The 288,358-nt window shown below is 40.6% G+C and overlaps 4 protein-coding genes across 8 annotated transcripts; 1 reads left to right on the forward strand and 3 right to left on the reverse strand.

Annotated features, from left to right (window-relative positions):
• Window positions 1–19,240: 19,240 nt before the first annotated feature.
• B3GAT2 (beta-1,3-glucuronyltransferase 2) lies at window positions 19,241–38,552 on the forward strand (the record flags this gene model as incomplete). Its single annotated transcript, XM_082307246.1, has 4 exons — window positions 19,241–19,786; window positions 31,185–31,329; window positions 38,238–38,386; window positions 38,466–38,552. The coding sequence occupies 4 exons, from the start codon at window positions 19,241–19,243 to the stop codon at window positions 38,550–38,552; spliced, it is 927 nt and encodes a 308-aa protein (XP_082163372.1).
• Window positions 38,553–38,561: 9 nt separating this feature from the next.
• SMAP1 (small ArfGAP 1) lies at window positions 38,562–145,626 on the reverse strand. 3 transcript variants are annotated; one of them, XM_082307249.1, is made up of 11 exons: window positions 145,490–145,626; window positions 116,854–116,987; window positions 116,060–116,145; window positions 111,985–112,060; window positions 94,944–95,021; window positions 91,108–91,188; window positions 64,801–64,885; window positions 54,779–54,906; window positions 43,367–43,535; window positions 42,412–42,740; window positions 38,562–38,670 (listed from the first exon to the last, which is right to left on the reverse strand). In XM_082307249.1, exons 1-11 carry the CDS (start codon window positions 145,605–145,607, stop codon window positions 38,656–38,658), a joined length of 1,299 nt encoding a protein of 432 aa, XP_082163375.1. In that variant the 5' UTR covers window positions 145,608–145,626; the 3' UTR covers window positions 38,562–38,655. The 3 variants fall into 3 exon arrangements, with proteins under 3 accessions (XP_082163375.1, XP_082163373.1, XP_082163374.1); XM_082307247.1 differs by lacking the exon at window positions 38,562–38,670 and adding an exon at window positions 39,204–40,046; XM_082307248.1 differs by lacking the exons at window positions 38,562–38,670; window positions 94,944–95,021 and adding an exon at window positions 39,204–40,046.
• Window positions 145,627–169,889: 24,263 nt separating this feature from the next.
• SDHAF4 (succinate dehydrogenase complex assembly factor 4) lies at window positions 169,890–175,920 on the reverse strand. Its single transcript, XM_082307250.1, has 3 exons — window positions 175,837–175,920; window positions 173,089–173,241; window positions 169,890–170,068 (listed from the first exon to the last, which is right to left on the reverse strand). Exons 1-3 carry the CDS (start codon window positions 175,874–175,876, stop codon window positions 169,959–169,961), a joined length of 303 nt encoding a protein of 100 aa, XP_082163376.1. The 5' UTR covers window positions 175,877–175,920; the 3' UTR covers window positions 169,890–169,958.
• A 3,463-nt stretch (window positions 175,921–179,383) lies between these two features.
• On the reverse strand, window positions 179,384–272,732 carry FAM135A (family with sequence similarity 135 member A). Of its 3 annotated transcripts, XM_082306838.1 has the most exons (22): window positions 272,637–272,732; window positions 259,040–259,125; window positions 255,200–255,317; window positions 233,002–233,081; window positions 229,172–229,311; window positions 228,985–229,055; window positions 228,478–228,651; window positions 225,724–225,850; window positions 225,217–225,370; window positions 222,642–222,719; window positions 220,271–220,320; window positions 218,364–218,519; window positions 211,751–211,824; window positions 211,288–211,442; window positions 208,712–211,028; window positions 206,497–206,657; window positions 204,628–204,719; window positions 202,469–202,566; window positions 196,615–196,766; window positions 194,517–194,627; window positions 181,598–181,711; window positions 179,384–180,846 (listed from the first exon to the last, which is right to left on the reverse strand). In XM_082306838.1, the coding sequence occupies exons 3-22, from the start codon at window positions 255,274–255,276 to the stop codon at window positions 180,641–180,643; spliced, it is 4,587 nt and encodes a 1,528-aa protein (XP_082162964.1). In that variant the 5' UTR covers window positions 255,277–255,317; window positions 259,040–259,125; window positions 272,637–272,732; the 3' UTR covers window positions 179,384–180,640. The 3 variants fall into 3 exon arrangements, with proteins under 3 accessions (XP_082162964.1, XP_082162965.1, XP_082162966.1); XM_082306840.1 differs by lacking the exons at window positions 179,384–180,846; window positions 181,598–181,711; window positions 194,517–194,627; window positions 202,469–202,566 and having other exon boundaries at window positions 196,623–196,766; XM_082306839.1 differs by lacking the exons at window positions 228,985–229,055; window positions 233,002–233,081; window positions 255,200–255,317; window positions 259,040–259,125; window positions 272,637–272,732 and having other exon boundaries at window positions 229,172–229,219.
• Window positions 272,733–288,358: the final 15,626 nt, after the last annotated feature.

The following is a 288,358-nucleotide window of genomic DNA, read 5'->3' on the forward strand; positions in this document are numbered from 1 at the left end:
GGGCAACAGTTTTAAACCGAAAGAGGTTATATTTAGGTTGGATATAAGGAAGAAATTTTATATGATGAGGGTGGTGGGACACTGGAACAGGCTGCCCAGAGAAGCTGTGGGATGCTTCATCATTGGAAGTGTTTAAAGTCAGGTTGGATGGGGCTTTGAGCAACCTGATCTAGTGGAAGATGTCCCTGCCCATGGCAGGGAGGTTGGACTAGATGATCTTTGAAGATCCCTTCCAACCCAAACCATTCTATGAACACCAGATGTGTAATACTGTCTCTCCAGTTACCTCTCATGTCCCAAAGAGGGAAAGACAAGCTGACCATAAGGATGCAGGAAGCCAGTTGAAGCTGTGGCCCCCTCCAGCGCTCATAGCCCCATCCCTGACCAGGCTGCCCAGGGAGCACGGCCCTGCACACCCCGCTGGTGCCCCAGCCCGAACACCGCAGGCCTGGGGGGAGGTTACCAGGGGTAAAAGAAACAGGCAGAACCGAGGGAAAAGTCAGGGAGAAATATTTATGAGAGCAGAACTGGCTAATGTTTCATGGTATCTTGTTTTCCGTATGGGGGATAGTTCTGAAGGAGCAGTGAGAGTGAGCGGCAGCTTCGTTTCCCAGAGCTGCCTTTCGCTCCAGCTGTTTGTTGGACTTGCCACTGGCAGGATTTGGGCTTGCACACTGTTTTCTCTTTTGATTTTTGCTAGCTCGCTGTGCCCTGGGGGAGCCTTGGAGAGCTGCTTCCCTTTCCCCCGCCCTTATTGCTGCTGCTCTCTATATTCCTGCAAATTGTTTTCTCTGCTGCTGCAATGGGTCTTCACACTTTGAGTTACTTTCTAAGGTTTTTCAAGGCTGCGATGGCCCCCAGTACGAGGTCCCTGGAAGCAAATGAGTTTGTATCAACCAAACCTGGACAAAAGGAAGTGTAATTAACACTTAAAGTCATCAACACCCAGCTCATAGCAGCATGGTGGTAAAGCTAGACTTTTAATCCTCAGATCATCATAGGGCTCTGCTGTGGGGCTGCCCTAACTGAGCCCCCTCATAGAGTACACGGATGCCATCAAGGTGTTTGGACCGTGGGGGTCCTGGTGGCAGCAGTGGGCTCTGTGCCCGGTGGTGTTGTCACCCCCGTCCTCCACTGTGCTCCTGGCCAGCCTGGCCCCTCGAAATGCTGGTCAGAGGGGGCATGGTGCAAGAGGATGCATCTTTCTAGACAGGCTGTGGACGTGTGGGACGTCTCCCAAGAGAAGCACTAGAACTATTGGTTCATAAGCTGAGGGAAAAAAATTTAAATGGCTGGAGAAAGCTGACCCTGTATTTTATTTAATATCCTCGCGATTAGTGAATGCCTCACTTTTAGAAAGACAGAAACGCAGGGTCAGCACTTCCGCAGCTGGGGTGCTCCAAGCAATACCTGCTGCCGTCCTAGGTGGGAGCACCAGGTGACATGAAATCTCTTTTTTCTCCCTTTCTGGCCCTGTGACTCCTGCCCTTGCTGCTGTCCATCCGCTGGCGTCATTTCAGTCAGTGTATAGAAATCACAATTTCTTTCTTCCCCTTGTCTCTGGCATGGCTAGCATATATCCTCACGGAGAGGACACGCTTCTTGAAGGTGACAAATGTGGGCTTAAGCCATTCCAGCTGGGTTTGGGCTGAAGGTAATTGCTAAGCTGCTCAGTCAAGGAGAAGCCAGGGCAAAACGAGCCCGGTGAACACTGGAGTCGGCACACAGGGACGCGTCCCCAGCTTAGGTGTCTGCAGGATGGTGCTGCAGCTGAAAAGAAAGGTTTGGGGGTGGCATTGGGTCATAAAGTTGGGCTGAAGAGAATCAGACCTTTCCTAAGCTCTAGTCTTAATAGTGGATGGTAAAAGGGGAAGACTCCCTGGTGTGCTTTTCAACTGACTGTATGGTGGTATAGCCGCTATATTTAATTCTCCTCCAGTTAAGTTTAAGCTTGAGGAGGAACACTTGAAAACATGTAAACAAGAAGTGACAGAATCCAGACCTTAAACACCTTCCCCAATAACCTAAAAGAAAGCTTTTAATAAAGGGGAAAATAATCCTCCAATAGAGAATAAACCTTAGGAAAAAAAAAAAAAAAACATAGGCAAAAGCTGAATATATGCTGAGATTCAGGGGAGGCAGAAGAGGGTTTTCCTTTGAGATTGGAATGGGATCCAGAAAAGATATTTGAAAAAAAAAATAAAAATAACCCTCAAACCTCCTCCCAAAATTGTGCAAGCATTTTGCAGTCCCTGAACGCCTCCAGCTTCCCCCTCCTGCAGTGGATGAGGTTCTCACTATATGGCCTTCTTCGCTATGAAATTTAAATTACTTAACTATAAATTGCTTTCCAAACAGTGGCTGGCACGTTGTGTTTTAGTCAAAGTCACTGGTGTTGTGTCCAGATTTCCTGGAAATGCATTCAGAAAGACTTCTATTGATTTAGACCTTCACGCAGATCTATTATTGCCAGCAAAATTCTCCAGAGGGTGAAGTTTGTTTTTTCAGACCATGCTTGTGCCAAACAATCCTGTAGCACCGATCAGACAGGGCACTTGACAAAAGCGGTTTGGGGAAGATAGAGACATTTCATTTGATGGAGAAAATAATGCAAGAAAATTCCATTATTATGGATGTTTAATTTGATTTTCTTCCTCCTGGTTTCACCTCACCCCTAGACCTTGTTCTGGGATGAGTAACTGAGCCTGACTATGGCACAGAGTAGAGCTGTGAATTATTTTGGCCCCAGCCTTGTAATGAACTTTGTGCAGGTGTAGGAGTCTCTCTGCATTGCCAGATTAATGAATCCATGGAAGGCGAACCCCTGTGCAAGCTGAGGCAGGGATCCTGTCAGTTACCGCTGTGGGTCCTGAGTTGTTGGAGGAAAGAGCGGAGCTATGAGGAGCTGCAGGGGACAGAAGTCCTACAGAGGAGGGAGCTCTGTGCCAGCCTCTGCTGGAGCTGGAGGAGAAGAAATTGGGCTTGCCTAGGACCCATTTTTCTTTTATTTGTAAGACTGGTAGGACTGTTCCTAGTAAGGTGCGGATACATTTTAAATTTGGGGTTAATAAAATTCTGTTGTCCCTTTATGCTCTGCATTAAACAAGAGCACTGAGCACAACTCTGTTTTGAACAGGTTTGATAATGAGACCTCAGGCACACAAGGACAGCAAATTGCAAAGGTCGGTACTTCCCAGAGTCCTCCTTTGCACCCTTTTTAAAAATGGGTGCAACGTTTCCATTTTTCCAGTCCCCAGGGACTTCACCGGACTGCCATGACTTTTCAAACATCAGGCAAGTGGCTTGGCAACAGCATCAGCCAATTCCCTCAGGACTCTGGGATGCATCTGGTCAGGTCCCATAGACTTACGTATGTTCAGGTTCCTCAGGTGGTCACGAACCTGATCTTCTCTTACAGTGGGAGGGACTTTGCTCCCCCAGGTCCCATCTTGCAGTCCATCCACTCGAGAGGTGTGGGAAGAGACATCACCAGTGAAGACTGAGGCCAAAAGTTGTTGAGTACCTCAGCCTTCTCCTCGTCTGTTGTTACCAGTTTGCCAGTCGTGTTCATTAGGGGAGTTATGCTTTCTTTTACTTTCCTTTTCTGGGTGACATCTGTAGAAGCCCTTCTTATTATTCTTTGCATCCCTTGCCAAGTTCAGCTCCAGCTGCGCCTTAGCCTTCCTGACCCCATCCCTATACAAACAGGCAGCATCCCTGTACTCTTCCAGGATACCTGTACCGGCTTCCACTGCTGTGCATTTCCTTCTTGCCCTTTAGTTTGACCAGCAGGTCTTGACTCAGCCATGCCAGCCTCTTCCCTTCCTGTCCTGTTTTCTTACACCTGGGGATCGAGAGCTCTTGTGCTCTATGGAAAGCGTCCTTAAAGATCTGCCAGCTCTGTTCTGCTCCCTTGCCCCTGAGGGCAGTTTCCCAGGGAGTCCTACTGACTAACTCCTTGAACAGCTGTAAGTTTGCTTTCCTAAAATTCACGGTCCTGACTTTACTCTTCGCCTCTACCCATATCCCTCAGGATGGCGAACTCCACCAGTGCATGATCACTTCAGCCCAGGTTGCCTCCAATCTTGACGTCATCAGTTAGCTCGCTTGCATTGGCGACCATCAGGTCCAGTATCTCATCCCCTCTGGGAGGGCTGTCTATTACCTGGCTTAAGAAGTTATCCTCAATGCATTCCAGGAGTCTCCTGGATTGCCTACAGCTCGCCGTGCTACTTTCCCAGCAGATGTTGGGGTGGTTGAAGTCCCCCAGCAAGACAAGAGCCTGTGAGTGCAATGCCTCCTGTAGCTGGAGTAAGAAGGCTTCATCAATAGGCTCCCCTTGATCGGGCAGCCTGTAGTAGACACCCACCACAAGGCTCCCTTTGTTGCCTCCATCTCTGATTCTTACCCATAAGCTTTCAACCTGCTCATGGCTATTCTTCAGAGACAGCTCTTCACACTCTGTCCATTTCTTGACGTAGAAGGCACCACCTCTGCCCCTCCTTTCTCACCTGTCCCTTATGAACAGCCTGTAGCCATCGATAGCTGCCCTCCAGTCATGGGATTCATCCCACCAAGTTTCAGTAACGGCAACCAGGTCAGAGCTTTCTAGCAGCACAATGGCTTCCAACTCCTCCTGTTTGTTGCCCCTGCTGCGTGCATTGGTGCAGAGGCACTTCAGCTGGGCTGTCGGTCGTGTCACCTTCTTAGAGGAACACTACTTAATTCCTTTCAAGTATTTCACTGGTGTTTCCCTGTTGGCTCCTATTACCTCAGGAGCCCATGGCTCATCTCTGTAAGACTCCAGGTGTGCTGCAGTGCAGCCAGCACATCTCAGAGCAACAGGCTGAGGGCCCTCACTAGCACCCCGTCCCTCTGACCTTGGCCTGTCATCCCACAGCTTGTCACAGGCAAGCCTGATGTTATCCCCCTCCCCCTTCAAGTCTAGTTTAAAGCTCTGTCAATGAGTCCCGCTCGCTCGTGAGCAAAGACCCTCTTCCCCCTTTGAGAAAGGTGAATCCCATCTGACACCAGCAAGCCTGATGTCATGTAAATCTAGGAGACTGGACAACCTTTATTTGTTCTTTGTTCTTATTTAATATCTTACATGTTCCTTGTATCACTTTAGTATCTGCTTCTTTTTTGTTGTTGTTTTCTCCCAGTTGTGGTGTTAAGAAATCAGGTGAACAAGTTTTATTTCCAGAAAGCTATAAGCAGTTGAAGAAAAGGTTTTAATAATGAAAATGCCTGTTTTATTGCATTGCTGTCTAGAGCAGCAATATCTAGAAGGTATAAAAAGCATGCAGCTCCCTATTGAGGAGAAAAGGTCTGTTTATCACAAAAAAGCCTATTTAGCATTGAATTAAGTATCTTAGTTTTCTGTAAGAGCTTAAAAACTTCTCATGATTCCTTTAGTTTTCTACCTCTGTGCTATAGTCACTTATTGTCCCTGTTTGAAATTAGATTATGAATTCTTTGTGACTGGAGCTTCTTTATGTGCAACCAGTGCTGCGAGACCTTCATCCTGGTGCACTCTGTGTGATTATCCATTCCCTGAAAAGAAGTAGTGCGCAAATGAGGACGAATACCTTTATTTACCCTGTAGTCGTATGAATTACGCAATAGGAATGTTCTACTGAAAGCTTTGGACAAACAGTGGCTGATGCTCTGACCTGTTAAAGTCAGCGGCAAAGCCACCATCAAGCTACCAAACAGCCAAAATTTCATTTAGAAATTCTAACGACCCTTAACACCTGATCTGACATTGTAAACAGGTGAATCTGCATCGGTACAGAGAGCCTGTGTGTGAGTAAAAGAAGCACACCCAGGATTTCATGTGACGTTTTGCATCTATCACAGAAAAATACTCTGGCATGAGAAGGAGGAGCTGTGTTAAAAAAAAAAAATCTGCATAAAAAAGAGTAGAAGCATAAATTTGACATCAGTCACAGAAAGCTGGAAGAACAAGAGGAACCTGAAAAAATAAGGATGATCATTGCTACGTGATGCATCCAAGTACAGATATTAACTAGCTTTCAGAAGAATTTTTATCTTATATGTTCTGCCTGGGCAAAATTCATTCATGCACGCTATAAATACAGGTAGAGGTGAAGGCAATGAATTATGAGGAGAGAAAGGACTAGCAAACCCAGCTCTTAAAATGATATATAATTTAACACTTAATCCTTTAAAGGATTCTGAGAAAGAGAAATGATTCAGACTTTACAATAAATAGTGATCTATAAAGGACTGATCTTCTCATGGAGTGACCTCGGTGACTGTGACTCCATCTCTACATTTTAATCTAGCCAGGAACTGTTATAATAGTGAAGTTAATGTATTTGTCATATGGAGCTCAGGGTGGAATTTGAAATCACTGTGCTGCGCTTGGTCCATGGGGGTCTATATATTGCATTGTAGGTGAGGGTTTCTGAAGTCTACCCAAACATGCATAGCATTTTAAAAACAATATTCATGACTGACTTTCTATGAAGTTCCTTTTTTTCCTTTATTAATCACCAAAAAAAAGTTATTTTTGAGCAGATATTTCATGCAATTAATTTCAACAAGAGCACAGGACCAGAGGATGGACTATCTCGACAGGCTAGCTGTATTCATGTCAGCTGGCTTTGAGGAAATTTCTCCAAGAGTATTTTAGGACTTATCCTGAGCAACTGCTGAACTGTTAATGATCATTTTTGAAAATTGCAGGTGGATGGGGAGTCCCAGAGGGCTGGAAAAATGTAAAAAAAATTCTATCTTCAGAGCAAGACTAGGAAGAAACCTATGGCACATACAATGATGGATGAGTTTAACTTCAGTACCTAGAAATGCTCTCACTGAACAGTCACTTAATAACCAACAAAACAAATAATATAGTTTTGTTAAGAGCAAATAACATGATACCATTCTAACGAAATACCCTAACGTGGTTAGAAACCTAGCAAAAGTGTGAGGAACCACAGACAGGATTTATATTGACCATACCACAACTTTGGACAATCCTGCAGAACGTTCTCATAAGCAAGCTGAAGGAAAATGGCCCCGAAAAATCTGAGGTGGATGTACAACTGATTGTGAACCACTATTTGAGTTCACCATTCAGTGGGTTACTTAAATGCGATGATACGAGAGATGAGGCCCTGTAGAGGTTTGTCCTGATCTGTTTGGTTTTATTCTGCTGCACAAAAGGATCCGGAAGATGGCAATTGATTTCAATTGAAAGTGCAAAATATAGCGCTGTTGCAAGACATTCAAATGCCCTTCTGGGATGCATTAACAGGTGTAAAATATAGGAAGCAGTTCTTTTACTGGGCTTGGCACTAGTGACCTCAGCTGGAAAACTGTGTCCATTTTTGGGCTGGGTATTTTTAGAAGAATACACCTCTGTGGCTCAGAGGTGAGCAACATGAACAGTAAGAAATGTGACTTCTTGGGAATGGTTGAAAGAATTGAGTGTCTTTTCTAGAAAGAAGACAAGGATAATGTGAGTCTTCACATGCACAAAATATGTACTCTTCCTCCAAAATCAGCAGGAAAACAAGTAATATCTCAGTTGCTGAGAGCAAAGGTAATTTAGATTAGACAATGTCCTTTTAATTGAAAGGGCAATTGAGCACTGGCTACTGCAGGGACTGCCAGCATCCTCTACACTGAAAGATTTTAAGAGCAGCTGAGGATGGGGTAAATCTTTTCGATTTTGTCTCAAGAATGGGGATAGGATAAATCGGAGCTCTTGCTCTGCTGACCATCTGTAGATTGCTTGGACAATTTGCCCAGCCTCCTGCCAGCCAGAAGCCAGTGCGAGCTGGGTGAGCTGTTTTGGGGGTGGCAGCCTCTGCCCAGCGCACACTTTCATAGAAAGCTCTCTCATGGTAGGGGCATGTCAGCTTCCCCGGCCAGAGAAGGACCAGAGCCATTCGGGGAGGACCATGGTTGGGAGCAGGCTGTTGCCAGCGCAATTTGTCTGCTCAGAGCTCATTCTCTGCTCAAGTCTGAGGATTACCTTGAAAATGGGGGAGCCAAGTATAGGTTGTGTGAAATACGAGGGTGGCAGCAGGGTGCACCCACATCTGCAACAGAAAGAGATGACTGAGCAGCTGTTCCTGGACCTGAGATATCCATACTGAGGTCCTGGGACACTGGTGGTCCATGCGCCTGGGGTTCAGTGGTCCACAGCTGGCCGACAGAATCATGATGCAGTTATTCCCTGTTAAAGATGTGCCAATAAAGCTGGATGGTAGCCTGGGAAATATCCTGAACTTTGGCACTGATCCACCGGTTGAAAACGTGTGGAAATCATTAGATGAAATGACCTCTTGAGGTCATTTTCAACCTTACACTGCAAAGATTTCTGTGAAGTAGTGGAATAATTTCACTACTCTTTGGAATAACAGCAGGACTAAAAATGGAAGAACAAATAATAGGTAAAAAATGGTATAGTTCCAGTATCCACCACTGACAGAGCAAGTTCATGAGGCTTTTCTTTTTCTGCTATATGTAATAGAATGTCAATGCAGACTTGGAAGAGCTGGTGTGTTAAACTATGCCATTTGAGAATTATACAATAGCTCATCTTTAGTTAAAACTTCTGGCAAATAGCTAAACTTTGTTAAAGCGGATTATTTGAGAATTACAAATAGTGTAATTTGAGAGGAAGGTTGTGAGAGGGACCTTGTCTTTCCACAAAGGATGAGATGCCTTATTCTTCTCAAATGCCCAAACTGGTCATTTCTGAAAGAACAATATTCCTTGAAACAATATGATAAACCCAAATCCTTAAAGTTCCACCTGCGGGAAAAGAAAAGAAATGAAAGTTTCTGCATATGGTATCTCACTGATATGTACTAAATTTCAAGCTGCAGGGCAAGAAATCTGCTGTGGAAAGACCTAATTTTCATGCTTTGGGACTTCACGTCTGTGAAAGTCATGGTATCATTACACTGGCACATAGGGTTGGATGAGGGCTTATTTTTACTTGGGACCTGCTACTTGTGCTTATCAGAGAAATCCCCCTGGCCTGGCATAGCCCCATTCTCTGAAGGAGGGGACTGATCCGGCTGACATTATGCCCCAGGCACGATCTGAAGTTACAGTCCTATGTGCAAACCTCAGCAAAGCACAGCAGGGGTGGCCCATCCCTAATGCAGGATGGTGCTTCCATCCAGCCCTAATAATATCTAATAATATTAAATTGCAGTGTATGCTACCATGTTTCCGTATCCAGCCCTCACCCTTAAAAAGATAAGAAATCAAAGTGTTTGAGCATGGTGAATAGGAGTGTAAGCTGTTTACATAATCACTGTTTACATTCTGTTAGAGGTGACAAAATCATCAAGAAAAAAATTGTCAGTGTTGATAAAGAGCATATCAGTAAACAGCAGATTAAGCAGGACACAGAGAGCCTTACAGCCCAATTATACATAATTTGCCATGGACATGGTTTGAGAAAGAAATGCACACAATGACTTACAGAAAATTGCTTAGCTTGGCCACATCCTTATTAACAAAACAACAGTGCCTGAGGGCAAATTGTCCTTGAAAAATAATTCCTGGGAATAATAGCGTGTCCTCATTCTTTGCCTTGTGACGAAGAAGAGCCCTTTCCTCCCATTCCCAATCCCTTCTAAGGTATGAGACATGCCCCCTCTCCCTTGGAGAGCCAGGGTCTACACCGCTAATCTGTTACAGGCCTTCAGCAGCTCAGTTTTGGGGATCTATGCAGCGATTTCCTCCTACCTTACAGGCAGGGTACCATGCATTTGGGAGGATGTGATACCTCTTCCATCCCTGGTCTGCTGTTTTATCCAATGCGCATTCCTTCATCCTCCCCAAAGTCTTATTCCCACCTTTTCCTGCTTTCATTCACTGACTGCAAGCACAAAGGCAAATCAAATCACCCGAGAAATGAATGTATGAGCCTACCAGCAGTCTAAGAAAAGTGTCTCTGCTGCTGTATTTTATCCCAGCTGTTCATGAAAAAATGTGCTTTTTGTTCCACCACACCTTCAGCAATGATCCCATGGGGCATTTTCTTGATCATATTTCAGAGTGACAGTCAGCTTACAACAAGTTTTCAAAATCAGAACTTATCCAGGAGGAGAAGGATGGTGACTTATTGTCCATTGTTTTCATGTAATGAAAAGGGGATTTTGGAAAACTTTTATAATTCAATTAAACTAACATGAATACTAAGGACAGACTGTCAAAAATGACAGCCTAAGAAAGACTGAGAAGTGTAATGCCTTTTCTCACGGCTTAATCTTTCCTAAAAGGATGAACTATGATCCATTGCCTGATGGAGTTTGAAATGAATAATGAGAGAACAGGCTAGAATAGGAAAATAATCTTTTAAAGAATATTTGGATGAGCTGGAATTACTCAAATTACCATGCCTTTGACAAAATCTCAGAAATCACTGAGGACTTTGTGAGTTTGTGGGGAATGGGGAAAATCGTGAAGAACAAGAACAAGGACAAGGACAAGAACAAGGACAAGGACAAGGACAAGGACAAGGACAAGGACAAGAACAGCCATATTACCACCTTCAGAAAGGAGGGAGTAGGATTATGTACAGAAAACCTGGCTAGGGAACAGTACCATAGAAAAGGACCTACAATAGATAAAAAAATGAATGAACTGTTCCACGTATCATATGGAAGGCATGGGCGGTAAATACTGCCCTTTGCATGGCAGTGCTAAGATCTTGATCAGAGCAATATTTCTTGGATTGGAGTCCACATTTTAAGAAATATACAGAGGGAACGAGAAGACACTTATTATGAATTCAAAAAAGAATTTCTAGAAAACAATGCTTTTTGTAGAAAAGCAGAGATGAAGGGGAGGTGTTGGTGCTAGCTGTGTCAAACGCTGCTATAAACAGGAAAGTGGTCAGTAATTCTCCATTTGCACCGAGACACTAACCTGTGAACATGTAGTAACAGTAAGGCTTATATTAAATATCAGGAGAACTTTCTTACCGTTGGGACAGTTAGGTACTACATTAGGAGACGGCTGGATTATCACCATGGGAAGTTTAAACAAATGTCTTCTGGCTTGAGATCAGTGGTTGGACTACGCGACCTTTTGTGCCCGGCATTTCTACAATTTGTTTCTTCCTAGCACACACCTTGATTTTTAAAGCAATTCCGTTTGTGCCACATTCAAATTCCAGCTGCAAGCTCTTTGTTTAGTTGGCCATATGCTTTCGAACACAAAGCAATGTGCTGTGCCTGACAAGCTGGAAGGCTCCAGGGACATCCTGCTGGAACAACGCAGAGAAGAAATACTGAGAAGGTGAGTGAAGAGGGAAGGAGGAATATATTAGCTCTGTGGCTCGGCAGCCGTGTTACAAATACGACCAACTTAGAGCCAGTTCCTCAGTATCGTTGAGCCCAGCTAATCACGGGCTGAGTTTGCAAGCTCGGCGCAAGGGTACTGTGTAACATGTATATTTATGGTATCATGACCACTGCTAGGGTTTAATGAGAATTTCAGTGTGGGAGGAGACACCACGAACAGATGGAAAGGCAGCAGTAATCCACAGACATATTGACAAGGCATGCAGGCCAACTGGGTGCTGACCAAGCCCAGCTGTCCCTCTCTCTGGTCTAGTCTAGTCGAGAGAAAAAAAAGAGGCAGAGTTTTGAGTAACACTTCCAGTGCATGAGCTTCTGCTTGGTGTTGATATAGCGTGACCCTTTTTCCACTGCCTGTCTTATCCACGACGAAGATGATGCCGTCTTCACTGCCTTGGAAGTACCACCATTCACAGCCTGCACCAGGATGCAGCAAACTCCTCTTTCTTTTTCTGATGGATCTGTACAGGTAAGCCTGTCTTGAGGAGAAAAATGTGAGCCTAGGGAGGAGATGGTTTGAAAAAGTGCCTGCTCTCCCCTAGCTGTGATAAATCCTCCGTTGTTCTGGGACTGTAAAGTTATTGGGCAGAGACCACATCTTCATACATGCCTTTTCACATTGCCTGCCTAATGTCTCCTAAAATCTTATAAAATTACTGTATACAACACATATAATAGTATATGGTAAGGCAATATCCCCAATTTGGCCAGCTAGCTCCCCAAATTCCCTGGAGGTTTGGGGAGGCAGGTATATGCTCTAGGTCTTTGAAGTGATCTGCCAGTCTCCAACTGCTCAGACACTACAGTGCCATAAACCACGCATCATCTCAGAGATGCCATAAACCACTCATCACCTCAGAGATGCACTCTGAACACCAGTTTTCAAAAGATGTCTTCATAAAAACCAGACTCAGTGTCAGCCAGTTATTTCCATATGGCAAGGGCCAACCCAGAAGTAAATATTGTATCATGAAACGAAGTCCCCAGCTAAGACCAAGACGCTTTCCTATCTGCTGGTTCATAATATGAGGTGTCACCCAGCTGCCTTGCAAGACGGTTTGCAAGCCGTGGCGTACAATACGCACTTACCGTGGTGACTGCCAGCTGTCTCAGTGTCACCGCTGTCAGCCCAGGTGGGGTTTTAGCCAGTGAGACAGAGGATAACAGATTCACGCAGCGCTAATTTAGTCTTCAGGTAGGGCAAAGCGTGCTTGCTGAGAAGTTTGCTTGCGTTTGGCAATGCCGGTTTAAGTCCACGTCTGGTTATACTAAAACAATTTATTCTGTCAATAGGGACTCACGTTGGTCTGAAACATACAGGTGTGGGAGGTTCCTTTATGATTTCAAGAGAAACTGGAGCAGACCCTTTGGCTTCTCAAGGACAAAAAAAAAAATCATCAACTTGAGGGTCTTACAAAAAAATCACAACATGGTGAAAGAAAACATTTTCTTTACAAGGAATACCTCCAGGGAGTAACCCGGAGCTGTTCCTCTTTTGAGGGCATTTCAGTAAGTTGCTGTTTCAGACCTGAAGAAAAGCTTGTATGCCTGAACACTTGCCTGCTTGGGTTTTTTTTCTGTATCATGTAGTCTGCTAGAAGATACATCTCCTTACAGGCTTGCCTGACATATGCTAGGACACTGGGGCTACAACAACATTACCTCATTAATATAACATTACATTACAAACAAAACACGGAATAAAATATTCAACCCTCTTCGTTTGAGGACCAAGGGTCAAGCAGCCTTTTTAAACCATATGGCTTTAAACTTTCTTTTTTTTTTTTCCATACCCAGCATCTGCTCAAAATATAAGCAAACTGACCAGGTACCAGGACTCAGGGAGAGCTCAGGAGCTTCTATATGAGTTACAGGAATACAGGGGAGGGGTAGCGAAACAGCATAAGGATGATCCTCTTCCTACCATCTGAAAAGGTAGGTTTAAAAGAAGATTGAAGGTGCAAAGGCTGAATCATAAGGCAAGTGCTTGAAGAGACCGCTTTAAGCTTCAGCAGGCAATCTTAGTTGTGGTGCTTCCTATCTTTGAATGCCCGAGTTTGCATTTCTGCTAACATTCTTGTAACGTAGGGTTTTTTGTGTGTGCAGTTTTCTAGGCTGAAAAGCAAATAAACACTTTCCCTTCTGTGTCATTATGTTAGCCCGAAGGTTATCGCCAGAGTTTACATCTTTTGCTCTGCCCCACTGACATTTGCTCCTTCAGCAAATGCTGGGGTTGTGAGATGCCACCTGGAACGTGGCTCAGCACCGGCGGGATGCTCACTGGCACAGGTTTCAGGGGGATGTGCTGGCAGCCAGGGTTTGGTGAGAGCGCCGATTTCCATCCCTACGCGCGCCTGCAGGACCTCCCCTGGGCAGGTTCTTCACACGTCCATTTCTCTTCCAGCCTTCATCACCGAAGCCCGTGGCACGGAGGGATAACTGAATCTTTCCAGCAGTGAGGATTCAGCTGTGAGTTTCAAACTTTTTTTTTTATTACGTATAACGCATTTATTTTCAATTAAACCAATGTTTATTTTTGTGATGGCTTCCATCAAGCTATGCATAGCCCTGTTCGCTCTGCACGTCCCCCTCTCACACTATGTCACACCATGTCATGCCTGCCTCACCCCGCTCTGTTGCTGTGTGCCATTTTGGAGCTCTGGGAGGCAGGGATGACACCTTGCTCGTACCAACCGCCTGTGACCACAGAGGTCCAAATGGGCATTTGCAGCTCTTCTTTCCAGGAATCTGTAGCTGGTTGCTATAGTGATAAACAAGTTGGTTTATTAGGAAAAGGAACAAAGCACTAGAGAAAATTATTTCAAAATGGCCTATGTGCATACATAAACACGCAATCTCGTTCTTCGTTGTCAGCTCGGGCAGCTGGTTTCTTGTTTCTGGAACAGCACAGACCCCACGTGCGTTATTTTAGCAAGCCCAGCCTGGTCTCCACTGCCTGTCTTTTCTGACACACAGCGTCCTGCGTGCGAGTGTGGGGTCCTTCACTTCTGAGTTGGATGATTAAATTTCTTGGGGCCTTCCACAACTGGATAGTGTAGGAAAATGTGGTCTCCTAGAGAAAGTGTTAGGTGATCTAACGAGGCTGAAATAAGTCTAAAGGAGCAGAAGAGGACACAAGAAATTATGTTTTTCTGCAGCCTGTGCTGCTGCTTCCTTTTTTTTTTCCTTTCTTCCCCTCCCGCTGATGCCAAGATACCTCTATGCAGACGCTCAGGGTGGCGGTCTGAGCCTGTCAGATGGTAGCACATTACATTCTCTGTGGGACGCCTGGCCTAAGCATCGGTCTTGTGGGCCTTCACTAACGTATAATAAACCTGTTCTCATTTAAATCCCTATGTACACAGTGACTCCACCAAGATCGGGCTTGTGCCCTTGAATGTGCAGCAGGAGGTGGATGTTCTCTGACACTCCCGTGAGATGCAGCCGCAATGCTCTTTTTTTGGCTAATCACACATTTTGATTGACTGAGCGACGCCAAAAGGTGTAAATTCAAACGCTAGAAACTACACTGCATGTATTTAATTTAGACAGGCAGGCCAGTCTTTTGCCTGCTATGATTTGAGTCAACTGGTATCTGGTTTTACCCATCACAGAAACTAGGCTGATGAGCCACCTTTGCATGCCAGAGCCAATTACCCACCTTCAGTTACCACCAGTCACTGCTGTTGAAAGAAAACCATGGAACAGTCCAAAGAAATGAACCACCCTTGGGTTTAATTTATTCAATTACAGCCATGTGAAATAGGAACTATTTCTCTGCAGTGTTTCATCCACTAGTTAAAAATAATTGCACATTTTTATATGTTTATCCAACTGGTTTTGCTTCTGCTTCCTGCAGGCCTGTAATCGTCTATATCAGCCACAGAACCTACAATAAATTTTAATAGCTTTATTTCAAATGCTCTCTGTAACTCTGACCATCTTTCCAGTATCTGAAAAAGAACAGTCTGTAATGTTGTACCTAGCTTGAGCAAATCCTGGTGTTCAGAACCCGAGGGGAAATTCAAACGGAGCAAGCAAAAGGCTTGGCCAGCTTGTCCCCGTGTGGAGCATGCCCAGGGGAGAGGCTGGGTGGGCAGGCTGGGTGGCAGCAGAAGGCTCTGGACCGAGCTGCCTGCTGGGTGGGTGACCCCGAGCGGTGAGGGGGAGAAAAGCAAAAAGAACTGAACTGTTTTAGAAAAAGTGGAACCGTACATCTATGGCACGGCTATAGGAACTCTCATGCCATGCCTACCCTTTTCTACAGATGTTGGAAAGACTGAAACCAGTGAAAAATGAAGAAACTGGGGCACGCCATTGCTGGCTAGCATTACAATCCCTTATGGCTGCATCCAGCCAGAGCAAGGCAAAGAGTCTGCAGCGTGCTCCAATTTGAAAAAAGCCTCCATGAGCCTGTAGAGAATGTTCCCAGGGATGAGATTTCTTTTGCATGTACGTGCGTATGCACACTTGCATATGCACACTGCTTTCTAGCACCGTGTCAAGCATTCTCCCGCCAGAGCCGGGCATCCTTCGCTGGTAAGAAGCGCACAAAATTGAAGTGAAGGTAGTTTTTTTTTAAAACGAATGAAAAATCAGGTGCCAAGTCCTGACACATCTCTGACAAAAATCTTCAGAGAATGGGGGCAGCAATCAGCAGTACCATAATAGATGAGCCAAGCAATATATTACTGCAAACAAACAATTCTGGACCAGATCCTAAAGAGAAATGCCTGCCCACACACCCTGATACAACCCAGAATATGCACTGTACTGCATATTGTGTGTGAAACCCTAGGAACAGCCTGAGTCACACAATGATTGGTACCATCCATCACAAGTTAGAAACTCGTCCTTTGTTTCAGAGTTGCACCTGAGGCCTCAAATCAAATGTGACAATTTTTATAATAACCAGTGCTAAGGTGTTTGGTAGAAAAAACTATCCCTGTAGACAGTTTGTCCCCACAAATGGAGTGGTTATTTGACTGGGTTCCTTCAATTTCCAAAGGAAGAACATTTTGCTTTCCTTATCAAGAACCAACAGTTTAATAAATAACATTCGGCTTGTATGTAGTGCCTTCATTATCTTTTACCTTTCCATCTAAGATAATCTATACCTAAAGCTAACAGAAAATGCTGCTGCATTATTTTTTATCACACCTCACGCTCCTGACTCATGACCTCCGAGTCTGTTCTGTGGCACGTGAAAACATGTTACGACGCTTCTGGGGTAAAAATATAGTTATTGCGATTTGTTATCGAACAGCTGAGTGTCTCATATCATTACATTACAGACCTTGTGTACAGTTAGAAGCAGTAAATACTATGTTAGCAAGCGTACAGAAACATGTAGTTACCAGCTTTCAGGAACACAATTAAAGAGAGGGAAGAACACCAAATAGTTCATCGGGATACCTCCGTGGTGCTGAGTTAGTGTTTGTGCTCCTTCCTCAACTGCTGCAATTACATTTAGCTGTTCTTATTGTTGCTTTTATTAAGGTCTTATAGCCGCAAACTATTAAGTATTCTCTCTAGGCTAAGCTCTGAATACAACACGCAAGTCCACTAAAGATAATATTTTTGGGTGAAAGATAATATAAAGATAAAAGTAGTATTTTTAAATATTATAATATTTTGGCTATAAAGAATGTCGATTAAACACATCCATTTGTAACCCTTAGTTTCTAGGTTCTGCCCCAATAGCTTTTTGGGGTCCTGGCATGGTTATCATATAATATCTAGAAGCAACTAGCTTTGAATTAACTTTTCCAAATGACTACTGGCTTTCAAACAAGAACAAGCAATAGTTTCTTGGTATGTTGCTTTGTTACATATGTTTGCATTATTTGAACGAATTATCTCTGTAAATAGGATTGTACTGTAAATGAGAAAACAACGGTATGTTCAGTCATCGGACAGAGACGGTGTTTAGATGATTGTCCTCTAGATAAACTGCATCAGCACAAAATAGGCAACTGTAATTTCATGTCTGAGATGTTTTTGATTTGGATATATTGAACTATTTATGCTCACTGCATTCCTCCATATTATTTCATTAATCACATAACAACACTCCTCCACTAAACACGCTAACTCTAATTAGCTCTCTGCCACACAGATGTTTCCTCATTTAGATGTTCAGTGCCTGGTCATGTGTCACCCTCACTTTCACATGGATTTCAGCTTATATTACATCACCTACACGTCCCTTCTGTGTGTGAGCCCTCTGGGTTAATACGTTCTTTTGAATAACAAATTGATTGCAGATAGATATGAATGAGAGATATACCTGGCGTCCACATTATCTGCATTCGTTATACACATGCAAATGTGAACGATGCATATGAAACAGAAACTAAAGTTTAAGCCAAGGAGGCTGGTGTGAAGACATGACCGATTTCTCTAACCCGTGCTGTTCCTAACAGTAAGCCAATGTAACCGTGACGAATCACTCTATTTCTGATCTCAAACAGTCCACAAGTCGGTGAGACCATCATTTGATCTATACAAGGGTAAATGTTTTACTCAGAGAATTATGGAGAATTCAGTAATTTGTAAATACTAGCGCTGTGCCTCTGTGTTTTTTATGCAACGTGAAGTTTTAAAAGCATAATTCAAGCTGTAAGTAAGCGTTTAGTTATGACAGCAGGGAGTGTTGAAAAATGCATCAGAAACTTCCCTGGTAGGAAAGGATTCGTAAGAGGTTTTAGATCGTGCATTTCGTATGTGTTGCGGCACCCGATGAATACCTTTTTCTCGAAATAAAGACAGGTGGATTATTGTGAAATTCTCAGACGCGAATGCTCTCAAGTCCTTCTGATATATTGGGAAGCAGCACGGCAGAAAACCGGGAAAAAGGGGGTCCAGGGCAGGGCAGGCACCCAGGGCGGTACGTGCGGGACCCCGGCCCTGCTGCCTCTTTCGGGGGGCGGGGGACAGGCGGACGACACCGACCGACAGACACCGAGGAAAAACGAGGGGAACCGCACGACACGGCCGCCTTATTCCCAACTTCTCGCTTCTGCGGAGCTCAAAACTATTCCTCCGCTAAAACAACAAACAACAAGAATTAAGCGAGCGGCTGCCCGCCGCTACGAGAGGAGAGTGCTGCGGGACGCGCCCCCTCCGCGGCGGGGCACGGCGTCTGCCCCGGCCCGGCCCGGCCCGGCCCGGCCCGTCGGGCGGCCGGCGCTGTCCCGGAGCAGGCGTCCCGGCCGCCGGCCGAAGCTGGAGCCCGCCGCGGAGGGAGCGAGCCCCCCGCCGCCGCCCCCCGAGGGCGCCGAGCTCCGCCGGCCGCCGCCGCCGCCCCCTCCCCGCGGCGCCCGGGGGCGGCAGCCGGGGCGGGGCGGGGCGGGGCGGGAGCGCCCCCGGCCGCCGCCCGCGGGGACCCTCCCTCCCGCCTCCCCGCCCTCCCGCCCCTCCCCGCCCCCGCGCTCCGCCAGAGCCGCCCGGGGAAGCGGAGGAGAAGCAGCCTCTCCCCAGAGCCCCCCGCCAAGCCCCGGCCGCGACGGCGCGGCGCCCCCGGCCCGGCCCGGCGATGCTGAGGGCGAAGGAGGAGGAGGAGGAGGAAGGGCGGCCGCTCGCGGAATAGAGGCGCGGCGGGAGCGGGGCCGGGCACCTGCCCCGCCGGGCTGCCGCAGGGCACCGCGGGGCGCCCCGACCCGCCCCGGCCCGGCCCGGCCCGCCCCGCCGGCGGGCCCCCGCGCCCGCAGGAGGCAGCGCCGCCCTCCCCGGCCGCCGCCTTGCCCGGCCGCCCCGCGGAGGAGCGCGGGCGGGCGAAGGGGGCAGCCCCGCCGCCCCCCGCGGCCATGCGCTGAGCGCCGCCGCGCCCGTCCATGGGGCGGCGCTGAGGGGCGGGGGGCGCGGAGGGCGCCGGGGGCAGGATGAAGTCCCTGCTCTTCAGCCGCTTCCTCCTGCTGCTGCCCTGGGTGCTGATCGTCATCATCGTGCTGGACATCGACAGCAGCCGGGCGCCGCTGCCCGCCCTGGCCCCCCGCGGCGGGGGCGGCAGCGGGGGGGCCCGGCCGGCGGCGGCGCGGGCGCCCCCCCCGCGGCGGCCCGAGGCGGCGCTGCCCACCATCTATGCCATCACGCCCACCTACAGCCGCCCGGTGCAGAAGGCCGAGCTCACCCGCCTGGCCAACACCTTCCGGCAGGTGGCGCGGCTCCACTGGATCCTGGTGGAGGACGCGGCGGCGCGCAGCGAGCTGGTGAGCCGCTTCGTGGCGGGCGCCGGCCTGCCCTGCACGCACCTCCACGTCCCCACGCCGCGCCGCTACAAGCGGCCGGGGCTGCCCCGCGCCACCGAGCAGCGCAACGCCGGCCTGGCCTGGCTGCGGCAGCGGCACCAGCACCTGCCGGCCCCCCAGCCCGGGGTGCTCTTCTTCGCCGACGACGACAACACCTACAGTCTGGAGCTTTTCCAGGAGGTGCGTGCGGGTGGGGGGCGCGGGCGGCCGCGACGCTCCGGCGCCCGCCGTCTCCCGCCTCTCCTCGCCTCCCTTCAGGCACCTGCCGCTTCCCGCCTCTCCTCGCCTCCCCTAGGCACCCCCTGTTCCCGCCTCTCCTCGCCTCCCCTCAGGCACCTGCCGCTTCCCACTTCTCTTCGCCTCCCCTCAGGCGCCCCCCGTTCCCGCCTCCCCTCCCCTCGCCTCCCCTCAGGCGCCCCCCGTTCCCGCCTCTCCTCGCCTCCCCTCAGGCACCTGCCGTTTCCCCCCTCGCCTCCCCTCAGGCGCCGGTCTCGCCCGCCGTTCCCGCTTCTCCTCGCCCCGCTCAGGCTCCCGTCCCGCCTCGCTGCCCCTCGCCCGAAAGCCGGGCGCGGACGAGTCAAGCCGCCTCCCCGGCGCCGACGCCTTGCAGCGCCCCGTCCCTCACCCGGGCTCCCCGGCGCTGCCTGCGTGTGACCACCCCTTCCTCGATTTTAAGTTTCTTGTCCCTCCCTGCCACGCTCCCCCCAACTTTTTACTGCTGTTTTCTCCCTTTCCTGCCGAGCGAAGCAAGTTTAGGGTTTATATAAGGGACCCCGCGTTTTTGTTAAAACTGGGATGAGACGCACTCTTTGGTATTTATTTTTTTTAGGCTGCGTCCCTCTCCCTGCAGGGCAAACTCGCATCCGGAGTCGCCGTTCTGCAGAGTTTTTTCTTGGCGCGAATGAATTAACCCAGAGCAGGCTCCTCGGCGTGGAGCTGCCCAGTCTTTTTGGAGCCTTTCGCTCTTAAAAGCAGCGAATCGTTTGTGTAATGACTAAACTACCCTTTCAGGAGCCTCTTTTGTCAAGGGACCTGTTTTCGTCTTTATTGCAGCCCCTTGGTGAAGGGCTTTGCTCCTTTTCGGTGGGAATTGGCAAGCGCTGGGGGGAGAGGGTATCCAGCTTGCTTTCTGCGTTCCCCCTGGCAGGAAGGAGGGGTGTTTAATAAGTGGGTGTAAAACAGCAGAAGAAAGATCATGTATATCTTCGTGACAGCTAGGAGAGTAACCTTGGCAGGGAAAGGAGGGAGGAAAACTGAAAAGTAGCTTGGCAGCAGGCGGGGAACGTACAGGACTTCAGGCAAACATGTCTGCTGCTGGTGGACAGTGCTGCGTTCAGTGGCGTGCACCCATATTCTGCAGTTTGGAAGTGGTGTGCTTCCTCACGTGCTTTACAGTCAGTAGGTTAAAATGAACACGATACACAGAAATGTGAACCATGTGAAATTCCCTAGAGCCAATTATTTCAGAAATGCTTATGTTCGTTTGTGTATATGTTCGTAATGCATCCCTTTCCATTTCCAGTATGCGGGCAGGTGCAGGGTCCCTGGTCAGCAGCGATGCTCTACTTGCTTTGCCCATTTGGCATTCAGTGTTGAAGCTGCTAATTTGAAGACCTTTGCCTGGAGGCTAAACCCTCGTTGTAATTGATTTTCTTAAAATCTCACGGCTTCGCTTAGCGCATTATAATGCAGAGTGATTCCATGTACCCATCTTTGATGTGATGCGAGTGTCCACCTCTGTTCAGGGATATAAAACTAATCTGATTCAATCTTAGGGAGCCTGTAAATGGATACAGAAAATACACTTCACAACAATGAGTAGTGTGGGACAAAAGAGATTTGGAGATGAATCTCTACTTTTTTTTTTTTTTTTTTGAGTGCCAACATTAGGGACAAGTGAAAGGAACGGTATTGGCAGGCATATGACTTGAGTGACCCACAGCAACTGAAAGGGGGTCCAGTCAGGTTTATTCTTTTATAATTTCCTGTATTATTCTTCTAATTGCTGTGAATGATGAAACAAAAAGATACAAATTACCTCTCTGATCAGCTAGGAAATGCAGCAAAGCAAGGGGATAAATCTGTCTGAGGGGTTAATCTTGAAAATTGCAAGCACAACGGGCAATCTGTGTTTCCTTTTGCTAACAAGAATGGTAGCCCCCAGCACGCAGCTCCACAGTCCTAAGGCTTCTCTTTCAGCAGGATTCAGCTGCTGGGGAAGAGGTGTTTATTCGGAGCCCTGTGTTCGCAGGCAAACACACGTGCATGAATGAGTTTTCCCTGTGAAATGTGGTGGTTGGAAAGCTCTGTTACAGGAGTGGAGGAGCTCTTGCTTCAGTTACCGCTGCAAGTTCCCATGACTGTTTTCTGGGGTCACTAACGAGCTGTATGCAAGGTCCCTGGGACGCTGCTGATTGATAGTAACTTGGGGAATGCCTTGTCGACCTGACTTTGGTTAACTTTGTCCCTTGGCAGGCTTTGCCAACTGGACATGCCTTTACGACGAGTGGGAGGTTGCATTTGGAGAGAGCCAGCAGTCTTTGTTTTCAGTCGAGGCACTGCTTAAGGGTTGGGTTTTGTTGTTTTTTTTTTTCTTGTTAAAAAAACTCTGTCTTTACGGGTTCTGGCTTGACAGCTCTGTAGTAAATCCTGATCTCTCTTTTGGGAATCGATTGATTTATGAGGGTAAACTATGCTCGTCTTCTCCAAGCATGAAGAGAACAGCTTCAGAACGTGTTGTGTGTAGATGAAACCTCGTAGTAATTCCTGTCATGAAAGTGGCGGTAATGATACCTGAGAGGGAGTTTTTTTCAGTTTGTTACCCTGCCAGGAACAATTCTCCAGACCTGCAGTCACGTAATCCCAAAGGAGGTCTGGTAAACTGTAGTCTGCTCACTGGGGAGGGTAGTATGAACGTGGAGGGACGATACAGTTGCTCTGAATTCTGGTCCTACCACCATCCTGTGCTGGCTGGGTGACCTTCAGCATGTCACTGACGCGGGCCCGGGGACGTGTGTGTCCCAAACTGCCAGCAGCAATGTCTGCTAGCATCTGCCCGCAAGCAGTTATGTACATTTGCTGGCTTATGAAATAGTAGGTCTGTCTGCTTTGTAACGGCTTTCATCTGAGTCAAAGTTGGTTTCAGTAACAGCAGCGAGGGCTTGGGGGTGGGGGTGGGAACCAAGGCTAGTTAGGACTGTAAAACCAACACGAGAGAAGCATTGGCATTAGGTATGGGTTTCGCTCAGAGGTTGAACGAGCATTACGACGGAGCAGAAGGCATGCCCGGGAACTGCTCATCGCTGAAGGATTATGTTTAAGGCAGCTCCTTTGCTGTGGGTTTCCCTAGTGCCCTTACAGAAGACAGAGCCTTTTTAACAAAGGAAAATCAGCAAAGGCTTTACTGTGAGTGGAGGTGTACAAACCGTAAAGGCATGATCAAAAAGGAGCATGGTTTGACATGCAATGCCATGGGATACTTCTGAGAGCTTTTGATGAGGAAGTTCTAATCTCTGTCCAGAGTACTTCTGTCTGGTGCTTATAGGAATGAGTACCTTATATTTGATATGGAGTGAGCTGGGACCAGTAGACATGGGTAAAATGTGTTTCATTGAAATCAGGGGGAAAAAAAAAACCCAACATCTTACAGTGGTGTTTTGCTGGAAAATGTCACCATCTGTAGTAAATCTGGAACCCTCTGGTGCTGTTTATAATTGTCTTTTTTCCTAAGACGCACGATGGCATGTGGGTGTTTAGCTTAGTTTGACTGGCAAAACTATGTCCTCAAAGTCAAACTGGGCAGGGCCTGAGCAGGTTTAGTTGTCCTTTCTAGAATAAGGTGGAAAGCCTGGATTGTCTTTCTGCTGCTACAGTGTATTCAGCATTGGTCAGCTGAGCATTTTGTTAGGAGAGGCTCACCTTCCCTGGAAAGGCTTCAGGGAAAGGACCAATTCAGTTCAGTGATTGTGGAAGTCTTTAGAGTACTAAGTGGGGCTGCAGCAATGATGAAATATTTCCAGGAGTGGAGATGTGGCCCTTATGTTATTCCCAGCTCTTTCTGCTTCAGAGTATAATGGTGGTCAGGTGAAAAATTATGCTTTTACTTTAACGCTGGTGATTCTGGCATATTGTAGTTTGTCATTTATTGTTTTGGGATCCAGACCTCAAAAATAATTTATATTTTTTTCTACTCGGGTATGATTTGTTCACCTGGAGGTGTCCATCTGCATCTCTCCATCAAAAACAACAGTCTGCTTTCTGAAAATGTCTTTTATCAGTTGAACATCAGCCTGCCTTCGTAACAAAGCCACTGAGAGGCCTGAAATCCCAGCTACTGTATTTGATATGCTTTACAGATGTTTCTACATGAATCATCATAACTTCTATTTTTTTTAATATAGGCTGTTCTTTTTGGAGTGACTCTTATAGTTTCTGCTGCGTTTGTGCTTCATCTTATTCCTGACTGCAAGTTATTGTAATATTGTGACTGATGCCTAGTGACTGCCAATTTCATATTTTCAGACTTCCAGAAGAAAAAAAAAAAAACTTAGATAAAGCTGGCATTCCACCTTCGTAGAGAGATTTTAAAAACAAGATTAGCCTAAGCACTGGAAGCCAAAGACAGACATAGCTAAGTTCTGCTTCCCTTAACTCTTCACATCGTACATGTGTTTCTACGTCTCAGGCATTTTCTCTGCCCTTTCCGTATTTCAGGTAGTTGGCCAAAGGCCACCACTTCCTTGGTCCCTGTATGGATATGTATGCAAGTTGGAGGAATTAGTGCTGGAGGTCCACTCTGCTGTTGATTGTGCAGACTCCCCTGCAGCCTTTGAGGGTGAGGGGTGAGCTGCTTAAGGAGTACAAAGAACAGGAGTAAAGGTCTTCAACATGTGTGAGAAAGTGAGCTCGCTGCATTCAGAAACGCATTGATTTTGAGAGATTCCTGTCTAGGTTATAGCTGTCACCTTTGCTTGTATTTTGCTCAGGCACCTAAACTGAGACGTATGTGAAATTAAAATGCTCCTAATCTAAAACTATGATCTCCCTCACTGCCACCCCGAGCCCTTTGGTCATTGCTGTCTAAAAATCTCGTAGCAAGATTTGCTAGGTGCCTGGAGCATGCAAGTATGGCATATACTGCTATCTTGTCTGAGTGCAAGCTGAGGGTTTGCAGGACTGGGTCTCCTTAGAGGAACCCAGGCTATAAGGTGTGATCTGAATACAGCCTTGCAGCATGGAGTTCAAAGTAAATCACAGCATTAATTGTCATTTCTAAGGGGAAAAAACACCCCAAACTTGTATTTAATAGCTTAGCAGTTAGCTCTCTTGCCCACTGAAGCTGGAAAGGACATAGGAGGAGAGAGAGCTCAACCCCTTCTCCTGGCATTAAGGTAGTCTTTACAGGTAACTCAAGATTCATGGAGCTCTTGGGTAGAGAAGGCAAGAACATGATCAGTGAAGAGGACAGTCAGCTGGATTGCTTTTTGCAGGAGTAACTTAAATGTCAAATTAAACAAAAATTCCATAATATTTTGAAGGTATGCTATTGATTGTGTAGTGGCCTAAACTGCCTAGGTAGGATCATCCTCAAATCAGCCAGGTGGGAACAAAGATTCGTGAAGAACAGATGGAAAATAGGAAATGTTTTACCTTGGCTAATGGGCGTGACCTTCTCGTTGAAGGTTAGGGCCATCCAACTCTGGTAATTTTCACAGTGGCACTGTAGAGCAGAGGGCAAGTTGTGTCAGTGATTCAGGCTGAAAACATTTTCTTATGCCCCTGCCCTTCACTCTTCCAAAAGGTATGTATGAAGGTGGCAGATATTCTAATGGCTCTTAACAGTCTGTAGCCCGAAAAAATAAATCCTTGTTATTAAAAATAGAACAGAAATACTTGCAGGCATTGCATGTCACACAGGCTTCAGTTTTCCCATTATTGTATTTGTAAAATATTTTGAGAGCAACTCAAAAAAGACATTACAGAAGAGGTGACTGTGTACTATTTCTTCCAGCTTTGACTAGGGAAGGGTTAGTGCTCCTTCAATAACTTTTACATAACTGTCCTAATCTTCATACACTGAATTAAGCTAACTTCTGTGTATTTTTTAATGGATATATTTATGCAAAAGGTGTAAAAGTAGTATAAGTGAATCTGTTTATCTTTGAAAACATAGAGATCTTTTGTTGTATCTCTTAGAGCTGGTTGGAAAAATCAAATTTTTGCTGTAGTCTTAAAAATAACATCAGTAGTCTAGACAGAATTAAATATTAGCTGGCAGTCATTAGTTATTTTCTTCATAATAAAAAAGGATCCAAATAGAGTTAGCAGTGCATTAAATACCTTTCTAGTATATAAATGATTTAAGAATACATGACAGATTTTAAATGCACACTGACATTCCCCTTGCAGGGAGACATGTAATACCTATGCTAAAGAGGCTGGATTAGAAAAGTCTGGTAGAGAAACAATGAAATAGCTTAAAAATGAGAGGAAACAGTGACAAAAAAGCTATTTGAAACAGATTTATCTAAGTGAGGGACTCCAGGTTACAAAGTACCAAGCACTGTCTGTTTCTGCACTTTGGCAGCAGTCTTTTTCTTACCTGTGAAACACATCCTGTTGCTATGAAATTAATTACAAATGGCCAGCAGGTCGTCAGAGGTACAGTGAACACGACTTAGTAGAATAACAGAAAGTACGATGAGAAAAAGAGTTAGTAAGTAGAAGGGCCAAAAGGAAACATGAATAGCAAATGTTTTGGAAGCCTTCCCAATCCGGAGAAATTGGCTCCTAAGTGCTTTAGTTAAATTTAGTACAGTTTTCTCCTGCAGGGAAGCGATATTGACATTTGTGCCCGAGGATGCTGGTATAATTTAGAAGCATTAATCATTGTATCTGATATGTAAAATGTTGCTTGAGAGAAGGGGGAATTAATCTATCCTCCCTCTGCAGTGTAGATTGGGTAGGAATCAGCAGAGGAGGTTTAAGGCAGATGTTTGGAAAAAAGCTTTCTAATAGTGAGGATGGTGAAGCACTAAATCAGATGACCTGTGAGGATTGCAGAGCAGGCTAGATCAATGATTGACTTTTTTTTTGGATTTGTAGACCCTTTCTACAAGTTTTCCCATGGAGACATACCCTTTACAGTCAAATTTACCGACAACAAACTTGCTTTTTGGAGTTACTGTCCCCTCAGCATCACAGTCCCTGAACCACAAAAACCACTGGCACAGATTTTCTGTGCCTTGGTACTGCCTTTGAAGTAATGGTAAGTAGGGGCAGAAACTCCTTTTAGTGCCTAAGTAAACGGGCACAGCATCGCGGCAGCGGAGCTATCCCTCTGACTTGTAGTGCACTCACCTAAGTTTTGTTGAAGCAGAATTTGGCTTTACATGACCTGCGAGTAATGCAGGACGCCTGTGTGAGAACTGATAGGGAACCTGGCTGTGCTCGTGCTTCAACCCGTAACATTTTCCCCTGTGGAAGAGTTGTAGTGAAGGAGCTCTAGATCCCGTCTTTGGTAATAATAAATCAGAATTTTGCATAGAAATCTGCTTGAGTCTCGCTGGGATGGGGCGGGGGGGCGGGCAAGACTGGACAATAACCTGTAGCCTGACCAGTACAGATCACAAATTACACAGGGGTTGAAATGATAGAGAACAGGGGGAGAAAAAAAGCTTATTTTGTGTGGCAACCAGGTTTGCATTTGCTGAGCGCTTTGAATCCCGAAGAGAAACACATCAACATCACGCTACAAAAACGCTAGGATGTTTGTTCCAGTCTGGAAGCCTTTTCGCTGTAGGAAGCATGGCTGTGTTTCCTTCTGTCTGTCATTTGCCTTCATTCCCCTTGGGCTTTTGTATTTTGTTCTGGCTTGGTATCTTCCCTATCCATCAGTCCGACGCATCCCATTAAGCAGCTTTTCTTGATTGACTAATGAGATGCTATTTTTGGCAGTGCTTTTATCACTATCTTTTATTGCTCAGCTACATTTTCTGCATTTTTTCACTTGTTATTCTTTAGTGGTTCCTCTATTGCTACTCACTGTTATCTGCCCATCACCTCACTGGGATTTCTTTGGTCAGTTGTTACTCCTCTCTCCTGTCACTTCCTTGCCCGCTCCTTTCCAGTTGTGTCCCCCCTGCTTCATTGGGGTTTGTTCTGCCATCTTACAGAGCCCTTTTCTCATCTTCCCCCATCCAGTGCATCACTCTTCTGCTATGCCCAAGACCCCCTTTCAAATAATCAAAAAGTAAATAGAGGGCAAAAGCATTTCCAGAGGGAGGTTCATCCTACCTGAATACAGCTGTCTAAGCCAGGCAGGATGAATCATGTCAGTAGGTTCCTATCTCTGTTCATTAACTATAGAAATCTAACTAGGATAGACCTAGATAGGCCTAACTTACAGAGAGTTGAGCATAAGTAAGATGAATACCATTCGTGTAAGCTACTAGGACTTGAAATGCTGAGTATTAAGACAGCATGTGCTACCACACATTAAAATGACAGATAGAAGAGTAATTTAGGAAGCTGTTTCTAAGTTATAGGATTTTGGCCGTTGTTTAACCCACAGCAATAAAGCTATTTAGAATTAACATGGTTTTGAATCACCTTTTTGTGTCCCAATGATTAGCAGCATCAAATTCCAGATGCAAGCTGGCCTTTTAATCCAAATAATAGCTTTCTCCCCATCATACATAAATACAGCCTTAACACATCAGTATGTTAACTGCAGTAATGCTATTCTCAGAAGATTAAAAGAAATATTCCTACTTTCATCTGCCTAGCATATCCTGAGGCTGTAAGGTATTTCAGAATTAGCATAAATACCGGTCTAGATGTGCTCTTTCAGTTTTTACTCAAAAGGGATTGCTATATTCTTGACTCCTGTTTATTTCATTCTCCAAAAATGTAACCTGTGAGAATAAAGAAAGTAACCCAAGGACAAAATAAAAGAGCTCTGTAAAGGGTTACTTCCTTCCTTCTGATGTGTGGTGGCTTTACTGACTTAACTCACAGGCACCGAGATGGACGCAAGACTGTACTAATTAAAACTTCTTGGGTCATTTCATGCTGGTTTCATGAGGTCAGTGAGATACTTCTCATTGACAAGATTTTCCTACACATTGTGTATGATAAAGTATTAATGTAAATCAGTCTGGTTCTGCTAGCATAAATGCTGTGGCCGCTGTTGACCCAATTCGGAAGCCTCGCGTGATCTGGCTCGTTTTGCAGTACAGCCGCCCAAATCCTTACTGCAAGAAAAGGCAGAGTATGGGCTTACCACACATTAGCTACTCTCTTGTAGTTACAGCGTGCCTGCCCCTGTCTTGTGGCATTTTATGTTTACCATGGGTATAGGCACTTGGCACAGGGTAGCTGAGGTGCTGTAAATCTGTACCCTAGTAATTTGTTCAGGTATCTGTACCCTCCAGAAGGTATTAAGGGCAACACAAAAAAGTTTGTGGGCATCTGCGTCCGTCCTGCGGTCAGTACTGGTGTAGCACCGTTGGGTGTTTGTGGCTTGATCGTGCCCTTGGAAACCTACTGCAAACTTGCCTGCGTGGACAAGCCCGACAGGATGATGCCCTGTGTCCATGTCTGATGTGTTTGGGTGTTAATATAAATACACTGTTAGAAAAAGTTGCCAAATGGATGTGTCATTAAAACCAGAGCTAAAAGGTCTTCATGAGGAGGTTTGACCGATTTCCATATCCAGTAGTTAATTGCTAACTCTGCCTTTCCTAAATGGAGGAGTGGGAGAGACTGGAAAAGTAATCCTAAGCAGGAGAACAGCTACAGACAAACACATTTAACAATAACCTGTAGAGAGATTCATGGCAGCCTCTCACTGGCAATTAAATAGTCCATGGTGTGGATAGAATCCTTATCACGAGAAATCCCTATATTGCCAATTGTATACGTACCCTGTTCTTATACAGTATGGACTGCTGCTACTGAGTGAGATGGTCTGACTTGCTGCAACCATTATTAGGGTGGAAGTGAGAAATTTTGCTAAAAAATTTTTTAAATTTGTCTTTAGACACACAAGGAATTGGAGGGAGAGAAGATGCATGTCTCTCTTCTGTGTGTACATACGTATTTGTGGATTTTTAAATATGTATTTTATGCCTGCCCTATGTGAAAGTTCTCCTAAGAATCTGCTAATGTTTCTAGCTTAGAAATGTGAAGCAGAGTGATGTGACGTCTTTGTTTTTTCTGGTGCATCTCCTGGGAGTCTAGAGGATATGCATGATAAATCTTTCACCTTGGCAGAAAGAGAGGCAAGCGTTTAATATTTAACCAAGGTTGCCTTTTACTTCAACATCTATCGATAGCGGTCTGCAGTTACAAATATGTAAAACTGTGTTTGTTTTTGCTAAGAGGAGTGCTTGGAAGGAGAAAGGGATAACCTTTCCCTAAGGAATAGGCCTCAACTACAACAGAAGACAAAAGATTGTTTTAAAAATCGATCAAATTAAGCCCACGTTACACTGAAATAGTTTAATACTTGCTTAAATAGGACCATATTTATACACAGTAACGCACAAACAGTGGCTTTTGAATCAGCGTGGTTGAACTGTGCAAGTTGCTGTGTCCGTGCACTCGTCTTCTCAAGTTCTCACGCCAGACTGTCAGCAATTTTCCTCTGGGGAGCAGCGTGTCAGGGTTCATGTCACGTTATCGCCTCTTTACTGAAGAAAATGTCTACTAACCGGTGAACTGAATTCACTGACTCCCAGTCATGCACGCTTTTTGCTAAAGAAGGAGTAATTTTTTAGTATCTGTAGATTCCTCTAGGTTAGGTGAGGACCACGTTTCCAGAATTGCATTTAGTTACTTTTAGACCATTGGGAAAAACTCCTGTTACTGGTAGCAAACTAGCAGAAGCATCCTGCCCGGCCTGCTCTCTGTCCTTCTCAGAAACTCAGCAGAGCTTTCCAAGAGAAAATGTAGAAGTTAAAAAGGCTTAGCCGAAACTTAATCTTTTTTTGTGAGCCTTTAATAGATCTGAGCTGCATCTGTTGTGCAAACCTGGTACGTTGCAGGTCGGGGAAGAGTTGTGTGTCACAATTTCCTGCACTCAGTGTATTTGTTACCAGTCTCAAACTAATTGTACTTGTCTTAATGAAGTGTGTATTTGTTAATCGTTATTATAATATTCTCTCTCACTGGGCTTGTACAATACCTCAGCAGTCTACGGAAATAAGCCTACTGCAAGAATGCTATAGTCTTGCAGATAAAAAAAGATCTACTACACCTTTGAAAACCCAAACAAACAAGAAAACAAGTACTATTTTTTCATGGCTTTTAATTTTTTTTTCTATAAAAAAAGAATATGAATAGGGTATTTTCAGTAGAATTGAGGTACCTATGGGCTAGAGAGCTGGAGATTTCACAGAAAATGAGTGGGCACATGCAGCTTTCAAATACTTACTCTGTTGGGCTGAAATCTGTAAGCTAGAATTGCTTTTAAGTACCTAGTCTTGATGATTAATGTGTAGGCTTTCCACCAACGCTTACAAAAAAGCCTACTAGGAAACCGTGCATGCAGTCACGCTGTGCCTGCCTCTTGCAGATGCGTACAACCCGCAAAGTTTCGGTATGGCCCGTGGGACTGGTCGGAGGACGACGGTATGAGCGCCCAGTCGTGGAAAACGGCAAAGTCGTCGGCTGGTACACTGGCTGGAGAGCTGACAGGCCCTTTGCTATTGACATGGCAGGTAAGTACCAAGTTTCATGATACGTGAAGGTTCCTCATAATAACTACTTCTACATTTTTTTTATGCGTGGGACAGAAACAGATGTCTCAGTGTAAGCAGCTTTTAAAACTTCTGAAGTGCAGCTGCTGTATGTAGCCCTTCAGCACTAAATATCCTGGAAGTCTTAGCTTGCACATCTCGTCTAATTAAGTTGCTGCTTGGTGATATCTGAACTTACTTTCACTTGGTTGTAATTTTATGCGGCAACTTGGCTTTTATGTTGTATAAATTGTTTGCCTGAAACAAGTTAATTGTAAATTAATTCATCCAATTAATTTTTGCAAGGAGCCCCTGCCTTTCGTTGTGTCATCAATCTACATCAGGCAGTATAAATGCAGACCCTTCTTAGACCTCATGTTGTAAATGCTACTCTATCATGAAATTATTCATTTTTTATCGGTTATTTGGAAAGACAGTGGTAACTGTAGATGGATACAGTTTGAAACACTGGGCCTAGGGGAAAAATCACTGGCAGCTATAGCCTAGCAGATGAAGGCAGAAAAGCTTTAAAATGGATCTAATAAATCTTCTGCTGTGAAGTTAGCACACCACATAGGTCTGTCTTGCTGTCAGTCCGTGCTTAGACAATCTTTTGTATATATTCACAACTCTCACATGACTCACCACTGTGTAGAAGTCCGATTTCTGATGTAGCAGCAGCTGGTTTCCCAGCAAATGATACAATATTTGCACTTAAGCATCTTCTGTATTCAGGAAGGAGAGGGAAGGGGAAAAGTAGGAATACAAGGGTGAGAATGGGGTAGGAATAGCCAGCCATTTTCTTTTTTCTGATACCCTTATGTTTTGGGAGAGGGAAAAGGACAGTGCTTTCTCATCTCAACAGGATATTTTTATATAGATTGAAATGTTTGATGAAAAATATGTACAGTATTTACAGTACAATTGGTTAAAAAGAGTAAAGAACTAGTTGTTAACACCTCAAAGACAGAAACATCAACAGGTGAATTTTTTCTGCACTGTAGAAGCATTCGAAGTTAATCACCTGGCATGAAAATAAATATTTGCGTGTCCAGGTAGAGGCATTCCTCAGGGGAGAAGCAGGTATGTCAATCCCCAAACCCGTGCAGCCTGCTGAGGACCACAGCTGTGCATTTCGACAGTCTCTGCCTGTGGAGTCATAGATCCATATTGATACCATGCTGTAGAAGTTGTTACTTATCGGCATTATAAAGCTGATAGCACGGTTCATAATTCAGAGCAGCAGGCAAAAACCCATTACACAGCATCGGCCAAGGGACTCTAACCCAGACATGAAGAGATACGTGGAAGGTTCTTATGTTGTTGTTTACACCTTGCAGTTGCTGGCTGCAACACTGTCGTGAGGGAGAAGCAGCTGCATTAGGAGCGTTACCTGCTCGTACTTCTACCAAAGTCATGGAAGGGAGGGTTATAGAGACAAAGATAGAAGCGTTGAGAGTATGGGAAGTTATTGCAGATCCACAAACAAGGAGTTACTACTTTGTGAGAGAACTTCTATTAGTCTTCAAAAAATAACTGAAGAAATTAGATTACGTTTTTAATTTCAGCAAGGAGAGAAATGGATGCTGTGTAGGCTGGTAAAAAATTATGTTAAGTTTGCATCTTCATTCCCCTCAGGAAAACGGTGGAAGGGCACAGACAAGCAGAACAGAGCCTGTAAATCCAGAGCTGCATAGGTGTCTGAACAGGTGCAGTCTACAGGATGCGTGTTAACACTCCGTTTTCCACCCGTGCCCCCCCAACTCCCCAGCATACTCCTGGGGACTCGGAGAACTTGCCAACAAACCTAAGTCCATGCTGTAGTACATCACTGGCGTTCCTCCGTCTGCTGGCACCAAATATACAAGCAACTTAGGTTATACCATATACTGCATGTAAGGAAGATCAAAGATCTCTTTTGAAAATATTACCATGAAAAAAAATAGGTGCATATATTAAACTGCTCAGCTGTCTACAGCTGTTTATAATTAATGTTCTGATTCCCAAGGCACTGGTAAGGAGGCTCTCTGGTTTACAGAACTATCTTTTCATAGTGATTTTCACAAGAATTTGATCACGAGGCTGGGTGTGAAAAGAATGACTGCTTAAAAGATTTGGGACCACTGATTTAACTTGTGGCTGTTCAGAGGAGGTGCATTCTTGCTTTTAAGCACATAAACTTCTCGTTCTAGACTGCAAAACGCAGGGCCAAATTCAAATCTACTGCAAGTGGAGACAGGTGCTGCTGATTTCATTGGGATCAGCTCAAAGACCCTAGCTGGCCAGCTTCCCTAGCTGCTGCTTTGAAATACACTCACACGTGGCAATCACATTAGATCAGTGCAGTAAACGTTGGTCATTTCTTTGGAGAAGTTTGTGGTTGACACTGCTCTTCTCCAGTGCTAAATTGCTTTCAGAAAGCAGTGTAGCTGTTTCCTGTGTTGCTTCTTAACACACCATATGAATTAGTTCTGGTGTTTTTTAAGTTCCACCTCAGTTTTAACTGTAGGTGGGTTCTAGGGTTTGACATAGACTTCCTTACCCTCAGGGAAGAAAAACGAGAGAATTGGGTGCTGTAAGGAAAAAAGTGATTTGATTCTGAGGTAGGCACTGTGTTGTTTATTATAGACCTCATTTAAAATCTTCTACATTAAATGATGCTGTTAGTGATTTCCTTTTGGCTTGTTCCCAATACCAGATTTTTTGACCACCCATGAGAAAACAAGTTAGATCGTGATTCTCCTAATGTCAAGATTGTTTAAGGAAAACAGATGCATGCTTTACATTTGCATCTCAGGAGCTACTTCAGTCATATAGATTAATGCATCCCTGCGAATCACTGGGCAAGCGGATTTTGGACTTGTGGTCCAGAGCTCATCCACTGTGACCTAAGTTCCTCCGCTAGGGCCTGAACAGCCACCTTTTTTTTTTTTTTAATTTTGCTATAGTTATGAGATCTTTAGTACATCTCATCTTTCTTACAGTTCCCTGAGAAAAAAAACTCTTCCGTTAATAACATGGCATATTTTGTCTGAATCTGAAAGCACCACTGCTGGAAGTCACAAGTACAAACAAAAAGATTTTGAGTGGCTATGGCAGACACCATACTCAAAAAAAACCAAAACGAAGCAAAAAAAAAAAAAAACCACCAAAGCATCCCTCCATCAAAGGGTAACAACTATTTTAAATGTTGAGTTTAAAAATTGAGAGCCTCTTTCATGGTGAATTAACTGTCAGCAGATGCCTTTATTACGAACTACAAAACGTCCTGGTTGGGCGCCTCTGCCGTATTGCAACCCAGACAGCATGTCACAGGGAGACGGTGATGGACCCCAAGCCGCGGCGTGTTCAACGAGCCAAAGGCAGTAGCTTGAACTGTGTGGAAACCAGTATGTCCGTTTCAACATCAGCACTGAGCATTAGCATTTATACACTCCAGAAATCATAAACACTCTCAGTTCCTAGCTTGCCTTCAGCTACTATCCTATCTTAGAGCACTCAGGAAGCAAAGGCATTAATCATGGCAACAAAATCTTTAAAGACCGTCTCAGTCTAACCGGATGAAGAAAAACGGTTCTGCCTTTTAAGAGAAGTCATTGATCTAGCACAAGTCAAGGTGTGAATTAACAGAAACAGCTTCTGTAGAAAGAAGCAAGATGTAATCTTTGCCATGTCTCCCAGGTATCTTGTTCTCCAGCAAATTAATTCTTATCTAGGTGGCTCTTCAGCCAATTAGATTTAATTTACAGCCTGGCACTAAACACAAAAAAACCCAAACCACCTCTTCACACTCTGGCTATGCAATTGTCCTGTGACATTTCATGTGAACTTAAGCCCAATATGATCTTGTAGGAATAACGATCAAGTAAAAGAATTGTATGCATGTAGCACTGTTCCGTTATGCTGCGCTGGAGACAGTAATCCTAGATTAATCCCTGTTCGGGAATGGAATTCAAAGTAACAGTCTTTTAGTGTCTTTTCCTCTATTACCACAGGGTCATTATCTAGTGAGAGAAATAACTAGTGCTAGTCTGGTCAAAACCTGAGCCATCTCTTCTCTTTTTGATGCCAAAATGATCTGTCTGTGATAAAAAGTCAACTGAAAGTTGTCACTAGACAATGGTTTTCTGTCAAGTTCATCCAAATTCTATCTGCATATATACAAAATGTCATACATGTGAAATTAAAGCAGTTATAAAGCAGAGCTGAAGAACCAGAGAGGCAGGAGATAAGTCTCTGAGTTATTTTCTCTCTTCAAGTTGCTGCTTTATTGGATTCTTCTAAGAAACAAAGACTGCGTGACCACTGATCAAGGAAACAAACCTCAGGCCACAGGCCAGTCAGTGCACAGTAGTCCATGTTCTTGCCACGTACAACACTCAGTTTAATTTGACTTTTATTTGATGCCTGAAAACACGAGGGATTTTTGGTGGCACCCTCAAATGGTGGTTTGCAATAGCACGGTAGCAAGGGCATGTGTTACATGCAGGGGGCATGGCACATCTGAAGATCTGTGTGTAGGAGAAATCCATCCTGAGAACTGAATCCAGTTTTCTCAACAGAGGAGCAAGCTTTGCAACAAGAGAACCTAGAAGAAATGAACGTACGGAGAAGTAGGGACTGTGGGGGCCAGAGAGCCAAGCTGAGACACGCAAAGATATGCAGTAGAAAATATGTCTCTCTGCTTGGAATGGATTCCTTCTCCGCTCTAAAAACTAGGACACTACACTGATTTTGGCGTTTACTTCATTTTCTTCTCCATGGATGACCAGCTTAAATTGTAACAATTAAATTTTAAATCTTTTTAAAAAGAAACGAGAGCTCACACAGCTGATTGGGGCTCCAACAATGCCTTCCCTTGCAAAGCAAACATTTTTTTTTTCCCCAAAATATCAAGCACGCTAAAGCCCAGTTGCAACAAAAATTTATATTGTTTGTTCTAATTTAGGAAAAAAAACCTCACCTAATCAAAAATAGTGAACTGAACCAGGCCAATTTGTTCATCAGTGATAAATCTACGGTCATCTTTCAGGGTGCAGAAAGCTGGCTGCGTGCACTGCAGCTCTCTTGCGGAGGGAGTTTAAACCCTCAGCCTTGGCCCTTCACAAATGCTTACACTTGGCCACACAAACAGTGCTGGGATGGGGCCCACCTTCTGCTCCCTGGTAGCCAGGCGGCAAGTCGCAGGCAGCAAGAAAGGCCTGTAGCCTGCTGGAAGCAAACCCTTCCCTGGGAAGCAAAGTCCGAAGGGCCATCCTTTTGCCTGGTTCCGCCTGCCCAAACCCCGCAGCTGCGGCAGGGAACAGCTGGATCCCAGCGCTGCTGCTAGCAGGTGGCGCAGTCTGCAGAGCGGGAGCTGCAGAGCTTCACCACACCGAGCGAGGACAGGCTGCAGCCAAAGTCTCACACCTCCTGGAAGTCTCTTACTCACTGGAGTGCTCTGCAAGGTGTGGATGAGCCCCTTCCATCTAGGCACCTATTCTTCTTTATCTGAGGCAGGATGTCGTGTATAAAGTTAAACATGTTTTCTTCAGCCGTGTCTGTCAGTGAATTGGGAACCTCAGTTTACACCCAACCCATAGTCTTTATGTGCAGTGTCCAAATCTTTATTAAAAAAAAAAAAAAAATCACTTTTTGGTGTCTTCCTGTGCTTTGCTACGAGCAAGAGCATGATAGTTAAGATAAAACTGGTATCGGTGTGCCGCCTTTACATGTGATGTAGGAATTACTTCCTTATATTTTCCTCTTTTAAAGGCTCCCATAAAAGCCACAGATACTTGCAAGGAAAATACAGTAGCAAGATAATTCTAGTAAAAAAGGGGACAGATTTCTATTCCATTAGAGAAAGTTCTACTCATTTAAAAATGAGAAAAATTTAATACTGGCTTAGGAATTAAATGTTCTTGCAGTTTTCCAGAACAGATGTCAAAACTGTTACTACTTCTGTCATAAAGGGACAGCTGGAACCACTCTGACTGACAAAAACAGATTTCTGTGGTAGGCTTGGCAATTAGACATAAGGAGTTACAAATGCAATTTTTCTTCACAAGTCTATCAGCGGAGTAAAGAAGCAAACATGCGACTGAACCTTGCTGAATGAGAACTGGAGAGGTCTATAAATAATGGCAAATGGGAGATTCATGACAGCTGCTTCAGAGGGGGCAAGTTCGTTCAAACTAGTGATTTCTCAGTTTGTAATCTCCCTTTCAGCGACCCAGTGTATGTTATTAGAGGAGCGCGTTGCAAAGAGAGGCACGTGCACTGATGAGGTTCTTTCAGTCGCGCTGTGCGATGCACAGATCAGCTGCAGGCTGCCTTGCAGACACCGTTGCTGAAAATGATTCACAAGTCCACAATAACTACACGGTGTGCAAGGCAAAACATTAATATGGCTTGTCTTTCAGCAACGATAATGTTAAAACTCTCTAAAGGCTAAAAATCTCTAAAGACCACAGTTGTTAGAAGTAATATATTTTAACCTTTCTTTCTCATCTTTAAGCCTAGAAGTGTTAGTACAGTATAAATTTCGTACATTTTGTTTTACTTAAAATTCAGTTTTATTTCTTAATTAGAAGTAGAAAGGAAGGATAGTCCGAGATCTTAGCAATGCCTGACTTTTCAGGCAAAAAACGTGTATATTCTCTGCATGACAGGAAATTGATTAAACATGTTGAAAATATGGTGCAATTAAAAAAATCTGATTGCACCTTCAGGGCAAAACAAAACAATGCAGGATGTACAAACCTACCCAATATTGTCTATCCATATAATCAAATTTACACGTTTTTTAAAAAGAACATGGGAGATCTCTAGGCTTAAGTGTAACTTGCACAAAAATGTAAAGCTTAAAGGTTTTTCTTAACCTTTTTCCCCGCCCCCCTCTCTTCAAGGATTTGCTGTGAGTCTTCAAGTGATTCTGTCGCATCCGAAAGCCGTATTCAAGCGTCGTGGTTCTCAACCAGGAATGCAAGAATCTGATTTTCTGAAACAGATAACAACAGTGGAGGAACTGGAGCCAAAAGCAAACAACTGCACCAAGGTACTGATTTCCACGCTCACTAAAAAGCTTTCGTCTCATCTCTGCAGACGACTGTACTAACACAAATGTTATTTTATAGGTTCTTGTATGGCACACACGAACAGAAAAAGTCAATCTAGCTAATGAGCCAAAATACCACCTGGACACCGTCAATATTGAGGTATGATGTGGAGACAGAGTCACACAGGAGTACAGTACAACGGACGTGTCAGAAGGTGTTCGAATTCAGCCAGTTAAATAGTCTGCTTCTGCGTCAGACCTTTCAATAGTCATCTGACGGACTTCTGTGGAAACAAAAGGAAGCTGTCAGATCCTCTAATAAGCAAATCAAGTGGGTGTGCTTTGTTCTAACTTGTTTGCATGCGTTTCTGACCTCTCGTCTTAATAAACTGACACTTACCTTTGTTTTAAGGCTGGCTCCACATAGTAAAAGCAATCAAGAGACACATGGCTGCAATGGAGTATTTTCAAAATCATCATTTATGTATATACTTTTTGTATTTATCCAGCTTAATGGTGTAATTATAAACTGATTTTAAATCACGAACTGTAGATCTAAATATTTGCATAAATGGATCCTCCAAATTGAACATGTTTTCCTTCATCAAAAGTAGACTTCTTGAAGAAACAGCAGTCAAGTAGGTCACACAATAATGAAATAAAAACCCACGATCATTTATGGATTTATCCTTTTAATATAGGGAAATAACATTTTATCATTACGAGGCACCATAAAATGTAAACACAATCACTGTCATAAACCTGGATATCTCTGCAAGGAAAAATAGATCTGTTCACATTGAGTTACCTTGTATGCATATTGTGCCGCTAGTTCCCAGCGTTAATACTGTGTACGTGCCTCGTGAGCCGGATTGGATACTTTATCACAGGAAACTCAAATGGATCAAATGCTCATTTTTAAAAGAATAAACTATTGATTTGTAGAACTACAGCAACATCCAGGTTTATCTTTCTTTCAGTAACCACATTCCCTGTTATGCACACCATAATAACATCACAGTGAAATGTATGATGAAACAAAATTTGTTTGATACACTAGAAAACATTGCTCAGTGATACATTTACATTCTATTTATATATGATTAAACATTTGTTCATACAGTACCTTCTACAGGATTACTGGGTAGTTTTGGGGGGTCAGGGTTCATATTTTTGGATATTACTAACATGATAGCTACATCCCTTATATGCAAACATTTGATCTAGAATTTTCAGGGAAAAAAAATCAGTATGTGGTTAAGCAGCTTCTTAAATATACGGTCTATGAAATCATATGCATTGTATGAAAACGCTGCCAATGATGTATAAATGTATTCTTGATCTGCTTGTCACTACATCAAATTTAAATCAATATAGACCACAACACGGTCAGTCAGTTATATTCTTAATCTGAACAGCTGGGGAGAAAGAAAAAGAATATGTACATGGAAGGAACAGCGAAAGTAAATGCATTTGAACAAGGAATGTTAGGTGGCTGTTCGGGGCGAGACTGCCGTTGCAACTTTCATTTCCACAGTTGCGTGCTGAGAGTCTGACCAGAGGAGCTGCCAGTCCATCCTGCCGCTGTGCTGGGGGGCTGGCCAAAGCCCATGGCGGTGCTGGAACTGCTGAGATTCATTCCAGCCATTTGCTGATTCATCTGTGGAGCGTACACACGAGCCCAGTTAGCGCCGCCGCTGACACACGGCACGCTGCTAGCCAAGAAGCAGTCATGCCTCCGACTAGCAGCCCCGTTAAAGTACGTTCCCCTAAAATTAATATTTCTCATTGAATAAAAATACTGACTCATAAGTTTCTAAGCATTCTCCAGCTTTCCTGGAACCATCCAATCACCATTACACATCCGCTGAGCCAATGTCAAGTCTGTATAAACGCTCCACTAGTGAATTTACAGAGCGCGTGACAACGGCGCCCGACGTGTCGCAGTTGATAAGAGCTTGCTTGCAAAGTGGCAGAGGTAACCAACAAAACCGTGGCAACCGCGATAAAGAAACACCAAAGCAAGTCACACAGCCTTGTCTACGTTTGCAACTCCAGATGACCTCAGAATCTTGAATATACAAGTTTTTATAGAAATTGTCCATTTAGGTGGCAATCAACAAAGAATGAGGCCGATTTATAAACCTGAGTATTATCTAAAGCTAACCATTCTTGCTAAAGAATCGACTCAAGATACCATCATTTAGACACCAGTGACATCATTCACCTGAAATTACAGACGACATCTAGTTAAAGGTGGGAGAGAGTTCAAAATTCAGTGTGTTCACTTCAGGAATGGTGCAAAAATATTTCTGCTCTCTACAGATATTATGCAGTCACTGTAATTGTCAGTGCTCAATGTAAAAATGTTCCTCAGGTTACTCTCCCTTGCCTTCTAAAAAAGGAACTCTTACTGACAAGCCAAAAACCTAGCTGTACAGACAGAGTAAGGGCGTCCCCTCTCATGAGTCTGAGAGCAAGAGAGCATTTGGAGCAATTAATAATGGGAGCCGATGAATAGGGATGTCGGATAAGCAACGCTAGCTTCAAGTTAGAGACAGCATTAGGTAAAAATCAGAGTTCATGTAAACATGAGCGCATACCGGTTGCGAAACGCAACTGAAACACTGGTGAAAAAAATGGTTAAGTAAATTGCAAACTAATATTTCAGGGTAAAATTCAGTACTGTGTGCTTTCACGTGCACATCCGCAAAAACAACCCATCGCTGAATGTGGAAATTTAAAAAAAGCTGATGGAAACATGCTTTACCTAGTTGTTAGTCTCTTCTAGAGTAGAATTCTTAAGAAGCAGACTACGTAAAGCGTGCTATTCTGGTAAGTGAAGCGAGCTCTCCCCCTTTCAGCCGGAGCCAGAGATGAGATCAGAGTTCCCTACAAACTGCGGAACGTCAGCGTACTGATAACGTCTGATGTGCAAGGAGTACAGAAACGCGTTCAGAGCTTGCTCTGTGAGCCAGCTTTTAATACGGGTTTGATAAGAAGCATGATTTTAATTTCAAAGCTGATAGGGGTCTTTTTAAAGTCGGGTACTTAGAAAAAGACTGTTAGCAGTAAATCCACAGATTTTTTTGGTTTGACATTTTGAAATTCTCACCTTTTATAAATTACTTTTCAAAGCAGAATGACAGCCTGTATTTTCAAAAAGGGGCTGTTTTATCCATGTAAGAAATGCTGCTCACCTTCATGAACGTTCGCACCACAGCACTGAGCAGAACAGTAAAAATTCGTACAATCCAATCTAAACAAGTCACTAAGGTTCACTGCCTGAATCACCAGAGTGAGCAGCACGGAACTGTTACACTGTTCTTGTAATTCAAACGAGAGTATGAAAAAAAAAAGTTGCTGTCATCCATACTGACCGCCAAGGGAATCATTTAGGTCTGGTCCCCGCCCCCCCCAATAACCTCTCAAATACCTGATTTCAAGATGTTTCATTGGATAACGTACAAATGTAGTACTAAGTGCACACTAACACTTTTAGAGAACCTTTTAAACGTGTTTAAGAAATTTAAAAAAAGAGCACGGCAACGCTACAGATAAACGGATTAGCCTAAGCAAATGATCTGCAGGAGAATGTTAGAGTGCAAAGCACTGCACCTTCCGCTGAAATGTATCCTGAAGTCTGTAAATGAAAGTATTAATTGTTAACGGCTATCCTCAAAGCAATTAAATTCTGCTTTTAGTTATGAGGCTGCGTTTACATTTAAGTATTTTGTAACTATAGCTAAGCTAGCTTTTTACCTAGCTACTTCAGATGCCAGGATCAGAGCAACAGAAGCAGAGAACTGAGTTTGGTCTACCTTGGCACAGTTAATTCTCTGCTTATTTATTAGTTATCTTTAATTGAATTATTCACTGTTTTTTCCACATGCCTCTGAGCAGTTCACAGTCCAGCAGTCTGTCACTCGGCTACACCACAACTTTCCTCCTACAGCCAAACATTTTGTATCGGAAAAGCAGCATCTTTTCTAAAGCCCTCTTGTCTGGGAATAGCAAGCCTTTACCTGAGAGAGGTTCCATTGAGCTTGTTGGTTTTGTTGCAATCCGTACTTATTTTGCGGCGTGACCATCTGTCCCACCATTCCACCTTGAGGTCCGACGACATTTTGAGGCAGTCCCATCACACCAGTTTGTGCAGTACCAGTAAATCCATTGGGCATCCCCATTCCTACCATCACGCCTGTGCTCTGTCCCATGACTGGCACCGATTGTCCCATCATGTTTCCCATCATCCCAGTCGCTGCAGGCACAGGAACTCCCATGGCTGGAAAGCCTTGAAAATGAGTTGATGGTTGTGTGGTAAAGGGCATAGAAGACGACCCCATGAACATACCTGTACCAGAGAAGGGAAGATCTCAGCAAAAGCGTTTTGTGATTTCCTCCCCCATCCCCGTCAGTCAGAAGTGCACCAAAATAATTTTAAAGGATAACTTTGTCCAGTTGTACCTCAGTGCTGTTAATTCAGTTTCTGGTAACAGTAAAAAACTGCTTAAAAACTCTCAAAGGAGGGGGGCTCACCACCAGAGGTTAACTGCCAAAAAGTCTGGCAAATCCCTGCGGTGAACTAGGATCTTTTAGTCGCTGTATCGGAGGCCTTTGTTCTCATACAAACAGAGCTGAAATGCAGGTATGACGGCTCCGTACCCATCCTGGCAGCCCGCTGCTTGCACAGTGGAGACTCCCACCTCAAGCGATGAATTAGACGGCAGAAGCTGCATTCCCAAATCTTTCAGTAAACTGTATACTTCGTAATTTGAACAGCTATAAATGAATTAGAATCGCATACAGCTTCTGTATTACATTTCCGTAATTTTCTCATTTTTATAAATGGTAAAAATAAAAATCTTCATTTGAATATAGGTAGCGGGTACCCAACCTTAGTTTTCTACTCGTAGAAGATAACTATTCTAGGTAAAGCTTAAACTAGGACTGCACAGAAACCTTCACAAAACTCTCTACCTGGAGTGTTTTGCTGCTGCATGGTTCCTGTGCCATACAGTGATAAGATGGAGTCTTTGGAGAGTTGTTTCTTTGCTGACTCTTCGGATTTTGGTGTTTGCTCAGTGAATAGATCAAGGTCCCCGGATGCCGCAGACAAGGTGGCAGCTGCTGGTTTAGTGGAAGTGCTCTGGGAAATAAAGGTCGAGACAGACTACTGAATGAAACCAGCAAAAGCTGCTACGTTAAATATTTACTGCACATCCTCACTCCTGAACCCAAGAAAAACCAGTTCACTGACAGAAATTAACTTGAAGCAAATGAGGATTTTAAAAGATGTGGTATGACCAAAGACAAAAAAGCAGTACATACGATACGGAAAGCCGACCAGACGGAGGTCACAACACACGCAAACCTAAACCCCCAGCCAGCTCCAGAGCGTACAGATACAGATCATTCATTCCTGTTGCTCCTACATTTTTCATCAGTGAGAAGCATAAATCATGAGCTGCAGTTAGATTATGAAAAATAATTAGGAAATCAATAAGGAGATTACAATTCACATCTCATTAATCCTCTCATAGGCAGAATAGATTAGAGAAGAGCTAGAACAAAAGATTAAGTGCTTTGGAATATACTACTACAACTAAGATGAACCATATTTTTGGGGAAAAGGCAACAGTAAAATTTCAGCTGATCTACTTAAAGTAATAACGTTTCTAAAATACATTGTTTATAATTGCCTTAGAGTTCTTCATGCACATTTCGTTGATTGAGAAAGCATAATTACCTAAAACTTACTGTAGCCTACGACTGAAAAACTAAACCACAGGCAGGCTGTCGGGCTTTTTATTGCTCTTGCACCAAAATGTGTTGTAAACAAATGGCATCCAGGTGTCTTTCAGTGCTGCTATTTTGCTGCTCATACACATACAGTTGCATCTGGGGGCTCGCTTAGGTAACTAGCCAACACGCTGCATTCTTGTATTTCTTAAAATACACAACTCATCTTGTTACCAGGGGGAACTTTTAATGCGAATCAACTGTATATGCATTGAAAAAGACCCAGGGTTGCAATGTACACCTAAATTACGGCCTTATTTTAGCCCAGCTAGATGATCCCCAACTGCTCGGCGCACACCCGCCTTCTCCCACAGCACGTGCGGGTTTCGACTCCGACACGGACGGAAAACCCTCCTTGTGCTACCACCGCCAACTGACTGGATCTGCAACTGGGTCCGGCTGTTTACTGTCATCGCACACCCAAGCTTATCAGACAGACGAGATGCCACCACAGCACAGGCAGATACGGTAACACACCTATATTCTTGCTTAAAGCAACAACCTCCAAACTTTTCCCGGTTTTGCTGGCAGGCTGCTGACTAGGCCCTGAAAAGTCCGCTATGGTCACGCTGGATTTGTACAAACACCACAATGCAAACATTCAATATGCAGCTTCAGAAAACGCATCTGACTCCTGAAGTGCTAAAAAACTCTCAAAAAGCTAAAAAGCTCGGTGTTATAAATTGGAGGGAAAAAAAGCCCTGCAAAACAATTCTGGTACCAACTAAATGGGCCAGGAACCACCAGGAGAAAGGAATGCAGATTCGCATGGTTGATGGTGAAAAATCTCCAAAACTGCTGTGGAAAGGGAAGAAAAAATGAACAAGAAATGGAAACTCGGTGGCAACTGAAAACCCTGCATTTATACAACGGCCGATTTGGGCCAAGGTCACTAGACCTTAGTAAGCAACAAAAGGTAGGGTTTGCTAGGTTTTGCTAGGTAGGACCCTAGCAAAAGGTAGGCACTACCAAGGGAAAGCAGAGCGAGCAAGACCAGGAATCATTCAACACCTGTGACACCTTCTCTCTGGCCAATGTACATTTAAACTATCAACTTCCTTACGTACATGTTATAAAAGCTACTGCCTCTTGATTATTACTGACAAAAATTTCTGATTGCAAAGCAAAATCGAAGGTTTTTAATGGGTAGTAGGAAGCCCTCTCCATTTGAGACAACTCTTTGTCAGTGTGGCATAACCGGTCTTTGAAAATACCAGAGTCAGATTTAGTAATGCATTCAGGTAGAAGCCCATCCTAAATAACAGTATTTGTTTTACCGCGCATATACCCAGGAGGCCCCAGTATTGAATTATTCCATATTGACACGGTCCTCCTACCATGGCCTCTGCCTAAGACAGCCTCTGTCCAACAGCCGTGCTCAGCAGATCGGAGAAGTACATGCAAGCAGTGGAAGCAAGTTAACAGAGGGTCCAGTCCTTTAATCATCTTAGTGGCCCTTTGTTGGACTCTCTCCAGTATGTCCATGTCTCTCTTGTACTGGGGAGCCCAGAACTGGACACAGCACCCCAGGGATCAGGGTGAGGCTGACTGGCCTGTAGTTCCCCGGGTCCTCCTTCTGCTTCTTCTTGAAGATAGGAGTGACATTTGCTTTCCTCCAGTCCTCAGGCATCTCTCCCAATCACCACAATCGTTCAAAGATTATCAAGAGTGACCTTGTAAAGACATCAGCCAGCTCTCTCCGCACTCATGGGTGCATCCCATCAGGGCCACGATCTATGTCCGGTTTGCTTAAGTATTCCCTGACCTGGTCCTTGTCCACCAAGGGTACGACTTCCTTGGTCCAGCCTTTCCCCCTAGTCTCCAGGGCCTGGGATTCCTGAATGCTGGTCTTGCTAGTAAAGACTGAGGCGAAGGCAGCATTCAGTACCTCAGCCTTTTGCGTTTACATGTCCTGTGTCACCAGGGCCCCTGCCCCTTTCAGTAGCAGGCCCACATTTTCCCTACTCTTCCTTTTGTCACTCATGTACTTACAGAAGCCAGTCTGTTGCCTTTGACATCCCTTGCCAGATTCCACTCCCGCTGAGCCTTGGCTTTCCTAACCCCTCCCTGCATGCTCAGACAGTGTTTCTACATTCCTGCTGGGTTAGCCTTCCTGGCTTCCACCTTTTGCATGCTTCCTTTTTGTGTTTGAGTTTTGCCAGGAGCTCCTTGTTCATCCATGCAGGCCTCCTGGAATCTTTTGCCTGACTTTCTGCTCACTGGGATGGACCGCTCTTGAGCTTGGAGGTGGTGATCCTTGAATATCAACCAGCTTGCTTGGACTTCTCTTCCCTCCAGGATCTTATCTTATTGCTCTTTCAAGCAGATCCCTGAAGAAGCCGAAGTCTCCTCTCCTGAAGTCCAGGCTTGTGATCTTGCTTTTTGCTCTGCTCCCTCCTCTCAGGATCCTCAATTCCACCATCTCATGGTCACTGCAGCCAAGGCTGCCTTCAACCTTCACATCCCCAGTGAGCCCTTTCTTGTTTGTGAGCATGAGGTCCAGCAGAGCACCCCTTCCTCGTTGGCTCCTCTATCACCTGGGTCAGGAAGTTGTCATTGATGCTCTCCAGGAACCTCCTGGATTGCTTATGTCCTGCTGTGTTGTCCCTCCAGCAAATACTGGGGTGGCTGAAGTCCCCCATGAGGACCAAGGCCTGCGAGTGTGAGGCTGTTCCTAGCTGTCTGTAGAAGGCCTCAGCTGCCTGTTCTTCCTGGTCAGGCAGCCTATAGCAGCCACCCAATACAATGTCACCCGTACCTGTCTGCTCTTAAGTCCTTACCCATAAGCTCTCAGCTGGCTCATCATCCATCCCCAGGCAGAGCTCCATGCAATCCAGCTGTTCTCTCACATCAAGGACAACTCCACCTCCTTGTCTTCCCAGCCTGTCCTTCCTAAAGAGCCTGTGTCCCTCCACTGCAGGACTCCAGTCATGGAAGCCATCCCACCACGTCTCCGTGATCCCTACAAGATCATAACCCTGCAACAACACACAATTCTCCAGTTTCTCATGTAGATTCCCTATGCTGTGTGCATTAGTGTACAGACACTTCAGTGCGCCTGCAGAGACGCCCCAGCATGCTGATTTCCCCAAAGGGGTCTGTCTGATGGCTTTTTCCGTAAGGGTGCCTTATAGGCACTTCCATGCTTACATGCAAATGCTTGAGGTGACACCAGTTAAAAACTCTTTCTTTGATTTTGTGTTCCCTTTCTTTCACATCACCACAGGCCCTTTGCTTGTTGACCCTGTCCATCACTCCCTCACGGGACTGCTGGTAACTTCCTCACTGCCCCTCGTTTAAAGCCCTCCTTACCCGGTCAGCCAGCCAGCCAGCAAAGATACCCTGCTCCCCCTTGGTGAGGTGGATCCCATTTCTCCCAAGCAGATGCTGAGTGTCGAACAGGGTCCCACAGTCAGATAAAATAAAACCCTCTTGGCATCACCAGCTCTGCAATCAGTTGTTGACACGCAGTGTCAGTGCTCTCCTCCTTACACTCTCTCCCTTCACCGGCAAGATTGAGGAGCACGTGACCTGGGCCCCGGCACTGCTCACTACCACCCCCAGAGCTCTGTGGTCAACTCCGCCCTCAAGGTTGCCCCTGGCAGTGCCCACATGGAAGAAGAGCAAGGGGTACTAGAGGGCTGGACAAGCTTCAGCACTCCCTTCACAGCATTCCAGATCCAAGCCCCTGGAAGGCAGCAAACTTCTCTAGACAACAGGTCAAGTCAGCAGATGGGTGCCTCTGTCCCCCGCAGCAGGGAGTTGCCCACTACTATCACTCGCTGCTTCATCCTGGTGGTCTTGCATGGCTCAGCATCAGTTGCCTCAGATGCTTCACTTGAAAGCACCTCTTCAGCTTTGAGGGCAGTGAACCAGTTCCGTAGTTGCAAATCTTCAGGTGGAGCTGGAGCCGCTTTCTTGGTGCCAGAAGTCACCAGCTTCCATTCTTCACCTTCCCCAGAGTTTGCACTTACCGCTCTGCCAGGAGCAGACTCTGCCTGCGTCTCCACTACAGTTGGGGTCCAGGGCTCTTGAAGCTGCTGTGTCTCTGAGAAGATCCTGTCTGTCTCTCATCCTCTCTGATGCTGCACAGCCTGCTCACTTCCTGCCATAGCTCCTCCACCTGGTGACACAGCTCGTGAAGGACAGCACACCTCCTGCAGGGAAGAAGACCATCTCTCGTGGCATCAGGGAGAGGCTCCAGGCACTCCCCACAGCCCGTGACTTGCAGGGCTGCGTCCACCATCTGAAGATCTGTCTGGGTCGAAGCCTCTGCCCTAGCAGGGACAGCTGCTCCAACATCTGCAAATTGAAAGAGAGGTGGCAGCAGTGGAAATGAAAGAGGGAAGTGGACGGTGGGACACGTGCAGTTGAGTGAAGGACTGCAGAAAAGAAAATGGCAGACGTGCACTTTCCCGCTACCTGCGGGTCTCTGGCACTGGCTGGTATCTTGTAGGTAAGCGGGGATGGGCTGTAGAAAAGCCAGGCCTCTACTGTTTCTCATTTATATGGTGATAAGTAATGGCCCCACATAACATTTTCAATTTCTCCCTGCTGACTGGAAAAGTTACCTGCATTCCAGGGAAGCAGGGGAAATACAGCCTAGCAAATCATTATTCTTATGCAAGCAAGGCAGTACACTACTCAGGTCTTAAATTCTGTGTACAATTCTCATCCTTTTTATCTTTGCAGTGTCAACGGACTTGCTGTTATTTCAACTCTTCCTGGTTTTGACCTTGCATATTTTGTTTTTAGGCATCTAGACAGTTCCACTAAAAAACATCAACTGTTATTTCCTGGTAATAACTGATGAGGAAATGAGCACTCAACTATATTCAGTTCACAGAATCAAAGCAAAACACTAAGAAGAAATCTCATCTGTTCTCTTGCTTTAAGGAATTATCAGCAATAGCTGAAAAAGTCAGATGCAGATTTCTATCGCTGTCTCAGATGATACACAAGAACATAATTATCCTTACAATAAGATTAAAATTTCAAATTTATTTCCTGCTGTATGTCCAGTACTCACGGCAAACAAGGTAGCCGTTTCTTTGCAATCAACCTTTTCAAGGCTTGAAGACATTTATTTCCCCCGCAGTCTCATTTCTAACTCTTTCTTCAGATTTCCCTTCTCTAGGACTTAAAATATTTTTCCTTTCCTCTAGACTCTGTCCAGCTGGTCCATTCTGGTTTTGAAGTATGATGCCTGCTCTTCCACTGTGTTCCACCTAAGGCATTTCCAGCACCAAAGAGAAGATAATCATAGAATGGTTTGGGTTGGAAAGGACCTTAAAGATCATCTAGTCCAACGGCCCTGCCATGGGCAAGGACACCTTCCACTAAATCAGGTTGCTCAAAGCCTCATCGAACCTGGCCTTGAACACTTCCAGGGATGGGGCATCCACAGCTTCCCTGGGCAACCTGTTCCAGTGCCTCACCACCCTCACAGTGAAGAACTTCTTCCTTATATCTAATCTAAATCTACCCTCTTTCAGTTTAAAGCCATTACCCCTTGTCCTATCAGTACACTCCCTGATAAAGAGTCATAGAATCATAAAACCGTTAAGGTTGGAAAAGACCCTTAAGATCATCGAGTCCAACCGTTATCGAGTCCCTCCCCATCTTTCTTGTAGGCCCCCTTTAAATATGGGAAAACCACTAAAGAGTCTCCCCAGAGCCTTCCCTTCTCCAGGCTGAAAAACCCCAGCTCTCTCAGCCTTTCCTCATAGCAGAGGTGCTCCAGCCCTCTGATCATCTTTGTGGCCCTCCTCTGGACCCTCTCCAACAGGTCCATGTCTGTCTTGTACTGAGGACCCCAGAGCTGGACGCAGCACTGCAGGTGGGGTCTCACCAGAGCAGAGTAGAGGGGCAGAATCCCCTCCCTCGCCCTGCTGGCCACGCTGCTTTGGATGCAGCCCAGGATACAGTTGCCTTTCTGGGCTGCAAGCACACGTTGCCGGCTCATGTCCAGCTTTTCATCCACCAGTACCCCCAAGTCCTTCTCCGCAGGGCTGCTCTCAATCCACTCATCACCCATGTTTGGGATTGCCCTGACCCAGACGAAGGTATTAAACTTTAGCTTTCAGATACCTCAAAATTTAGAGAGGGGTAAATTAAACATAAACAGAAGCTACAAACAATTCAACTGATCATATTAGAACAGGACTAAATAGCTCTCCAGTAAGACCATGCTTAAATAACGTTCACTGTAAAGCAAACTTCTGGAAGAACTCATTTTTTTCCATAAAACCCGAGGACTTTGACACATTATCATCACCACAATTCATTTGTTAACAAGTTGAAGCTTGTCTGCTGATCTACGGCAACCATGCTAAGTACACATACCTGGCCTCAGGGGAAAATGAGTATTTAAGAATATCTAGTTATCTAAAACATACTACTACTTTACATGAAAGCTTGTCAGACATGAATCATGAAGAACATACACCATCTCTACAAAAATGTATTTTTGTAGCCACTGAATCAATTCTCAGCTCCCATTACAATTCAAATCAGGCACACACACACACAAAAAAAATCCAAAGAAGTTTCAGTTGACTGGATTTTAGTATCCTGCTTGAAGAAAGACTTATGCTACATGTTTCTGTGAATTAATACTTTCAAACTTAACACCTCACAGTTCTCCCCTTCTCCCCCTCCCTACAAGTTTCCATGAAGAATGAAGATCACACTTTTGCTGGAAGACATACCCATACAAAGTCTGAAATTAACATCTGGCTAAAACAACTTAGGAAATTGTTTCAAGTACAGCTAATGACAGACCTTTGTTCAGTTCCTACACAATGTTTGGCAACAAAAAACTTTGTTCTAATAGCTATAATTCAGCTATGCTTACCTCACATGAAAAAGTGTCACTGATCATACAAAATGTCTTTTTTTCCTTTTTTCTGTCCATGAATACTGCATACTGGGTAAATTTATAGCACATGCCTTTTATCTAGCTTTACAGTAGGAGCTGGTTACGTTAACTCTTCTTTAACCCCCTTGAGTTTGCTAATAGGCAAAATTCTAAAAAAACACCTTACTCATCCACATATTGTTTTTTACCAGTCCTTTACAAATTCAACAGTTTTTATTAGCATCCAGCTAGACAGAATAGCAGGAAGAAATACTCTAAGTGTTTCTGAAAACTGTAATAAAGACACATATCTGAAAGCAGAGTAAAAGCGCGTACAATCCTGAATGCTCAAGTCACGTTTGAAAAAGGAAAAACAAATGCTTTTGGTTTTGTTTGAAAATCATGTCTCGGCTATGTCAATGGTCATAAATCCTAAGGTTTGCAGACATTACGTTGTTTCAGTCTCATAATAAAACATTCAAACAGACATTTCTGTGCTCCACAGTGCCATAAAACATATGCATTTAGTACTATATGCTGCCTTTCGGGTTAAGCTGGAAAAGAAAAGCAATCCTGTGAAAAATCAACAGTCATACATTGCTTCTACAAATCAGTTTGAGGAGCACCATTAAATTCCCTTGTCTTCCAATGTTCACAAATCCCACCGGGGCATCTCAGAAGCACCTACTATGCAGAACATCATGGTAAGTATCTCCGAGTGAGAAAGCAAGCCACACTATTCCACATTTGATCCCTTCTTCTACTTAATTTTTTTAATTCAATGCATGCTCTTAATAGATATTCAAACAAGTGCTACTCATCTCAACTTAAGAATTGGCCATGGATTTCTTCTCCAAATTTTCCAAATCCAAATGTAGGCAGTGAATGTCAGGGTTACTCAACTGTTGGACTGAGTTCTAGTTTATGCCCACTTTCCCATTTTCAGTCTCACACAAAATGATTACACCGCTTTTTTACTTTCAAGGAATTAAAGAGACTGAGTCCTTAAAATCTCTCATTATGAAGCACTATTTCCAGTTTCCAATATTCTCCTGACTCTTCTCTGAATCCCATACAACTTTTATCCATATTACAAGGTGAAAGATCTTGCAAAGCACTCATACCACTGCCAAATGAGAGGCACCCTCAACTGCTGCCCAGCATCAGTTCCCAGGCTAGCCATGCAAGGCCTGCAGGGCCTTTTTAATCCCCAAATAAAACATAATATTCCCTTTGTCCCAGTTTAGCAAGCAACCCATGTAATCAGAATCGGAAACCTATCTTCTGCTACCTACCCATCTCTCATCTGGTTATATTACATTTTCTTTGAGAAAGAATTAAGAATGGAAGATGACCAAGAATTAAATCTTGCAAGATGCCATAAGGAGCATGTATTTGATAGAAGTTGTTTGCTGCTCCTGATTATGGCACTCAGAAAAAAGCAAAATGTCACTAAAAAATCTGGACTGGTTTGTTAACAGCAAGTAAATATATTCATGCTTTCTAGTATGCAAACAAGATTATACTTAACAGATATTGAGAAAAATATTATCCTTTCTACTGCTTTTTAATCCATTTAGTAAGTGTCATACTTGGTCTAGAAACTAGCACAATAAGAGATAAACTACACATATTGAAACATTTCTGTCACAGAAGGTCTAGTGACCAATCTTTATCATATAAGGGTACTTTAAATGATCTATTTTCTTTAATTGCTAAGACATATAATTCAATATACTTTAGCAGCCGCTCCATTATTTAACCCATCACCAACTATCACCATTCAAAGAATCACCATTTACTTTGCTTTTTCCCACACTTGAATATTTAGCCTTCTTTTGGATTTCCTGTATTCTGCAGCTAAATCACTGCTAAACCAGCAGGTCACGTCACTTGCTCATGCAATAGAAACAAGAGAAAGCTGAAATTCTGAAAGGTCTCAGAGAAGACCGATTAGTGAACATTAATAACAACCCAAAAATCTTTTCTCCTGAGTACACAGTAACTACGTACAGAAGTTAACACTTGGATCTTCAGAAAGGCAGGAAAGGGGGAAAACTAGAAGCCAACCCTATCTGGTACATGTGTTACTACCACTGCCCCATTTTTTATGGGGCTGAGTGGAAACTTCATGATTCTAGGTTTGAATTTAGTCAAATCTACACCAAAACTGGACACGTTAAAAAGCTCAGTGAAGCTGGAAATGGATTACTGCTTTTCACATCTACCTCTATAGGTAGGTTCCTCTAGATCGGTTTTGACATAACAGAGTAGAATAGCAGACAAGCACTCAGATACTGCTCTTTCTGGTACTTTGAAGAGAGACTTCCACAAGAGCCAAGAAAATCTATACCAACACTTTCCTTTGAAACCTTAGCTAACACATCCAAACCTAAATCCATGTAAATGGCTCATTTCCCTCACCATTTACAGGTGGCTTAAGGCATGGTGGGAAGCTTGCTCTATCTGTAGTTTTATTTTTAAAAAGAAATGTTGTTTCAGTCTCTAAAACCCTACCTAGCATGTTGCACAAAGTCAGCCTTCAGCGACAAGTAGGGAAAGGGAGAGTAATGGATAAAGAATAAAAATTAAAATCAAATCTGCTGAACAACATGGATATGCTTTGAGGTGACCACAATGATCAACAGAACATTTGGAAACAAAATTACGATTTGCCATTTCGATCAGAATTGCTTTCCATCATCATCCGTTCCATTTTACATATTATGAAAACTACTGGATAAGGAGAAATAAGTACACATCACAGGGCCCAAACTATAAGTTCAAGAATACATACAGTTCTTTCCGGTTCAGCTGAGTGAGACAGAAAGCCTTCTGCAAAAATAAGCTTCTAAATTACCTTAAAAGGGCCTCACAGATCAGGTGGTGAGCCAAGTACTCCTCCAAAGCCTCCCCCTCAGAAGCCAGTCTGGGTAAGGAAGCCTGCACATGTGCATTCTGATCTGCACCAGCCATGTTCTGCACCGACACCTCGCTCTCTGAGGCTGAAAGGAGCTTGAAGGAGCTGCAGCTTTAAGCATTTTCTTTGTGCATCCCAAAGCTGCCTTTCCCAGCTACAACAGGCATGGCAATGGGGCGTCTTCCAAACTACCATGGCTGTAAGAGAGGGAGCGGGCCAGGTGCAGGGGTTATGCTACCCTTCCCTGAAGGCAGACAGACATACAAGTTCCAAGATGAGAAAAAGCCGGATCAGCTGAGGAAGCAATATTAGTCCTTCTTGATAGCCATTCTTGGTTTTGAGTATGAAGCTGAGACCTCAAATTTTTAGCAGCTCTTAAGGCAGAAGCATCTGCTGTAGCTTTTCCTAAATATCAACATCACAAAACAATAAGAGGTCCTTAAAAAGTATGACTTAAAGCCCAATAACCTGAGAACATCAAGGAAACATATTCAGCAATACCTATTAAAAAAAGAACAAGACAAAAGAATATAAATCAAAAGAAAACATGACTACCATCACCAGGTAAGACAGGATCCAATTTAGCTGGATAACCAGGGGGGAATCAGAAGGAAAGACCACACTATCTCCTAATTCTATATGCAAGCAGCACAGAAACTTGAAGAAGTGAGAAAAATACAGCCATTACAGCTAAAGAGTCTCCTACCATGAGTGTTGAGAAGTATGCATTCCTTCTGTGTGAATGACCAATTCCTTGAAGGAAAATATGCACGCACATATTTATGCACACATATAACTAAATAGATTTTACCTGAGCAGGAGGTACAGCAGCTGCTGGTAAAGGATTAGAGATCATTGGACCGAAGATATCCAGGTCATCATTCAGCGCTGTGACAGCAGCAGTGCCTCCATTTGTAACAGATGCTTCAGCCGGACCATCTTAAAAAGACAACAGAATCACATTTAAAGTGAAAATTGTTAATATTTTAACAGCATGAGAATAATTAAAGCTGTCCATTCCCTCCTACCCCGCCCCCATCAAAGATGCATTCGATTTCAGAGATAAGACATTTTTTGACGGCGATATTGTTCAGATTTTGTGAGGACTTCTTTCCCTAAAAAGATGGTATACTAGTGTGCTTCAGGAAAAAAAACAACCCCAAACCAAAACACTTAAAGACTTCTGCACGGACAGCCACGCCAATTTATCAGCACACATTATTCATTTTTCAAGTGTCTTTTCCAAGCACACCAACATTTTGAGTGAGAATTGAAACAGATGTCTTACTGAGAAGGCCCCGACTTGGTAGCCATGTATCAGACAAAATACACTGATCTGGGTTCTTGAATTAAAATTTGTATTTTAGAATCCATAAAGTTATTCTTGATATGCTAATTTACTCAAGGGTACATAATTAAACTTTGCATTAGGAAAAAAGTCCATCCTTCCCCCTTTTTCAAAAGTACTTTGCACTGACTTTATCCTATAGCTCCACATGAACACCCCTGCCAGGCAGACTGGGCTAATTATCCGTCAGAACCTGCGGCTCTTGCTCTGTACAGAGTTAACCTTCTACAGCCTTGGTATTTGTAATTGTTTTAACACATGAATACATTCCCTGATCTAGGTGAAAGTAAATATGTGTAGGACAAAAAAAGGGCTGAGAAATTATATTTTTAAGAATTGCAAGAAAATACTTTAAAAGATGTAGGGACAAAAACATCACAAAATGTGCTAAAGGAATAGAGCAATCATTTCTCGTTTGATTTTAAGCTGGCCAAGAACAAGTGGAAAGAATTGGCTAATTAGTTTTATTCCTAAGCATATCACAAATGGGTTGCCATTACACAGAGCTCAACAAATGTGGTAAGTGGTTGAGTCTCCATCCCTGGAGGTATTTAAAGAACAGGTAGATGTGGTGCTCAAGGACATGGTATAGATGGACTTGGCAGTGCTAGGTTAACGGTTGGACTCAATGATCTTAAGGGTCTTTTCCAACCTTGACAATTCTATGATTCTATGAAATACAAAGTTGAGTATAGATTCTGCTGAACACTATGATGACTGCATAGTGTTAACAGCAAACTTATGAAAGCTTCTTTAGGAAAAATAAGAAGTTAAGTCTCAAAGTATCCAATACTCACTGCCGAAGTCAGACTTCTCTGGCAGAACTAGCTGAATTAAGTCAAAAATCTCTCTCCAACTGAAAAATCACCATGACAACTGGCACGGCTGTTTATACATCATAGGAGGATAAGTATTCTAAAATCCCCAGATTACAGTACACTGAAAAAAATACTACTAAAATCATAACACAATTTCTACTTAATGCTTTAGCATGTTTAAAGAACAAATTTCCTTCTAGCTGGATGTGTTGTATCCACTGTTCTCACCATTCAAAGGAAATTCCTGTAAAAAAAAAATTTAACTTACCTAGCATCCTAATTAAAGGATTGGGGGTTGTTTGTTTGTTTGTTTTTAAAGTCACACAATTATACATAGGTAGCTAACTTCAAATATATCCATCAGAAACTCCTGACGTACATTTACAATATATTCCAAATGTAAAACACAACAGAATACAGATCACCACTTTTAAACTTTAAAAAGCATCAAGGACATAAAAAAATAGTTACTATGTATTTCAGAAAAAAGTCACTTCTGCCTTTTACTAAACTGTCAGAAGTTATTTTCCAGTGTCCTACACCCATGACAGTTACCTGCCTGAGTGAAAAGATCCATTTCAAGAGTACAGGTCAATCATCGAATATCAGCATTAACAGTTTAGTGGTAACACATGAAACATATATCTTACTACCACAGAGAAACATGTGAGGCTGAAGGCAGAGGTGAGGTTTAGGCATATTAAAGTTTCTAGAACTCTAATGAGAAGCGGTCTGATTAGTAAAGAGCACGGTCGAGATGCAATATTTAATTAAAATCAAATCATAGGAAGCTTCCAACACTTATGTAAAATAATACAATTCCATCTCTCACATAATTGCAACATTCTTTCCCATCTGCTAAAGAAAATCGCAGAAGAATTGGTATTTTATTTTTCTAAGAAACAAGACATATAATAGAACAAAAGAGTAAAAGTTTATTACTTTGAAAGAAGCTCTCCTTTTGCTTTCCTCTACTTTTTTATTTAAGAACATGAATAACTGGCAGATGATAGCAGGATTTGTTACCCTGCATTCCAAATATTATAATTTTTCCTTACTTTGTCCTGCCATGTGCAAACTCACTGCAGCTAGAGATTGCCCTTCCTGGTAGCCCAGGATGCTGACAAGTTGGAACAGAACACCAGAAACAGTAAGAAGCACCAGTCACTTCACCAGCCTGGAAATCACTTGACTGAGGAAAATTATCACAGAAGATTTTTGGCTGTTAACTCATACGAGAAGGCATTGCATTCCAAAAAAATCCATTTAGAAGATCACCACTCAGAGATGCCTTCTCATTTCTGCCTGCCTTCCAACTCCGATGGAAGGTGGCCTCCCTTTAGCTGCCTTACATGGAAGTATTTATTTATTTTAAAGACTGTCACTGCTGTGTATGTGAAAACTTGACACAGAAGTCATGAATGTCAAAATCCGACAATGTGGAACACATCAGAAGCTACCACCATCTGTGCATATCCAAATTCGATCTTCCTGTAGAGATGCTAACCTTTGCGCCTTAGTACGTATAGGAAACGTGGCACAGCTGTAGCTGCTACAGAAACCACAACTTTGAACTGACTTCAGTGTATGTAAAATCCCCAGCATATTTTTAAGCACTTACTGTACCTTTTTCATACAGGGAATTATGAAACAACCAAGCGGAAGGGTGCTGGCTTGCAATTCTTTGAGAGCTATATGCTTGCTTTTGTGACTATTTCAGATACATAAATGATTTTATACTCTAATTTAATATCAATGGCAAGCAGACCCAGTAACAAGGACCAAAATACCTTGAAGGTAGGGATAGGAGAAGGACAGAAGCGAGTGGCATTCACAAGAAACTGAACCTCAGCAAATGTATTTATTGCCCCAACTTGTGCGAAGTTCGTGAGGATAACTCTGCTGTCTGGAAGGACTGAGAAAGACCCAACTCCACAAAGGCAAAATGGCCATGGGAATGGCTTGGCAATATTAGATCTTCTGTGCTAAGCAAACAGTGAGTGGCTTGAACAACGACAGCAGGAGTGAAGTAGTAATGAAACTGGCTCAGGTGGCTATGTCGTGATTTGACTTTGCTGGGAGGATTTCCATTCCAACAACTCTGAAACGCGAAGTTACACACTCATCTATGATTATGACAAAGCTATGTACATCTTAGCTACAAAGGTCTTCTCCTTCCCTTATTTCTGTTTTGATGAATGGAAGTCAGTGGACAGCAAAATGACCATACGTATAATCTGCTCCACCATTCCCTCCACGCCAGTGCTTTAAGATATGTGCAAATGAATATACTGGCAAGTTAAGTAACAAGTTTCTTTTGGGGTTATTCTGTAGACAGGCGGTTCCAAAAACATCTCTCCAAAGGTTCACTGTTTCAGATAAATTTAGGAATGTGCAGTGCATAATTTTCATGCAAAAGGATTGTCTGGAATTAATAATTTAGTGTTCTCATTTCTCAGCGAGGCACATGTATTATAAAAAAAAAATATCTCTTGTCATATTCCAAAGTGGTTCAGTTTCCCTGAATGTAAAAAAGCTTAACAAATAAGACTGAAAATTTAAATGTAATCATTTACTAAAACAAGCATTTCACATATTGAGAACATTCACGGGAGAACACATTCACAAGAACATAGTATTTTTCAAGTATTTCATATGCTGCTCATAAATTAATACTACAAAACCCCAGGTTTTTGCTAGATTGCTTCTGTAAGTGTTATTTAGTAATGTACATACCTTTCACCTCTTACTGAATTTGACACTAAAAATAAAGATTTCCCTGTCTCTATCAGTGCGGAAACCAGACATTTTGAATTACTGTTTACAACACAGTTTTAAGCCTGTATGACTAGTATTAATAGGTGATCCTGTCTTACTGATTCCTCAAAAATGTAATGTTTAGAATATTTGTATCTATTAAAAAGCGACTCCAAAATCATTTTTCCCCCATGAAACTAAAAGATTCTAGAAAGAGCTAAATTTCAGAATATAGAAGAAAGCTAACTGTTTTCACTCCAGTTTATTACTTGTAGCAATATTAATATCTTCATTTTAGTGTATATATATGCAGGCATACACAAACTCGTACGTGAATATAATGTTTCACACTTCTTTATAGAGATTATGGATATTCTCAACTTCAACGCACCAGACCATGGATTAGGATGTACGTCTTCCTTTCCCTCCCCGTTTTAAAATATTTCTGTAGTATAAGAAAGATGCTCTGGTGGAGTTCTGACTTCTAAATTATTCTAAGTATATTAGTTTTCATTCAACTTTTGCTGCCTACCATTAAAAACTGTTTAGAAGAGGTGGCATGTTATCTGACAGAAGGGAACATGGCTGTAGTCCTTCCAGGAAACAGGTAAAAATCAGACTAAGTTATATAGACCTGTCTGAATATTTTGAGAAATTTATGGTTTTAACCAACAGAATTCTTATGATGGAGACCATCACAGGATTACTTTGAAATAACTAACTTTTAATCAAAAGTACTTCCATCGCTTTTCTGGAGAATGCGTCTGTAGCTAGGAATGGAGTATTACATGTGGCAGAACCCACTGCAACGACAGCGCAGGCGAGGCAGAGCTTCCACGCTCGGTCAGAGAAGGCAACGTGGAAAGTCAGTAGGCGCTGTTTTCCATTGTTGCTCCTAGCTGTGGTTCCAAAACTTCTCTTTTTACATTTAGGATAATATGACAGATAATATCCAACTGCTGTCTGCCATACTGTGCAACAGCAGATGCTGCTTCTGCTCCTGCTTTCGGATTAGGAAGTCTTGTTTAATTTGATAGTAGAAACAAAAGCTATTCACCAGGATATAGTAAGTGAAGGGTTCCAGTGAAGTTTACCTTTATAGTGCTTTTCTGCATATATTTTATCAATGCCTGACACGACAATTTCCAATTCAGTGCTGCCTTCTGTTATGAAAGCTTTTACACACAGCCTTAGTCCTTGGTATATTTATCCATACCAACAGTGAGAATGACCAACAGAAGAGTTTCAAAGGAGCAGCAAGAAAAGGAAACAGCAAGAAAGAAGATCTGCTCTTAAACTTCGCATTATGTTTCTGAAACTCATTTTCTATGGGGCAAAATATTTACAAGAACTTTGTTTCTAAGCTGCAATGTATTTTTATATATCCAATCATTTATGACAGCCATACTAAGACTTGCAATGGAAGGAGAGAAGTTGATTTTGAATATGCATGTGATAATTTAATTCCACCAAATTATTAGAAAGGCAGCGCTGAGAGAAATAGTTCAATACTTTAAACGAAATCTTGTGTGAAGGATACAAACAACATTTTTCTGTCCCAAATTACTGTGGAATTATTTACTGCATTACTAAAATTTTATTTACTGCTAAAACCTTTGCAGAAGTGAAAAAGCATTAATAGGGAGGCTCTTTCTGTATGATACTTAATAAAATAAAATGTGGAAAGCCAGAAAGCTAACAGTGATAATCTTAACATACCAGCAATACTATAAATGTTAACATGTATCTATATATGCAAATATGATATTTAGTACTTATAAATGTATTTTTATTATTTCTTAAATGCAGCTTTCCAACTTATGACCAACCATGCTGCTTTGGTACTTACTAGACTGTACTGACATACATTTCTCAGATATGCAACATTCAGCTACATTGCATACCATGATTAAGCTCTCAAAACTTCACAGAATTCCTTCAGAGACTGTTTCCACCGCACAAGAAGATATACAGCTTTTAGTATATCATACTTGACCTCCAGCCATGCCAGATGACTGCCCCACACATCACATTCAGTTAATAATAACATCATAATAAATCTCTTTTCTCCTAGTCATCCATTATAGCTTACTACAATGGTTATTCCAGAATGTGCAATTGTCTGTTTTATGAAGGACACATCTAAACATGGTAAATGATGCAGAATACATAAAACGCACTTTCCTTCTTTCTGATAATTTTGTAAGGTAACATAGTTTAAAAATATTTCATTTTTTTCTGTATGCTGAAATAATTTCTAAGTGACATACCTTGACAAACAGAATGGTCCAAAATCGCCTGTGTAATATTCCAAGAAAAGATTCCCACTATCATACATAGGTATCATGCAATTTCTTACAAGTATTTTTAAAAACTCTCTTTATTTACATTAATCTAGCATTAAGTGGAGACATTCTACTTGTAAGACAAAACCCCAAAATATCAAGCGGCACAGAGCGCATGGTTAACACCAGTGGGATGAAAATACAGCGCTGCCAATGACTTAAGTGCTGAAGAACTTTGGTTTACACGCTATGACTTTCAAACTGAAAAATGTTTCCTATAATCCCCTTATTAATGTTATAAAATGCCATATTATTGATTTTAGCATCAATTTCAAGTCCCTACATATTCAATAGTGCACACTCTCAGTGTGGACAAAATCCAACTAATTATAGAGATCATTTAAAAAGCCGCTTCAGTTTTAGCCTACAGAAATAGGCTGTGATTTCTCATAGCTCGGGAAGACAGGGAAGGAATTTGGGGTTGCACAGCAAGAACACTAACACTATTGCTTGTGGAGAACATATGAACATTTAGCTCGTACATGTCCATTTCCCCACCCTTCTGTGTGTGGAATATTGAACTGAACCCTACTCTGAATCAAAAGGCCAAAAGCCGCAAATGTTTATGCAGCTGGATCATCAAAAAGTGAATATCCAAACAGTCTCTTAATAATAAACCCCCTGAACAGGAACTCCAGGGAACCACATAAATCTATTTAAAAAGGCTTAGAAGAAACACAAACATGATACTAGAGCCACTGAGGATATTATGCTGCTTCTGCTATGACAAGATTTAAAGGTACAATTTGCCTGGGCATATTATCTTGAGAATTTTGCAATTTGTAAAGAAAAATAAAAAACCAGTTTATTTTTAGAAAATTATCTTATCTAGCTATGATTGCCACTGGGTAAGCCCTATCTCACAGCATGTTTACCTTCTGATGAGGTCACTGTTAAAAACCCAACTGAGACAAAAAGAGCAATGACCCAAAGGTTAACGCCATACCCAAAGCCAGCACTGAGGCTTACTCAACAAAATACTTTGCAAAAGGCTGGGCTGCTTTGAAAGCCAAAATTATTCTAGCACAAATTGTGATCCATTAAAATTACTTAATCTGCTATCACAAGCAATTCTGATCTGCCCTAGTAAAAGCTACTCCTGTTCTTCATCTGCAGAAATGAAGTCCTGAGAGAATGAATCCTCATTAGAAACATGTCCACTCAGTAAGAAGAATGAGCTATGCAATCATATCCATTTTAATATTGTTTGATAGGACTTATCAAACATTTTAATCAGCAGTGTGCTGCTGCAGCAACAAAGGCAAATGGGATTCTGGGCTGCATCCGCAGGGGCATTACTAGCAGAGATAGAGACGTGATCATCCCACTCGACTCAGCCTGTCAGGCCACACCTGCAGTCTGTGCCCCGTTCTGGTCCCCACAGTTCAAGAAAGATGTGGACAGCCTGGTTTGGTTCCAAAGGAGGGCCATGAAGACGGTCAAAGGGCTGGAGAACCTGCGCCATGAGGAAAGACCAAAGGAGTTAGGTCTTTTCTCCCTGGAGAAGGCTCAGGGGGGATCTCATCGCTGTATTCCAGTACTTATAGGACGGCTACAAAGAGGACGGAGGCTCTCTCTTCACAAGGAGCCACATGGAGAAGACAAGGGGCAAGGGGTAGAAGTTGCATGGGGAGAGGTTTCATCTTGACATAAGAAAGAAATTTTTTACAGTGAGATCAATCACTAGAACAACCTCACCACAGATGTGGTAGAGTCCCCATCACCTGAGGTTTTCAAGATGTGATCAGACAGGATGCTAGATAATCTCATCTAGGCTCCCTTTCCCGTATGTTGGACCAGATGATCTTTCAAGGTCCCTTCCAACCTAGGCTGTTCTATGGTTCTATGATATATTGGGTTGAATTGATCTTTATTTTAATACTATCTGAAGTAGTCTACTGCAGGCATTAATTAAAAGACAACTCTCCAAATGAAATATGCAGGTCTGCTCTCATTAATACATAATCTCATTTGCAGCTCAGTGGATTCCAAGTGATACTACTTTATTACACTGCCTTTCAATTTGTTATTTAAAAGATCTTTAAACACTCCCTCCTCTAAATTTATGTTTTGTTAACATACAAATTACCAACTTTGCCCTTTGTATATCTCACTATGCTTCCTTACACTGAAGCACAGCTGTTGAACACCAATTATAATACTCTTTCTATTGCATACTACATCTCAAGTTAGCCTATGCAATCTGAGTTCATTATCATATCATCAGTGTTACCGAGATTCTTTTCAAATCGTGTCTAAAAGGATACAGAAGCCTGATAATCTCAGAAGCACATACTGATTAAATTTTAGTTCTTAATTAGGTTGTTGCTCTGGTAAAGGAAAATAAAGGAGAAGCAGCTTTCCATTAAGTCTGAATTACTTTTGGTTTTAATAGGTTCATTCTACATCCATAATCTAACTTCTACTGTGTTAATTAAGATTTGCTTGCCTATGGTAGCAGATTACTTGGAATGAGATACGGAACACAACACATACATAACTGGTACAAAAATAGTATTTTACAGCCACTCTACATCCAGAGAGAAAATAACATGCATTTTGAATGATAGTGTGAATTCTAAAACAGGGAAGATGTTGATTGTTTTGCTGCAACATTATTCATATCTTAAAACCAAAAATTAAAAAACAACAACAAAACATTTTTCTACAGATTAAGGTTTTTAGAATAACTACATCTAAAAGACTTATCAGCCTCCTCCAATATCCTGTAAAAACTATGTAGAAATTTAATAATAACCATTATATTGATATAAACTGAATATTCTAATATCCACTCACAACTCTGAAAATTTTCCTAACAGTGAACAATAAAAGGGATTAAAAATAGTTATTGCAATATTTCATTATTCCAGTTCCATTTTAAGATTCTATCTAATGGGAAAATACACTTAGAGCAACATTAGATAAATGAAAGATTTTTATGAACATGGCCTTCAACAAGCAGAGAAAAAGCATAAAACCACAACAGTATATCCAGACTGTACAAATTAAATGATTCAGGTCCAAAGCAGTTTATTCACAAGACAAATACACAGCTACCTACCAGTCAGAAAATAAAAGGTATATTAGATAAAAATGAATGATGGCCACAGTCAGTACACAACACTGAAATGCCCAATATGTTGAGTTTTACAACATATTAGTCAGCTGCAGTCAGTTTACTGTTCTTTTTACTAATACTGGAATTTTATGATATAAGGTATTTTACAGATACAAAATTCAGATAACCTCAGCATTTTCATTAAGAAGTACACTTGTACCATAAACATTGAAATACCACAATCTGCAAGCCCTTTGAAGATCACTTTGATAACTTCCCCTTATCACAGCAGCTCATTACTCTCCTTAGCAAAATACAAGTATTGATATACACAGATCCCTATGGTATTTTTCTTTAGAGTTTCAAATTCATGTAGACTGAATCTTACGGTTTTCAAATTCAGCTAACTATGAGTAAGCACAGAGAAAATAGAAGTATATTTATTAAAACATAAAATGACGTATCTGTGTTTGATTGAAAAATGGGTAATTATGTATTTCTTACCAAGTCCTAAAAGGTCAATAGTGGGTTCTGATGACTTTTTTGGACTTGCTTTAGCTTCTGATTGCTGATCTTCTTTCTTTTGCGGCTTGAAAGGAAGAAAAAAAAACACAAGTAACCTTTCTGAAAAACGTACAGTGCTTAAAAAATGCCCATTAAAGATGCTGCTGCAGTATCAGAAATAAAAGCCCTTTTCTATATTTGTTTGTCGTAATGAATTTGATTTGTAATGAAATAAGTTGCAGTTATGGTCATAATGAACAAGGCACATGACTGCAAAAAAATATCCTTATACCTTCACTGGTATGTAATCAATTTTTAAATAAATGTAGGCTCCAGAATAGGTTAAAATAAGCTGAAATCTTAAACTGAACCACTGCATATCATGCACTAGGCAAAAAGCTGTCTATAATTTGATTTACTGACTAATTTTAGCATCCTAACTTTACAGTTCTGCAGCATTAAAGAGAAAAAACTTCAAGTTTTTAAAAGCTCAAATTTAAAAATTAGAAACTGACTAGTGGCACTATTTAGCCTTCCTGAAAAGAGCGTCTGCAGAACATTCAGACTTTATAGATGCTATGCACAGATGGACATAATCTGTGTTCATGGTCGTCTTCTTTGTAAACCTGAAGACAAATAACAGTATTTTTCTTCTTTGAAAAAGGGAACTCCTCGTCTTTGCTTGCCTAGATATTTCAAAATGTAAGATGGTATTGACATGAAATTTGATTATGAAAATGACTTCATAAATCTGTTTATAGTTCTTCCCATACCAATATCAGGCTGATTACCCGAATCCATCAAAACATCAATTTTTAAAATGAATACAAACTGGTTTATAGTAGTGACGTGACAAATGCACTCCCTTGCATGCATTTAATATGCATTTACTCCATACTTATCACAAAAACATGAAGTGGATTGGTCAATCAATGAGTACAGCCTTTAACTAGAACAGGTTACCAAATAACAGCGGTAGAGCACTGCCAGGCTGAGCACTGGGCTGACACCAACAGAACCTGCTTCACTCCCACTTTTATCACCCCCATAACATGGCTTTGGCAGAATCACTGAGTCTCCTGAGGTTGCTGAAGTCATTAGATCTTAGTATTTAGCATTAGGAGAACGTTATAGTTCAACACATGGATACAAAGTTCTCCTTACTTAGGTAATCCTTTACTTTCCTCTCCTGCAAACTGGGAATAAAGAGTAACAAGCTTGGTATTTGTACAGAGGAATGAGGAAAATCAAGGGTATTCAAAGATGGCCCACACGAACAGAAGCTTAACGTACTACTGACACTGCTCTTACACGACCAAGCCCCCACGGAAAACCTCCAGGCAAGAGCTGCAATGAACTGAACTCCACTTCTGCAGCTACAGGGAACAGGTGTCTTCACACTCAAACTGATCCTTGCTAATCTCTCAGAGAAATACTTGCTTGCTCCAGCCAAAAATCCTTATGTTGACTTTACATACCTCGTTCAAGAACAAATTTGTTTGGGAAACCACCTGCTGGAAAAATATTCCATGGATTCCCTGATTCCACATTGGATTACAACTTTCATATTTGAATATATGATCTGAAGAATAGCACCCTGATTCCAAAAAGCTACTCAATATTGCAGAGAAAAAAAACCCTTATATTTGATATGAGAAAGAAGTATGGGTTTTGAAAGCAAATTTTTGCATATCAAGAATTTTTTAAAAGTGACCATTGAAAATAAAGTTTTCTACAACTGAACTTACCTCAATAAATATGCCATAAAACTTAAATTATTATTACCGACATCAATTAGAATTAACAATGAGTATTTCAGAACAGAATTTATCATAAAAACATGCATGTTTGGTTCCTCTCCAACTCTGTAAGGAACACCATAGGTCAGAGAAGCCGTAAAAAGAAGCATTTCTGACATGTTGCTTGATTTCATAAAACTGACCTTTTTTTGCTTAAACAACTTAACAACTCTGAATATAGATGAATTTTAAACTGAAAAGCAAAACCGTTAGAATTCTATTAAATGTGCAAATTTTCATTACCTCAGATTAGGTTTATGATAACTACCTAAAAGCACAAGTTTGAAATAAATTAAAGGTTGACAGGGTTGGTTTAGAGGGCAAACTTCTTACAGAAACCAAAACAGTTTTGCATACATCATTAGCAAGAACTTAACAGATGGAGTTCAAATAGCACTCTCTTTTATTTAGTACTTATTCCTGCAGCAAATTAATCTCATTACCAAAACAAAAAATTTAAAAATATAGTAAGAATATACTTAGGTCCTCTGCTTTGTGAAATGAACATTTTCTATAATTATTAAATGCATATTTCTGTTTCATTACTCTCTAAATAAGAAAGGCTATGAGGATACAAGGTATAGAAATATCAATTTCTAAAAAAAATAAAACCCTTTAAGATACCCTTTTCCAGTATCATTACTATATTTCTTGATCAACAGTTTCTTTCCTGTTTTGCTCCCTTGTCAGAATGTAAACTAATAGGTTTTAAGGTTACTTCATAGTTAGTTACCTTAAGAAAGACTGCAAAAATACTTTCAAGCTTCTTAGTACGGCAAATATTTGTAGACATTAATACTGCATTCATCTCTTTAATGAAGATTTTCTCCTTAAAGCAATATTCAGTTTCTCCTTTACAGCCACACAGTTTTCACCAAAACACTAAACTTCAGTCTGAAAAATGGAGGGAGGAAAAAGCTATTTGTCACCTAACAATTTACCAATACTTCACCTGTACAACAGTGGTCACACAAAGCAATAATCAGCAGCTATCTGGAACAAAAAAAATCCTTCCTTTTACCCTTAATTTTACCTGACCATAACAAATGCCAGTTGCTGGAATTTCCTATCCTCCTGTCTAAGATTTGAACCAATTTTAAATTCAGTGTGCCTTTATTTCTGGTTAAGATGCTGCATGCCACTAATGAGGGCTCTTGTGCAAATTCAGAAGATACTTGTTTGGTGCCTAAGGTCTGCCATGATTCAGACATCTCTGAAGTCACCTACGCTTAGGCATAAATTAAATAAGGTTGGCGCTAATGGGCTGAGTTAGAACAAGAAACCTGCATGCATGCAATTATTCTTAATTTAAGAATATCTAAATAAATCTCGTTTACCATGCTATTTTTTTTAAGACAGCCTTGTTCTCTCTTTGGCCCCATGAATCTTGGGCTGCCTGACTGCACCTCAAGAAGGTACAATGAAAAGCAGTGCCTTACTAAAGTACTTACTCTGCTTCTATAGCAGATATTGCAGCATATTTCTGGGGCTGGAGCAGAGGATCTCCAGAGCTCCCTTCCAACCTAGACAATTCTGGCATAAACAAGGTGTTGAAACTTTCAGAAAAGAACAAAAAAGGGAAGTCACATTGGAGCCACTTAAAAATTTTATTCCAAATCATAAGGAGAAATGTGATGTTTAATTTCTTTTTAGTAGTTTTGCTCCAGTAGGACTCATACATGACTAAGCTTTATGTAGAGAGTGGTCTTTTGAGATGTTAAAGCTAAATATTGCACGCAGTGAGCACGTAAGTGTGCAACAGGCAAAAAACTGCATAACAAGGCAGTGACATCTTCTAAACTTCACGATTAATTTAGTGTTGTGCTTTATCTAAAAATTGCTGCATTTTGTAGAGGTGCAATATAGCATGACAAATGCTTGGGAATCCTGCTGCACTAAGATTCATCTCAGTTTCTATTACTAGTCTGCTTGACTCCCACAGCAATTATTTTTAAGTATTGACACCAGTACTAGATAAACTATTCTTTGTCCAATCCTTTGGAAAAAGGCTGCATAAAAATAGGAGACTAAGCAGCATTAAATAAACTAAAAATAGCACTAAAAATCCGCTATTAAAAAGCCAAGTAGAAGGGAAAAGGTACACGACTTTGTGCATTTATTTTCAAGTGGAGCCTTCAAGGTTACTGGCGCTACTATTTTTTTACAACATTCAAGGTTGGCTTAGCAACATACATGGTTTTATTAAGTGAAGTACACGGTTATAGCAATTCCTAGATATATTTACTTCAGGTCGTGTATTAACAGCTTCTCATTCAAAATCATCTTTACAATACTAGTACATTCTTCTAACACTGTTCTCGCAAGTAGCAGAGCATCAAAACATCTTTGATATACAAGTCTTACATTTCCATTTTTCACAGTTGTCACTAATGGCCACTACACTATTCTTCAAGGTTGTTCTCATGTTGAAGTATCTCTTGAAACCAAGCAATGTCCTCTGCCTTAAATTATTCTGGGATTACTGAAAACAGTTTATTTGCATATATCACTGAAAGAAACTGAGGCCAGAACAAGCTTCTAGGGAATCAATTCTTTTCCATCCTCCACGTGATCAGCTTATTATCTAGTATGACTTGGAATTTTCTGCCTTAAGAAAAGCTGAGCCCCTGTTTTGAGAAGAGCCACAATAACCCATTTAAGTTATCCCTTGTTCAGCAGGTATTAGGTACTTCTGCCAAGTTAATGAGGCAAATAAAGAATTAACCTTGCAACCTCTTCTAAATATTTTCACCTATAAAGCACAGTAGAGGAGCAGGGACTCACTCATTATTCAGACCCAGTATGGGCATCATAAATTTTTGCAATCATGTAGACGACAGGTAACTGGGATACAGTAATCCTTTATTGTTGGTTTTTTTTTTTTTTTCCAATGCCGTCCTTTTAACCTTTTACCTAAGTACATTCATTCTTCTGTCACTCCTATCTTCAAGGGCAAGAAGGAAGACCCAGGGAACTACAGGCTAAACAACCTCACCTCAGTACCTAGGAAGGTAATGGAACAACTAATCCTGGAAACCATTTCCAGGCACATGAAGGACAAGAAGGTGTTTGGGAGGAACCAGCATGGCTTCACCAAGAGGAAGTCATGCTTGACCAACCCGATAACTTTCCACAGTGTCATGGCTGGCTTGGTAGACAAGGGGAGAGTGGTGCATATTGTCTACTTTGACTTTGGTAAGGCTTTTGACACTGTCTCCTGTGAATTCCTCATAGAGAAGGTGATGGCCTAGATTAGCAGACAGTGAGGTGGACTGAAAACTGAATGGCCAGATCCAGAGAGTGGTGATTAGTCTAATCAGAGGCCAGTCATTAGTGGTGTACGTCAGGGGTCAATTCTGGGTCCAGTCCTGTTCAGCATCATTAACGAGCTGGATGATGGGGCAGAGCGTACCCTCAGCAAGTTTGCAGGTGACACAAAACTGGAAGGAGTGGCTGATATGCCAGAAGGTTGTGCTGCCATCCAGAGAGACCTCAACAGGCTGGAGAAATGGGCTGAGCAGTTCCTCATGCAGTTCCCCATCCTGGGGAGGAGCAACCCCAGGCACCAGTACATACTGGGGAACCACCAGCTGGAAAGCAGCTTTACAAAAAGAGATCTGGCGGTCCTGGTGGACACCAAGTTGACCACGAACGAGTAATTTGCCCTTGCGGCCAAGAAGGCTAATGGTATCCCGTGGGCTGCATCAGGAAGGTTATCTATTGCCAGCAGATTGAGAGAGGTGATCCTTTCCCTCTACTCAGCACTAGTGAAGCCACACCTGGAGTGCTGTGTCCAGTTCTGGGCTCTGCAGTAGAAGAGAGACAGGGACATACTGCAGCAAGTCCAGCAACAGCCACGAAGATGATTAAGGGACTGGAGCATCTCTCATATGGGCTGAGAGATCTGGTACTGTTCAGCCTAGAGAAGAGAAAGCTCAGTGGCGTTGCATCAATGTATATAGATATGTGAAGGGAGGGTGTGCAGAAACTGGAGCCGGGCTCTTTTCAGTGGTGCCCAGTGACAGGACCAGAAGCAACGGACAGAAAATGTAACACAGGAGGTCCTTTGCTGAACATCAGGAAACACTTTTTCACTGTGAGGGTGACCGAGCACTGGCACAGGTTACTCAGAGAGGTTGTCGATTCTCCCTCCTTGGAGATATTCAAAGACTGTCTGGATACAGACCTGCGCAACTTGCCCTAAGTGACCCCTGCTTGAGCAGGGAGTTAGACAAGATGACCTCCAGAATTCCCTTCCAATCTCAACCATTTGGAAATTCTGTGATTCTTTCAAGTGACAGAGCACACAGGAATGTTCAGCTATTTTATTCACTCTTGGCAGATGCTTTTGCCAAGGCTGAAGGCCTTTCGTGCTTTCTGGCACCCTAAACAATCTCTTGATTTTCTCAGTAGAAGGGGCTAAAGCAATCTTCTCTGAAATACTGTGATTTCTCAGGGGCTCATCCATCTTGGCTGGTGTGATGCTTAATGCATAAAAACACTGTTTCAGCATTGGTTTTGTAGGAACGAGCCCTTTCCTGTATGAGTAATCATTCCCTCTTACGGGATTTTGTCTCATCTCTATCTACCGTAGCCTCTTCCTGAGGCTCTCTCTCAGAGATCATTCTAGTAGCAGCTCTTTGGATTGCTTCAGCAATTAAGTGCAAGTATCTTCTGCTGGAATATTATGCAATATTCATACTCCATATTTAATAAAAGGGATCTGGGAAAAATAATCAAGTTCTACTGCAGGAGAGGTAACAGTTGCTAAGAGGATCCTCTGAGAGGCATATCATGCTGATAGTATGGGAAGGTAAGTACTTAACAGGAGTCAAGAAAGAATGGACTAAGGTCAAGAGTAGCTTTTTCTTCTATCGTCTGATCAGAATTTCTATTTTTATTCTTCTGAAATGACTGTGTGATACATAGGAGACTAAGACAAATGCTGCTCCTGAATAAAATATCTGAATTTTGACTTAAAATTTAGTAGGTAGACTAATTGTCAAAATATTAGATAATCACATGGATAACATTTTCCTAAGAGCTGTATTGACTGCATTTTATTAAAAGTATGTAAAACAAACATATGTGGCTGTGCACTAAAAACTGGCAAAGTTGCTATCATGGAAACAATTCCCTCTAAGCTTCTGCTCTCACTCAATTCTCTATTCAGTATCCAGTGATGACTGACTCTCATTTTTATACCATGTTCTGGTCTCAGCTGGGATAGAGTTAATTTTCTTCTTAGTAGCTGGTATAGTGCTGTGTTTTGGATTTAGGATGAGAATAATGTTGATAACACAAATGGTGTTTTAGTTGTTGCTAAGTAGTGCTTACACTAGTTAAGGACTTTTCAGCTTCTCATGTTCTGCATCAGGTGCACAAGAAGTTGGTAGGGGACACAGCTGGGACAGCTGACCCGGACTGGCCAAAGGGCTATTCCATACCGTATGGCGTCATGCTCAGCATATAAAGCTGGGGGAAGAAGAAGGAAGGGGGGGACGTTTGGAGTGATGGCGTTTGTCTTCCCAAGTAACCGTTATGTGTGATGGAGCCCTGCTTTCCTGGAGATGGCTGAACACCTGCCTGCTGATGGGAAGTAGTGAGTGAATTCCTTGTTTTGCTTTGCCTGCGTGCACAGCTTTTGCTTTCCCTATTAAACTGTCTACCTCAACCCACGAGTTTTCTCACTTTTACTCTTCCAATTCTCTCCCCCATCTACCCGGGGCAGGGGGAGTGAGTGAGTGGCTGTGTGGGGCTTAGCTGCTGGCTGAGGTTAAACCACAACATACCCAAATCAAGCTACATCTAAATCCTGCCTGCTGTACATCTACAATACAATAAAAACATACTATGACAACATGGCACTAAAACCTTAGCCATAAGTAGACCTTAGGTAACAAGATAAATCATCTTTCAGTATCTACAGAGCAGATATTTAAAAAATAGTTAGGAACTTCCCATAACTTTACATCTAGCAAAATGAACAGTTGAGAAATTATGTGTACAGATAAGAAGAATCACCTCTTTCCTATTTAAATAAAATGGTAATACAGAAATCAATATCTGGATCTTCACTTAATTTCCACACACTTTCACTAGAAGTCAATTGGCTTGAAATTTGTGGATGGAACTACGTATGCTGGTAATCTGCACATATCTCCACATTGCAACTTGGTCAACTTTAATGTTTTGTGCTAAGAAACCATCACAAACAAAATTCAAAAGCAGACAACTGCAGAGAAGATCAGGCCATCTGTAATTTATTACAATTTTAAAGCAAGCAAGTGCATAAGCCTGCTTTAATAATTTTATGTAATGTCATTTTCTTAGATTCACACTGAGCTGATGCCTTCATTAGTGGAAGCTGCACCAGCCAGTCTGCCTGTAATTCATCGAGATACTGGCTTTGATTTAATCAATCTTGCTCATTTTCCTACCATTAGGAAATGGTAGGATTAATCACTTACCAATCTTGTTCATTTTCCAACCATTTAATCTCTAAGATTTTGAAGTATTTTCCAGTTCATCAGGTTTTGGTAGAAGAATTACAAAAATTTGTACCAAAGTTTTGAGTTTTATTTTGCTCAAATTCTGACCACATCCTTACAAGATCAAAAAAATATAATTGCAGAAAACTTCCCAATCTACCTAAAATGAGAAGGTTTTCTATTCCATCGTGAAAGAGTAACTTGTAATTGAACAACCTACATTTAATGTTGCATTGCTTTCTCCCTCATTATTCTTCCTTTACTCATTTTGTACAACAATAAAAGTTATGTGAGGTTTAATTTGAAAAATAGGGTAAGAACGCTAGTTTAGGCCAGCAAAAAAAAAAAAAAAAAAAAAAATTATTTGTCCCTACTAGGTCTCAATTTAAAAAACAAAGCTCAGTTTTACACAAACCAATTTTACCTTTTATTGAACTCTTACAATGCATTGCTCTCAATATACCACTAATAACACCATTCTAGTTCAATCTAATTTATGTGAAACACTTCTCTTGAGTTAACTGAAACCAAATAAGTCAGCAAGTAACACTGTTAATTATTCACACATCAAGTTCTAGGGTTGATTTTACTGATTTGTTTCTCTCTCTTATATGTTACTCTAAAGCAAATTTTCTAGTAAATAAGGACATTCCTTTGACAAGGACAAGAGAACTGAAATCTACTTTATACCATGTATTTTGCAAACTAATTGGCTGCATGGGTCTGGCTGGAATGGATTCAACTTTCTTCATAGCAGCCAGTATGGTGCTATGTTTTCGATTTGTGGCTAAAACAGCGTTGGTAAAACACCAGTGTCTTGGCTGTTGCTGAGAGGTGCTTGCACAGCATCAAGGCTTTTTCTTTTTTCCCTGCAGTGAGTACGCTGGGGGTGAGTAAGAAGCTGGGAGGGGACACAGCCAGGACAGCTGACCTGAACTACCTAAGGGATATTCCATACCATATGACATTGTGCCTTCTGAACTCATTCCATTGACACATGCAATACTGACGTAATACTTTTGATAACCCTATCATTTTAGTTTTGCTAGTTTTATCCAATCATATTTCCATCAGCCTTTGTTTTGCTAGTTAAAACAAGCCAACCTCTAAGCACCTCATTTAATAAATTCAAGGACTATACATAAGACACACACATATACACACACACATACAGACAGCAATACTTCACCAGTTGTTGGTCCATTTTCTTCAAAACCACCTTCTCTTCCCTTTCTCTAGTGTTCTATAGACTTTGCCAAGCAGATACAAGTGAATCAACCTATTTATGGAACTCGCCCTACAAATCATCGTGATTCCCAAGTTCTGTTTTCGCATTGAAGCTTAGTGTACACAAGCCTCAAAGCCCTGAATCTGAGCTTCAGAGCTTTGCAGTAGACTCATCCAAAGGTAAACTCCCACTCCCTGGAACGGGCAGCTATGTTTTCTCCCAGAGACTTAGACAGCAAGCCTGCACGAGATGGGACTGTGAAGAACATTAAACAACACCTGAGGCATAAGTCGCACACTGTAGGAAGTCCAGCGTCTCAGTCGGGCATTTCATCAGATTTTGTTCAGCTGGTTATTTTTGGAGATAACCATTACATGAGTAATTCATTCTGCCTCAGAGAAAAGAAAATTAATGAAAGCATTGCCAAGTCAATCCTCCTCCTTCCTCTGTATGAAGATTACAGTACAGCACATACAATGTTGTCTACAAGGGATATGGTTATTTCATGGGCAAGACAAAAAGGAGGGTCAGTACCACCATGAATGACAGTCACACACCTATTAAATTCACATATATAACAGCATGCTATGAGGTCTATTGCTGGTGTTACCCATGCTCCTTTTCTGCCAAACAACAGCTTGCCCTTTCCTGACTCTCAGCACCGTGCCCATATGCGTGTTTGGCTACTAGGTGTAGAAGATGGGTAAAAGACAAGAGGGAAGTGGAAAGCTTTATGCCAGCTTGCATGGTTGACAGGACAGACAACATACGTGAGGTCTTCTGATACGCGTTAGACTTTGAAGGAGAAAAAAACCAAGAATATTCAGATCTAGCAGCAAGTACATTGCTCTTCAGTTATCCCCATTCTCTTTTTTTAATTATGACTGTAACAAAATGTCCTAGGTCAAATTTATAGCTGTTATTGCTGTTTAGCTATTAATCGGCAGGCTTCTGTGCTTGCCATGGGGCTTGTTTACCTTACTGTATAGGAGAGTCTAGTGCTCATTAGTGGCTGCTTTCGCTGCTTGCTGTACAGCTGTACTGCTCATCGTCTTAACTCTGCTGTGCCTGGGAACATTTTGATAACAGCAATGGCGACGCGCCCGGGCTGGCAGATGGCCAGGGCATCGCTGTTGTTTCTGTGCCGCTGTACTGGACAGGCTGGAGCTCCAGTGTGAACTCGAGTTAAAGGGACTGCGACCTGTGGATGAGTCCACACGAGAACACCCTGAGGCATCTGTGGCCGTGGATAAGCCCGTGCCAGAGCAGGTACATCTCAAAGCGTCTGTGGCCATCGTTATGTCTGTGCCGCAGCAGGTATACCTCTGAAGGGATTGTGGCCCAAGGATAAATTCATGCTGGAGAAGGTATACCTCAAAGCATCTGTGGCTGTGGGTAAGTCCATGCTGCAGCAGGTACACCTTGAAGCATCAGTGGCTGTGCATGAGGTCATGCTGGAGCACCTCAAAGTGTCTAGCCATGGATAAGCCCATGACAGAGCAGGCACGCCCCTGGAGGGACTGCAGCCATCGGTAAGGCCATGTTGGAGCAGGTTTACTTCTGAAGGGACTGTGGCTGTGGGCAAGGCCATGCTGGAGCAGGTATATCTCTGAAGGCATTGTGGCCCATGGAGAAGGCCACACTGGAACAGGTGCACCTCAAAGCGACTGTGGCTGTGGATAAGTATATGCCATAGCAGGTATACCCCTGGAGAGACTGTGGCTCACAGAGAAGGCTCCACTTGGAACAGGTAAACCCCTAACGGACTGCAGTCTGTGGATAGGTCCAAGCTGGAGCAGGGGCAAGGAGAAGAGTCCATTGCAATGTTAAACCCTATGGTCTGGTCCAAAGGGACCAGGGGTGGAGATTGTAATGGAAATACCTTTAAATTGTTGTAACCCAGGATTTGAGTTGTACGTTATAGGAATTACTATAGCAGGAACACCTTGTTGCTAGCTGGGCTAGGAGCAAGGGGCAGAGTTCGTTGCAATGTTAAACCCTATAATCTGGCCCAAAGGGGCCAGGGGTGGAGACTGGAATGGAAATACCTTTAAATTGTTGTAACCCATGATCTGAGTTGCATGTTATAGGAATTACTATAGCAGGAACCAGCTGAACCAATGGAGGAGAAGCCTTACAAGAAGCAGTGCAAGTTTGTGAAATTATTAAGGATGCTGCAATCCTTTCAAAACATTTTTTAATATGACCATACACTCCAGAGCCTATGGTCAGTCTGAAATCTGTATTTTCAGGCTACTCTTCTGCACATCCCTGTTCACCAGATTACTGTCCTCTGATAGAGGCAGCTGAGGACATTTTGCAGTAGAATTGACAATGGTGAAACAAGCTTCTTTGGTAACAGCTGGTTCAAAAGTGTCAGCATGCCGTGAAAATACTGTGGTTATTTTTCATTGTAAATGAGTGACTTCAGAGAAAAAAGAGTAATGTTAGGTAATTCAAGTTTCCATTTTCTGCTTCTGTAACCTTATGCCAATTATCTTCACACGTACAAACTTTAAGGGTTTAACAGCTCCACAAGACATATGACGCCCAATAGAAATGTAACCCCCCCAAAATACTTTAAAAACAAGTGGAACTTTTGCTGAATTCACTACTACAAGATGTTCATGTAAATAATTTAGCAGGTTTCAACACCAGCATTTAGGATTAACATTGACCTTATTCTCATTTACATTACCTGAGAGCATTAGAAGAGGTAGCATACATCGTGCAAGATGCAAGCCACATGACTAATAGCTCTGAAGTAGAAAAACTCTCCAGTCAGAGCAGTCATAAGTTACTACCGTAAATATCTCTCCTACTCTGAAGCAAGGTATCAGTCATTGTCAAAAATATGATCCATGAGCTATCCAGTCCAGTTATCTGCTCCTATTTTCATACTTTAATATTACATGCAAAAAATACTTCTCTGCACATTTTCCTCCATTTTCTACTTCAATGAAAAATTCATATGAATCTAGAATTCAGTCTGTTTCATATGCATCTGGCTACCCATGCATTTCTTATTTCCATACACTACCTTAACTACCAGAAGCTTTATGAAAGCAGGAGATCCATCAAATAATTTACTGAAAAGCACTTCTAACTTACTTAAAAGCAATTTTCAGTTTACTCATTAGAGCTCATAGATGCTTCTATGGTTACTGAACAAAAGTCTTCCTTTGCTCTTATTAGGTAAGAACTGTATGCCTTGTGCATAAAGTAATTGGATTCCTTCCCTCTTCATTACCTGCTTGCAATAAAACTTGCAAGACAGCAAAAACATTTGAGAATTCTCATATGAGAAAATGTTATTAATTTACTACAAGCTTGCAATAGGTTTGTAGATATGATTTTTTCTGACAGCTCATATACTTGTACTATACAAGTTAGTTTAGTCTGTATCTATTTAAAGCATTACTCACGTAGGCATCCTAGAATTTTTAAAGAACGTTTTTACAACTTTTGTATCTGACATGTAAATAAGTAAAAATGAATCCTTTCATAATATTGAATTTAAATCACATTAAAGATGAAACGTGTTGTTCTGTTTACCCTCCTATAAGATATCAGCATTTTTTTCAGACTTGCAACTATATATTAAGAAACTTAGAAATCAGACTAACTCTTCAAAACTTAGGATACTTTTAGCAAGTGATGAACTTCTATTTTGCCTAGCTAGCAAAAAAGCCAGAAAACAAGTATACTATATTGAATCACAAGATATACTACAGTGGTATCATTATGAAGTTGTACAGACTACAGCGACTCTGCAAGGAAAAAACTGCATGTCAACAAAAAAAAAAAGCAGCCACTCTTATTTATAAAACTAGCGTTACCTCAAACAAACAGCTAACCCAAGGGGAAAATGTAAGTTTATTCTTTAAGAGTCTATTGCGATTATTCCAACGAATCACTCTCAGGCACTGAACTACTCACGCTGATGTAGGTAAGCTAATTTAAGGCACTTACACCAAGCAAACCAACAAAACTGAACTGCCTTTTTTGTTGTTGTTGTAAAATAGGATTCTGTACACGTGAAGGTCATTCAGTCGAAACACACACCCGAAGGAAAACATTTTTAAGTTGTCCTTGATCTATATCTCCACTTTAAAACCCTGGGTATATGGATTATATTAGATTTTCACAGTTAGGGCAAGATACTTGTACAAGATTAGGTAAAATGTGTTATATCTTTAGTCATTTGAATTAATAACTTCATGGCAGAACTAACAGACAGCTGCACCGTAATCTTATTCCATTAATATGATTTTATCTGGGTCTAGGCTAATATGCTAATAATATCTATGGAAAGTGGATTAAGACTATTCCTTTGTTATTACTTATTGAACACCCAGTACTACCATTTTATTTTAACTGAATTTAAAATGTTAGCTCAGATCTCATTTACTTTAGTAATGTATTCCAAGAAGGCTTAAAACCTTTCATGTCTCGTACATGTCTTGACTACGGCAAAATATCGAAGATTAAATCTTTCTCTTTAAATTCTTATATTCATGTACTAAATCTATATAATAACAACCACATTTGAAACATTAGTTGTATGCATTCATTTTCAAATATATTATGTTCATAAAGCTCACAAATTCAAAATAGGGTCTGAAGAAAGAGGGCAAGCTCTTTCTCCTAAGTTTGGCCCTTGAAGAAAAGTGTCAAAAGGTTGCAAGATGACTGCCAGGTAACAGTCACAACAAGAAGCAGGAACCTAAAGCCGAGCTAGAGATGGCAAGATTGCAGAGGAGGGTAGGCATATAGTCTACAGTTTCTAGGTATCACAGTTTCTAGGGATTCTGGGGGCATCACAGTTTCTAGGGATTCTGGGGGCATCACAGTTTCTAGGGATTCTGGGGGCAAGGATTTGAGCAGAGTTCGTGCAGCTCTGAATCTTTGAAATGACTGCATTTGAGCCCAGAAGCAAGGACCTGTTTACAAGGACACAAAAGGCAGAGGGAAAAGCTGTTTATCAACCCTTTTCCTATTTTGTATTATCTTGTCATGGAACTTGATTTAGATAAAACCCAAGCATTCTATTTTTAATCCAATAAACCCCATTTTTAAAATCTTTTAGAAGAAATCATTATGAAGTAGAAAATCAAGGCAGATCCATCTTAAAGCTGTAGCTGATCCAGTGTCCCATTACAACATCTATAAATCGGATTAGGGTCAAAGTGTTCTAATGCACCTCAGTTTGCAAGCTGTGAAATGCAATAAACATGGTTCGTATTTTTATAAGCTGTTTTAAATACATCTTCAGTTTTAGGACTGCATATTATGGTTATATGAACTTGGCTTACATATTTCTACTCCATTTCTATTGAGCTAATTAGTCTAGGCAAGATTACAACAATGCAGCTATATTAGTTCCAGTTCCTCATTAAACTGTTTTATTTTGTAACTTTCCTCCTAAAGACCTTTCGAGTCATACATAATATAACATCAGTGTACCCAATCAGAACTAAGGGGTATATATTTGTAATTCCTTCTTCATACATCTCCAGACAAGAATGAGCTGTTTCAGGCATGGCAACTGACTGAGCTCATAGTGAAAAAACAATCCAATACAAGCATTGCTTTCTATCCCTGTTTGTGAAGATATGGTTTGCATTCTTTTCCTTGTGCTTTGCTGAAACAGTGCTTTGCTGAAAAGCAACAGTACTTTGTTGAAAAATGCTTTTTGCATGAAACTTAAGTTCATCCAATATCAAGAGCCTACACCCTTGGCCAGCCCCCAGCTCAGACCTTAGATCTTTCCAGATGCTGATATCTTACTCACTGGCTAGTCCAGCATGCAGTTACACACGTGTGTGAGCACAATATGGGTGTCTCCAGTAGCTGATCTTGGACATGCTGCCTTTGCAACAGTTGGTTTCTAGATGATGGTCTCTCCAGTTGCCGACCCTTAGGTTCCTCAAACCTGCCGTCTCTTTCCAATGGCCGACACCAACCTCTTATCCTTCTTGTCTGGTAGTTCAACTTGAAGTTTGCTAGCGTTCACACACAGACACAGAAGAGACAACGCACTCACACACAATATGGTTGCAAACAGAATTTGGCAAGAATAAAGGATAGCCTGCAGTGACCAAGTGCAGGGCTCAGACTAGCATGCTGCCCAGCAACCTGCATATACATGACTAGCCCTTTTTATCCCCTTCCCCCCTGCTTCCTCTTGCTTGTTCCACCCCAATACACCTTGGTTCCTCCCCTTCCCTGCTTTTGGTCTGTCACCTAAACATCCCATAATGAGCTTCACACAATATTCTCTGCCCTATCCCTGAATTCTTTTCTCTCTGAATCCCATAATAAGTCCTATAGCCTAGTATGCAATCACCCCTTACTCGTCTGGGTTCATGGGAAAGAACATCTTCCCTTGACCCACCTCACCACTCTCCTTCGATGGACCTCGGAGAAGTAGATCACTGTGCTCTCTTTTCACTCATTAGATTATTCTGGTTCTGGTCCCTATCGTTGTTCCTCTGAGTCTTGCAGTCTTTATGTTTTAGTCACACAGTCTTACAGCATCACACTGACTTTTGTTTCATATAAACCACCTCGGAATTAGGACTTTTTTACTAAATAGGGTTCTGCTTCTTAGCATGTTGGATTGATACTCTGTACTTGCATCTTTTCTATCATTATGGAAAGCAGTATGATACACACACTTTATGAAGTCTAAGCATACTATATCTATAGAGATGCATTTAAAAAAAGCCTCTCAGTTAGTTCCATGGAAATTCAATCCTGTCACTGACAGCTAATCAGACTGAAATAACACCATAGGTTAATTTTCCTTACTTCTGTATCAGCTCATTGCTTTCTTTTGCTGCTATAGAAGTTAGGAGCGAATTGGCGAGTACTTTATCATCCTCATATACAAGTACATAATTCTGTTTCACAAATGCAGAATTTAGTAAGAGGGAGACGTTTAATAAATACTTACGCATCATTAGCTACGACCGTTAGTTGTATTAGTTTCTTCTGCCAGTCAGGGTTTTTTTCTTCAATTTTGTTCTCATTTCAAAGTTAACCACTTTGAAACAATTATTTTAGAAGCTAATTAATTTTAACTTATCACAAGCAATACCAAAATGGATTTCCCTTTACTTGAGTAAACTCCATTTTCTTCGTCTTCACCCTCCACATCATTGTAATCTTTAACACCAACTATCAAGACGCATTCTAGCCACAATCCAGTCTAGAGTTCTACATCTCAACTGGAAATGAGTCAAACTTCTTTCTGCTTTTATTCCTGCAGTTTAAATAATGTGAACCGATATGAAATTTCTGGGTATTCTGAAAATGAGTATTTAAATCATCCTTACAAAAACATAAGGATCATTCAAACTTTAGATTCACAGCTTCAAATATTGTGAAGTTTTACAACTGACCCTTCAAAATGATATTACAAGAGCTCTGACTTGCTTGTTCAAGCACCCATTTCAACTTTTATGCTGAGATTCAACCAAACCAATTTCTTTTACACCACTAAAATAGTCTACGTTTAAACAAAGGAAAAAGATATACTGCTGTCTACTTACAGTGTAAACTGAGGATTAAGTATATAAGACAAAAAAAACTGTAGCAGAAGTTACCCGTGTTACTACACAGTATAAAATACACTCTCTGCCTAGCAGACAAGCCTGCAGTACCCTACTCTGACATGAAGTACAATATCCTCAAGTTGGGAGAGACCATACTTGCTGAGCAGAGAGGTGGGACAGAGTTATTTTTCAACAGTATGCTGACATGCAAGGGGACCAACCTCAGAACTGCCCCCGTTTTCTAGCTGCAGGTGACAATTTTATAAAGGAAAAATTTCAAGTAAAACTGAAAGGCAAGCTCATCCAGTTGCAAACCTTTTTTCAACAGAGACAGGAAGCAACTGATTGCAGATGGGTTAACAGTGTTGATTGACATATAAGGAATCTAGCATTAAAGAGATGCTAGTTATTTGAGCAACTAGGTAACTGGTGACTGAATTTTCTACCATACTTATCTCACAGAATTATCTAGAGCGAGAAACTTGTCCGTTTCCTTCAAATTGTGTCAAAGATCCTGCTTCTACCTTATCTTGCTTTTATCCCTACCACAGCTACAGTGCTACCTTCCAAATACCTCTGAGTTACTTGGGTGAAGCAATGTAACAGGGTGAACGTCAGAGCCACGAAGTTCTCTGTGCAACTGTCCTAGTGCCATGAGCAGCTATCAAAACATCATAAATTCAACAGTCCAGATAAATACTCTTATTTCTTTTAGTAAAAAGCCACGCAATCAACACCTATGTCAACTATGAATTTAAACTGGAAGACACTGAAAGTTGCATGACAGTGTTTGGAAGCTTGCTGAAACCTCTTATAGAATTTTTTTTTTTTTTTTAAACAATTTAAAGCTTAAGCTAATGTAGCTTTTAATACTGCCAGTGGCATCCAAAATTATTTTTTACGGAAAACCGAGTTACTATCTTTACTCTTAAGTAAGATTTGCACATCTGACAGTGCCTCCCACTACCCCATTGCCCCACCTTGATGGTCACACGGTGGAGTGAGATCTCTCCCCTGAGGAGTTTAAGCACGTTCTAGCTTAAACACAGTAAAATGAAACAGAGCACACAAAGACACTTGATTGCTTTGCTCATGCTCCAGTACTTGCATTATTTTAGGAAAACAAAGGAAGCCTGTTATTCAAAACAAGATAAGATTATTATTTTGAGTGACATTTAAATTAAATGTCTTTTTCCTGTTATCAACTTCATCTCATCCAATCCTTACCCTTCTTTATATTCAGTTCCATGTATCAGTACCGCTTCTGTAAAAATGTCATGCTTTTTGTTCTTGCACATTTGATTGATTGTACACAATCTCCTAACTAGTGCTATAACTTTTATAAAACTTTTTAGATGAGATCATGTATTTGCACTTTCAACCACGCATGCTCCTGTGGTTTCAAATGTCTCAGAACGAGTAAGTATTGGTCATATAGATGTTTTTATCTAAGGATAGCATCCGTCCATGAATAAGGCTGATTTAGTTCATGTTTATTTAAATGTGCCCACTTTTTTTTCAGTTCAATATATATGTAAGTATATGCAGATGTTGCCTTCCTAATTGTCTCAAAGTCACAAGGAAAAAATGTGAAGCTTATCACAAGCAAGCAGGAGAAACCTGACAATGCCACCTGTTAGTAAGTATTACCAACTGAAAACCCAGGGCAATTTTAGGTTTTGACCCTTCATGGAGCAAAAATATAACAGGATGAATTAAAACTAAGCACATCTAACAATAACTTTTTATTAAAAATAGTTTGGCAAGTTAAACAAAGGCCAATTTAACCAAAGCAGCCCAAACCCAAGCTTGTCCTTATAGTTTTAAGATTCCATTTCTATAGAATTTAAAAAAAAAAAAATTACATTAAAATACTGCTTTGCTGCAGACCAGAGTTGGGAGAATCAAGCTGATATAGAGAACACGCACTGGGCTGAGGAAAAAAAAACACGATACCCTTCCTGTAGGTTGGCTCGTTTTCCAACACTAAAAAGACAAATACCCTTCTTCCCATCTGACAAAAAAAGGGTTTTCTTTCAATTGCTTCTACCTGCAATACCTGTTTCTTAATTCCTTTGTCTACAACTCCCAATGCGTAATAAGAGCCATGACAGATTAATTTCATTAAGTAAGACTATTTTTCAAGGCAATCCTCAAACATAAGGAGTCCTTTGTTACCTGCAAAAGGAATGAATCACAGTTTCGGGAAGAATCTAATTTGATTTGCCTTTCTCCAGATTAGCATTAGAAGCAACCAAAGAACCCAAAATAATCTGATCTCTTCACACAAGACTGAAAAGGTATGATTAGAAATATAAAACCAGGCTGAGACAGGTCCATAAAATGCAAACTGAGGGAACAAGAAGCCTTAAAACCCTTCACCCTCTGTGGGGGTGGGAGGCAGGGAAACAGGTTATCCTGTGTCTTATCACATACTCCTAAATCCTAAGCTTTAACTCATTCATATCTACTTAGTCTGAATTTGTGAAAACAAGGACTAAGAGTATAAATAAAACTATGTATTCAACCAGAGGGCAAAACACGTTTCTATTTTTTCTGTTCCTGTGATAAACATTTAATTGCTTATATATTATAATTTAAATTTCTATTACATTTTATATAAAAACATAAAGAAAAAACATTTAAAAATGAAAGCACTCAGGAAAATAATGTTTAGAAGTCTAGGGAAACATTATTAACAGCTATTCACATGATTTAGCAAATATATCATCAATACAGTATCAAAATAAATAAAACATTTATCATGTAATTCTGTATTTAAACTATCATCCGGGTCAATATTTGTAAGTCAACTTATTCCTACAACTTAAAAGTAAACACCAGGGTGTTTAGGAAGTAACACTTCCACCAAACTGGCATTTAAGTGGACACCACAAATTTTGCGGGCTTTCATTCTTCCAGGCATTCTCACAATGCCACGTAGTTTTAAAGAAATGAAGAACACCAGAGCACTATTTGCTCCAACTCATTTCTCCTCGCACAAAATGATTAGGATGATAATTTGGAATACTTTGGGTAAGTAAAAAACATCCCCAGAGAACTAATGGGGACTAATAGTTCCTCCTCTCACTTGCCCAGACAGGTTGATTTTTGTGGAAGTTTTAGCTATCTTTGGGGGGAAAAACAAACAGACAAAACCACTACCCTAAGAAGCTACAGTAAGTTCTTCCTATTTGGTTAAATGAGTATTTGACATATTGTTTTTCCTATATGAAATGGAAAAGCTGCTAATATGATCTGCCCTCACTTTTATTTAAGGCATTTTCTAACACTTTTTAAATACAAATAAACTTATGTCAGCACCTCTGTAATGCAGGCCATCTGGTGCTGGTTGGTACCAGCTGACTGAGAGGCAGCAGTTCACTTTTATTGCTGAGTTTAAGCTGGCAATTTAGTCTCCAGTTTGGGGAAGAAAAACAGCATTTGATATACTACCATTGAAAGATAACCTCTAACTGACCCATTCCTGTCACTTAAATCAATTCTACACACAAAAAAGAGCCAATTTCAAACTCAAAATGCAATATAATAAAACAAACTAAACTTACAGTGTCAAATAGTACTTCAGTTAATCAAGTTTAACTGCTGCAATCCTTCAGAAATATTCATCATCATGATATGTTCACCAGAATGAGAAAAGTCTTAACTTCGGATGTCAATATTAGTTCACAAAAGCACAAGTAGTTTGTGAAGAAAAAATAGTTTGTTCTTTACATCCTCACCATTTAACTCTACTGTCCCAATACAACACAATCTGTCTTAAAAGGGCTTACTTTCAATAAATTAGATGTGGTTTCACAATAATTACTGCCTTCAATATGCAGTATTTTACAGTGAAACCATCACAGTGCTTTCATGAAAGTCTTCAACTGATGCAAGACCTCTAAAATAAATACCACAGAAAGCTGCACAGTGCTGAATCCAAGCACTGTCAAAGCATTCAGTGACACAGACTTAGCTGAAATTTATAATTTTGGATATCAGAAATACTTGTCAAGTTTTCCAGGGACAGTTTTCCAAAACACTTCTGGCTTAATTCTGGATTGCTAGCACTGAAGCACGTCAAGATTTTCTTTATTTGAAAATTAAAACTATATAAAAAGTTGAACCCTACAAAAATCTGGAAGTTTTAGGCATGTGAATTCTCTCCCCCTTTACTTCTGGAGCACACCAAACCTAGTTATGCCTTTTTTTATCTGAATTTGTCCTGCAGATGGATATAAAATGGTATGTTTTCAAAAAAACTAGAATTGCCCTAGCTGCTCTGAAATTCAAAAGTCTCATTCACACAATTCAATCCAAGGTCTCTGTTGTAAATCAAATATTGTGCAATGGAAGTACTTTACTAAATGCAGTACTTAATGCAACGTACTTTTATTAGCAGTCTTGTCAAATGCATGAAGAGCTTCCTGTCCATTCGGCAGAGAGCATACCATCTGATCGTCTGCAAACACAGCCTTCCTCACTCCATCCTTTGCAGCTCTGATGGCCTCGTTTATCCTTGGGGCACCCAAACTCCACAGCTCACACACCAGCCATTTCCCTCAGAGCCCTGATCCTTCAGCCTGGATGACCGGACTGCATCCCATCGCCTTCCCTTCTATGTTTCCTTTCAGTCGAAAACAGGGACAAGGCGGAATGGAGTACACGCAGACCCTGCTCCAACACGCAGCATGAATCATAGAATCACAGAACGCTTTGGGATGGAAGGGACCTTTAAAGGTCATCTAGTCCATCCCCCCTGCAACGGGCAGGGACATCTACAACTCGATCGGGTTGCTCAGAGCCCCATCCAGCCTGTCCTTGAATGTTTCCAGGGATGGGGCATCTACCACCTCTCTGGGCAACCCATTCCAGTGTTTCACTACCCTCTCATTGTAAAAAACTTCTTCCTTATATCTACTCTCAATCTACTCTCTTTTAGTTTAAAACCATGAAGAAGCAGCGTGGAGCTTACCTAAAGTGTTCCTCTGTGCTGTGAGCAGAAACTCTACTTAAAATGACTGCACAGTTTTAATTTTAATTCAGAAAACTACTATGAGGCTTTGGTAGCTCCCTCACACACCAGCAGAACATGTAGGCTACATATCCTTTATAAAGTCACCAAATGACTGTAAATTGAGCACATTCAATTACCTGAGGATGAACAAAAATCCTACTCAGTAGACATAAAACAAATAAAAACGAGTTCAGTGTTTTACTCTGTTCCCAAATGGAGAACGCGTTCAGTCAGCTTAGGCAGAAAAGAAAGGAGGAAAAAAAAAAAAAAAATCATGGCTGACATGGGAAATTTCACCAATTTCAGCTGTGCAAAGGAGTAATTAATAAGAAGGAAAAGCTCCTCAGCAGCTGATGAAAGGGTGGGCAGGATGATGAAGTTTAAAAAACGGCTATTAAAAGCCTAGCTGGTTTTTCTCATCTACAAATGACAAATTTTCATGTGTTACCACCAACGAAACAAGTAAGACTGGTGGACAAACTACCGACTTTCTTCCCTCCCCACTACTGAAATGGGCTCTTAAAGTATCAGATTTATTTTTTTAGCCAATTTAAAATCTCTTGAACTTAATTGTATGTACAGAACATCTAAAAATTGCTTTCATTGCATGACAGTCTGCCTTGTGATATTATTCTTGCTATTGACCTGTAAGAAGCACTAAGAAGCATGCAATTAGCTCAGTTTGATGATTTATTCTTTCAATTCAACACATTTTATATTGCTAAAATTGGCTGCTAAAATTCTGCTGCTTGCAAACAAGCTGGGCTTTGACTGGACATCTCAGCTCCACATAACCTGGCCCCAGTTTTCATGTAAGGAAGAAGTGTGTAATAATTGTTCCAGCAGTTTTCATGCAATCTGTTTTTTTTTCTCCAAAGTAACTGTAAAGATAAGGTTATTTTAAGCATGAGCACTGAGCAAACCTGAGGTCTGTAATTGTGGAAATAGAGTGGGGAGAGGGGGAAGAAGGACCCTGGGTAAGTTATGCAAGTTTCTCAACTTTCTTCAGTTAGACTGAAAAAAACATTACAGCTGCCATTAGTTTCATAACGTCACTTATTTTATTTTATTAAAGAATACTGCAGATCTGATGTGGAACATCACACTGTTGGCTGCTTCCAATAAAATGCTAATCACCAGACTAGACTCAGTCTGTAGCTGACATAGTAAGATCTTATTATGTTAAAAATTACCCAGTAATTTTGTCACAGAAAGTGGAACAGCCCAGAAAAATAGAGTCAAACAAGTATCCTTGAAACTACTGTTCTGCAGTAGATCTCTATATCTTGAGGAAATTCTACTCTATGCCTGAAATCACTGTCTCCAACTCGAATGTTCATAAAAATGTTTCCCGTGAAACCCACTTTAAAGACATGATGATTCTTACTGAAAAAACAATTTCAGTAAGAAAACCCACTATTGTTAAATCAGTTAAAAGATGATTTTCTGTTCTTTCTACTTATCAAAGCATTCTAATCAACAAAGTATCTTTTATGCCATAATTACCTGACAAATTAATGCAATACTGGAATAATGCAGTTTACTAAATCAATGCTGCAAGCTTTCAGCAATATTTGAAAACGTAACAGAAATCATGTTAGACATTCAGCTTGTTAAAGGCTCAAGATCAGTTAGTCACCAGAGAAAGGCTCTTACGCAGATGTAGGAGATCGGTCAGTTCTATGAAGCAGAGATCAGAACATGAGAACTGAATGTGAACATTTTAATTTTTTAGGATGTATATTCTTGTTGTAAGAGCTAAGAAACTTAAACTCAAGATAAGATATAAAAAAGAAGACACTAGGAACTTAAGACTTGTAGGAATATATGACACTTGTAAAGAGATATGAAGTTTTCTGTAGCTTCATTTTCAACTTTTTACTAGTTGAAAGCCTGTCATTTTTTCCATCTTTACTGATTCCTCTACAGGATGGCTAAAACACTGCTTGAATTACCTTAATCAAGAGAAGTCTCAAAGTTGTGGTAGAACTGCCAATTGCTTGGTCACGTATTTTTAATTCACTAGCTTCCCAAGCCTGGAATGTCTAGACTGGGACATACCATGCCTGCAATAAAGGTGACCACTGACTTCACATATGTCCAAAGAATTCTCATATTCTGTTTCCTTCTCCAGAAAGCTGAGAACTGGGATAAATAGCCATTTACTGCTTGATGTGGTTGCTGAAAACGTGATAGTACGGTCAAGATGCCAGCATTCCCCTATTGATTCAACATGCAATATTTAAAATATCCTATAGACGGTCTCTAACCAGATGTGATGTGTATCATTATTAGTCAGACTAAGAAGAATAATAATGTTTATCAGCTCCTTGAAGCAGAATCACAGCACAAAACCAGCAATGTATTATTCCATATATACAAATAAAACCTTTCCACCCTCTATCTCACTAGTACTTTCCAATGGAAACGCAAGCATTTGATATAGGTCTCTTTCCTTTGGATTCTAGAAAGTGACTGAAATTTTAAAATGTGTAAAGTTTACAGGCTGTGTCTAAAAATAGTTTATTTTGAATGATCCTTAAAAGCCTTGAAAAGCCCAAGCTTAACGAATCTCTTCAATTAAAAAGATGACACACAGATGAGTTCCATTTGAGCAATCAGTGCTGACACATTAATAATGAAATAAAATATGCTGCCGTATTTCAAATGTTTTGCAGCTGTTACAACAGCACTGTTATCTAATGCAGATATATTTACCAAATTCCACATTTTGTAGTACAACCATTTAAAATCAAAATACCTCTTTTTACTTGCTTAATCATTAACTGGTAATCTAATGACATTTCAAATGTAAATCTAATCAGCAGCATTTGAATTCGTTTTTATTTCAAGTATTAGGGTAGTCCCTCAGCTGTAACTATGCACTGTTATCTTTTCTCCTCACCTAACCAAGTATTCCCAGCCAAGGGAATACCTGCCTGACAAGGTTCAGGCATCCTTGCAAAGGGAAACCCTCTCTCCCCCAGACCAAAACTAGACCTTTGGGTTTTAGAAAGTTAAGATTTCCAAACCACAGAAATGTTTTTAGCCTTTATAACTGAAGTCTATTGTTCTAAGGACCAGAATAAAACATTTGACTGGATGGCCTTGTAAAACTTCAACAATCAACAATTTTAATATTTTTATTCTCATCCCTAAATAAGCTTTAACCTCCTATCATATGAATAAGGATATTCTTTTCCACTACCTCAGTGAAGCTGCACAAATTGTCATAACAAAGTTTGCTTCTGCGTTAACTTATTCCAAAACTGCGTTCCAATTTCAGAAAAACGATATTTGTATTGAGGAGGGGCTTTTTTCCCCTTCAAGTGTGCACATATTTTTGTATCTTGTTTTATTATGCAAAGTAAACAACTTCTATTTGAAAACTGAACTAGAAATACATCTGCAATCATAATGTGTGAATACACAACATTTTTCATGATTGTAACACAGCACTATTGGGGAATAAACTGACAGATGGAGACTCCAATGCATTCTGCGGACTACGCTGCAGATCAGAACGTACTAATGGATTCACATCATCTGAGAGAGGACATCTGTCTTAGAAGAAATTATTGCATTTAATACTTAAATTACCCATTCCATTTTTGTTTAATATTAACTCTGTACAGAAGCATACGTGATTTAATTGTACCTACATAGCTAAGGCTGCTCATTATGCTTTAATATAGCTGCGTAAAGAAGCACTTTAGCTAGTCTGTCTGTCATGTTTTGTGACATGATCTAGTTGAATATTTTCAAGTTACCTAGACCAGAGTTATTAATTCAATTCTACAAATTATACACTTACGTTTAAAATGGATCCATTTATGAAAGACAGTATTAAGTGACCATACACCACTCAATAAAATTGAAAATTTTCTGTGCAAGAATAGCAATGGTACATCTTAAAAACCTTAATTATCTGAGCTTAAATCTTAACAAATCTTAACTCACTTCCCTCTTCCCCCAAACACATTCCTTGTCGTATGGTCAAACAACCTCTGTATGCAAGCAACAGCACAAGTAAACCATTCATGTGGGTTATCCGGATCACTATTCATACGTACATACACACACACACATACGTGTATATATATACACACATATACACATACATATTAAAAATTTCATTTTTAAAAATCTTTGTACATGTCTAATACTATGTGTAATTTTTAAATAACGGACAAAAATAAACTATTCTTACCTTTTCAACTGCTAATTGTTTTGATGGTTTTTCTGATTCTCTCTCTCTCTTTTTCTCTTCTTTCTTTTTTTCTTTTTCCTTCTGGGAAAAAAAAAAAAAAAGGTATTTTGCTCATACTCAAACTCAATAACAATGCATTTGCAAATATATTGAATGCCCACAGTCATACAGAATATAAACAGAGATCTTTAGTTACTCCCTTTCAATTCAGAGTTTATGCTTCTATCTGCTCTGCTTCCAGAAGTGACTCATTTTGCTCAAATAGCACTACTAAAAATATTGTAACTCTCACAATTCAAGAAATTCACTACTTCACCTGCTCATCTGCATTTCTTATTATAAGCAGAAGGAAAAAAGAACCAGCTTTGCATCTCCTAAGCTAAGCAGATCTGAAAAGAAAAAAAACATCTACAAGTACTCCATTAACTCTGATAACTTTGGTTGTTAGGACAGATGCCGGTCTTTTTGACCAAAGAACTACAGTAAGGTAATTTGCATGCAGCTTTCTGCAGAGTTCCTGATTTTTAAAAGCTAATCTAGAAATCTTAAAAAAATACTCCTGAGTGTAAAAAGTTGACTTGGGCCATATGACAGACCCGCTAAGTCATAAGACATTAAGTTGTTCCAGAAGGAGAAAACATAAGAGATCCCTTTACACTGAACACATTATAATGACATTACAGAAATTTTTTCATTTTAGTTTTGAATGAATAGATGAGGCAATATTACAGATACAGTCTGACTGAAGAAAAGCATAAAATATTCCTTAAGGCATCATAACATACAGAAGATACGAACTTTTTAGGCCGGCAATTGCTTTGACACAGTGTTAGTAGTGATTTTTAAACCTAGCAATCTGCCTGCATTTACCTTGTATAACTGCAGTTCAGTACTAGTGAGTATACTTGAACATTAAAATGGATGGAACAAGAGTTTACTGTATGTAATAAAGGAGATGAGACAGTAGCTCCTAAATGTTCGTTCAGTCATTAGACTTGGATCCTTTTGTTCAAAGCTTCAAAACAGCTTTGTTCCAAAAGACGCTATTTTTTAGCGAGTTTCCCAATATTAGGAGGAAGTTTGAGAGGTTAGATAACTGTCCGTGCAGCTCCAGTATTAAAAATAAAACCGATTACTAGGCTACAGGTTTCCGTCAACAAGGATTTTTTTTTCTTTTTAATATCCAGTTTTTAAATCTGTGTAACATGACATTTGGTTAAAATAGCTCTAACACTAAGATAAAGGGAGTTTTCTTCCAGTTTTGGGGGTTTTTTTGGGTTTGTTTTTTTTTTTGTTGTTTTTTTTTGGGGGGGGGGGGGTGACGGGGCACAGGGGGACGCAAATAACACATTCTTCACAATTTCAAATAATCAATTCTCAAAACTTTCACCATATTCAACAGATGGATTGGGGTTACTTAACTGAGGTTACTCAAATCCCAACTACTCCCCGTGATTTATTTCATCAGGCATTAACCTGAACACTCGGGTCCTGGAAAGTGAGACTACCACACCGAGCACCTGCTTCAGCGTGGGTGTCACTCGAGCAATAGGAAGCAATGGCCACAGTCACGAACCTGCAGGAAAGGGGGATTTGGAATGTCTGTTTTGAAGAAAAGAAACAGAGACTAGCTTAGATTGTAGTGAACATTAGGAACACAAAAATGAGCATAGTAGTCCAAATCAGAGGCCCAGCCAACACTTATCTCACCTGCAGCAGTGCCAGGTGTTCAAGAAAAAGTCTGTATGACTAGGACAAGCATAGAGCGGTGTTTTATTTTGAGGCCATCACAATAACCTAAGACTTGCAGGCTTACTGAACTAAGATTACAAATGCATAGCCGTGCCTTTCAAACGAAGCTTAGCCTTTCTTTCATTACTGTGTCACTGATCCTAGTACCAACCTGCATTCTAAAGACTCTCAAAATCCTGTGACCGTAATCATGTACTGCACACACATATACTGCCAGAGCAATAACTTTTCCAAAAGTCTTTCATTCCCTGTCCCTACTTCAACCTTCCCAAGTTGAATCATTTAAATAAACCTAATCTCTTCTCCTATGGAAGCTTTTCTACATCTTAGACAACTGCGATTTGTTTCCTCTCCTCCTGGGAAAGGTTGCTGGAACTGTCATAACAGTACACTTACTTTTCAAATACAGTACCTTAAGTTTACTTGAATATGTTTAAGTGAAACTAGAGTTAAAGTTTTTGCATATAATCATCTTGAGGATGTCCTGATTTCCAGTTTGACTTCATTTTTTTTTTTTTTTTAAATATGTTTTGTTAGACAAACCTTGCTTCTAGAGGAAATAATATCTGGGAACTTTTATTCTTCAGGGACTTTGAGAACGAGGAGGGCTTGCAGTAAGTTTCATATAGCAAACATTCCATAAAGGTGACCAAATATAAATAAATGCTTCTCATTGCCCTTAACAAATCCCTGACAGCTTCATAGTGAAAATATGAAGACTTAAAATAAACTGTTCACCCGTGTTTCTGCCTCCACACCTCACAAAGCCTACAGGAACTGTCTTGATTCCCAGAGACTTTATTTTCATTCACTTCATTTTCCCTGTGGACTTGAAAACCCATAACTCCTTCATCTTCACACTTCACAATTTCAATATGCGAGCTTTCTGCTTCAGCTCCATTAGGTAAAAATGAATTCAGACTAAATAAAAACATTTCTCAGATGCTGTATTCATGCCAGAACTTCAACTCAAGTGTTTCATTACTTGCAAAAGCAGTCAAAAGGACTATGAAGATAATAAAATGAAATTGGTTTTATACTGGTCTTAAATTCTAAACAAAAATTATTTGTTTTTTTCCTCCGAGATTCATTTCCAACAACATGGCATACTAGTTACACAAAGGAATTTTCAAATTTGAATGCATCAAGAGAGGCGGGTAAGAAAGGAAAGGCGAGTTTCACTCTAAGTGGCTGCTGCTATTCCTGGTACAATTTAAAACACATGTCAAATTCACCAAGGCTTGTGGTCTAGTCCATGACACTGTCATTTAAATTTTAATTAATGTTTAAATATAGCTGAATTAAAATAATTTATAGCATCTGTCCACATTTTCTGTATTTCAAAGAAAAAACATGATTTATGTTTAGATCATAAGTTATTTCATATACTGTATACAGTCTCAAATTAGAGTGAAGTATCCAAAAGAGCCTAACATTGCGCATTCACATTCTAAAAAAAATGTATTTCATTATCGTTGCAAATTGTGACATTTACTGAAAGTTCATACAAATGATGCCTCATCTACTATTTGTTTGTGTGTTAAGTTTTTCAAAGGCCCTTCTAAACAGTAAATGTACCATCAGCACATACACACATATCCCAGCTAGAAGGGATATTAAAACTAGTATGAGTTAACAGAAGTGTCATTGAATTAATTCTATATTTATCTCCGAGGAGACTGAACTAAATGCCTGGAACAGTACTGATAATTTAGATCCTGAAACAAGCAAGTAATATAAAAAAATACCAAAAATTATTCCCGAGGAGACAGGACAATGTCACTCATGCCCATTAGTTGGGAATGAAATGGTGTTTCCACAGTTTTGGGACACTAAACCAGAACAGAACCAGAATTTTGACATATAAACACTAAGAGGTAACAATCATGCGTGTGCTTTGTCCCGCTGTATCGGTTCTTTTCATTTATCCAGTCCAGGAAGCACGGGGGAGAGAAGTATTTTAAATGCCTGAAGTATTACCGCAATTCAAATTCTTTAGTTCATTCAGTGAAATTACTCTATAGAAATGTAAACATTTGTGCAAAGCAGTAACCTGTCAAGAGTTACACCCAAAACCAATATACCTCTGCTTTGCTCTTCTCAGCAGCAGCTTGCAGAGAAGGAGAGGATGCCAAAGGCTGAGCAGCATCAGAAGAGGATATCTGTACAAAACAGAGGAAAGAAATGAGCAAGAAAATAAGCAAGAACAGCTGGGAAGGGGGGTGGGGAGCAGAGGCAGCTAAGAGACATGATTTTCATTCTTTTTTTTCAATAATGGGGGGGGGGGGGGAATACAACATAGAAAAAAAACAGAAGAGGAGACAAAGTATTTAGTTTGTTTTTGTTTTTTTTCTTTTTATTAGTATGATTTTTAAAGGAAATCTGTCAGGTAGGAATGAGTGACTTATAATGAAATTCACTAGAACAGAATATCAGAAAATGAACCTGGATAAGATCATATCACAGGCCTAAGAAAAATAATTAGGTTTCATCCATTGTTCAATTTTATCCAGTGTGACTACTGAAATATTAATGTCCTGAAGCATGAAGGCACACTGTCCCAGAGGGGGGGGGGGAGAGAAGAGAGTGCCTTTGTTCTTGTTCACTGTAACAGAATATTTTTATTAAGAGGAATGCAAAATAACTCTGAAAGTTATACATTAATTAAAGTTCTAATTAACTCTTCACTAAGAGCACTCCAAATGAGTAAAGAGCTTAGAGTTAATATAAAGCCACATCCTAGCAGTAGGATGCCAGACCTTTCAGACAGGTGATACTTCTTTTCTAGGAATCAGTACGTAAAATTGCTATTAGCACCACTAGACTTCCAGAATTACCCAAAAGGTATAAGTTATATATGCAACAGATGCAGTTTGCTCAAGAAAACAGGATTTCTCAAGATGCGTTTTCATACATCTTCCTATCCAATTTCTTTATGCATAGTTGATCACTTTAATGGAAACATTATCTTGCTATTCCCCTTACTACAAACACGCAACTGAATTACATTTACCAAACATGTAGAAGATCTTCAGAGCTATAAAGCTGACACTTCTACACTCTGTCTTGTATCACCTCTACTATCTACAAGGAAAATTTAAAAATAAATGAAGCTATTACAGAGCAGGTCATTATGTTGGATCAAAATAACCAATTTAGATGACATGTTTTTACTTAGTCAAAAAAAACCCAAAACAAAACAAAACAAACCAGCTTGCACTAAAAGGAAACTGAAAGCTGCAAAAAAAAACCCTACCTCATATCTAAATACCCCATATTTCTTATAGAAAATCCTACCAATATAATTCCAGCTTATATAGCTGGAATATTCATAAAATATATATATTTGATATTTTTACAAACTCAGAAACTATGCTTATCCTGGAAGGTGGTATAGAGCTTCAGGAAATATATTTATAAAGTTTAATTTTTAAACAAAATTTCACCTGCAGAAATATGAAACAGAATCCTCATTTTTAAATTTACTGTTTTAAAATCCTCAGGTTATTAGAAGAGTTATGGATACATCTGCTGCAATGAAGCAGTTTCTCAAACTGTAGCATTCTGTTGCTATAGAAACACAGGGATCCTGTTTATTCTGATTACACCACATTGTAACCAAACAAAGATGTCAGAAAAATGATTAGGTAATTACATATATTAAACTATGAGCTCTAACACCATGTTCCTTACTAAGATTTCAATTAAATGCAAATGTGTGAAATTGTGATAATGGAACATCCTAGGTATACTTTCAAATTTCTGAAGATAAAGGGGGATTTGTTTGGGTTTTTTTTTTCCCCCCCGTTCTTTTGTGTGCCACGGATTTTAAGAGAATCTAAACTTGATAGCTCTCACAGCTGAACAGCAGGTAACAGCTACTCACCACACAGAACCAGGTAAGCAGAATTTCTTTTGGGAGTTGGGGGGAATCAGCACTATAGATGTTTGCGTCACATTTCCATCCTCCCATAATAGTTCTTTTCAGTCTGCATATCATTTTCATAAATTAAGGGATTATCTAACCTAGGATAAGGTAATCCTATGTAGGCCTGAAAGTAATTACTATAGCTTTGCAAATCAAGTAACACAGAAGCGTCACGCAAGCTGTAAGTGGGAGACAGAGCAAAGAGCGGTTGCTGTCTAGCCTGGGATATGGAACGGGATGTACAAGCTGAGAAATGCCCGAGAGTAATGTTTGAAGATAAACAGCAGCACTACGTTCACTTCAGGCTAAAAAACAGCACTTGAAAGCACACTTCACATATGCAAATGCTAAACTAAGCAAGAGTACAAAAGACATATGACTGAAGCTAATCTTTAAGAGAAGACACATTACAATGTATAAAGAACTGATTAAGTTTATATAACGAAAGCAACAGCATGAGTTTGGGCTGCTGAACAGCTTTATCACCACCGCATCGTGTTAAAGTTGTTATCTACCATGCTGCGCCAGATAAGGAAATCTGAATAAAAAAAAATCCAATCAAGTCAAACTGAGTGGCTAGATAAAGCCAAACATAAAATGGGATTAAAAGGGAGGCTGGCACAGTCCATTGTGGTGAGTGGTTAAGCAGTCAGAGTATCAAGAGCTTATCAGGGTACCAGAGAAGCCTGGAAAAATACTTGCCATTGGGACAAACTGATGCTGAAGGGGCAGCTGACCTGTTAACCCTGTTACAGTTCCCAGCTGGCACTGAACCAGCTGCCTCCCGAGCTCAGAGCAATCCAGCACGGCCCAGGCTGAGTGCAGAGGAGCCTTAGCGAGAGGCGGTGCTCTCCAGCTGGAATCAAGTCCCTGCAGTGCCAACTATCCTGCTCCTTGTCTGTGCTCAGGTGTTGCATTGTGTCACATCTATATACCAGAACTAGCACCAAATAAAACTGAAAACTGTAATAACACTGCAATGTAAGGGTATTCTTTTATCATCTTGGGTTTTTTTCAGTTAGAAGACTGAATTTTCACTAATACGCAAGTCATTATTACAGATGCTAATACCCTCTTCGAGCATGAAGAGAAACCAAACACCTCAGTCATCAAGTGCTTGGTTTTCACGAGATTTCAAAATGCTCATCTTTAACCCGAACCAACCCCATATTTTAGCAAACCAGTGAAGTTGCTTAATATTCTGAGATGTCAATAAAACCTTGTTTTCCCTTGTCCCCAACTCTTACTTTGAAAGCTTGTGGTATGTTCATATTTTCAAACTGCAGCACGCTTTACAGATGTAATGTATAGCAAAAACCTCAACAAATAATCCTTCTCCTTAGCATATGTCAACCCTAAACAACTTTGACGCTATTCTGATTACTTTGTTGCCAAAACCCAGGTTAGACCATTCAAAGTTAGTACTAATACCTTCTACGTCCTGTTTGCAGTGACAGACGTACCATTAGGTATGGGGGATATTAGTTATTGAACAGATGCAACACTGATAAGGAAGAGTGGTTGACAACAAGCTGTGTGCTGCTGGCTTGTATTTCCAGCAAATCTTTGTTTTTAAAACTACGGCAGTGGTAAAGCAGCTCATAGAGCTGTTCCCATTCGTAGTCAAAGGAGATTCATCAGCTTGCCAACAAATGGCAAATGAGAAAGCATCTGCTCAGCGACCTATTTCTACATTTGTGGCCAGTGTGGGAGCGCTGAGGTTAGACTAAACCCCAGATCAAACCACTCACCCATGACAGGTAAATGCATCCAACTCTCCCAGAGTTCAGTCACTCCTGGTGAAACTGCCTTTAATTAGTTGAAAGCCACAAATGCACTTTAAATATTTATAGCAGAACCCTCATCACCACTCATGATTGCCAACCAAGGTTTTAATAGTAATTTTAAAACTGATTTTTAGGAGACTGAGATCACTGAAAAGCAGCACTACGTAATCCTACATCAAAGTAACGTACCGGTTTTCTATTTGGTATTTATCAGCCTTTACTAATAATGACTTGTTTCTATAAGCTTGATCAGGAGCATCAGTAAAGGAAGATCTATTCCATGCTTGGGTTCAAGCCTGAGTACCTGAGAATACTGTTGTTTACAAACAAGACATCCCCTCTGTAATGTAGGAAAAAAAAAAAAAAAATCTGGTTTGCAAAAACCCACTATTCCACAGCAATAACTGTCTTCTGCTATCACTATTCTAATTTGTCAGTTTTAATCCAATTGTTATATTCCAGTGGAAACAAAGACAAAAAAACTAAAGAATCAGTTTAGAGAAAAACTGGCCAATACTGACACCAATTATGATGTTTGTAGAGCAGACAGCAGGAAAGGTAGAAAATATCTTTGTTTAATTCAGATCCAGTGGAAAAAGGCATTTGAGCAAGTAGGTACTAAAAGTAATATTTGTCATCATAACCACTAAAGACAAGTGACCAAAACCTCCCTCACTTTTGGCCACATCTGTAAATTCATCTAAATTTCTACATCAAAATCCAAAAAGCAATTTCCAGCCATCTTCCAGAATTCAAGTAAAGCAGCACACACTCATCTACTCTAATAACATATGTTAGCACTACACTCTGGAAAGCTGTCAACTAAGACGTCCTGCAATGAACCATACATGCTGCTAGAAAAAGAATACAGTGGATGTGCTTGTGTGCATTAAGAACGTACTGCAAACTGACAACTAGCATCTGAATTTTTTATTTTAGCTTTTAACTTAAGAGTAGTTGGGAAGTGAATTCAGAATTGCTTAAAAGAGGGAATGACAGCAAGGAGCTGTTTCTTAAGTTTCCACACTTATACTCATATGTCCAAAAATTTCGATCGTGTTTCAGACCAAAAAACTTGTAGTCATTTCATTTTTAGCAATTCTTGAAATTCTTTCCATTCTTTGTGTTTTGGGACTCCTTTTTAGAAAGGTGATAAAGTCAAAATAACCATTTTGCATAATGAAACTCAATACTGTCTTTAAAGCATCATGTACATTCAGTGCTGAGGAAGAAAATACATACGCATGTAACAGTACGGTAAGATTTCATTTTCACCTATGCTCTGAGAGACACTCTTTGGTTCACAAAAAATGTAAGATTGGAAAAGAAAGAATCTGCAGGTTTACAATATTACTCCAGTTCCCTGCCCCTCTTAGATAGCAATGTGTTACCTATCCCTATTTTGTCCATTAAAAACTTTTATAGTGTTTATTATGTTATTATTTAGTAGTGGCACTATCCAAATATATGCTATGTTAATAGTTAACATAAAAGCATGAATACAAACAGTATTTGGCCCCATAGCTCTGATGTAGTCTATGCATCAGACTATGATTTCAAGTGAAAAAAAATAAGCTTAAAGATGCACTAAATGAAGGTATCAAAGAACATACTATACAAAACCTAAGAATGATTTTACTTCAGTTTGCACTAACATATTTCTCATGGTAGATAACGGTCATACAAACACTTATGGTCATTAAGGTCAATGTACTGAATAAAGTTTTCATCAACTTTTATTCGTAGTTTTTCCAAAATCCTGCTCTTGATGTAACGCATGTTGTTATTTAGCCTTTTATTAAAAAGGGTTCAAGTTAAAGCTTCAGAAACCTGTATTAATCTTCCATTTAAATATGCAACTTAGGGTGCTATCACTCAGAAGATTCAAGAGATTAAAAAATGAGCGCGTTATCAAACCATGTCAATATATTCAGGAAATGAGCAGCTGAACCAAATACAAAGGTGCCCTCGAGTGGCCATTTTATATGCACACAATATACAGGGAAATAACCTAAATGAAGAGGAGTACTCTACACTCATTTTACAAGTTTTAAGTTCAGCTGCTAGATATGTTTTTCTCATTTCAGCAGACTTTTGAGTTTATTACTGTACATCTCCAATGAATATTGACAACACTAAAATTAGTATTTTATTTTAAAGCAGTAGCAATTACAGACTGCTATGAGATGCATATAAACATGCAACCAATTGCTTACCATTTTTTAAAGAGGCCTATTCTCAAAATACTGAAAGGAGTACAAGAATACTGATGTACTATTGATAACACTTATCTATGAATTTCTGCGGAAGTTCTTTAGGCTAACTAGCAAGGCTTTTTTTAAACTTACTAAAATGTCTCCCTCATTCAGTGCTCTAACCACTGGACACCACGTAAAAAAGATTGTGTCCCACATTTCACAGAATGCAGCAGTAGCTGGCTTTTCAAAGCAGCTGATACTGCTCTTCCATCAATATTCTGAACATGCTCACCACTCCTCCATCCCTTCAGAGTGTCCATATCTTGTTACAGGAATACAGTGAAGCTGGTGCAAAAGATAGCTGTAGTTCTGGATGTGTGCAGAGCTAAAGACGTTTAGAAAATTTACATCAAGCAGAGATGCAATTACTCAATGTTCTGGGAAATACAGATATATTTAATAGTATTAGACTTGAGTGCAAAATATTTTTTCCAACTCTGACCAAGAGCGCCCACACCTACTGTCACCCACCTTTTTTTGGATCATTTCGCTTCTCCTTTAGATAACCACCTCTTGAGATATTATGGAGAGTCACCATGGCTTAATTAAAGGCTGATATAGGATAAACAAACCAGATGCTTTTAACCTCTTACTGGAGTACTCTCCATTTCCCCTGTCCAACCTAACTGACGTTTTCTGTATTTGTTCCTGGGAAAACTGTCTTTAATGAGAGCTTCCCAACACATCAGAACAATACCTTTTTTCCTCCCAAGTAGCTTGCCCTGCTGCATATTGGACCATTTACATTTTCATGATCCATGTTAAACTGGCAACACAGCCACTGCAGATTTCAGCTTCAGCAGATTTGAGCTTCGGCAGAAGTTTTGTTTACATGGACACAGTAACTTGTAGCTAGGCAGTCCAGCTGTGGGAACTACTGCTCGCATGAAGTGGGGAAAACAAGACCCTGCACATGGGAGTTACTAAGTACGCAGCCAGCATACTGAAAATCCGCACCCTGGCTTCTTTAACTCATTCATTTAACAATTGCTGGGCAAAGTCCAGCTCGGTACACTCAGGAGTTGATACTGGGGCCAGCTATTTAACTTCTTCACTTATGCCCCACACAATGGGACAGAGTACATCATCGGCAAGTTTGCAGATAATACAAAATGAGGAGCAGTGGTTGATACACTAGATCGGCGCTCTGCATGGCAGCATGCCTTCGACAGGATGGGTCAGCTGGAACCCCATGAAGTTCAAAGGGAAGTGCCAAGTCCTGCATCTGGGGAGGAATAACTCCATGCACCAGTACAGGCTGGGTGTCAACTGGCTGGAAAGCAGATTTGCAGAAGAGGACCTGGAGGTCCTGGCAGACAAGTTGGACATGAGCTAGCAACATGGCCAGTTCTGGGCTCACAAGTACAAAAGAGACATGGGCAAACTGGAGCAAGTCCAGCAAAGGGACACTAAGATGATTAAAGGATTGGAGCACCTTTCAGATAAGGAGAGGCTTAGTGAATTGAGATTCTTTAGCCTGCAGGAGAGAAAGCTAATGGGAGGGAAAGGAGGGAAGAAGTCTTATTAACATGTATAAATTCCTGGTGGCAGGGAGCAAAGACTGAGGCAGATTGTTGCCTGTGGTATCCAGAAACAGGACCAAGAGGCACTGAACATAAATTGAAACACAGGAAATTCCATTGAAACTTAAGAATAAAACTTTTTTTTTTTTTTTTTTTTTTTTTTTTACCGTGGGTGTGGTTGAATACTAGAACAGCTTATGCACAGAGGTTGTGGAATCTCCAGCCCTGAAAATATTCAAAACTCAACTGGACACGGCTCTAAGCAACCTGTTCTAGTTGACCCCCCTTTGAGCAGGCGGAATTGGATGATCACCAAGGGTCCCTTCCAGCCTGAGCTATTCTGGATTCTATAATTCAACCCATTCTAACAGCATGATCTTGCAAAAAAATTTATCCCACTTTCACTATCCCTGCCCTCAAGTCATAATTCTTGTACGGTATTTCAGTGCTTCCTATTGATGCCTATCTTCATTAGCATATTTCAAAAATACTTCATATCACTTGATTCACAAATTCTTCATAGACCACTAAAAAACCCACTGCAGTTCTTGCAATACTGGGAGGGGTAACTGGTAACCTCTCTGCAAGCCAATGACTGAATGCTTCTCAATGCTAGCTACCATAAACTTACTGTTCATGTACACTATCATATCCCAATTTATCCCTCTTAAGGTGCCCACATGACATACTTTAGTGCAGTAAATGTATTATGGATTTAATCTCCTTTAAGATAACTTTCTGGAAAATGTGCCATCACAATCTCTAAATTCACATCACATTTTATCCAATTGCCTGTCTAAGTTCATACTTCTCAAATCATACACAATGTCTTAGGAAAGCACAGAAAATGTATACCCATTATTCTTTTTCTTCAGTGAACTTAAGAGTCACATGAAACTTCTGCTCCATACATAATTCACACCCTTTCTTAAATATAGAAACTTTGCTTACTATTCTCTAACCATTGTCAGGACATGATAATCTATTCATACTCCATGTAGTGGAATAGATTGTGCCAGTTCTCAATTGTTGAGATTCAAAGTATCTGGAATCAGCCTAAGATGATTCACTGTCCACCCTGAATATGGCAATTTCCATATGCATTCTAAGAAGTTGTTCTCTTCTCCTATGTACTTATTTTTATTAAAAGCTGCAGAGATTGTCTGTAATAATACCTACATAGCTAATCTTTATCCACACCCAACACAGTGACCTCACTGCTTCTCCTTGCTACTTGTATGGCATATGGGTCATTGTATTAGATATAAAAATAAACAAGTTTAAGAAAGATTGTTTTTTTACAGTTTTTATTTTACATCAAAGAGGAGGTGCTAGGTTTTTAAAAAATTTGGAAAATACGATTGCTTCAAACTTGATTTCCTGAACGACTCTTCAACCTTAGTACACCTTTAACTTAGCAGGCAGTGAAACTGAATTATTCCAACTGGGTACCAAAAACCCCTTCATTAGTGCAGTCCTGCGTCTCAAAGAATCACACCAGCAGCTGTTACTCAATAGCGTATTTTAGACACATTTTATTCTTTCTGGAACCTCAGTTCTAAAAATCACACATTTCCTCTTGGCTTACTGGTAAACTGTGTAATCATCTACTTCAAAGCTTACTTCCTTTAATCAGTAATTTTGGAAGATTCTTAGTAATTCCCAAAAACCTAAAACAAGCAACATTTGCTATTTCTCTTGGCCACTGCATCTAAGATCATAAGCCTCATTAACAGCTGTCCATCCACCTTATCAGTTGCATAGCTTTGATTACAAGTATTTGGGACTCAATACGGAGATCATCAGTCAAGATGAATACTCTGTTCAGAAATTACTTTCATAAAAACAAACATCCCAAAGTATTTGGAGATGCAGAGCACCAGTCCTGGAGCCACTGGTCTTGTCATACTTCTGCCTTATTTCCAGAGTGATCAAATGACTTCTGCTGAAGATAAGCCAAGTCAGCCTTTGAGCACTTCACCCTGTCAGGTATAGTCACAACGTTGAATTATTCTATTTGTAACCAAAAATCAAGCAGCATCTCTCGCCCAAGCACAGAAACCCAGTCAGTGCATTTTTATCAGCTCTGTTCAGACCTGTACTGAGCCAAGGGCTCTGACCTTTCATAATGCCTTCCCTTCAACATAAGCAAATCCTACCCACTACTGTCACCTCAGACATCATTCCAGGTACCGGTGATAAACCTATTAAAGGATGGGCAGAAATTAGACAGGAATATTAAGCAGAGAAGCAGCCTTGGGATCAGCTAAATTCTTTAACAATGACAAGAAAGATGATATATGCATATTTTTTCTCTTAAACAAGAGGATTTCTGTTCTTTAGAAATCATCACTAATTCTGAAGTGAAGAGCTACCGGACTGATAAGCTCTTACACATTCATATTCCTCTAGAACTAGGAACTGCCTTCACATTAGTTGGGCAGATGATGCCTGTTTCTTAAGATGTAAGTATGGAGGGGAAGCAATACAGTGCCACTCTTCAGGTTTTATTATTACAGTCACCAATATGGGTAAGTCTAATCTCTGAACAACTTCTTCCAAACTAGGAAGTGACCTCTCCAGCAATCTTCCATTTTCAGTTCTGCATTCATCTACTTTGTCTTAGGATTGGTTAGATAATCAAGGGAAAGCAACAAGGCCAAAAAGTGAACTTGTCAAATAACTGCTTTGTCAGGACAGTCACGAGTGTGAGTTAACACTTAAAATCTGCTCTCTTTCACTGGAAAAAGCAGTCTGCCTGCGAGCATTTGTAGTGATATTCTGAACAGATTCCTGAGAACACTCCTCATCCTGCATTCAAACCAAGCTGTACATCATCCATTTTCAGTTTCATTCTAGTGTTTCAAAAGAATCAAAAGTTATGATAGTTCAACTAGGAGGACAATTAGCCTTGAACACACCATGATGTCACACCAGTCAGACTGGTCATCCTCAGGGTATTCAGGCCCCTGAGCTGGGAGATGGAAATAGGATGCAGAATGAAGCCCCAGTTGTCGAAGACGTGGCAGTCACCAACCTGCTCCTCCACCTGAATGCCCACAAGTCCATGGGGCCAGATGGGATCCACCCGAGGATACTGAGGGAGCTGGCAGAGGAGCTTGCCAAGCCACTCTCCATCATCTATCAGCAGTCCTGGTCAACCGGGGAGGTCCCAGATGACTGGAAGGTAGCAAATGTGACGCCCCTCTACAAGAAGGGTCAGAAGGAGGATCCGGGGAACTACAGGCCTGTCAGCCTGCCCTCGGTGCTGGGGAAGGTCATGGAGCAAATCATCTTGAGTGCCATTACGCGGCACGTGTGGGACAACTGGGGGATCAGGCTCAGCCAGCATGGGTTTATGAAAGGGAGGTCCTGCTTCACTAACCTGATCTCCTTCTAAGACAAGGTGACCCACTTAGTGGATGAGGGGAAGGCTGTGGATGTTGTCTAGTTGGACATTAATAAGGCCTTTGACACAGTCTCCCACAGCATTCTCCTGGAGAAACTGGCTGCTCACTGCTTGGATAAGTGCACTCTGCGCTGGGTTAAAAACTGTCTGGACAGCCCAGCCCAGAGAGTGGTGGTGAATGGAGCCAAATCCAGTTGGCAGCCTGTCACGAGTGGTGTTCCCCAGGGCTCAGTGTTGGGGCCGGTCCTGTTCAGTATCTTCATTGACGATCTGGAGGAGGGGATTGAGTGCACCCTCAGTAAGTTTGCAGATGACACCAAGTTGGATGGAAGTGTTGATCTGCTGGAGGGTAGGAAGGCCCTGCAGAGGGACCTGGACAGGCTGGATCGTTGGGCCAGGGCCAACTGTATGAGATTCAACAAGGCTAAGTGCCGGATCCTGCACTTCGGTCACAACAACCCCAGGCAACGCTACAGGCCTGGGGAGGAGTGGCTGGAGAGCTGCCTAGAGGAAAAGGACCTGGGGGTGTTGGTGGACAGCCGCCTGAACATGAGCCAGCAGTGTGCTCAGGTGGCCAAGAGGGCCGATAGCATCCTGGCTTTTACAAGGAATAGTGTGGCCAGCAGGACCAGGGAGGTGATAGCGCCCCTGTACTCGGCATTAGTGAGGCTGCACCTCGAGTACTGTGTTCAGTTTTGGGCCCCTCACTACAAGGAGGACATCGAGGTGCTGGAGCATGTCCAAAGAAGGGCAATGAAGTTGGTGAAGGGTCTAGAGCACAAGTCTTATGAGGAGCAGCTGAGGGAGCTGGGGTTGTTTAGTCTGGAGAAGAGGAGGCTGAGGGGAGACCTTATTGCTCTCTACAACTACCTGAAAGGAGGTTGTAGTGAGGTGGGTGCTGGTCTCTTCTCCCAAGTTACAAGAGAGAGGACGAGAGGAAACGGCCTCAAGCTGCGCCAGGGGAAGTTTAGGTTGGCTATTAGGAAAAACTTCTTCACTGAAAGGATAGTCAGGCGTTGGAACAGGCTGCCCAGGGAAGTGGTTGAGTCTCCATCCCTGGAGGTATTTAAAAGAAGGGTAGACTTGGTGCTCAAGGACATGGTTTAGTGGTGGACTTGGCAGTGCTAGGTTAACAGTTGGACTCAATGGTCTTAAGGGTCTTTTCCAACCTTAACGATTCTATGATTCTATGTCATTTTTTCAGCCTGTAACAGAATTTCTATTAATTAACTGCAAACATTCCATTTTCAATTCATTAAACACCTCTTAGATCTGCTGGTGATGTTAGAAAATCTACTGTAAAAATTGTTTCCCCAATACAGGTAACAAATTTCATGAGAACTGGGAAAAGAACGTGGCCCAAAAGCCAAGCATACCTAGATCTGCCATAGATTCCAAGAAAATAGCACCACAGCAAAGTAAGTTAAAAAAAAAAAAAGAAAAAAAAAAGAAAAAAAAAGAAAGAAATCTCCTTCCGTAAACGCACAGGCTGCAGTTAGAAGTCTTACCAACCCAAGTTTCTCTTTTCTGGCTCAGCATCACCATCATCATCCATGGTTTTTCTTGGAAGTAGTAGAAAGTAGTATGAGGCAGTAAGAGAATACCAAGTTATCCAGAAAATTACTGCTATATCCCGGACAAAAAAATAAAGGCAAAAAAAAATACGGAAACAAAAGAGTTACTGCAATTGTGCTAAGGTCTGGTGAGAACACAGGAGAAAAGCCTGAACAGGGAAAAAATGGGGGGCGAGGGAACAAACGAACAAAAAACAACCCCAAGACTAAAAAGGGAGTAAGTTAAGGCAGACAACTGCATAGCCTGTACAGTGTTTTCCCATTTGGGAGTTCCTTTTGTATACCCAGATTTAGAACTATGCAAGTCGTCTCTGCTGTGATAAGGAGTCTCTCTAAAATAGTAAGGCACTTTATTCTCCTAAAAAAATCACAATAGCTTTATATTGCATTCTCTTGGAATATGTCTTGTGTCTCCAACAAGGCTCATATTTGCTCCACTTATGTTTACTGCAACAATTCTGAAAAAGTCCTTCAAGTCATTTATTTAAGCATACAAGTTCAGGTTCTTGGGGAAAGGTGTTTGTGTAATTGTAAGCTATGCTCTTCTAAGAGTGCTCCCGGAGACAGTAAACTAAAGGAGCATAAAGAGTTTAATGAGAGCCCAAAGCAAACAAAAGATTTAATATGCAACAGTCTTCAGGACTAAGATTGCTAGAGGAGAAACTGCTTTGCATGCTTTACCCTTCAGTTCTATGATCGTTGTGTACAAAAAACCCTATGATGAATATAAAAGGATTTGCCTATGCTTGAAAGTGATAATCAGGTGCAAGTCTGAAGTGAAATGATATTCCTGAACAGTTTCATGCCAGCACCCACCTGAAGGAGAGTTTTAACATACAAAATTACCTCACGCTACTTGACCTATGGTCAAGATCTAAAAAAAAAGTATAAATATTCTGAAAAACCTGAAAGGCGCCCATAAAATTCATCCACATTAACATATTCCTTAAAATGTCAGATTGATTTAAACTGTATTACCAGTGTTGGTAAAAAATAATGAATACATCATTTCCTTTGATATTTTTTCCCATGCTTTCCCCCCCAAGCTACATTGCTTATTCTGAATTGGAGCTCCTGCTTTTTGTTTCACCTGAAGTACATGTGAAAGTCCATCTGCGAAAAGAAGGGACAAGCATACTGTCATCACTTTGATAAATTCCCTACCTACACCTCCTAACCTGACCCAGAGCACCACAGTTTGCCTGCCTCGGGCTTCCATTCCTGCTGCATTCCAGATTTTTCTCAAGGCTGAAGTCTAAGGCTGTGGTTAAGACTTAGGCCTAAATGATACCAGAATGTTTCCCAGTACCAAACAAAACAAAACCACATAAAAAACAAAACCACAAACCAAACACACCACTCTTCAAGGGTGTCAGTCTCTCAGGTCTTTCTATAAACAAGTCACAAGCCTGCACTGAGTCTGAGAAAGAAAACAAGAGAGTAACTACTGATAACCCACTTATGACAGCTGAGTAAATTGTACCACCCATTTAGTCCTGAGCACTGATACAGAACCAGCATTTCACATTTTCCCAATAACGATGGATCAGAAAACTCTGAGATCTATGCATTTTAATAGATTTTAATTATTTTTTTTTAAAGTCAGGCTGCTTTCAGTCAGCACTAGATTTTTCTAATGTATACTTGATTTCTACTTAAATGCATTATTGTATTTAAAATGTAACTAGCCAATAAAACTGCAGTTGCTTTTTTTGCTGATAGCTTTATCCTGCATTGCTTTTCAGTAAACCGTAAAAAAAAAAAATTAATTTGTCATATTTGCCAATTTTTAGTCTGCATGTTTGATGGCACTACTGGTCTCTGCACTAGCTAATTTTGTTATTACAGTGTGTGTCTGTAAAAAACAAATTTAGTAATACGACAGTCTTGTTAGAAAACAAAACATCTCATATAATTAACAATTATAAATATAAATTTTGCAACAAAAGTTAAGATGCATGAATCCTGAGCATCACAGAACCAAGAACTGAACTTTGACATATACTCCTGAGCTCCAATAGACAGAATACATTTAACATCAACACAGATGTTGTACTGTTAGACAAACTTGAAAAGCTTATGATCTCGCCAAAATTAAGCTAAAAGAAATATTGTACTGCATGTTTTAAGAGAATCTATTCAAAACAGCTTTTACGCTGCAGGAAGCTTTTACCACAAGCAACTTGTAACAGTCGACCAAATCCAGGAAAGCCCCTTAGATTCTTAAACACCACTTCAGTGAAATTACCTGGTTAAGGAAAGCGACCCTTAGGGCACAGCAAGCCGGTTGCTGCACTTCTGTATTACCTGCTCATACCCAGAAGGGACCCATTTTACCAAATGACAACATACATATGCATCTCCAACTTAAATTGGTCCTAATCCAGGCAGAAGACATTGCTATTTCAAAGGTGATAACAAAAAGTAAGTGTGCTAAAAGGTCACGTCACCCCAACAATGCTGATTTTGATTAAAAATAGGACAGAGGCTGCTCTCTGCAAAAGTAAGTGGGTAAAGAAATTTTTCGGAAGAGAGCTCGCCATGACATAGCACAGACACTCCACCTGAACAGTTCACAAGACTATTACTCATGAAAATATCATGCTAAGAAGTGCTTTGATGCTACCAAAACACTTGGCAGAGGGCTGAAGGCTACAAGCAGGTATCTCCCCCTTCCTCCACAGCTGCCCCTCAGTTCCCAGGGAATCTTAACCACCTCCTGGCAGGGTGGGAAGAGGGAGGGAAGGCGTCTCAGATGTCGCCAGGACTGCAAAAGGAAAGCCTCAGAAACCGTCACCACCTCCTCCATGGGGGCACAGAAACGCATACCCCCGCAGAACTCCCTTCCTCACCCCGTTCTTCTCAAACTTCCCACAGACCTCCACGTGCTGGAAGTGTAGGGTAACTTCCCCTCTTCCCTGCCAACAGTGTCCAGGAGCAGGAAAGCAGCGTATCGGACATGCAGAATGGAGGCTCAGCTTCACCTTTTCTTCCCCTTCCCTGTCAGTCCCAGGCCCACTCGACAGATGATCACTGCACACCAGTCACAGCACTGCAAGCGCAGGCGAGCTGGGCTGGGAGCAGAGCCAAGGAGGGTAATCCAATACAAGCAGCAGACTAGGACTACAGGTGCTACGCTAGTTCAGCTAATGTAGTATCGTGTACTTTTAGGATTTTGCCGTAACTGTGATTTCAGATTACCTACTTCACACCTGATTTTCGTGGCCTTGAATAAATGTAGGGGAATGTGAATGTGCATGAGTCGTCTATTGCTAAAATACTTCATAATCAGATTTTGTTCCTGTCTCGGAGAGATTGTGCCATTTACATTAGTCAATGAAAGAAAAGCCCAAGTAGGAAGAAATAAAATGGTGTTCCCTACTCAGCAGTAACATGCACCTCTTCAGCTTGTCTGGATTCTATCCTTGCTGCTATGACAGGTAAGCAATTCATATTAGTCTGCAATACGATAAAGCAAAATCTGATTACTCCTTCAAACATATTAAGGCAGCAGTGGACTACTATATTAGACACCTAAGTTCTCTGTTCAGAAAGATCTTGGGAGTTTTTTGAACTTTTTAAAGAAGTATAATTTTAAACAATTCTTCCTATTTTCTACTTTGGAATAAAAGAAGGGTAACTGACAGTGTAACTCAAACCACAATTGTATTTTACCTCTTAAGTGAAGCAATTTTCCCCCTACTTCAACAATGCTTAATGAAATACACTTCTCTAGTTTCCAGGTTTGGGTTTTTTTTCCTTCTAAAATGAAACTATCATTCAAAGATCCATTTTCTCAGACAGCAAAGGCAGCATAAACTCCCACTCTTTACACCCACCCGTGCACTCATTTCCCTGTCAAAGTTCACTGCCTAGTAAGATGGAGTAGAAAGTTACATGTTAGGCCATACTTAAATAATGTAGGTACAGAGGAGGGTGTCTTTAAGCATAAATACGCCTATATAAATAAAAATATATAAAATAGATTGTATGCCCCAGAAATAGCCATATCAAAGAAAAACAAACAAGTCTGTGAACTTCAGTAAAGGCTGACATTCTCAAAACTGCTTTGTCAGAAAGGCACTCACCAACTTACTGTAGTGAACACACAGCTACATGATTAAACGGCTGGTTTGCCATACTGCCTGTGTTTGCTATTACAGTGCACCTTGCTGCAAGCAACAGTCTGGAATTCAGCAGAGCAATAAGACCCTCAGAAGAGGGGCCCAAAACACGCTAGGATTTCTCATCAAGGTATTACAGAGAATGAAAGAAGACATAGTCACCAGGAACAGTAATCCTATCTTATCCCCATAATACAGAAAAAGATACACTCAGAAAGGACTTAAAGTATACTGTTGAAGAACTACTTATCACTGAAAGAGAAAAACAGAATATGAAGAGTCAGAAGCAAGCTATTTGTTGGATCATAACACTTTGCTGTTATAAATGGAATAGACAATGTACGTTGAACTTATAGAACCTAGGAATAGCTTTCAAGAGATACAAAAGAAGGCATTTAGCTCTGTATTAAAAAGTTTTCAACTGTGAAAGACATTTTAACATACGCAATGTTTTCTACATTTCTCTTATGGAGCTATCAAAAAAGAAAAGTGACAGAATTCTTGGTGAAACTGTTTACTTACATTGAAGGCATTAACTGCATTTTTATCATAATACTTCTTCTTTTCGTACTTATCCCTGATGAAAAATTCCACAGCTCTGAAAGTAGCTAGTTTAAGGAAAATATGCATTCAGATAAACAGCAACATTAACCTAAAAAGCTCACGTGTTATTCAAATTACAGAATTGCACCAGATTCTTGCTCCATCTCATTTTGTAGTTTTAAAACAACAGAACAAACTGCTGTATGCAGAACAATTGCTATTGCAGTGTTCAAACAGAGCTTCTTTTTACTACAGAGAATTAATCAGTTTTACCTCTTAATGAAACAATGTGAGGAAGATATACTAGAAGTAACCCAGAGTTCCACAGTTAGGACATTTTCATTTGGTTTTTATAAACTACAGGGCTGTAGCACTGCAAATACTTGAACAAAGGTACTCGTACACAGTAAATAATTAAAGTATAGTTTACCATCATAACTTTGGAAAAAATGCTTTCTTGTCAGATAAAAGGTGAAATGTATGTACTCATTCTCTGATTTGCACAAATTGTATTATGCATCAAAAGCTGACCATAAACAGTTCCGTAAGATCAGTAAGTCCTCCATGAGAGTCTCCTATTACAGCAAACATCTCTGTGGAAGGGAAAGAAAACTAAAACACCAGTGATAAAAAGATATTGAAGCAAAGGTGGAAATAGCAGCAAGTATTTTGATGTAGAAGACCAGAGCTGACAACTCACTAGCTCAAACACAAAAAGGACAACTAGTTGTTTTCCTCATTTATTCTCTCAGCTTCATAAGCAGCTCATCCAAAGCAGTATGAATACTTTAACTTTAGTAAAGCTTATTCTCTGGTATCTGTAGAATAAATCTTCACTAATTTGTTCAGCAACGTGATTATCCATTCAAAAATCAAAATTGCAACTGTGGAAGCTCAGGTTCATTGCATCTTAAACTTCCATTGCAATTTTTCGTCAATTGATGGAAAGATACCTTAGCTCCATGTACTATCTCTTAAGATTAACACTGAGCTCAGAGCACTCAGTTCCTTCATTCTGAAGAGCATCAAATTATATCGTCAACTATCACATTTAGTTTCAAATTGTATGCAAGTGCCACGTGAAGACACTGCTTCATAAAAGTTGCAAAACCCAAACCATTCTTTTCTACCTCTTTCCAAATATATCTACATTCTAAAGGGCATCTTGAGCATTTTGAGTGTATAACTATCTTAGTACTAATACTGCATTATTCTTTACACATACCGAAGGACTGTCATTTTGCCAAAAAATCAATGTATATTCTCAAATTACAGATGAAATGGAAGTTGTGTAATATGCAACTCTCACAACTTTTTGAATCTCGCTAAGACTAAACAGGAATCCCTCAGAAAGTTTATTTTCAACTTGCAGTACAAATTACTGCATTATATAATCTCAGCGGGGGGAGTAGATAGGGAAAGGGAATTTAATGTTTTTTCCATGCTTTTGGTCTGTAACTGGATAACTGTGCTAAATTATAACTAATTTAGAAGTAAACAGAAAAGATTCAAAACTTGATTGTTATAAAATACCTTAGAACAACCTATGCTTTCTTCAAATAAAAAGTCTTAATTATTTACCAAAACTAACATTTTCAGATGGAACATTTATTTTGTCAAGTGTCAAGTTTTGGTTGCTCAGATTTTGATGTTAAGATATTTTAGTTCTTTTGCATAAGTATTTCCCTATTTTTAGCAGTTTCCCAGAATGCACACTTGATATTTCAGACAATTAGAAAGCTTTAATTTGAAAATTATTAACACAGAATCATAAGGATTTAAATTTCATAGGGTTTAATTTTTTCAGGATGCTATTACTGGGGTATTAAGTTGTGTATTTTGGAAAATATTCACTTTATGCAAGTTACCCCACTTCAATATGCATGAATTTTTGGACCATGTCTAAGTTTCTTTAGATCAATAACCTACTGTGTTCTTGTTAACGAAAGAATTTAAAGCAGCCTCAACAGATGCCAAAACTGTTTTAAGAAGTGAGTAAAATGAAGAGACAAAAAATGATTAAATCTACACTTGGAAAAAACCCACTTTCAAACAGGAAGCTAGAGATGCCATACAAAAAAACATGAAGATGATCCTCAAAGTTAGCTTCTATGCCAGAGCATCCCTGCCAAGTACAAGGGAAGAACAAAAAAATGCCTAGAAAGGTCAGTCTTGTGATTAGGAAGCAGAAGTGATGGAGGACGTTCAGCAGGAGATTTTGGGCAGATCCCACATACACATTTCTCCTGTGTCTCCATTCTGTTACCTAAAAAATAGAACTAAGTATATTATAGTGCTACAGGAAGTTAAAAACTAATATAGAAGAACATATACAAAAGGGATCTTTACATGCAAAGAGTTTTCATAGTTCATCCAAAAGAATATTCAGAATATTGAGAATATTCATAACCAGAACACTGATGAGACACAATGCTGATTTTGTAGTGATACAAAGAGCAAAGAGGAAATGCAAAAAAGCCCATAACACAACAGCTTGTCATGAATGCCAAGTTGGTAAGTAGCTGCCAAAGTTATGGGGAAATTGAGAAATAAAACAGAAAATGTTGGCATCCTCTCTCCTGGCACTGTATTTTTAATAAAGAAAACACACGCAATGAAATATATTCAGTTGACCAAGTCCACCACTTCAAAACCGACAACTGTTCAAAAGGCTATATAATTATTTCAAGGTATACAGTGTCAACAAAAGAATTATTTTGAAAGTCTAAAAATGAGACTTTCAGTCTGATCTGGCAAGAAAAGCTTAGAGTAAAGCATTATTGCTTCTCCTGCAACACCACCAGTGAATTCAAGTTAGTTGCAGTAAGAATAAAATATACATCTTCAAGATCCACTTTTGAGTAAGTTTTAGTCAAAGTATTTCAGCCTTATGGCTGAAATAAAGTTCTAGAATATTACAGCTGGAATACTACAGTGCTATCTGGTTCCAGTTACTTTTTTCTTATGTGTATGTATGTTTAATTTAAAAGCTACTAGAATATGAAAACACATATCTGTTTTGCTCAAGTGCATTTTATAATGAGGAGCTTATAATGAGGAGCTTAGCCCTTCCAAAAAAAAAATCTTCTGCGCATAGCATATCGAGCATAGTATCTAATAAATAGAGGAACCAAAATCACTTTTGGATACAGAAGGAGAAAATTCAGATCCAGTTATGACTAAGTCCGTTTATCAGCCTCCATAGCCTGTGTCATCATCAGGCTAAAAGAGTTGGGGAAAGATTCAGCTCACTTAACAGCAGGTGTTTAGGATCTCATTATAGTTAAAGAGTTCCAGTAAGATCAGGTGAAGCAAATCCTACCTGTGGAGTAACCTCACTAAATCAGAAGCTAATACAACGGTAAATTAATGCCATTATACATTATCCTAATGATTCAGTACATTCAAAAAAGGTATTTTTTGAGGAAAGCTATTTATTTGCAGTAGACAATTTTTCTTCCAACCCTCCCCTTCCAGGTACATGGCGATAGCCACACACCAACACAAGTGATGGCCATCAAGGAGGTTTTGTTTATTTAGATATTCCCATGCTAGTCATCTGTGCTCGCACACTTCATAGGATGCATATACTTCAACTCCAAAAAAAAAATCACAGAATACTTAGTCTAGAGGAAGAAATCCACACTTCACTTGAGTAAGATCCAATAGCTTGTTTTACTTTACCACTCAGCTCATTATTTCCTGTTCAAATGCTTCTAACTTCAGCTGGCAGTTACTCAAGATAAAGACAGAATATTCAAGAGCTCTCTAGTATCACTCTAACTTCCTACATACAGGGAATTTATGAAGTCACCTCTTCTGAAAGCAAAAATAAATGGGGCTTGCCAAATCTCATTACAAAGTAGATTTGCTATAACTGAAGTAATTTAAACCTTTTCTGAACCGTTCCCAACTTCCACTGTCATTTCTTATACAACAATATCAATGAAATAAATAAGGTGAGTTGCCAAATGTAGCAGTTCCTTGAAACAGTCATAACATCTGAATTGCATTAAAAGTCATTTCAATGTGAAAGCTAAAACAAAAAGGATACTGATCTGTTTGAGGTCTTCGGAAGTTTTCTGGTAGATTAGCTTCATAGAGTAGTCTTGCTTTAGTATTTCCCATTTCCTGCATGCACTAAGGAAAAGTGGTAGAAAACAGTTAGCTCATGTCCATCAACACTTTAAATCCTGAAACAGTCAGAATGCTGTTGGTGTGCTTAAATGACACTGCAAGCTCTTAACTTGAAGACCTCTCTGCAGCCGTATGTCTTGGGAGATGCTCCCATGGCACAGGAGGGCTGCCTGCCAAGACTTGCTGGACAAAAGCTAACAACATAGATGCTGTTTACAGTGTAAACAAACCGATCCAGTGAAAGATAAGCTTTCATCTCTCAGGATGGCTATTCAGACCAGGAGGAACAGGAGTTAAGAAAATTTGTCTGGCAGCAGAAAGAGGCTTCAGACTGGAGCATACCTGGAAAAGTCAGTACTTGGTACGCCAAAAGAATGTAATCAAGAATCAGACAGATGCGTGAACGCTACCTTACTGTCCCCTACTGAAAAGGAAAAGCTTACAACACATTTTCTACAGATACAACAAAGAAGCAGCTTTCAGAGTTCCCGTGGCAAGGTACAATACGTCTAAAATGATACAGAAAACATAGCTAAACCAATTTCTGAAGTGAGTTTTCAGAACTTAAACTCATGACAGTGGAAATATAATACATTAAGAACTACTTTGATTGTAAAACATTTAAGCTGGGGCATCAAAATAAACTCAAATCCTTTTAAAAGGAACCCTGGCATTCCCTCCAAATGGAAAACATATTTTAAGATATTTTACCTGTATTTGCTCTGGGGTCCATTGGTCCAAGTTGACAGACTTGACCCTTGATATATGGACCCCAAGATTTCGATGTATTCCAGCACATCTGATGCAAATAAAAACACCGGTGTTCCAAGAGGCCCATCTTGGACCTAAGGGGAATGGGGAAATAAATTAGTTATTTTCAAAATTCCATATATTGTGAAGATTTTCTTTGGCATAATTCTATACTGACAACAGGAATAAACAAGTCTGAATACAGGCTTACAGCTGTTTCTCTAGGATATCTATTACTTCTAGCAGTCTCCATTGTTAGCAATTTTATTTACAGCTTTCTACTTCTAAGCAATGTCACATTGTGGCAGTGTGCTCCCCCTGCCCCCCCCAAGCTTTTCCCATAACTCTGATCAAGTGATAACCACCAGTGGTGCCCATGATGGGTGCATCTGGCCTTGATGGCTGCATCCAGCTCAAGGCTCAAGGTGGATTTGGGGGAGACAGATAACAACACAACAACCAAGGGCTAATTTATGGTAATGCACCGACCTGACCACAGTGCTGGTCTGTAGGGATTCAAGCCAGATTTGGAAGAAACCGGCATCTGCGGTCGGTATGCAAATATGCCTATAAGTCAATCATCTTACTCCCATAAACAGTGAGCAGCCCAAGAGCCCTGTGAGCTCTCCTGCATGGCAGTGGGCTGCGCGGATCTCCCCTTGAGTAGGGACGCCTCTCAAGGTTACTCCTCAAGGTTGAGAGAATCCTTATCACATCAGATACTCGGTAAGTGAATTGGGAACAAGTGCACTGAAACTTTGCAATCTTAGCTAAGTAATATAAAGGATTGATTGTGCATATATAATCCTTTAGACATAACCTGTTGACTAAGTCTGGGACTAGGACTGGATCCGGCCACACCTAGGCTCCTCTCTGAGAAGGAGTTTAGAAAGCAAGGGGGTCCTCTCTGAACCTCATGACTCAACAGGAGGGCCTCCATGACAGTCTTGTCTCACCCTGTCCCCGATGCAGTAAATAAGCAAGTGTACCTCGCCATCAAATCTTGTTAAACCACTGTCACATTTACTACCAAACTTTGTTATTGATTAACATATTGCTGCTTCTCTCTTATGAGGGCACTCTCACTCCATCCGCAACACACATAACATTTGAGTTAGCCAGATTAAGCTAGGAAGTCCTATGTTGTGTCTACTGCCCTCCTCCCTCCCCCCCAAAAAAAAACCCAAACAAACTTTGGAATGTTGTCTTACTAGTGACAACAAAATTTCGTGTACACCTTGAATAACCCTTACAGCTACACATCAGATGCAAGCATCATCAGAAATCAGTAGAAGTTGCCCCTTTTTCTCCAATTTAAAGCTTCCTAAGACATGCATCTGTACTTAATTTGAAATCAAATGCAGGGCAATCTTATATTAATGCAACAAATCCTTTAATACCTCATAGAGCACAGACTTTACAACAGTAGCATGCAAGCTCTTAGGGAATGATTATACAGAGATTTGCAAAACCAACTGATGAAAATATCTATGACTAAGAATGGTGGAAAAGTGAATATGTTCAGTACCCTCGATTCCTAAACTACAGTATGAGTTGCCATTCACAGCCCAATGAATTTTCTCACAGGTTCGGGTTGATTTATGAACCTTACCATTGTTTCTCAGCTGTGTTGGCATGTTGAGACAGACCTAAAGTATACTGGCCTGAACTCCCACAATGACACTGGGGATGTTTGATTTGAAGTTACTACATGGTCTCAGATTAAACACATTTATATCATTTTATTCCAGCTCTGTACACCACCACTGTTAAAGGCACTGCTTTGAAGTCCATCTAGTTCTGAGCTCTAAGGAGTTCAGAGATTAAATAATTAACCATCAAAAGCAAGAAGGCACACTGAAGAGCTGGAAAACATTTTGAGCAATTATTTTCCGCCTTTGTATGACAGATGCGCATCTAGACCGCTCATGCAACTGCAGCAGTTTGCTTTTCAGTATTAATATATTGTACGAACACTTTCCTGGGGCCTAGAAAAGGATTTTATGCCTCCCTTTCCTGATCTTTAGCTTAGGACTGTGTTGGATTGACCCCAGCCAAACACCCACAGAGCTGCTCGCTCACCCTCCTCTCCTGCAGGACAGGGAGAAAAGAGAAGGAAGGTGAGAAGACTTGCAGACTGACATAACAACAGTTTTAATAAGTGAAGCAAAAACTGCACACAAGCAAAAAAATTAAAAAAAAAAATTAAAAAAGAGTATTTCATCACTACTTCCCATCAGGATGCAGGTGTCCAGCCTCTTCCTAGAAAGCCAGGCCTCAGCACACACACTTGCTTTTTGGAAGACAACACCATAACCAAGAATGTCCTTTCTTCCTCCTCCTTTCCTTGAGCATTTATTGCTGAGCACATCATCATATGGTATGGAATGGTCAATTAGAGTCAGCAGCTGTCCCAGCTGTGTCTCCTCCCAATTTCTTGCTCACCCACCCCTAGCCTACTCATCTATGGGGGGCAGAACAGAAAAAAGAAAAGCCCTGATAGTGTGCAAGCACTGCTCAGCAATAGCCAAAACAAGGAAGCAGGCGAAATCCTTTCAGTTAGACTCCATTCTTTTGAATTGGTATTCAAAAATCCCAAGACACATTCACAGCTCCCTGGATTTGTCGCAAGAAGCCTTCCTCTTCTAGTGGAAATACTGGCTATACTGTGGGTAGCCACCTTGCTTTTAATTTGTCCTGTTCAAGACCTGAAAAAGTCAGACCACCTGATGTCCACTGCTTGACCTTTAAGATCAAAATGATTAAGATGACTGGTAGTTTTCAAAATAAGTGCTACCATCATAAAATTAGATTTCAGGTGTCAAGAGATCTAACAGTTACTCACTGAAACCAACACATCATTTCCCACATGGCACTTCTATGTCAAAACTACTACTTGTCTGGTAAGAATGAACAGTCAAGCTGTTTGCAATGTGTGTCTTGGATAGTTTAACAACTAGCAACCTGTTGACCTGCTTTTTTATTTTCCCCTGTAAAACACTACAGACACGAAACACTCACCCTGTCCTTACAGTCTGTGTAGATGTATAGTACAGGAAGATCCTACTTACAATTTATACTACTTTAAGTTTTAATGCTCCAGGATAGAGTTTTGCAGGCCATTTACTTCAACATATTAATCAAGTTTCAGCTAAAGTAGTACACCAGAAGAAACCTAATCAAAAAACCTCCTTAGCCACTCCTTTGTGGATAAAGTAGCTCAGCTTATACAATTGCTTAATGTAGCCATGATGGTTTAGAAACAAAAATTAAGGCAAGGTCTTGTGTGCCCAACAGCTTCTCCAGTTTTTCCCCCGAACTATAACCCAGGGATGTGCCTTCTAAAGAGGGAGGCCAGTTTTGATCAGGTTACTATAGGGACAGGAGGTGTTTATCTGTAGTACCTATATGCTGTCCATATTTTTATCCTACAGGGTGTTTACACAGCCACTAGAAACATTTCACCACAACAGAGTTTGTACAACTACACATGAGTTTCCTATTCTTCAGGTTCTTCCTCAGCTATGATACCGCAGATAGGCAAGTTCTACATTAATAAGACAAGACTGGAATGAGGGCTTGATATGACTGCAGTCTATCCTAATAAATGGAGAGATCATTAACTTTGTAGTTTAATATTTTAACTTAAAATTTTGTTAATAAAAAAAAGATCATAACACAACTTGTGAATTAGCTGGTTTTCTCCTGGAAAAGAACAGTTTCGCATTTTCCCAGCAGCTCAGATTTCATTAATTTGTACTTATTTCTGAAATAACTTAAGGAAATCAAATATATTTAAGCAATAAAGTAACAAATTCAGCAGTGGAATAACAGACAAACCTGAGGCCAGACAAAAATGTTCACATGTAATCTCTGCGTTTATTTCAGACTAATGACAATATGCAATATTAAACACTTCCAATGAAAAATGTTTTAATTAATACAAATCAATTACAGCCACAGTTAAGCAGTAACCAAAAAAAAGTTACAAAATAGTGTTTTCTGTGTGGGCATCAAACCAGCTGCGCTTGACGTAACCAAACGGTCAACTAAAGCTTAGTCTGTAAACCTTCCTGTGTGAGAAATGTTTAACAGTAATTTGGACTGATTCAATAAACAATTTACAGTTATCTCAATTCTGTATGAAGTCAGGATCCTTATTTCTGTACACAGGAAATATTCTACACTTAATAGAAATATTCACAGGTTTCTTCTCATTGTGTCCTTAAAGATACATTTGTTTTTCTTCAGCAAAATTTACAAAAGTAACCTAGTTTATCTGCTGTATGTATTTTGCTAGCCAAGACAGACAGACAGACATCTGGCTTCAGAAATGAAGACTGGACATTAAGAAGCTTGATAATTGCTATTTTATATTATTTAAAACACCTTTACCTCTCAGTAGTAATGCTATCTTACCTATCAAGAACTGCATTATACAGCACAATTCCAATCAGCCAATATTAACATGTAATACTGTTTCACATAAGTTTTACTACAATTGTAATTTTACACTTTTGAAAGCCATTTGAATACAAGCTTTTTCCTAGAAGAGCTGAGCTGTACTTCAGCAGCTTGCTGTACCACTCTGATATAAAAATACACTTCAAGTAATTTCTTCAGTCATTTAAGATACAGATAACTTAACTGCTTAATATTTTCAGCCACTTTCATCCTTTGCTAAAGTTAATTTAAGGAAAAAAGCCATAGGACTTGTGCTGTCCTGAAAATAACTGATGTTTATACTAGACTATATACTAGGATACTATGAAGTCCCTGAAATGCTGCCTTGGATGAACCAAGGAAAAAACTTCAGCAACCCAAAGACAGATTGCTGCTTCCAAGACGAAAATCTAATTTATTTTTTTTTTCTTCAATCTAAACTTTTCTTTCATTTCTATATTTGTCTATTGATTAGACTTTAAATTCCCTTTTCAGTTCTTAATAGGGAGTTAGGTAAGGTCAGCTGTGAAGGTGTGTGTTATTTTCCAGAGAAATTATCAAGACGATTTTAATGCTTTAGGTCATTCTTGTGAACACCTGACAACCTTCCGTAGGATGGTCTGACATTAACAATTTAAGTAACTCTTAAAATAACTAATCCAGAATAAAAACCCACAAGGTTTATTGTGCATATTTAGCCTTACTGGCAACTGTAATTCAGTTACCTTCATAAAAAGCAGTGATTAAGTTTTGATTTGAAATTTCAACACAGCACAAGTGCAAACTTCTTGTAAGAGCTAAACGGAAAGATGGATTTGAGCTGTCATATGGCTTCACACAAACTAATTTGGAGTCTTGGCTATTACATGTTAAATGGAGAATACCAAGCAACATTTCCTGCTGTACTGGGCCTGGCTGGGATGGAGTTGACTTTCTTCATAGCAGCCTGTATGGAGCTGTGCTTTGGATGTGTGACTAAAACAGTGCTGATAACGCCAATGCTTTGGCTATGGCTGGTCAGTGCTTGCACAGAGTCAAGGCTTTTTTTCCCCACCCCCACCCAGTACGCAGGGGGTGGGCAAGAGGCTGGGAGGGGACACAGCCAGGGACAGCAAGCCCCAGCTGACCAAGGGACATCCCAAACCATATGACATTGACATCGTCCTCAGCAACAAAAGCTGGCTGAAAGGAGGAGGAGGAAAGGGGGACATTTGTGGTTATGGCATTTGCCTTCCCAAACAACCATCGTGCATGCTGAACCCTGCTTTCCAGGGCATAGCTGGACATTTGCCTGCTGATGGGACGTAGGGAATTACTTTCTCTTTTCGCTTCACTTGCGTGCACACCTTTTCCTTTCCTTATTAAACTGTCACGATATCAAGCCACAAGTCTTCAAATCATAGAATCATAGAATCGTCAAGGTTGGAAAAGACCTTTAAGATCATTGAGTCCAACTGTCAACCTATCACTGCCAAGTCCATCTATACCATGTCTTCAAGCACCGTATCTATCCGTTCTTTAAATACCTCCAGGGATGGGGACTCAACTCAAGTCTTTCCACCTTCCTTCTATTTTCTCCCTGTTCCACAGGAGAGGAGAGCACACGAGAGGCAGGGTGGGTGTTCGGCTGCTCTCCGGGGCCAGCCCACCGCACCCGCTACTACATTTGTTTGCATTCAGGAACTGCACACTGACTTTTGAGTGGAAACTAGAATTCAATTAGATGCACAGAAACAGCACTAATTGTGACATGTTTAGAGTATTTAAGGAGTCCTTTATTAAAGACCATCTAGACTCCAAGAATGAAAGAAATATCTGGCCACAAAACACAACATTTCCTGGTATGTCTAAGTTTTTAGAATTGCTTGATAACTTGTGAATTTAAGAAACAACCTGAAGAGAGTTTTTTCCAGTTACAGAAGACTTCCATGCCAGTATAGTTATTGTACATAACAGTCTCCTTACTTGCATAAATATCTACAGCTACTAAAAAAACTGAGAACATTTCAAAAACTGACTTCAGCTGTTTAAAACTTAAGCAATAAAGAGCTTGAAAGTAATTTACATAATTTTAGATACAAGTCTTCACATAAGTTGATTTCAAGCCAATTTTTAAATTGCTGAAAAAGTTATCCATCTTCACATGATATTCTTTTATTCTAAAATGCACTTCAAAGTGTGAATGTTGTGAAAAAAGCATCATTTTTACGTATTCTCTGGTGAGGTGAAAGCTTTTCTCCCAACGTATTTTAAAAATTTTCCCACTTTTCCCCCAGGCTTTCCCCTCTTCAGGATATCATTTTTGATGAGGTATTTCTCCTCCATATTATTTAAACTGGACCAGTACCTTGCACGTGCTTAATGTGCGGGCATATACTTCCATATATCCCTTTCTTGCCCATCCCTATAACTCATTTAGTTAGGACCATATGTTCTACTCCATTATATTAGAAAGCTGATTGAAGAAGCTGAAATAAACATTCACAGCATTGCTGACACACCCCGCTAATGCAATTAGAGCTGATACAACGAGCTTTTTGTGGGTACAGCTGATATAGATCTTCAGGCAAGAACAATGACAGGAATGGTAATGCTGAAGCTGGTATAGTGCATTTCCAAAGGAAACACAAGACAAAGCACGTTAGTTTGTAGAAGTCCAAGGTTTAAGTTTTATTCCAGGCTGCCTGAGTTTTATTTTGCATCAGCAGATGCATAGTACTGTATCAGGTACAAAACAAGGCTTACATGATACTGCTCATTTAAAATGCTGAGGAAAATGTACTTTTATCTGCATTACAAAAAACATGGAAGCCTCATATAACTGTATACAAATCCAAGCAGTCAATACAGCGTGAAACATTGCTTTAGCTCTCCGTTTGATTAGTTTGTAAAAAAACCTTTAACTGCTTTAAACATCCCAATTAATGCTCCATCCTCTACTCAGCTTCTACCTGCAGCAAGAAATTAGTAAGAAAGGTTATACACTACCAGACAAGACTGGGCAGGAATAGGAGCACCTGTCACACAAACAAGTTGGGGCAGGGGGGGAAGAGGCAAAAGGAAACAAAAGTACTGGGATATGACAGAATTGGGAGATGTCCACAAAGGAGCAAGCGTAAGATTATTGCAGATATGACTACAAAGTAGGAGAATGATGATTGTTGCCTCCCTTACCACAATAATTCAGAGCTTCCTTCCCTCCATCAGTCCACTACCATCCGTTCAGCTTACTGTAGCTGCAGGTTAATACTGAAACACTTCTTTTGCTGCAACACAGGTGCTGCCCACTCTTACTAAACTTACACAGAGCAGAAGTCAGAATTGGGGTAAAAAGAGCAAGCACACAGCCTTTCAATTTTTTGTTTGCTGTCAAAAGGAAGGGGTGACTGTTTTACATCTCAGCAAACTACTATGAACCTTTTACACTATGTGCATAAAACCAGTTGGCCAGGGGAGTAATAAGTTTGAGACAAACTTTTAAATAAAGAAAGCTTGTCAAGACTAAATTTAAATAAGGTTTGTATTACCGAGGCACATAAAAACAAAGTTAGTTTTCACTCTACATTCTTGCAGTTACCAATTAGCAATTCTACACAGAAGGAAGCCAAGTATTACATATAAGAGCGCACTAACTGCTTTGCATCTCAATATAGTCTGTAGCAAGCTTATCTTGGGCCAACATCTTCAAAGACTTCTCACAGACTACAATTCTTCCTTTCAGTCAGCTGCACCCTGCCTGTTCTTTGACCATAAAGTACAGTGAAGTTACTTAATTCTCTTCTGTTTCTCCAAATTCTGCTGCTGGTTGACAGACTTTATTCGCCAAATAACTGGCTCCACCTTGTGGAATAGCGAATTAACTGCAAGAAAATCTACACGTCTCTGACTCACCCTGGATGGTTGCTAGCCAATCCCTAAAAACTATCACTTTTTGGCCAAGGACTTACCAAAAAGCCTCAGTGGTTGCATCAGTACAAGCGTTCCCATGCATTGCTCGCTCTTTCTGTATTACTCCCCCATACAATTCATATTGCACAAGTGCTTTGCTACTCAAGATTTCAACCAGGTTATCAATGAATATTTTCCAGAAACAGCTGTAATTTCTCCAAGCTGAGATACAGATAAAGATCACGAACAGAAGACAAGCATTCTTAGATACAGTGAAAAGAAAGAAAACAAGTAAGCAATAGCTGTATTTTGTGTAATTCAACATAAGAACAGCTAAGTAACACAAAACAGTCCTTCCTCCAGTGGGTACCCAGGGAAGAACAAAAGAACAAGGCAGAACTAGTGACTCCTCTGAGTTTCTCACCTCGAAACATAACACGCTAGAGACAGGGATTAAGTCAAGGTGATGCTAAAATGCTCAAAAGCAATACAATTACTATCATTCATTTTCCATCTAATCCTGCTGCTTCAAAGACCACCTCTTACTAACTTCATTGGAGGCTGCTTAGTTCTTTCCCAAAAAGGTAGACTCACATCCACCATCTCCAACCATTTTTGATTCACAGACTCTCAAAGGGAAGAAGAAAATCAAAAAGAACGCACACACACAACACAAAAAGCTTAATTGCAACGTTAATCATGTCCACTGACTCAGTTTAATCTTCAAAACAGTAGTAAGAAGCCAGAAGAAATATGTCAGACTTTGTGAATTAAAGAACAAATCTTCTTAGAAAGAATAAAAGATCTTGCAGAACTTGCATAAAGATCTTGAAGCAAAGGAAACTGTGCAAGAACCACAGTACAAGAATTTTTATTTGCAAATAAAATGTTCTTCAAGGTGAACTTGAACCTTTAGTCTTTTGAGACTACTGATATGGGACTATTCACCTATCACTTGATCCACTGAATTAGTTTCTGATTAAGCAGAACAAATAGCCTGAAGCACTTTCTCATGTCACATCTACTCCCCCACATTAAGCTTAATTTCTTTTCCTCTACAGTAGACGATGCTTCCTTGCTTTACCTCCATACCCAAGGACTAGGAAAATCATGCAAGTGCAGTCTTTACGTGCTTTTCAGATGCCAAAGTCTAAGTATGCATCAAAATACTGTTTTATACAAACAAAGGCAACACAAGGCCATAGCTTAAACATATCTCTAGTCTTTAGAAGTCTCTTATAGCTGGCTTAGTAAGCCTGTGTTTTGATAGTCAAGGCCAGAATTTGAGAACTTAAAATGTGCTACATTAAAAAAAAAAAAACGTTGGGGGGAGTTCAGACAAGAGGGGCTGTTTCAGTAGTTTTAAATAAAATCAAACTCAACAGCATGAAGTTGCACTGAAGGCAGGCAATTCAAGCAACCAAGCACACTGTTCCAGAGCCCAGCTCGATAATGGCTGAGATTTGTGTGGTTCAAGGTTCATTGCAGGAACAGTGGGAAGGTGAGCCTTAGAAGCATCACTTGGCCATTTTTAGCCAGTGTCTGGTAAGTGGTATAGAGTTTCAGGCACAGAATTCCCCCACGTTTGTCTTTTCTATCTGGATAACCGTTTTTCATGAAAGTCATCAAGAAATCCATTCAGCTCAGTCCTATTCAGAACTCCGAAGAGGCTGTGTAGAAGTATTCTGAATTAAACTCTTCCCCTGAACAGCCTGTCGCACCTCTAAAAGTTAGAGAAATACATATCAACCAGTTCTAATCATTCCTTCAGCTCACTTACCCATTTGCTTCAATAGCATTGAAAATTGTTAAAAGCGTTTCAAAGAAATTAAGACAGCATCCTTATTTCAAGGGCTGTATAAAGCCTTAATTAGAATGAAGATACACAGGTAACGTCAGTTTATTCTTGAGATGAACAGCCTTTTTCTTGTGCTAAATGGCTATTAGACAAAAAAAAATCTTGTAAGGTAACAAAGGGAAAGAATTGAAGTTTTTTGGCCTTATTAACAAACAGCCAGTTACTAAAAATCTGACTTTTGACTGAATAAGACTGTGAGAAGATAAGTTTGTTTTCCCAAAGTAAAAAAATCATTTTACCAAACATTAGGTGATAATGATATGATGTAAATGCTAAGTTGTTAAACAAATAAAATACAATATTTCAAGTTCACTGTGAAGTTATATACATACATACATAGATGATCACTGTTCATGTAGAGCAATATTAAGAGAAAAAGGAGATCAAGAAAGGCTTTTTGGGATTTCTTCCCCAAAACATCACCAAGGCCTCCTACTCATCTTATTTCTAAGACGATACAACTTAAATAGAACATCTTCCTCATCAAAACACTTGTTTTTAATGCAAGTATCAGTTTAACTCAGTGTTCTGTACTGAAACTTCCTTTAAAACAATTTTCCAAGGTTTGTACTCCTGACTTGGAAGTATTTCACACCAGATTTCCCCAACCATCCTAACATTGCCCAGGCAAGCAGGATCATAACCAGCTACTGAACTGTCAGAGAGCAGCTCCCGATCCTTGGCTGGCAACCATGCCTGCCATGCTCACGCTTCATTACCCAGAAGACACGTATATGGGGAGCATATGCAGAATACATGGGACATTACCACAGCAGTCCCGCCAGCCTTGTGGGATGCTAGCCTGCTACAGCACACCCTTTGGAAAGTAAAGTCACCGCCCTAAGATCAGAAATGCCAGAGGTGCCAACGCTGGCACATTCAATAAGCTGACAACTTCAGAAATCAAATTTCAATTTGGCTAAGGAGTAGCGCTCTAATTTTATCCTGCCTGTTCACTCGTAAAGAGAAAGACGGCTTGTGTCAAGAGTTCACGCGGCAAGAATAAGGTGTGCAAGCTGTCATTTCCTGTCAGCAGCATTTGGTACTTTCTAAAAAAGACAAGGTTACGTAGCATATTACAGTACTAGTAGGAAGCTTCTGGAGCTGGTCTTGACTGCAATTTTTCCCTTGTCAGCAAAGAACTGCTAAAAGGCTTACTATTTTAAGTGTACAATTTATATTCCTTTTATAAGCAGAAATAAAAGGAAAACTGGGGAACAGTGAGCTCTTACAAATTGTTTTCATAAGTTGATAGCTAAGCATCAAGTAAAAGCATCACCTATAAGAAAAAAAAAATGTGCAAATCTATGCTACTCTGTTGGGATGTAGCAATCTGCTACACAGGCACAGGGTAAAGGTTAAATAAGCATCTGCTGCAAAAAGATCTTCAGCCAGCAACTGAAGTTCCTTCTTTAACAATGACAAAAAACTCAGAAATAAGATGTGCTTGCAAGATGCATTTATAATATAGCCCATTTGCTACAAATAAGAATGAAAGAAGAATAAAAGGTTACCTTTCTCTACCAGAGAGAAATTATCTAGTAATTGTATTAATGAGCTTCCCCTTACCATTTTTACTCAAATACAACTGAAGAGACCCTTAAATAAACACTCCCCAAACTATACAACCCCTGTGCGGCCCTCAGTGACTCCAGAGATGCTCTCCCTTGTACATTCTGTATTACAAAGCAGGTAAATGTACCTTTGCAACCTCTCCCACAGGAACCTATGTTTGAAAAAGATGCAGACAGAAACCAAACATCCAACTCTGTAGACAAGAAGCAGAGTGCCAAATTTCAGGCTCTGGACTGTAGAAATATACTGAAACCATCTGTAAAGACTGGCCAGTTAGTTTATTGTACCAATCTTCTCTGCTATACTGGTTTTGCTGGGATGGAGCTTATTTTCTTCATGGCAGCCCATACGGTGCTGTGTTTTGGATCTGACACCAAAACAGGGCTGACAACACACCAATGTTTCCGCTATTGCTGAGCAGCGCTTGCACAGAATCAAGGCCTTTTCTGCTTCTCAGACTGCCCCGCCAGCGAGTAGGCTGGGGTGGGTAAGGGGCTGGGAGGGGACACAGCTGGGACAGCTGACCCCACTGACCAAAGGGACATCCCATACCATACGATGCTGTGCTCAGCATATGAAGCTGAAGAAGGGGGGAGAATAAGGAAAGGGAGGATGTTTGGAGTGATGGCATTTGTTGTCCCAAGTAACCGTTACGCATGATGGAGCCCTGCTTTCCTGGAGATGGCTGAACACCTGCCTGCCCATGGGAAGCACCGAGTGAATTCCTTGTTTTGCTTTGCTTGTGTGTGTGGCTGTTGCTTTACCTATTAAACTGCCTTTATCTTGACCCACGAGTTTTCTCACTCTTACCCTACCGATTCTCTCCCCCATCCCACTGGCAGGTGGGACAAAGCAAGCAGCTGTGTGGGACTTAGCTGCTTACTGGGATTAACCCACACCATCTGTGTTCACTACAGAGACTTATTCATCTACTTTCCTCCCCTCCATACTATCTTCCCTCACTTCCTCTGCAGGTTAAATAGACCAGACTAAGTAGATTTTTATGCTGCACTATTCACCCCTCTTCCCTACAGAGAGCCTATCTGCCTACTCCCAAACACTAATATATTGCAGTTCACAGCCCAGGAACAGCCTACCATGCAAATGCAACTCCATTCTTGGATGATCCCCGAAGTTTTACTGTAACAATATTATTAATCTTCATAGCAGCACTTTCTGTGGACCTCAGGGTATTAACTTAGCAAAAGACCATGGGAGAGAACAGGCTGAAGAGGACAGACAGAATCAAGCTTTTCCCCCACTTTAAACTCCAGTGGCATGGACACAAATCCTTCCCACAAATCCCCAGGACTTACATGCCAGCCTAGCTACACCCCAATACTGTACTCTCCCAAAGTCTCAGCAAATGGCTCAGACAGAGGAGTGCTTCAATACCCATCCTCATAGCTGGCTTTGGGCCAGTCCACAAAACAAGGTATGTGTGCTCTGGGAGATGTTTTACACTTGCTTTTTAAAAGATACAGCTACTGTATTTCCTCAGTCAGTGAATAAAAACTATAAAATAATTTAGGTGTGAATGGACTTCCTGAGGTCATTTAGGCTAACTTGATGCTCCAATCAGATCTAATCAGATCAGGCTGCTCAGGGCTTTGTTCAGTTGTCTTGAACACCTCTGAGGAAAACCTGGTGCAGTATTTGACCACTTCACAGTTTAAAAAAAAAGGAAATAACTTCTTTATATCCAATCAGAATGCATCATGCCACACAAGGCAGAAATGTGCTTTGCATTTTTCTAAAGGCATCTTCTTGCTTCCTAAAACTATGGCAGTATCCTCTCAGATGATATTAAATCAAATATAATTCAAATTAACAGAGTTAAGCATTCCAGCTTGACAGACAATCATCAACACTCAGACATCATTATATCAGCTACACCTGACTGGGAAAGGAAGAAACAAATTTACTTTTAAGTAGTGTTCTTTGCAGCTGTTCTAATTAGATTTGCATTACACAAGAAAAACATGCTCTCCTTTTTTTTTTTTGAAAGTTATTTTTCTAAAGTGATTGCTACCTTCTGTAGTCCTAAGAAGTGAAGTTGTGGCTGTAAAATATTTTTCCTCAAAATATCATTTTCTTCAGAAGCCAGGAGAAATTGAATACAATACCAAAGTACTCAGCTGCATTTAGTCTGGAATACAGAATTGTGAGTAAGGGTTCAGAGTGGAATTAAGGTTGCTTGAGAATTATCAGCTCTCAAGAGGTACTCCTAAAACTTTGCAGGATCCTCCAGCATGTGATCTTGCATCTGTTGTATTTTTTTAAAGTCTCATTTAAGACCAAACACTTGACAGAATCTTTCTGCTGTATAAACATATTTTTGAAGTAGCCTTTTTAAACAGGAACTCCATGAACACCCAAACTCCATGGAAATTACAGTGAATAAGACAAGCGTGAAGGGGCATTTAGCATCGCTTCTTTCAGAGGCTGCTTGCTATGGGATGCAGAACACACAGAATAGTGAACCAAGGCTTCACAATCTTTATTAAGGGGAATGATAGTTACTTTTTACTTAGAACACACAAGAAGCCCTCAGCAGTTGTGATGGGTTAACCCTAGCTGGCCACCACATGCCCACCAAGGAGGAGAAAATAAGATTAAAAAGAACCCCTCATGGATCAAGATAAAGGCAGTTTAATAAGAAAAGTAAAGGCCACGCGCAGAAGCACAAGAAAAAGATTTATTCTCTCCTTCATATCAGAAGGCGATGTCTACTTCCTGGGAAGTAGGACCTCAGTACCCATAGCAGTTGTGGTGGAAGACAAACACCTTAACAACAAATGCCGTTCCTCTCCCCCCAGCCCCTTTCTCTTAGCTTTTATTGCTGAGCACAATGTCATATGGTATGGAATATCCCTTGGGTCAGTTTGGGTCAGCTGTTCTGGCTATGTCGCCTCCCAACCTCTTGCCTACCCGTAGCCTCGTGGCCTTTGGGTGGAGGTTGGAGAGACAGCCTTGATGCTATGTGAGCACTGCTCAGCAATAGCCAAAACACTGGTGTGTTATCAGTGCCATTCTAGCTACAAATACAAGGCACATCACTATAAGGGCAGCTATGGGGGAAGTTAAAGTTAACTCCATCCCAGTCAGACCCAATACAGCAGTTCAGTACATTTAAAGTCAAGAATAACCCACCTAGGTATCACTTGGCAATGAGAACAAAGACCAAAAAGCCTACACTCAATGCGTCATTGGTGCCTCTCTTTGGTTTAACCACTGCTTAGGAGGGGAGCTCAAATGCACAAGCACATTTCTGCTGAAGATCCAAAGGGTGAACATTAAGTATGCATTTGCCATGTTTGAAGAAAGGGATGTTTTTGCCATCACCTACAGATAACAGACAACTGAACAAGTATCCCACAGGTACATACCCTAACAGGAAAAATCAGTCTCTATACTTAAAAGCATCATTACTGGTTGTTTCTTGAAATTGTTGTGAATGACAAATTTAAACCCAAATGACTTGAGCACACATTACAAGGAGCTCATTTAAAATGATCACTCAGTCCCAGTTGCCACTCACTGCCATGCTTTGAATCCACCTGCAAGTTCAGCTGCATTCAAGAACAGTCAGTTATGCACAATGAATCACTTCCATTTTCTTTTGCAGAAATTCCTATAGGACTACTACTGCCTTTAATTCTACTAATGAAGTCGTCCTGTACTACGAAGCTTTATCCATTTTCATTCAAGCACTTCAGTAAAACTGCATTACAGATTCTTGTTCCCTCCTCCTTAAAAAGGAGGTAGTATACAAGAAGAGTATGGCAATCAATAGCCAAATGTGGAATATCACATTCCTTTTCTCATCCATGCAAGAGGGACAGTTCCCTACTCCTCATCAATATATCCATTTCCTTACACAAAACCAGAGCCAGGCATAGCTTTGAGAAACAGAACTGCTCTTTTCCCAAATCACAGCTGCAAAGTTAGTTGCTTGGCAACATTGCCTCTACGTATCACACATTGCTGTCCACAGCTCCACTCCAACAGGGACTGAGCTACAATCTCTGCCTCTTTTTTCCTCCATGGTCTACTGGACATAAATACCTTTCCTGAAGAGATAAAGGGCAACTGATGGTCTAGGTTTACTGAGTTAGGCAGCAAGTTGACCTGTGCAGTTTTCACTTCCCACATAAATCTTGTCACCATCTCCATGAGCTACAGCTCCATATCCACCTCTACCACAGACTTGCAGCACTACGATGTTCTCTGAACCTTCAGGTTTTTCCCCCTCTTCAGATGCTTACCCCAGAACACAAAAGCATCCTCCTCCTCTGGTCAGAGGAGCACAGATCTACTTGTAAGTTTTTTGGATAAGCTGGAAACAAAGCAGGAACTCATGTTCTTTTGATTGGTTTAAGTATCATTACACCAAACAGGAACTCCTTGACAGTATGTACTCGGATATATACATTTATCACCTACTGCAAAGCAACAAGTGACCAAGACAAGAGAGCGGACGATAAATAAGGGCTAGCATTATACCATGTAATCAGAGTCTACTGTAAAAAACAATGAATATGAAATAGGTATCCATTCAAATCTAAATTTGTCAAGTTTTCAAAAAAAAAAAAATGAAGCAGTTTTGTGTGAGTGGCTTTTTGCAAAGCTATCAAGAGAAAAATGGAAAGAGAGTAATATTGCTCAAGCTCTCAGCAGGCATTAATCAGATAAGAGGCCAGAATGGGAGGAGAACAGGAATTTGTAGCAGTTTGTTTTCCCCCAGTCTTTCAGGGGACAACGTTTTTAGTCATAATACAGAGTTTCAACCAGCAGTTTTAGGATCCAGGGAGATTTCTGACACAAGAGACTCCAGTTCTAAGCAACTTCCTACCAGCTCCAGGAGGTAGTTTAAGTCATGAAGGTATTCTCCTAGCTAGATTTAAACAGCATTTCAGTCAAATGAAAGACATCAGTAACCTTTCTATGTAGCCTCTCAATTCCCACTTGCTTCAAATGGCTAGATTTGGTCCTTTTTACCTCTGGATGCACAAACCACAGCAAGATTTCTGTATCAGCTATTTCAAGAAAAGTCAAGACTCTACTACAATCTGTATTTACTGCTGTTCAGTCACTTCCCTTTCTCGTAAAAGACCTCAACTTTAAACAAAGAATCTACATTTAATCTACGTAGGCAGATGCTTGCACTGTGCAGGGGACTGTGGGGGAGAGAGACTTACATGGCATCAGCAGCAGGACTCCATACCAGCTTGTAAGTGATGCAACAGCTGAATTGGATCTGAAGTAGCTGAGATTGGAAGGGACCCCTGGAGATCATCTAGTCCAGTCCCCCCTGCTCAGATCAGAGCAAACTACAGCAGGTTGCTTAGGACTGTTCCCAGCCAAGTTTTGAATATCTCCAGGGATGGAGACTCCACAGCCACTCTGGGTAACCTGCTCCAATATTCAACCTCTCTTAGAGTTAAAAAAAAAGTTTATTCTTACATTTCAGTGGAGTTTCCTGTGTTTCAGTTTGTGCTCATTGCCTCTTGGTCCCATCACTGGATACCACAGACAAGTGTGCCTCATCTTTGCTCTCTGTCACCAGGTATTTCTACACATTGATAAGATCCCCCCAGTAGCCTTCTCTCCCCCAGGCTAAACAATCCCAGCTCTCTGAAGCTCTCTTTGTATGTCAGACACACTAACTCAGTGCCCTTTTACTGGACTTGCTCCAGTCAGTGTTTCTCTTGTAATGTGGAGCCCAGAACTGAACACAGCACTATAGATGCTGTCTCGGCAGCGTTGAGGAAAGGAGAAGGATCACTTCCCCCCAGCCACTGACAATGCTCTTCCTGAAATTCAGTCCAAGATGTTGTTGGCCTTCTTTGTAACAAGGGTGCATGACTGGCTCATGACCGATTTGTGATCCACAGGACCCCTGGCATCTCTTCTGAACCCCCAGCACCCCCTCCCTAGGGGCAGGGCTTTGCCTTTCCCTTTGCTGAACTTCACGCAGTTCCTGTTGGCTCATTTCTTCAGCCTGTCAATTCTTCTGCTCTGAGTAGCAGCACATCCATGCGGTTTATCAACCACTCCTCCCAGGTTTTTTACCCCCTCAAGCTTGCTGAGGGTGCAGTCTGTCCTATCACATAGGCCATTAATGAAGATGTTAAACAGTGTTTGCCTCAGTATCAACCCCTGATGTATACTAATGTTATGGAATAAGCTTGATTAACTGTATTCTTCTCTCTGAATAGTCTTGTTTAGCGTCAGTAGCTTAGCACTAGTAGCTAAAGCAGTTGAAGCCTCAGGCTGCAAGAGTAAACTTTTTGATAAAACTAATGCTGCTAACACAGAACTAGCTGAATACAGCAGATGCGAGCGGAATGAAGATGATAAGGACCAGGGAAACAATTCCAAGAGAATGAGGTAACTTCAGAAGGCAGCCAGCCCAGCAACAGTGAAAACCAATAAGAAATCAAGAAACCACTGACCAGAATTAAGTGATTGGACTTAGGGATCGAGTGCTGGGTGGTGCGGGTATAATTGAGAGGTGTAATCTGTGGTAGGGGTCCCTCTCCAGAAGTACCCAGCTCAAGCTGTAACCTGAGAACCAATAAAAGAGGAATTGGAAAACTTCACTCGGACCTTACATTTGTCAGTGGGATCCTAGGGTCAGACCCTGTAACAGTGGCCAGTGTGTGTAAATCTGCAACAGCTAAAGGTGACTGGCCTCCAGCTGAACTTTAAGCTGCTAATCACAACTCTGAGCCTGGCATTTCAGTCATTTTCAATCTACCTCACTCCCTCTTTATCCAGACTGCACTTCATCAGGTTATCAATGAGGAATTTACATGACAGTTTCAAAAGCCTCACTAAAGTCAAGGTAAAAAATATCTATTGCTCTCCTCATCCACCAAGCCAGTCATCCGGCTTGGTCATTGTAGAATGCTACCAGGCTGGTCAGGCACAATACCCACTTCATTAATCCACACTGACTATTCCCTATCATTTTTTTTCTTCATATGTTTTCAGGATTATTTGCTCTGTCATCTTCCCAGGGATTGAGGCAAAGCTGACTGCCCTGTGGTTCCCTAGATGTTCCTTTTTGCACTTTTCAGAGACAGGAATGACATTTGTTTTCTTCCAGTCCTCAAGACCCTCCCCTAGTCACCATGACCTTACAGTTATTGTGAGTGGCCTCAAAATGACATTGGCCAGCTCTGTCCGCACTCATGGGTGCATCCCACTAGAGCCCACAGACTTGTGCACATCCTGTTTCTGTAAGGACTCCCAAACCTGATCCTCCTCTACTACTGAGAGTAAGCCTTGCTAGCCTAGAATTGCTGAAGGCAAGTCTTACTAGTAAAGACCAAGGCGAAGAAGGCATGGAATGTCTCAGCCTTTTCCACATCCCTTATGACCAGGTCCCCTGCCCCATTCAGCAACAGGCCCACATTTTCTGCAGTCTTTTTTTTTGCTGCCAGTTATCTATATAAGCCTTTCTTGTTGCCATTCACATATCCCTTGCCAGATTCAACTCCACATGGACGTTGCCTTTCCTAAACTCATCCTTGCATACTTGGACAGCATCTCCATGTTCCCCCGGGTCACTTGTCTCTGCTTCCACCTCTTATACGCTTCCTTTTTATGTCTGAGTTTTGTCAGGAGCTGCTTGTTCATTTAAGCAGGACCCCTGCTGCCTTTGAGCAATTTCCTACTCATCAGGATATGCCACACTACAGCTTAAAAAAACAGTCAACCAGCATTCCTGGACCTCACTATTCTGCTGAACCATCTCCCAAATGATTCTTCCAAGCACATCACTGAACAGAACAAATTCTTGTCTCCTAAAGATCATAGTTGTGATCCTACTTTTTGCTTTCTTCTCTCCTCTTCAGATCCTGAACTCTTCCATTTCACGGTCACTGCAGACAAGACTACTCCTACAACTTCCTTACATCCCCAACCTGCCCTTCCTTCTTTGTAAGTAACAGGTCCATCTGAGAATCTTCCTTTGTCCTCAACCACTTGTGTTGAGCAGTGGCCATCAATGAATGCCTGAAGCCCTCTAGATCACTCATTCCCCGCTGTGCTGTACCACCCTGGTATTTGCTGGAGAGACAAGTTCCCCATGAGCACCAAGGCCTGTGAATGTTAAGCTTGAGTTGTCCAAGGAAGGCCTCATTACTACTTCTTTCCCGACCAGGTGGTCTGAAGCAGACACCCAGAACATCACCCATGATGGTCTGCCCTCTAATTCTGACCCACAAGCTCTCAGCTGGGTCATTAGCCATCTCTAGGCAAAGCTGCATGCAGCCTCACTGCTCTCACAGAAAATGGCAGCTCCCCCTTATCACCATCCCAGCCTGCTCTTCCTAAAGAGCCTGTATCTATCCATTGCAGTCCTCCAGTTCTGAAAGCTATCCTCCTCTGTGATGCCTATAAAATCATAGCTCAGTCTTAACTCATTTTTACTCTTCCATAATATCTGAAAACAATTTGTTGTTGACAATACAGTGAAGATGGATTCAACTAATCATGGGTTCAACAGTGTTACTCTTCAAGAACCTCAACATGAAAATAAGTTATCACTGAACAACTTTACCTGTTCACAAGGCAAAATCTTTTAAGTCTTGGGGAATTTAGCTGTGGCCGCAACAATACAAAGCATCTAAGTTTCTAATGTAAAGCTGAATCATGCTCAAACAAATCTTAGTGAGCCAGTCTAGGACAATGTGACACCTGAGCTAAATTAACTGCTGACTACCCCCTGAGTAATGGCTGATAATTGACTCTTTCTTAAATCCTATGGGAAGCATGGATTAAAGAGGGAGCCACCCCTCCAGGAAAAGGTACTTTCCCAAAAGTCTACTTATCACACACATATATCTAATTGCTTCCTCTGTATTGTTGACAAGGACTTCTTAAGGCTGCAGCACAGTTGCTCTTTACAGTGTTCAGACCAAAGAGGGCAGATTCACAAGGCAGTGTCAGTTTCAGTTCCACAAAAGGAGATTTAGGAACAAAGCAAAAGATTAATAGGTGGTATCAACAGCATCCTGCAGTGGCGTCTTTTTCATGTCACTAAGGAGTGGCAGAACCACAGCTTAGATACCATTAGGAGACACACACCAGTAGTCCCTGACCAAAAAAACTAGGGTGTCTTGCACTTCAAAAGGGAAGAACATCATCTCATCAATACTAATAATCACTTTTCAGGAACTGTCCCACCTTTATGGTCCACACAAAGGAAACTGCTTAGATAGCCAAGGCCTATACTTCTGAATGTAGGGCAGCAAACTAAGGACATAAGGATTTCTGCACCTGTATAATCCACCTCAGAGAACCTAAAAAGTTACAATGTAATAAAAAAGAACCCACAAGTCCCACAAATATTTTTATTAGTAGTCACAGAAAAATTTAGGTTGAAAGGGACCTCCAGAGGTCACCTAGCCCAGCCTCTTGTCAAAGCAATGCTAACAAAGCTACATGATGCCACTTTGGGTCTCACCCAATCAAGTTCAGTTAAGTCCTGAAGAATGGAGATTGCACCCACAAATACCATTATAAGGGCTTTGGTAAAAAGCCTTCAGGCTGTGCACACAATCTCAACAGCAGGAACCTATATTTTCAAACAACCCTGTTCTATTACAAGCTAAACAGATTTCCTGTGACTTTTTTCCAGAATATTTTTCTGCACTATAAGAGTCAGGAGGTGGAAAAAAATCCCTTAGAGGCAGAAAACACACCACTAGAGTCACCCAATACTGCAACACCCCGCCCACTTACAAGTTTTAAGCTAAAGCTGCCACACTCCTCCTAGCAAGAGAGGTGTCTTCTAAAGAGCTCTTCTGCCAGGCAAGACAATTAATTGCAGCTCTCAGGGCCACAACAGCAACTAATTCCTAACAAAGTTTCAGTCTCATGCAACCAGTGTCAGCAACAGGTAAGAGGGTACAGAACAAGAACAGAGCATTGGGGTAGTTTTATTCAGTAGCAGGGAATCAGGAAAAAAAATCCTGGTGATACAGTGTCAGGAGAGACTGAAGATAGTTTCTGGTCCGTTAAGGTCTTTGAAGGCGCTGCCTTTCACAAAGAGGCCAGAAAGGTAACAGTGTAATACCAGATTATCACTAGGATTTCTAGTGATACAGTTCCTTACTGTTATTAGAGGTAAAGATACATCATTCCAGTTGCTACCCTTAAGCAAGACCCACCCTGAATCAAAGTGGTTTGCCTTCATGACTCCTTGTGGAAGGATATTGCAAAGCCTCACAGGACAGCTAGCCTCCAGTTGTTCTGTCTATTCATATTCTAGTCCGTTATGGTCGTATGATCCTCACCAACCCGATCTCACAGCAACAATACCAACCTTGCAACAGAATCACACAGAGAAGCACTAGCAATCTCCTGATCCAAGTAACCTGAACTCATATCTGCTATTTGCAGCTATATTCACTGCTACAAGATATCCACAGAGCAGTAATCAGCTACTGGTTGGTTACTACTCTGTGTTTGAACTTCAGTATAGGGCTAGAAGTTGCACTTGAGCTGATGTATGGAAGTGACCTCCAATGTAATCCAACCGTGTTCAATTTCCCCCCATGTCCTACTTCAGCAGTTTCTCCACCTTAGGAGGAGGACGTGGAAGGTCTTCACCTGAGGAGGTACAGCAGCCAGCACCTCATCCTAGAGCAAGCCAATACTGTTGATAAGCTGATCTAAAGTATTCTTACACTGACAGTCAGAGGCAAAAGCTGAAGCCTTGCACAGGCTGAAGGCAGTGGGCTATAAGAGTTACCCATTTGCTTTAGGTTAATTCCTGAGGAAGCAGTACACTATTTATTAAAGTATGCAGGCAAGATTAACACAGTGAGAAGACCAGCCATCAAAACAAGTAACCAGCAAAAGCAGCTTCACAAAAAGTGAGGTTCACACACATTTAAGTTGGTCTCCCAGCCACAGAAGAGATCACATGCGAGACTTAATTGTCTACAAAAACCCCTGAGTCTAAACAGCTATAAATGTACCTGGAATATTCCAGATTTGTTTCGATAGCTAGTTTGCCCATTTCAATTTAAACTAGATCTTTTTATCCCCAACTGCTATGAGACTTTGTGTTTGAGATTTGTAAGTTGTTAGGGAAGCTAAAGTTCGGTTTACTTGAAGCCAAAATTGTAATAATTGGTTCTGGTTACACAAATTTCAGCACTGCAATCTTTCCTGTTCAGTCTCTCCCCACACTCCTAAGAGCCTTTACCTGCCACTCTTCAGACAGAATAGACCAAGTCTTCAGTCGTATACAGATATCCAAGGATTGTATAGTACAACTATAAATGTTGAAAAGTATCTTCATTAATATTATAATGAAAGTAACAAAATTTTAATCTGGTTGAACAAGCAGCAGTGACAATGTGACTCTTTGTACTAAGATTCTGGTAAGAGATCATTTAACCAGGCTTCAAGCCCTACCAGGCATGAAGTAAGTAAACATTAAAAAACAAAACAAAAAACCAAACAAAAACAAAACCAAACCACAACAAACCACAGAACACCTCCTCTAATACAGAAATGTATTCACCTTTTCTGAAGGCCCAAGACATCTGCAATTGTCTATACAAAGGTCTGCAAGCTTCTAATTATGTTATTTTAACTTTGTTACAGTTAAAAAAATTCTAAAGCAGTTGACAACTAGGGTAATTGCCTTCTTGACAGAGAGATTAATTTACAAGCAGACTTCAGTAGTCAATCCATTTGTACTAAAGCCAACATCCAAATGCAAGCATAACAAACAGAAAAGGTATGGTAGAGAACATTCACACTAGTTTCAAACATACCTCTTTTGTTCAGACACCGTTAGGAACAATAATTGGAGTCTTATGGTCCACGTTTGCAGAGACTGTCACACCAGACCAAGGCTGATTGCCTTCAGTTTACTTTACAGGCCTACTTGCTTAGATGGCTAGTCCTTTGATACTGCTGAATATCTTGTCCCCTTCTAGGAAAAAGCATCTCCTTTTGTGCTTCATCACACCCTTCAACTTCCAAGTACTTGATTCACTATTGCTTAGCATCAGCACCCAAATAATACCAGCCTTGCTGCCAAGTAATAACACAAGCCCAGGAGACTTCTAGCATGTTATAACTAGGTACTAAATACACAGAAATAACAAATTAGAGACCCTGTAGTCAAAGGGTTGCCGACTGAAGTTAACAGGTTTTTGATTTTGGCTCCATTTGGCTCAAATATCAGCATTAGAACAACAATAAAAATGCAATGTAGTCTCCCTCTACAGTGAAAGGGAAAAAAATCACGTGCTTTACAACAGCTTTCAGCATAGTCTACACACAAGACAGACGGACAGATCTACAGCTATTTCCTTCTCCTAGATCCTTCCAATTCCTGCTAGCTTTACCTAGTTATACACGCAAAAGGAGCACAAAGGAATTTCAGTTCCTTCTCTCTTTCAAAAATTCAGAATGACTTAAGTTACTGCCAACATGCCTTACTATTTCCTACAAATATTAGAAACAGTAGTATAACTACTTCCCAGTAGTGTAACACTGGGAAGACATCTACTGCCTTATGTAGATGGCTGTTCAGATAGGGATATCAAGAACAGTCAGTACACAGACAAGCACTGCCTTGTCAAATGTCATCCCAACCTCCTCACTTTTCCAAAAATCTCAGTGATTGCAAAGACAGTTCCAGAACCTTTGATTTATAGGCTTCTTCCCCACAGAGGCGTCATCTAGTCTTTCCGGTAGCTGTAAGACACAGTTTGAAGGCGACATATGGCAACTACAGTATGGCCCTACAGCAGGTAGTTTCCAACCCATTTTAGCAGTGGCAGTCGGATTCATAGCAGCTATTTCAACAGTTAAAAGGCAAATACAGAATAAAAAGCACTTCCAAAAACTGTTGCCAGAGTCAGCAATCCTAATTATTGCTTAATGCTTACTCTGGCAGATGTGTCCTCAGCTGTATTCTCCACCTTCCAAAAGACTTGCAGGACAAAGCTGTCTAATGTATCTGCATACCTCGTACCTGAAAAAGTAGGCCAGAAACCAAAGGATGGGTTTGTTCTTGATACAAGATCTCTATTAACAACAGCAAGATTATTTTGAGGAAGACCAAGAGGTAGCTTTTTTAATTCTTACACAGAGCAAGCACACGATAATATAGGAAAGGTACGTGCTTGAAACTTCCTCACAAGCAATGCAGATGGTGGTCACATACTGAGAGCGAGGAGAGCCAATTCAGTAATTCAGGAGTGAATCAGCAGTAGTACAGCAGTAAGTTCTGATGATCTTTTTGATGTGCGAAAAGCCAGCAGAGAAGCCTTAATGATATGAAGGAAGAGTTCAACAGTGGCATTACAGTAGATACAATCAAAAGCGGTGATGATAAATACACAAATAGGACTACATTAAATTTTTTAGGGTCAAAAGGATATTTATACGATTGTAAGTGACATCTAGCCACTTAAGAATTCCCAGAGCCTCAAAAAATAGCAGTTAAAACAGATATACAGGTACAGTCTGCAAGATTTCAACATCCCTTGGATGTGACTATCTGAACAGAAGCCTAGGGTAAATATAATACTTAAGGTTTAAGAGAGACTATGGCATCTACGGTGAGAGGAAGGAATTAGTGATGACAGCCTCTTAGCTTCAGTTAAGAACCCATACTGAACTGCCAGCTATCTGAAAGACCATACTGAAAACAATGGTTTTAAGTCTTGTCAGAATAAGACCCAAGGTAAAACTGCAACTCAGTTAACCAGAGTTAATCATGAAGATAACGTTACCCAACCATTAGGTGAACATGAAGAAAGGAAAACACAGAACTCAGGGGATCCTACTAAACAAGAGAAAGGAGGATGACAGACAAAGGAGCAAAGCTCACACAAAAGAGGAAAGTAACAGAAACTGAAGGGGACAGCATTTCAAAGAAAAAAAGAATTACATTAAGGGAAAACATGTTCTGAACTAGGACTGACACCAGAGAAGTCCTAAATATTTTTGTCATGAATGGTTTCATGTTCATGTCTGCAGAACCCGGGATGAAGAGAATCCCTAGTGGAACCGGCACTAGGGAACTCCAGACTGTAATGACAAACACACCCAGAGATGAAAGGGATGCTGTTGGTGATGCAAGAGGTGAAGACGACTGTCACAGTCTGGGGAAAGCCATGCAGACAGCTCACAGACACTGGTTAGCTACTAGAGACATATTAAAAATTGCTGCCTCAGACATCACTGCATACCAAGACTAGCAAAACTACAACTTTGCCAGACACCAGCAAGTCATTAGCACTCAACTGCCATGGATTAAGCGTGAAACATATTAGGAAAAAACAGATGGCTGCAACTGAAAGTATCCTTCACTTTTCCTCTTCTTCTGGTCAATAAGAAGTTTCAACAACAATGATATAATGAGGAGTTCAACAGTGGCATTACACGCTCATGGAAAGCTTGATTTTCAACTAAACAACTGATCATGTTTTTTCCTCTGAGCCACATGTCTTCTGGAAGTATACAGAAATCTAGACTTCGGGGTATAGCAGAGGCATCTCAACATTGTTCACACAACTCTTCTTCCTAGAAAGAAGCTTCCTAAACTTAAGGAAATAAATCTACACAGAGTGTCCACATATGACCATCTCTTCAGTCAAGTGCCTCTAGAATAGCTGAAACACGTAAGTTTATCATTCCACACTCTCCCCTCCAACTATAAGAAAACCATACACTTAACTACAGGAGTACAGGCAAAGGCAGATGGTACTACAAAGCGAACACGATACAAGATTTAAAATAAGAATTGCCAGAACAGGATGAGGCAAGTGCAAATTAAACTTGAAGGGAAAAAGAGAATTAAAAAAGAAACAAAACAACTCCCTCAATATTGTAAGCTCACATTGCATCAAACAGTATTTTCACGTCAGCTTTCCTGGGGGACAGGGTGAAAGCAAGCCATTGCCTCTGGCATACAGAGACAGCAAGGGAGAAGTGGGGCTGAGCAACAGAGAAAACAGAGAAGCCTTCAGAAGTGCAGTCAGATTTTATCAAGGTAGCTAAGTAAAATAATTTACTAGAAAGATGGAAACTTAATTACAGGTACTAGCAGAAGACAGCCTGGTCAAGAGACTGGTAGGTCCTCCAGAACCTGAACAGGAAAAAAACAAACTCAAGACACATCAAAGCTTGAACTCATGAAAGAAGCTCTTGTGACAGAAGAGAGGTATGAAAGTATCAAAGAAAAGAACAGTGGATAAAGACACTCAATAACACAAATATAAGAAGGAGGAAGCTGAAAGTGTCAGCATTGGTGAAGTGGCAAAAGATACCAAGGACTACAGAGACTTACAAATGATACTTTGACCAGGTGATGGTTAGAAAGAGGGAACTCAGAAGACACGACAAAAATTAGTTGGAGAATTCCAGATTCTGACCTTGAGCAACCCAGCTCCAAGGCCTACACTATGGAACAACACACATGGAATTCCACCAGCAAGCAACTCAGAGCAGCATTCAGCATGGAAATCTAAAGTGACAATAACGCACAAAACATACAAGCATGATTTTTCCAGAAAACCATCGGTTGCAATGACTCTTTTACACAGCAACCAGGAGTCTGGGGGCAAGAATAGGTATGCTAGAAAATTATTAAGAAGAGTTACTTGCAAAATATAAAGATCTATTATCTTTGGTGTAATCCATATTACATACTTCTCAGTGTTATATACTAGGAAAATAAAGTCTTATTTTAGTGTTTCTGATGTATCAAACAGCAGCATCGTGCAAGGTACTGCACGATTTACATCCACGGCAAAAAAATAGCATGCGCGGATGGGAAATGGAAATTACAAAGATAGTGCTATTTCTGGTTGCTCAAACTAGCTCACCATACTTAACACCTCCAGTTGAGGTGGAGAAGGACTGAACAAGGCAGTTCTGGAGCTAATCATACACTGCAAACACCTGGTTGTTATTCAGGAAGTATTATAGTTAAAACAAGAACTTACTGTGTAATCATCTTATTTAGGGTAACATCTTAATGAATCGACTCTAGATGAAAGACAGATGTGCTACATTTTTCCATTTCAAAGCCACAGAACCCAGGGTAAATACAAATGCAAATATATATATGCTTTTGTACAGAATAAAACTACTAGGCTAAGGAGAGGTAAGATTTGACAGCAGTATAATCTTTGAAATTTCATTCATAACCAAAGCTAGGTCTGTGGCTTAAACAGACACAGACATCCAGATTCAACGAGCCTGGCATTTACGTGACTGAGTCAACACTGAAGGGCAGCGTTTTGGACACTCAGCGTTCAACTCCTCCGGCGCCTGCCCCTGTCACCGGCCGGGGTCTTCCCGAAGGCCCACTGACACAGCCGGCTCCCGATCGATACCTGGCAACGCAGGAGGAGGACGCGGCAGTGAAACTTCAGGAAAGGGCTAGGCCGGTCACTGCAGAAAGCCTCAGCTGGGGGGCTCCTCGCTTTAGGACCATGGAGCTACAGCCCAGCTCAGATCGCTTCACAACGAAAGGTAAGGCCCTCCGGCTTCCACCACGGCTCTCCCCAAGACGCCCAGATTCCCGCTGCCGCCCCTCCGGGCCCCGTTTCGGGAGGGGGCCGGCCGCCGCCGCCGCCGGCAGGGCGGCCCCGCCAGCGCCCCGCCGCCCCTGCGGACGTGGAGCGGGGCGGCGCCCCTCCCCGGGCCTGGCTGCCGAGCCGCCGGCCCCCGCCCCGAGCGGGGACCCCGCCGAGGCCGGGGCGGGCGGACACAGGCAGGGCCCGGCCCCGGCCGCCCGCCCGCCTCCCCGGCGCCCAGCGGCCGCCCGCCCCGCCGTACCCTTGGCCTCGCAGTCCGCGCAGTACTTGTTGTCCTCCTCCCGCAGCAGCTTGGCCAGGATGGCCTGGTGCTGCTCGTTCTGCTTCTGCGCCTTCTCTCGGCAGGAGCGGGTGGCCATGGCGGCGGCGGCGGGTGGCTCCGGGCGGGCGGGCGGGCGGGGGGCGGCTGTGGTGGGGCTGGGCCGGGGCCGGGCCGGGCACCGCTGGGGACGCGGCGCTCCTGCCCAGGCGCAGCCACGGGAACCGGCGGCCGCGAGCGCCGACTTCCTCAACCGGAACTACTTACGGCCGCAGACGCATCCGCCTCCCTCCCCGCGCCGTCGCTCGCCCTCGCGCGCACGCCCACCCCCGGCCAAAGTAGCACCGCGCCGAGGGGGTGAAAAATAGTCCTCCGGCTCCTAATGCCGCGCCGACACGTCGCCCCTCCTCGCGAGGCTGCCCAAAGCGGGGGGGGGGGGGGGGGGGGCGGGGACGGAGCGCCGCTCCGCCCTGACCCGGCTTTGGAAGGGCACAGAGAGACGGCTGGGAGTGAGGGTCGCCTCGCGAGGGCAGGTGGTATCCATCCGCCGGCGGGTGACCCCGCCCTACCCCCCCGGGCACCACCTGGAGGGCGGGGCTCGGCGCGAGCAGTCGCACCTGTGCGGGCGGGGCCGGGCGGGGCGGAGCGGCCCCGAGGGCGGCCTGAGGGACGCCCCGCCCCGCGGCTGCCCTGTGAGGCGGCGGCGGGGCGCGGCGCGGCGCGGAGCCTCGGCGCCGAGCCTCGGCGCCGCGGGGCTTTCTGCCCCGGTATTGGCGTTGTTCCTGTCCTTCGGGCGTGCCGCGGTCTGGGCGGCGGGGCCCGTCTGGCAGCCCCGGGGCTCGCTGTGAGGGCCGGTGCCGCAGCCCTCCGGCCCTGCCGGCCTGAAACCCGCCCGTCTTCGGCTTGCGCCGCCCGGGCGGGAAGCCCTGGCTGGGTCAGGCTCCCCACAACATGGCGCCTGTCCCCCTCCGGCAGCAGCAGCAGCGCACCCGCTTTCGGTGCGGTTGGCCTACGCTCGGCGCTTCACCTGTGGCAAGGAGGATCCGCGCCTTCCGCTGTGTAAAGCAGTTATTTTACCCTTAGACTATGAGATATCTGATAGTCTGTGCCTCCCCAGGTGGCAACCCACAGGTGGTAAAAACCCCAAAATGCACGGCCAAGTGATCCGCCAGTGGTGGTGGTGGTATTATGTAGTCCTGTGTCCTTGGGGCAGGCCTCTCTCCAGGCCAGAGCCTGGGAGAAGAAAAGCTGTTACAGCCTCTTGATTGAATGGGCATTGTTGTTGCATTAATTTGCCCTCCGAACTTTCTCCGAGTACGTGTTTCTGTCTGTAAAAGAGCATTATGGGCAGTAGAGACCTTACAATGAGGAGACCGTGGTGCTTCTCACTCCTGCCAAGGTGGCGTGAGGCACAGAGGAAGGCAGCGTTGCATCCCGAGGCTGCTCTGTGAGCTGGACCCAGCGTACCTGCAGAAGGCATAGCCCAGGCTGGATTTCTGTGACCGAGGCTACGCACCTCTACGTTTTGCCTGCCTTAAGCACCGTGTCTCCTTCCAGTTTCCCCTTTGTCCATCTCATATTAGGTCCCTTTGCCTCTGCTGAGTACTCTTGAGCCTGTTCACCAGTAACATCTTTTTTTGTCAGCTCATTCCTAGCTTACTTTATTTTTTTCCCTCTAACCCTTCTGGAAAGAGCTGAAGACTATATATAGCCTATAAAATACTTAAGGGAGGCAGATGGAAATTCAGGTCTTTTCTCTCTCAGCCATTAAATTACTGAATCATGCTCCATATCTTTCTTTTTCTCAGATCCAATGGTTAACTAATTATCCCCTAAGTTTGGAAGAGTTACAACAGAAAGAGCTGAGAATACTGCACATCAAGTTAATTAGTAGTTAAGCTAGCACGTGGGAGAATGCGTTTAGATCTCCCTCAAATAATGTAGGGAGTTAAGGTCTGCCCACAGGCTGGGAGGGTGTCCTGGCCAGTGAGTATTGGATATGAGGCTGCAACATGAGGACATGGTATTGATGCATAATTCCAAGAGATGGTTTAGCATCCTACTTGGAGGCAGGCGTTAAGGGTTAAAACTAATAATACAGAATGGCACAACAAAGTTGAGGTCCAGCTGCCTCACCACAGTGCCTAAATCTAAAGACTTCCTGCACCAGAAGGAGTGTAAAACAAATGTTAATGTAGCCTGATATTAGCCATACTTGGCTAGGGACTCAATTATCAGGGTGCAATAGTCCTGGCTGCTTAAACATGACATTAAACAGGACTGGCTTCTAGCTGAATACTTTACCTACAAGCATACGATTGTTTCCCTTTTCTAGCCCAAAGTGTCTGTAATTATTGGATCTTTTGTAGAGAAAACCAGCTTCAGCTACAAGGGCAGCAAATACCTCTGCTCCTCGTTGTCATCCCAGGGCTCTGAGGAAGAGAATGGTTTTCAGAAAGGCAAGAGCTGTGGATAGGAATTCCCTGAGAGAGAAAAGGAGATGAACTTGCCTCTCATACGCTAGGTAAGCAGCAGCACTGCCATTTTAGAAGAAAATAGTAGCTGCTTTTGTATGTTGTGACAGACTTGACCTGTAAATTACATGTAGTCTGGAACTCTCTACCATATTGCCAGAAGGTATCAAATAGCTTTGAGCAATTGGTTTAATTTAATGTGTATCAGTTTCTCTGATTCTAAAATGAATTCAGTGATACTTGCCATGAAAAGTGGCCATTGATCCAGTTCCTGTGCTTGAAAAAACCTACACAAGTGCAGAGTAAGTCCATTGTTTAGTGTGTGCTTTGGCACTTAGTGCCTTAAAACTAGAGGTCCTGATTGCATATTTCTTGGGTCTAACTCCCGCTTTGTGTGCGTGCTTGGGTGGATTGATGTGGGATACCCTCTTCTGACTGTAGAGCATGAAGATGTGCTTCTTGTGTTCAGCTCTCAAAATTATCCTTTCCTTCAAAGTACTTACCCATGCTTCTATAAAGTAGTAGAAATATGAAATCACCTGCTTCACTCTAAGGCTGAGATGAATAGGTTGTTAATATTTTAATAGATAGTGCTTTGAAAACAGCATGCTGTAAATGGATTATTAGGTATTTCCCTGAGAGCTCAAATGAATCCAAGGAAGGGAAAAACGTATCCCTTCTGTGCCTTTGCTGCTTTTTATAGATCCTAAAGAGACGCAGAGGGTTGTAGATGCAAAGTTACTGCCTGAAGCATTTTTCAGAGGGGAAACAAAAAAGGAAGAAAAGATGTCTTTGAGGGTACAGTATGATTTATAGAATGAATTAAGGTCTGCCCACACCATGCCGTGAAATACAGTGCAGAGAGGCCAGAGATGTTGCTACCTAAGGCTCCTTCAGAAGGAGAAGATACACAGTTGTCGCGCTGAGCCTGTCAGCCTGGTGCCCTTTGCTTCACCTTTCATTAAGCCCTGCAGAGCACAGCCTATACAATCCAGTTTTGGAATTGTTTAAGTATATAGTCATGTGTTTCAAGACCTGTATCTTCAGAATCAGTGAGTTTCCTGTGGCTAACTGAATTTTCCGCAAAGTAACTTAAATACTGGAGTTCGGCAGTTTCCAGTGCTAGAGATTGAGTTGTGGTCGGTGAAAGCATAGATTTACCCAGCATGAAAAAGACCTCTCCCTAGCAATCGCTACTTGTCATCCTGTAGGCTATTCCACTGCTTTGTAGGGATAGCTGTAGCTAACTTGTGAAGTTCATGTTGTCTTGTCATCTAAGAGCTGAAATCCATTGAATATAATCTTCCTGGCTGAAATTCACTGAATCTAGACACCTATTTATTCAAAAATCATCCCATAAACCAGCTTTAAATAGTATTTGCTAATCAGGACAGTATTAGCATAAATTTGACTTAATTGGGGAGCATGTATCAGGTGCAAAGTTATTAACTGGATTGAAACCAGGTGTTAAAATAGCTGTGTTTTTCTAATGCCTCATCCTCAAGTATCAAAGTCCAGAAATAAACAGGGTTCCAGTTAGAGTTGTTGAGTTTGAGAATTTCTGATTCACAAGAAACCTTGGTGCTTCAGATGTTTTCGTGCTCTTAAGAAAAAAAAAAAAAAAAAAAGTGTGTGTATATATATATATATGTATAACTTCCTGGGAAACGGACATTTCAATAATGTTTCTGAAACTCAACTGTTTGAAGTTGTCTCCCCAGACTGCAGAGTCTTGGGCAGCCCACAGAGTCAGATAACGTGGTACCTCCAGTCCTCAGCTGGCAGAGAATGGCAGAACCTGAAAAGTTAACCTTAACCACTGTGTTTTAGCAAACACTTTAGATGGACTTTCTGTCACAGACTGAAGAAAATCTTGAGCTATGAGCCAGTCACCCTGTCTACCCTTGATAGCCAGCGGAGAGAAACAGACCTTCCTGAAGGTGGTTTGTCTTGTTCTCAGACAGGTGTCTGACTGGGGTGAGCTGAGTTACCATCTGGAAGGGCCTGTGTTAGAAGGAGGTGAATCACGTTCTGGATCGTTTGTGTCTCCTCCTTGACTGTAAAGGGTAAAGAGGGTGACCGTCTCGTGCCTGAGCGTACAATGGTTAGACATTTAAGAAATGAATTCTCAGCTTTGTTTTTAATTAATGGGAATTTTTCAGCAATGTACTTTCTGTAGGAAAATTCCTGCCCAGCTCTAGTTCTTTTATCTTCAATCAAAAAAAAAAAAAAAAAAAGAGAGAATGCCACAGTAACTTCACGTTACATGAAATAACATCCGTGTCAGGGAATCTACAACTATACCAAGGGTTTCCTCATATTTTTCTTCTTTGCTTAAAAAGAAAAATACAGCCCCACAAACAAATTCAACAAAGTGTTAAAAAATGCAATATTAAAAAAAAAAAAAAAAACAAAAAAAAAACCAAGAAGCCCCAGCATTTGAAAATCAGAAAGTTTAGAGTTAGTTTTGGAAGCTCAATTTTAATTCTGCTTTGATAAACCTTTTTATTGTTAATATACAAACTGTATGTATATTTGAACATAATGCTTACATTAATTTATGCTTTACAAAGCTTAAACTATACAGGACAGAATGTATCGATACCATAAAAAGAGTCCCTATGCGATGCAAAAGTTGTTAGGGACAAGACTGTTGAAACCATAGTTGAAAATACTATGTATATAGGAGTAACAAGATTGTATCTCATCATCCCCAAAATGGGTATAAAACGTTCGACAGCCTTTGTAGGGTCACTGCAGCTGGAAATCTGATCGATAACCGTTGTGGGCTTGCCCCAGGAGTGGCACGAGTCATGTATTCTTGCAGTTTGAGCGCTTACTGCCTGGCCCGTGAAGCAAACGGTTATAGTGTCACTCCCAAGATGGTTAAAAAGTATAAAAGGAGGAAGATTTATAGGTGAGGCTGCATTTTCAATGACTTCTGGTTTCTGTACAGCAACTTGACTGGAGAGGTGAGATATTAGAGGCAGTAAATTCTTCTTTCAGTTTCTTGGTTCTTCCTTTACTTCTACGCAGAGACTGAGCACCTGGTATTAGATGAATTATCGACGTTATGACATCCCAGATAATGCAGGCTAATTTCTATAGGTGCTGAGTATTTGAAATACACTGAAATTGAAAAATGATGGTATGTTCGCACTTCTGAAAATTAAGACAGAAATTCTCAAAACTAGAAAGGGATCTCCATCTTTTATGAAGTGGCATCATCTAGTGACATCCCAGCACATGATGACGCATCACCAACAATCTTGTTTTCTTGAGAGTTTTTAGTAAATCTGCATTGTAATTGTAAATACAAATGAGTACCTGGGAGGTAACTATAAATTAAATAGATGGATGCAAATGACTAAATGCATTTCAATGAGCTTTGCTGTCAGTCATAATTGTGTAAGCTCAGAAAATACCACCATACTCTAGAGCTAATATGCGTATATACAATTATGTTTTAAACTCCTGCATGTATTTGGCCACTATATTCTAGTGTGGATTATAGCGTAGGATAGTGTAGGTGTAGAATATAAGGAAATGGAAGCTCCATATGGTTCCGATGGAAGCATGGAAGAGATCTTAAAAATTAAATGCTTTGCACTTTCCAAGCTCACGGTGTATTTTCAGCTATTTAAGCCTATGTGTATGTTTCAGCCCGAGTCTTTTCATTTCAATTTATCTCATTCTAAGATTAGGCTTTTTGAACAGAGAGACTGCTAGATGGAACTTTGTGAGTCATGCATTTGGCTCACTCAGGCTTTGAGGATAAGAATACCAGCCTTAGGTATCAGTAGTCCTTGATATCTAGCCAAGAAGAAGAGCAATAATCAGATGTGAAATCAGTCACAAAATCAGAAATTTGAAAGATTAGGGAGAAATATGAAAAGAAAATATAACGAGAGGCAGCTGAGCTCCATTGTTATTACTGTTTCATGTGCTACCATGCAAAAGGTAGTCTTTGAAGCTTAAAAAAGTTCTGTTGACTGGGTAAACGACAGGGTAGACACTAAAGCTAGGACAGTTTTTGATCTGGCTTCACATGGAACAAATCTTAATTTAGCTCTTCAACAGTAGGAACTGTGATTCGTGTAGCCCATTTTTTCAACCCAATGAAATCCTGAACTTGCAGAGAGTGCAGGTTAAAGACTAGCTGATGAATTGCAAGCCCCAGACTGTTGCAGACAAAAGAGAATCTATATATACATAGCTTCTGAGATGTTTTTTTCCTCTGTAACTATGTTTTTCCTTCTCTTTTCTGTAGTACTGTTTAAATACTAATGTAAGTAAATCAGTGTGTATCTTTTCAATGCCCCTTATGATGAGGAGCAATTAATAACTGTGTGTTAGATCTTACCTGTTTGAAAGTCCGCAGTGGTCCTGACAATGCTACGTCTTTTTGTCTTCATAGAATCTTCCTCAGAGAAGTGGAAATGTTGAGAAGAAACATTTTAAATACTTTCATTTTACTTTTTCTCCTTCAAGATAATTTCATACTGGGGGAGACTGAGGGAGTGAGGTCATAGCAAATCATACTGGCTTCTGAGTTTCTCTGAAGTCCAGAGATGCTGGAGAAGGATCATTTCTACTTCAAAAGCTGGATATTTTTAGTGAGCAGTGAGTATTTTTCAATAAAAGAATGTCTATAGCACTCAGAAGCTGAGCTCCTATCTGCAGGAAAACATGTTTCTCCCCAACCACTGGATACTCAAGAAATAAGAAAAGTGATTTGCTGTAAAAAAGAAAGAAAATAATCTCTTCCTTCAGCCCTTCTGTGATCGATCACTTGAGAAGAAACACACTTGGATGCGTTTACAGGGCAGTGGCTACATCTGGTAGCTAAAAAAAATCTTCTGGGTGGCTGCCTCTCGAAGCATGAAGTCAGCGATGGTTGCTGTGATGTTTTCCTTGCTTTGTGTACAAAACTTGCAGTTATACTGTACAGGAAGTGTGATGTCAGGAGAATACGAGCTCTGACTCCAAGAATTTGCAGCTCTTGAAGAGCTGCATGGCCCTACGCAGTGTGTGCAAGAGAACGAGATCTCTCTGGACAGGCATCTGCCTGTCTAGGATTCCCTCCAGCTCACTAGCTTGCTTCAACTTTTTACTGCCTCGCTTTAGGCTGACTCTGGAATTCCCTCCAGATCAGATCAGGTTTTCACAGAATAGGGAAGTTTTTATGGAAACCCCCTTGTAATTGCATTGTTTTTCAGCAAGAGTTTTTCTCTCCGTACAGAATCTATGTTGGTCTTTTGCCCCTCAGCTGTTGCCTTTCCCTGTTGTGCTGTATGGCACTGGTTACTCCTTACCCGGCAGGTTTGTCTTTACTGACGTGGGCCCAGATAGATATGTCACGTAATAGAAAAGAAAAATTAACATTGCAATGCCTGTGCTTCTATTACTGCAGCACCTTCGACATCAAAGTCCTGCTCAAAATACTAGTACAGTAAAGCAACAGGGATTTTCTAAAAGCAATATTATTTTGATTGTTTAAAAATAGACTTCTATTGCTAGAAAGTATATTGAATTTTCTCTTTTATGGCTTAATGATTTGCTGTTATGACAGACTTAATCAATCTGATGAGTCCATGTTCAACGTTCTGGCAAATATAATCAGCCCTGGAGTGTTTTCTTACTCCCTAAAGGCACATTGTTTCTGTGTTTATTTCATTCTGATGTTTTATCTGGAAATCATATTTTTTTTCCTTGAAGAAAAGTGTACTGTTCCGAGACATACATTGAAAGCCATGTGTTTAATTTACTGAATAAGAAATGATCTTTTTATTTAGGAAGTGAAAGGAGAAGGTCATAGAACAAACAGTCTAGCTAGGTAACGGGTGCAGAAGTTACAGAGAGAAAAAGGAAAAGATTGATCATATAAAAATCACAGGACAGATTTAAAGACAGTTTAGTAATAAAAAAGACTGTTAGAGACTCCAAGGCAAGTCCCATGTCTCATTTCCAAAAATGATCTACACAATGTCCATTTGTTTGACTGCAAGATCAAGATCTACTTTCCATAACTCATTTCTTGCTTCTGAATCTTCATTTTGTGTTCTTTAATGTCACTTGTCTGCCAGATTGTTCTAGGGCCTTTGAAATGCAGAAAGATGGTCTATTTTCAGGCTTTACTCCTATGCAGAGTTCCAGTGTGCACTGCAGGTCTTTGGGGGAGGGAATTGTCTTCTGAAAAATATGAAGCATGTTACTGAGTACTATAAAATAGTGAATAAAAAAGAAAGCAGAGAGATTTAGGATAAAAAGAAAAAAGTATATGTAAGTATATCTTCTATGTGATGTTGAGTCTTCTAAGGGGGATCATTATTTAAGAAGCACTGCTTTTTTTTTTTTTTTTTTTAAATGTCAGTACCTGTTTACTGTGAAGACAGGAGTAACTGCATGGAGCACTAGAACTGTTTCTGTTCCTCAGAAAGTGCAGGTCAGAGCCTATCGTATGGAGTGGTATGTACCTTTCCTATTGCAGGAAAGGCAAGAAAAACTTTAAGTCACGCTGTAACGACAACTGCTGCTTCATGCTAATAGCTCTAGTACATTGCTAGACCCTCGTCACGTTCTTGGATGCTGTGCAGAAGGGGCCTTTCTTAATTGGACCAGTTGCAGGAATGACCTGGAACATGCAGATTATTGAAATAAGGTGTCCAGCGTAACACTTGAATACTTTGTGTGTCAGGATAATTTAGACTCGGAGCTCTATTTAAGTGTTGTTGTGTTAATATAGCACATTTAATAATAGTCTAGTGCTAGGCAGGACATAATTACTTGCTCTCTAAAGGATAATTTGTAATGAGCAATGTTGTCTTTACAACTCTGATGATGTGAGATCATCTCTGAATCTTCAGACACACCCAAGGTCAGCCATTATCTCTATGTATTCTTACTATCATAGAGTCTGATAGGAATTGTCTTTAATATCCACGTGTAGAGCGTTCATGTCCATGACGGCTCTTTAATGCCAGGTAAGACTTTTGGTATTCTCTTTACTATGAAGTGCGAGTGGTCAGCCTTAGCAGAAGGCTCATAATAAGTGAATTAACAATAGTTGAGATTAAAATAAAATGGTCGTTTAAATTTATAGTTTTAACAAATCTTAGATATTACCTAACTACAACAGTTCTTAAATTCTGATAATCGTGCAGCTATGTAAAATGTCATCCTTTTGACACACTATTCAGTAGAAATCCTAATTGGAGTGCTAAGATGTACTGCTGAACCCCTTCAACTCACTCAGGGGAGACTTATGATGGTAGTATGACTTTTAACCAAGGGAAAACTGCAAAATAAAAATGGATTAAAATTGCATCTGATGGCAAGGTGTTGTTGGACAGGTGTCTTCCTCTGCTATTTCCGTGGGAGAAGGTGTTTTTTAGTTTGATTAGACTTGGTTGTTACTAAATATTTAGTTTCATTTCTACTTTGGGGCTGTTTTCCGTAAAATCTCTCAAGATCAGCAGTGGGTTTTTCTGTCTCCCTGATGATTCTGAAGTCCCCTGTAAGTCAAAACAATGCAAGCAATTCACAGCTTCCTCTGGTTTCAGCTGAATCTCACTGCCGGCACCTCAGATAACCAAGGAGCAAATTGCCCTGGGTGTCACAGCAGTATTGAAATTTATCCATGTCACTGTTATACAAGCTCCTGATATTCTCTCTGACTTTCTCTCTTTGCATTTCAATAGTTAAAGGCAAGGTTTCACATCCTTCGAGTTGCAGCTTTCAGAGACATGACAGATTAACTAAGCTCTTTAAGTGGCTCTCTAATTTCAGGGTGGTTGGCTTGACGTTGATGGTGTAATTTAAAACTACAGTTCTGAGCTTTTTCATCTTTTTTGTAGCACACATTTCCATAACCTACTTGTATCATAGGAAAGGAAAGAAAAAATAATTTCCTATGGCTTTTTTTTTGGACTGAAGATTTAACTTACCAATTGCATCACCCTCACTTCTGCACCACACAATATTGTAAACAGGTAGATTTGTCAACACATGTAATGTGAGTTTTCTTGTACTTTCCTGCGATGTGTCTGGTGGTTGTAGTTAGAGGTAGCATTTTTGTCTGGATGAAATGGGTCTAATCCAATACAGGCAGACCCAGGTCTGGTTTTGGCCAAGGGCTTAGTTTCCCCATCTATAAGATGAAGATGATGTCCTGGCCTCCTTTTAAAGTGACTTCAGATTTATAGAGGTGAAGTGCTACTAAAGAACATTTTATTATCAAGTCCTGCATCCCTGGAGTTTGGTTTAAGGTGAAGGCGTTTGCCTTGTGCTCATTTGTTCTTTCTGAAATATCTTTCTGCTTTGTATTTATTTTTAGAAGATGGCATGGAGTTTGAGGTTCAAGGAAACACTTGCTTCCTGCACTTGAGAGCAGCTGTCTCGCTTTGTTGACCCTTTACGGCATCAAACTGTCTCAGATACAGGAGAGTTTCTGGCATGACTCATCCTGGAATCGCAGCTCCCAAGAATATGCATCAGGGGAGCAGAATTGGAAGGTAAGCAGGTTTTCCCACTTCTGATCGCATTTCTGGCTGAGACCAAAATACTCCATGTGTCTTAGATTCCGCATCTCTTAAGTTGAAGACTAGTACTCTTAATGTACCTAATTCACAAACCAGTTTGGGGGCATTAGAAAACAGCCTGATGCATTATTTCCAGATTACTTTGTGAGAAATACTACAAGAGCCCTCAGTATGAGAAATAGCAGATGACAGAAAAATGCTACTACTGCCTGGTGATGTGCGGAGAGTTTGGCCAGCTCCGGCAGGGGATCCCCCTACGGCAAGAGGCTTCGTGAGTCCCCAGCGCTCTGAGGTAAATATCTGGGAGGAGGCTGCGGGACCCTGAGCTACAGCTGAAGCCAGTTTGCAGCCAGCAATATTTCGTGAAGTTTGAGAAGTTCTTGCCCCTCAGAAAACCAGGGTGAAGACTGCAGAGCCTGCAGAGCTGGTCTCCAGCTGAGAGGTGCCCAGTTGGTGGGTACCAGTTGGGCTTGAAAATGCATATGCTGGCTGCTCTACATGCCTTGCTTTAGCTGTGGGGCTTATATAAGTGGAGGTACAGCCTTCTGGTTTAGTCTTAAATCTTTCATCTGTGGTCAGAACCAAAAGGTCATATTTTCTGCTATAGAAAAGCCCCTTTTTAGTAAACTAAAAATAGAGAACAAATTTTTTTAAAGTATTTTTACTTTTATTCATACAAATGTGGATGAAGGAAAACACTTAAAAATATATCAGATGAAATCTATGTTTGGTAGAATTTGAAGCTTTGTTATTAGTGAATGATTGCGGTGAGGAGTCTCGTGCTTTTCCTTTAAATTTTTGAAGATAAACAACTTCCATAGATGCAATTTGTTTCAATTGTACTTTTAGCATAAACACTGAAAAAAATATTGGCTGTTATTAGAAAAGCTAAGAACTTGATAGTAAATTGAAATTAAGAAGAAATGGGATTTCTCCTCCTTCAGCTAACCTGATTTTAATGTTAATGAAACCCTGACAAAAAAAAAAAAGAAATCTCCAGGAAGGGTAAAAACTGAGAAAAAATATGGAGCGTTACAGAAAAGAACTGCTTTAAAGTGGTTAAAAGAGCCTAAGGTATGGCACAAGCACTGATGAGATTGCTCCTTCCGAGAAGTTGTTTTATTCTGGTCACACGCAGACTTGTTCTGAGGAAGACGTGTAAGAACCGACAAAGTATCCACACACTGTAGACAGTCTGAATGTAACGCACGTGGTTTAGTGTGTTAAAATCAGGGGTTTAGCTAATGCTTCCAAGAGGTCACTTGCCTGAGGACAGCGTGTGTTTGTTTTCCCCTCAGTCTAACTGATAGACGCAGCTTATCAGTCTTCTCCCGTTTCTCTCTCCTCCTGCCTGGCCTTTCGTGGAGCCCAGTTACATGGCTTTTTCGGACATGTGCCCCTGTGCTGTATGAAATAGCCCGCAGAGGTTGACTGCTAGGGCGTCTGAGAAACAGACTGTTTCCTTCACAAACAGGTTGACCTTCACCTGGCTGAAGAGTGTTATCTCAGATTTTGTTCAGATGTCTCCAGTTGTGCAAACTGTTGTTGATGTTATGTATCGTCCTGGCCAGGATGCTTGTGTTCATCATTGATTCTCTTTGTGTATTTCAGCTTGCATTGCCTTGTATGTGCAATGAAAATAATCTTTTCTTCTTACTGTAAGGGTTTAGATCAATAATTTATCCCAAATTCTGCTCATACCTATTTCTTCTGTGAGGGAGAGGACAGACACATGTTAATGTAACAATGAACCCACAGCGAGTGTCAGCAGCCTGGAGAACAGAATGGGACCTCAGCACTTAGCCTTTGCTCTGATGCTTTCTCAGGCTGCACACAGTATCTGCGTTGCTCTGCCTTTAAAAAGATCTCAGGTTGGCGTCCAAGCGTATTAATACCTGTACGCTTCTTTAGAGAGGTATACTATGTGAATATATCGCATTTGAGTTGATTCTTACTCAAGTAGTATGTAAGGGGTATGTGTACAAGTATATTTCCAAAGAAGTTTTTAATTCCTATGGTCCTCTGCAGACTCTAATTCCTTACTCCATGCAGTAAGTGGCATTCCCCACCATCAGCCAACTAAAATAAATTCATTCACACAGAGTCTTCATTGTTCTTGCACTCTTCCTTGTTCTTCTTGTTCTTAAACACACTTCAGCCACAAGTGACGTGGGTTAGTTCATATGACACAGCCCTCGGAGCACTGTTGACCATAAACTGAGAGAACATTGATTACCCAGTATTAGGCTCTATGTATTTTCCAAATTCTTCCCATTGTTTACTGATGATGCAAAGGAAGCCAGCCATACAGCCTACAAGTAGAAGAGCAAACACCACGAGGTACAGAAGCTGCATGAGCCTCAGATGGATAAGAAGAGTAAGAAATATGGGCTATATTTCACCGGGAATTGTTTTTTAATGTCAGGGATACAGCAAACTGTGCATACCTGGGGAGAAACCAAGAATGACGTACTCCTCCAGCCTCCTGTTTTGGCACATGCAATTAGAGGGCGGGATACAGATTGTGGAAATTAGATGCTGTTCATATTAGAATTTCAGGTGGAAATAAAAGTTATAAAAATAACATGTATGAATAGAATTGAACGCCATATCAGTAGGCAAAAGCAAGGATTCACCTATGAGTGTAAATTCTGAAAACAGGACTAAGCAAAAGACTGATATACTCGGAGAGATTTCTCCACTGAGAAACATAACTGCATCTGACAGCAGTTCAAATTTTCTTCTCCCATCACTCTGAAAGCATAATGATGTTGTTATTGCAAATGAGAAATACCCAGCATGCCTTCTAGGGGCGTCAGCTGAATATTTGCAATGAGGAAAAAAAAAAAAATCTTTATTCACATTGGATTCAGTCTCACATACATCACAGTCAGTAGCAATGTTACAGTTGATCAGGTCTCTAGTATCTTAAATTTATTCTCTATATGACTTTCTTTAATGATGTTTATCTTTTTATTGACTATCTTTTTCCACTTAGGAAACACTACAAGTCCTCTTGACTAATCAGAGCATTAAAAAATCAACTGTAAGAATCAGTTTCAAAGGAGAAGCTGATCAAATGCTCCTTAAATTCTTTCCAAAGCTAATTTATACCTTTGTATATTAGTTCTGTCTCTTGCCAATTTAGTTTGTGTAGCAGACATAGGACTGCTTGAGAAACACGGGGCCTGACAGAGAACTGTACTGAAAAACTACGTATGCTTACAAGCTAAACTGTAAGACCATGGTAAGAGATAATGGAAGACTGAAAGAGGAAAATTGTCCCACCGTTGTTCCACAACGCCTGCCTCGAGGGGACTTCTGTGACAGCACGGGGCGATACCTCTGTCAGATGAAGGATACTGGCCTAGCTGCATTTTGGGTCTGGTTCCAGCAGATGCTATCAGTTCTTTTACAGTTTGCTGTGTCCCATCAGGATTCCTCTTTCACGACCACAAAAAATGTGCATTTGCTAAACAACTTCTCAGTAGTGGAGATGAGACATTAGTATTTGCTTTTTACGCCAGTCTTGATCTGCTTGTAACTTTTTCAGTTTTCAAAATGATATAAAACATGTATAAACTAACCAAACTCCGGAAGAAACACTATTAGCTGTAGTTTTACTACATAAAATAATTGTTATCTATCAAGTTTTGATGCATTGTGAAGTGGTTTCATGAAGTGCCAACCTCCCACACAGGGATGAAATCTGCAAACATTTCTGTATTAGGTGTATATATACGTGAATAAGGATATGCAAATATATGTAGATATTCAAGTTCTAGAAACGGTTACAATTTTCAGTTTCAGCTCTGCGTGGGAGGCTGTTATTGAAAGAATTTCCTTCCATGGAGAGGAACAACACACACGTTTTTGTCTTGCCAAAGACGACCAGAGAGGAGAACCGCGTGGCTGTTACTCGGCAGAAACGCCCGGAGCCCAGACCGCTACCTGCGCGGCGGCTGAGAGCGCTCAGGTAGTTCGGGGACAGCCTGGGCGTAGCAGCCCACGGAGCCTATCTGCCCCCGGAGAGGACAATGTTGGGATGCTGCTAAGCAAGACTGTCGGTTATCCTGCGTCTACACGGGATAGCGGGAAAGCACAGCGACTCATACATTCTGCAGCTGCTTGGGTTTGCCCAGCCCGTAGCCAAGGAATGGGGGAAGAGAGCTGAAAGTATTGGGTGTGAGGTGATAGGAAAGGATGATGAATTTGGGATTGGATACAGCAGAGAGGATGCGCGAGAGGGGGCTGTGACATTTAGCGATCTGCTAGGTCGCGCTGTACATTTCTTACTGTTCACAGGAAACTAAGCTGACTGGCTTCCCACAGGACTTGTTCTTGATGGGTGCCACCAGCGATGCACCATAGCGCGTTCTGCTGCTCATGTACTAAGTAAAAATAACCCCTGCGTGCCAATCCATGCCAGCAAATGAGCAAGGCATCAGTGGCCAGTCTCCAGTACACTGAACTCTTCCCAGAATCCATGGTAAATCCGGGCCTCTTGTCCTTGAGTCTAGCAAAGCAGCGTATTCATGCTAAAACTGGCTCAGATAAGGCAACTTCCTTGGAGACAGCCTAACTTTAAAAAAAAAAAAAAGACAAAGGCCAACAACACAGGCTTAGGAAAAGTTCGCTGTGTGTCCAGAACAGTACAACATCCAGACCGCTTCTGAAGTTTTATGAATATGTGTCTGGCTGTTGAAGTACAGCAGATGGAAAGGGTTCTCTGGTCTACAAAGTGAGATTTGGGCTGCTATTCCCAATTTAGGTTGTATGAGAATATCCTACAGACCAGGCAGCCTGGAATGTTAATGGGGTTTCTTGCCAAATTTCCCCATCCCCACTCACCACCTCATTCCACACCTTACCGTTTCTCTCCCAGAAATCAGCAGATGATGAAGCAAGCACCATGCATTAATTTTCTCCCAAAGACCAGGAACAATTGTTCTTTCCTCTGCTCAGGGATAACAAGCCAATGTCATGTTTTCTAGTGCTACTGTGGTCTAAAATAATGCCAGCACCATCATTAATGCTGCTCTGCCGTCAGTCCCCTGTTTGAACATAATCTGAAAGGACATAACCCTTTTTTTGTTCCCATAAACTGAAAGAAAAAACACATGCACTGCTGTGACAGGGAAAATCCTGGGATCATGTCAGAGCAGAGATGAAGAGCACAAAGAAGAGATAAGAATTGAAACTTTTGTTATGATATAAAATAGAATCACAGAATGCTTTGGGATGGAAGGGACCTTTAAAGGTCACCTAGTCCAACCCCTCTGCAATGAGCACGGACATCTACAACTAGATCAGGCTGCTCAGAGCCCCGTCCAGCCTGACCTTGAATGCTTCCAGGGATGGGGCATCTACCACCTCTCTGGGCAACCTGTTCCAGGGTTTCACCAAAATAAATGAGTAAGTTTTCCATTTTCTGCTGATGACCAGACTTGAAAGGTATGCAGCGCTGTAGGTCAGGACCATTCTTAGTGAGGGACAAGCGCTCACCTCCACGTGCTGCCGGTTCAAGGGCTCAGAACATTTCAGGCTGAAGGAGGTGGATGAGGAGGGACCTGCTGATGGACGTGCTGAGGGACTTCCTTGGTCAGCTGGGGTTTTTCTGGACTGCCGGAGTCCCCGCCAGACCAGGACCGCAGCACTTGCTGCAGCAAGAAAAAGGCTAGGAGAAAAGGTCAGTTAGGTGTTACAGTGGCCTTGCCATTCAGGAATGGAAGGAAGGACTCCAGACACAGAGCCCTGCTTGCGGGGACTCAGGGTCCAGCCCCTTCAGCAGCTTAGCCCAGGCCTGGTGCCAGTTCGGATGGGGAAGCCTACTCCTGCCTCCCCTCCCTCCATGCCTGCAGCCAGTGTCTGCTGGCAAAGGTTAGCCCACGCGCTGCCGCAAGCGCACGTGGACCTCTGCGCTGTGCACGCGGGGCGGGCAGCCCAGGTGCTCCCGCAGCGCTCCTTTGGTGAACGGTTGTGACCCCTTCCCGGGCATCCACCCCTCCCTGCCCGGGGGCCCGTCTGCCCCGGCACAAGTAAGCTGCCACTGGTAGCAACAATCAAAAAATTCTTTGTCTCTTCAGCCCCAAAGTGTGAGGCTGTGGGCCAGAAAACAGACAAAACGAGGCATGTTAAGGAACAAGTATTGCCATATATACAATATACAACTGATGAGTAATACACACACAGAGGGTTACCTCAGGTAGGTATAGTGACACAGCACGCTACCGTAATGCTCCAGACATCTCATTCTCCCCGCTTATTTTAAATAATACGGGGAAATGAAATACTTTTTCTTCCCTTGCATCCCCGTACTGTTATGCTTTCTGGCTTCCCACAAAGCCCCACAATCGCTGTGCAAATCCTGCTTGGAGTATTCCATTTTCTCTCCTCGCGTAGGGTTTGCGGAGCACAGCAGGCCCCCGTGATACGGCCGGTATTATCCACACTTCACTACAAACGGGTTTACGGGGAGGACCATCTGGTCGTCAGCTGCCCAAATGCGCATTTGCCTGCCCTCCTCCACCTGTTCAGTGTGTAATTCAGCCTCTCCCTGCCAGGTGCTCGCCCATCAGAGGGGCCGAGAGGCCGCAGCACATCTCCCGAGACGGCAGCGGGTACAGACACCTCTTTGAGATCACTGTTCTTGAGGAGGAATAAATCCCAGCTTATCTTCAAAATGGAGGCGACGCATAGGACCAGAAGGTAACTGCCTGGCTCAGCCTCGTGCTGTTCCAAGCAACTGCATCGGTGCTGAAATGGAAAGGTCAGGTCTAGCATCTGAGCCGACATCATGCATAGCAGGCATGTGCATCACTGATGATGTCACTATGTTCTGGGAAGCCCATTTACCCAAAGCTCCATGCCATTTAAGAGATGTCTCTACCCACAGTCGTTCACAGGTGAGCCACCAATGCACCTGCCAGTCAGGTCTGTACTACCTTAGCGCTGGGTTTCTCTCTGCAAACCAAGCCATCAACCTGTAAAAATTGCTGACGTGGCTCATTTCGGGGCTGCCCTGCCATACCCGCCTGTCCGTACTGGGCAGACTGGGCCACAGCCACCTGCTCTGAAAAATGGTCAATGATGTAACTCTAACAGCCAAGCCACCTTGAACAATGCCCAATTAAAGGAGGCCTTAAAATGAGTTTGGGTTTCTGTGTAAAACTTTCAGGGAGACTGGTGCTACTTGTTAGAGGCATCTCTCTCTCCCTTTTTGCATCCTTGACTTCCCCCAAGAGCTACATTTTACTAGAATAACGAACCTGAACGTGAGGGTCAGATGCAACTCAGGGATGGAGGAGTTCCAGTCCATGGGGATTATCTTTTTGATTTGACTGTCAACAAGATCTTTGCATACAAAATACAAATTAGCAAAAGATTTCCTTCAGAGAAAGGAGGGAGAGGGAGAAACATCTGCAATTTGTGATTAATTTGTGTGAAGTATCCCGTTGCTACTCTAAAGGAACTAAGGGTACCTATCAAAAAATGGCTTCAAGGATGGCAAAAATTAAAAGCAGGATTAAACAACATGCAATTTAACAATAAAAGAGCTGTAGCTGTCATTACCAGGCAGAAAAAATGACATCACCATATACAGGGAGGTTGAAGCAATATGCCTGCCAGACCAAACAGTTACCTGTCATTACACTGCAGTCTTATCTCAAGAAAAACCTGGAAAAACAATTCTGTCTAAAGATCACAATACCTACTGTGGAACTTGCAAGTGAAAGCCCTGGGGGGGGAAAAATAGGCTAAAAGCAGGATGTTCCCTGAGCTAAGCAACGTTTGCTCACCTATCTTCTAGGAGAGGGTGAAATTTTCCGCAGCTTTCAAATGGAAACTGGAAGCGCACCATCCTTTGTTCGTTAACCTCTCACGAGGAAGTCACAAGGACTAAGGGTTTGCTGAGCAAATATATTAATTTTTCTCTAGTCAGACAGTTTTATCTTGATATTGGCTCCCTCTCTTTCAGCAACACATCGAATGAAGACAGCTTAGTTGTTAGTTTGACGCACTTCACCCTTTCCTAATTAGGCAAAACCCCCCTCAAATTCTTTGGTTTGAGATACTTGCTGTCATCCAGGTATAAATATATCCAGTGTTACCCTCTTGACTATATCATGCTTTAGGCATTTGTTTGGGAGGTAGGTAGGCAGAAGGAATTTAAAAAGTCCTAGCTTCAGCCTTCTTCCTCTCATTTCAAGGGAAGCTAACTCCAGTTTACGAGGCACCTAAGAGGTGGCCCTGAACGTCCCTTCCCTGCCAGCAGCGTTTGGGAAGGGCACAGGCAGCAAAAGCACTGCAGGTCCTGTTGCCTCCTTGCAACCTTCCCTCTGAGACGGAGGAGAGTAGTTCACCCCTCATACTCACTGACACCCCGGCTTCTCTGCTGTCCCCACCACAGTGCTGGCACGTTCAACTTTATCTAATGGTATCTCCTTAAGGTAGTTATTGCAGCCGTTAAAGTTAATGGAGAGGACAGGCTTAAAACTTCACCCATTCACCATCTGTAGTGAAGAATTCCTCTCCATGTACTAAGAGGGACTCCTTCTTAGAGGCATCTCCCTCCATTGCAACTAATTATGAAGCAAGCACAGATGGCTAGATAAGTCACTTGATTTTAAAGCAGCTGATGAGGAGAGAGTCCCAGTGTAAAGAAGAGTTCAATATCTGTCTTCTAGAGCTAACCTGACCGCCAGTTCACTTCATAGCTCACCTAATTTTGTCAGAGACTAACATTTGAAAATTACAACTGTGTTTAGATGGCCAGGTGTGTCAGCTTTATTATAAATGAATTTGTTAAGTTAAGGACCGTAAAATGCTTCTTTGAACACTCTCATTCTAAAAATGGCAACATTAAAATATGTGATTTTTTACAGGCCCAAGACTATAGCTGACTGGGAGACATAACGGCTGCAAAATCCATGTCAAAGTCTTACTGCTGTAAGCTTTCCTTGGCACTTTTGGTGGTCTTTGAGGGGAAGAAAAAAAATCCATTCTCACAGTAGAAAAATGCAGAGAGATGCTGAATATTTCTGAAGAAAATATATATGGTCAAAGTGATTCATCAGCTTGGTTTCCAAAGGATGGGAGGCCAATATCTGCGCTGCCCCATGACTGTAGGAGCCAGTGAGTAACTTCAGCCTGTTCTGAAAAGCTGTGAAGGAGAGAAGGGTTTCCAAGGTAACTAAGTTCTTGCAAGCTCTGTGAAAATCAGTGGCTGGGAAAGAGGTCCAAATAATGCCCGCGGGGAGGGAAGATGGGCAGAAAGATGCCCTGCCTCTTGCCTGGTGGAGAAAATGTCAATCAGCAAGGGAACACGGAGAAAGACACTGGACCAACAGGAGATGCAAGACATTCGTAAGAAACAGGACTTCATTAGTTCTGCTCTTCACAGCACTTGTTTTAAATAGAGCTCTTATCTCAGGATTTGCCAAAACCTCATTTTATAATGATGATTTGATTTCTACTGTGCCACCCTTTCTGCAACAGAAGTCCTTGGGAAGATGACACACGACCACCCCCTGCCACCAGTCACCAAGAGGTAAGCGGGAGCACGGGCATCCCGGCGCTGCCGTGCAGACGGCGCACCTCGGCTGGCCGGACGTGAAACACCGACCACCTGCTAAGCAACCGTCTTTTCATATTGCACGTTATAAAAGCAGGAAAGCGACCACCAATTTTTATGTTTTTCATCACCATCAGCACACAGAAACACATCTCAAATCATTTCCTTATGCTTTGATATGCTTGATGCTACGTTAGTGACTGATGAACAATTACAAAAACCACAGAAATTCCCAATCCTCTTCTCTTATAAATGAACACACAGTTTTGCTATTTTCCTGACACTTCAGAACAAAGTGTTGTGGTCCTTTTTAAATAACAATACCAAAATAAGTGTCACAAAAAGACATGTGACATATCTGTCACCACAGATCGCTGGAATTTGTGATCATTTATTGCAGTCAACTGAAAAAGTAGTAAAGTTTTATAATAACATTCTACGGTCCTTTACGAACATCTGCTGCCGTAAAGGGTAATTTTACTCTGATTCAACTATATAATAAACCTTGCATTTTAACTTCGTAAAATCAGCACTGAAATATACACTTTCCAAACAAGGCAACATATAGCAAACATTTTCTTTAACTGTAGAGTGCAACTTTATATGTGTATTTTGTAATAAAGTAATTACACAGCAATTCCTTCAAACAATAAAGGCTTCATAATTATAATAATGTACCAAACGTATGCACGCAAACTAGCAGAAACAAGTTTAAAAAAGAAAACCTACTGCAGAAACGCAACATACAGCTTTTTAGTAAAAAAAAAAAAAAAACAAAACAGAGCAGCAAGCATCCTGCAGTACTACAAGAATTTGCTTACACAGGCAGAACAATTTTCCTTTGTCTCCCAGAAATGTCAGAGAACAGAAAACGGATACAGCCCCTGCTGCTTTACACGCTTATACTAACAAAAAGAGCTACAAAAATAGATTCAATCAGTATTTATGATAAAAACATACCTGTGGCTAATCTAATGGCTAATGCCACGAGTCATCGCTTTACCCTAATGCTGTATCCCAGTGAACGGCTAATATGAATCATCCGGAAAGAGCAGGAAGACGGCACTGGAAAGTGCTGAAGTGCTGCTTTCCTGGCTGCAGACACCGCAAGAAAACAAACCAGAAATGATCATTTATGCCCTACGGTATCAGTGTCGCTTGTTGCGTTCCGACCATGACTGGTTGTGACAGATACCACGAGTGATTTTGCAGCACCACAGGCCGTTACTTTGGACTTAATTACTGCCGGAGTCCGGGACTCCTCTTTTTGGCCAGCCCCCACAAAAAGGCCCCTCGGCATTCACTCTTTGGCTGTTACGTGTTATTTTGCCCAAAAGTTCAGTTTTTTCTCTCTTATTGACATGCTCCCTCACCAAATTACGCAAACACTTGGTGGTTACTGGCACTGGCCTGGGAGGTGGTGAAGAGGGCCCGAAGCTCCTAAGACCGAAGGGTATCCTCTGTTTCCCCAGTGCCCACTCCTTGACAGCGATTAATGAAGAGAACTAACTGAAACATAAAGAAAACCAAGGAAAAGTGAGGCCAGTTCTTTGTACGTTACATCACAAAGGCGCAGTTCTGCAGCCAGGGAGGACTGCAGCTGCGGCCTGTGCTGAAGGTAGCAATGAGAACTGGAAGTCAGGAATGCCCAGAAGTGGAACTAGGTAAACATTCATGGAGCGGGTGCTGGGAAGGGTAAAACCTGGTAAGAGAAGATAACAAACTCATGCAACAATCTGTGGAGACGGAGAGTAAGATTTAGAATTCAAAAACAAAATAACTGCGGTAGTGTTACTGCCTCTTCGCTAATTAAGATGTTAAGCCTATTAATAATGATGCGGAAAAGGCAGAAGTTTCCAATTAAAATTTCTGCTTCCTATTTGAAAAGGGGGTGTGTGGTATATGGTGTGACAGAGTATTTTCCAACCCACTGGCAACTGAAGAGGCAAAGCCTTACTAGAAATAAGTATTTTAATAAACAGCATATATTGAAGTGAGCTGACCCAGCATATCTTTAGGTAGCTGAAAATTTCAACAGATTTTGGGAAAACATGACTGTCGCACTACAGAAGGGCAACTAGAATGAATCAGGTATAAATACAGACCAATTTTCCAATATCCAAACCATGCTGCAGAATTTAAATTTACAGAAGATGAAAGGTTCAAAAAGTAATTACCACTAGTTAACACCTTCTATGAAAAACAGGCTGTAGTAAACCTCATTTTGCTCTTCGGTGAGGTATTTGGTTGATAAACCTAACAAAACAGACTTAGCACTTCTGTAGGGCATTGTTGCAGCGAGTCAAACATCGTAACTCACAACTACCACGCTGCTCTGTCACTAAAATACACCCTGGGTGTACAAACCAGCAGCTTTCAGTGAGGAGCTTCCCCGCTGGCTGCAAGTCGGGCGAGTTTTAGAGAGGTTGTACAGATCTGTGATAGGACGAACACACTTCAATGCTCTAATAAAATCAGGCAAAAGGCTGAGCCGGGCAAAGCCGTGTGTTCTTACACACAGAGTAATGCAAACCAACAGAAATCATGGAGTAAAGCTGACTTTCATTCAGGTACAACCTGCTTTGGCACAGCCAAAGGCAAAAACATCCTATAGGAAAAAGAAACATAGGCCACAAAACGGGAGACTGTCCTGGGCTCTCCAAGAAACTTTTATTCAGTTTTAATGCTCGCTGTGGTGCTGTGGCAAAAGCAGCGAATAGGAATTGCGAATATAGAAACTGGAGCGTGTCGAGTAAAAAAGAAGAGGTTGAAAAATCAGCAAAACACCAGGAAGGAAACACAAAGGGATGAAGAAAACATTTACAGTTGAAGACTAGCGAAGATCCATTTGTTTAGGCTATCGAACAGAACTTGCACAGAAATAAACAGAGCATATGCTCACACATTTTAATGACAGCTTATTCTTATTAATAAGTACCCACACAAGTGGTAGATTTGCACTCTACTACAGTATTTACAACTAGGCAAATTCTTGAACGCAGAATGGAGCTCAGCCTGACTGATATTTAGTGCAATGCCAGATAACTTAGTTTTAAGACCTGCAATATTAGATCATCTAATGTCATTAGTCCCCTTCGATCATAAGGTATCGGAAACTAATGTTATTTTTCCCCGAGCAGCATTTAGCCAGTTTTCAAACAGACATCGCCATTCATCAAGGAACGGATAATGCAAACAGCGTGCAATAAGCAAGGTTATAAAGGCCAGTGTTCTGAAACTGCAGAGCGAGCGCCCCTGCACCACTTGCAATCATGAGCTGAGCCTCTCGGAATTAAGCCGCCACTTCGACCGTGCCATTTACAGCCCGTCACTCTGAGATGAGATAAAACGGAGCTTCCATCCCCTCTGCACACACAGGGAAGAAACCCCAGCCCACTCTAACGGAGACAGAGGCGGTGGCTCTTGATTAAGGGGGCTTTTACCAATGAACCACTGGGCTAAACGGGAGCATCAGCTAAGTGCTGATCTCCTCGGAGGTGGCTGTACTGTTGATGAACAGTATCGAGGTTCCCGAACTGCAGAGCTCTTTCAGCACTTTGAAGGCACTACATAAATGTTTAAATACATTATACATCTCAGTAAGATCCTGACTACCGATTTCACATCATTATACTTGCATTTATACTTGCATAGTGTAAATAGCATTAAAGATCAGGTCTACATTGAGCAAATAACAGCTCCAAAAGCAGCGTGGTCTTTATTTACATAATATCTCTCAGGAAATTCATCACAAGCATGACAGAAACAAGAAGCTTCACAACAAACACAGGTAAGACTTTTCTGTACATTATATTTTTCAACAACTAGAAACATAGTATGAGCAATACAGATACATTTATACATTAAAAATCTATACAACGTCCTTTTCTCTCCCAATCTCCGAAACGTGTAGGTTCAGGGCCTTTAGGTCCACCCCTCTCTTTTGTAGCAGGATTGATTCCATCAGGGAATTCTAAAATGACAGGGAAAGTTCATTAAAATGCCTATAATGTTGACAAATATAAAGATATCACCATCCACAACGTTTGCCTCTTAGTTTCATTTTCAAATACAAAAAAACAATTCTCTTGTTTTAAAGGCAACCTTGAGTTAAACATTTCCCAGAGTCATACAACAGTAGTTTCAGAGAGTTTTGTGACTACAGTCAGGAATATATTATCATATTCAGTTATGCAAATGAAAAAGCAACTTGATATCCAAAGGTGCTAAAGCACCACAGTATCTCATGAACTCATGAGAGCTTGCGTCACTCAGGTATGCTGGACATGTGTTCACTACTGTCTAAAACACCAGGTCACTTTCTGTGTTTGTTTAGGTCTCTAAGCACTCAGGTTTTAATTTTAGCTTTAATTTTACAATTTTAGCCAAGATTTTATAATTATTCTTGTATTTAAAACACCATGTTTTCATGGATGCTGGTATGTTTATCAAGAAAGATCATGTTGGTGTTTATCAACACCAGACTAGATACCTCGGTCACAGGAGGTACTATAAAATCCTAAATAGCTAAATTAGACTTTTTACTTTCTAAAACTTAACCTAAGCTCGCTAAGTCACTGTGATGCCCCTTCAGGAGCAGGAGACTCTTCCTAAGTGGGGTATGAATGGGACTTTCAAATCTCTCTGGTACGTGATGTGCTATGCTTACGCATTAGCAGTGCTTCTTCTATTCCCAGCACCCTACTAGCTTATGCCGCCTACTCAAACACCACAGTGCTTTCTGCGCCTCGCAGTCAACATCCCTATGCTACTCAGTGCTCCCTTCCTCAGGGCCCTCTCTTAAGAGTAGTAACGCAGGCCACCCATGCTGCACAGTGGCCATCCCACTGGGCATCGCCAAGCCACCAAGCTGCTTTTTGGCACAGCACCTTCCTAGGCTGAGTGTTTTCTCATCCTGCACTGGACGGCAGGGCTCCCTGAAGCTCACTGTACCCCACCCATCCCCTTGCCACGCTGATTCTCCAGAGCCTCCCATATAGATGCTCAACTCAGGGCTCCCTCGGTCGTATCCCTAGCTGAGCCCTGGCAGACAAGGCAAGTAATGAGGAGCGGGGTTGAAAATGAAAACAGACAACATCAGAAATCCTGGAGAGCAGAGAAAAAGGAGGACAGTGATGGAGGGAGACTGATGTAGCTACAGGCTATACAGAATGACATATTGGGATGCCTGTTTAAAAATTCATGCAGAGCAGGATAGGAAATGTCAGAATTTGAGCACCTCTGGCAGTACAAGGAGCGCAAATGCATCTAATATTATTTTGTAGATATCATCCCTGTATCCCAGCAGTACTGATGTGCTGGCAGCGGACGCAGAAGCTCAGAAGATTGCTCCATGATAACTACGCAGCAGTGGGAATTCAAATGGACAGCTTAAACTCTTACTTTTTTTCCTAATGACTATCAAGGACACAATCGGCAGTCAGCATCCTAACAAATTATTGCTGGTGTTACATGTAAAAAATATACAAGTACAACTATGTTTAAAGCCAAAAGAAACCTTGAGTCTTGCTCTAAACATAGAACAACTAAGCAAAAAGCGAAAGATATTAATTATGCATTTGTTTTAAATGAAGCAGCGATGGCATTTATTTTCTTGGGAATAAAGGACAAGAATTAAATAGCTGCTTACACAGTAACTCCAACTCTGAGTCAGTTCTCAAGTGAGTCACAATCTGAAATTGCTTGCAGCCATTTCGGTGATGATACTATAATTTTTCAGTCATTTTGTCATCTGGATATTCATAGTAATCTATTGATATATTAAAAAAGCTTGTCCCAGAGACCTCAAAATAGATAAACATGGGTTATCAGTACTGGTAAACAGTAGCAGAACATCACACTATAGTGAACAAGATAAAGCGTGACTAGCACTTTTAGTTAAGGAAGACAGCTAACTAAAAAGAAGGGAAAAAAGAGATTCTGTTCTGTCTTTCTCCCGTCTGATAAGAAAGTATAAGTTTCTAGTGACTTCAGCAGCGATGTTACCTGTACCTCAATCTTGTCAGGTTCTCTAAATGCGGCCCCACTAAGGTCACTGCAACACAACACAAACAGCAGCTCATTACGTCTCCCTGGACCCCATGGAGTGGCTCAGTAAACTCAGTATCTGTTGTTGCTTTTCAAAACACTACCTGCAAGACTAAGAGAAAGACTGACCATGAAATACAGCATGTGGGTGCTGCTCTCTTCTCCCAAGTAACAAGGGATACGACAAGAGGAAACGGCCTCAAGCTGCGCCAGGGGAGGTTTAGGTTGGATATTAGGAAAAACTTCTTCACCGAAAGGGTAGTCAGGCATTGGAACAGGCTGCCCGGGGAAGTGGTTGAGTCCCCATCCCTGGAGGTATTTAGAAGACGGGTAGATGTGGTGCTTAGGGACATGGTTTAGTGGTGGACTTGGCAGTGCTAGGTTAACGGTTGGACTCGATGACCGTAAGGGCCTTTTCCAACCTTAATGATTCTATGATTCTATGATTCAGAAATCTTTTGCAGACTAAGAAATAAAACAGGCTTTTTGGATAATAAAAAGTAGCCGGTGCCCTCATGAGTTTACCATCACCATTTATAGCTGTACTACAACAGACCAATAGCAGCTACATTTCTCATGGAACGGCTTATGGTGGAAGGCACCTTAGGCAGACACCTGGCCCCAAGCCTGCTCAAAGCGAGGCTGATGTTGGGACAGGACATGCAGGCAAATCTGAGTATCTCCAAGAGGAGAGGGATCACAGATTCTCCGGGTGAGTTGTTACAATGTTTGGCCACCCTTGTTTTGAAGACTTTTTCCCCTCATACATCATTTGCTCCAACTTGTGCCCGCTGCCCTGCCTCTGTTTTTTTCAGAACCATTAAGCTTAGAAAGTGCTTCTGAAGAGTGCTGAATGCCTACCCCTCTTCTTCAACTGACATCAGCGCTGCATCTCAGGGTCTTGCCTTTAAAACATGGCTTTCGATTTTGTAAAACATGACTTACTTTCCAGGGGCTCCCTCTCTATACTGGACTCCTCTGGTTCATCAAATCGACCTACTGGTAACTTCGGTTTCTTAAGTGACTGCTTAGCAGGTCCAGATCTTCCTCCTGTCTTAGAGCTAGTGCTCCTCAGAGAGCTGCAAAGCAGTGACGACTCTGTCAAACAAACGGACACGTGTAGCATAAATGTGAGAGTTTAATACCGACTAGCTCTATGACTGTCCAGAGCACCTCTGGAAAACCCTCGCTTCAGAAACCAGGGAGTGAAGGACAGGAAAACAAACTCCAAATATTAGTTTAACATTCAACTCATGAAACCTAAGAAATCAGCACAGATAATTATTTTTGGCCCTAGAAACATATGCAGGCAAAACTGTGTTAGTTGTATAACTCAGTTCACATAAACAGTGTATTTTAAACTGCTTGAACTTATCGTCACTGTTATCTTCTTGTATTTTAGACTCTAAATAGTAATTATGCTAGCATAGACCAGTACATTCTGTTTTCCTGGAGAAGTCCTAACCTCCCCCAAGAAGCCTGCTGATTTCCAGGTCTTGGCTCATTTCCAACAGCTTTTGAATCAGAAAAGGCTTCTGCTTTCCCCAAGGAAAGTTTTAAAACATAAAACGTTGTTCCCTTAGTAACAGGTTTTCCAGAATGTTGGTAGAGAATAGTCGGGCTTCCCTTATGACGGTGAAACAGTTCAGCTGGTAGTCAAAAGCAGGACAAACTTTCAGCACATTTAAGTTCAATTATATAACTGCATGCAAATACTTTAATTAAAAGCATAAACTTTTTTCCTTTAAAGTCCTACTAACATTTTTTTAACATAAATGTAGGAGAAAGCCTATTAACATCCATACCTAAAGGTCTTTCAAGTAGTATAAAAATGGAGGTGCATAGATATTGTAAGTCATAAATAATTCAAGAGTCATAAACAAGTCAAAAATTACTTATGAAGATCTCCCAAAATAACTGATACTTCTGGATTTGGTTAAAAAGCCAAATGTCCACAGTGAGCATAAACTACCCTCTAAAAATATTTTAGCTATGGACACGTGCCTAAAGCAGCTCTGATTTTTCTTAAGTAGGAAGATTCAAGCAGAAATCCTCCCTGTACCAGACTGGGTTCAAAGCACTTGAAAGAACTATTATTCTACCTTGCTAAAGAGATCGCATCAGGAAACCTTCTCAAGCACTGTGGATTTGACTCACCTATATATACACCCACCAACAATCCACCTGTATTCCCAGAATCAGCATATTCATTCATCCTAAAATACCACAACCTCAACATTAAACCCTACAGTCACATAAACCGTGTTACGCCTGCCAACTGTTGCCAATGCCCCAAAGGAATAATTTTTTTTTTTTTGCTTTAAGCATGACATAATGGACTATCAACAGTGAAGACTCTAATCCTTCCGCATACATTGGATCTTTCTACTCCTGCCAAGCATCTTGTCATTCTTCAGCAAGCTGAAAGAGAAGCTAGCTAGAAAATGAAATTAAAGCTGATATCCTACTCCAAGTTCAAGTAAAAGCCAGATTAAGGTACTGATATGAAATTATCTCAGTCAGCAGAGAAGATGCAAAATCGATTCTCCTATTTGCAATACTTGATATTGTTGACCAAAATACATTCTTCTTGACACAGAGGTGACTGAAGTTTAACATTAAGTATCTCTGAAAAAGATGACACGAACAATCAACTTTATCAGTAAACCACATTCTACAAACTGATCTTTGCCTCATCCTTTATGGGCAGTCACAAAGCCATGCAATTTATTAATTATAGAGCTGAATTTGAAAAGAAGTCAAAAATCCCAAGTCTTTAAAGTTGCTGCACAGCCAACATCTGCAACAACCAGTCTTTTCAAGTGGCCCCCAGACTGTGATTTATCATAACAAAGCCATCCACGCAGTGGGAGCTGGGCACTCATCGGGATGCTCAGGGGAGACAGGAGCATCAGCCACATCTTGCCACTAACTGAACGGCCAAAGAGAGCCTAGGAGGGCCCACAAAAATCTAACAGCATTTTTTTCCAGCTCTTCTATTAACATATACTCTGCTGGTCTCCTTCAAGAGTACTGTAACAATAGCATCACAGAAATCTCAGCTTTTGATGGAGAAGTGGCCTGACCTGCAGCCCTACAGAGCAGCCTCAGCTGACCGTGCGTGTGGGACAGACACTGTTATGCAGCCTACTTTATTTGTCCTCCAGCCTAGGTTTCGCCATGAACAAATCACCCGAATTTCCTCATATAAAGTGTGCAGACCAGTAACTTCCAAGGCTACAGTAAGTTCCCTCCAGCTATTCTACAAATATTAAACCACGGCTTAATATATTACTACCGTTTAAAAGTTCGCAGCAACGACAGGGAAAGAAAACCTCCAGAGCTGATAGTGAGGCCTGACAGGTTTGCAATATAGGGTTAAATATTAGTATCTTGGGGGGGGAAGGCAGGAAACCCGTGGAGAAATGGGCGGTGGGGGAAGCTGTGGCACCCCACTGCCCCTAACCGATGCCGTGGGATGAAGAGGCGGGGGTGACACCGCGGGTGGCGCACAGCCCCCCTCACCCGCCGCCATCTTAGGCACCCTTCAGCAACCCCCGCGCCGCCAATCCCGGCCGGTAACCGCCCCTCTCTCCTTCGCTCCTAACTCCCCTGCGTGAGGAAAGGGAGGAGAGGCTGGGGAACCCCTCAGAGGCAAAGCCAAGCCCCTCCCTCCCTCCGCCCGCCGCTTACTCGCTGCCCCGGGCGCACCGCGCAGCAGCCGCAGAGCCATGGCCGCGCCGGGCCGGGACGCGGGAGGGGGCAACCGCGCAGGCGCAGCGGCGGCTTCCAGCACAGGGGGCGGGCGAGGGGGGGCGGGGCTCGCGCGGCGTCCGTTGGACGCCGCGCGAGCCCCGCCCCCCCTCGCCCGCCTGAGGGAGAGCGGCGGGAAACGCGGTTCCAGTCAGCGCGGCTTCCACCGGCCTTAAAACCGCCCCCCCTCCCCGCGCCGCCGTCTGTCTCCGATAAAGGGATATGAACGGCGCCTTGGGGAGCCGAGCTCTTGATGAAGGCGTCTCCGGGCTCTCGGAGGTGCTCGACAAATAAGCTATAATTCCCCTCTTCCCCCTCCAAACCTGGAGCGAAAGCATCTCCTTTCTCCCGTGTGATGAAGAGTTTGCGGCTGAAATGACCCATTTCCTCTCCCAAGGTGTAGTGCGGACCTGCTAGCTATTTATTTTTTTAATAATGAAAATAATTGTTGAAATAATACACAAAGGCAACTCAAGACATGAGAGAATTTAGGCTGATGCCACAGTGATGTACGGACCTAGTGTTTGTCCTTACAAACTAAAGGCTGTATAACTTCAAAGTTACCAGAAGATGATTTAAATATCGTAATTATTTTATTAATTTAATAATAAACTTGTCTCTCTCAGTCCTACACCCCCGCTGGTGTCTTTTCTGCACTCAGTCAGGCATTATTCACCCTCCCAGCAAGAAACTGAGCAACCACACTAAAGTGCTGAACCAGAGGACTTCAGACCGCACCTTTTTCCCAGTTTACCCAGTGAAGGTGCTTTGAATGCTCTACACTCTCCGTAGAAACCTCACCCTGGGATAAGTAACACCTGGGCTCATGGGGTGGAGCTCCAGTTAATCAGCTCCAGTTAATGTTTCGAAAATGGCAACATTTACTTCTTGTCACTCTTCAAACATCTGCAGCTAACCTTGTTCTTCCATAAAACAGAATTCAAAACACTCTCTCCACAGATACTAAATTGCAGAAGAAACTTTCACTCAGCCATTCTTGGAGATCAGAGTCTAAAATAGCATTTTGTGTGCACATCTGAAGAGTTTAAGAAAGTAAAACTCCTCGGTAAATTAACAGCAGCAATGCTACGTTGAGTTTATTGCACTACATCTGGCAATGCCTACACACTAGAAGTGATTAAATTTAACTGACTGCCTTATGCGTGACATTTTCTCGATCAGCTTTTTATAACATGGCTAATTGGACATTAGAGACCGAAAATAATGGGAAACCCTTTTCTTTAACAGCAAGAAGCTGGGACTCCAGATTAGAGAGAAGAAAGAGGAATATTGCTCATTGCTTCTGCCCAAAAGCAACAAGAAAAAAACAGATCTATTCCACATTCAAGAACGTATCCATGCGTGTGCTCAATACAGTAAAAACTATTATGAAATTCTTACCTTAAAAAGACTTATGCCAAGCTGTCTGCAGGTACCAAGTAATTGTAAGCTCTGTTCCTAAACAGCTTAACGCAAATCCATGAAAAATCATGCTTATGTGCAATCTCACGTGGTAAGGATGAAATAACAACGTAAGATTAATTAGGAACTGTTCTTCCACCTAAAAATAAGCTGAGGTCTTCAAAGCTTTTTTTTTTTTCCCTGTTCTTCATTTATTGTATTGCTGTAAAAATGCAAAATTTACTTTTTACTCCTGAATTATGTATTTCTAGATCTTGTGAATGAAGAGGTAATAAATCTGAACATTGGTAAATACAAATGTAGCGCACGCCACAGGAATTCACTACTTTGTGATTAAATGCGATATTTTCTTTTTTTTCTTTTCCTCCCTCTGTTTACCGATCATTTCTCTCAAACAATACCGTGTGCTGCTTTGCTGTTCTAAAAAGCAGGGGACAGAAGACCTGGAGCTAGCACAAATGCTGCAGCAGGCCAATTCAGGTGAGCCGGAATGTAAGCTGGCCACGGGGGCTACCTGGGAAGCACGGATTGGCTCAGGGTGAAGGGTGTTTTGCAGTTACAGAGAAAGTTTTCCACTAACGTGGAATTTTTTGGCTCTGCTGCAAAGCCTGGTGATTTCCATAGGAGAACATGAGCTCTTTTTCCCAATTTACAAACAAAAGTTCAGATGCTCTCTCATTTCATGCAATAACCTCCTACTAACATCGCTGAGAGCTTTGTGAAGTAACAGTAGCAGCCTACTGCCTTCAGGAACCAAGATGCAGCTTTCTAAAGGAACGTTAAGACCTTAATTTTTATCTCTCATTCTGTAAGCAGCATAATTCTCTTTCAAGCAGCTGTAGGATACCCGCATAAAAGGGACATCAGCGTCTACAGGAAGATGAAGCCCCGATTCAAACAGAAGAGGGGTGAGATGGAGCACTTTGTAGCTGCTCCTGCACCAGATGACGTTCAGTTATGTATACAGGAGTCCCCATTTCCATCTAGTGAACAGAAGGCGGGAGTAGGGGGACTATGCCACGCAACGCGCGCACAGTTGTCCAAAACATCCGAGACTGCGTGTTTTCAGACAGCAACCGCAAGTGTACTATGCAGTCTGTAAAAGTGCAACTTGATGTGCTTCAAGGAGAGGCTGGGGTCATCGTGCCACTTGCTGCTGTCTCACGGCACACAAGTAGCGGCCATTCCTTTCGGACTTCAAGATGTCAGACAGCCCCCACGAAAGCTACAGTACTGAGAGGGCTACATATGGACCGCACTCGGCAATACAAATTAGAAGACAGAAAAAGAAGTTAATGTTCTCTGTTCCTTGATAAACTTACATGCAGATATCACAGGATTTCCTGCACCATCCACTGTTTCTCAAAGAACAAACCAAATTCAAGCCTCCTTACATGGATGGGATCTACTATTAAAAAAAAAAAAAAAAAAAAAAAAAAAAAGTGGCTATTTCTGCCAGGATACTTGTGCTTTGCTAGTCACACAGCATGCTTTACACTTTTGGATTTCCAGAGAGATGCAGTGAGACAGACATTTTTCAGCAGTGACAGAAACGTCTACATACTTATGTACCAAGAGTAGTTTAACTTGATCATTGCGAATCAAGGAAAATTTTTTAGATCTAGCTCCCTAAACTGGTATTAAAAACTTAGCTACTAGCCAACTACTAGAATACTGTTAAACAAGACAGTTGAGATGTCAGAACTTAATTTAAATATTTACAACATACTAGCACCATCATAATGTAAAAAAATTATTAATAAAAGTAGGCATTGTTAGCGTGGGAATATATTTAAGACATCTTTGTGTCGCAAGGACTTGCCTAACACAACTCTAATAAAATACTCTTTTAAGTGTGTATATTGCCAAACTGCAGGTGGTTATCTGACACGTGTAAGCTACAGAGAAAAAAAAAATATATTACAGAGACTGTATTAACAAACCAAATGCAAAATCACTTCATTATAAACTATTATTGCTATATTCATTTCATGTAATACAAAATTATTAATTATATACAAAAAAAGCCTCCCCAGAATTTTGGTAATTAGCAGAACATCTCAGTTTCTTTAATTGCTTCCATTAGAGTCATTTGTTCATTTTATTAACACCAGATGCAATAACACAATGCTAAAAATAAACATGCATTATACAACAAATTTATATTTTTCAAAAAATGTTCATTACAATTAGTGAATGCACATGTAACTCTCCCGCCCCCACCTTTAGGGAATTATTGTTTGAAACAGAGAAAAGGGAAGGAAGGAGAAACCAAACTTAATGCTATTCAGCACCAGTAGAAAGTCAGTAGACCTTTAACATTCCTGTATATCAAAAACATTTTATCTGTATCACTAAACAGGTAAAGTTTACAATATTGTCCCATTTGAAGATGTATTGATTTATATTTACAATATTTTGTAGTCAATAAAACATTTTAACAATATTTAAAAACCGCTTAAGTTCATAAAAGTATTGCAGAAATTTATAACATTTACTTATTTTACGTACATACAAGGAAGTCCATGTAAAACTGTCCGTGTTCATCTGAAGAACTGACAGAGTAGGGAGCAATTTTAATACAGGTTGCAAAACCCCAATTATTTGAAGGCAGCTATCATTAAACATTCAAAAATCCTTAGTTGCCATTTGCTTCTGAAAACTAAAGTTCCAGTAATAAAATTGAGTATGTAAACTAACGTGTTTTTGAGATCAGTAGAAAATGTATTCCCACAGGCATAACATATTTAACAATGACGATAATGATCTTGTAGAAATCTGTTAAGCTGTAGTGATATCTGCACGGACAACTCGGTAACGGCCTTTGCGAGACCCACAGATATAGTCATTTTCAAATATCCAGTATTTTAGCAGCTCATTGGGTTTCCAGTTAAACGTCTTCCTACAGTGCTAAAATACGACAAGTGAACGTGTTAAGACCTTATTAGAATTTTAAAATCCAATTTATTTTGGCATCTAAAGCCTCTTGTAGCCAAGTAACATTGACTTCTGTAGTCTAAGAGCCAATAATAAACCAACCAAAAGTACGCACTGTGCTTTAATCGCCAAATAATTAGGTACCCAAAATTAAGAAAAAGTAATAGAAAAGTAAAAAGAACAAAATAAAAAAATATTGCACAGCCACATTACCTAGAAAGTAAAGTTGATGTTAAAAAGCCCTAAGTGTGGATGATATAAATTATCTTCCATATAAAAAGTATAAATATCTCTTAAAATACAGCTGCAGCTATACTTTAATACCACACATTATTTGATTCATCTGTTAATGAGGTAATAACCAAGTCTCTTACAATGCTTTTCTCTACTGAAAATATTTTAGGGCAGCAACGAGGAAGAATTTTTCTAAAAATATTTCTGAATCAAGAACAGCAATGTGTGCAGCTCTCCCTATGAGAGAATCTGCTGTATTGGGTAATGCATTAATTACATTATAACGAACCAAATTACATTCCTTATTTTGAAGAACTGGCAGAAGCAGGTTCTGGATCATTTCAGCATAAATTGGTCCTGTAGAGGAAAAGAAAAGTTGTACTGTGTGAATCACCAGAAACAAATACAGTTCTTTGGCACTGAACTCAAAATGAACGCATTCCAGAATGAGAGAGGTAACGATACGTGTTACGCTGTATCTGCTAAGATAGAATATATAGGAAGTTTAATTTCCCCAGAAATGTTGGAAAAATAACTTTAAGCTATGCATTTTAGTATTTGAACATTTATAGTGAGAATATGCTCATCGGTATTAATTTATTACACTATGTAAAAGGTATTTATTTGTCAATATATAATGCTAGAATGCAATTGTGCTAGGATGTCTCAACAGCAAACACAACAACCAACCACCACTGAAAATGGGAAAACTACCTTTTCTTTTAGTGCTGGCATTAAGCCTCAGCTAAAGACAGCCCACGTGCTCAACGCTACAGCTTGATGTCCTCACAAATCAAAGCTATTCGTCCTCCCTGTTCGTGGAGTAACACATCAGGGGCTGTGCTCATCCCACCTAACTTTCAGCAAAGTCTGTAAGCTAGAAATTTATTCAGTCTCATCCCCTTCTGCGTGTAACAGGACAGGGCAGATCCAGAAAGCAGTTTGGCTCCCACATGGATTTCCTCTCTCCATTACTACCAAGTAAGCCCAGAGCGTCTAAACACACAATCGAGGTGCCTCAGTTACGCACCCAAGATGAAATGGGACGCATCTGAGACCCGTGAGGTTTAACCTGAGTGGTCTGTTTATTTTGCAGGGTATTTATTACCTGATTGTTTATCCTTTAAAGCTGTTTTACACATCTCAATGCGAGCGGAGTGATAAGGAACATAACGATCCTGCAGAGATCCTACTAACACAATGTTTTTGAAGTAATGAAGACCTACAGGAAAAGAGAAAAAGGTATCTATTATAACGAATCCCTTGACAGAATAATTAAACATTTTACAACTGAAATTTGGCACCAATTTATTACCAGATCTTGCACAAAAAGGCAGGAAAATCAATTACAATAGGTAGAGCTACAGAATAACAAAACGTGGGGTACCGGCCTTTCCTCTGTACGTATTTTAACACATACGGGCGTGACGCAATTGCGGTGTTTCCCATTTAAACAGAGTACGGTTCAAACCTTCGTCTTGCTTCTTAGGAATAAAGTGGTCAGTTTCTGGCTGACGGAAGGGAGTAAAGCCTCCGCATTGCTTAAAGAAACCTAAAGACGGATGGTGCCTTGTCTTCACTGATGTTTCAGTCAACGGCCTAGCCGCACCAGGAGTAACGCCTAGCATCAACAAGTACAGGACAGAGCCCACCTAGGGCAGGTGCCTCTGTGTCCTGGTTTCAGCTGGGATAGAGTTAATTTTCTTCTTAGTAGCTGGTAGAGTGCTGTGTTTTGGATTTAGGATGAGAATAATGTTGATAAGACACTGATGTTTTGGTTCTTGCTGAGTAGAGTTTACACTAGTCAAGGACTTTTTAGCTTCTTGTGCTCTGCCAGGTGCATAAGAAGCTGGGAGGGAGCATAGCTAGGACAGCTGACCCAGACTGGCCAAAGGGCTATTCCATACCATATGACATCATGCTCAGTATATAAACTGGGGGAAGAAGAAGGAAGGGGGGGACATTCGGAGTGATGGCGTTTGTCTTCCCAAGTAACCGTTACGCGTGATGGAGCCCTGCTTTCCTGGGGATGGCTGAACACCTGCCTGCCGATGGGAAGTAGTGAATGAATTCCTTGCTTTGCTTTGCTTGTGCGCGCGGCTTTTGCTTTACCTATTAAACTGTCTTTATCTCAACCCATGAGTTTTCTCACTTTTACTCTTCCGATTCTCTCCCCCATCCCACCGGGGGGGAGTGAGCGAGCGGCTGTGTGGTGCTTAGTTGCTGGCTGGGGTTAAACCACGACACTCTGTTAGGCACTGCCTCGCCGTAAAGTTTGGCCAGCTCGAGCACAGGTGCGGGGTCCACCCAACACAACTCCCCAAATACAATTAAACCTTGATAATTAACCCTAGATTTCCTACTTCTTGGACAAGACTCCAATAGTAAGCTGATGCAAAGGTAGGAACCCCCGGTAATGACGGAGTTACAGTCCTTACAACATTTAATTTTTGTGTTTTCTCTAAAAAGTTTCAGTAGATTTCCAGCACTGCCCATCAGATTTAGGCCAAACACCGTGCAGCACTTTAGGAAAACAGGTTGCCTTTGCCTTAGAACAGCCCCTTCTGAATATCACAGCCCTCTACAGTTAAATACAAAGGCAACTGTAAGGCAAAACCAGAAAACGCTCAAACAGTTTAGGCGTATGTAAAGGTAAGCTATACTGAAAAGCAGCCAGCCTGAATGGCTCTTTGGGAATCTCCTAGGTGTGAGGTGCTTGCATCTTATCACTGGTAGATTTGATCCAACTCTACTCACACAAGTCCTAAGGAGTTTTGCACTGCTGCTGTTAGCCCTGCTTTTAATTTCCGGAGAATAATGGTCAGATCCTGTAACTATTAGTTTTTAATTTACAAAAGGTACTTAGTCCATTCTGAGAATTATAGAAATACTATAAATAAAGTCATTCTTCAAAGGTGCTTCTTGGAATCCGCAGCAAACATTTTCTGTGTTAACCTCCACGAATCAAACTTTTCTTTCAATAAAAAAAGAGGTCTGATTGTGCAGGAGAAAGAAATTATTTGCTCTCTGCTTTTCAGAAGCTCTACTGCCAGGACAAAGTGCTGGATTCTAGTTTCCCTGTTCTGTTCAGACTGAATACATGCTAAGTACTAACACACACCTGTTCCTGAAGCCAAAAATGGAGCCCAAAGTGAAAAATCTTTCCTTTTTTCAGAGGTTGTTTCCTAATTTTCAGTATTGTGTACACTCCATGTGATGAAGACTACATCTCCAAACCAAGTCAGTTATAGAAACAATGCTGAACAACTTTAGCATGTGAGAAAGTAAACATTATCTTCCCAGATTTCACAGAATATTGAAAAAAAAATTTCTGTACATCATACAGAAAATGCATCCAGACTAGATCCTGGTTCCTGTCCTCTTCAAATAGGAAATCTGTTTGTTTGGGTTTTTTGTGTTTGTTTTTTTTTCCTGTGCCCACTGAAAAACAACACTGTCTCAAAAGATCAGCTAAGTCACTGGAGTCTTTTATTTGACATCTGAAAAATGACTCCAGCAAATCTTACAGGAAGATGCAGATGTCAGTTCTAAAACGTTGCACTGAGTTGAAAAGAATGCATTTGCAATAAATCAAGGATAGGAATTCTCTGCAGGCTAACCTGTAATAGTTTTGTAAATTCCCTGGGAGTCCATCTATCTTGTATTAGGTTTTTTGATACGCACTCTCCCTAGAGAAATATCCATTAGCATTCACGTAAAAAAGTACAAAGAAGTGGACTGCCTAGATCTTTTAATCAACCTGAAGAAGGAAGAAATATCCGGGGGAATCTTTAGAGGAACATCAGTCTACATCAATCAACATTTAAACGGACTCTCTTCATCCTCACATGTGATGTAACACAAACAAACAAACTCAAAACCCAAAAACAGGCTTAGGACATCAGAGTCTAATAAATTAGGCATCCCTTTTTGGTCACCGTCTCATTTTTCTGCTTTATATTCTGGTTCATAAAAATAATGTCTTGGGCTTCCCTTCATTTTAGGCATGATAAATATCAGGAATCTTTCATTACAAAAAAGTGCTTGAGGGAACTCTTCAGTAGGAGCAAAGAAGGCATACAGGGTATTTCATAAGCATCACTTTTATTATTTAACTGTTCCTGGGTGGTTTTTCTTTGGATGGCCCTTTGTGCCTATTTTGGAGAAAAAAGTCCAAGTCTTACGTCTTGAAGTTGTTTATTCTGACATGGTTCATGTGACACGTATAGACCACATATGACTACATGGATGGGAAAGAGAGGAGTCAAAATGGTGTATATAAATGTACAGAGCCTAGCAACCCCTCGGATTTCTACAACATGAGATAACTCGAACCATTTGTCAACGTAAAGGAATTGCATGGTGTTCAACAGCGTCCTTTCGGCTCTCCAGACAGACTATCGGACCATGCAGGACACAGGCACGGAATGACGGAATGATCTCTAATATGGAAGCGTGTAGTCCTGAACTGTGCCTAAATTAAGTGTACTTGTGGACAAAGAAGCAGCTTACAACAATTTTTCATTTATGCAGCAGTAAAACTGGCCCACCAGTCATCTTTACATGCTGTTCTTTCAGTTACTTCGTAGACTTTAAATATATTCTGCCTTTAATTAAATTAAGAATTCAGGAATAAATTGTGAACAAGAATACAGCTCAGTTAATTCCTATGATCCACACCTTTAATTTCCCATACCACACATAATACAAGATCTGTCACGCATACTGTAAGTATTAAAACAAATCCCAAACTTAGAATAATTTTAAGTAATTAATGAACCATTTTTTCCTGTGCAGCAAAATTTTCAGCTGCTGAATTAAGAAATCAACCCCAAAATCTAATTAGGCCAACATTTCCTGATTGTTGTAGCTAGGCAATAATGCCGGAAGATTAAAAACTACTTCTGTCAGAACAAAACACATTTGAACTCATCACATCATCTACTGAATAGATCACACGTTTTTGCAGAGTACTACAAAAAACACTGAGGTTGTCATTAACTAGGAAGTACTGACTAAATTTTTCAACAGGATTTGAGATAGCTTCGAAAAGAACAATCCAAGTGAAAGATCACTGCTGCAATAACAAGCTTTGTCCCATATAAGAGAATGTTCTTTCCTGTAGTAACGAACCTTTAATAGGCTTTCCAAATTTTTATGATGATCCTTATCACCTAATGGAACTTCACTCTCAGTCAAAGTGAATTTAAGCATACACAGAGAGCACAATTTCTATCATTTAACCATTGTGCCATTCATGTCGACCAGTGAATTCTGAATAACAGCATTAGTGATTATTGAATTAATGATATCTGTGAATTCACGAACAATTTTTCCAAGTATGTCAAGTGGAAAAATCTGTCTGGAACAGCAGGTGTAGAGACCTGGTAACTCATAACTAACTGCAATCACAGAAGAATAAATTTTTATATACGTTCAGGCACCAGAATCAGATGTTAAGTCTGCCCTGCAGCTATAGCCAACATCCAAGTAGGGAATGGGAGATGGAGCCGCTGGCACAACGGGCTGCTGATTCTCTCCGAGACTTGTATGGCAAAAAGGATGACAAAACTCCGTACCACTGCCCTTTAACTAATTCAAAACAGGGCTTCAATTATTTGCAATGGACAATATTCACTGTGGATACCACAGAGCTCTTGAGCATAATCAAATCAAAATGACTTACGACAAGTTTAAAATAAAAAAACCAACAATCTGATTCCATTAGTAAACCACCATTTTCCTTAGGACTATACTCATCACAGAATCCTAGAATAGAATAATTTATGCTGGAAGGGACCTTTGGAGATCATCTGATCCTACCCACCTGCTGGAAGCAGGGCCAACTTTGATGTTAGATCAGGTAGCTCAGGGTCCTACCCGCTTGCTTTGACTTGAAGGAAATGTCTTGGTTTCATCAAGGTACACTAGTCGCAACATTCTGTATAATTCTGTTCATTTACATACTTGTTTGGAAATAGGGATCTGGAAGCTTTGCCAAAATGCAGTCTGGATATAGGGACTTCAAAAATTATGCCCTGGAAGGCAGCCATCTCCTGCAGCTGGTCTTCCGCACTGCTTTGTGAAGTTAACACATCACACACAGACCTAGAACCGTGCCCCAAAAATTCAAGCCTTGAGATCCTGAGACAGCTGAGGTCTCAGATTGAGGTGCCGCGGTACAGATGCAAGGACGCGCAGGCTTTCAGCTGCAGTCCCACAAGAAGACTGATCAGGGAGCTAGATTTACATCAACTCATGAGGTTCACGTCAGCTCAAACTCTGCATTGAAGATTTTACTTTAAAGAACTTGGCTCCAGGTGCTACCAGGCTCTTCCAACATTGTTGGAACATTGCTACTGAGGGCTGGTAAGTCCTTCCTCTTAGCGGAACTGATAAGGTTAGTCTCCACGCCATGCTACCGATAGGGATGCTATTTCAATTCTAGCCTCATCCTCATCACGAGTTATAAACCGTCACTCCCTCAAGTCAAGAGCTGAAATGCTTTTTCCCTCCACAAAGCCAAATAGCACCACGTAAGCTAAGCTGACATCCTGTATGTAACAGACATCTCAAGAAAACACGTCAACCATGCTTATTCACTGCTGACCTGTTGTTAACATACAACTAAACGAAAATGAAAACAAACGTCTTTTCCTCCTCTCAGAGACTGAGAAAATGCACATTTTTAAAGAGGGGAGATAAGGCAATAAACAAGCACATCAGAATTCCGCTAATCAAGACCTGTGAAGTACTAACACATATGAATCTAAGCCTACCTATGCAAGTACAAAAACATCCTGGAAGAGACTATGGCTGCACATTCACATTTGTGAACTCTGTGGCATAAGAGAAACAGAACTGTAGAGCAACCCTGTTGGTATTAAGAATCCCTCATCCATCATAATGCCCATTTTCAGGAGAGTTTACTTTGGACTAGCTCTAGTCTGGTCCTGTGGATGCAACGTGCACTGGCTGCTTGCTAAAGCTCATTCATTGTGCTCTGAAGTAAACAGGGATCACGAAGAGATTTGTTTCTGAATGCATTCCTGAGTGCTAATGTGGGCATATTCTACAGCTGAGAAATTGGACTTAAAAATAAGTTCAGAACTAAAGCTGAAGTAGAAAAACTTGCAGGTCCGAAGTTTGTTGCAGGAAAGACTCCCGCCGGTGAGAGAACGATTCATAACTGGGACAGAAAACAGCATTTTGAGGAAGCCGGTCTCAGCAAGCCATCCTTCTGACAGACATCATTCATTATTCATTATAGGAGAACGAGTTCTGCCTGAAGTTTTGCAGTCAGTCTACTCGCCAAATCCTTAATTGCAAATGATCAATCACAATTCATATCAAACTGGGATCTACCTCCAGGGTCTTCAGTTAATGTTGTTTCAGGTGACTGACAAGCTCAAGCTTCTGCAGGCAAAGACCAACTGATGGAACTGGACTCTGTTTTTAATACGTGTACTGACTGGTGTATTGGCATTCTAAACAAGGTATTCGGACAGAAAAGTCTTCTCTGAAATCAAACTAAAGCCAAACGTTGCACGTCACTGACATTTTTCTTAGATGATCAGAACATCAAAACCAGCCTACATATAAATGAAACTGTTCTCTCACTGCTAATTTCTTAACAAACAAGGCAGGGTCTCTGAACCGATAAAAAATGACCGTCTGAAGTACCATGAACAAGAAAGTGCAGACTTGTTGGGTGGCAATGGCTACAAATAAAGAATTTACAGTTTATTTTCCTGGAGTCCCTGGAATATGTTAGTTTTTATGAAAAATATAACCAGCTGAGTATAAAATGTAAATAAGGTAAGAAACAAAATATTCTAATTGAAGAGAAAAAAAAACCCAGCAGCTTCTCTTGTTTACCTTGCACAAAACAAAGTGAATTAGAGAAGCTGGGAGAAATGCTTGGGACAGTGCTCAAGTTACACCTGAAAGCATCTTCGGTTTCACTGGAGCTACTGCCTTTCCACTGCCGCAGACAAAAAATTACAATGTGCTCCACCTGGAATCAATTCTGCATTTGAATACACCGATCAAATGCATATCCTTCCTTAATCTCTTAAAATAAAAAACTTTTGGTTATTATTATTTTGGTGATGTGCCAAAAAATCAGTTGGCATTTCATAAGCTAGCCTATTTTTACATTTGATGTTAGAAAGTAAACATGAAGGTGCAGTTGTTGCTTGTAGAAAATATTTAAACATAACCAACAGATTAAGAGGAAACAGAAATCAGGAGCTGTGCAAATTCAAGAAATAGCATAAACTTTAACTCTCTTAACTTTGAATAAATAATCCTATTACCTTTTGTTCTTTATAAGGAAATAAGGTCAGCTTTTGCTCCTTATCAGCAATTAGCAATGACGATAATTGTAAGACAGAAAATAGCTCTAAATTATTAGAATTTTGAATGGTCAAGTCCAGAAAGAAAACATCCAGATTTTTTTTTTTTTTAAAAACAACAATCCAATCAGAAATGGCATGTATTTCAGTCTCAGTTTCTTCCCACTACCTGCTATTATTCTCAGAAATAAAGATTTATTTTCATAGGGTAACCTATTACATGGCCTGAATTTTTTTTTTTTTTTGTAATTCTTAAACTTGAAGATAAGATATAAGAGGACTTTTTAAGGTTGCTTTAACAATTTAACTTTTTAAGGTCACTCTTTCTGCTTTAACAAACTTGATAGCTGGGCAATGAATGAGTTGTTCTTGACTTTTAAAAAAATATCCTACAACTGTAACACTCCATTAAGTGCATAAAAGCAAAACTAGCTGACAGACAAACCACATACAATGCTAGAGAAAAAAACAGAGACTTAGAAAAGCAGACAGTTAATCATCATCATCACTTGTCATCTGCTGTAATTTACTGAATCAATCATTTCAAAAGGCATTTACTATTTTAAGAATCAATTCCTATTTATACACCAGAAACAGATAAAGACAATTGTTGAAATAAGTGATCTGTCATTCTGCCTTGAAAAATTACTTGAAAATGAAACTGAAATGTTCCCGGAGTTCACCTGCTAAATGAGAGCTAACTGTGTCTCCAATGCTAGGTCTGAGGAAAATCTGCAAACAAAACTCTTATCCAGATATAATTCTAAAAGAACAATCAAATGAACACGTTCTAAATCATAGATATCTGTGTTTAGGTAATTTTCATTTAAGAATACTAACATCAATTAACGACGATAACAACTTTTTAACCCAAGTTTTGTCCCTTAGATGAATCACTATTCTGGCATGTAGTTGTATTTACCAGGCACAACACAGCATATTGACCAATTTATGCCAAGTTTCCTGGCAAATAACAAGCTTGACTTGGCCCCAGCTATTTTTAAAACAAACAAACACACAAAAAACCAGACCACGACTAATGATAATAAGCATCTACTGCTTGAGTATGAACCATGCACACATCACACCTTCATCAGCTTTTATCTCAGAACTCTGTAATTATCAGTCACTCCTCGCAAAGGATGAAATACAATACATAAATAGAGGCATTGTAACAACTGTAGCTGTTAGGAACACCTATTTCTTTCTGCGGTGGTGCATTCCCCGCCCCCCTTCCTCTGGACCCCTTTACGATCACAGGGACCCCCGTCAAGGCTTGGCCTTTGAGCAATGAGTCCGGCGGTTGAGCGCCCCTTGGCCGTGCCGGGCACCGGTGCGTGGCTGAGCTGGGGAACGAGAATGCCTTCATCTCACCGGGCACCGTCAGCCACCCCCGACAGCTTGGCAACACCTCACGGTGGATCGTAACTCGGGCGGATCGGTACGGGAGGATCCTGCCTGCCTGCCTGAGATGGACAAGAACTCAGCAATTACCGACCTGAATTGTGGCCAGAATGGAAATTTACTGATGCCTAAAGCCAATCATCTCACAACCCTATAAACAGCGGTACCACGGGAGACCCTTTCAGCTCTCCTGGACGGCAGCGGGCTGCGCCAGAGCCTCCCCCTGAGCGGGACGCCTCCCCGAGCTCCAAACCCTTAAGTTTGGATACGGAGGCCTGGCAACAGGCCCCGGGCTGACCTCCGGCGCCCTTCGCTCCTTGAGCTCAACTTTCGCCCGTTGAGACCGTCATCTGAAGTGAGTATTTCACTGAACTCGAGGGGAATTTTTACCAGGTACCTTTACCTGTGCATACTGCATTCTCACTGAACCCGAGGGAATTTTTAATAGGTACCTTTAGCTGTGCATATAGCGAGTATTTCACCAAACTCGTGATAAATTACTAGGTACCTTTATTAGGCCGTGTGTGTGTGTGTGTAAATCGTTTCAAATATTGTAGTAGACCCCATTTAATCACTTTGCAGATGCTAGATTAACCAATGATTAGTTACTGCTAAATTCTTGTGATTCTCTCCTTACTATGAACAAACCTTAAACTGCTGCTGAATACGTATAATCCTTTAGACATAACCTGTTGACCAAGTCTGGGACTAGGATTGGATCCAGTCGCACCTAGGCTCCTCTCTGAGAAGGAGTTTAGAAAACAAGGGGGTCCTCTCTGAACCTCGTGACTCAACGGGAGGGCCTCCTTTACCCCCCTTGTATTTTCTTCTATCTCAATTCCCCCTCGCCTCTACTCCATTCATTTAATAAGTAACAGAGTGAACCTTGCCATCAAACTTTGTTAAATCACTCTTTTATAAATTTCTATTAAAATCACTTTTGCAAATATCTTTGACGGTGATTATTTAAGCAACCTAACCACTCATTCGCGACAGTTTCTTACTGGATGCTTTAAAAAAATCCTATTGAAAGATTTTTACAGTAAAGGAAAACCGAGGTAGAGAACCTAAAGAAACTGAGAAGAGCAAGTTCTGGGTAACCATTCCTTCAGCAAGTAATGACAGACTGACTTACACTGTACTAAGGAAGAGTTGCACGATAAAGATGGGAGGGATTTATTCATGATTTATTCATAATTTTTCAGTTTCATTTTTCAGTAGCGAAGGTTCTTTTGAAGTCTGAATCTATTGTTATGTGAGAATTTTGCATGTGCTCAGAAGACTCACAATTCTTTTTGCAACATCACACACAAAACCTGCTTCTCCCGATGGAATATGCTGTAAGCTCTCTACATTAAAGCATTACAACTCCTTTCAGAACAGATTTTTTTGAGAGCGCACTCTGGAAAGAGAAAGAGCTCAGAAGTTTTGGCAGCAGCAGAGAAACTGACTGGTGCTGCTTCTTACTATGAGATCCAAGAGCCTGAGGTGATGTCCTGCCATGAAGCCCAACCTGGCCCCAAACAGGGAGGAAAAAGCAAGATTGGTAAAAATGTTTGTCATAGATCCTCCTAGATGCGTTGTTGTGATAGAAGCAGCACTGAGAAAGAGTTACCAGAAATGTGTTCATGATTGCAAGATTTCCGGTATTAACTGGTACTGCTCCAGGATTTAGAACACAGAATGGATATGAGCACAAATCTCTTGTTTCTGAATGATGCTAAGCATTAGTACTTACTGGAGCTTCTTTTTAAGGGTGGAAGGGGAGATGCTCAACTGTACTTTCACCTACAATGCTCGACAGAAAGTAGGAATTTCATCCATTTTGGGGTTAAGCAACAAGACAATGTGTTTAACAGAGATGTTCTCTGGCAAATTGGAGAACTAGAGCCACAAACCACCATACAACAACGTGGCTGAGACCTAGACCCTCAAAACATCACCTGCTGGCCCCACGGCCACTTTTAGGGATAATCTCGAAACCAACTGGACCACAGCAGAGTTGCAATAGTAGCAAGTTTTGCTGCCTTAGGGATTTTCCCAGCTGCAAAGCCAGCATCTGAAGAAGACACCACATTAAACAGCAATAGATGTTTCTGCATCTTAGACTCCTATTTTCCTATAGGATTAGAAAAAACAACAGAAGTTGCAAAGTCAGGGGTATACTTCTCAACAGCACTGTCAATCTCTTGCATGTAGCCTGGGATAAAGTGGCTCCTGGAAACACTTATGTTTAGAATGCCTATAGAGAACAGCTTGCAAATTCTCTGGATTGAAAATCTGAAGAGAAACTGTACAGTTAGGGGAATCCCAAACTCCTCTCATCCGGTGTCTGAGAGTCAAGCATAGCCAATACCGTATGCCCACTGAATCAACAAAGAGATGGCAGGACAGAAGCATGCCTTGTACAGATATTGAGAGTTAAAGACACCAACACCTACAGTGTACATAAAGTCTATTAACTAAACCCTCAAAGGAAAACTTTTTTCCTTCTCTTTTAGGGAAGTGTAAAGCTTGCTTTCTTTTCTCCTTAAATAAAATTATCAAACTTCTGCATCTCTTCCTCCTTCTCCCCCAACCTTTCCTTCTCCCTCACACCAAGCTCAGTGAAGGACCTGGAAACAAGACGGTGTATGAGGCTGTGGCCCAAGATACAGCTCTTTCCATGTCTTCAGTAAGAAGGCAGAAAAAGGAAACTGAGCCCTAAGACTTTTAGGCTCCTACTACAGTTTATGGGGAATAAAGTCTGAAACACGTCACGACTCCTAAGACAACGCTATCTAGGTCTTTCAAAAAGCCCGTCGCATAGAGATCTGTCATAAGAAAATGTGTCTTATTTCTAGAATAGACAGCAATATTCAAATAACGGTGTCTCTACTCATGCTGAGATATATACGCATAAAAATAAGGAATACCAAATTCTTTAAAGCGAACTGATTAATTAATCTGATTATAACACAGGTCCCACAGTCTTACCCAGCATCCACTGTGTAACTTCACAGAAGCTCATAACTTCTGTTTGGGATCAAACATTTATTTTCAAAAGACCGCAAAGCTACACTGAGACCACTTCAGCTGATGGCGGTCCAGTTGCTACAATAATTTTTAACTTCCCAGTTCACCTTTAAATACCAGTTCAGCCTTAAATATCACCTTACCAGCAACAAAGTCACTTTGTGATAGCAGATTTTGAACAGAAGGGGAAAAAAAATCCCAAGTTTTTCTAATACCAGTTTTTCATCAACATTCTATCTTATCCATGATTTTTCTTCTTGCTCCGTATTCTTTTCTGCTTCTTCCAAGTCCTGTAAGTTTTATATTCTAACATCTCAAGAGCTAGATGTCAGTCTTTTACTTTACGTATCTTTGTACTGCTTTGCTCTCAACAAAGTTTCAGCTGTGACACCCTAGAAATATTTTCATGGAGAAACATGCCCAAGTTTTTCACAAAACACCATGAGCACCTCTGGCTCCACAATTGCTTGCCTGACACACATTTAGAAATACCTGTCAGATAAATCCTCAACAACTTTATAATGCTTAATAGAAACTACCCCCCAACTGGCACATTCTTCACTGCCAAAACTGACTCGCAGCCAACGGCTGAAATAAGAATATTCAAACCACAGAAATTGTATGAATGATATAGTAAGAATAATTTGATTTTTTTTTAGCTATTATGCTAAGTACAACTCCTCCTTTCTTTATCAAAATGAGTTTTTGTTTTCCCTGCCCATCTTAATGAGGAAATAAGACGGGTTGGCAAAAACTTCAAAGCAAAGTTTTACGTTTATAGAATAGATAAGAAAAATAGATAAGAAACAGGTAATCCTAAATGAGCGTATATGTACTTGATTTATCATACTAGCTTCAGTGGCTCAAGAGGAAGCTCATTTTGTGTGTATAGATACACACATATATACGTGTGTGTGTATATACACATATATATATAGACGTGCGTGTATATATCTATACACACATATATATACGTGTGTGGGTGTGGGGGTGTGTGTGTGTATATATATGTGCACAGTGGCTGCACTCAGAACTTTGGCTCATTAGCTAGGAAGGAAAGTATCAAATCAATGGTCTACCTCCGCAACAAACATGGTTTATTGTTTATTTTACTTGAAGAATATGGGACTAGAGCCAAAATAACTCTTATATAAACTGAAACAGGAGCTTGTTGGAACATTTTTTCCAGGTTTCCTATTCACATTTATGTACAGTGGTCCTTAAAAGATAATAAGTATTAACCAAGCTTACCTGCTTTTTTACTAAGTTTGTATAAGAATGTTTGTCGTGGATCTGAATGGTCTCGACACGTCAATTGCAATAAAGAACCAGACTTCTTCCACTTCTGCATAAACCACAGTCCTGCATTGTTAGGTACAACATGAGTATAGATACACAATAAAATACAAAAACTAATTAAACATAAGTAAAAGTAGGTAAAGTCCATATATTTAGCTACTCAGATGTTAGTCTTATTTTTCATGTCAGCACTGTCAAGCCCAGAAATATTTAAAATTTTTGTTCATTATTCTTTCCTGTCCACATATAATAAAGCACGAAGACCATTATTTCCACTAATGTACATGCCTTTCTAGAAGAAAAAAACCTATACTTACAAAAAGTGAAAATACATTAATAAGTTAGCCATAACTTACAGAATATTAGAACGTTTCGATGTTGAAATATGTAGCACTGAACAACAAGCATTACTTCTCAGATTTCTAAAGATAACTTTATAGAACCGCTGAATTCATTAAATACAACTTGAACAAAGGAAGCAGAATTTTCTGGGAGGAAAATCATAGTATTATATTTTCTATGATGCTGTACCCTCTTCATTAGTCAATGAGCAAAGCCAGCTGGCTAACTGGCCTTTCAGAAAATCTTGTCCCCCTTGCCAAGCAAAAGAAAAGCAAGCAACCAAGCCCTTACAGCCTCAAGCATGTGTTGATTCAACCCTCAAGGAAACAGTTATCTTTTACTGAAGGAATTCATTGAAGGTCATTAATGTATACACACAATATAGTAATTTAGACTTCAATACCCATTACTTATTATTATCTTGGTATTTTCCAAAATCTTAAGGAGTTTGAAATGCAGAGGAAGATTATTATATGAAAAGGACATTTTGTACAGTCTTCAACTATAAAAGAGATTAAATACTCCAGAAATCCTTATTTTTTTCAGTGAATATATTCTGGATTATACTTTGATAGCTTTAACCTTAGTTAACTGAAAGACATTTGCTAGTGATTATATAAACAAGCAAACAGCCCTGTCTCTTTGTATCCTGGAAAACTGCAATTTCTAAAAGCAAAGTAATGCTAACACTTTTGGGTGATTTGAGTGAGATGCAGTTACAGATTAAAATACGTGAAAGAAACTGTCCACAGATATACTAGGTTAAACGCCCAGTAGGTACCCATAGTGATTTATATTGCAGATGTCTTAATCCTGAAGTGAACCTCGCTGGTAGCGTATTGAGGGCTATAAACGGTACCATTTCAACCCAATTCAAAGAGCTCTCACATTCCCCCTGCTTCTACAAACTCCAACAGTAACTCCTGTTAACCAGCAATTCCTGTCCACTTTTCTTAAGCTCAACACGTGAGTTAAAAGTTTTTCCTCCTCATTTTTGTATGAAACAAAATAATAACAAAATCAATAAATAAACTGGCACTAAACAAAGTAATTCATGATTTTTAGAGTGTTTTTAAAGACTTTAATGAGCATGTTTATATTTAGTGAAAATAAGTGTTACTCATTTTGGGTTTGGGCTCTCCAAGGTAGGTGATAATCTCAGAAACAAGTTTTCCTTTAAAAATTTGATGCTACCTGAAAATATTTTCTAATGTTTATTTTAAAAGTCAGCAGTTTCTACAAGTTCTCCTAGAGCTACATTTAATCTTTAGAAAAACAGAGGTACAAACACATCTGCAGAAACACACTACAGGTTGTAAGGTTTACTGTAAGACATTTTTGAGAGAGAAAAGACACTACTAGTACTTCAAAATTATTTTAATGCATATTACTTACTTGTTTTGCTGATTAAGTATATTAAAATTCAGCTTATAATAAATCGAGCTCAACACATTAAAACTGGAGTTTCTTTACAGTGTAATAGAAAACCTGAATCAAACATATGGGAAAACACTTATGTCGACCATCTCTTGCACATCCTTCTATTGATACTTTATTTTTATAACACTTCTCTCTTCTTATGACAGTGAAGTGTGCACTTTCTCATAATCAAAGTAATGCAGAAATGTGCACCCCACATGAAACTGCTAAAGTGCATTTCAAAGACAAAATCTCCCCTAACCTTATACTACTGAAAACACTACTTTACCTGTATTAACAAGAGCACTGCTGTTGTAGAGGGTACCAAGATGTGGTCCAGACAGAGACAGGAAGGTATGAAGTTTGTTGAGGTAATATTTAAATCGAGGTCTTGTGAGCACTGAACGGATTATTAAGTTACCCAGTGAGTGTCCAATAAAGCTGTTTAAAAAGAAAAAACAGTATAACATAGAATTTGATGGCAATCTTCTTTTCTTTTAAACAGAGAAAAATAAAACTGGTGTCATAAAATGCTGAAAGAGCACAGGAGAAAATTAACGAAGTTTCCATTCAGAAGCCTGTATTTTAGGTCACACAGAAAACATAGCTTGTCCATATCTCCCAAGCTGCACAAACTCGTTACAAACATGTTCTGAGCTCCTCCAGAATTATTTTATACATCATTTTTGAAAAGCTAGTGAAAACAAACTATCCTTCCACCAGCATCTCCCACCCAAACCCAAGATTATTTCTGGTTGTATTTCCCTTAGCACCAAGTATTTGGAAGATATTTTATGACCTGTGCATGACTGAATAAATCACTACTTTGGCATGTGATGGCATTTAATATGATAAATGCATGGGAGTTAATGAAACAACTTAGTAGAGAAGGATTCCAAAAGTACTCCTCTAAGGGGGAATACCATTACTTAACTGAATCTGATTATTTTAAAATTGAAGCAACATCTCAAATCTGCTTAGCAGTTGGACCAAAATAAGTGATTATCAGCTTGAGCGAGGCAATTGAAGAATATGTGTCTGCCAGGAGAATAGTACATTTAGTTCTTTCCCTGGTTAAGTGAGTTATGGGAAAGATGGACGGGACTCTTTAGCTTCATGTATCTAAGAATAATTATTAATCTGAGGTCCCCACTGTCGTACCCATAAGTCTGTATAAAGCATTTCTTTAGAAAGGACACTACAAAATAAAGCAATTCTAGTTATTATGCAGTTATGCTTACAGATCCCTGCTGAGGTAAGAACCGCACCATCCTAGGCACTGACTTAAAGAGGATATGGTAGAGACGAGACTCACAAAATTAGAAGGAAAAATTGCCTTCCTCTTTCACAAATGTAATCTCAGGACATGGAGAGAACAACCAACCATCCAAAAATATACAGTAGAACTACCGTGGCTGGATCATATATGTGCCACAACATTACACCCATAAGATCATCCTTCCCTTTTGCTCTGTATCACTACATTCATCAACAAAAATAGCTAAAACAAAGCTACCAGTAATAATGTGTAAAATACAGTCCTAAAAAATTACTTGACTGTTAAATTGCTTCCCAAGCAAGAACTATTGAGTCTGAAAATTCCAGTTTAAGGCTAAATGAAAAAAATTCCAACATTAGGTTTTAAAACGGCAGGGCCACCCTTGAACTCCTAAACTCTGACATAATTATACATTTCTATGACAAAATAGGCTATTTGTTCCTTACCAATACACAGTTTAAACATGTATGTATATTCTTGTCATTCGCTTTTACTACTAGTTTTTCAAAATGTCTGCAATATCAGAAATTCTTTGCCACAGCTTGCTATGTTTGCCTAACTAATTTAGAAATGAAAGACATGTATGCTCTGTGCTGTCAGCACAACAGCAGTGCATTTGCAAAACAAAATACTGAGCTGCTGACTCTCTTGAATACTAAAATTTAAAACCATTCTCTCAGAGTACATCATAAAGTCCACACAAAAAAAAAACAAAACCGTAGATTTCTTTAGGAACAAGAAAATGTCCACAGAAATTGAGTGTGTTTATCCTGAAGATGATCTGCATCACCCAATTGCTCTAATTGCTCTTGAGTAAAAGAGATTATTTTCTAAAGATCCGAACATTAGCAGAGATGTTCTCTTGACAGTTCTCTGACAGTTCATCCACTATTTATTAAACGTCATAAAAGCATGAGAAACTCTTATATTGTACCATAACAAAGGACAATTTCATTAGTGGAAAAAACAGTGATCCGTCAATCAACCCTATCATCCTCAAGAATATGGGCATACCTGAACTAAGACTTCAGAAACACGAAAGATCCATTTGAGGAAAAAAGGTGTTCACAATTAGCTATGTGAATGTACCTCACAGATTAAACACTTGTTCTTAATTTGTAAAGACTTAGAAAAATAACAAAGGGTACAGTAATACCTTGTGTTCAAATTCTGATGTTTAGGTGAACACGTAATAAGCTTTTAATATTATTTTCTAATAGAGAGAGGTTTAACGATTTGCTCAAAACAAAAAGGGAGGAAAAGGAAAACCCTTCAAAAAGGGTTTTGAAAGTGTAAGACAAAAACATAACCCATCCTACTCATTCATTGTTTTGGATACCTGCAACTGTGGGATGCTCTGCAAAACCAATGCATTTCTGAACAGTAGGTGGCAATATTACCATCTTTTGAATACAAGATATCATTAACACACTGAAGTAGTAGGACTGTACTGTAGTATTTATATGCGCATTATGGCACAAGTCTACCAAGTCAGATCATACTGGAAAATTAGACACAGTAAAGCCTCATTATTCTGTGCTAACAAACGAAAAATCCTGTCCAACTATAAACATTTCATGAAAGGAAAAAAAAAAATATCCATCAAAAGCCATAATCAAAAAGGTGCTGAAACATTTAACAGATGTTTTAATATATGCATAGCACTAAAAATTGCCTTTTTTGTGAGCCAATGTTACTTAGGGAAGAGGATGACAAGCTGAATAATCCAACTGAGGTGAAAGTCCAGTACAGGTCATTAGAAATTTATGTAAGACCTGACATGAGGAAAACGGTTTCTGAAACTACACTGTAAGTGCATGTGGTTTATTTCCTAGCTATGTGGTGACCTGGAACAGATTCCATCCTCCCAGATACTCAAAACTTCAATGGGGATGACTGAGCCATTTGACTTGCTTCAAAGTTGCCTTAACTTTGCAGGTGGCACTGGTATGAGCGGGTAACTGGTCCAAGATGACCTCCAGAGGTCCCCTCAACCTAAAGTATTCTGCGATTCTTTACAAACAGTTGTTTTATAAGACAAGCTGCTGTTGGTTTGAATCAAGCCTCCAGTTCATGCTTGCTACACACTCGTAGTGAGCACAAAGATTGTGTTCAGAGGAGATCAATGCACGTGTTGGGTAGTGTGCTGGTGCAATAACTGGTGTTAGCTTTAGCAGTACCAAAAATGTTGGTTCATGGAAGTTGACACTATAGTATGGCTCTGGGTTCTGGTGGTACAGGGAGTGCCTTTTCTTATCTCACTATAACAATGTAGAACAATAAATAGGATATTGCTATCAGCACGAGGCCTTGCATTCACCTGACAGCGCAGAACCTCAGAATTATTGACTTGTCTTGGCCTGAGCTGATTTTAGTTTGTTTTAGCTGTGACAACAATCATCTGGCAGCAAAGTAACAAGTCAGGCCTAAAGTTGCTTTAGTTTCACTATAGTTTCTATTAATAACAAGTAGTTATTCTGTGTGGCTTGAACTGTGTATCACTAGAGTAAAGTGTGGTGTGGAAGAGTGCAGACACAGGTATCGTATGCCAGAGGTCCCCAATGGTCTATCAATGGTCACTGCAGAAGCACAATCTTGCAACTCAGGAAAGAAAGCCAGAGTTAGAGATAACAGAGAAGGGGGGGGGGTGGGGGGGTGGGGGGGTGGAGGAGTAAATGGGAAACAAAAGAAAGAGCATGTGGGCAGACTGAAAATATGAAAGTCTGAAAATAAATCCAGGCAAACCCAAGGCCAGGGAGGCAGAAACCCCCACCATGAACATCATTCTCCTTACACTGCAGCCCCAGGATACTGATGTCCCACTGCTTAAGGAAGACAGGAACTACTGATCTTAGGGCCCAGAGAGTTTCTGGAATGGGAGCCTACCACCTGAGAAAAGATACTGGAAAGTTTCTGTGTAACAATTTTAGCCATATTAATAATGGGATTTTTCCGCATTCATTTGGACTATGAATTTCAGTAGTACTGTAACTAGACTAATAGTAATTTTTTTCTGCATTTTTATGAGATTATTAAAACACTAATTGGACTAACAATAAATTCTTAGCTCTGCATACGAAGCGTGTTCCCTTTTGCCCATAACAAGACTTTGAGCGTAAAAGAGGGACTGAACACAGGTATTTCTGACACACAATGCTGTCAGCTTCTTTGCCATACAAAATCACTGTAAGCCTGGAGACTGATTTCTGATTTGACTCAGCTATTGAGCAGCACTTGTACAGAGAACACTTCCTTTAGTGGACATGGAGATTTTATGAGGAGAAACTAGCATCATTCAGGAGAGCATGGCTAACTAGCACAAAGTCTGCTTTCTTTACAGCGGGACAGCCAAAACGAGGTAGGAACGCATCAGCTACTTGAACAGAGTACTCAATAGTACTTTCCTCGGCTTTCTGGGTCATCCCTTCAAGGACTTGCGTATAAGCACATCTCTTTCTGAAAGCCCTCTCATGTAGCTACCAGGAAACAGCTTCAGGATCCACTGATAGGTTTAACTTTCTCATAAGAAAAGCTAAAGTTGAGAGATGGAGATTTCTGCTTCGGCAGGGTCAATCACAAGTATATACCTTGGAAAGGAAACTAAAATAAAAATTGGTAATTTCTTTTTTCTTTCAAGGGACAAGTAATAGCTAAAACTGAAAAAAATATTTACAAATTGAAAGTCTTATGAGAGAAGCAAAGCAAAAGCAAATGAGAATTCAATTCTCAGGTATGAACAATGAGAAGGTAACTGGGTGGGTTTGCTCATTACAGCCTTCAGACCACAGCACGAGAGAGAAGATGTCAGTGTGTGCTGGTGGGTACTCTCCTTTCCCATACCGAGGGTGCTAACATGCAGTCTGTGTAACACAAATACCATCACACAGTGCTTTTTTTTTTTTTTCCTAAATCATCGATTTAGACAAATTTAACCATGTCAAATCTTGCCTATCTCAAAATAGAAACATTTGTTTAAAAAGTGAAAAAGTGAGATTATATCTAAACATGTTAGATGTTTTCTCTAGCTGAATAAGGCCTGCCAAACACATGACTGTGCAGAAACTTGTAGGAAATGCATGTGAGTAGCAAGTCAAAAAACATTCCAGATGTATAATTTGAGGATGCCTAAACAAATGGATGAAGTCAGGCTTCAATTTGCTCCTTTCATCTATCCATGAGCTAACTCCAGCAACACAGCTGAGTTAGTAAGGTAGTCTGCCCAAATGGTGTACCCTACTTTGAGAAAATAAATGGAACAAGTATTCCCTGGAAGTAACTGTAAAATGAAACAGGAATGCCTAGATTGGGATGAGCCTTCTATTAAGATGTAAAACATGCTTTTTAGCAGATGAAACAATCAGAAAATGTCAAAATGATGAAATATTTTGTTCATGTGGCTGCCCTTCAATGTCACAGATAAGATGGGATTTCCCTGTAGGAATGACAATATGGACAGTCTGCTATGTCATACTTGGTGAAGAGACTATAAAATCAGAAGAAAACTAACTTTGTCTTGACATAGCGCTATCACAGATAATGTTTTGAGAAAGTTGAAGGAAACTGTTTTTCTGCAGAACCCTCCCACGCAGGATCTGAGGAAGCACAGGACAGCAGTTCCTTACATGTAATGCTTAACTCTGCCCTCAAACCGCCAACAGGACTAGATGAGCTTACACCACTGTTCAGTCTTTTTTCAGCTGGGAATTCCCTCTCTCTCCTTTTTCCTCCTTTCCCCTACTCCTCCCGCTCCCTGAATTTCTCTTTCCTATCTCTCTTTTGGCCTGCTCCTGAGCATCACAGTTCAGAACACCACAGGGCTCTAGTTTTAAGTTTATTTCTATAAATAGTATAGAACAGACATTACCTGATTTTTGAAAGGGTTAGATTATAAATTTGTATATACTGTATAATTTCATCTAAAAGGCGATCTGTCATGGAATCAAAATCAGCAAAGGTATCATTCTGTAAAATAAAAGAAATAAAAAATAACAACTGTATTTTCTAATGCAGCAATATACATTCTGCATTCAGTCTGAATTGTTATTCCCCAGTGTTTTGATCAACAGCACACAAATAAAAGCATCCATATTGACGTCGAATACAAACACTACAGCTGGTTATTATAATTTTTTCAAGTTTCTCTTCTCGTAACATGGAATAAAGTGATACACATTTTACTGTAAGACTACTTTCTTCTAATACACCAGAAGAAATCTTAACATTACACAGCCAGCCTTACTTCTAAGCCTTCCCCTACACAATCTTATCTGTAGCGGAACAGAAGACCAAACTGTGTATTCAGAACTAAATCACACTGCCCATGAAACAGAAATGAGACAATTACTGCAACAGCAGAAGAGTCTACATTAGTACTGTTTATTCAAAACAAAACAAAAAAATCCTTGAAGCCTTATTCCCAGTTCATAGCTGATTCTCTACAATGACTGGCAGTAAGAAATTAAAAAAAGAGGTAGGCAAACGCTGCCTAAGACTTTCCAACACATGTTCCAAAGGATCTGTGCTAAAATCTGTAGTGTTCAAGATATTGATAAATGATCTGGGAAAGGGAAGGAGGAGATGAGACGTCAGAGTTTGGAGACAAAACCAAATATCCAGGATAGCCAAATCTAGAACCGATCAGAATTTCAGAAGAATCTTATAGTACTGCATGCCTGGGTGATAAAATGGCAAGAAATGCAAAACAGTGTTACACAGCGAAAAACAGCCCTAAACATGTAGGCAAACAATAACCTATACATCTGCGTTCTATATAATAAGCTACATTAGGAAAGCAAGGAAAGAACAGAAAATATCAATATAGCATTTTCTAAGTCCATAGTGCACAAGCATCTTAAATGCCCTGTCTAGTTCTGATCATCTTATTTTACATGACAAGTTTGAAAGCGGGCAGGGAAGGATATCATGGATGACCAGAAACTGTTTCACATGTGAACTTGAGAAATACTGAATGGACTAAGTCTCTTCAGTTGCCTCCTGAGGGAGAAATTATACTTGTTTATAAAATACTTAATTAACTGAAGCAGAAAATGGGGAATGATTATTGACTTTTTTTTTTTTCCAAAACAAGCTGTAGGGGGATTTGTTTAAATTTTCTTGTTTGCAACTGAATTAGTAATGTATGTGAACCATAGAATTAATCTCAATTGTATGCTGTGGAAACTGGAAGTAAAAACATTCAAAAAGAATCAGCCAACATTACAGAGAAAAGACCGCCAGTAGCTCTTAGGCTCATTGGTCTCAATGGATTCCCAAATCAGAAAGTTTCAGAACTGCTGACTGCCAAAATCTATAGGGCTACAGCAGGGACACCACGGCTTGGTGCCTGTCCCGCCTGTTTCGCAAAGCATCCCAGCAGCTATCGCCAGAAAAACACTGCTGCACTAAATGGACCTTTCGTTTGAGCCACTGAAGAGACTCTTTATTCTAATTCATCCCTGAATTATGTCTAATACAATACATAACACACACAAAAAAAGTAAAAATTGGTCTCCTGTGCTTTGTCAAGTTTACTTCATCTGAAAATAATAACATGCATGAAAGTTAAACGCAAGAGGTAATTTGATATTGGTTCAGTGTCATGATGTGGATCTTACAGTACACTGCCAAAAGAACAAGAGACAGGTATTTTGTATTTCTCAGATCCTGTGAAGTAACACATGTCCCTTCTTGCCACACCAGTTTTCAGTATCACCATTTTTACCATTAATATCGAGGGTATTTTATCTACAATCCTAACTGATTACACTGGGAACTTAGGAGAGATCAAGTACACACAACAAAACGGCAGCAACAATGTTACTCCTTATGTATTTACCTTCAATATCACCCTAGGTTTTGTAATTACTTTAACGCAAGCCATAGATCAAATCATGGATTCCATGAGAATACAATAAAATATACAGCATGTGGTAAACTACAACATGATAGTGCCATTAAATAAACATGACTGAAGATGTACACTGTTTATTGCTTTACAAAAGTTCTTTTTTTATTGGCAAATACCTGATTCCTTTCGGACATAAGAAAATCTATTCTCCCTCCAGGCAGCCCTAGCTCAATGTAAGTCTTCACTAATCTTAGATCTGCGCTGTTACCTTAAAAGGAAAAACAATCAAGTTAAATACTGTGAAGTTAACTTGCAATAAAAGCACTTAGAATACTGAAATGAACCTACGGCACAACTTTATATTTAAACACAGCTAATGATATTCTCAGCCCTAATTAAAATTCAGTAAGACTTGGGAAGGTAAACTGCAATGCCAAATGCAGTGACAAAACGGTCTACAAAAATGACATTCAATGCAGATACTGCTTTAAAAAAGCAAGGATTTAGGAAGTCGTGTTTGATTTTGTCTTAGCATCCAACAGATACAGAGCACTGTGAACATTACATTCTTGAAAACCTAATTGACTTTGATAAAAGTCAATTAAAGAACTCAGAGCTAGCTTAAAGAATTCAGTGAAGGAACAAGGAATAAGGGCAAGCTGTAAACATTTTCATAGAATAAAAAGGCAGAGCGGACTATCAGCAGACAAAGATACATTTAGACTGGTACCCAAGACAACAAATGCTAGTTTAACTAGCATCCTGAAGATCTCTCTACATCAATGATCACGTATTGTTTTGAAGAGAGAGAACCCTTTCTGCCTTAATTAGAGAACAAGATTTTTAGTTAAATCTGTTATTAATAGGAAAGAACTTGTATGGACTTGACATCTCATAAGAAAATTCTAACTATATGGATTTTTCTAAGGCTTCAAAGACATGTTTTTTTAACAACAGGTTTTTTGGCCAAGTTAACTTTTGTGTCAATTCTAGGCACGCAATAGCACTTGAATATCTATGCTAGTAAGGAGGAATACTTCCGAGTTCCACTTTAAAAGCGCTTAACAAAGGATGCTTTCTGCCCAGAGGAAGAAAGAAAAGCTATTCTGTGATTTTAACCTTTTTTTTTTTTTAAACTTAGGAATTTGAAAAATGAACAAGAAGGCTGTTCAGTGTCAGTCCAGTCCAATATTCTATCTGTTGCCCTCTTGTGTTTCCTTATATTGGTAATTTAAAAAGCTTCTCAAAAAAGACAAAAATGTTGATGGCAGAAAGCTATGCATATCTTAACTAGAGGGGATATTATTTCTTAACATGCGCATATGCTTTGAACTAAAAGCAGGTGACTATATTAATTAAAATATTTAAACTTTAAACTTAATAGTTTTTTAAACTATTTAAACTTTCCAACCTTTCTTTCAATTAGCAGGACATTTTCTCATTTCTACTACAGTAGAGTCTCTGTCCTTGGAAATACTCAAAAACCAAGCTGGGTTGGGTCCTGGGCAACCTGCTTTAGGTGACCCTGCTTTGAGCAGGGGAGTTGGACTAGACAATCTCCAGAGATCCCTTCCAACCTCAAGCATTCTGTGATTCTGTAATCTAGCCTTTTAAAACCTTACAAACACTTGACCACACCTTACATATTCTATTTTTTTCCTAACAAGATACACATATTTTGTTTTCCTTGACAATGTAACATTACAAATTCTAAACAAAACTGTTTTGTTAGTAACTCCATTCTATTACCACGATACGGACAAACACCTATATATAAAAAAATGGAAGATGTGTCTAATGTGAGCTATGGCATAAAGTGGGTTTATGTGCATGGAAGTTTTACTAAAGACAAATGTTACGTAAAATTCTGAATTTAAACGATTCTGTGGAACACACTGTCAAATGTAGCGGTACAACGTCAGATTCCCATTTCCTTCCAGTGAGCCTATTTCAGAAGCGTTCAGTTCAGAGTTCAAATGACAAAAGCTAAACCTGACCGCTAACCTGAACTGCTATCTCATTCAGTATCACATTTCCCAGCATACCATCTAGGCCATGGACGCAGACTATAAGATGTATTCCTTCTTCTGAACAGTCATCCTCTTCCATACTGAAATAAGGTATTGAAGAAGCCAGTTTGAAAACATCACTATACATAAATCCAGGAAGTTTAAGTTGCTTCAGTTCTTCTTTAGCCTGTAGGAAACTGGAATGAAACCATATTTAAGATAAAACAACATTTACTATTGTCAAACATAGGGTCTCCTAGGATACAGTTTTCTACTGTCTTTTTACTTTGTCTTCTATGTAATTGATACAAAGGAAAATATATTTATCAAATTACTACCTCCACAAAACAAGCCAGTTCCTCAAAATATTTTTTATTTCAGCTTCCTACAGCCCCCTTTTCCTCATTAACAAAATCCATACCCCAAGCTCTACTCTCTTCTCTCCTTTGAATGTCTCTGCAAACTCTGAAGTATTTCTGAAACCACTGAAGATTCTGGGTTAGTTCTGGTCTTGAGCAAGCAACATCTTTGTTTAAACACAGTAACAAAATTACAGGAATTACAACCAATCAGAAGTCAAGGCAAAGATTTCCACTGACTTTTGATAATTCTTGCCAAACTTAAAACCTATTTCCTAGGTCAGCAGAGAGCTGGAGCCAGTGCTGTAACTGCTCACCAGAAAGTCCCCCTGGTAGGCTGAATAACTGATACTTGCTTCTGAAGAAGCCAGATCCAGATCTCTGATCTTTTAGATATTATATTTAGATATTATATGGTTTCTAATAGCTCAGCTCCCCACATGCCAGGAGTTCCTTGCGTTCCTCCCTTTCTTCCCCTTCTCTTACTTTTTTGTGCATGACCTTCCTACTGAATTAACTGTCTATCAGTTTCCCTGCAGCACTTCAAGCTTTATGCTTCCTTATGCTCCTTTGCCTCCTTCATCCGTCTGTTCCGCGTGATGCCTCAACAGCGCATCCCATCCTCTTCTGCCTGCTCACTGTTTTCCTCCCATTCTACTTTTTGTTCTCTGTTTTCCCAGCTTTATCTTTAGCTTATTCCTCACTAACTGGCAAGAACAATCCTCAATGAAGTCAGCCTGAACAGAAACCACTGCAGGCAGTTGGTCTTATCACTCCGCAGCAGAAGTTACTTAGTTTGTACTCAAGGCGTGTTTTCTGAACTGACTGTACCAAGGCTGGTTCTCCATGGAGCAGATTGTGCCCTCTGGAATCCCAGTTATCCCACGCTCCAGGAGACTGTGCCTTCCCCAAGGCCAAGTCCTCGATTTTACTTCGAGTTCCCTCTTTCTTTTATTGTTACACAACACCCTAAATAGTCTCGGCTTTTCATCCCCCCCATTCTGCACCAGTACCCACTCTCCAGTATTTCAGAAGTTACATTTCTGTCTACTTTTAACCTGTTTTCCTCCACCACTGCTCAATCCTTACTCCTATTCTCAGCTGCTTACTGCAAACTATCTGGTCTTTTATGTCTTCTGCTTGCTTAGCATTCTCCTTGTTTCCACCTCTCTTCTAAGCTTTCTTCTTTCTGATAGCAACGTTTTACTTTCAATACAACACATCAAGCTGCTGCCTCCCATGTTCAGTTAGCAGCAGGGGGGTATCAGGAAAACGCCTATGTTTAAAGCCAGCAAGAGGAGGTGCGATCTGGCATCCCTGATGTTCCTCTAAATTTGACTTTCCTGATATCCAAATTGCAGTGTAATTTAGAGCACTATGGTCTCTGAAGTGTTACATTTTGGATATTTGAAGTTAAGATCGAAAAATAAGGCCATTACCCTGGCTAGCATTGCATATTTGCTTCACTTAACTAATTAGATAGACAACCAGTTACAGAATGTTTTTGTTTTTAAACTCAAAGCATATTTTCCTATCCTTGCTATTTTAATAGCTTCCATTTCATAAAACACCATTTTTATGCTCAGTAGCCATTATGACATCGCTTTTCAGCTGAATGATTTTTTTTTTTTAAAAGGAACATATTAGAGAAACAAAAAAATCGTGTTTTGCTTGGTCAAACCACATAAAATTACAAGACAACTGATAGAAGGAATTCAGTGCTAACACACTTTCTGTTTGAACATCTAAAACGTGATGTTACTTGAGTGTGCAGAATCCACAAGCCACACTCCTGGGGGCACTCTAGAGCCTAACTACGCTTCTTTTCCCCTTCTATACTAATTAACATAATTTCTAAAAGTAAAAAACTTTGATTTAAAACAATCACTTACGCTAACATTTGAGGTTTTGGGGAGCTTTCATACCAGGAAACAGATGAAGCTGAGCTGTAGAATGTGCTGCCTGGCTGTTGTGTAATTGCATCAGATTTATTCCTTGAAGAACAGATAACATTGCAAGGAGAGTCCCTCAGAGAAGAAGGAAAAGACAGACAACCAGGAGTACAGACAGGAGGCACAGTCATTCCATCTCGCAGATGCCCACTATCAATCCTTTCATATCTCAGGGCTCTCTCTTCTGCTGAACCATGATCCTGGTCAGCACTGGAAGCTCCATCTAATATACTATAGTCTGTTTCTTCATAATACCCATTTTCAATCATTTCTTGATCCTCCTCTTCTTCCTCGTCTTGTTGGGAGGAGCAAATAATTTGTTTTTCATATGTTTCCTTTTGAGGGCTAACAGGATTGCTGTTGTCCATAGGCCAAATATCTGAAATATCTGTGCTGCTTCGAGAGCCAAAATAGTTTTCAACAAGCCCTTGCTTTACCATGTCAGTACTACTGGTTGGAGAAGGATTATCTGTACCAGTTTCACTTTTAGCTACTGACAGTTCTTCAGTTGTCTCCTTTAGTTCTAAAGGCTCGTCATGTTTCCCTTCATTTGTTTTTTCAACCTCATACACTGCATTTACAGATGAAGAACCTGAAACCACAGATGGCTCACCCATACAAGTAATTTCCAAATGCAATTTAACTGTTTCTTCTGTAGTGTTAAGATGCTTTTCCATGTCCTGAGAGTCCTTGCAGATTGTGCCAAGGTCTGCCTGTGGGCTGTAACTTTTCACATCAGTAGACGTACCCTCATCTGAAACAACTAAGTGTAAAAGATCTTTTGTTCCTGAAAGCAAGGAATGTATAGACAGAGTTTTGTTATCCGAATGCCCTGAAAATACAACACACTGTTGCTGCAAATTGGTGTTTGATTTTTTACTGTCATCACATTTTGACAAGTCAATTGCTCCAAGATCCAATACCGTTTTACTATCACTTAGCTGGCATTCCGGTACAATAGATATCTTTGAATTCTCATCAGGTGACAGCTCATCATCATCTGAAGGCAGAGAATTTATGGATGTCAGGGATGACTGTATTTCACTTACAGCGCTGGTACTCTCAGTGCAATGGCTTTCTATTGCGTTTTTTATAGCACAGTCTGGTTTTAGTAAAAGCTGAGGAAATACTCTTTCACCATTGTATGCACTTTGCCCTTGAACATTTTCAAAAACCTGATCAGGGTTGGGGTGAGTTGCAAAAGAACTTGGTTCACTTTCTACGCCTGAATCGGAAAACCTAGAGGAGGCATATGTCACGCTAACATCTGGTAATTTACTCATGTCTCCACTTGCAGAAAGTTGACTTTCTTTTGTAGAAAGAGTAGGCTGGTTACTCTTCATTTTTGTCAAGGTGTCACTGGTATGTCGTAAGTTTCTTTCATGGACATCTTCCTTTTCAAGCAGTGGTTCCGGCTCTCCTGAACTCAATTTATTTCCAGATTCTGAAGACTGAATATTGGGTGTCTGCAAATTCTCTCCTCGTAATCCATCTTGCGGAAACTCAGCCCATGATCCAATGTGAACAGTTACTTTCTCCCCTTCATAGGGATTCTTATTACTTGGTTTGACCTCAATTGTCCTGACTCCTGAGGAAGCTGGTTGACCTCCATGACAACCTTCAAGTGTACCTCTGGGCTGTAGAGTACTATCTGCTTGTATAGTTCCAGAACCTGTCTGGGAGATAGTAAGTCTACCAAAAATAGCCACATTTTCACAGTGCACAGGGCTACCCAGACCTGGTTGGACACCTTCAATCTTGGCGGTCTTTTCCTCAGTTCCAGACGGCAAAAATACAAGTTCTCTTTGACTTATTTGCCTGGTGCAGGTCTTTGTATCGCAAGGAAATCCACCAAATGTAGGGTCCAGCCCTTCGTTAGCATTGTATGAAGGCCTGCCTTCTGAACTTCTAGAGGCATCTTCCAGTGCTGCACTTTTCAAACATTTGTAGCCTACTAAGACCACAGAGTCCTTAGAGTTCTGTTTCACAACTTTTTTTGTGTTTTCAGGTTTCATTGTTTTCATGAGCTTAGTAACCTTAACTTTGGATTTATTTGCATCTTCATTTTTCCCTTTCAAAGTTTTTGTTAACATCTTTTCACTTTCTGAATGCCAGAGGTTGGAGGCACCTGCAGGTCTTATTTTCAGTTCCGGGCTAGTAAAACCAGCTACAAAACCTTCTTCAGCTTCAAATTTATCCATTTTATTGGACTCTGACCTTGGAAGACTCTGAACTACCAACCAGGGTACATCCAGATCTTTCACAAAAAAAAAAAAAAAAAAAAAAAAAAAAAAAAAAGGATTGTTTACAACAAGATTATGCAAGTAACTGAAGCTATAAAACACTAGTAATTATAGAACTTCACATACTCTCAAAACTCAAACTACAGAAACATTTCCTAGCAAACAAATGTACTCCTTTAAAGCCAGTAAGAAATGTAAAGAAAAATACTCAGGTTTTACATAATTTTTGCTCATTTCTTCAAAAAAGAAAACTGCACTGTGAAGTGTGTTTACCTTCAGTAATTGAATCTAAATATCGATCTTCAAAGATTATAGGCAAGGAGTTCATGTCTCCATCTAACTCACTGCATTCAATAGGGAGGGGTGGAAGAGAACTGCAGAAGGAAGTGTTTTTGATAGCTGCACACATCTGTAGGTGACTTTGAGCACTGAAAAAAAGGAAGTAGTCCTACATGAAAAAAATAGAACTATTTATTTTTACATTAACAGAAATAAGCAGTAGTTTAATTCACTTTAGTAAAAGCTTTTCTACTGATTAGTTATTAAATAGCTTTAATAGTTATTTAATAGCCTCTTACATAACTTTCATTAAAAAACTTCAAATCTGTATTTAGAACATAAGTTTCTCTTGAACTTGTTACGCAAGTATTTTTGCAAGACAGTACTTCTACACAACATAAGCTATAGAAGAACAGTACTACATGCTACATACTGTGCACTTCGAAAGGCTACTCACTGTAGTTCTTGATAGGCAAGGGCAGCTTGCCTAGGATGCTCAAGACAAAAGAATGCTTCTGCAAATCTGCGCACCTGCAAGATCCAAATAAAGTTAGAGCTTACTTTATAATACATATGATATTTGAAAATCCACCGGCATTCCTATACAGCGATGTTATTAACTTGTATGTATTATATAGATGGCTACTTTTTTTTAAGTGTTCAGTCTGAGTGGGAGGAAAGAGGATGCCACAGACAAGACTAGTGACTGAAATGAGAATTTTCATTTGTGCACTGGATGACTGAGGGGACTTATATTAGATTCAACTGCCTGCTGAAAACTTGATTACCAAGAAATTAATCATCCAAATCAGGCTCACCTGAAACAACACCACACAAGAATATTAAGAGAAATTCAATGCAAAGAAAGGAAATGACTGTTTGATGGACACTTCTGAACGTGCTTGAGGATCACCTTCAGAAGTAGAAACTCATTAGATACTCTGCAGTCTCAAAATACAGAGAAGCATGTGTTTCAAACTCTCCATGAATACTCTAGCCCACAGTAAACTATTGTGCAAAAAAATCTGTTTGTAAAGATTTCAGCTGCAAATGACAAAGACAATAACAAAATGTACGCTAATTACAAGCACTGTATTCAAGACTTAATTGTATGCCTGAAGTCAATAAACCATACAATACTAAAATGGTATTTTATAACAGAGGAGCATATTTTTTTATCATCAAATACATAGTGTGGAAATAAGAGTATGAATTATACAGCCATTTACCACAAAGAAAAACATAATCAGCGTATTGAAAATGCAGTATATAGAAACCCCAAAGTTAAGATTTTGCAAGATGAGATTTCTCACATTTCCAATATTACATAAAAATATTAATTCAATCTAGATGCATTTTTAGAACTTTTATTTTTGCAATTGCCCAATTATCTGCATAAAAAAAACGCAATTCAATGCACTATGACAGCATCTTGTTTGTTGTAACAAGACATATAAAAAAGAGAATGTGCTGTACAGTGGCTGTTGGCAACAGCTTGTGCATTAACTTGGGCATAAACATAAACTTGTTTATATCAATTAAACCAAAATTTCTATCCCACTTAGAGAACCACTTATGTCGCTAGTCTATTTAGTCAATCATTTATTTACCAGCCACTTCCTGGCCCCCTACTCCTTTGTTTCCTCCATATACTCTGGGTCTTCCTCTTAAATTATCTGATTTCCCAGACAGACTGTGAGAGTTTGCAGCGTATCTGGTGGAGCAAGCATCAGACCTGGTTCAGTTCCCTCAGCTCTTTCACTTCACTCAGAGGTGCGGCCAGCATCTGCGTCCACCCTGAGCACAGACACGGCACTAGGAAAATCCTGTGCATTAACTGGCAAACATCAGACTTTCAGGACCATGCTAACTTTTGTTCAGAGATAAGCACTTGCAGAGGAGTTAGTTTTCCCTCCTGATACGCTGCCCAGTATACTTTTAGAGCATACCATTTGGATGAAGTTTCACGTTCTGTAGCTTCTACTTTTTCCTTTTTTTCTTTCAATGAGTGAAAGAAAAACTGGGAAAAAAATTGCACCAAGGTGCTTAAGAAAAAAAAAAAAAACCCCAACAAAAAACCAACCCTAAACATTAAATCCCCAATCGCTAATCTGCACTAGAAGCTGAAAGTCCTGTCCCAGCCTCCCAGAACTCAATTTACTGTATTATATGAAATTAATCTCAGTGATAACATGATCTGTGAATAGTCACGGAAAATGTTTTGAAGTAAAAAGAAAACACTACATTTGATACTTTCTTGTAAATGCAACTTCCACTCTCAGAAGTGACCAGACACACACACACATGCACAAGATGCATCTGCTCTCCTTCAGAAATTATGTTAGGAGTTTATGCATACCCACGTGGGATCAGTGTTCATAAGTATTCCTCTGCACTTCCCCAGCTGGCTTTTCGAAACAGACATCTACCTTCCCAACAGATGGTTTTGTCAGAGCTAATCCCCAACCTTTCCCCCAGAAACGAAGAAGGTTATTATACAATAGACTTAGAGACAAGCTGACTGGTTAAAAACCTAGATTTTAGAGCAACTGATTGTAAAGACTGGACTGGTTATCATTCTAAACCAAGCAATTTAAAAATGAATTAAAGATCCTAATAAATCATGTAATAGGAAATAAAATAACAACGTAAATACTGCCCAATTTGTAGATGTCTGTGGTTCACGCCAGGAAAGGAGGACAAGGCTGTTTCCCAGGAGGCAAGCAAGGTGGTTTTGACTTCAGATGCGAGTATTCACTTTATCACATAAAGTGAACCTAACCCTAACCCTAACCCTAACCCTAACCCTAACCCTAACCCTAACCCTAACCCTAACCCTAACCCTAACCCTAACCCTGGAGTTAGGGGTAACTGGAGTTATATGGAGACCAGATCTTTAGAATTCTGCCACTATCCCAAACAGAAAAGGAAGGCTTTTTTTGTTTGTTTGTTTGCAATAAATCCCATTTGTAACTGTTTAAGCAATTCCAGTGCTTCTGAAGAAAATCTGATTACCAGCTCCAGACAGCTCTTGGTATAACAGCAATGACATAAAACTAGTTGAAAGCAAGCTCCAAAAGCCCACATAAATCAATATTAAGGAGAGGAAAAAACCCAAACCAACAGTAGCTTATTATGTTTAATCAGTGCTTAACTTATGGAAACACCAAGGCATTTGCTAGAATGCTGTTAAACAGGCTCTGCGGAACCAGAACGACTACCAGCTGGTGCTAGTGACTCAGGCGCTGCCGACTTGGGCCGACTCCACAATGACTTTGGAGGAGGAAATTGTATCCGCTGCTCCCAGTCCCTACAGACTTCCCAAAATTATGTTTTTTGTGGTCCTCCCAAGGTAAACAGAAGAGGAGGAAAAAATCAGATAGAAAAACTGCAATGGGATATATACTGAGTCCCCGCACATTTATGAGCGGCAATCTGAGATCTTACGTCTCAGTTCTCATTATTTTAGGACTAATCAAACTGAAAGAAATAATTTTGGAAGAGCGTGTTCAGGCCTACCAGAAGATGTCACTATGGAATACACAGGTGAACTAGTTTAGCGGGCAAATTTTTTGTAATATAAAATAACATACTCTAAGCAGTTTTTTCCATAAAATGCAGTTGTAAACCTTATCAGTGTGATTATGTAGTTGATAGGTGTTCTAGTACACCTGAAGTGTTCCTGATTTTTTTTATGTAGTGCTTAATATTCAAAGTATTTGAAAGTAAAGTATCTAAATACTCAAGTAAACTAAGTAAAAATAAGTAAAATTATTAAAATAATGATTTTAAACACTTGAAATATATTATTTCATTATAACCTTATTTTCTAACAACACTTCACCAGAAATACCTGTTTTATAAGCATCTGTGCAATGAGGGTGAAAGTCATTTGACCAAATACAGATGACAGGCATTTCTAGGGCATGTTTTAACACAAATATCTAAACCAATCAGATGAATGATTCCCTAAAAGCGTTCCTTCATCTTAGATGAATGTTAAACTAAAAAACTAAACTAAGGGAGAAATTTCCTGTGGAGAGTATAGTTTGTAAATATTGCAAGATGAAAAGGTAAAATTAAAAGAGATTTAGCATCCTGTAGAGAACACAACAGAGTATCAATTTCCAAAATAAAAGGCATTATTTAGAAGGACAGAATTTTGTATAGTACAAAAATCTTATTCCAGAAAAGACAGATATTCTCTCAAGAGAAGAATTACTAGATCATCTCTCAAATCCCAACTAAATTCACTAACCAGAAAGCGTGCATCATTTGACACGAGCAGATAATGCCTCTAGTGAAACATGATCATTGCACGGTTCCCAAAATAAGTTTATATGTATGCTCAGAATATAAATTCTCAAGAGACTGTTAATACAAATTACAAATTACTATACTAAACACTGCAAAACAGGATCCAAAATCGACAACCAGAGACATGTTCTTAAAAATGTCAATGCTCAAATTTAATCTCTTTTTAATTTAAAGGTTTACTGAATTTATGGATTGCTGGCTCCTGCTCTACTGCCATGTGGGAAGCCCAGTGAAGCTATGTCTTTTTACATATATTTTAAGTACCTACATTTGCAAAGTACTCACACAAGCACTTTGCATCTTGGAGTACAGAAAACAAGTGTCACATTTGCAAATTAGTGCTTGTAAAATTAAATAACAACACAATGCTGGTTCTCTGTAAACTGGCTCAGGAAGAATTTCCTTCTCGATGCTGTATTATTCAAATTCTAGAGTCAGCCTGCTTGCTCTTCGCTATCAGGCTCTAAATAAAAAGGTAAGTTTAAGATTACCCGTGTCCTGCATCTCTTTTTTCAGCCTTTGATGTTTGGGTAGATAATGCAGTATCCAGTAACTGCAGAATTCAATAATAAATAGCAATTAGCCACTTCTTTAAAAAAATAAAATAAGCTCAACTTTTTCAGTTAGAACAAGGATCACCTCTGACCTCAACTTAGAACGCTGCTAAGTTTTAGAGACTCAGTGTCCCTCACTAGCAGGCTACACTGGGCCCTACATAAAATTCTTCATCCCCACACCACTATGCTACAAGTATGGACTCATACCTCCAGAAAAGAATATTTCTACAGCTTTTATTAAAGAATAATTTGCTTTTTTCTTATCAAAAAAAAGCAAAAATTAAATACGATGTGGTGCTTAAAACAAGTTTATTTATGCGTAGTGACAGATAACGAAACAAGTGGGCTTAACAGCAACTGGAAAGGGAAAAAATGCAGGCGTCAAATCAAATGATACTTTTTAAAAAAAAAAAAAAAAAGGAGGAAGGGAACTCCTATTTGAATTTTGTAAAAACTGGAAAGCATCACAGAAATACTTTGAATATGCACAATATCTCAATTCACATAGTATAATTAACTACTTTGATTTATATTCCCTAAAATAATTGCAGTAAAATTCAATAATTAATGTATAAGAGCTAGAGAGAATGACTTACAGAGATTTTCAAACAAACCACATTTAAGAAGCTAAATACATAATCGTTAGCAACATCTTTTCTTTTTTTTTTTAAAATGTTGGAGCGGTAAAAATAAAAGTATTAATAATTCCTTTAGTTTTATTAAATATATATTTGTACAAACACTAACATACCAGCAGCTGAATGCAAGTGCAGGTTAAGTGAAACAGTATTCTCATTTCGTACCTTCCACTAGTTAACTTGAAGGATTCCAGAATTTACACGAAAAGCACAGAAAGGCAAGTAAGATTCACAGATAGCCAGTAAAATGCTCACACTTTCCTATGGCTAGTTTGTCTATAGCAAATAGGCCTTGCGCTCTTTCTGAAAGATTCCACTTATTCTCCAGAATAGGCCATTTCCACCACCATGATTCCCTCATTAAACAATGTGGTTTATCAAGTCTGTACATAAGACCGCAGTCCAAGTATCCTTGATAATCAGTTTCCCCTCCAGAACCAAACCAGAAAGGGTTTTGATGCAAATGACAGAAATGCTGGTGAGACAAATCAAATCTCTAAGAAATAAAGCCTTAAAAGAGACTTTGTTTTGGATTGTGACTATTACAAAGCACTGATAATGTGTATTCTTGTTAACCACACCTTCTAACAAGCTCTCTGCAAATGGTTGTACAAGAAGAGCCTCCAGATAATCTCTTAAAATGACCTATTCTATAATGTGTGTGAGAGAAATGCACAGATTGTCATGTCAGACAGTAAAGACGCCAGGCCAGCTGAAGATCAAGCTGTGTGTTTGGCAAGTAGGGGTGGTGGGTGTCATTATTTATTTGTTTTTGTTTTAATGAATCTTACTCTCTGTTAGGTTTCTTCAAACCCATGGCCACAAAAGACTGGAGGGAAAAATATATTTATTAGAAAGTGAGTGTAACGCTTTAGTTCATATTTGAAAATATTTCACTATGGAAATCAGCATTGCTGTGGTTTTGCATGTAGAAAGCCCACAGCAACTGTATGTATATACACACATACAGACCAATTGTGTGTGTAGGTACTCTCTCTCTCTCTCTCTCTCTTTTTATACATATACACACATACTCACATGCCAGATCATTTCCAATATATCTCTTCTTTCTTAAAATCCCACCTAAGAGACTTTTCAAAGCTTATGAATGTTATAAATTCTCAATTCAGAAGGGAAGTACACTTTGGTTTATGATGTAAGCAGGCAGCCTAAATGCAGTAGGGAAGTAAAATGCAGGGTGGGCACTAGGCATGGCTCCTGCAGAAAAATACATCATTCTGCACAAATACATCTTATTTCACAGACTGCAATTTGCCTTCTGAACTGCGTTTCTTATTCAAAAGATCAATGAATTAGTTGGCTTGTAAACATAAATAATGTATTTTATGTATTACATTCCAAGAATAAGCTCTAACAACATGATATACAAGCCAACAAATGCAATCCAACAGCTCCTTTTATGATTCCAACTAATCTTCCCTGAAAAACCTAGAAAAATTAGAATCTAGAGTCTCATTTTGATACACATTTCCATAACAATGTATCCCAGTAAGAGTATGAACATGCCAGAGTTCCTAAAGCAAGAGTCCATACTTACTCTTAATGTGTGATGCTCTTGTGCTAGCAATGCTGTGACCTCCTCTTGTAAGGTAATGACCTCCAGAAATTGCCCCCAGAGAGCCATTAGAAGCGAGCAAAGCTGGGCAAGATTCATATTTATAAGTTCTGCCAGTTCATCAGGATTTTCCATTTTCTGAATTTAGGAAAACATATTTACATGATTAACAGATGAGACCATAATGTACAGACAAGAATCAAAAAAAGCATACTTAGTACGAGTATCTTAGTAAGAATTTTAATTTTAAAAGTAACTTCCAAATGAGAACTGCTTTGTCTAAGTATCAGAATTGAATTAATCTATGTTAAAACACTAACAGATTATTTTATGTTGCTTTAAATATTATCCAGTTGTCTTTAGAATTAGGACTCCTGACCTTAAATTAAAGCAACAATTCCATTTATAGCAACCATAACTGAGTTGCAACTGCTGTATTTTCTAACATGCAAAAATATAGTGTGCCTGAAATCAGGAATCAGCAATCAGAAAACAGAAAACTGATACTTGCTAAGTTAGTCCAAATTTCATACAACTGTAAAAATTTAATAAAGACATCTCCCTTTCAGAAAAGTCACAACTCACAATAACATTTATATGGTGCTATGTATCTACATACACTTTAAACACGCTCAGGAACCAGTCTTACAGTATAGGCTTCCTAGAACCACATCACACCAAGACAAATTCAGTGTGAAAAACGTTTTTCTTTCTTAACAGTGTACTGTAATCCTGTGATATAGTTTCACGCCAGTCAATTGTAGACTACTAGGCTTATGTTCCCTGCCACTTTAGAAAAAAATAGAGTTTTTCAGAAACTCATTGCAGGCATATAAGGCACTGAGGCAAAGGGTTTAAAAAGTAAAGATAGTAAAGAGTCAACTCCAGCAATATTAAAGAGCGAGTAGAAAAAAAGGATTGCAAATACTGAAACACCAGATTAGTAGGCGAGAGTGGAAATAAGAGGAGGAAGAACTATTGATGAGAACTGTACAAAAGAACAGAAAGAAAAAAAAGGAAAAAATATAAACGTACTTTAGCAAGCTAAGGGAGAAACGAATGAAACAAAATATCATAGGTACTGAAAGAATTTACAGAAGCTATGTAAGTGTAAAAAAGCTTTTAACATATAAAGTAAGACATTAGCTGCCCATAGAGAGCTAACTGTGCTGGCTTTGTCTCCAGTTACACAAATTACATCCTTTTAAAGCCAATATTACATTTCCTTGAAGTTATACTACTACAGTAATGGAAGGTTCTTCAAAAGCTGGGCAGATGGCCCACTCACCAGCAAAACATGGACAATCTTTCAAAAACGTTGTAAAACCTATGCTTTACATTTCACTGTGACAAGGAAATTAGCTATTCAGCTGGGGCTAGTTCTGTCTAAGGATAGAGTTGGGGAGACAAATCTAAGTAATCTGAAGTAGACAGTGTTTCCTTGAGAATGTAGGGAAAACAGGAGACCACAGCATCAGGACAAGTCCTTCTAGATGAGGGGATGACCTGGAGAATCTGCTTTTGTACAACTCACTATTACTGCTTGACCTTTTATCATTGTCATTTGATACCATCAAAAACAAAGAATTCAAATTACAAACGCAGAAAATTCAAAATGTGATTTTAATATAAGTAACCCACCTTTCTATAATCTTCAGTTTCATAGTATACAAAAGTACTGACACACCAAGCCACCAGATCAATAGTTAAGTTTTGGAGTCAGTTGAGCAATTTCTCTTTGAATGAGGAGCAGTTGAAATAAGTGTTGGCAAAAAACATACAGGATGTTATCACTGAAACAAACAGTTTATTCCCAAATAGCATATGAAATCAGCATACTCTACTTTTATAGTTATTTCACTTATTTAATAAATGAAAAAAAATTTTACCTTTACTTCTTCACACAATTCTGTAAGACGAACTTCTACATCTATGTTTTCTGGAAAGATGAGAGGACATATCCATGAAAAATATACTTTCCAAGTTGCAGAATAAAACCAATTACCTCACAAAACAATTTTAAAACATAAAAAGGAAAGAACCCATCAAATAAAACTTGAAGCCATATTAAGTACCACAATTGACTTTAAATCAAGTAAATTATAAACTCCCAATAAAATAATTTCTTACTAATTTCTGAGATTGAGGACAGAACACAAATAATTAAAAAAAAAAAAAAAAAAGAAGAAAAAAAAAGGTCTGCAACTGAGTATCATGATCACTTGTCATGATGCCTTGTCAAGGATACCAATTTTCCATTCAACATTATCCTTGAAAATACTGTAATTTAGATGATACAATTTGCAGATTATCCACTGAGAGCTGCTCAACTATTCAGCAGCAATGTCATCGTTCATAACTGAGGCAACACAATTCCTCTTCTACCTCTGATTTTCCAGAGATATCTTATTTCAATACCATTTTTCTACAGGTATATTATTTACCTGATTTTCAAGCTACATGAATATAAATACAGTTCTTCAAGTGTCTGAGGAATTATATTTTAGTCAAGTAAAACTGTTCATTAATTGATCTTTCTCTCAATAGCTCAATGTTAAGAGCAAATCAATCTTCCATGGTATGGTAGCTTAAACTGGATCTGAACCTTGAATGACTTATTTATAAAGAAAACAGATCTATTCCTTCATTTAAGATGTTTTTCCTTGTTAATCATTCCTACCCTACTTAAGGAAATCTGATTAATTAAATAATAATTTAGTACTATGTTTTGATTTCCTTCTACATCTGAGGTACCAGTAACAAAGGAACAATTTATAAACCCTAAAATTGTTTGTAACAAATCTTTATATTTAAATTAATTTTTGAAACACAGTATTAAGGAAAAAACCTACAATGTTTCTTGAAAACATACACCAACAAAACGTGCCTTGAAACCCACACTAACAAATTTAGGATATGGATAATGAACATAGGTTTACAAAACAGCAAGTGTGTTTACTCAACTTGTCTTCAAATGATACCACCTAGATTTGGTAATTATATATTGACTTTCAACTAATTGCATCCATTATACTTAGGTTTAAACTTAATGCCAAACAAAATAACTCACACAACTCAAAAGTTCTGAGAAAATACGCAAATTGCAGAAATGCATGAAGTTCTCAGAAACAAGTTTAGAAATGTTTTTGAAAGAAACTACATACACCTATAATACCTAAACGGTACTTGATGGTAACTACTCTGAAAATATATGTAAACAGTTTAAGATATGATACTACTTTTGGTCTGTTTGTGGCCACAAAAATTTTGTCATTAGTGAAAAAATTAAATGGCTTACTTATGAGACACAATACTGATTATTTATCTTGTCTGTCACACTGCAATTGAGAATAGGCTTTGAAGAACATGTAAAACTCTGAAGTCTAAAATCATTATGGAAAATCCCAAACTACAATGTGATAATAAAAAAAAAAAAAGAGAGAATAGAGACAATATAAGACAACAGGAAATTAAATATTAACATTCTACAGCAGTAACGTTCACCCAGCAAACATCTGATGCAATTTTGCTGGCTCTGCTAAAAGATAGTTTTGTTTTCTTTTTAAAACAAAACCCAAATGCACTTATAGATGATTAAGCTGGTGACCTACTATGAAACTGAACTGCCATTTTATTCTTTTCCCATCACAAACTTCCTTGTGCTTAAACAGCACTGTTGTCTTTTGTCCAGCATCTGGCCAACACTGACACTTTCCAAAGGGAGAACTGGCCATTTAGATATAGACAAATGCACCTTTGAGAATGTCTTGTGTAGTGTTTGGAAGAATCAAGCCTTGAGATACCAGAAGCAACCCGAAAGATTTCTCAGGAACAAAAGGCACTAGTCTTTAATTATCTAAAAAATTGAGTCTGTGATGAATTAAATGACACTATAATTTTTAGCTATTGTATTTAAATGGTGACAACTGACTGAACTCTTCAATAGTTTTTGTTTAGTAAAACAGAACAACACTAAACCAAAAACCAGTAATAATTTCTCATTTTATTATCTATGTTCAGCCTAGAAATAAGTAGCTCAATTCTGCAGACTTCATCAGAATTCAACATATGTTCACTATAGCTGAATAGTGAAATAATGTTCCTGTTTACAAAAGAATATAATATTTTATATTGTTAATAAGAATATAATATTTTGTATTGTTAATAAGAATATAATATTTTGTATTGTTAATAAGAATATAATATTTTATATTACTAATAAAAATCTGAGGGGTTATATCACCTGCTTTGGAAACATACCTAGGTAGGCGTCTCTCTGGGTTCGTGGATATTTTCTTCTGAGAAGGCGTTCATAAAGGACCTGCATGCTGGCCTTGGCTAGTTATAGGGATTGCACACACATCACTAGTTACTACACTCCTTTTTTCATCTGTGATTTATTATTTGCCTTAAAGTTAGTAAAAAGGCTTATTGCTAGCCTAGCAATTAGTGCAGTTAGATCAGTACATGAAAGCATATAATTTTAGTGTAGTTTCTAGATTAGATATCACTTGTGATATACATTAAGCTAGCATTTTTTATTTCCTAAACCCAATAAAACTTAAATGCTCAATTACAGTTATTGAGTCCAACAGTTGTCTGCACATGCTTCTGCAAAATCACTGTCTTGTGTCAAAATTATATGACAGAGCAATAGCAAAGCAAACAGAAGAAACAAAATTAAAGAGATAATAATTTAAAACAAAAAAGTAACGATTCTGGGATTTAAACAGGACTTGAGATTCTCTTCTGCAAAGCCCATTTAAACTTCACACATAAAATCTTCACTATAAAACAGTTCGTTTACTTTAAAAATTAAAAATAAATGCAAATGACAATTGTGTACTTTGTGAAGTCCAGAGAGCTTCAATTTCTTTACAGACATCACAGAAACACAGGTTTGGGTTTTTGGGTTTTTTTTGTTTTTTTTTTTTTTTTAAATCTTGATGGATTTTAGAAAAATTAACATTAATGGTAGGCATTAGTTATTTTTCATGAGCAAAAGGTGAGTAATAGTAGCATAATTAATATTTACGGTATTAGTCCTTTTTGTTATATCAATTGTGCCAATCAATATATATAAAAAATAACTGAAATAAATGAAAAAAATATTTACAAATAAGAAAATAAAGTAACTCTAGGAAAGACTTAAAACATACACCCCCACCCCCCCACCCCCCACCCACCCCACCCCCCGGAAACAAACCGTCAGCAGAATATGTACAGTGAATGTAAATGTGAGTAGTAATTTTCTCTTCATATATTTATTTTGAGCATTTCTGTTCACGCTTGCATTCCTAAAGGTAAGGTAAATTACCCATAGAAATGACAAAAGGTCTGACTCAAGTTCCACTGAAGCTTATGAAAATGTTTTGGGTGACTTCAATGAGGTTTGAAAGGTACAACCCAATTATGTAACTTAATGGCTGGCTTTTTTCCATTACATATATATTTTGTAGGAATATTTTAGGGGAGTTCAAGGTCCTATCTGAAACGTTTAAGTACCAAGATTTAGTCTAAGCCTATCCTTACAACAACAATAGCGCCCACAGATTCTATGTGGGAAAAAGCACATTTTGTCCTTAAAAGGAAGACCAAGAGTTGAGTCATTCCTTTAATAGGGTGTTCCCCTCCATATCAAGATTAAGATAACTGACACAGAAATATTCTTTGCACCATAACTGTAGCAGTATTTTAGCTTCTACAAAGAAAACACCTCAGTTTCTGGTATTTTTCTATGCACAGATTTGTAATGCACTCTCCCTTAAAAAAAAAATTCAAAAAATTCAAAAAATAGCTTTGTATTTTGTAATATACAAGTGAAACATCCTCTGTTTGAATCACTAATTGACCACATCACATTTTTAAAATAGTTTTCATATCTCGACTTCCAACCTTACTGTTTCATAATGCTTAGTTTTGACATTAGTAAAATTAAACAATATAAAATCAACAAATGTTTCTACAATCAATGGAAATTCCAAAAGACCTATTTTTCAGATTTAAATAGAACTTTACATGACTAAAAAGGTATAAGCTTGATGAGGAAAAAATCTAAATCATCCTTTATAATGCCAATAAGGTTTTCCTTTTTTACTTTCACCGCTCTCCTAGTTCACAAGTTGAGGCTAGGCTCTCTAATATACCGGCATGTAATATTTTTACAGTTACTTTTATCAAATGTAGTGACTAGAAGTCCTCATTGTCACAGAACTTAAATTTCTTTCTGTCCTGTAAGAGTTTAATTTTAATTTTATTAAAAGAAATAGCTTCTCTGAAAGCATATTTTAATTACTCAGCTTTATAGAAACAGTTCTTGTCTATTCAGATCTTTTCCTAAGTCTTAGGTAACTAAGTCCGTTTCAAAAGTTACACTACAAATTGAGTCAGCAGCAATTTCTTCTTGTAGGTCTTTTTTCAGATAAGTTTCCATTGTAATATTGTTCTCAAATCAAAGCTTACAGAGTTCCAATTTTTATAGAAATATACAATGTTTCCTTATAACAAACAACCAAGAGCAGCATGCTACTGGATTAAGAATTTCTCTAACTTTCTCACTGCTAAACACAGTAGCTTGAAATAACACGGCAAATCAAGACCAACAAGAAAAAAATATATTTGCATAAATTCAGGCTGGAAACTCCTCATTTTATTAGTAATGTGACAGTACTTGTTTCTTTTTTTTTTTCCTTGAGTTATTAAATTCCAGCTCAGTTCGAGCAAAAAGATTTTAGATATACAAGATGTATGAAATTTACGCCAGTTTAGTCTAGAAGAGGGGTATTTTTAATAAGCCTCGACAGAAAAGTGATGCGTTTTATTAAACTCAACATACCCAGTTCAATTCGGTGAGAAGAGGGGAGCTCCTTTGTTAACATAATGAAATAGCTGTGTAACCCTTTGAAAGCAAGCAGCAAACTGGCACAAAGTGTATAGTGGAAATTATAGGCATGGCTGAGGAAAGACTCTGAAACAACAAAACTGCATCCCTAAAAAAAAGGAAAAAAAAATGAGGCACATAGTAATTTTGTACAGTAAATGAAGTGTTAACAGAATAAATTGCCTCTTTTCACAAACCTCATCCGTATTTTTGTGATTTTAAATGGATTGCCATATCTTAAAAACAAGGTTAAACACTAAATATTGTCAGCTTTGCATCTGCGTGTTCCTGAAGCATGTTACGTAGCCTTTTGGAACAATTTTTCTCATTTCCCATATTATGTGGCACACTGCAGCAAGTCCTACAAGGTTCGTTCTTTATCAAGTAATATTTCTGCAGAGAAGATAAAATTAACACTGCCCAACAAAATAAAAATAAAATGTTATACGGATATATTCTTACATCTGCTGATAACTGTTTTGTGTAGTTATTGCCAAAGACCACACTTTCAAGAGAAGGAATCACAGAGTCCCTGTTTTGTGCTGGTGCATTCCTGTTCAACCATGTGTTCTTCACTGGGCGAGGAAAACTGCAAAAAGCACAAATGAACTGATAATTTGAACATACTATGTGTCACAAATCTATCATAGTTAAAACACTCTTGATTTTTTTTGAAAAGTAGTAGAAACAAGGACTCTCAGTAATATCCTGGAAGTTCCTAGCAGAGTGGGCTGCCCTTTTAAAACCCCTCAGGATGACCCAGATACCTCAGTTAGTCTCTGGTTCTGTGCTAGGCGAGCAGTGCTTCGAAAGCAGTTCTCTTCAAAGCATATCTCTGGCTAGTTGGAGAAATCTAAGAAATTATTACCCTCCACTGTTCTGTTGCCATCTCTCAACATGAAGGTCAGCAGACTCTGTGCCAGGAGATTGTGGAAGCTCTTCCTCATTTTTTCCAATGCAAACCTCAACTACTTTAAACAATATTCCTGAAAGTTTAAGCCATACAGATAAATTTTGAACTGTAACAGGTTAAGAGGCATTCATTTTCTGCCAACTTTGCTGTGGGGACTTTACGTCCTAAAAGTAAAGCAGTAGCAAGCAGTTGGAAAGCTGTCACACAAACTGCTGTTGCTGTTTTCCTAAGGGATGCCTTTCCTCTGCCTACTGAGGAGGAAAGGCCATCCTGAAGCCCTGGGAGAAGAGAGCATCTTACAACAGTAGCCTTGTGAGGACACAGAGCTAGGAAAAATTAATGAAAGATGAATGAACACAGAAAGTGGGGACTTTCAGATAACGGCCAGAAATAAGCAATGACAGGTTAATAAAAAGAGTAGATTGTACAGGACTCCAGGGCCGTAACCAAGTGGAATTATCTCCTCTCTTTCAAGGAAAGTGTTAATACTGGTTGTTCCCGAGAGAAGGAAAACCTGGATGCTACTCTGAAAAGGAAGACACTCAAAAAGTGACCCCCAAGGAAAGAAAGGGATGCCAATAATGTGAGCATGACCCGAACAGAGAAGCAAACTATCACCCCAGAAAGCCCAAAGGATGAAGGGGAGTGAGGCCTGCAATGTTCAGGTTTTTCAGAAAGAGGTGCTCCAGAAAAGCAAGCAGGATATGGATACGGCAACTATAAAGTATTTGCTAAGTATTACAATGTGGGATAGCCCAGCTGAAATAAAGCACTGTAAATTTCTAAGTTTCTTCCTCTCCCCACCCCAAACTAATTTAAAGGACAACTTGGACCCTTAAAATAACTTTATGGACACCAGTAACATTCTACTCTAAAGATAATCGAAGCAGCATGGAAGTTGCTGTTTTGTTTCAATATCTCCTTACACAAGCTGTATCAAGCTGAGGTTTAAAATTAAATAGCATTATTGTATGATCACTTGAAAAGCCAGAAACAGAGGAAAAATTGTATGAAAAACCTCAGATTTTCTGCAACCTTTTAAAAAGTCAGCAGGGACAAATACATTTCTGGCTGAAAATTAGTAACAAAACCTGTTTTTCATTTTCTTACAATGAAGTGAAGTTCAGCCCTACAGCTACGGGATGAATACAGGGGAAAAGCTTGAATTTCACTTCTGGCACAGTGTGACAACTTACACTCTACATACATGCTGCTACTTTAAGTGCGTTATTTTATCAGATGCAGACTTCAACAACAATACTAGCTTAAGATAATTCCCACCTTCTCACTACTTGTTCTTCTCCCAAATAATGCTGCGCCATCCCTTCAGATATGCCAGTTTAATTACTATATAACCACGCCTAAAACACATCACCAAAACAATCCAACTTGGAGGGGAAAAAAAAGACAAAAAAGAAAAAAAGCCAGTTGAATCCTCCAAACCAGCACAGTCCTACTGCACAGAAGAGCTGCCTAACATACCTAGAGACACAGCTTTCCATGATGTGAAGACAGGGACAAGCAACGGGAGTATCTTAAGCTAAAGGTTTGGACACACATGGCACAGCCTGAATTTGAATATGAAGAAGCTTGGAGGAAGTAGCATGGAGCATTTGAAAACCATGGAAGAAGGCACAGATAGATATGCTAAAGAAAAAGCTGTTTAAAGAATACTTCATATGTGTGACTGACTGCATAGCCCTTTTTCACACTTACTTTTGAGACACAGAAGCAAGGTAAATAGAGATTGCAAAGGGTGACACAAGTCAAATGAAATAAAAAGGTGTAAGTAAAAATTAGGCAAAAGCTTTTTTAAAGAGAAAATGAAATTCTGCAGTTCCATTTGCTTTAGAAAATGGTAAATGCATCATTTGCAGACATTGTTGCCATTACAGTAGTAACTGAAAACTGTGAAGACAGCTAACAGAAGATGCCCTGTTTGTATTAATGGCACCTATTTGAGTCACTAACTAGAGTGAGCAGATCTTCCCGATTAGGAAAATGTATAAGTATTTATAAATATACATGTATAAATACAGATATTTATGCATTCCTCCTCTTCTCTGGTCTTGGGTATTATCTCTCTTCTACACTACATACTCTTACTTCTAACAAAAACAAACTCAGAATTTGTTCCAGGTAACTTTGAAAACAAGAAGTTTCTCACCCCTCTGGGCCCTGAATTCCAAAATCATCATAAAGAAAACTACATTAGCCACAGATTTAACTCTTTCCTAAGTATTCTATAACATTTCCATTTGGACACTCAATAATTTAATTGCATTTTATTAACAAGAGATTACCTTATCAATGGCTGATGCAGAGCAACCAAAGAAGCATGGACTATAACCGATACGACAGAAAGGTGGAAGTAATCAAACATAACATTGACGTAATGATGAAGGCCCCGGTGTAAGTTAAAGTGCAACTTTAAAGTTCGGCTACTAATTGGCTGTAGTGTGCTCAGGTCATCTGGTCTAAAAAGCAATTAAAACAAAACAACATACAATTAGAACAATCATATTTAAATTGCAAGTTATTGATAACTGATGCAGATAGCAACTTAGCATAGGCCTATACTTTGGAATGCAATGACATCTCCCTCAGGAAAAAAAAATATGAAAAAAAAAAAAATCAGAATGAGACAAACCAGTTATGAAATCTTAACAGATTTCAGTGTTGAATTTCTTTTTTACCCTCATATATGCCTAATATGAACACACTACATCTATATATTAATACAGACTTAATCAGTTTAAAAAGTTAACATATATTGTTGCTTTAATAAAATCTTCTATATTTAAACTTACGAATAGTCTGTATCCGTGAAGTGTAGATCTAATGTTAGCAGAAAATTCATTTCATTAAGAGACTCCTCAATCTAAAAAGAAATTGTAGAAGCACGAAATCTTTTCAGGTCTCTTATTTATACTAATCCAAATTGTACATAACAAAGACTTAATTATCTGAATATAGTAAAGTTGAGTGGCAGATTACCTTCCTCTCATCTAACAGCATTTTTATTTTGAAAATCATCACGTCGTTCACAGAAACTTCCTCATTTTTGTAAAGAATCTGAAAGGTTTTACTGCAAACTATATTGTCATGGATTGAAGCAGGAAAGGCAAGATCTGCACCTGAAAAGAGAAGCTAGTATTAATATAATTGGCCTAGAATTTGGAAACCTTGGAGCCACAAATAAATGGAACTATCACTCCTATCAGTTTCATGACCACTATTAAAACTGTAACACCAACAATATCAGCAGCTTCCATTTCAGTCAGCAACTGCTGGAGTTTGAAGGAGCACATTTTGTTTCAAAGAAATATTGTATCAATATTTTTAATGTAATTTGCTTTTAATGTAAGTTCTAGACTGAAGAAGTTTTGCTTTGTGCCAAATTGGAGTAAGACATTCCAGGCATCAAAAATTCTAACAAGAATCCTGAAATCTGTCTTGTTTCATCCAGCATTCATGTTGATTTGCAAGGTTTAACCACACTGGGAACTCTTAATTACCGACGGGTGAGGCAAAGGGGTTAAATGACATATACCACTCCACTGAATTAATCAAGAACAGAGGTAGTTCATTCTTTCCTTCCAGGTCTTTGCATGCTACTCTGGCCAGACCAGTTCCAAGTGCATCACCTGAACCTTACATTTCTCATTCGATACAACACTTCTGCTTTCAGTCCAGAGGCTGCTTATCAAAAAGAGTTCAGAAAAATATGATAAATTCTTGGGGAATCCTTTGCCAAAAAAAGGTTAAATGACTTGTGGAATAAATGAGAAAGGGAATGGTTTAAAACAGTTATTGAGGAAATATTTAGCATAATAGCAGGGGGTTATCACACAGGAAATATCATGACAGGCACTATCCTGTGGAACCACACATAAAAGAAGATGGAACTTGGAAGAACAAAAGTAACAGAAATACACTTTCTTATCACTCCTCTACAACCGGGTTTAATAATATTAACCTCTTCCAGAACACAAAGTCTTAGAAATTGTGTAAATGGGGGTACAAAACATTTTTTTAAATTCTTTTGATTCTTCTTAATAAATTACTTCAAAGAAAGCCACAAAAGAAAAAAAAAATATCTGCAAAGTTTGCACTTTACAGATTGGAGGTCTACAGGGCTCTGATAGAAAATACCTGCACTTGGCAAATATTCCTACTCTACAATCTTCATAATGACTTAGTTCAACTTCCCTTTGGAAACCAGAAACAAGTAAAAATACCAGGGTTTGCTGAAGTGCTTTCATACATATCATCAATTTAAGTGTCCTGGACAAAATGCTTACAAAGGCTGAATCATTAAAGGGTAATTGCCCTATATATAATGCCACTTCCAGCTTATATCCGTCCGTGTCATCTGTTACAGGTGAAGGGCAGAGCGGGAATGGTTTCACATGACACGTAATCTGATCTAACCGCACAGCATCAGCGAAAGGGCTCTCCCACTCCAGTCCGATACAAAAGAAGTAACGGAGACACGTGGCCGAGGTCCCACTGCCTACGCGGTGTCCCACTCTGACTTACAGCCCTCGGTTCTGCTGACTTCAGTGTAACGTGAAACGGCACCCTCAGAAGCGAGAGAGAGGAGTCGAAGAGGAAAAGCTGACGCCAGGAACAGACTGAGCCACATCTATGTGGGGAGCAAGGTCTCACAAATGTGAAGTCAACAAGGCAGAAATACTATTTTTTAAATCAGCTATGCGCTGACTGGCCAAGACTATTTCTAGGCTTTTATCCACACAAAAAGCCACCTCAGCTACGGAGGGGAAAAAGTAGTGGGGAATTAATTTATTCTTGCGTCACAAAAATGGACATCTCATTCCTAACTTGCTTTTTTTTCTTCTTCTTTTTTTTTTTTTTTTTTAACTTTCTAGAGCATGACTACCTCTCCCTTCAAATTAGAAGAATGCTAGGAGACCTTCACAAGGCTGGAGCTAAAGCAAGTGGCTTGCCGTATCACATCTGTAATGACACTTGTCCTGGGTTCCTAGCTATTCTAGTGAACCATTAAAGGACATAGGAAATAGCAATGGAAGAAAACTGGATTTAAATTATCACGGGACCTCATGAAGAGCTGGGAAGGGCTGGGCAAGGGGTGGAAGGAGATGCAAAGGAACAGGAAGAAGGGAAAACTGAGACTGTATATTTGACTTGGGGAAATAAAAGGAAGAGATAGATCAAACAGTCTTTGGGAGAGGGGAAAACACACACCTAAGGTAAGGAAACTGTAGGTGAATTGTGAAGCAGCTAGGGAGAGCTAGAAGTAGGCAAAATGACTTGGACTCTAGTGGGAAAAAACATGATGCTGTCAAAGGGAATAGGATCTAGAACAGGTAAGCATGAAGAAGACAGAACAAGAGATTGAAGTAGTACAGGAAGAAGCACCTGATCAACACAGGACATCATTCTCAAGAGTGAGAGTTGTGGGCTTCTCTCCAGCCTCCTCTGGTCAACAAGCAACAGACACTTTCAGATAGTGGGTCAACCCTCTTAGTGCTAGTCCACAGGTAGCATAATAGTAGCTATTTTCTACAAATAATGGCAGTCTTAGTAGCTGGCATCAGCTATTCCACCACCTTGTGCAGGAGGGCAGTGAGTTAGAGCTACAGCATCCAGCTCTGCTAAATTAAGCAAGCAGCTGAAACGAATGGAAGGCAGAGGTCCTCAGCAAGACCAAGCATGATCATATCCACAGGCAGGACAAACTCACGCCCTTTCATTGACCAGCTTGTACCCTTCTCTCCACTTTGTTGTGGCACAAACATCACAGTAACTCCCTGATAAACCAAACTGAGACTGATCTAAAAAGGACTCCAGTTTTTGGGTTTGGATGGGTTTGGTTTTTTTGTGAAACGGCTCCTTGTCAGCTGAATAAGTTCCCCAGTTGTGTTCCCAGGCCAAATCAGACACTTGTGTCAACAGAGCAAAGAGCAGTACGAAGACAAGAAAGAGTGGCCAGGGGGAATCACGGGCTAATTTTTTTTTTTTTTGACAGCAGTTCTGAGCTAAACTCACATCAAATTGCAGTCTTAATGTTTACATACTTTATGCCTAGTAATGAGAGACAAAGAAGCTAACACATATGTTGTAATTTACTAACAAAATTGCAGCTTTCTGAAAAAATAACTGAAGACCATTCTAAAATATACCGTAAAATGGAAAAAATTTTTTTCAGCTATGTTAAACATAACATTGAGTGACATTATTAAAAAAGTATTGTTTACTAAAGCATCAGTTTAGCAGAGCTAAATCCCCTAAACCACACTAAACTTTGCCTTTTTAGTGGAGTAATCTTGGTTCATAAGAATTATTTACCTATTTATTTCACACAAATCAATTTTCAACTTTGCCACCAGACAACAAGACAGGAAGTTTGAAAATAGCAAGACTGGATCCTTTCAGAGTCATCTTTTCAGTAAAAAATGGGCTTAGCAATATGTATAAGAGTCTGTATCTGAAGTTCTCCACTACTTTGAGGATATCTATGTAAATGAGATCTGCTCTTGGTCATCTGAATCAGGGAGAAGACTGAGCAGATCGGTGGAAAAAATGGAAGACACTAACAATCACCATGTTTTGCTACAGAGGAAAAACAGTAACACAAATTCTGTAATCAACTTTTAAGTCTCATTGCTAAGAACAAACTAGTTTTTCAGCAGGTCATCATGAAACGACTTACATTTTTATTGTGTTAAAAACAAAATTAAAAACACTTTTATATTAGTTATAACAATGTAAGGCAAAAAGCATGCTCCCTTAATTAGCAAGACAAGATAACGACCTCATTTACTAAAAGTTTTTGCACTTACCAGTTGCATGTAACAAGCTAGCTTCTAATTTGTGTGGAATTCTTGGAGGAATTTTCATAGATGCACGAATCTGGTAAAAGCTAAAGCAAAAGACAGTGATTTGCAACACACGCAGGTCAGTACATCTCATTTACCATATACAGATACATACAATGCCAAAGGCAGGAATGGAGAGTGGGAAGGAGGAACAGGGCAAGGAAGTCTACAAAGCTTAAAACTGTCTTAGCTTGATTCTCCATCCTGTTGTTTTTTTTTTTTTTTTTCCTTAATCATTAACCAGAGCAGCAGCCAAACATGTGAATAAAAGAAGGAAGCCTCAACACAGAACTAGTCTTTCCACGCCCCACACTCTTGGGGCAAATATTTACAGAGATACATGGTAAACTACACTGGAGAAGTGATATGAATGAAACATCAAGATTGTCAGCTACACTACAACCATCTCAGGAGGATCTACCATGTAGCACACCTACAGGGCTGCTATAGCCAGTTCTGCCACTGAAGAAGCTATTTGTGAAACTGCAGCATGCCCCCGCCCTCAGGATCCCCAGGAAACACACCATTTACCAGACACTCTCTACATTGCTTGCAGCCACCAGATATTAAAAAGTGCAAATAAAGGGTCACGCTAGGCAAAATATGACTGTACTTGCAGTGTTAAGACATAGTGCTATTGCCTTTATGCTATCAAAGGCAGGAACCGCACATTTAAAACCTAAAATTAAAAACAAACAAACAAAAAAAAAAAAAAAACAAAAAAACAAACACAAAAATCTGTTTTCTGTGTCTCTGCCCCCATCTTTAAACAGTTTTTAATCCTCTTCAGCTCCATACTGTTTCCAACTTTGATTTTCATCTATGAAATCCCTAATTGTCACCCATACTGATTTTATGGAAGGCTTTATGTGACACAAGCACCCATAAATACACTTAGATGACACGTTCTTTCCATCTCATCCCATTTTAGATAATTTATTTTTGTCTGGAAGGGTTACCTTCAGCTCCTCAGTGAGCTGACATGACCTACCACACAGCCCCACAAACACTAACACCAACGAAAGGCAGGGAGCAAGAACCTTCTTCACAAGTAGAGAGCTGAAAGACAAAAATGCCTTTTTAGGCAGAAGCATGGTCATACATGCCCTTGTGAGTATGCAATTTACCCTTTGTATTCCACTCATGGTGTACGCCCAGTCACAGTCTTACGGCTCATTTTCATCATCCCTACTATCCAAATCCAAACTACTCTATCTATTGTGTTGTTCTGATTTTGGCTTCTAACACTTAAACTAAAACTGACCATCCAGGACTTTGCTAGCAACTGATGCCACTGTGTACTAGCCTAACAATCAACCAATAAAAAAGTTCTTAATTTAATCCTTCCACAAGATTAAAAAATCAGCTTTAGTCTGGTCAAAGCCGTATGTCAAAGAATGCTTTATAATAGAAGATACTTAATGAACGAGCGCTATTGCTAGAGATAAGAGATGACAGCAAAATGACTCCTACCTTTTAAAAATCAAATAAAACTTAACCTATTGCAAACTAATAATTATATATTTTGTTTTTAGAAACCCACAGGTCAAACATGATTCCACATACACTTCTTAACTGATCTGAAAACAGTAAATGAATTAATTTTGTATTAGATTAAAAAAAAAAAAAATCAACATTGAGATTTCACTGTTGTCTTCTCCAAGAGTGTAAGGACTTGAGGAGATCACAAGAGCCCTCTCAACATCAATCCACGAGGATGCAATCTAGTACACTCATGTACTCCTTTTCTCTGGGTCAGACGTGACTTCCATCATTCAATTAGTTACTCATTTCACCTGTACTGAAGACACATGATACATTATGATGTGTAATAGCCTCAGCAAGGAGATAGTTTCCACCAGCCCCAGATTCACAGTGTCATTTCTGGATCCGCAGTAAACATTTCTCAAGAGCCTGACACTCTACCACTACAAACTGCATCTTTGCATGATCCAAATGACTACCCTGTCATAGCAAAGCATACTGCTTGTTACTTCAGGTATTAAGAAAAGAATGCAGTATCGTTGGTATGGTTTATATTAAATATTACGTCTCTGTAGTTCAGAGACAGGCCAGATATTTTACCTTATCTCACCCTAACATTCTATCAAACTGGGTTGCTTTATTAGACTTTAAAATATCCAAAATCTGCATCATTTTCAGTTCATGTTTAGAACCACATGACATCTCTACAGAGCACAACTTTAATTAAGGCTTAACAACTTTACCGAATGTGGATAGATCAATGAACTAGGACTGTAACAAGGTAAAATGAAAGGCAAAGGCAAAATAAAAACTGTGCACTGAACAGAAAAAAGGTGCAATGTGATATTCCTATTACTTAATTCAGTAAGACTTGTTTGCCCTAAAGATGCTATTAAGTGATTCTTTACAATCTGGGCCTCAAAGAAAGCAATCAATAGAATTGTTCATGCTTAGAATGTAATTTGTGAAACCAAAAGGCTGTTAGGACATCTTTTCTTTTCATATTATTACTTGCTAGCAATTAATCAAAAGCAGATTATTCTACCTTTTATCCAGTAAAGCCTTTACCTGCCTGATATATTTTCATTTGGGTTAATGGGGAGATGAAGGTGTATTGTTTGCTTGTTTGAGACAGGTGGCTTTGATTTTCAGCAGATGTATACTTTAAGCAGTTTATAACATAAAACACTTACCCGTTAATCTGAATAATAAAATTCTGTAGGAGTTCAGCTCAGGGCAAATATATAAACATTAATTCAAAATCTTGTGCCTAGATCTTTGAAACAATTATTTAACTGCATCAAGATATTTAAATAAGAAAAACAACCTCCTACACAGTATTTACCCAAATTATTCACTGCCATTTATCTTTAAATGCTGTATATATTAAGGATCTATCTGCAAATGAAGAGCTATGATACTGAAATAGGGTACTTTATTCACAAAGGAATTGCATTTGTAATACATAAAATAAGAAAATGCTTTCTGAAGTTAAGATATACATTCCTCATTTGACAGCAAATTTTAAAAGAAATTTAAAAAAAAAAAAAAAAGCATCAAGCCTCATCACTCTCTTTCCCCCAAGCCCTGCCTTCCTCATCTTCCTTACATCTCTGGTTCAACACATCAATAAATTTGTATTGCGATGTTTCCTTTTCTATTAAAAAAAAAAAATCAAAAACAAAAGCAAGTCACTTTCAACTATTTCCCAGCTGTACCATAAACACTGCTTAGTTCTCCTATACGCAACAACTGACCGATAAACCCAATCTCTTCTGTTGTATCTGCTTGGGCCTCCGCATAACAATTCAGTATCAAGGACTTGTTACTCACCTATTGCATTCAATTATCCCAAATATCCTTAAAATACTCTGTAAATAAGATCTGAATACAATCAACTCTCCATTATCTTATGGAATGAGAGAACGAAGGTACCCTGGGTAGTGGAAAATCCCAGACAATAACAATTCTACAGAACATGCCACTGATGGTACAGCAAATGTGCCCAGATAGATGAAGTAGCCTGGGTCTACCAAAGCTTTCAAACCCCAGTCCAGCATCTTCCAAGAGGTGGCACGTGCAGACCTAATAAGGGAGCTGCAGGCTTAGTACTGCAACTTTTCAGAGGGTATAACAGCTTTGGTCCATGAGTGTGGCTATACTAAAATGCCTTCCTGAAGCCCACGGGAACGGAGAACACAGTACGAACATTTCAGTGGCATGGCCTGTGCTAAAGCAAAGTCAGTAAGATTCCCTTGCCCAACCTCGGAAGTCAGAAATATTTTGAAGAAGATGCTTTAAAGCTACTCTCCCTCTTTTGAAGAAAAGAATCAATGGTATTCAGAAAGGTGGTATACTGTAAGAACACACATTAATCACCCGTGGAAACAGTAGTATCCATCAGCATAAGGACCTTTTGCTACCTGTTGCTCCATTAGCTGAAGCAGGATAGCTGAGTATTTCACTGAACAGAGAATATAAAAACAGAAATATCACAAAGAAATATAATTTACAATATGATGAAAAAAATGCACTAAAAAATGGATCAGAAGCAAGAACCTGGCATGCAGTAGTTGCTAAATTACCCTGATAGATTATGCAGTGATGTTTAGAACCACCACCTGACAATTCAGCAAGATGCATTTGGATCATCTTTGATGATACAACTACGGTTTGGCATTTTAAAAGCCTAGGCTACAACGGCAGCTAATGAAGAAGTCTTAACATGAGTCACTACAGTACGGGCAGTGCAGGGAAGAGATTTGGCATGAACAGCAGACTGACAGTTGGATGAAGGTCTGACACCACACACACAGAAGATTCGAGTGAGTCTTTAGCACCATTTTGTTACGACAATGAGCAGGTTAGAACTGCTTGATGTTCATGCTGCTGAGGTAAGAGTGATTTGAAGGACAGTCTCCAAAGGGAGACTGAGCCAACTGAGACTTAAGGATACTTAAACATTGGAACAGATTGTCCAGGTAAGTTGTGGAATCTCCACCCGTGGAGGCTTTCAAGAGCTGAGGGGACAGAGTTCCAAGCAACATGGTTTTGATCCAGTGTGACCGACCCTGCTTTCAGCATGAGGGTGAATTACATGGCATGCTACTATCCCTTCCACCCTGAATACTGATTACTGAATACTGTATACTGAATACTGTAGTCCCAGAGGTTAAAGGAAACCTATAAAACAGGGTTCAGCAATTTACAACATGGTGACCGAAAGGCAACACAGCAAGAAGTGCGTACAGTTGGGAGGTGGCACACACAAGTTGGAGAGACATCTGTGAATAGAGCATATTCCAGCTCCTGCCTTTCCTGAGTCTAAACTCAGGAAGACATTCCTGCAGGTACACAGGCAAAATACTTCCCAACAGCTCATCTGCCTGCTTCTCTGAAAGGCAGCATCTTCCAGTTCCTATTAAAATTTCCAATGTCATAGACCTGAGGAAAAAAAAAAAAAGACAATCCACAACACTGCCTCTGAAAATCTGCCAACCTCTCCTTCTCTAAATGCTTTCAGCATTTACCTTTACTTATCCTGGCCACAGACATGAGGCTGAGGATGAACACCAGATCTCTTCCTCCGGTTGCACTGCTTAAAATCTTTGTCCTTAAACAGTTCCACAGCCATCCCCCAAGAAATACTTTTGCATTTGCTTCACAATGTGTAAGTTAGCCTAAATATTTGAGATGTTTACTGAGACAGCATATACAAGCAAAGCCAAAGTCACCAATGGAGAGCTTATAAATATCCAGGAGATTTCTGCCAACCCCAGTCTATGCAGTCTTTCTTCAGTAAATAAATGCATGTATTTGCTGATGTCCATTTATCTCCTTTGGTCCTCAATATAATAACATGCAAATCCATAACCACGCTATTAAAAGATTCAAGGATATCTGAAGTTTACTGTCCTTACTACAGACCTTGTAGGAAAAGGTCTTCTGAAAAAAGTAGTTAGAATTACTGCTCTCCTGTAGGCAGAGGAGACATCTACTGTCCATCCTGTATGAAGGATTAAATCTTTTCCATTGAGCTGCATAAAATCTTGAAGATTCAAAATCTGACATGTGCCAGAAAATGCTTTCCCACACAGGAAAATTGACAGGTTTCTTTTTTCACCGGGATCATCATTTATATGGCATAAGTGACTTTTTTCATCACATCTGTTGAAAAACATCATTTATAATCTGAGCAAGAAGTAGGTTTAGCAATAACCGGAATGTATCCTGCTGCCAACAAAAAAGGAAATGTAGGAAGTAATGGTTATTTGACTTTTAATGGTCTCATATGGAACCACAGGCAGTAATGTGTGCAAATGCAGTCATAAAGGACAACCATTATTAAAAAAAATAATCTCATGCATAAAAAAAAGTGTATGTGCTTTTACAGAGATAGCTGCTTGAGTCTTTACTTGAAAAAGCACTTACTTTGCCAGCTAAAGTACATTCCAAGGGAAACATATGTCCTGAAAAAGCTTCATAATACAATTCATCACTGAGGTGAAACTTTTTTGCAGTTCCTCTCGCCAGGCAGAGGAAAGGCAGAAACGCGCACGGCAGAGTCCAACCTTTCCGTGAATCCCAGTGTGCTCACTGCACGCTTAAATGCGCTCAGTCACAGTAACAACTGCAAGCACTGAACATTGTGGACTGCAAAATTTACATGCACATTGGGTCACCTGCAGGGCAGCTTCTGAATTTATCAGTTCACCAAACGAAGTGACCCTGCATATGCAAAACCTCAGGAGAGTTCTTAGGATCTACTGAATGCAAGGTCCCATTGAAAACACACTCTCTACTGCAGACCACCACTACAACTTCTCTCCTTCTCCGTTTTCCAAGGTGCAAGCATGCTTCACCGAAAGGGTGGTCAAGCATTGGAATAGGCTACCCAGGGAAGTGGTTGAGTCTCCATCCCTAGAGGTATTTAAAGAACCGATAGATGTGGTGCTTGAGGACATGGCATAGATGGACTTGGCAGTGCTAGGTTAACGGTTGGACTCTATGATCTTAAGGGTCTTTTCCAACCTTGACGATTCTATGATTCTATGATTCATTTGGCACACGGGGAAACGGAGCTGGGGGTGCAGCACTGCTTTCTAAATACAGAATGTGGCATTGAAATGAGGAACTGTGAGAAAAATGGACAGAGGAGAGAGTCTCCTGAGGAACAGGCAGCTCTGGAGGCAGCAATGTTGTAATGGCTGCGTCAGACTGACCCTGGCAGAGCTGCGTCTTCTACAGATCACACCTGCTCCCACAGAAGCAAACCTGCACCAACAAAAACTCTGGCTGTGGTGAGAGGTTGAGTCAGCAAAATATTGAAAGAATCCAACAATGAGAGAGAACATTCTTTTACTTCTGTTCAACACCCCTCTGTCCTACAAGCTAAGCCTCTTGCTACTACAGAGTCCCTACATTGCTAATTCTTTCATGGATTTAAAAAAATCCATCTTAAAAGCATTAAAGATGTTTAGCATTTCACACAACCAGTCACAAGCCTATACCAACAAATGCCAGCATACACGCATTTTTCAAGGCAGTCTGAGTATGCTTCTGATGTTTAAAGCATTTCAAATGATCTTGGAACACAAATGCTCTATTTTAAATATTGACACAAATTCATCAGAATTATTGGTAACCTCATAGGTATTCTGCAAAAAGGCAATCCAGGCAAAGGCACACAAATAAGGGGCAAAGAGGAAAATCAGAAAGGCAGTAAAATAAGGTGTAAGGGAACAGAAATAAGAGAATATAAAAAAAACACAGAATAAAGCACAGGCAATGAAATGCTAATTCTCAAAGTCACAAATGTAAAAAGAGAAGAGAATTAGTTAGATCTGCTCCTTAATTTTCCCCACAAGGAGAAATGCAGAGTCATCTATAAAAATTTAATCCTATCAAACCCACCTGTGGCCCACAGACTACCAAGTGGCCACCAAACTAGTTACAGGGCTTATCTAGACAGGGGATTATTTAATACAGGTATAGAACACACAAAAAGATTCTTATCTTGCAATCACCTTGTAATAAGTACTTCTAATATGGACTAATATGAAATTACACTCTGCTATAATTGTGAGATTTATCTAATTTAACAAATTCTAATTCAGATACTTGAACAGCAGGAATATTATCGTACCCAAAAGACTTTGTTTAATATCTTTTATCAAGCCCTTCTATGAAAAATCCAGGTATTTCACAGCTGGCTAACATAGTTCTATTAAGATAAATAAAACAAAGGGCAAACTTACAGGAAATAGATAAAACGTTCCCATTTCTTTGAAGCAAGTTTCCTTGCAAGTGAATTACTTTTAAAAAGTACCTCACGTGTCTATGGCACACATTATTTCTGACAATTAAAGATTATATATAAACAAAACAGTTATTAAACCAAAACTTTGATGACAATTATTTGGGAGACTAATACCTCAAATAAGTCACAGCAGCTTGTTATGAAACAGGATTAAGTACATAAGACAGGAGAGAGGGGAAAGTAAATGCAGCTGGGGATTTTGCCTTATTATTACAAAAAGCCTTTTCTCCATGTTCTTACCACAGGCACACTCAGGCAGAATTCCTGCAGTGGTTATGAACATTTATTTTAAAACTTGAAAGGGGAATACTCTCAAATAAGTATTGCTTTTTTAAAGAGCCATGTAAAAATACAATATTAGATTAGCTCTTATTTAATCAAATAAATCTTAACTTATGTTAGTCTATGTTTATAATTTTAGTTCCTTTTTATTTCCTGTTAATACTGTAGGGAACAAGAAAGAAATCATACTAAATTGTCTTGCATTTAAGCTCCGTGAAGCTTATCTTGTACTTGTACTGGTGGATGAAAAGCTGGACATGAGCCGGCAATGTGTGCTTGCAGCCCAGAAAGCCAACCGTATCCTGGGCTGCATCAAAGTCAGCGTGGCCAGCAGGGCGAGGGAGGGGATTCTGCCCCTCTGCTCTGCTCTGGTGAGCCCCCACCTGCAGTGCTGCGTCCAGCTCTGGGGTCCTCAGCACAGGAAGGACATGGACCTGTTGGAGCGGGTCCAGAGGAGGGCCACGAAGATGATCAGAGGGATGGAGCACCTCTGCTATGAGGAAAGGCTGAGAGAGCTGGGGTTGTTCAGCCTGGAGAAGAGAAGGCTCTGGGGAGACCTTGTTGTAGCCTTTCAGTACTTAAAGGGGGGCTTATAAAAAAGATGGGCACAGACTTTTTAACAGGGCCTGTTGCGATAGGACAAGGGGTGATGGTTTTAAACTAAAGGAGGGTAGATTCAGACTAGATATAAGGAAGAATTTTTTTACCATGAGGATAGTGAAACACTGGAACAGGTTGCCCGGAGAGGTGGCAGATGCCCCATCCCTGGAAACATTCAAGGTCAGGTTGGATGGGGCTTTGGGCAACCTGATCGAGTTGTAGATGTCCCTGCCCATTGCAGGGGGGTTGGACTAGATGACCTTTAAAGGTCCCTTCCAACCCCAACTATTCTATGATTCTATGATCTTCACGGTTAATGATTTCCTGTATTCCCTTACAAGACAATGTTCTAACTCCATTTATTTAGCTTGAAAGTGTTTTTCATCTGACTTTTTGATTCAGCATACCAGCCTCGCAAATGACATATCACAAGTGTTTAACCACTGAGTGGCTTGAACGTTTCAGTTTTCTGGAGACAAAGGTATGGGATTTTGGGTTTTCCTGGTAACCAGGGTCACTTTTTTTTCAAAGTTCCACCCCTTGCAAACAGGCAGCAGTTTTTACTCAGACACATCATAACATGTTAATTTTGAAATCAAGGTTTAGCAAACACAACAGATGGGAGACCAGAAGACAAGTCTGACAACTCATTTTCTGGCATTTACTGGTCTTTCAAATTTTTTAAGTTTTGCAGCTGTGCAATTCTGTTCCTCTCATCTGTCAGTAAACAAGTATACAAGCCTTTCAATTCACTTTGCAGCTTATTTTAACGACAGGCAATCTCTGTTTTTATAGTAAATACATCATATATTTAACCAGAGATGGCAATTCAGGTACCACAAAGAAAACTGTTGCAAAAAATCACGACAAAAAAGCCGATGTGAACTGTTGTGTCTTGTGTAAGATACATCAAATAAAGGGCATCACTCTTATCCCTTACCAACATCTTCATCTTTTCCCCTGTAGAAAGCTACGTCATTCAAGGAAGTCACATTAGCTCCTCTAGTTCAATTTTTTAAATTGGATCACTATAGTTTCAAATATAACATACTGCTCTGACATGTTATTAGGACACTAAGAAAGAAAAACAGTCTTTCAGAATCAGAAACATCTCTTTTTTTCCTTCAAGCAAGGCTCAGTTTCATGATTCATTTAAGTCAGCTTAAGACAGTGCTGCCACCAGTGGGAGCAATTCACACTCCAAAACCCCTTTTACATGTTTTTGCCCCTCCTCAAACAAGTTTTGATGTTCCAGCAACTGTATGGTAAATCAAATCAACATGCTCATCCACCTGGAAAGGGAAAAAAAATAATCCAGCAGGGGCCATTACAGAAGGCAGGGTCGCACAGCCAGGGGAGAAAGTGGGACTATTCCCTTCAGTGACATAACATGGGGTTAGGTCAGGTTGAGCTAGTGGTGGGACTCCACGCTCAAAAATAATGTGAAATTGTACTGCCACTTCCTGCAAATTACTTTTTTTCCTCAACTTCAAGACTTTCAACTGTAAAAAGACTGAGAGAAGCAGATCTGCTCATTTTATACTATATTTATGCATGCATTATAAACATAATTCCTAAGAAATAATCTCAGAGAATATTACCAGAACAATATTAGAAGCTACAAAAAGTTAGCAGAAGTCAAGATCTGTTTCTCTAAATTCCAAAATTCACATTCTTATTAAGATGATCCTAAAAGCTCATGAATGTCAAAGAGTAAGGTGAGCATTCAAGATTCGACAGCAAGAGATTCCCAAACATATCACTTCTTACCCCTTCATGAAAATGAAAAAGTTGCTGTTCTTGGATAGACTTTTTATTTTTGCCATGGTACAACCACCTCCTACAGCAAAAATATCTTCAGTCTCCTAACACCTACCCCAGCTAGTACCCGGCGGCAAATATACTCTTAGAAGAACAAAGTTAAAAATCCAAACTCAGAGTTAACCTCCTGATACCAGTTTAAATAAACTAAACAAATTACATGGGCACAAACAGACTAAGTATCCAAACCCCTTCTTCTCCTGCCAGGTTCCACAAGCTGGATACTCCGAAGACACACAGTGCCCACTGAACCTGTTCAACAAGTCTAAAAAATTAAACAAGCAAACAAACAAAAAAATGTTTTTCTAAAGTCTACATTTTGTCAAAGGCTTTTATTTTGAGAAATTGTAATGAGCATTGCAGAAAACTTCAGACAGTATAATTTAAAAATAATTTGAAATAAATTGTATGTAGGAATGCATTTAGGAAAGGTAGGAAACAGACTGCTGAAGGGAAGGCATGCAAAAAGACTACAAGATGAAAATTGAGAAGGGCAGAACAATACGATGGGGAAAAGTGAAAAAGTGCATAGAGGAAGGACTAACCACAGTAATAGCATTGAAGTGCAGAGATGATCATCAAGGTGATACTATGATTTACTGTGTATGCACACTGAGGTGCCTCAATCTTTGCATGGGCACGGGTATCTGAATCCTTGTGCTCCCCTTACAAGGCTGACCTTCCGCCACTGCTCCCTGTAAGCGGGATCTGCAAAACCCACTGAAGAAGAATCCAAGTTCTCCGTGGGGAGTTGGAAGCTGGGGGTCTCTGCTGCTCTGGATGTCTGCAAACTCGCCTTTCTTTTATCTCCTCCTTCCTCCTTTCAGAGCTGACCTACGGAAAGGGACTTGGCGTTCCGGGGGTGATTAGGGCCCTTTCCCCAGCAAGTATCAGGGGTGGGTCCCTCTGTCCTCCATGTTGCTCATGCAAGCTGGCATCTGGGAAATCCTACCCCTCCTCATAATACAGAAATACCAAGAAAAATGTCTTGAAAATGAGATCATACTTCTACAATATAAGGATTTTTGCAAGAAATCAAGCTTAAGGAGTTCTGTTTTCCCCTTTTCCTCTGCCCTGTCCTCCCAGACACCCACTCCTGTCCCTCTGCTGCAATATATTGCCCCCCTCAGTTACACCAACGCACTACTTGCAGAGCAATGCTGCAAACTGGACCAATGCAGCAGCTCAACTTACAGCAGACTGCTACAGCAGCTCAGCCAGCACAACCGATGTGCACTGTGGTGGCACAAAGCAGCCAGCAGCAAGGAAGGCGGAAACTCTGCAAACTGGCATTGCCAGACAAGCTCTGTATCTCTACATGAGAGCTTAGGGAAATTAGAATTGACATACCTGACGTCTGTCATAACTCTGTACCCTATGGGCAGGGATGCCAACTGAGATGAATGCAGAAGTTCAAACAGAGGTTTTGTTTCAAAACATACTCATCTCTGGGCTGCTCTCAATCAGCGGATCGTACTGACATAATGGCCTCTCCTGCTCAAGAGATGTCTTCCCAACACGGAGGTTGGAACTTTTACAGAGAGTCCTCTCAGGAGGTGGTCCAGCATTACAGTTAAACCAGCCCAAAAGCTAGCTGGTGACAGAAGTAGGGATCCCATTCCTTCTGTGTATTTTATATGCCTTCTGCACCAGCACTGACAGAATATCTGATCCTGATGTGGGGCAGGGAGATAAAATGGCAAAACCAGAATCACATTCTGTGTTTTTTTCATTTTTCTGCTGGCTTACCATTTTGAGCCGACCAACCGTAAGGTAGAACAACATTACTGCAGGCACACAGGAAGCACCAGAAGCAGGACCACCCTGTTCAGGCAGCTGCTATCCAATAGATCTCCCGATGCAAAACATCTACACCCTTAGCCCAGTGTTCCTGCCAGCTTAACCCACTCTCCGACTACAGTGCTGCCAAAAGCAAGCCCATCTGATTGGCCGCAGAACCACATGACTGCAAGAGCAAACAAAATAGGCGATGGCCATGCATATCATACCTTTTGGCAGACACATGCAGTCGTACCGGCTGAAGCCAACTACGAATCCATAGACGAGAACACTGTTTCACAGCAGGTTCAAGTTCATGGTGCTACCAGTGGGCCATGCTGGGTGCACTTTCTCACCTTCTCCCCTCCACCAAAACCAGTGCTCAGGCAGTTAGTTACACAACCATCCATATCAAAGAAACTGGCACAGGTGAAAAACACACCTTTTTTTCCCCCCTCAGTCTGATTGCCTCCAATAGGCTGGAAGTTACTTCTGGCATTAAAACCACATGAAAATACACAATGAGTAGCAGCAGAGGTCTTGATCATTTAGTGTATGGTATTCACCATCATTTTGGAGAAACAAGAAACATCTTTAAAGTAATTTTAAAACTTTGTGGAGAAACAAACAAAGTTAGTTATAGATAAGAATGAACATGATGCTCCAGTCTGGAGTGCCTCTAAGCCTTTGGAGGTGTCTTGAGCTTCTCTCCCAACTGCCAACACAAGTCAATCTGGGAAAGGGAGAACAAGTGGAGGGGGATGAAGTAAGGTAAAAAAAATCCAAAAACCTGAGAAGTTACTTTATAAGGAGCACAGTAATTGGCAGGAGGTTTAAGGAGTGAAAGAGGAAGGTATTTTAGAGAGAGCACCTGATTGAAGCAGAGGCAGCAAGTCCAAGTTTGGTTGTGGGACTGAGCCTGGTCCATATTCAGATAAAGCTATATGCTCTCTGAAGTATGTGATGATCCAGTAAACTGATGTTTGTGATTACAGACACATGATTAGATGTATGTGTAGCAGAGGAGACACAAAAAGACACCATGCCAGGAACTTCTGTCGTATCACAAGGCAGTCAAGACTTTGGAACACAGAATGAGCATCTTTCTCTTCCTTCAGATACCTACAGATGGCAAACTAATTTAAAGAACTAACATAATCACCTTTCTGCTGTAACCATTATGTGTATTAACCAAGCACATATAAATAGGGCAGAACACTTAGGAATGACAGATTTTTCTCTGGTTTTTACTACCATCACACAGGCACAGGTCTGAACTGTAAGCCTATGGAGAAGCTACACACTTCTGCACAAAAGAGTGCTAACCCATGAAAAAGTCTCAAAATTAGCAATTTTAATGACTAAACATGTATTTAATGCAAAGCTAAAACTGCTACTGCTGTCACATGCTATTCCAGGGTACTGAACTCAGTAAAACTTAGATTTAGAAACAGAAGGTACATACTCAAGAAATCATTATTCTGATGTCTTCAATTAACACCTACTCCCATTCTACCTCCATATTACACAGAGAAGCTAGATATATTGTTCTACAGATTTAAAAAAATGGGCCTTCTCCAGAGAAAATCCTTTTATACTCAATACTGTCTTACATTGTCATGTACTCCCTCACTAAACTAAACTCACTGATCATGTTTCTGCTGACAGTCTTCACGGTAAGGGATGCTGCTATACAATCTTTACTTTGCAACGGTGAAATGGTACCTGGTCTTACATACAAAAGACACATCTTTCTTTGATTGCATAAAGAAAGAAGGAATTACATAGAATTACATTTGTACCCAATATCTGAGAAGTCTGGAATATGCAATGAGTACCCATCAACATGTGACAAAATTTAAGGTATATTTTTTGAACCAACATGGGGGGGGGGGGGGTGGTGCAGGAAAAAAAAAAAAAAAACAACACACCTAAGTGTTCATAAAACATATCCCCAGGACAACTACAGTTACCAACTGTTAGCTATGTCTCTATGAATAACGATTGAAGAAATAAGCACCTGTACCGTCATCTTTACATGTCAGAATACATACCAAAACCAGGCTGCTCCAGGCATCTGATTTAGTTTCTTAAGTTGGAGGCTAGTCTTCTAGGAACTAACACGAGGCAGGGGGAGGATTCTCTAGGCTTCAGAGTAGAAGCCAAATTTACAATGGCTCTCGGTGACCCCTAGATAAGCTTCCCTGTGTGGCCAGAAGTCTCCTAACACAGGCATTGTACTCACATATCTCAAGACAAGCAGTACGACCTCCCCACATCTTCAGTTCCACTCACATAGCTAAGGCAGAGTATACATCAAAAGCCTTAATTTCTCAGCTAACTCAAAGGAAGCAGTGCTCGATTTTCCACTTACTGTTCCAACTCCTATTCTCAACAAATAACAAAGCTTTTTATTTTAAAATACAAGATTCTGAAGTACCATCATATGGTATTTCAAATTGTTATTGTTTTTTGGGACCAGACCATGTCATTGGTCTCTCATACATCCTGCATCAGAAGGGCTAATGGGATATTTGATGATATTAACTTTTAACTTCTGAAGCCATAGCAACTTAAAATATGATTTCCCCACTGCTCGTTCCCAGTCTTACCTATTCTTGCCTCAGAGCAAGCAGGACCTGTGTGTGTGCATCCACTGTTGAACTAGAATCAGAAACTGATCCACTTCTAAAAGATAAAAATAAAGCCGAAAAGAAAGTATTTGCAATATTTTTCCTAGACAGACTATTCTCTTGAGTTTACAGCCCAGCCCTCCAAATCTTAAACCCGTATTACTGCTATTTGTATTATTATAAAACCATAAGCTGGAGAACAGAGCTCATCTTGCAACTGTTAGACAAATTTGACAGCTTTCTTCTCCCTTTGTAAAGACCGTATTACATTAAGTATAGATCACACTACAATACTTCAGAAGATAAGCTACATGTCAGAAGGCAATTCACAACACTTATTTCCAGAAAGCTATGTTATACAGAAACGTGGTTTGAAAGTAAAAGTATGACTGGGCTGTATGAATTAAAAAGAAAAACAAATCGTTGAGCCTGAATGTTCCTTGCCCATTAAGAGTTTCTTATTTGATCATATGTTAATAACACAAAACATTAGCAGAGCCTACTTCTTTATTTAAGGACAAAACCTTTTCATTCCTGACGTAGCCAGAAGAAAGAAAAGTGGTCCTACTAAAAGTGTACTCTTCAAATTTTAATTTCCTGTTAATAAATTATAAAGCTAATGTAGACAACCCACTGGATCCAGAAAAAACACAACTTTTCATATATTGCATTATTTCTCATGAAATTACTGTGTAATCATAGTACGATTCATTAAAATACATACCCAGTGTATTTTAATACAGATTCAGTGTATTTTCTTTTACGCTACATTACACAACCACACACCTGGAAGCATAAAATGCCAATGCTGCTCAGGCACATCAGTAAGTATCCACACACAGAAAAAACATGAATCTATGGAACAGAAGAATACCTTACGGCTAAATTTCCAGTAGTCTCTGAAGCTTAAATTCCATTGTCTTTCAATGGGACTTCGGTTCACGAGCAACTTAGAACTACTGAAATCCTACCAATAACCTAATTTCAGATATGATACACCTCCAAAAATGTGTTTTATGTGAGAAACTGCTGAAGTCTCTTTCGTGGAAGGTATTTTGTATTCTTCTTGCATCTGTTAACCAGTATTTATAAAGCAAAAACACTTTAAAAAGTGTGGTAGACTTACATTACTAATGTAAACTCTTGATGCGCTTTTGCAAGAATCTTTTAACCCAACCTAAAGTCAAATAACAGATAACTAGATACACTGAGCACAAACGTAAACCTGCAGCTATAATAAAGAGCTACTCTTAATACTTTATTTTACTTGCACCATTCAGTGTCTACTTGGGTTAAAAACAAATTTACACTTAGCTGAAAAAATCATTACCAAATTCTGTTTCTAAAACCCACAATGAAACAGCAGATACTCTACTTCACAAAGAAAACTGCTATGAAGAAAAAGACAAGGCACAGACATAGAGACATTACTATTGAAAATTGTCTAAATCCAGCTTTGGCCATTTGTCTGTGCCTGCATATTACTGACAAAACAACAAATTATTAGTGACAAAGTAAGAATTTAACATTGGGATTATAAGAACGCACAGAGATAGAGAAAAACGTAGACTAAAGCTGTTTTCAAAGCAGACCTTGCAGCAATGTGTGCTCTATGCTAAACTAGAAACCATCAGCTAAATTTCTTTAGCCCATTAGATTTGCCAGTTCACAGGTAAGAAAGCAATACACAGCTCCAGAGAAATGAAAACCTCGTCTTCTCACAATTGAGGGTTACCAGGAAACTTCTCTCACTACCCACAAGAAAGGTGTAACTATTCCAAGTTAGACATCAGGATTCATCATCTGGTGGTGGAACACTGCAATTTAAACTGAGCACTACAAAGTACCGTGGCATTTTCAGTAACCAGTTGTTTGAATTCAGAAATGCTCAATACATTTAAATCCCAGTTCAGGATGCCAACACATACAAAACACGTATGCAAATGTGGAGGGTAAGCATCCACAGTCCACAGTAGAAAAATGAGTAAGAGACAACTTGCTCTTACAGTAACAGTGTCTTTGAAGAACAGCATTGTAAATAACATTCATAATCATCAGGAGGCAGTGGCAGGAGGTAGAGAAGAAAGTGTCGTAAGTAAACATCCCAAACTTCTGTTACAAACAGTGCTAAAATTGCCACTGGTGTCCCACAACCTCCTACCTGCACAAACTTTTAAACATCAGGAAAAGACAGGTCAAAATCACATTACCAGGACATCATATATTCTAGCTGTCCATCTAGAGCCGATAACATCACCACTAGAAAAAAGAAGAATGTGATGTTCTAAGTGCATATGAAAATGTTTCAAGAGAGCATTGTCATCTGTTTTACATCTGAAACTGATTTTTATTTCAGTTACCTGGAACAAGCTTGTTGACAAAGTATTAAAAGGTTATTCTTAGTAACGATTATTATAAGTAGGCAGAATAGGCCTTTCAGTAATAAATCTAATAAATTAACTAGCTGTCTGTTGTGGAAACAGAGAAGAGTCCTTATGCTAAAGGACTTACAGAAATAAGAGACAACACGTGAGTGGAATTATAAATAGGGAAGCACAGTGACACAGACACAGTATTTGTCAGTGTGGCAAAAAATTATTTCAGGAAACAGCTTTTGTCCAAAGATATTGGCCAAACAGAAAAAAAAAATTACTTTTCCCCATCTCCAGCACAGAAAGTAATATCAAACTGATCATACATGTCCAGAAATCCCAGACTCTGGTCAGTAACTCTCACCACAGCCCTGTATCTCTAATAGTTCTCGAGTGTATGAGACAATTTTTTTTGCAAAAAAATATAAATGTATTGAGCAGCTATTTTGCAGATTTTTCAAAGAGGAAAATCAATATGGAAAGACGAGTATCCTGGTTTGAAAACCGACTAAGTGGGAAATACAGCCTGACAGCACTGCTAACCTGCTGGTAGGAGTCAGGCAGCATAACACAGGAAGGCTGGAGACCTTGCTTTTCCAAACTGTGCCCGCTGCTACACTGTCGCTATGATGGCTGGGTATACAATTGGCCTTCTTCCGACACAACACCCTGCTGGCTCATGTTCAGCCCGTTGTCCACCAGGACCCCCAGATGCTTTTTTTGCAAGGGTGCTTTCTAGCCAGCTGGCCCCCAGCCTGCACCGACATACGGGGTTATTCAACCCCACCTGGAGGACTTAGCATTTGCCCTTAACTTGATGAGATTCCTATCAGCCCATTTCTCCAGTTTGGCTAGATCCCTCCAAAGAGCAGCTCTGTTCTCCAGGGTATGTAACCATTCCCTGCAATCTGTTATCATTCAAAAACCTGCTGAGAAGGCACTCTGTCTAGGTTATTAATCAAAATACTAAACTACTAACCCAGTATCAATCCATGAGGGACGCCGTTAGTCATCAGCTGCAAGCTGGACTTTGCACCACTGACAACAACTCTTTGAGCCCAGTCATCCAAATGGTTTTCCACTCAACTCACTCTCCGCTTCTGCATTCCACATCTCACTCAAGCTATGTTATGTTTCCCTTTGTATTTATTAAAGGTCAGCACTACAGAGCCTAAATCTAACTGGAGCTTTATGAGCTAAGATGACAAAATAGCCTGAAGCCTCGCTATCTCAGACCATCATTCTCCCAGGTCCCAAACAATTACATTTCTTTTATTCATTTTGTCACATACTAACATATCAATCACGGTTTGGGCAAAAACTCCCATCATCACATCCCACTAGTTCAAAAAGGAAAATTACGTGAAGCCTTAGTTGAATGTAATAACAGATTAAAATAAACGAACAGAGCTACCTGGAGCAAACTGGGTTTTAGGCAAGTGGCACAGAGTTATAAGAAAATATAATGAAATAGCTGTATCAGATAAGGATACTACTTAACTATTATTTAACTATACTACATACTTCTGCGACTTACAGCTACAGTGCAACTTTCAGAAGCTAACCACCAGAATCACCTCAGACATCGGAACAACCTTTCTTGAACTAGATGAGAAGCAGGGAGCCACACATACAGACAAGTCTCATTTATTAGAATGAAGTGCCTGCTCTGTGTATTTCTTCTCTGCTTAGAATAATAACAGTTACCTAAAAGTAAAGAAAATAAAGAGTTTAAAGGAACAGATAGGAGAATAACATGGTAAATTTGATCTTGAGGTAAATTTGATCTTCAGTGAAATACTATGAGAAGTTTTGGCTGAGTCTGCACTACTGATTGGTTTAGATCAGCAGAGTGGTTTTGAGGTACTTTCCCCAATGATCCCAGTTTGCTGCATGCTGTTTCAGTTCACTGAGAGCTTTCCACATATATTACCTAGATGTCTCCTGGAGAAAGCTATACCACAGGCTCTGATCTACATGTCACAAAATGCACTTCAGCCCCTGGGGGGGGCAAAAAGGTCTGAATCAATTACTGGTATGAACAACTTCAAAATAGAGTCATGATGCTAAACATCTGGTATAGAGGACAAGATTAAATCTAGCCTGAAGTAACCCTGGAACCACATAGATATAGGGACGTCAACACTGCTTCTAGTAATTCATTCCTAAAGTACCGAATTAATTGTTAGTGTAAACACAGTCATAAGTGCTTCTGGCAATAGTGTCACTACAGATACAGATCCAAGAAAACATGCTACAGTTGGATGCAATAGCTGGCAGATTTCTTCAAACAGTTATAAAACCAGGAAGAGATAATAATGGCTTTGACTGGATACTGGGATATGTGGACTCGGGGCGGGGGGGAGGCAGGCAATGTGCCACAAATTCAAATGACCAAACTGATTCAGTTCCTATTTAATAAAAGAAACAAAAGACTAACATCTAGAAGTACACCAGGGCGAACACTCGGACCGATAGAGTCATTCAAAGCATAGGACAAAGCCGTCAAGAAAAACAACTAAAAACTGATCAGAAGGAAATTTAGGCTGGAAATTATGTCGTCTCCAATAATCAAAAGAGTGAGACTCTGGACTCACTCTCCAAAAAAACAGCTTAGATAAAAATCTACTGATTTTTAAGAAGGAGCTTGATCAGCTTGATGTGATTACTTACAATAGCTGACATTTTATTTTACACAATTCAGGAGGTCATTATGTTTCTAACACCGTGAGACAGGCATGCTAAGCTGGGTAGGCTTGAATGCACACAACCCCAAACAAACCCAGAATACAATCAATTCCATACCTGACTTTTAGTGAGAGAAACCATGCTAAACACAGTGGTAGCTCAAAAATAGGAGGCTAACAACGAAACTAAAGATTTCCTTTTCTGCCGATTCAATCCATCATCCAAGAGCTCCTCCAGCAATGTAAATATTACATCCTGTCTCCAATAAATACAAAGATAGTTCCCTAGAAAAATACTAGAAGTTACCCAAATTGACAGAAACTATTGCAGTAGTCACATTACTCAGTCTTTCGAATTATTCCGGAAGCTCCCTCTCCTTCCCAACATTGCTTTCTAAGGGAATGTGCCCAGAGTTAAAGGTTCAGCTTGAAACCAGAGAGGTATTATTTTCTCATGTCACTTTTCTCACTATGTCAGCACTCCACCTCTCTGAACTTGCCCTGTGAATTTACAGCTTTTTAAAGAGTAAGCTAAAAAGAAACATGCCAAGTAAAGCACTGGTAATTATACTGCTGTGCTTTGCTTCTCAACTACCTTTCTGAGGAATCATTTGAATTGTAAGGTTAAAACAACCAAGAGACTTTCTTCTCTTTAGGCTCTTCTCTACTAGAGGTAACATGTTGCCATATTCTACCCTCTCGTTCCCCACCGATTTCAGAGATTAAAAAAGACTGCAGTTCAAGAGACTGTGCTTTTTTGTTGAAGTAATTAAAATATTCTCAGTGTTTTCCCAGACCTCTTACACCTTCCTTAATCCTCCTCTTCCAATGAAGAGTGAAATTATAATTTTCCCTAAAAAGGGGACATAAACAGTTTGTTGCATATACTTTGACTGCAAATGGTAGCAAGCATAATGGGTAATCACTTCTGTCAGTAGCAGCTTCAGGTCAAATTTAGAGAAAAGCTAGCTTTAATAAAATATAGATGAAAACTAACAGTAACATGGCAAAGATAGAGGATAGCTAGCCAAGATATGTTTTATAACAGTATTTTATGCCTCTTTCTCCTGAGCTCCTTCCCAGTCCTACCCTTTTTTTTTTATGTCACTCTTCCCCAAAATATCCACCTCAGAGGAGGAACTATACGCATCCCAAAGCAATGAAATTTTCCCATTACTTTACCTTCATCAACTCACCCTGACCAAAAAACCCAAAAAACAACCAAACCAAAAAAACCCCAACTCTACCAAAAACAATAGCCTCCCCACCTGCCTTGAATTATGACAAGGTTAAGAACGAGAATGTATCTTCTTATTACTAAAATGTTTTTAAGGAAAGTTATTCTACAATGCTTTGGAAAAAGGAGCTATCGTAAATCAACACTGATATATATTGTTCCCTATCTGTAAACACTGGCACAGCCTCAACTGGATTTATCTAAAACAAACATCATAAGAACTATAACACTGACATGTATTTTTACTGTAGTCTGTTAGAAGATTGACAGAAGGACAAGGTACCACAACACTAGATGACCAATAATCTTTAGTAACTGGAAAATAAGCTACAAAGGATTATTTCCTACGTAGCCATGGGAAAGGAGGACCTTAGAAAGTAATCTGTGGACAATCAGGTAATATCAAATGACAGGAATGTGAAAAAGCCTTCTACAGAGACCAGGTGGAGTAACAGGAGGTCAGGAGAGTCTAATAAGGCAACATGGAGTCTTCTGCAACTGTGGAAGCACAGCATAGCGTGAGGAGGAGAGAAGCTGGTGAAGTTCTCCACTGCCAAACTGATAAATGAGTAAATTAATTGGGGCAGCAACAGTTTTAAAAGATTCAAGAGAAACACCTATCATATTTCAAACAAAAGGGATTACAGAAATTAAGATATGAAAGGGTAAGATAAGAATATAATCTACCCTCCAAATCTACAGAGCTTCCCTCTTCTACAATTAGACAAAAAATATTTTATTACAACTTAAGTTTTAGGCCAAATTATTTGAGTATTTAATTTTAAGTCCTAGAAAGTATATGTCTTTCCAATAAGGAATAACAGTTTTTCAAATCACTATAAAAATAGTCAATAATACATGAAGCAACAGTACATGACAGCACCCATTAAGGTCTTTCCAACATCAGCCATCCACCACAGTAAAGTTTGAAAGAACACACTACCTACCCTCTTTGAAACAAATCCACATTGAAGAATTTGTGGAGCTCCACGGAGAATTCTACCATAGCCTGAACTTCACTCATGTTTATGAGGATGAAGTCAAAACTTGTCAGCACCTTAGTTACTGAAAACAAACAGAAAACAAACTTTTTAGAACACAAGCTGGGGATAATGCCTATCTGGTCCTTAAAAAGGACAATGCTATACACAATTTTGCACAGCTTCCTTAAATACACAGGCCCTGGGGTAAACAAGAATATAGGATGTACCAAATCCTGCCCACAATAACTTCTATCTCTGTTGTGAAGGAATCAAACGTTATCAGAGAAGTATCACAACACACCATCAGCATAATACAATCCTGGCACTTACTACATACTGCAGCTCTGCTCCGGTGCTTGGCTGGAGAGGGAAAAACACTGCCGACAAGGAGAAAAAGAGCATGGTCTGCTTCCAGCCCTTGTTGAAGCAGAATGACCGTGCAGGCAGCAGTGCTTCAACTCTTGACATGAGGACATGGACAGCTGAATTACAGTGTAGCCAAGCAGTGCAGAGAAAGTGCTTGAACAGGTCAGGTAGGGCTTTAGATGGAGAGATTCTAGAGGGAAGGCAGGAGTTAAGGAGGGCAACATGCCCATTTTTAGTCGATCTTTGTTAGTATTAAAGCGTTAATTCTCACTGTCTTATTTGCAGTCACAGACTGGCACCTTCCTGCTAATTTACAACTGCCTGCTGATACTTAAATTAAAATCCTACAGACTTTACCAAGTTCTGCTGTTTTTCCTTCAACAATATCAACTAGATTAATAAAACAGACTACACTTTCTGCCAACACTTGTCTTGAAACTTCCCAGTTCCTGCAATCACTGTCTGGTTTGAGGAATAAGTAAACCAAAAAACCTAAACCAGACTATCCTTCATGCATATTAGTCCATCTTCTGGGTCTAATGCAGAAGCAGAAGACATAAAAAAGGTAGCCTGGCTGGAGCTTGAATGGATTATGGGGTTTTTTTTGTTTGTAAAATTTTGAACATGCATTTGGGTGTTTGTGAAGCAGTAGGCAGTACTACTGAGACAGAAACAGAGCAGCTGGGAAAAAAAGTCATCGCCACAGCAGATATCAGTCACCTGGAACCAAAGTTACCTTTAGGGGCTACCTCTAGCCTACCAACTAAATTATCTTGGCATATGACTCAAGATAAGATTTACCTTTCTGTACTCACTCTAGAGGAGCTGGAAGGCTTCAAGCACCATAGCACAGGTCTAGATTTTTAACTATAAACAAGAAGTTAATTCTGACCTTGGTTTAACACCCAATACAAGGACACTGCATGCACTTTACAAAAACCCAGAAACAGTATGTTACTGAAGTAACAGGGAACAGGGTAAGAGGAATTTTGCTTCTGAAGCTGAGTTATGACAATATGAAGAACTCAGATCAAGGGCCCTTACTGCAAGATCAAAACTACAGCATCTAGATGACACTGTTAACCCAGCTTGTCTAAAAATCCTGTGATCGTTCAAATTTCAATCAAGGGACTTCAACAGATCAATTGAATGATGCCACAAGTTTTGCTACAATATGCAGCGTTAGGACCGTCACTGATAACCTACAGGGCTTTGCAACAATTCCCTCTTCCACTGCTTTGTCTATAGCATTGTGTAGGGATGTCCTCAGTGGTCTTTAAAGCTAGAATCAAGATGTTCTGCACTCTAATTACTGCATTATCACATGTGCATCACCTACCAAAATGCAAGCGTATCTTCTGCAAATGGAACCTGACCTGCCACTGAGCAGAGATCCACAGACCCAGAGATCCTAGACCTGCCATGACCCTTGGCCACTGGGCAACAAACCTTGTGGGCTGTGCATAAAACATGTGATGAAACTGTCCAATACCTCAGAAAGGAGCCCGCTTTAAAACACTCAGGGAAAAGTGAAAGGGCTTACACAAAGGATGCCGTGGGGCAGTCTCATCCAGCTTGCATTTTGATGAAACTGCATTTTCAAGGGAGGAAGACATCACACACCTCTGACTCCCCAGCACAATGAGTGGCACTGTTTATGTCCCTGAACAGTTTGCCTCCACCAAGAGAAGGGAAAACTGTTCCTGCAGGAGCTGTCGGGCCAAGCAGTCCCTCCCAAATGCTTCAGGGTCCTTAAAGTCCCCAGTAGGAAAACTCAGAGCAATGCAGTACTAGTCCAATTAGACAAGTTCGAAGGTCCATTTTATGAATGAGTTAATACAACAAAAAAAAAGCTAGAAGAGCCACATCTTGGATTACTGCCAAAAGGGCTGTCCAGTGAACGTGTGGTATTTCTATTGTGTCTACAACAGCTCTAGCTGGGGCCACTCCCTCCCTCCCTTGTCCAGCTGACTTCGCATCCCCAGTCAGCCCACTAAAAATTGCCTGGGCAGGCAATCCCTGCAGACCGAACACAGGGTCCAGCAAACACAGGCCTGCATGACACAGGACCATGCGTTTTAATCCAGTAACACAGCCCTTGCTCAACTACCAACAGTATTTGGAAAAGTGGCACCCATGCCTTCCTCCAGTATCAACTGCAAAACCAGTAAGAAACATTGAGCCACAGTTCACAAAGCGGTGCATCCAGAAAGCAACGCTGCATGACACCACAGGTACCCGGGATTGCAGTCTATCAGCTGACCTTTGAGGACGGCTTTTTCTTTGCCAAGCATCAGCTTGTTCCACGTGCACCTTAACCTGGGTGAAGGGGAGCATTCACTGCCCTGGGCTGACATAAATCAACTCACTACTTTTCTGCCAAAGTCTTTCATATCAGTCCGAAGGAAAACAGTGTTCTTTGAACTATATAATAGAAAGTGTTATACAGTGATTAAATATTTTAAAGGACAAACTCAAACTTGGACAATGCCTTTAATTTTTGTACGCTAATCATACAAAGGCCAGCAAAAAAAGTTAAACTCATGTAGAAGTATTTATTTGTATAGATTCCATTCAAATTTACAGCTAAACTTCACTGACTAACTTCAATGACACTAAATGTCCACAACTCATTTTAATACTTAATGAGTTTATTGTTGTATTTTAAAGCATATAATTAGCATTCAGAAACCGAGCTATTGAACTGCGTATTTGTTCTGTCTGCCTGTAAGAAGCAGAAGAATCCTTCAGTAGGAGCTCTCTACATATAAGCAACAGAGGTTAATACAGCATATAAACATGTATCAGAAGATCTGATAATAAATGAGAATACCCTAATACATGAGTTAGAACAAACAGAGGATTTCATAACTTTTGCTAGTTACTTAACACTTACAATCAAAACAGCATTTCAATATTCAAGAATATATAAGCACTGAGACTGAACGTCTCCAATAGTTAAAATGTCCGTTAAAGCCACTTGATCCTATACTGAGGGCCAAAACCTTACTGTCCCTCACATTTCTGGGGGTTTATGTACTTTCTTAAGTTGGAAAATCTCCTACATATCCTGGCCAGTCCATGCTGTTTCCACACTAGCTCGCCACTTCTTTAGTTAGCCAAACTAATCTTTTCTGAGGCCACAACACAAAATGGATCACAGGATATCAGATTTTAAAAGACCATGAGAAGGAAAAAAAAACCTTTCTGGATTCTGTTTTTTTCTAAATTGATAATTTTAGTGATACTTTACAGCAGTTGCCTCAGAGCACCTGAGAGTGCAATGAAAAGACAGATGGAGGTGTACAGAAACCTCCTAAACCAGCGTTGTTCTTAGAGAAATGCATGTGTACAGTGCCATTAATCAAGCTACTTGTATTGGGAACTGCAAGACAATGCTAAAAAACAAAACTGCAGTACATTCAAAGAATGCCTTACCTCCACTGGTAAATACTCCATTTTAGTATGTTAATTAACCAGTCTTCCAGTTCTTCACTATTGATGTCAAAAACATACTGCTTGAACTAAAAAACAAACAAAAAAAGTTTTACTAAGAGCGCTATCTTTATAACTTTTCAGTACTCATGTTCTTTATTCCCTTTTCCTGAGTTCTACTAACAGCCCCTATCATGCCCTCGCCAACAATCATACGTGTACCGCCTACCAGCATTCTCCAGTCTGCTCTCAGTTCCTGCGCTGCAGTTTTCAGCTTTCTGCAAGTGTAGCAGTCTGGTATCTATTTTTCCAAAATAAAGTAAAAAAAATAAAACTTCTCGTGAAGCCCATGCTCTGGCAAAGCCGACATTGCCATGTTCAGCCAAACCATCCATCTTCACCAAGGAATTCTAAAATCCAGCTCCCAGACGACTCCGGTATGCCCCCAGCCACCCCCCAGCCTCCCTGATCTCCAGAGAGGCTCTCAGCTCACAAGCAGCAACATAGCACCGAGGAGGTAGGAGGATATTCTGGCCTGAGTCATCAAATACAGCCCCCATGCAGTCCTACATAGCTACCAGGGAGGAGACAACTTTACAAGAACAGGTCAGATGAAATTCTCCTGGTAAATCTTGTGTCCCTTCTCCTCAGGAGACAAAATTCAGGGGACAAGGCGGAAAGACCTAAGACCAAGAAGCTACTTTCCCAGAGCAAACGTTACAGGTAGGTAAACGCCACCTAATATTCTGAAACTCTCCTTGAAGGCCCTGCTAAACCACTACCTTAAAATTGTTTGTTAAGAATTAGTCTATCTTCCCTGTATTCTCAAACCACTAGGGTATTTTTTAAAATACTAAAAAAATAACCGAAGTCTCCTTTTTAGCTGATGACCTTTAGATTTCAGACATAAAGAAAAGAGAATGCTTAGTTATCCCTTCTTAGAGGAACTCTGCATCCTTTCTGTATGTATGTTTCAGAGAAATACAAACACAAAATCTATCACAGCCTGTGCAGGCAAGACATGAAACTAAACTGGTTTTGCCTTAGCTTCAGACAGAAGAGAACAGAGAAACTAGAGCATAAAAAAATACATTATCTGGAATTTTTTAAAATAGAAATCACTTGTGCATGTCATGTGTGATATTACATCTTTGATACCACAAATTATCAATAATGCCCTGGTAAAATCCTGATACCATAGCACCGCATCAAAATGGCACCCACATTTATTCCATTTGTTTAACAACACAATACAGCCTGTGTGATACCAGTTCTCTTTCAAAAAGGACTAAGTTCTTTTTTGAAAGAGAGAGAGAAAACATGCAAAATTCCGAGCAGTTGAACTTGTTCTAGCCTTAGATTTAATATTTGATATTCAGTGGAAGTCAAAAGCAAAAATACAGAATCCTACAAACGAAAATAGAACAAAATGTTTATTTTCCTCCAGTTTTCTTCTAGCTGCTCATTTAACACAGTCTTCAGATAATTTTTTTCTTCTAAGTTGCTGTAGGAGCTTTGTACAGCCCCATCCCTGACCTTTTTTTCCCCTGTCCTCTTCTCCTTTATGCTCAGAGATCCACCACCTGCCAACACAAATTCAGCCACCATCTATCTCTGTGCTGATGACTCACAGTTTTGTCCCCCCACCTGAGAACTGTCTTCAATTCCAATTTTAGCTGTTTCTTGGACACAGCCTTCAGCTGAAACTCAATGTGGCAAAAACAGAGTTCTTGACTTGACCTGCAAGGCTATTCCTAATACCTACTTTCTGAGCGTTCACCATAGCACAATCTGACTGTAAACCTAGATAGTATTTTTCACTTAGTTTTCTCTCGGTTCTCATAGACTTTGGCAAGATTATGCACCAGACCTGCCAAATTTTTCTGCATGTGATTAGAAATATGTCCCATCTACCCATAAAGCCAAAACTCATCCAAGCTAATATCCTCTTTTGTTTTAATTACTGTGAGGCTGAAAAAGCATAATTCACTGCACGTATTAGTTCAGCATGGTGCTGCAAAGAACCAGCCTGTTATTTTGATCATTTCACCTCTCTCTCTGCATTCCCTGCAGAGAGAGTCTGGACTACTGCATCAAGCATAACCCTCTTGTCCTCCTTTGAAATCCTTTCGCAGCTGTGCAGCACCCGGTATCACATTGTTCGGGTTGAAGACTAGAGCTTCCCAGCACTACAAATAAACCCTGGCTCTCCGTAATTAAAAAGGTGAGGGGGTAGAAAAGAAATGCTAATTTCATTTTGGATTGCATAATCATCATGTTGTAAAACAAGGAAACAAACCAAAAAAACCCTTAAGTGGAGGTATCTAGGATACCTCATACAATTTGTTATCCCAATTTTAAAAAGGCGACATGACCACCACTAAGAAAAAAGACAACGGAATAGACTGCTTTCTATCAGGATTTATTCATTAAATTCTTTTTAAACCTTCACAGTTATAAATAATTATATGGATGTAAATAACCACAGTTACTTAAATATAGTTAAACAACGACCTAATTTCATGGGCTCAGGGCAAAACTCAACTATTACAGTTTTCTTCTTGGCTGGGTCTCTAAGCCTAGATTACTTCCCAGACAGCCAGTACAAGGTTTGATTCACCACTTCTAACAAACCTAATGCAAGATATCCATGACATTTTAATGGGCTAGATAAACAACCAGCTTAATCAAGCATTAAAATTCAAATTTTCCTACTTTTTGCTTTAAATTTAGCATCAATATCTGGTCCTCTATGCAGCACACTGATAAAAACAACATACTCGCTACTTTGAGCTGTCAACTTGATTATTCCCACTGAGCATGGAAGTCATTAATATGTTGCATTTATTTCTTTTCTTTTCCCCTATTAATAGATCATGTATGTGATAGAGTAATTCATCTTGAACATTTATTAGGCTTATTCCTTTCTACCCTAGCATTGGTCTTTGTCTGTCTGACAAATGACATGTTATTTCTAAGCTTCCTCATTAAAAAGTTTAACATGAAAAGTTCTGTGAGCAGCACAGTTAAAAGCTTGCTTTCCTACCGATTTGTCCTTCTCCCTCTACCACAATAAGCCCCTACCTTTTATGGCCCCTTGACTAGGCAAAAGATCGCACATCCCGCAGGTACGATGAAGCTATATCCACAGCAACTAGCCAGCTGCTGCAAAACAGACCCCATGCTAGCTGACTTCTGTATTGTTCCTCCCAGTAAGGGCGCTAACTTCAGTGTCTTCTCTCTTCAGCCGCTGATTTACACTACACAAAAACTTCATCACCTTTGAGAGCCCTTCTCCTCTTCTACGTTAGGCTGAATTGAGCAATGGTTTCAACAGTAATTTGCAGAGAAAGAGGAAACAGAACATGAGCAAACCAAACTCTTTTATTTGCCTTTTACAAAGTCTTCCCCTAAAAAGAAACCCCACATTTTAAAAAGTTATGATTAAAGGGGTATGAAATAACTGGTGCAAATGTGACTGCCTTTGAATCAGAACCAGCCAAATGCAGCATTTTGAGGAAAAGCAGTGGCAGTTCAGGATATGCTACCACATTAATCCAGCTCTTTGTCCCACTTTGGTCCCTCATACCGGCTGAGTGAGAAAAGTGAACCAAATACTACTACTCTCTCATGCTAAGAACCAAGGAGAGTGGACAGTGCAAACCAGCAGTTAAGCTGTCCATTCACCATCAAGCTACCTTAGCAACAGTGATGAAAATAAATACCTCTAACTAAAGCAGAAGTAATGTATCTGGAAATACATCTGTAAATCAATTAATTACTTATTTTGCGTATAATTTTCAATTAATGCAATCAATCTATCTTTTCCTAACAATGTATTCAGAAGAGCAGTACAGGGGAAAAAAAATGAAGTGCTTACTCTAAATACTTAATTAAAAGTCTTTTGGAACTTTACATAGAAAGTATATAATGATCTTGCAGTAAAGAAAAAAATATAAATTGCAAGCTGTAGTATTTTGGCTTAAAGAACAAATTGCATAGTTTAATACATTCACCTCAATCTCAAGAATTTACGAAGGATGCACTAGGTAAGAATTAATAAAGTAGGAGAGGGAAGCTTACTAAAATAATTTGATTTTGCCCAACTGAGCAGGTTCTTCATAAAATATTAAGGGCCTATTTTAGTGTACTTAAAACATACTTCATTTTCCTACTTATACAAAGGAAGAAAGCAATATTTCTTTGAATTCCATGTCCCAAGCAATGACATTAAATGAAAAATAGCTCTCACATAGATAGATGAATTTGGCGTTAAAATGTCTGCAATGACTATTAATGTCATTACTCTGCCATATTTTACGAATCAGAAGTGTCCAAAAGAAAGTTGTTGCAACTTCTCTCCCACCCCAAGCAAACTTACTGTCAAAAAATATAAAGCTTTGATTTCAAGAGAAATGTGAAAATAAATCTAATTGTACACGCTCAGTCAATTATTTTTAATAGATAATAATTCCATACTATTGTCCTCTGTAAATAAAACAGCACAATTTAGAGAGCTGAGTCATTGTTCCAATATCTGCTCTGAGGTCACGGTTTGACAAGACAGTAAATACAGTTTAGATTTGACAGGTTGACTTTGTATTGGAAGGCTTTATGCCAAATAGTTACTGTCTTTTCCTCCCACAGTAGGCATTAAGTCAGCGCAAATGATATACTGTGCACTCTTATTAACTTAAGAAATGTGAGTTTGCCTGCCTGATCAAAGTTACATTAGGAAATAACCTGATAGTAAATCTGATCCAGGATCAGTGGTCACAAAACCACTTCCTTGGTAGTTCCTATACTAATACCATCTGTGGTGATAGGCTGGATGGGCCAACATGGAAAAACAGTGACTCCGCTAGGACTTTCATACAGATATAAGTTATTTTAGAAACACGTAAGAGTACTGTATCAAAGCCCTTTTTATTTTTCAACACCTAATGCTAATAACCTAATATAAAGTCCGCTGATTTGGGGCTGGCTTTACAGCACTACATCTTCAAGAACATAATCTCTGCTTTCACTTTTTTCCCTGTGGTTTGGCTTCCAGTTTCCTACCATTTTAACAAAACACACTGAGACAAGCATTATAGCACATAAATTTAGGTTAAAAGTTTGATTCTTTGATTTTCAATGCAAAAAAATCTAAAAACTCTGGAAATAAAACCCATTGTTTTCATCTTCTCATAGTTTCTGTCCACTGCCTTTATTCAATACCTGCCAGAGAAATGCCATAGATTTATTTTGTTTTTCCTTTGTTAATGATTTTCTGACCATAGGTCTTCTACGACCCTCCCTGCAACTCTTCTGTGACACAAAACATGCATTAATTTTACAGTCAAATCCATATTATTCTAGTACAAAGTGCAATTTAGTTACGGTTGTATGATACAAGCGTAAAGTTGAAGGATAATTAAGCAGACTGCCATTGCAAGCAACAACCTAACGTGGTCATGGGAAAGTATTTCAGAACGTGCATTAAAGTTTTTCAAAAACACATTGTAGCAAACAAACATCTACATGTCAGTTTGGTGCAAGACTTTATGCTCTCACTGCTTGCTTATCTTCATACTGACCAGGTGAGGAAGAGCCATACTTTTCTCTGCCACCTCAGGTAGCACCTCCAGCAACTTATTTTCTGTTCACCTCCAAATCTAAGAGCACGAAGTTGAAATATATCTAACTTTATAAGTTTACGTAGCTATTACCAAAACCAGTCAAGCACTGGATTTTAATGCTCTATCCTTGATGTCCCCCACTCTCTTTTCTACCATTGAAGCCTGGAGCAAACCAGATCTGAGCCAACAGCTACTAGCGGGGGGGGGGGGGGGGGGGGGAAGAAAAACCAAACAAACCAACCAACCCAAAAAACCCCAAACACCGCCCCCCCCGCCAACAAAACAAAATTAAACCAGTCACTGCTTTCCTTTACCTGCTTTAGAAGAGAAGGGACTAAACACAGTACGTTTGTGTTACTTTGTAAGTTTTTTGGGTTTGGTTTTTTTTATTTAAACCACTACATTTCCCTCATTTAAATACAGCACGGCTCCACAAACAGCTGCATTGATACCTCCGAAAGAGTATGGCAATATTAACATCTAATCCTGAATAAGTGAGCAAGGGCATGGCAAGAATTTAACCCAACTTTGCCCATGAAACTACACGAAGTCTTCCACACCAGCAACAGCTTCAGAAGTTTCTGCCCCAGGTGCTCGTTCCCATCTTCACAGCATCAGTACATCGCCCCCACAACACTGCCAACACAGTGCTCGTGGGACAGCATTTTAAAATGAATTAGTTACCATTTTAGAATAATCTATTTTTGCAGGGCTTGATCAGATCACTTCCTTATCCTGTTTCAAAGCACAGCTCCACAAATAGCAGTGCCATCGCAGCGACGGGGAAGGGAAGGTGAGCAGCAGCACGACGCAGCGGTTCCTCTGGCTAGCTGTCCCCTCAGCGCGCCCATCTCCTAAGCCACGGCCTCGGCGCAGCAAAGAGGTTTAAGCGGCAGGGCGAGTGCAACTACCCCTTCTCACGGCCATTCCTGAGGTAAAACACCCTCCATTCCTTCCTTATATTCACTTCAAAAGTTGAAAGAGGAAGGAGACGGTACTCCTCCCCCCGCCAGGGAAGGACACAGCCCCAGAGCCCAAGCGCCAGCCCAGTCCAACCTCTCCCCTGCTCAGCATGGCATGGCGCGCTCCCTCCTCGCAGGCCTAGCTTCCCAAGGAGGCAAGCACCCACCTGGGAACACTCCCTGGCAACCTGGACCAGGGATATTTTTTTCCCAAAGGAGGCATGGGAGGCTGGAAAGCCAAGCAGCTTCCAGCAGATCTTTGTCCCAACAGGCCCAGAAACGCTCTGCTTGCAGTTACCGACCGGCTGATCTGGCGTCGGGGGACAGGAAGAATTTTTGCTGAAGCAGGGCTCTTCCACTCCCTGTCACGGAGGAGGAGAGAGACAGGGCCACCCTGGCCACCACAGCCTGCTCCACCCCTGCGCCCACCCCAGCTCCGCAGGCTGCAACCCTCACAGCGCCAGCGTTGCTTCCCCCTCACTACAGCGCCAAAATAAAAGTTACCTAAAGAGTCCCTATTAAACAGACAAATATAGCAGCCTTACCAAATTCAAGTTTTGCTTTTGTTTATTTTGCAGCTCGAAGGCTTTACGCCCCTCTTGCCTCCCCCTCCCCATGTGGCATTTAACTGACAGAACAACACTGACGTGTGAGAAGCCGCTAAAAAAACTGACACAAACTTAAAATGGCATAGCTCTGTTTCCAAAATAACACATTCAAAATAAAACAAGCCTAATGATCACCTTCAGTAGCTTGAAGGGGTAGACTTGAAGGGTTACATCAAAACAAAGCAGTAAACTGATTTTTGAATTAGCTTGAACCGTCACCAGTGCTATTTAAACAACTTTTGACAATGTTTTATATGGCACAGTTTTTGTTCACGCCTTTTCTCCTACAATTTACTTGTCGTATTTAGTCAGAAATTCTTGTACTAAGGTTTCATAATCATTAGATCCTTTATATGCTGTTTTCAAATTTGCTACAACTAGAACAAGCAAAAACACGTATTAAATAGAACATAATACATCCAGAGGAAAAAGGCCCAACAACCAGGAACCAAAGTCATCAAAGGCTTTCCCTACCCTGCTGATAGCATAGCTGGTTTATTTTCAAACAGGACCTTGTTCCCTCCTGTCGTACCTGAGAAGGACAAACTGACAGCTGACCATACTGACCAGCCATGGAAATTCATCTTTCCACCTAAATTCCACCAGCTTTTACACCTTTCATGAGTCAAAAGGCAGGTACGCATCTGTTAGAGCTTCTAGTCACCAACTCAAATTCAGACCAAACGTTTGTAGCATTAGCTGACATTCAAATTAATTCCAGAGCCATACAATGTACTTTCCACAGAAGAGGTCATCTCTTAAGAATACGCAAAGTAAAATTAGCAGCAGGTAAAACCTGATGGCTCAGAGCTTCTGCCCCAGCAGCAAGGGCTTTCATTAGAAAAAGAAGTCCTCCCTGACAGAATGGCTGCAAACTTCGAGATCTAAGACTTAACTTCCACCTCTAGGTCTAGTACTGACCTCAATCATTACAAGTTTCTTACTTCTATGCTGTTTTACATGTAAAGCAGTAAAATGTGTGCTTTCTACTATCTATGCCTCAGTGTTTTGGCACTTCAAATACCTTGGCACATTTTGATCTGAATTATTTCACTGAGGTGAGGGGTTTAAGGTCAGAGGTGCATGAAGCCCTAGGCCCCAGAATCATCTGATAGATGGTATCATCTCAGAGTTTGCCGAGAAAATTCAGAAAATCTTTAAAAAATATATATGTGCATTTATAGAAAGCTAGATGAGCCGCATATAAATAGGCAGGCAAGCAATATATACTGTAGTTTAAAAGTACTAGATATGCAAATACCTCTACTAGTAAAAGACAGCAGTATTAACAACACTATTTAGCTGGAATCTTTTTACATGGAAATGTACAATCATTATGCAGAAAAAATCATCAAGTGACAACTGAACCGACAGCCTAGGAAAAAAGTACAGTTTCTTTGAATAATACTTCTTAAATCTGCAGAAGAGCAAATACTATTACATTTCTCTTGTAAGTTTACATGGAAAGGAGATAAAAGATATACTGCAAGCCATTCTGATACCAAAATTTAAAGGGAAACCTTGCTTATTAACCTCAGAAAATCATTTAAAGCATAAAGAGAAATCAGTTTATTTTATAGCCAGAAAGCGTGATAAGCTTATCTAGCTGGACAACAGGTAATGAATGATCTATGTCATGATCAGTAACAGGGATAGCTTCATGAGGTTACAACATGTGAACAAGGTTATGATTGTAGTAAGCAGAACTAGATCTGAAAGATAAGCCAGTTTATTATTTCAAAATGTCAGAAGTCAAAGGTAAGGGTTCCTGCACAACTGATGAGTGCTGTAGATTTTTTCTTCCTAATTCTAAGAATTTGGGGGTGTGGTGTGCACAAGTTTGTGATTTATTTTATAAATGAAATTCAGCAAACTATATGCATACATATATATGTATAATTATATAGTATTAGAGGTAACAAATCTGTAACTTTTCACTTGAAAATTAAAAATAGTAAAAAGTATGTTTTCAATTTTCCTGATATAAGCCATGCAATTCAGGAATGAGGAAATTTTTCATTTATTTTTAGTGAGAAATATTGATAAGGGAGACTTCGTATCTTGTTTCCAACAAAATTGCTTGCCAAATATAAAGTTCAAGATTCTTAGCAATGAAAATGTTCCCAATTCCAAAACTTCTAAAGAAAATCCATTAAAAAAAGAAGATAGCGCTGAAACTATCTAATGAAAAATAGAACTGATGTCATTTCAATCTGCTTTAGTGTTTTCAACTTTTGTTCCACTTGTAAGTTGAACTCTGTGAGGTTTCATTCTGTTCCTTATTTCTCTGCCTGTTCTTTCCAAGAATAGTGCTGTCACTGATTTCCTGCTTGAAGTAAACACAATTTGCTCACCTGACTTCTTCCTGACCCCAAGCTATGGCAAACTTATTTCCTCCCTTTCAGATTTTTTTTCTTGTATACTCTTTGTTGTATACTCTTGTTACCACAAACGTTCCATGTATTGTTCTTTGAGGAAGACAATTTGTACGACAGACTTCTACAAATATCAGCGACACCGCATTACCAACATACCAACTACTTTTGCTAGAAATTAATGCATAAATATTTAACTGCTATGTTCATACTTCTACAGTGACATAGTTTTCTATACACAATACTTCACGAGATGTATCCCATAAATGAACGTGATCAAAAGGTGCTTAGTAAAATGCTAGGGTAGGCCAAAATCAGCAGATGCTTAACAAACATAAAAGCACGTGTCTTGTCACACAGAAAACATACGGTGCATGAACGTCGACAGAATGTAAGGACGTTACTGTTTTGCCTAGCTGTGGCAGAAAAACACAGAAGTAGCATTTATTCAGAAACATAGTCTGATTGTAGCAAGCTCACAGGGACAAGAAAAAGCAGGTTTTGAGCAGATTTAACCTATCAAACCCAGTCCCTTGCTCCTGATTTAAACCAGCAAGATTGTGTCTTGAAGGTTCCTATGTAGGATCCTATATCCTACATATAAAGCATTTGAAGGTTGCTATACAAACAAACTCTTCACTTCAAAAAAAAAAAAAAAAAATCACATTTCCCAAGCTTTTTCACTAGGAGGGAAAACGAATGCAAGATTAAATCATTCATAATTCAAGAAACTCTATGTTATGCTCATAGTTTAACCAAAAAAGAAATTGAATGTGCTGGTACTTCACAGGAATATCTATTTTGGCTACACGCTCCCTGAGCCAATGGCCTGTCAGAGGTACCTGACATACAACAGCAGGCTGGCAAAACAAATATCGAACAATTGCTGGTCAATACGCAGATGCTACTTGTCTATCCTGTCATGAAAACAATTAAAGCGCTAGTGAGACTGTATTTTTCCATAAGGAGGAAAAGGGGAGGGGGGAAACCCCACACAAAAATGCAACTCTTCCATCTTGGTTACCGAGAGGGCATACTCTGCCAAGCCGACCCCGTAGTCTGTAGGGACTGGGGGCTGAAAAAGAACACGAGGGTTTCAAGACAGAAGACGCAAAGATGAATCATTCACCAAGCAAGGATGAGAAGCACCAGTCTGTATCAGTTACAACTTCAAACACTGAAACAAGGTCAACAGTAACAAGAATCCACAACGATTTATCATAATTCTCACACTGAGGTCCATCTTTGGTACCAGTTTAACTTTCGCATTTGCTTAAGACAGCACCCAGGCCAAGAGAGAAACACAGGCACCAGTACTCTCAGCACTACATTAATAAACATTTAGGTACCTGTCTCCTAGGTTGGTGTAGACAGCTAGGTTCTCTTCAAGGAAATAAAATAACAGTACAAGAGCCAGAGCTCAGACAGGGCTCCCATATCTTTACCTGCAGTAATTCAAAACCTTGTCACTTACAGCAATCTGCTTCACCCCTCTGCCAGAACTTGCTTTCCCATCCACCTCCGCAGCCAGACGGACGGCTGTGGCATGCATACCCCATCCTAGTCACTTCCAGCACCCGCAAAGAGAAGCTCGCGCCAAAACATCAGAACATAACCTGGTGAGAGCAAGATACTGACAGAAATATCCTGCCACAGGCTGTTCACAGCAGTCAAGTCCACCAGAACTTGCCAGAGTCTTCCTCAGTGGAGGCCTGATTAGCAAAGTCAACAGGAAACACTAAAGAGAGCAAAGGACCTCGATTTTCACATCGCTCCCTGCTTGGGAACTGTATTCACTAATTCTTCTACATGGGATAAAATGCAAGAGACAGTCCTAGAACCAAGCTTGGGAACCCGGACACCTCCAAGGGAAAGGTTACAACCGCAAAACTAGATGACAGGTAACAGCTTCACATCCATCACTGGGCCTTCAGTGGCTTCAGAAGAGCCACCGGGGCTTATTTCTTCTGAAGCCTGAGCAGAACCCAAGGTGCTATTTTTGAGGTTTTGCTGAACTCAAAACAGAAGTAAATTCTACGGAAATGGAATTAAATTGAATCAACAAATGTGTTGGGTTGTCTGGCACATTTTGAAAATCACAGTTTTGAAGACAGATTTCGGTTGCTGTGTGCGCTTTACTGTTACCGATTACTATGCACACCAAACCTTACCCAGGCCAGTCATACTGACTGTAATTTAAAGTGAAGATAAAAAATCAATTGTATTAATAAAGCAGGTGTTAATTTAAGAACAAAACTAATATTTTCACATATTATATCAGTCAACTCAGCCAGAGCCTGCATCGTTGTTCACCTCCTACAAAACAGTATTTGCAGTTCTAAGGGGAAAAGAATTGTTGAATGGAATAATAAAAACTATGCCGAAGTATTTAACCTGCTCCTCCACAAACCCAGAATTCTTTCATCCTGAAAAAGCCGTAACGTTCCAGCAAAACAGAGCTTTACTGAACCAGGTTTGGACTGCAGCAGCTATCCTTTAGCAAGCGCCAAGCAATTTTTTCTTCACTATCAAAATGCTAAGTAAGAGATATTTTGTGGATGAAAATGTAATACCTTCCCTTCCCGAGTAATAAGGATCACATCGGTAGCATTCCCTACTTCATATCGGTCCAGCAAACTAAAAAGCAGTGCGTGTGGATTTTAGCTCAGGCTTTGCCCATGTATAAGACAACATTAAGCTCGTTGACTGAATTCCTTAGAAAACAAATCAAAGCCCAGTAAAACAAAATAGACACTTATGCCCACTTACTTGATAAAATGTAAGACTTCAAACAGAAGTTTGTTTACCTTTCAATCAGAAAAATCCACTGCAACCAGGAGAAAGGGGAAGTGGGCTTAAATGCTTCAGCACGAATACCTCTTTAGTTAAACCATCAAGATGACTGTGAATCCCCCCAATTAGAATTTTTAAAAATCCATTATGCCTTGCAATTACCCTTCAAAGTGGAATGTCTGCAACACACTGTCATGAAATAAAGTTTCCAAATCAGTCCTATTGAAAATTTTGCTGAAAACAACGCAAGACAGAAAGGAAAGATTATTTCCACCACGGTGCTTACTGATCACGCAAATTCTGCCGTAAGCGTCCCAAGGTTCATTCACCCCTAAAGATACCCAACCCTACGGACGGTAACAGGAGTTACAAGCATCTGCTGAAAAGCAGGCGCCGCGTAACTGCAGTGCCCTGCCGTACACCCTGCAAGGCGCAGCCTGCGTTTCGGAAGGGAGCGGGCTCCCCCCTGCCCGGCCGGGGGGGAGCGGAGCCCGGGGGGGAGCGGAGCCGGGCAGCAGCCGCCGGGCGGGCGGGGAGCGGCCCGTGCCGGCCTCCGCGCACCAGGAAATAGCTGGGAGCTATTCCTAACGCTCGGCCAGCAACTTTCCACACCGCACTAAGAAACGAGATTTGAAAAAAATAAATTAAAAAAAAAAACAAAAACAACAAAAAACAACCCAAGCACCGTTTCAAACGCTGGCAGAACCCGGTATTTCTCAGGAAGGCAGCAACGCCTCCGGCTGCCCCGGCACCGCGGCCGGTACTCGGGCACTTCAGCGAGGGGACGAGGTGGACATTATTTCTGACCTATTTTCGGCGCCGCCTCAGAGCGATAAACAACCAAGAACGGCAGCGAAACGCTGCTCGCCCAGAAACTTCCCCGGCCCCGAGCCGCCCCCCGGCTGGGGGAAGCGGCGGCAGGCGGGGGGCTGCCGGGGGGGCGGCATCCTCTGCCCCGCGGCGGCGGCGGCCGAGCCCCCCCGGGCGGCCGCCAACCCCCCGCCCCGCCTGGCCGCCCCCCAGGCCGGACCGCGGAGCGGCTCCCGGAGTTTTGCCGCCGCGGCGCGGGGGGGGTCAGCCCGACACAAACAAGTCCCCCGCCCGCCATGCCCGCCGCGGGCACAGGCCGGGCACGGAGGGGCGCCTCTGGCGCCCGCCGGCCCCAGCCCCGCGGGAGGGGCCGCGACACCCGGCGTGAGCGCGTCCCGGCCCGCCCCGCCGCGCCGCTCTCCCCCACCGACCTGGGACACAAAGGAGCGGCCGCCGCTGCCCGCCGATCGCCCGCCGCCTCCTCGCCCGCGCTCCCCGCGGAGTCCAGGCCGCGGCAGCACCGGGATGGCGTAGCGCAGGCATCCGACGCCCGCGCCTGCTGCTCCCGCGGCGGCCTGTGCCGCCGGCGCCCGCTCTGCGCTGGGCGGGGAGGGCGGGGGGGGGGGCGCGCTGGGAGCCGACCGCGCCGGCCGAGCGCCGCTTCCTGCTCCCCGGCGCCGAGGGGCGGCGGGTGCCCGAGCCTGGCAGCTGCCGCCGCCTCGCAGCTGCCGCCGGGGGGGCTGCGCCCGCGGCTAGGCAGAGGCCGGCGGCGGCGGAGCCCGCGGCCGCCGCATCCTCGGCTCCTGCGCCGGCCGTTCCGCGCCGCCTCCGGCTCTGAGGAGTCGCCCGCGCGGCTCCTGCGGCGGCTGCTGGCAGCCGGAGCCCCGGCTCGCCCCGCTGCTGCGCCCGGCCGGGCTCGTGCTCCCCCTGCTGCCCCGCCGGGCCGCGGCGGGCCGCGGCTCGGGCTCCTCCCGCGGCTCCGGGCTGGGGCGGCCCCGGCGGGCGGCGGCGGAGGGGAGAGGCCGGGAACCCCCGGGGGCGGCGGCCGGGCCGGGCCGGGCCGGGCGGCGGGCGGGAGGTGCGGGAGGGACCCCACCCGCCCCGGGCTTGCCCCCGGCCGTCTCCCACCCGCGGCCCCGTCCCCCCCGACCCCCCTTCATGGCGCACACTGGAAGGCGGAGGAGGCCTCCCTCCCGCCGGCGGCCTCGGGCGCTGCCCTCCCGGCACCCTCTGCCCTGGCCTGGGCACGGAGCCCCCGGGCAGCCGCCGGGGCTCGGGCCCTGCAAGCCGGTGCAGGGAGCGGCCCGCGGGGAACCGGCACCCCACCCGGGGCTCCTCTGGAGGCGGGGGGCGAGCTGTGGGGCACCTGCCCGGGTGGAGCACCGGAGATAACGAGCTGCTTTTAAGCCCTTTCGGGGAAAAAGTTCTCATTTCTGGAGTAAGATGTTCTAGCAATATGTGATAGCAAAATACAAGTCAATGGGCTGTAAGAGGCGATAATAAAACTGATTGTGTGAACACAGGAGGAGAGATGCTGGGTACTACAGACTCATTAACAAGTGTGATGGGTAGCTCAAAAGTTAGTTGGTTCAGAGAACTGCTGAAAGCAAAATGGTCGGCTGTCTGGAAAAAAAAAATCCTTTTCTTCTTTCCCTTCTACCTGCTTGCCTTCACCTGAAAAAAAAATATCCTGGATGTGAAGAAAACTTGCGTAAAGATAGTTCTTCAGACTGCAACGTGGGCTTCCCATCTGAAAGCCAAAGCTAAGCCTGTAGCCGTTTTGCAGGAAGAGGAGTTACAAAGCAGTAGATTTGCTTTTAGTTTAGTGAGTCTATCAGGCCCGTCAGGTGGCCAGCAATGTTAAATTCGATCTGTTAAGCTTTGGATAGGATTCTGTCAGTAATTTTGTCACTGATTGATTTAGCATCCAGAAATGCAATCAGAAAATTAAGAGTGTGAAAGCAGAAAGCCTGAGCGATACTGGCTGGGGATGAATGACAGAGGGATGAGGAGCTGATCGCCATGGAGTACCAAGACCAGCTTTGTGAGACATCCTTCTGAGTTCCTGGCACCTCTTTGTTTCTGTAAAATGTGATTGAGACTGTATTGATCACTGCTGGCAGAATGTTACTGCAGGCTGAACTCATGGCTATCTGGGAATTTAATTTTCGTAAAAGAAATCTCAGTTCATGGGAGATTAATGATTTAAATGAAACTTGCATCTGATTTATCAGGACCATGCGAGCATCTCAAGGCTTTTTAAAAAGGCAGTTTCAAAAGCATCGCTATTGATCCTTGAACCTGAAAACGCATGGCTGCTGTTTCACTTATTTGCCTTTGGTTATTTCAGGAAAGGCTTCAGTAACTGCTTCATGGACCTGCAGAGCCAGTTCTGAAATACCAAAACCAATACTAAAGCAGTTTATGCATGGCTGACAAAAGGACCCACCAGGCCTAAACACAACACACCTCAATCTTACTTGGCTCAGAAATACAGTGTTTTTGTACTAAAAAATGCTCAGCACTGGATAGTGCCTGTAGCTCTCGAGCTACATTTTGTTGAAGATGTTCTGGTTTCTGAATAGTCCAAGGCCAGGCTGACAGTTTGGATCAGCTTTATGTATTTGCACAGATATGTACTTGTCTGGCTCATTATTTTTGTTATTTTATCTCTCCCAAACCTTGCTTGGACTTCTGCTATTAGGAAAAATGTGTCTCGCAGGCTTCTTTCCCATTAAATGGAGGAAGCATTTCTTGGCAACTGTTTTTTCTCCTGATATGAGTAGAAAACTGGCAGCTTGTTCCCATAAATGGCATAGCTTCCATTAGGGAAATCTAATTTGCTTCCTCGCCAAAATCCACTTGTGAAGATCTATCATCAATCAGCTGCCGACCATGCCCTTCTTTTGCACGTGGCAGTGAGTACTGTCTCACAGGATGAGGTCCACTGACCTCCCTTCTTGTTCATGTAAAGAAGGATGATCTGACAGCCCTTCTGAATTAAGACAACCTTCTGGAATAGCAGTTCTCTCAGTCTCTATGCAAAGCTGCCCTCATTTCCAGGAGATTTTTAAAGTTTGGGTGCTGTACGTAAAATCTGCCACAAAATGGGTAACCCATTCAAGACTAGATGCACTGGTAAGCCTTACAGTTTAGAGATGCCTATCGGGAAGTTACGAATTATCCTCACTAATAACTAGCGTAGGGAGGCCTAGAAGTAATTCATTGCTTAGGTATGATGCAGGAGACCCTAGAAGCCCACTTCTGCAATTTGAGTTCTTCCAAAGCTGTCTTTCCCATGGGAAATTAAATCCTAAACTCATATTGCTGAGCATTTTTACCAGTCCAGGATTTTGTTAAAAGAACAATTCACTGGTTTATGGGTATGTCTGCATGGCTTAACACTGCACTAATACAGGTCTGTATCCTCCAACTAGCACCAAACTCGTGCAGACTAGGAAAAAAAAGCGGTGTAGCCACCAGCAGCTGAACTGAGAAGCAGGACTGGGAACCCAGATGCGATACCACATGAAAGCAACTGCACTGCTTCCAGTTTCAGAGCGGCTCTGACCAGTGATAACCCGGCGATCTCTCCGCACTGCTCCAGTGTGGGATAGCAAGCACACTGTGGGAGAAGAATAACGTGGTAAAGGGCCAGTGAGGCAGAGTGGAGCTGCAAAAGTCTTGGAAAATTGAGTGAAGCTTAATCTTGATTCCTGGGAGAAGAAAACACAATATTCTGGCAAGGAAGCTTGGTAACTGTGCACAAGTGGTTGGTGTATCGGGTGGCCCTTCAAGAAGAGTCTGGAGTAAATAAACTGAGAGAAAACAGTTTTTCTGAGAAATCTATATAGGTAGACAAAGAGAAAGGTTGAATCTCAGAAAAATTACCGAAGAAGAAAAAATTGGACACAGAATAGGACGATAAAGATTGCCAGATTTTGAGTCAACATTATATCGCAGGGATGGTTCATGTATTACTGTGTCTAGGATTTAAAATTGAGTAAATGTGAGTGGAGGAACGATTCCTGTCAGAGAAGCAGCTGTTGATTGTGCTTCTTTGCTGTCAAAATATGGAAAAATGCTGAATGAACGTTGAACTGATTGCTCAATGAAAATAAAATTCTAGACAACTGCCAGATTTGGCTGTGTGCCCCAAATGAATATCCAGATATAGGATACACAGCAGTAAGCATGTTCATTTTCGGATAACAGATTTGTGTGAAACATCCTCTGCAATGGCTTTAATCATAAGAAAACATAGAAACTAATTACATCTTGAGAACATTTTGATAACTGTGTGTTGAAAACAGTGAGTGAAAAGATACTTTTGTGTACTGCAAGGGATTGCAAAGTTCTCATTAGAATATATAATTACAAGATTATAATTAAACTAGTATGCTACTAAAATAGTGTTACAATTACAATGTTATTTTTTACTTTAAAGAATTTGGTCAGTACAATCTAAAATTAGCTTTTAAACTTTATTTCATAATAAATGGATGCAATATATATTTATAGGATTCACAGAAGATGGGTTAAGTTACTTTTTAGCAATTGTGATTGTTTCCTCATATGACAAATAATGGGAGTTTTTTGGTCATTTGGGGATTGCGAGGCAAAAGGTGTGAAGAATCATGAATCACGCATGGAGAACAAACTAGTGATGGCTACAGAATTTAAAGGGTCAACCTCCACTTGTCAGCAGAAGCTCTTTAGAGGCTGCTCAAAATGGGGAACTCAGTGCAGTAGCTACCTTCAGCTCGCATGCTGTTAGGTTGATGCCAAAATAAGGAACTTGTTTTTTTAACACACAGCGTGCTAACAGTCATGTAGGGAACCCTTCAGACCACTGCTATACTCAGTGGTTTCAGAGGAGGCAACAGGAATTTAGGTTTAGATGCACTGAGTTTAAATAAGGGACCTTCAGGAGGTGTCAAAGTGGGTAGATATACAGGATTAAATGAATGGACAAAGGTTAGGTGTTGGAAATGTGCAAGTAAAGACGGGAACAGCATTAATACAAGGAGATCAATTAATAAGAAGTTGAAGTTGTAGAGGGAGAGGGAGAGGAAATGATCCAAAGGTGGAAGTACATTTGAAAGGGAAAAGGGAAGGAGAGAAACCACTAGACGACAGCAACGTGAGGCTTGCAGAAAAATAAGATTTTAAATACTGCATGTTAATTATCCTTCAAAAACAGGAGAAACAAGGATATGGAAGAAATATAATCCATAGGATCTTGGAACAAAATACCTGTAGTCAGTTAGAAATGCTGGGGAAGACAGATTTTACAGAGAAAACTGCACTTGGTTTTGCTTCTCTTTACAAGTGTAATAAGAAAGAACTGGAAGAGTCAAGGGCACAGTGTATGTTATGTTAGTGTTCATCAAATGAAAGCCAATGAGGGGAGGAGATGTAAAGAAGTAGTTCTGATTCTCTTAGCTAGGACTTGAGAAAGTAATCTACTTGAAGTTTTGCTTTAAAAACTAGTGCCAAGAGAGGCTACAGAAAATAACATTTGCGTTAACTGTCATTGCTATTTAGCAAGTTATGATGTATCAAACATAATCTCAGTGCAGTAATACTTAATCATATTGCCATGAAACAATTTCATTTCTCATTGTTTTTTGGGGAAGCAGCAATAGGAACTAATTGCACCTTCCAGAGTGCAACAGCAGTACTTTCAGAGCAAGTTCTCTCAGACAGTGATGAGACCGCAAGTGCCCCGTTTTGCAGGGTATGGATACGTTCTTCCACAGAGCCTCTGAAAACAGTTTTCTCCAGGTCGTTCCCTGGCCCTGTCATGGGAGGGATGTGGCTCTCGTGTCTCTGGCGCCAGCTGCACCCACACTGAAATTTCCCCCTCCGCCTCGGTGACACCTGGGGCCGGGTCCTGCTACCACCCAGCTGCGCAGGGAGCGCTCTCGCCTGTGGTCAGGTTGTGGATCGAATGATGTCTGCCTTGGAGCCTGCTGACCTGCCTGTTGGAAGGATATTCCACAGCCAAGCAGGTTCCACCTTAATACTGAGTCATACTCAAACCACGTTTTGCCTTGTCTTAGGTTGCACTTAGCATTAACAGTTCTCTTATTACGGTCTGCGGTGATTACTATAGATACTGATGTTCCCACCCGAAATCACTGTTTATCATGTTGAGCTGCACAGGTTTAGGACTACCAGCTCTTCCCATAAGATAACTTCACTCGGTAACTGATGATTTCTGAATTCTTTCCAATTTTCTGTAGTATTTGTATGGAGGAAAACACCATATTCGAGGTATAACCCCGCTGGTGCCAGGTGGAGAGAGACCACCGTATGCACCGATGAGTCAGTCTGCATATACAAGTCAAATGCCCCACAACTTTTTAATTTGCGTTTTGGCAGTATCAAATGAGGTCTTCATGAACAATTTTCAATCCATTACCAACTCTGCGATAGCTTGGAGTATTTTCTCTCTTGTATTTGCTTGCATTTTTCTGAGTTCAGTGTTTGTTAGCTTATTTTTGCCAGTAATATACCTAGTTTCTCTGGAGCTATTTTTCCTTTGTGCTGATGGTTTTTTTTAATTTAGCTATCATTTCCAAGATTAATTAATGTATTGTTTGATTTTGCTTCTGAAATACAAATGAAAATCATTAATTAAGACCAAACCTAAAGACAACAGTTAAAATATTCAACTAGATGCTTTTTCCCAACTTTCTATGTCGCTGTTTATCATTGTCTTTGTGTACAGTATCTTTCCCAGACTTCTGTCTGATTATGTAGTATAAGATTTACTGTTACTCTTTTTTAAATGAGACTATATACTTCTGAGAGCTGGGGAGCCCAGCAATACAATAAATCCATATGGATTTATTCTACAACATGTGACTGATGGTTGAAATGAACTCTCAGCTTTCATAAGCTTGAAAAGAGGAGAGAGAGAGAGGTATGGTGTAACAAGCATGAAGAAAAGAGAAGAAAAACCTTTTGGGACTCAACCATGTTTTGCTCAGTCCTTTGCTCTGTGTTTGTCAAGGACATAGAGTCACATATGCCCTGAGGCCAGGGCTTAAAGAACCTGAGTCCTGCACCGGTTTGTTACAGGACTGGTACAAGAGATCCCCACAGTTGCAATTGCAATCACAAAAAAAAAAAAAAAAAAAAGGCTTTGTTGAGATTTGAAGGTGAAGTAAAGCAGAGGCCTCAGTTAATTACTTAATTTCCTGAAAACGCAGCTCTGTTAGTGGAAATGCGTTAAGAGCTTTGTGTACCTTTTTGGTGTGTAACTTCTTTCAGTCAACAGTGAAGTTTCTAAAGCATGGGAGTAGAAAGATAGTTTGCAGATAATCTCAAATCTATGACGTTGATTTTAAAATGTGTTAATATGAGGTTTTATGTACAAACAACTGTAAAATTTTCTTATTTAAATTGTCATATTTTATATCTAGTTAGAATATGAAAATCTGTCAATTTTACAATATCTCAGCTGTTAAAAAAAATGCATCGTGGCAGAATTTAAATCATGTTGCACAATTTCAGGACCATCAGGCCACTTATTGTTTAAATGTACCGCTGCTGTACCTATATTGTGGATTAAAAAATGGTGTCTTGAGAGAGAAATTATTACTTAAATAAGAACATCTGAAATGCTGGGATTTTAAAATCCTAATTATCACAGCAATTTGAAAGGTATGAAAATGGAAATTCGCAGGTGAAATGCCATCCTGAAACAACTAAGTCAAAAGAGACACTTTTTTTTTTTTTTTTTTATATCAGGCAAGCATTTCAACAGGCTCAGTGGAAATAAAGAGCTTTTGCAATAAAATATTGTCTTTTTCAGGGCTCCTGAATGAGAAAAAATACTCTGAAGGTCTCTGGCCTTTGCATAGCATTAAATGTCATTACGAGATGAAAGGGAAGTTGCATCTGAGGGCAAATATTTTCATTTTTACTACAGATGGTCTGCTTCCAAATTTCCCTAACTAACTGTTGAAGTATTCTCGTCTCCCCTGTGACTCTGAATGTGGTTTAGGTTTCAATTGCACTGGAGAAAAGTGAGTAAAAGGTTTGGGAAAAAAGATGATGCTGTGTCAGGGTGAGCCGCCTTGTGTCTCCAACAGAAGAACATTTATTAATTTTGCTGTTCAGCTACCTCACATGTGAACTGGTTCAGGTATCTGCTGAAGTGGAAAGCTGTAAGACTCATTTTATAGAGCAGGATGAGCAAGAAGATCACAAATTCTACTCACGACCAAAAGTCATACAAATACTGCTGCTTACGAATACGGAAGAAAAAGTGTTTTGCAGGTTATTTTTCAAATTTATGCTACCGTATTGCTTCAGACAGTTCTGACACACAATTAATTTTGCAACTAGCTAATAAAATGGAGGAAAGGTCCTTGTCCTTTACCATGTCTGCTACAATTTTTTTTTTCTCATTATTTTGTTATAAATCTCACATTATCTAGGATTTTAAATGCCACATTTCCCAGAAACATGACTATAAACACACAGTCTTAGGTGCATTAATTCTTAGCAAACCAATGTCTCTGCTCTTATGCCTATAAAAATAGGCTGGAAAATATGAACCCCAAAAGCTGAGAAACCAACAAAACAAATGAAACTCATCCATTAATTCAGCTTTTTAAATTGCCAGATCTTTTGGATGATTGAAGTGGTACTATGGAAAAAGTAATATATTTTTGCAAGTAACCAAAAGAGTTCCAGGCAAGATGATGGCTTTTACTATCATCTAGATGAGACAAGAGTAATTGTTTTTCTGCCTGTTTGTGGTTGCCCAGACACTGGATCTAAGCACCTCTTTATATTTTCGTGATAGCAGGTGGAGCTGAAATGGGCAGTACCTTGGCTCTCCTCATTCTACTCCGTATCCAGAACGACAGAGCCAGCAGCAGGTGTCTGTCTTTACTGCTGGTACAGTCCCAAAGCAGGCTGCCACTAGCCTCTCAGGGAATAGGCAGAAGGAGATAAATGAACCAGAAGGGATTCTGCAAATTATAGTACCTCAAAATAACATGCAGATTACCTCACATCCAGGCATTTCTAGATGTGTTCACTCCTTTGCAGACATCATGCAGTTAGTCTTCTGCGTAGTATAGTCTGCATTAACAGATCTTTTTCTGAATGCTTGCAAAGCTACCCTACCATTGTATACACAAGTCAGACACCAAAAAAGCTTATTCTGCCATTGCTAAGTCAAATTAACTGTTGCTAAAATGAGATCAAAATGTTTTTTTTTCACAACTTGTACATCCATCCTGTGCACTGGTATAGGGACCCAGGAATAATACCGTGCAACTACTTAGCTGGAAAATGACATCAAGATACACCTTTGGACCAAAGGGAGAAAGAAAACATGGTTTTAATTCTTCAGAGTGCAGAGTACTGAATTGTCCAGTATTAGGTCTACACACTTAGGGGCTTATAACAGTGTCAAGGCAACTGGACATGAGGGCAAGAATTAGGTAAAGAGGATGCCAGGAGGATGAACCAGGCCACAGGCTCTACAGTGCTGTGAGCAATGAGCCTCATTTAATGAAGGGTACATGTTCAAAACCAGGATGTCTGCAAAGATGTGTCCCAACCTCTCCTTCCATGCAGCCCCCCATAAAGGCTGATCAGATCACTCTCAGTTCAAATGATCTCTTCACCAGTTTGGCCAGGGAAGAACGTAAGTGAGCTGGAGGGAGAAGAGAAGGGGAAAATGATCATCACCATGAGGTGTGATCGGCTTACCTATATTTGTTTTTGACAAAGAATGTGAAATTTGTGGGTGGGTTTTGTCCTACAATCCCTTGCTGCTGCGACAGCAATGGTCAGAGGATGTTTTCCCCACGCTACAGGCCAGCTCTGCTCAGCCTTTATTCCTTGCTCGTGCTATTATTGTGCTTATAGTGGTGATGGGAAAAACCTTCCTGCGAACTGGCAGCAGACAGTGGTTGAATGCAATAGTATCTTTTAACGGAAAGCATTAATGCAAAAATAAAAAGCTTCATGGAGCATACTGCAGCAAAGCACAACTTACTGTAACGGTCCTTAGAGACGTTTCCATACTTGAAGTATTAAGACATTATCCCCTAACTGCTGCTCTTACTCATCCTGTTCCTGGAGATTAATAAAATATAGCTCTTGCATCATCAAAAATTCAAATGCATTTCTGAGTTTCTTTGATACAGAAAGTGTCTCACTATCACTGCAACTCAATATCTAGTTACATGACAAGACATGGAAAGGTTTTGCCTGCACAGGTGGATGGCTTCCTTTCTTAAGTAAGATCTTTCCTCCATGCTCATATCTGAACAGCACAGTATTTATGAAGTTGCAGCATATTGAAAAGGATTTAAAACAGCTACTTACTGCTCTTCCTGCTGAGATCTAGACCCTATCATTACACTAATTTATATTTTTGAAAGATAATTTACAGATAATTAATAATTAACTTTCCAGTTGCTTTCCTGGGGAAAACAATTCTATTACAAAGTTTCACAATATGCAGAAATTTACTGTCTCGGAGATTTACCTAGTACAATGGATTCTTTTTTAGATAAAAGTCATTACTTCTCAGTTATGGCTGTGCACTGTGAGTAGGGAATTACATTATGCCTTTCCATACTGTATTTTCCTCTATCAGGTTCACGTGCAATAGGATCATTTTCTTCAATGATGTTAGTGACATGCTTCAAAGAATGAGGTCAAAATAACGAAAAACCAGGATGTGACAAAGTTATATGCAATGTATTCATAATTTTTCACCACAGTTGGACAGCTATTTCACTCACATTGAATGCCTGCAAAAATGCTGAATTTTTGCAGCCAAGTGCAAAAGTACAAGCCAAGTGCACCAGTGAACGGTAACCTCATTGACCAAGTTTCAACACATTACTGATAAGCCCGAGAATTTAGATACATACAGGTGTTCCTTATCATCTTTGCTGCGACAGACAATGCACCTTTGACAGCCTTAAGTATTTGGTGGCGGCAAAGCTGTTTCTTTGTTCACAAAGATATTGTGAAGAAGAAAGCATGCCCAGTATCCGAACAAGAAAGCAAACAGCCCCTTTTGTTGTCAGTCGGCCAGGATCATGTTCCACCACGGTGCTCCGAGCACCATTATGCTGCCACTTGTCCTGCTGGCACATGTCAGGACAAGGCGGCTGCAATCAAGGCAGCAGATGGTTCTTTGGGTCGCCTAAAACCAGGGTTGGCATGGACACATCATTTATGACGCTGCTAAGAGGGAACAAAATATTGGCATGCGCGTAATAACAGATCTCTGGATAATGAAGGCAACCTGTATCCCATTAATCCATTCACACAGTAGCCCCTAAGATTCTGAATAATGTTTTTTCTATTAATGTGCTTGCTTGTTTCATATCTGGTGATGCATATGCATTCAGTCCATAACCCATCCATTTAAACCCAATTAAAGACAACTGTTTGGGGAATATTTCAGGTTTTGACTATGCTTGCGGACAGCACAGCACGAGCTGCCTTGAAAACATCTGTGACTGCTGGGCCAACGATTGAATTGCCAACACTCAGTTCATGGCCAATTCATTTCTTTCTGTTTTGCCAGGCTCCACAGAGTGAAAGCAACACATTTCTGAGCAGTGACTGGCAAAATGGTTAAACCCCCCAAAGGTTTCAGCATTGCAGAAATTTCAGGACCCCACTGCTGCTCGTATCCCATTTTCACTGTGGCATTTCCAAAAGAAAGGAATGAAAGGGAGAAGAATATAGACCTTCAGTGTGCCTTCCCCGCCACATCAGCTTGAGTTGTTCCGGGAAATATTTCCAAGTCTTAAACCATTTTATGTTTTAATGCTCACGATACGTTGGCTGAGAGCACTCCACAACTGTTAACCTAGAGCAAGGCAATGAATGATGATACTGCGGGTTAGAGAACATGCACTCTCTTAGCTGAATTGCTTGTTACAGCCAAATGCAGATACAGAGTGCTGATATCGATCACTGCACTTACATTAATGATGTGATCCTTCTGCAGTGGATCAGGGCACCGTGCCTTAAATAATCTACAATTAGTATTAAATGACTCTTAGTGTGCGTTTTCAGTTAAACTCTGAGGGGGAGGCCAGTTGTCAGAACCTCACTCAAATACAGCACAAGAATGTCTTCTGAGGAAGAAAGGGAGGAGAGGAGGGAGGCGAGGGAGGGAATGGGAGAAGGTTTTTGGTTACCTTCTTTTCCGAGCTGATGCTCCCTTCAGTCCTATTGTGTAAGGTCCTCTTCACTTTGGAGTGAGGTGATCAAGAACACAAGGTTTAGAAAAGAAAGGAGAACACAGGCCCAAATATATATGGCCAGCAATCATTCAGGGAGAAGAGATTTTGTTCTTCTGTAAGGTGTTTCCTTTCTTCTGCCTCTGTTTCTGGCTCAATTCATTGTTTGGTATCTGCTCCTTGTAAGTGGACTGAGTACTACGGTTTCTTCTATGCCTATGAAAAATTTGCCTGATGGATCCTATGCCTCTCAGCCTCTTTATTGGCTGTTATATATGGAAGTGGGTAGGAAGGGAAGCAGAAAACCCTTGTTTGCCTCCTGAAATACTTGTTCCTTAAATTACCACTACTGAGCTTTTAAAAAAAATGTTGCGTTTTTAACAAAATAAACTATTGTGTGCCACATATTAACCTTTTTCCCCAGGTTTTGAAACTTTAGGAATCGCTGCTTCCAGCTGACATCTGTAACATAAAAGGCACAAACATGATGTGCTGCAAGTAGAAGGTGAGATTGTTATGACTTCACGAGCAAAAACACCAGGTAAGACAGGACAAAAAGATCAGAAAAGGTACCACAAAAACCCTGTGAGAGTGAGCAACAGCAGTAGTGCCAGCTATAGCACCTTGGCATTTCACTGAGCTAAGCCAAGGCACTGAAATACATGCACAAGTACCAGTTACTTAATTCTTCACCTCTGACGCCATGTCGTCATGTGTAAATATGCATGCACACCTACAGCATGCAGCAAGGATTTCAGTGGCCTTTCAAAAAAATTTGGCCTTTGAACTGTAAAAGGCTCAAAGTTTAATGCTTAGTGGAAAAAGGAAAGAAGACTGTGCTGTAGGTAAAATGACGTAATCCAAATATTCCCAAAAATAGTGCTATGAAAATATGAATGACCCATGAATACTCAGAATTTACAAGATATTTTATAAACCATAATAGCTTTGTCATCGTACTTGTGGGGTTGCAGCACTGCCTGAACAAAACTGAGGCTTGCAGAGGTGTCTGCGGCAGGTCACGTCTCACTGCGGTTCCCCAGTGCCACTCCTGCTTTGTGGGATTTGTTGGCTGCAAGTGTCAGGTTAAAGGCTCATCTTCACAGAAAAGTGAGGCACAGAGGAACCGCGGCAGGTGGGGACCCCGAAATGGAGCTCCGGCTCTGGCCTCCCCGTGAGGGCTGTCCCTCGGGAGCTGCGGGGGCTCCCCAGGGGTCCGTCAGGGCAGGGCCTGGCAGCCAGAGCCCGTCCCAGCGCCCCGGCCAGGAGCAGGGCAGCCAGGGGCACCGGGGCAGCCCCAGCCCTGGGCACTGGGCACCTCCATGGGCTGTCATAAGGTCCTGGGCCATGGGCAGGTGGGGGGCAGCCGGGGGGCAGCCGGGGGGCTGGGCAGGGACAGTCAGGCCATTAGTGCCCTGGCAGGAGCCTGTTGGCTGTATGTGCTCAGACCTGCTACTGGCAGCCCCCGGGGACGTGGGGCTGAGGCAGCCTCGCCGCTGCTGGACTACCCCGTTTGGCAGCCCCTAATGATAAACCCAAACTATTGGGAATAATAAGCTTTTCCATGATAAATTAAATTTTTCTTAGCGTGCCTAAGATCCAGTAGTCATATTTCATCAGGTGGCATTTTCCAGCTTTATAGTTTGTTTTTAATACATGATAAAGCCCTTCTGTTTTATATTATTTCTTATGGAAGGGTATGTTAAACAAGTATATAAAACATACAGGAATTACTATATCCACTAAATTTCTCTTCTCACTTTTTATGGGTTATTTTAATTATTGTGTTTGTTTTCTTAGGGATCATGATCACAGTGTCTTTTGAATTACTTCTGCTATGGAGGTTGCTGTCTATTAACAGGAAAAGACTTTATTTAATGAATACAGAAAGTGCATAGATTTTCAGCAACTAGAATATATTTTAAAATCCCCAAACTTCACAGTGTCAGGAACAAATTTTACCCATGCCATAATATTGCTAAGTTGGATAAGCGTAGTCCGAGTTCTTTAAAGATAGCTTTGAAGCATTGAGTACAGGTGAAAAACCAGAGCAATACATTCAACGACATGTATTGTTGGTCTGTGCTAATATACGTCCTCCTGTATTTCTTTAAGTAAAACCTTTGGCCTGATTTTCTGACCCAGATGGTCTTGGAAGAAGGCGAATGGCAGGAGGAGGAAGCAGTGCAGAAATTGCTGGGTGACATACAGCACTTCTGAGATCACATCCAAGTAATAAGTTTTGCACTTGAGCTCAGACCGACACAGTAAGTCTGGGACCTGGCCATACCTGTTCTAGTTTTTCCTTTTCGTTTTAATTGCTTTGTTGTCTTTTTTTTCCCTCCTTTTGAACAACAGATTCTGCTTGGTGATTTGCAAAGCAGCAACTGGAAACATGACTCTGCCCATTTTCTTATCTTATCTGGGCTCTGACTGCATTTAAATTATCGACAGTGTCCAAATGGGCTGTGGCAGTGCAGCACCAGCCTCTCGCTGAGAGGGATGAATGTGGGATCAGCACTTTAGAACAGGAGAATCAGCACATCTGCGGTCTGTTTGACACTCTGCACGTCCATAGTGTTGAGCATAACAATAGGAAATATTCAAATTGCAGTAATTTGCTACGATGTATCTAAACATTACTGGAAAACAACTCATTAGTTCTGCACCCCTCAGACCATGAGGCACAGCGCTGTGGTGAGGAGCTCTGCACTGGCAGTTCTCTGCCTCGGACTTGGACGACATGCATCACTTGAAAGTGATGAAACTTGAAGATCCTTAATCGAGTGAGCCCTTGTGGAAAGTGAAGCATGAATAAAAGGGTCAGAAGACACTCAATTTACTTAGTTGAGACAATTTATTAATGTTTATAATTTGCTACATAAAATATTAGGAGTAATATTTTTAGGGACACAAAAGTGCAATGTTTTCCCTCTATCATGTCCAACCATGCAGGAACAACTAGAGTGACAGGAAAAATGGTATGTTACAATCACTGTTTTTCCCCTAATTGCCCAGAAAATAGAAACTATTTGCTAATATTAACCAATAAACAGTGAAATTAATAGAATACAGTCTGTTTGTAACCTGATAGGGAATTATTTCAGAAAATTGTTTATCCAGGCCCCATGATAACTACTAACAGTCTACTCTGTAGTACCAAATGGAATTGTATTATCATGATGAAGATATTACCCCAAACAAAGTATGTGTTGCAACCAAATCCACTGATGAAATTTTATGTGTGCTGTCAGCAGGCCTTCAGCCCGGTTTCTCTTGGATTCAGTCTCCATTTGCTGAACAAGCCTAGACAGGCCAAAGCAGCAGAAACTAGCTTGGATTCAGCATGGTTAGGCATCCAGTACGGAGGGACCCAGAGCATGTTAGGATTTGTGCTCTACCCTTCCTGTTGGGAGCCAGCTCAGACCTAGCTCTTGCACAATGTTGTCAGAGTTTGTACGATCAAAGCATTTTACGTCTAGATGGGAACACCATCACTGAAAGACCTATCCACACTGAACACTGAAGATTGCGTAAAAGCTTAGCTGTGGGTATGTATCCTTTACAAAACTTCTCTGTGCAAGAAGCTGCTATGCTCAGCAGCAATAGCTCACGTGAGGACTTCTCAATCCATTTCATTCGCAGTGACATGTATTAGCTTAAGTAACATATTGTTAGCATTACATCTTTTTTTTTATTAGCCCAAACAATGTGGTGGCTTAAACTGTTAGCTTTAACTGTTCAAACCGTCATTGCTGAACTGGAACTTCTGGGTGAAATGTGAGGAGCTCTCTTGGCAGATTGGCAGGGGTGGGAGCAAACGCAGAGGGTAGGCAGAGCAGAAAGCAGAGCACAGCAGTCTCATACACTGGGGCAGATGAATCCAAAAGGGGCATCATCCACAGCCA

The sequence above is a fragment of the Platalea leucorodia genome (assembly GCF_965183815.1).
Source record: "Platalea leucorodia genome assembly, chromosome: 3".
NCBI classification, from domain to species: Eukaryota; Metazoa; Chordata; class Aves; order Pelecaniformes; family Threskiornithidae; genus Platalea; species Platalea leucorodia.

Coding starts and splice junctions, on each gene's coding strand:
- SDHAF4 (XM_082307250.1), bottom strand. CDS start 175,876: ATGGCTCTGCGGCTGCTGCGCGGTGCGCCCGGGGCAGCGA. Junction 173,242..175,836: donor CGGTGCGCCCGGGGCAGCGA/GTAAGCGGCGGG, acceptor TTTGTTTGACAG/AGTCGTCACTGCTTTGCAGC. Junction 170,069..173,088: donor AGAGAGGGAGCCCCTGGAAA/GTAAGTCATGTT, acceptor CTGTCATTTTAG/AATTCCCTGATGGAATCAAT.
- SMAP1 (XM_082307247.1), bottom strand. CDS start 145,607: ATGGCCACCCGCTCCTGCCGAGAGAAGGCGCAGAAGCAGAACGAGCAG. Junction 64,886..91,107: donor AACAATTAGCAGTTGAAAAG/GTAAGAATAGTT, acceptor CTTCCTTTCAAG/CCGCAAAAGAAAGAAGATCA. Junction 54,907..64,800: donor TATTGACCTTTTAGGACTTG/GTAAGAAATACA, acceptor TGTCTTTTTAAG/ATGGTCCGGCTGAAGCATCT.
- FAM135A (XM_082306838.1), bottom strand. CDS start 255,276: ATGAGTGAAGTTCAGGCTATGGTAGAATTCTCCGTGGAGCTCCACAAA. Junction 229,312..233,001: donor TAGCTTGTTACATGCAACTG/GTAAGTGCAAAA, acceptor TTCTCTTTTCAG/GTGCAGATCTTGCCTTTCCT. Junction 194,628..196,614: donor CAGTGCTCTTGTTAATACAG/GTAAAGTAGTGT, acceptor CTAACAATGCAG/GACTGTGGTTTATGCAGAAG.